At 49.0% G+C, this 288358-nt stretch overlaps 3 protein-coding genes across 7 annotated transcripts in view; all 3 read left to right on the top strand.

The window, feature by feature from the left end:
* Positions 1–32606, top strand: part of LOC147101891 (uncharacterized) — a 275980-nt gene extending 243374 nt beyond the window's left edge. For 3 of the 4 annotated variants that reach the window (XM_085965912.1, XM_085965908.1, XM_085965909.1), the window contains one exon: positions 32389–32606. In XM_085965912.1, coding sequence (XP_085822038.1) covers positions 32389–32492 — 104 coding nt within the window. In that variant the 3' untranslated portion in view covers positions 32493–32606. The remainder of the gene's footprint in view (positions 1–32388) is intronic. The other variant, XM_085965910.1, reaches the window with a different exon arrangement.
* A 33692-nt stretch (positions 32607–66298) lies between these two features.
* On the top strand, positions 66299–187040 carry glipr2 (GLI pathogenesis-related 2). Of its 2 annotated transcripts, none has more exons than XM_085965907.1 (14): positions 66299–66625; positions 81363–81464; positions 85317–85535; positions 92295–92372; positions 92900–93148; positions 111518–111736; positions 114897–114974; positions 118045–118293; positions 126497–126715; positions 143265–143342; positions 165080–165328; positions 168524–168742; positions 175168–175245; positions 183557–187040. In XM_085965907.1, the coding sequence occupies exons 2-14, from the start codon at positions 81443–81445 to the stop codon at positions 183718–183720; spliced, it is 2121 nt and encodes a 706-aa protein (XP_085822033.1). In that variant the 5' UTR covers positions 66299–66625; positions 81363–81442; the 3' UTR covers positions 183721–187040. The 2 variants fall into 2 exon arrangements, with proteins under 2 accessions (XP_085822033.1, XP_085822032.1); XM_085965906.1 differs by lacking the exon at positions 66299–66625 and adding an exon at positions 66965–67254.
* An 85222-nt stretch (positions 187041–272262) lies between these two features.
* On the top strand, positions 272263–286411 carry LOC147101889 (tubulin beta chain-like). Its single transcript, XM_085965905.1, has 4 exons — positions 272263–272396; positions 282119–282227; positions 282310–282420; positions 284141–286411. Exons 1-4 carry the CDS (start codon positions 272340–272342, stop codon positions 285193–285195), a joined length of 1332 nt encoding a protein of 443 aa, XP_085822031.1. The 5' UTR covers positions 272263–272339; the 3' UTR covers positions 285196–286411.
* Positions 286412–288358: the final 1947 nt, after the last annotated feature.

Here is a 288358-nt window from a genome sequence, read left to right as displayed (position 1 = left end):
CTCTGCCTTCCCTACCCTACTCCTGCACATCCTTACTCACACCAACTTACCTTGCACCTCCACCCATCCCTCTCTATCTACATTAACACTTCCCCATCTCACTAGCCACCCCTCACACTCACCCTCATCCTAGTGCAATCATTGCCTCTAACAACACAGTTAGACCACACCTGGAGCACTGTGAGCAGTTCTGGGCACCAGACCTTAGGAAGGATAGATTGGCTTTGGAGGGAGTGCAGCGTAGGTTTACCAGAAAGATACCTGGAATCCAGGGGTTATGTTACGAGGAGAGATTACACAAACTAGGGTTGTGTTCCCTGGAGTTTAGAAGATTAACGGGTGATTTTATCGAAGTTTTCAAGATATTAAGGGTAGATAGAAACGATTTCCGTTGGTTGGGGAATCTCGGACTGGGGGACAGTGCCTAAAGGTTAGAGCCTGACCTTTCAGGAGTGAAGTTAGGAAACACGTCTACACATAAAGGATGGTAACAGTTTGGAACCCTCTTCCCCAATGGGAGTTGATGCTAGATCAATTGTTAATTTTATTATGCGGTTAATAGACACTAATTGGAGAGTAAAATATACCAATACTGACTGGGTTAATACACACTGAAACTGACTAAGTAATACACACAGATACTGACTGAGGAATACACACAGATACTGACTGGGGAATATACACAGATACTGACTGGGGAATACACACAGATACGGACTGGGGAATAGACACAGATACGGACTGAGGAATACACACAGATACTGACTGGGGAATACACACAGATATTGACTGGGGAATACACACAGATACTGACTGGGGAATACACACAGATACTGACTGGGGAATACAGACAGATACTGACTGGGGAATACAGACAGATACTGACTGGGGAATACACACAGATATTGACTGGGGAATACACACAGATACTGACTGAGGAATACACACAGATACTGACTGGGGAATACACACAGATATTGACTGGGGAATACAGACAGATACTGACTGGGGAATACACACAGATACTGACTGGGGAATACAGACAGATACTGACTGGGGAATACACACAGATATTGACTGGGGAATACACACAGATACTGACTGGGGAATACACACAGATACTGACTGGGGAATACACACAGATACTGACTGGGGAATACACACAGATACTGACTGGGGAATACACACAGATACTGACTGGGGAATACACACAGATACTGACTGGGGAATACACACAGATACTGACTGGGGAATACACACAGATACTGACTGGGGAATACACACAGATACTGACTGGGGAATACACACAGATACGGACTGGGGAATATACACAGATACGGACTGAGGAATACACACAGATACTGACTGGGGAATACACACAGATATTGACTGGGGAATACACACAGATACTGACTGGGGAATACACACAGATACGGACTGGGGAATATACACAGATACGGACTGAGGAATACACACAGATACTGACTGGGGAATACACACAGATATTGACTGGGGAATACACACAGATACTGACTGGGGAATACACACAGATACTGACTGGGGAATACAGACAGATGCTGACTGGGGAATACAGACAGATACTGACTGGGGAATACACACAGATATTGACTGGGGAATACACACAGATACTGACTGGGGAATACACACAGATATTGACTGGGGAATACACACAGATACTGACTGGGGAATACACACAGATACTGACTGGGGAATACACACAGATACTGACTGGGGAATACACACAGATACTGACTGGGGAATACACACAGATACTGACTGGGGAATACACACAGATACTGACTGGGGAATACACACAGATACTGACTGGGGAATACACACAGATACTGACTGGGGAATACACACAGATACTGACTGGGGAATACACACAGATACTGACTGGGGAATACACACAGATACTGACTGGGGAATACACACAGATACTGACTGGGGAATACACACAGATACTGACTGGGGAATACACACAGATACTGACTGGGGAATACACACAGATACTGACTGGGGAATACACACAGATACTGACTGGGGAATACACACAGATACTGACTGAGGAATACACACAGATACTGACAGGAATACACACTGATACTGACTGGGGAATACACACAGATACTGACTGGGGAATACACACAGGTACTGACTGGGGAATACACGCAGATACTGACTGGGAAATACATACAGATACTGACAGGAATACACACTGATGTAAGAAAACTACTAGGCACTTGGTCAGAGTATTAAACAAGGCTTTAATCGACTGTTTCACAACATGGAAGTCTAGTTATCCTTCACTAGTTCCTGTTTACAAAATGTCCCTGCACAAGCTGGGCCCGTGACAGAGTATTTATACTCTCCCTGGACAGCGCCACCAGCAGGCCGCCCAGTGTATTTCATAAGTGCTTTCTACATAAATGGCACGATTTATGTCATTCTTCCCGCCTGAAAGATTGGAAGTCCGGCGGCTTCTTGCTACCGAATTAGACGGACTAACAATAGACGCAGCCGTTTGGATATCCGTCGGTGGCCGGAAGGCACGTCTCTTCAGACTGTGTTTTGGTCCCTGGGTCACTTAGTTCATACCAGCGGGCTGGCAGAGTCCGTGTCGCTTTGATCGACCCGAGGGAGACTGGGGAGATCGTGGCTCCGGCTGCGTTTGGATATCTGTTGGTGGCCGGAAGGCACGTCTCCTCGGACTGTGTTTTGGTCCCTGAGTCGATTAGTTCGTACCAGCAGGCTGGCAGAGTCCGTGTCGCCTTGACCGACCTGAGGGGGACTGGGGAGATCGTGACTCCGGGTGCGGGCCCCCACCGGCACAGAGCTGGCTTCACCCTGCCCAGTAGTCAGTGACTGACCGGCGTCCTGGCTTCGGGTGGCCATCCCGCGGGGAGCACTCTGTTCCCGGGTTGTTCCGGCGGAATAGCTGGCAGACCCCTTGACATCCCGGGTAGGGCGTCATCCTCAGAGGAGCGCAGGGTATCGGCGTCATTAATACGGATCCCACTATCGATTGGGTCCGTGGGACCGGTTGGGCAGGGAGCCAGATCCCGGAGTGACACTGCAGATTCCCGGCCATCAGGGCACCGCACGTATGCGTACGTGGGATTGACATCCGTCAGTTCCACTTCGTCGACGAGGGGATCACTCTTAGAGGATCGGACGAATCTTCGGAGCAGCACGGGGCCAGGAGCTGCCAACCATGATGGTAGGGATGTCCCATGAGTGGAGCGACGCTGGAACCCGAAGAATCGTTTGTGAGGAGTAGCGTTGGTGGATGTAGAAAGAAGAGACCTGATGGAATGCAACGTGTCAGGGAGCATCGTTTCCCACTGCTGGTCTGGTAGGTTGTGTGACCTCAGCGCAAGACGAACAGCATTCCAAGTGATAGCGTTGTATCTCTCAACCTGTCCGTTTCCAATAGGATGATACGGTGTCGTTCTACTTGTGGTGATTCCCCGTTGGGAAAGATAACTTTTGAGTTCGCTTGACATGAAGGAGGGACCCTGATCAGAGTGGATGAAGTTAGCCATACCGCAAAGGGAAAAGACCTGATCGAGGCATTTGATCACTGTGGAAGTAAGCATATTGGGACAGGGGAAAGCAAAGGGAAAGCGTGAATATTCGTCCACCATAGTAAGTAAGTAGGTGTTTCGCGTTGAGGAAGGCAGTGGCCCTTTAAAGTCAATGCTGAGTTGCTGCATAGGCTGTGTAGCGTGTATGAGCGAGCCATCCGACAGACGGGAGAATTGCGGTTTTAATTCCGCACAAATTCTACAAGTGGAGCATGTTTTTCTCATATCTTCCATAGAAAATGGGAGATTTTTAGATCGCACAAAGTGTAACATATGGGTAACGCCAGGATGGCATAAGTCAGTGTGAAGATCCGCAAGAGTCGAAGTTGACATGGAAGAGCAGAATGCACACGTGAGGGTATCCGGGGCCACATTCTCTTTGCCGGGTCGATAATGTATGCTGTAGCCAAAGGCGGCCAATTCCATCCTCCAGAGCTGTATTTTGTTATTCTTGATCTTAGTGTGTTTCCTGTTATCCAGCATAAAGGCCATGGAGCGCTGATCGGTTATAAGCGTGAAATGGCGACGAGCGAGAAAATGACTCCATTTACGTACAGCTTCGATGATGGCCATAGCCTCCTTCTCGACAGGAGGATAATGGAGCTCGCTACCCTGCAAAGTTCTGGACAGAAATGCAACGGGTCGACCACCTTGATTCAAGGTAGCCGAGATCGCCACCTCTGATGCATCGCACTTGACCACAAAAGGGAGATTTTCATCGATGAAACGAAGTGTGGCTTTTTCCAGTTGTCGCTTGAGGAGGTTGAAAGCTGAAATAGCCGTTGCCTTCAACAGAAATTACTTTGCATGAAGCAGGGGCTGGATCTTGTCGGAAAAGTGGGGTCTCCACTTCGCATAATAGGCGATCATGCCGAGTGCCCAACGAAGAGAGCCGAGATTCGTAGGAGGAGGGAGCTCCTGAAGCGGATGAAGTCGCTCCGGATCCAGTTTGATGACACCATTGCCCACCCAGTAGCCAAGGATGTTGACTGATGGTACTGATTTCACAGATTTGGACTCATTTAAGGTTAAGTTGCGACGACGGAGAATGTCAAGACATTTTGGAGGTTGGCATCGTGCTCCTTCTGATCATGACCAGCAATGGTGATATTATCCAGATATGGAAAAGTGTCCGTTAAGTTCTCCTGTTTGACTAGGCTGTCCATTGCCCGTTGGAAGACGGCCACCCCATTGGTGACCCCAAATAGAAGGCGACGAAACTGGTAAAGCCGACCATTGGCCTCAAAGGCCGTATACTTTTTGTCAGAGTTCTTTAACGGTACTTGATGGTATGCGCTCTTTAAGTCAAAAGTTGAAAATACCTTGTAGTTGGCAAGGTTATTGACCATGTCATCGATGCGTGGTAGTGGGTAGGCATCCAGGTCGGTATACTGGTTAATAGTTTGCGAGTAATCGATGCAAAGATGTTTCTTGTGTTGCTTCAGAGGATTTTTAACAACAACGACTTGAGCCCGCCAGGAAGATGAACATGGCTCAATGATACCATCAGCTAGAAGGCGAGAGATTTCTGCCTCGATAAAGGATCGATCATCTTGGCTGAAACGTCGTGATTTAGTGACTATGGGCTTACATCGGGGGGAAAGATTGGCAAACAAGGAGGGTTTGTCGAGCGAAGCCGCCGAAAGCGCGCAAAACAGTAATTTGGAAATAGTAAGCTCTGGTTTTGACCCTCCAAACTCAAAAGTGAGTCTTTTGTGTTGTTTCTGGAAATCCTGTCCCAGGAGCACATCACTGCATAGGTTTTTGAGCACCCCGAGCCAGGAGGAGGAATAAGTGCGGCCATTGAGAATAAGGTCGATAAGACAAAAGCCGGAAGTGTTGGTGGTCAGTGTCGTCAGAGCCATTGCAATTTCCCTGTCTGAGGGGTAAATACGCAGTTTTAACTTACTGACAGCCTGCTCACTGATGAAGCTGTCAGAGCTGCATGAGTCGATTAGTGCACTCAAAATGTGTCCATTTACCGAAACCTTCGTGGCTGCATGAGACAGGCTTTGGGGAAAACAGCTGTGATGGGAGGAGTAGCAGTTTTACCCTTGACAGTTGTAACTTTAGTAATGGCTCTTGGGGGAGGAGCAGTTTTATAGATAGCAGCTGTAACCTTAGTAGTGGCTCTTGGGGGAGGAGCAGTTTTATAGATAGCAGCTGCAAAACTAACAGGGGCTCTTGACCGGTATACTTTCGAAAAGTGACCTTTCTTACTAACAGAGGCTCTTGACTGACATACCTTAGAAAAGTGATCTTTCTTACTGCAATGACTGCAGGTTGCGTTACGAGCAGGACAAAATTTCCTATAATGGAACGCACCTCCACAGAAGAAACACTTCCTTCCAGATTGCCAAAATACCACTAGGGCAGGGTCGTCATCAGTGAGGGCTTCTAGGGTAGGGTCGTCATCGGCTAGGATAGAGTAGTCATCAGTGAGGGCTTCTGCCCGAGGCCTATTGGAGGAGTCACCAAAAGTGACAGCAGCAGTCCGTGCATGCGGTAAAAGATAGGCATCTGCATTTCTTTTTGCTAAGTCCAGAGAACATGCCTGGTCATAGGCAGCTGCATTTTTTGTTGCTAAGTCCAGAGAACATGCCTGGTCATAGGCAGCTTGTAACTTGAGGGTTTTGTTCTCCAACAGACGCTGGCATATGAAAGGAGACTCAATTCCATTAATAAAGGAATCACGAATTAGCTCCTCCTGGTACTGCTCAGCTGAGACAGCTTTGAGATTACAATCCTTGCTGAGCCTGCGAAGCTTTTGAAGGAATTCGTCAAGTGATACCCCGGGTTGTTGTCGAGTTGTGGCCAGTAGATGCCGAGCAAAAATTTCGTTTGGGGCCTTAACGTATAGTTGCTGTAGTATTTGGATAGCGGAGTTATAGTCTACACAGTCTTCGATATAGTCAAACACATGAGGGGATACATAATTGGCAAGTATCTCTAACTTATCAGGAACATTCTCACCACGCACCCTGAGGAAGTTGCTGAAGGTACGATACCAGTGTTTCCATACCTTAGCTGTTGTAGGTGAATTCGGGTCCAGATCAAGACGGGCGGGTCGGAGTAGTTTCTCCATGATGGATTGATTACTACCTCTGGTTCCTTTCTACCGTTTGAGTCGTAGCCGTCTATTCCCAAAACCACTCAGAGCGTGGAGCAGCAAACAGTCGATTAAATTGACGTAAGAAAACTACTAGGCACTTGGTCAGAGTATTAAACAAGGCTTTAATCGACTGTTTCGCAACATGGAAGTCTAGTTATCCTTCACTAGTTCCTGTTTACAAAATGTCCCTGAGCAAGCTGGGCCCGTGCCCGAGTATTTATACTCTCCCTGGACAGCGCCACCAGCAGGCCGCCCAGTATATTTCATAAGTCCTTTCTACATACAGGAAACTCTTTTTTATCCGGCACCGACGGGACCGGCGTGGTGCCGGTTTATCAAAAAGTCCGGATCACAGAGAGATATAGTAAAAGGTATGAGAGCCCCGTACATGGCCACAGATCCAGGCATCCCTGTTGCATGGCAACAGGTGCAGGAACCCCGGCCACAGATCCAGGCATCCCTGTTGCATAGCAACAGGTGCAGGAACCCCGGTTACACGGCCACAGATCCAGGAACGGCCACAAATATGAAGTAAAACTTACCTGAACCTACTCCTGAATTTTGCCGGTTAACAGAGAGTTCCGGTTATTTAGGTGCCGGTAAATCGAGAGTTTCCTGTAAATGGCACGATTTATGTCATACACCGATATTGACTGGGGAATACAGGCAGATACTGACTGGGAAATACACACAGATACTGACTGGGGAATACACACAGATACTGACATAGTAATACAAACAGATACTCACTGGGGAATACAGACAGATACTGACTTGGTAATACACACAGATACTGACTGGGGAATACATACAGATACTGACTGGGGAATACACACACATACTGACTGGGGAATACACACAGATACTGACTGGGGAATACACACAGATACTGACTGAGGAATACACACAGATACTGACTGGGGAATACACACAGATACTGACATAGTAATACAAACAGATACTCACTGGGGAATACAGACAGATACTGACTGGGAAATACACACAGATACTGACTGGGGAATACACACAGATACTGACATAGTAATACAAACAGATACTCACTGGGGAATACAGACAGATACTGACTTGGTAATACACACAGATACTGACTGGGGAATACATACAGATACTGACTGGGGAATACACACAGATACTGACTGGGGAATACACACAGATACTGACTGGGGAATACACACAGATACTGACTGAGGAATACACACAGATACTGACTGGGGAATACACACAGATACTGACATAGTAATACAAACAGATACTCACTGGGGAATACAGACAGATACTGACTTGGTAATACACACAGATACTGACTGGGGAATACATACAGATACTGACTGGGGAATACACACAGATACTGACTGGGGAATACACACAGATACTGACTGGGGAATACACACAGATACTGACTGAGGAATACACACAGATACTGACTGGGGAATACACACAGATACTGACTGAGGAATACACACAGATACTGACTGGGGAATACACACAGATACTGACTGGGCAATACACACAGATACTGACTGGGCAATACACACAGATACTGACTGAGGAATACACACAGATACTGACTGGGGAATACACACAGATACAGACTGGGGAATACACACAGATACTGACTGAGGAATACAGACAGATACTGACTTGGTAATACACACATACTGACTGGGGAATACACACAGATACTGACTGGGGAATACACACAGATACTGACTGGGGAATACACACAGATACTGACTGGGGAATACACACAGATACTGACTGGGGAATACACACAGATACTGACTGGGGAATACACACAGATACAGACTGGGGAATACACACAGATACTGACTGAGGAATACAGACAGATACTGACTTGGTAATACACACATACTGACTGGGGAATACACACAGATACTGACTGGGGAATACACACAGATACTGACTGGGGAATACACACAGATCCTGACTGGGGAATACACACAGATACTGACTGGAATACACACAGATACTGACTGGGGAATACACACAGCTATTGACTGGGGAATACGCACAGATACTGACTGGGGAATACACACAGATACTGACTGGGTAATACACACAGATACAGACTGGGGAATACAGACAGATACTGACTGGGGAATACAGACAGATACTGACTGGGGAATACACACAGATATTGACTGGGGAATACACACAGATACTGACTGGGGAATACACACAGATACTGACTGGGGAATAAACACAGATACTAACTTGGTAATACACACAGACACTGACTGGGGAATACACACAGATACTGACTGGGGAATACACACAGATACTGACTGGGGAATACACACAGATACTGACTGGGGAATACACACAGATACTGACTGAGGAATACACACAGATACTGACTGGGGAATACACACAGATACTGACTGGGGAATACACACAGATACTGACTGGGGAATACACACAGATATTGACTGGGGAATACACATAAATATTGACTGGGGAATGCACACAAATACTGACTGGGGAATACACACAGATCCTGACTGGGGAATACACACAGATACTGACTGGGGAATACACACAGATACTAACTTGGTAATACACACAGATACTGACTGGGGAATACACACAGATACTGACTGGGGCATACACACAGATACTGACTGGGGAATACACACAGATACTGACTGGGGAATACACACAGATACTGACTGGGGAATACACACAGATACTAACTTGGTAATACACACAGATACTGACTGGGGAATACACACAGATACTGACTGGGGAATACACACAGGTACTGACTGGGGAATACACACAGATACTGACTGGGGAATACACACAGATACTGACTGGGGAATACACACAGATACTGACTGGGTAATAAACGCAGATACTGAATAAAAAGCCAGTGTCATGAAACTGTCGGATTGTCGTAAAAACCCGTCTGGTTCACTAATGTCCTTTAGGGAAGGAAATCTGCCGTCCTTACCCGGTCTGGCCTATATGTGACTCCAGACCCACAGCAATGTGGTTAACTCTTACTGCCCTCTGAAATCGCCGAGCAAGTCACTCAGTTGTAAAAAAATAGACGCTACGATAAACAATAAGAATAAAACCGGATGGAGCACCCGGCTTCAACCTCAGCACCAGGTACGGACACGACAATGGCTCACGCAGCCCAGTCATGGAAAGTGCTCTTCACCAACATCTGGGGACTTGTGCCAAAATTGGGAGAGCTGTCCCACAGACTAGCCAACCAACAGCCTGACATAGTCATACTCACAGAGTCATTCCTTTCAGCCAATGTCCCAGACTCCTCCATCACCATCCCTGGATATGCCCTGTCCCACCGGCAAAACAGATCCACCAGGGATTGTGGCACAGTGGTATACGGTCGGGAAGGAGTGGCCTGGGAGTCCTCAACATTGACTCCGGACCCCGTGAAGTCTCATGACTTCAGGTCAAGCATGGGCAGGGAAACCTCCTGCTGATTACCACCTACTGCCCACCCTCAGCTGATGAATCAGTACTCCTCCATGTTGAACACCACTTGGAAGAAACACAGAGTAGCAAGGGCACAGAATGTACTCTGGGTGGGGGCTTCAATGTCCATCACCAAGAGTGGCTCGGTAGCACCACTACTGACCGAGCTGGCCGAGTCCTGAAGTACATAGCTGCCAATCTGGGCCTGCGACAGGTGGTGAGAGAACCAACACGAGGGAAAAACCTACTTAACCTCGTCCTCACCAATCTACCTCTCGCAGATGCATCTGTCCATGACAGCATTGGTAGCAGTGACCACCGCACAGTCATTGTGGAGACGAAGTTCCATTTTCACACTGAGGATACCCTCCATCGTGTTGTGTGGCACTACCAGCGTGATAAATGGGATAGATTCAGAACAGATCTAGCAGCTCAAAACTGGGCATCTATGAGGTGCTGTGGGCCATCAGCAGCAGCAGAATTATATTCCACCACAATCTGTAACCTCATGGTATAAGATTAGGATCACAGGCCTCACACAGATTACCCAAAGGGTTTTAGAAGTTGCAAGGCTTTTATTAAAGAGCTACAATTTTAAAGCATAATCAGATACTACATATGGTTTAAGTTGTGTATAATAGACAGACAACCCGTGACAGTAGGAGCGATCTACGACTCCCGAATCGGACGGATGGGGAGGCAGTACGGTGGTCTCAGATTAGGTGGATTCCTGCAGTCTGCTGCAGCAGTCACTTCCGTTGGATCATCCCTCGAGCTGTTGGAGGTGTTAGGCCGTCAGCCACTTCAGAGGCTAAACTTGACCAAGGTGTTAGGCCGTAGCCACCTCGGGAAGCCTTCGCCCCTGATTGCCTGATTTCCTCTCTCGCTCGTCTATATTTATAGTTATTTCGGTGGGCTGGTAATCACCCGGTGTCAATCATTTGATCCCCGTCCTATTGTCCAATTGTGAAGCGGGAAGGCATCCCTCACCGTCCCTTTCTGCATGACTGACAAGGCCTCCCTTTTATCTTTCTGAGGAATGTTTTATGTTTCTTTAAGGACATTTTTGTCTTTTTGGCTCAATTTTTGTCTATTATCCCACCACCCTGTGTTGTTTTGCATTTTACGATTCCCTTATCACTTCTATTTGTCTTTTGATGCTTGATATCCGACCTTGCTGACATTCCTGCTCTCTGTTCCCGGCTGCATGTTCTCAGTCTCTGTTCTAACAATTTAAACCCATCTTTGAATCTGACAGCTATTTCTTGCAATTCCCTTCTTTGAGAAGGAAATATCCTTATCGGCTCTTGACTAATCTAGTTAGTTCTTATTGCTCTCTCAACTTGGGCATTAGTTAGTAGGGAGTCTTGAAGATTTCTTCCTTCCTTACAGTCCATTCCTTTGAGGAGAAGGAGCAATCTCTGACCCCTTACTCAAATTCAATTCACTGTTCCGGTGTTCCAATTCTGCCCTGCCTGGGGTATCCTCTGTTTCTTCTATCTTTCCTGATGTTACCCCGCCTGGGGTCTCCTCTACATTTCTTTGGTTCTTCTCTTTCGGTGTGCTCAATTAATTTGTTAGTGCTGGTTAGTCATGGGCATGAGTACCCAACTGACTTATGTATCAAAGTCTTACTCCACACATTACATATATCAAATACACTATCACTACAAGTTGGATAACTACCAGAGTGTGTGAAATAATACGAACGTAAGGGTGTGCTGATGTATTAAGCCCAATATCCCACCAGTGTGAGTTGTCCCCTATTCTGTCAATTTCAATATCTATTCTCGAGTTGTCTTGCTCCAAAACATAAAAATGCTTTAGGGAGGAGTTCAGTCACATCACGAGCTCACTGAAGCTCTCAGACAACAGGGGAATGTAGTATCCAAATTGTGCCACATAATTGTGTAGTTCATACTTAAGTATCTCATTTACTGTCAGTTTCACTTGAGCATAGGTTTCGATATTATGTAAAACGCGTTGATTGATGGGACAGGTCCTGTTAGACCCGTAAAGCATGGTAGTTGCGGTGGTAGTTGTAGTGTATGTGCCTTTAAGTCAGAACTACTTTTACAGCTCCTGTATACTGTAGTACCGGCAGTGACCACACCGGTATATAAGCTTTGCGCATGCCTCTGTACCCCCAGTCTAGAGGCTACCCTCCTCCAGTAAAGACCTGTTATTTGTTAATGTACAGCATCCGTGTGATTATTTAATAATAGCATATCCACTGAACCACGGATCCAACAGTGGCGACGAGTGTCGATTCGAATCTACCTGCAACATAAAAAAAAAATAGTCGAGGCCAGGAACACGGGCATCGACCACGAGCAACCGCCCAGCAGTCAGGCAGAGATCCAACTTCGCAGGGGAGGCTATGGAGAGCCGGGCTTGGTTCCCCAGCCACAACGAGCAGTAAGAGACCGACGACAGGTCCAGCGCAGACCCTTCCCGAGCAGCGGCGGCTGGAGCCGACCGACGGCGGAGAGAAAGCCGAGCAGCGTCGACGGGGTAAGACAGAGGGTGAAGAGCGCAGGGCGCAGCTGGGGGTTGAACACCGAGCGGCGTCGAGAAAAATAAAACAAACCGGAGCGAGGGTAAGAAACAGCCGGGTTCTAGACTGAGCGGCGTCGAAAAATATAAAAAGAAGAACGCGCAGAGCACAGCCAGTGCTCACGGGCTGAACAGGGTCCGCGGGGCGAAGAAAGGGGAGACGCCATTGAGCCGCGGAGAAGAAGGAAGAGCGCGGGAGGCACCATTGAGCCACGGAGAAGAAGGGAGAGTGCGGGAGACGCCATTGAGCCACGGAGAAGAAGGAAGAGCGCGGGAGGCGCCATTTTTAGAAGCCGCAGCGGAGAAGAAGGGCGAGCGCGGGAAGGAAGGAAAGCGCGGGAGACGCCATTTTGTGCCAGCGGAGAAGAAGGGGAAGCGCGGGAGGCGCCATTTGTGATAGTTAACGCACACCCAAGGATGCCGAAGAGTGGCAGTATCTCTACGTTCGACAATGAAGTCGAAGATTGGGCGATATATGTGGAACGTATTGAGGTGTACTGCAGGGCGAATGAAGTGCCAGATGCTAATAAAGCACTGGTTCTGTTAAATTCCATGGGTGCAAAAACTTATGGGTTACTGCGAAATTTAATAACCCCAGAGAAGCCGGTAAACAAGAATTTTGAAAGCATAGTAGAAATCCTACAGGACCACTTAAACCCCACACCGCTGCTGATAGCAGAACGATTTAAGTTCCATAAAAGGAACCAACACAAAGATGAAAGCAATGCTGAGTACCTAACGGAACTGCGCAAGCTATCGAAACACTGCCAGTTTGGAGCGGGACTAGCAGGCACGTTAAGGGACAAGTTTGTGTGTGGGCTACAAAGTGAAGGAACCCAGAAACGGCTTCTATCAGAAAAGGACCTTACGCTGGACAAAGCTTTCAGTATGGCAGTATCACACGAAGCAGCCGCAAGGGGCGCTGCAGAGATACAACGGAGACCGCAAGAATATGGCACCAATGAAATGTCCTATGGAACAGGGAAGTGCTATCACTGCGGCAGAACAACACATGACCAGAAAGATTGTTGGTTCAAGGACCAAGTGTGCAGACAGTGTGGGAAAGCAGGACACATAGCAAGAGTCTGCAGGTCTGGGAAGAAAACCAACAGTAAGAAATCTCCACAGGAGAAGTACAAAAAGGTACACCAGGTGATGGACAGTGGTTCAGACAAACAGAAAAGTGACACAGACTCCGGAAGCAAGGAGCTGGGTTGTCTGAAACTACATAAGGTAACCGAAATGGAGGATCACCGAAATGGAGGATCACCAGACTATCTGGGTTACACTCAAGATAGACGGAGTCCAAGTGGAAATGGAATTGGACACAGGGTCAGCTCTAACAGTCATAAATCAAAGAGACTACAAGCGGCTATTTTCACACATACCCTTGAAAGCTACAGAGATTGTCTTGAAGACGTATACGGGGCAAAAAGTCTACCCCAAAGGAAAAATAAGGGTGAAAGTGACATATAAAGGCCAGGAAATACCTAAAATGGATATATATGTATTGCCAAATGGAGGACCACCACTGCTAGGACGTGAATGGATCTGGAAGATACAATTAGATTGGCATTCCATACAGGCACTGAAGGTTGAGGCCAAAAAGGATGATGACGTCACACCTGGACGACTGTCAAAAATGCTAACTGACGCAAAAGAAGTGTTCCAGGAGGGACTAGGAACACTAAAAGGAATAACAGCAACGATTAAAATAGAGGAAAATGCAAGCCCAAAGTTTCTGAAGGCCAGACCAGTGCCTTATGCGATCAGACCAGCTGTTGAAGCAGAGCTGGAAGGGTTGGAACGTTCAGGAGTACTGTCCAAAGTGGACTGGAGCGAGTGGGCTACACCCATCGTTCCTTTAATGAAGAGGTTGTTGAGTAATACGCCTGGGGAACCAAAGAAGGTCCACATCTGTGGGGATTTTAAGGTGACAGTGAACCCAGTCCTTCACACGGTGCAATATCCGCTTCCACGAATTGAGGATATTTTCGCCTTGCTATCTGGAGGTAAACGCTTCACCAAAATTGATCTAGCCCAGGCGTACTTGCAAATGGAGGTAGAAGAAGCTTCGAAACATTACCTTACGATCAACACTCATAAAGGTCTCTATCAATACAACCGGCTGGTGTTTGGAGTAGCCTCGGCTCCGGCTATCTGGCAAAGGGCGATGGATCAGGTCCTGCAAGGGATTCCAGGGACCCAGTGTTATTTGGACGACATCTTGGTCACGGGCGAAAATGACGGTGATCACCTCGCCAACTTGGAGAAGGTGCTCACCAGATTAAAGGAGTATGGGCTACGAGCTAATCGCCACAAGTGCGAGTTTTTCCAGAAACAGATCTCGTATTGTGGCCACGTCATCGATGAAGAGGGGTTACATAAGTCCCCTGACAAGATAGAGGCAGTAGTCAAGGCTCCAGCACCGGAAAATGTGTCACAACTGAGGTCGTTCCTCGGGCTGGTAAACTACTACCACAAGTTCTTACCAAATTTGTCTACGGTATTACACCCACTGAACACCCTACTGCAAACAGGGGTACCATGGAAGTGGGATGACAAACGTAGACGAGCTTTCCAGAAGTGTAAAGAATTGATCACATCAAAAGAGGTGTTGACCCATTTCAACCCAGCACTACCAATTCGTTTGGCATGTGATGCATCACCCTACGGCATTGGAGCGGTGCTGTCGCACAAATTCCCAGACGGGTTGGAGAGGCCAGTAGCCTTTGCGTCTCGGTCACTAACCTCAGCCGAGCGCAACTACGCCCAGATTGACAGGGAGGCCCTCAGCCTAGTATGGGGAGTAAAAAAATTCAACCACTATCTGCATGGGCAGAAGTTCACCTTGCTGACTGACCACCAACCACTTGTCTCCATCTTTAATCCTAAGAAGGGCGTTCCAGTGATGACTGCACAGCGGTTACTAAGATGGTCCCTGTTTCTAGGGGTGAATCATTATGAAATAGAATATAAAGGCACGAAACAGCATGGGAATGCTGATGGGCTATCGCGCCTGCCACTGCCTACTGTGGAGGAAGCACCAGCAGTGGACCCTATCGAGATATTTTATTCGTCAATAATTGAACGATTGCCAGTAACAAACGCGGATATAGAGAAGGAGACCCGCAATGATCCAACGCTGTCACGGGTATATGAATTGACGGTGAGGGGATGGCCAACACATGGCGACTCACTGTTGCCAGCATTCTCATCCAGAAGAGAACAGCTGTCAGTATGCCAGGGGACAGTGATGTGTGGATCCAGAGTGGTGATTCCACCCAAGTTAAGGGAGAGAGTGCTAAATGAGCTACATGAAGGTCATCTGGGGGGAGTGAAAATGAAAAGCCTTGCTAGGGCTTATGTGTGGTGGCCGGGAATCGATCAACAAATCGAAGACCTAACTAAGAGCTGCTTAGGATGCCAGAAGGTCCAAAATGCACCACCACATGCCCCTCTACACCCATGGGAGTGGCCCTCCTCTCCATGGCAACGGGTGCATATTGATTTCGCTGGTCCATTCATGGACTCAATGTTCTTAATAGCAGTGGATGCTCATTCAAAGTGGCCTGAGGTGATAAAAATGTCTTCAACCACTACAGAGAAAACGATTGCAGTCCTACAGACCATATTTGCCAGAAATGGTTTGCCAGAGCAGATTTGCTCTGATAATGGACCACAGTTTGTGTCCGACGAGTTCCAAAACTTCATGAAAAGGAATGGGGTAAGGCATTACACATCCGCCCCGTATCATCCAGCCACAAATGGATTGGCTGAGAGGTTCGTACAAACCTTTAAGAAGGCGATAAAGGCCATGTGCAACGATGAAATTCCACTACAGCATAAGATGGACAATTTCTTATTAGCCTACCGAAACGCGACACATGCAGTTACCAACCAGACCCCGGCCATGATGTTCTTTAACCGAAGGTTGAGATTTCGTCTGGACTTGCTCAGACCAAATGTGCGAAGAAATGTTGAGGACAAACAATTCCAGCACATCAATGAGAAGCCGACAAGGAGCTTCAATGTAGGGCAACCAGTCTTGGCCCGTGACTATCGAACAGAGAAGTGGAACCCGATGAACTACCCGATGAAAAGGGGTCAGAATCGCCTCTGTACCAAGAACAAGAACCTCTGGAAAGGCGCTATCCCGAAAGGGTCAGGAAGCCGCCCCAAAGACTGAATCTATAAATAGACTTTTGTTGTTTAATGTACATGTTGAAATGTTAATTGTTATTTGAATATTAGGGGTATTACTAGTCTAAAAGGGGAGGTATTGTAGTGTATGTGCCTTTAAGTCAGAACTACTTTTACAGCTCCTGTATACTGTAGTACCGGCAGTGACCACACCGGTATATAAGCTTTGCGCATGCCTCTGTACCCCCAGTCTAGAGACTACCTCCTCCAGTGAAGACCTGTTATTTGTTAATGTACAGCATCCGTGTGATTATTTAATAATAGCATATCCACTGAACCACGGATCCAACAGTAGTGACACAGGAGGCACCACCAAAACCACCTCATACTGGATTCGCACTGGTTTTTCCCACGCTCTGTTACCTACAAAACACAATTATTACAGTCACAGTTAAATTCAGTCTTACAATCATTTCAAGCGACATTACAGTTTAACATCTAATTAACAAACCATGGACTTAAAGATTCTCCAGATCTCTCTTTTACTCGTATCCATCTTGTGGATAATTCTTACTAAACATGATTTCTCCTTAGCCCTCAATTGTCCCAATCCAGATTCCATGTAACTCTCCACTTCAACTTCAATTTCAATCAGGTACCAGTGTATTTAACTCTATTCTGATTGTTTCATTAATTAGATAGTTTCTCGGAGTATGTGTCAATGCTTTAAAGGTTGGCTCGCTCTCCTGAACCACATTAACCATTTCATGTTTTGCTGTTGTCAAGTAACTGAGCAGACTGAGACCCATTCTTCAGTGCCGATTCACCATACATTCCCGGATGGTAATTGCCTCATACGTAACGAATCAGATTTGCACACTCATACCGGTATCTCATTATCGTGCCACGTGTGCCATCCGCTCCAAGTCTTTCTCAGGCTTTCAGGTGATCTTATCAAAAGATTGTCTGGAGGTCTTTGTTCATCTTCCACTGCATGGTTCTGATGTCTTGGGTAGTGGCCAGGCTATCAAATTCAGTTTTCTTAAAAAGTTCACTATAGGCAGGGACACAATTGTCTCCAAGAGAAAGCTATCAATTTACTATTCTTAACTACATTTTCCTGACTTTCACTAGAAAGTTTGAAAATTCTCAATTGGTGGTGTAATTCTCCTGTTTCTATCTCACACCCTCAATCACTTCCTCTCTCCATTTTACATATCCTATTAATTACCATTCATATCTCATTCATGAGCCCTGGAGGAACTTTACTATCCAGTACAATATTTAAGATTGAAAACATAGATCAAACATTCTCACTTGGTCCAAGTTGTAGTGTATGTACCTTTAAGAGCCCCTGTGTACTGTAATACCGGTAGTGACCACTCGGGTATATAAGCCTGTATAGCGTCTTGTATCTTTTAGTTCACCTCCAGACTTTGTTCAGTAAACACCTGCTAAACCAACTCCTGCATTCCGTGTCTCCATTAACACACGGATACAACACAAGTTATTAACACTTTTTATTTATCATTATTTTAGAGGATCTTTTATTTTCCCAAAAGTAACCCTTTATATAGTGCCTGAGTCCATTTTGTTATTACAAAATTATCCCAAAATCCAAACAGCAGTATTTTTGAACTGACAAGTTTTGTCAATGTTCAATTTCATTTCTATCAATTTATCCTCCATTTCCAATTTCAGAAACAAGTGATTCCCAGGCTAGGTGGCTTACACAGTGTTTTAACATTAGAGATAGAAGTGCTGCAATTAGTTTACAAGGTAACTTCCATATAACAAAAGAAAGAAGAGACTCCATCGTGACTCTACTTAGAGCCCAAGGGGTTAATTTATCAAGTCATAATTTTCCTTCTGTCACTGTGGGGAAATATTAACTTAAAATTAAGAAACTTAAATTTAATAATGTCCAATATCTTTAAATGTCATACTAAAGTTGTTGCTCGGTGAACTTAAACAGCTGTCAGTGGAAAGGGTTAACTCCTTTGCAGGTTTTTAAGAAGGTGGAGCGAAACATTGTCAGGCGCATTCAATTGTGTCACTTCAAGTAAATTTTAAAAAACTTTCCCGATTGAAAAAGACAGTTGTGTTTTCACACTTTAACTAAACATGAACAGAACAGATAAAACAAAACAAAATAGCACATGCTTACAGAAAACAATAAATTACGTTATATTTCTTATTGTCCTTTCTTCAGATGTCTTTCCAAAATACTGTAAAAACATTGAATATAACTGCAGAAAAATTAGTTTTTCACATTTAAGCAAATCAAATCAAACTGCTTTGGAAGATTTCACCATAACAACCGCGACTCCAAGGTTAAATCTTAGACTGAAACTTTTGTTAAACAAACTTTTTGTTGCTCTTCTCAGTTTTTACACACCAGCTTAACTTAAATTATAGTTCAAAGTTTTTTTTCCCAATTATTGTGGCATAATCTTATTTGCACATTCTTAAAACTTCCAAAATCCAAGACAAGACAAAAGTTTTTACACACTTTTAACACAGAGAATTGGATGGAGCTAAACCACACATAACAGAATGTTTCTTTTAAAGACAGACTTTTCAGACAAAAGAAATACTGTAACTCCTTAAACATTCATAGTCAGGAAAACATTCACACTTTAACACACATTTTCATACAAACTGAAATTCCAGCATTTTTTAAGGTTCCTTTCACTCAGCAAATCTTGTGTTTTATTCGTCTCGTCACATACATTAATAACTTCCATGTTGGTAAAGCTTTAAATTTCTCTTTTGTTTCTCTTTTTAAATCGGTGTCTCAGCAGCTTATCCTGGCTTTCCAAATCCCTGTTTTTTCCCTTCCTTTGCTGAGTTTTCAGATTGGTTAGCCTGCAAATGAGATCTTTTTCCTTCTTTATCTCTCCTTCTCTCTCCTGCACTTTATGCTTTACCTCCTTCAGGCTATCTTATCAACTGTTCCCGGTGATATGCCAATGCCATTGTATTTCTGGTTTTACCTTTCAACAAGCTCTTTACCACTCCCTTCTTTCAGAGAGAATAAAACACTATACACAGTCCAAGCAATGATCACGTGCGTTTGACCGAGTCCCTCCGGTCACCCCGACCGGAACCTTACAACTCCTAACTCTGTGATCCCACTTCTGACACCACTGTAAGATCCAGATCACAGGCCCACACACAGATTACCAAAAGGATTTTAGGAGTTGCAAGGCTTTTATAAAGAGCTACAGTTTTAAATCATAATCAGATATTACATATGGTTTAAGCTGAATATAATAGACATACAACCCGTGACAGTAGGAGCGATCTACGACTCTCGAATCGGAATGTCACAACCGGACGGATGGGGAGGCAGTACGGTGGTCTCGGACTGGGTGGATTCCTGCAGTCTGCTGCAGCGGTCACTTCCGTTGGGTCATCTCTCGAGCTGTTGGAGGTGTGAGGCCGTCAGCCACCTCAGAGGCTAAACTTGACCAAGGTGTTAGGCTGTAGCCACTCAGGGAAGCCTTCGCCCCTGACTGCCTGATTTCCTCTCTCGGTCGTCTATATTTATATTTATTTCGGTGGGCTGGTAATCACCTGGTGTCAATCATTTGATTCCCCGTCCTATTGTCCAATTGTGAAGCGGGAAGGCATCCCTCACCGTCCATTTCTGCATGACTGACAAGGCCTCCCTCTTATCTTTCTGAAGAATGTTTTGTTATGTTTCTTTAAGAAAATTTTATGACTTTTTGGCTCCATCTTTGTCTATTATCCCCCACCCTGTGTTGTTTTGCATTTTATGATGCCCTTATCACTTCTATTTGTCTTTTGATGCTTGTTATTCGACCTTGCTGGCATTTCTGCTATCTGTTCCCGGCTGCATGTTCTCAGTCTCTCTTCTAAGAATTAAAACCCATCTTTGAATCTAACAGCTATTTCTTACAATGGCCCAGCATATTCCTCACTCTACCATTACCATCAAGCCAGGGGACAAACCCTGGCTCAATAAGGAGTGTAGTAGAGCATGCCAGGAGCAGCACCAGCAGCAGAATATCTCCAAATTTGCAGACGACACAAAGCTGGGTGGGCATGTGTGCTGTGAGGAGGATGCCAGCACCTCCTCGCACCACCCTCCCCGGCCTCCTGATCCCCCTGGGCAGTGCCGGCTATGTCCCGAGTGCCCGGCACTTCTCCTCGGTGCCGGGCTCTTTTGCCGGCACTCGTGATCGGTGATCGCGCTGGTGCAGGCCCCTCCCCTTTAAGAAGGGGAGGAAGGCCTGCAGTACCGCAGCGCGCTGTGCCGCAGCGTGTGGCGCTGCGGCACGTTGCGTTGCGATATTCAGTTTGAGCGCCCCAAGAGGGATGCGGGGCGCCTCAAGCAGTGCCCCGCATCCCCCTTGGGGCGCTCAAACTAAATATCGGGCTGGCGCTCCTGGCTCCTTCCGGGGCGGGACTTCCGCCGCCCAGGCGAGCTTGGCGCCCCAAACGTGGTGCCACTGAATTTTTAGCCCTATATCTTACTACACGAAGCATTCGCAAAAAAAAGATGTATTAATAGTGCAGATAGAAATTAATAGGTTTGATCTAATAGCCATGATGAAGACATGGTTGCAATGTGGCCAAGGTTGGGAACGAAATATTTTAGGATTTAGAAGAGATCGGCAAAATGGAAAAGGAGGAGGGGTAGTCCTGGTAATAAAGGATGGGATAAAGACAGTAGAGAGAAAGGATCTTAGCTCCGAAAATCAAGAAGTAGAATCAGTTTGGGTGGAGCTAGGAAACAGCAAGGGGCAGAAAACATTGGTGGGAGTTGTTTATAGGTCTTTTTCCGAGTGGCAGGCAGTGACTAGTGGGGTACCACAGGGATCGGTACTAAGACCCCAGTTATTCACAATATATATCAATGATCTAGACGAGGGAACTAAATGTAATATCTCCAAGTATGCAGACGACACAAAGCTGGGTGGGCATGTGTGCTGTGAGGAGGATGCAGAGAAACTCCAGTACGATTTGGACAGGTTGGGTGATTGGGCAGAAGCATGGCAGATGCAGTATAATGTGGATAAATGCGAGGTTATTCACTTTGGTGGCAAAAACAGGAAGACAGATTATTATCTGAACGGCAATAGATTGGGAAATGGGGAAGTGCAATGAGACCTGGGTGTCCTTGTGCACCAGTCGCTGAAGGTAAGCATGCAGGTGCAGCAGGCGGTTAAGAAGGCAAATGGTATGTTGGCCTTCATAGCGAGAGGATTCGAGTACAGGAGCAAGGATGTCTTGCTGCAGTTGTACAGGGCCTTGGTGAGACCACACCTTGAGTATTGTGTGCAGTTTTGGGCATCTTATCTGAGGAGGGATGTTCTTGCCATGGAGAGAGTGCAGCGAAGATTCACCAGACTGATACCTGGGATGGCAGGAATGACATATGAGGAGAGATTGGGTCGATTCGGCTTATATACGCTAGAGTTTAGAAGAATGAGAGGGGATCTCATTGAAACTTATAAAATTCTAACAGGATTAGACAGACTAGATGCAGGAAGGATGTTCTCGATGGCGAGGGAGTCCAGAACCAGGGGCCACAGTCCAAGGATAAGGTGTAAGCCATTTAGGACTGAGATGAGGAGGAACTTCTTCACCCAGAGAGTGGTGAACCTGTGGAATTCTCTGCCACACAGGGCAGTTGAGGCCAATTCATTAAATATATTCAAGAAGGAGTTGGATATATTTTTTGAGGCTAAAGGGATCAAGGGATATAGGGAGAAAGCAGGGACAGGGCACTGAATTTGGATGGTCAGCCATGATCTCATTCAATGGTGGAGCGGGCTTGAGGGGCTGAATAACCTACTCCTGCTCCTATCTTCTATAGGTCCCCAAACAGTGGTTGTAATGTAGGGCAGAGTATAAATGACAAAATTAGAGGCTCATGTAACAAGGGTAACACAGTAATCATGGGGGACATTAATCTACATATAGACTGGGCAAACCAAATTTGCAGTAATCGTGTGGAGGATGAATTCATGGAATGTATGCAAAATAGTTTTTTAAATCAGTATGTTGAGGAACCAACTAGGGAACAGGCTATTTTAGATCTAGTATTGTGCAACGAGAAAGGGTTAATTAATAACCTTCTAGTAAAGGGGCCTCTAGGGAGGAGTGACCATAATATGATAGAATTTTATATTGAGTTTGAAAGCGATTTTGTTAAATCCGAAACTAGGGTCTTAAACCTAAACAAAGCAAACTACGTAGGTATGAGGGGCAAGTTGGCTGAGGTAGATTGGGAAACTACATTAAAAGGTATGACAGTAGACAAGCCATGGCTAGCATTTAAAGAATTAATACATAATTTACAACAAATATACATTCCTTTAAGGCACAAAAACCCCACAGGACAAGTGGTCCAACCGTGGCTAACAAGAGAAGTTAAAGATAGCATTAGATCAAAGGAAGAGGCTTATAATGTTTCCAAAAAGAGTAGTAAGCCTGAGGATTGGGAGGATTTTAGAATTCAGCAAAGGCGAACCAAGAAATTGATAAAGAAAGGGAAAATAGAATATGAGAGTAAAATAGCGAGAGGCATAAAAACAGACTGTAAAAGCTTCTATAGGTATGTAAAGGGAAAAGATTAGCTAAAGTAAATGTGGGTCCCTTACAGGCTGAGACAGGAGAAATGATAATGGGGAATAAGGAAATGGCAGAGAAAGTAAACAAATACTGTGTCTGTCTTCATGGAAGAAGACGCAAACATCTTCGCGGAAATAGTGGAGAACCAAGGGTCTAGTGAGAATGAGGAACTGAAATAAATTAGCATTAGTAAAAAAATAGTACTGGAGAATTTAATGGGACTGAAAGGCACTAAATCCCCTGGACCTGATGGCCTACATACTAGGGCTTGAAAGAGATGGCTATCAAGATAGTGAATGCATTGGTTGTCATTTTAAAAAATTCCATAGATTCTAGCTCAGTTCCCGCAGATTGGAAAGTAGCAAATGTAACCCCACTATTTAAGAAAGGAGGGAGAGAGAAAACGGGGAACTACAGACTAGTTAGCCTGACATCAGTAGTAGGGAAAATGTTAGAACCTATTATTAAGGACATGGTAACGGGGCACTTAGAAAATAATAACAGGATTAGGCAGAGTCAACACGGATTTCTGAAAGGGAAATCGTGTTTGACGAATCTGTTGGAGTTCTTTGAGGTTGTAACTTGCAGAGTAGATAAGGGGGAACCAGTGGATGTGGTGTATTTGGATTTTCAGAAGGCATTCGATAAGGTGCCACACAAGAGGTTATTAAACAAAATTAGGGCTCATGGGATTGGGGGTAATATACTAGCATGGATTGAGGATTGGTTAACAGAGAGATAATGCAAGAAAGTGGAGTTGAGGCAGAAGATCAGCCATGATCTTTTGAATGGTGGAACAGGCTCGAGGGGCCAAATGGTCTACTCCTGCTCCTAATTCTTATGTTCATATGAAAACTGCCCAAGAATCTACTGTCCACAAAAACCAGGACAAATCGAATCTGGCCAATTATTGGCCCATCAGTGCACTCTCAATCATCGGCAAAGTGATGGAAGGTGTCGTCGACAGTGCTATCAAGCAGCACTTGCTCAGGTTCTGCCAAGACCACTCGGCTCCCGACCTCATTACAGCCTTGGTCCAAACATGGACAAAAGAGCTGAATTCCAGATGTGAGGTGAGAGTGACTGCCCTTGACATCAAGGCAGCATTTGGCCGAGTGTGGCATCAAGCAGCCCTAGTAAAACTGAAGTCAGTGGGAATCGAGGGGAAAATTCTCCACTGGCTAGAGTCATACCTAGCACAAAGGAAGATGTTTGTGGTGGTTGGAGTTCAATCATCACAGCCCCAGGACATCGTTGCAGGAGTTCCTCAGGGCAGTGTCCTAGGCCCAACCATCTTCAGCTGCTTCATCAATGACCTTCCCTCCATCATAAGGTCCAAAGTGGGGATATTCGCTGATGACTACACGGTGTTCACTGCCATTCGCAACACCTCAGATAATGGAGCAGTCCATGCCCGCATGCAGCAAGACCTTCAGGCTTCGGCTGATAAGTGGCAGGGAACATTCACGCCACAGAAGTGCTAGGCAATGACTATCTCCAATAAGCGAGCGTCTAACCAGTGCCATTTGACATTCAACCGCATTACCATTGCCAAATCCCCCACCATCAACATTCTGGGAGTCAACATTAACCAGAAACTTAACTGGACCTGCCACATAAATACTGTGGCAACAAGAGCAGGTCAGAGGCTAGGTATTCTGCGGCGAGTGTCTCGCCTCCTGACTCCCCAAAGCCTTTCCACCATCTACAAGGCACAAGTAAGGAGTGTGATGGAATACTCTCCACTTGCCTGGATGAGTGCAGCTCCAACAACACTCAAGAAGCTCAACACCATCCAGGACAAAGCAGCTCGCTTGATTGGCACCCCATCCACCACCTTAAACAGTCATTCCCTCCACCACCAGCATACCGTGGCTGCAGTGTGTACCATCTACAAGATGCACTGCAGCAACTCGCCAAGGCTTCTTCGGAAGCACCTCACAAACCCGCAACCTCTTCCACAAAGGCAGCAGGGACATGGGAACACCACCACCTCCAAGTTCGCCTCCAAGTCACACACCATCCTGACTTGGAAGTATATCGCCGATCCTTCATCGGCGCTGGATCAAAATCCTGGAACTCCTCCCTGACAGCACTGTGGGAGTACCTTTGTTAGGTCCGTGTATCTTAATGTTGTGTCCTTCAATAATCAGACAACAGACTGCAGGGAACGATTCAACAGGTGTTTACTCAACGTGGTTCAAACTGCAACTGAAACAACAGATTACTACTCAGCGTTATATACAGGTGTGGTCACTGCCGGTACTACAGTATACATGAGCTGCAGAAAGTAGTTCCCCCACTTAAAGGTACATACATTACAATTCCTCCCCTTTTAGATTAACAGTACCATAACACTCATTTAACAATTAAATATCAAACTAATTACAATTAACACTTTTAACATGCAACATCAGCTGAAAATAGTATATTTATAAATTCAGTCTTTGGGGAGGCTTCCTGATCCTTTCTGGATAGTGCCTTTCCCGAGTGTCTTGCTCTTGGTGCGGAGGCGATTCTGGCCCCCTGTCGTCGGTTGGTTCATCAGCTTCCGATGCCACTGTTTCTGGGGTAGATGCTACCTGTACGTCGGGTTCATCACCAGGTACGTATGGGCGAGGCATGGGGTTGACTTGTTCCTGTGACTCTGGGATCTGGTCAGCATGGCGTCTCATGATGCGCTCCCCAACGTCCACTGTGTACATTAGTGGGCCCTGCCGTGTGCATATCGTTCCTGGCTGCCATTTTTCTTTTCGGTAGTCGCGGGCCAAGACTGGTTGCCCTACATTGAAGCTCCTTGTTGGCTTCTCATGGATGTGCTGGAATTGCTTACTCTCAACATCTCTTCGTACGTTTGGTCTGAGCAAATCCAGGCGAGATCTTAACCTTCGGTTAAAGAACATCATGGCTGGGGCCTGGTTGGTGACTGCATATGTCGCATTCCGGTAGGCGAACAGGAAATTGTCCACCTTGTGCTGCAGCGGAATGTTGTCATTGTACATAGCCTTTATTGCCTTCTTAAAGCTTTGTACGAACCTCTCAGCCAATCCATTTGTGGCTGGATGATACGGGGCGGATGTGTAATGCCTTACCCCATTCTTTTTCAAGAACCTCCGGAACTCTTCGGACACAAACTGTGGTCCGTTGTCGGAGCAAATCTGTTCTGGCAAGCCATTCCTGGCAAAAATGGTCCGTAGGACTGCAATAGTTTTCTCCGTGGCGGTGGAGGACATTTTGATGACCTCAGGCCATTTCGAGTGCGCATCCACGGCTATTAAAAACATTGAGTCCATGAATGGACCAGCAAAATCAATATGCACCCGTTGCCATGGAGATGAGGGCCACTCCCATGGGTGTAGAGGGGCCTGTGGTGGTGCATTTTGGACTTTGTGGCATCCTGAGCAGCTCTTGGTCAGGTCCTCGATTTGTTTATCGATTCCCGGCCACCACACATAAGCCCTGGCTAGGCTTTTCATTTTTACCCCTCCCAAATGACCCTCATGAAGCTCATTGAGCACTCTATCCCTTAACTTGGGTGGAATTACCACTCGGGATCCACACATCAAGGTCCCCAGGCACACTGACAGCTGCTCTCTCCTTGTCGAGAATGCTGGCAACAGTGAGTCGCCATGTGCTGGCCATCCCTTCACTGTCAAATCATATACCCGAGACAGTGTCGGGTCATTTCGGGTTTCCTTTTCGATACAAGCGTTAGTTACCGGTAGGTATTCAACTATAGTCGAATGGAATATTTCGACAGGATCCACTGCTGGTGCGTCCTCCGCAGTAGGCAGTGGCAGGCGTGATAGCCCATCAGCATTTCCATGCTGTTTCGTGCCCTTATATTCAATCTCATAGTGGTGTGCCCCTAGAAAAAGTGACCATCTTTGTAGTCGTTGCGCAGTCATCACCGGAACGCCCTTCTTCGGATTAAAAATGGAGACAAGAAGCTGGTGATCAGTCAGCAAGGTGAATTTCTGCCCGTGCAGATAGTGATTGAACTTTTTCACTCCCCACACTAGGCTGAGGGCCTCCCTGTCAATCTGGGCGTAGTTACGCTCGGCTGAGGTTAGTGATCATGACGCAAAGGCTATTGGCCTCTCTGAGCCGTCCGAGAATTTGTGCGACAGCACCACTCCAATGCCGTAAGGCGACGCATCACATGCCAACCGAATTGGTAATGCTGGGTTGTAATGGGCCAATACCTCTTTCGATGTGATTAGTGTTTTGCTCTTCTGGAAAGCTCGTCTACATTCGTCACTCCACTTCCATGGCACCCCAGTTTGCAGTAGAGTGTTCAGTGGGTGTAGTATTGTCGACAAATTTGGCAAGAACTTATGGTAGTAGTTTACCAGCCCGAGGAACGACCTCAGTTGTGACACATTTTCCGGTGCTGGAGCCTTGACTACTGCCTCAATCTTCTCTGGGGACTTATGTAACCCCTCTTTATCGATAGCGTGGCCACAATACGAGATCTGTTTTCTAAAAAACTCGCATTTGGGGCAGTTAGCTCGGAGCCCATATTCCTGCAATCTATTGAGCATCTGCTCCAGGTTGGCAAGGTGATCACTGTCATTTTCGCCCGTGACCAGGATGTCGTCCAAATAACACTGGGTCCCTGGGATCCCTTGCAGGTCTTGTTCCATTGCCCTCGCCAAATAGCCGGAGCTGATGCTACCCCGAATACCAGCCGGTTGTATTGGTAGAGACCTTTATGGGTGTTGATTGTGAGGTATTTTTTTGATGCTTCTTCTACCTCCATTTGCAGATACGCCTGGGCCAGATCAATCTTAGTGATGCGTTTCCCTCCAGATAGCGAGGCGAAAATATCTTCAATCCGCGGAAGTGGATATTGTACGGTGTGAAGGACTGGGTTCACTGTTACCTTAAAGTCCCCACAGATGCGAACCTTCCTTGGTTCCCCAGGCGTGCTGCTCAACGACTTTTTCATCACAGGGACGATGGGTGTAGCCCACTCGCTCCAGCCTACCTTGGACAGTACACCTGAACGTTCCGGACTCTCCAGCTCTGCTTCGATGGCTGGGCGGATCGCATAAGGTACCGGTCTGGCCTTAAAAAATTTTGGGCTTGCGTTTTCTTCAATTTTAATCGTCGCTGTCATGCCTTTTAGTGTTCCGAGTCCTTGCTGGAACACTTCTTTCGCGTCAGTTAGGATCTTTGACAGTCGCCCAGGTGTGACGTCGTCATCCTTTTTGTCAGCCACAGTCAGTGCCTGTATGGAATGCCAATCCAGTTGTATTTTCCGGATCCATTCACGTCCCAGTAATGGTGGTCCTCCATCTTGCAATACATACAGGTCTAGTTTTGGTGTTTCCTTACCGTTATATATAACGGTCACCCTTATTTTTCCTTTGGGGTAGACTTTTTGCCCCGTGTACGTCTTCAAAATAATTTTTGTGTCTCTCAAGGGTATGTGTGAGAATAGCCGCTCGTAGTCCCGTCGGTTTATGACTGTTAGGGCTGATCCTGTGTCCAATTCCATCTTTACCTGCACTCCTGCTATCTTGAGAGTGACCCAAATGGTTTGGTGATCCTCCGTTGTGATCACATTATGTAGTTTCAGACAACTCAGTTCCCTACTTTCGGAGTCGTTATCACTCTTTTGTTCGTCTGAACTATTCTCCGTTATCTTATGTATCTTCTTGTACTTCCCTTTGGTCGGTTTCTTATTGCTGGTTTTCTTTCCCGATCTGCAGACTCGTGCTATGTGTCCTACTATTCCACATTGTCTGCAGACTTTGTCTTTGAACCAGCAATCATTCTGGTCGTGTGTTGTTCTGCCGCAGCGATAGCACGTCTCTGTTCCATATGACATTTCGTTTGTGCCATATTCTTGCGGTCTCTGTTGTATCTCTGCAGCGCCCCGTGCTGCTGCTTCATATGATACCGCAATGCTGAAAGCCTTTTCCAGCATAAGGTCCTTTTCAGATAAAAGCTGTTTCTGGGTTCCTTCACTTTGAAGCCCACACACAAACTTGTCCCTTAAGGTATCTGCTAGTCCCGTTCCAAACTGGCAGTGTTTCGATAGCTTGCGCAGTTCCGTTAAATACTCAGCATTACTTTCATCTTTATGCTGGTTGCTTTTGTGAAACTTAAATCTTTCTGCTATCAGCAGCGGTGTGGGGTTTAAGTGGTCCTGTAAGATTGACACTATGTTTTCAAAATCCTTTTCTACTGGCTTCTCTGGGGTTACTAGGTTTCGTAGTAAGCCATACATTTTTGCACCCATTGAATTCAACAATACCAGCACTTTCTTGTCATCTGGCACTTCATTCGCCTTGCAGTATACTTCAATGCGTTCGACATATGTCGTCCAATCTTCGACTTCATTGTCGAACACTCTTCGGCATTTTGGGTGTGGTTAGACTGGCTTAAAATGGTGTCTCCTGCGCTTTCCTTTCTTCCCCGCTGCGGCTTAAAATGGCGTCTCCCACGCTGCTGCCAACGCCGCTCTCGGTGGTCCTCGTGGCAAATGGCGATGCCCTGTGGGTTTCGTGCGCTGCTCCTGCGCTGCTGCCAACGCTGCTCTCTGCGGTCCTCGTGGCAATGGCAGCGCCTCACGTTTTCCTGCGCGCCTCTCTCCCCCGTTGACACTGCTCAGCCCTTGAACACCGGCTGCGCTCTGCTCTCTCTCGTCTCTCTCCCCCGTTGACGCCGCTCGGTCCTGAACACCGGCTGCGTCCTGTGCGCTCTGCCCTCTCTCTCTCCCCCGTCGACGCTGCTCGGCCTTTTTCTGTGCCGCTCGGTCGGGCTCTAGCCCGCCGCTGTCCGGGAAGGGTCTGCGCAGTACCTGTTGCCAGCCCGTTTCGCTGGAAGACCGTGATTGGAAAGCCAAGCCTGGCTCTCGACAGCCTCCCCTGCGATGCTCAAATCTCCGCTGGAAGACTGGGCGGTTGCCCGTGGTCGACGCCCGTGCTTCTGGACTCGACCTTCCACTGTTCTCCAGGAGCGAATCCCTGGGAGGTGATGCAGAGTTGCAGGTAGGTTCGAATCTGCCTCGTCGCCAATGTTAGGTCCGTGTATCTTAATGTTGTGTCCTTCAATAATCAGACAACAGACTGCAGGGAATGATTCAACAGGTGTTTACTCAACGTGGTTCAAACTGCAACTGAAACAACAGATTACTACTCAGCGTTATATACAGGTGTGGTCACTGCCGGTACTACAGTATACATGAGCTGTAGAAAGTAGTTCCCCCCCTTAAAGGTACATACATTACAACCTTCACCACACGGACTGCAGCGGTTCAAGAAGGTGGCTCACCACCACCTTCTCAAGGGCAATTAGGGATGGGCAATAAATGGTGGCGTTGCAAGCAACGCCTACATCTCATGAACAAATTTTAAAAACTACTGACTGGAGAATACACACAGATACTGACTGGGTAACACACACAGATACTGACTGGGGAATACACAGATACTGACTGGGTAACACACACAGATAATGACTGGGGAATACACACAGATACTGACTGGGGAATACACACAGATACTGATTGGGGAATACACACAGATACTGACTGGGTAACACACACAGATACTGACTGGGGAATACAGACAGATACTGACTGGGTAATAAACGCAGATACTGACTGACGTAAGAAAACTACTAGGCACTTGGTCTAAGCGTTAAACAAAGCTATAATCAACTGTTCTACAACATGGAGGTCTAGTTGTGTCCTTCACGAGTTCCTGTTAAGGATATCCTGCGCAAGCTGGGCCCATGCCCAAGTATTTATACTCTCCCTGGACAGCGCCACCCGCAGGCCGCTCAGTTGATTCATGTCACTGACTGGGTAATACACGCAAATACTGACTGGGTAATACACGCAGATACTGACTGGGGAATACACACAGATAATGACTGGGGAATACACACAGATACTGACTGGGGAATATACACAGATACTGACTGGGGAATACACACAGATACTGACTGGGGAATATACACAGATACTGACTGGGGAATACACACAGATACTGACTGGGGAATACACACAGATACTGACTGGTTTATTGTTAAGTTATCGATAGGTTTATTAGTCTGATACTGACAGGTTTATTGTTAAGTTATCAATGGGTTTATTAGTCTGATACTGACGGGTTTATTGTTAAGTTATCGATGGGTTTATTAGTCTGATACTGACGAGTTTATTGTTAAGCTATCGATGGGTTTATTAGTGTGATACTGACAGGTTTATTGTTAAGTCATCAATGGGTTTAGTAGTCTGACACTGACAGGTTTATTGTTAAGTTATCGATAGGTTTATTAGTCTGATACTGACAGGTTTATTGTTAAGTTATCGATGGGTTTATTAGTCTGATACTGACGAGTTTATTGCTAAGTTATCAATGGGTTTATTAGTGTGATACTGACAGGTTTATTGTTAAGTTATCATAGGTTTATTAGTCAGTTACTGATGGGTTTGTGTTAAGTTATCGATGGGTTTATTAGCCAGATACTGACGAGTTTATTGTTAAGTTATCGATGGGTTTATTAGTCTGATACTGACAGGTTTATTGTTAAGTTATCGATGGGTTTAGTAGTCTGATACTGACAGGTTTATTGTTAAGTTATCGATGGCTTTAGTAGTCTGATACTGACGGGTCTATTGTTAAGTTATCGATGGGTTTATTAGTCAGATACTGACGGGTTTATTAAGTTAATGATAGGTTTATTAGTCAGTTACTGACGGGTTTATTGTTAAGTTATCGATGGGTTTATTAGTCTGACACTGATGGGTTTATTGTTAAGTTATCGATGGATTTATTGGTCAGACACTGATGGGTCTATTGTTAAGTTATCGATGGATTTATTGGTCAGACACTGACGGGTTTGTTAAACTGCCAGCAGCACCAACTTCTGCGAAGGAAGAAAAGAAAAAAACACATCGTCATTGCCCCAAAAAGAAGGACCCAAAACTGAAGAAGGCCGAACGAAGCCCATGCGAGTAGTGGTAGAGTTGAAAGCCATTAAGAAAGCAAGATAAGCACCTTCCTGCTACTGCAAAGCAAGGAACGAATGTATGGCATTGAGGCATTTAGGCAATAAAGCTTCATTGAACCATATAGATCTTTATGTGTCTTTAGTGAATGTAAGATAATCCCAGCTACTTCTGAGCAAATATGTACTGACAGAATATTATCCTGTTACTGACCTCACATGAATATTTATGATACAAAGCCCTGAGTATCAGCAGAGAGAAAACGCAATGGCTGAGTGGACTGATTGTGGTTCCATTGAGATATATAGGCCTGTGTTCCTTTTCTGACTAACATTCACCACATAGGACTGCACGCTTCAAACAAAATGATGAATGTCTGTCAGGGTCAGCGACCCGAAACATTAACTCTGTTTCTCTCTCCATGATGCTGCCTGACCTGCTGGGTGTTTCCAGCATTTTCTGTTGTTATTTTTGAATGCCTGTCAGTCTGGCTTTGAGGGGCACTTGCTGGGTAAACAGGCTTCATGTTATCACTGACAGGCACCAATACCACACCGTGAAAAGCCTGCAGGAGGCCCAGAAACAAATGCTAAAAGGCAACTGTACACGCTGCAAATAGTAAAGGCCTGGGGAAGAACTGATCACTCTTCGTGGGTGAAAACAGGCGCTAAGTGGGTGTCGTGCTAATAAGACACGCCTGTTTAAAACTCTGGTTTTAGCCTGCAATTTTGGGACCGAATGCTGATTACCATGATTTAAACGTGCCTGGAGCTGCTAAACCGGAGACCTGCACGTTTAGCACTCTAGCATGGATTAGGAGCAATAGTCCTGGAGCGGTATATGTAGATTCCATGCACGCACTTCCACTGAAGGTGTGGAGTGTATTGGCTGACAGACAACAGCACGTATCAGGATGGCTCAGGGACTGAGGGAGAGGACGCAAAGGTTCACAGAGATGGCACTGGTGGTCCTGGTGGAGGAGGTACAGCGGAGGAAGGATATCATAAGAATATAAGAACATAAGAAATAGGAACAGGAGTCGGCCATTCGGCCCCTCGAGCCTGCTCCGCCATTCAATAAGATCATGGCTGATCTTCTATCTCATCTCCAATTTCCTGCACTATCCCCATATCCCTTGATTTCCTTAACATTTACAAATCTATCGATCTCTGTCTTGAATATACTCAATGACTGAGCCTCCACAGCCCTCTGGGGTAGAGAATTCCAAAGATTTACAATCCTTTGAGTGAAGAAATCTCTCCTCATCTCAGTCCTAAATGTCCAACCCCTTATTCTGAGACTGTGACCCCTAGTTCTAGTCTCCCCAGCCAGGGGAAACAACCTCCCAGCATCTACCCTGTCAAGCCCCTTAAGAATTTTATAATTTTCAATGAGATCGCCTCTCATTCTTCTAAACTCTAGGGAATATAGGCCTAGTCTGCTTAATCTCTCCTCATAGGACAATCCCCCCATCCCAGGAATCAGTCTAGTGAACCTTCGTTGCACTCCCTCTATGGCAAGTATATCCTTTCTTAGGTAAGGAGACCAAAACTGTACACAGTACTCCAGGTGTGGTCTCACCAAGGCCCTATATAAACATAGAAATGTAGGAACGGAGGTTCCTAGCTGAATAAAGTATTCGACTCGATGAATCAAATCAACAGGTTTTAATGAACAACGAAGTTAACAGGGAAACTACAGGAGAAACGGTATACAGGTCTATACAGCTTGCTGGGCACTCGACGACTACTGGAAGATTCTGGAAGCTGACGTCATCACGTCATCACGTTCTTCGCGCCACTGGTGGTCACGTGAGCAGTGTCATGATGTCATCACGTGGAGTGCAGGAAAACACCATACAGTACAGTTAACAGGCAGTTTAAAGGTGCAGTCCGCGGTTGCACTATACTGTAGTTAAAGGGATTATTACTAATTGTTCTGAGACCCTTGGTGGCTCCGCCACAGGCGCCCCCCCAGAATCCACTTTAACAGACATTGTCAACCGAGTAGGAGGCTTAATGATCCTGGCCGAACGGCGGCGAAACTCAGGCAGCGGAAACGGGGCGTTACTCGAAGAACCAGTGCCGGATTGCGACAGAAGCGGCGTCTTGGGCGAGGCAGAAACGGTGGTCAGAGGTGTAGGCGCGTCAGAGGCCGAATCGGGCTGTTCGACGGTGGGTTGATGCACAGCTGGTCTGGTGGCTAACGGCGGTCGGCCACGGCGAGGCGGTTGGGCAGCCACGACAGGCTCAGTCCGATCCAGGTGGGCTGGTTTGAGCTGGTCGACAGAAACAGTATCAGACTTTCCACCGACTTCGACTGTGAAGAACTTTTCCCCTGATGAGATGACACGAAAAGGTCCGGTATACGGTGGCTTGAGTGGGTCTCTGTGACCGTCGTGCCGAATAAAGACATAGTCCGAACTCATGAGCTCTGTCGGAACGTGAGGCCTCTGCAGGTCGTGCTGCGAGGTTGGGATGGGACGGAAATTCCTAGCCGCCTCCTGATGCAGCAGGAGCTGTTGAGCTGCAGACCATGGTTCGGTGTGTGGAGGGAGGAAGTCACCTGGCACTCTGAGTGTCTGGCCATAAACCAGCTCAGCCGATGAAGACTGAAGATCCTCCTTTGGTGCTGTCCGGAGGCCTAGCATCACCCATGGGAGCCTATCCACCCAGTTGGGTCCTCGCAGGCTGGCACGGAGGGACGCTTTGAGGGACCGATGAAACCTTTCGCACAGGCCATTCGCCTGCGGATGGTACGTGGTGGTACGGTGCAGCTTGGTACCCAGGCCTTGTGCCACTGCGTTCCACAGCTCTGAGGTGAATTGCGGACCGCGGTCCAAGGAGATGTCCGATGGCACCCCGAAACGAGCTACCCACGACGAAAGAAATGCCCTGGCTACGTCAGCTGCGGTGGTGGTGGCCAAGGGAATCGCCTCTGGCCACCTGGTGGTCCGGTCTACGCCTGTCAGGAGGTGTGTGAATCCACGTGAGCCGGGAAGGGGGCCTACTAAATCCACGTGAACGTGGTCAAAACGGCGCTCAGGCACCAGGAAGTTTGCCAGCGGGGCCTTGACGTGACGGTGAACTTTGGACTTTTGGCAATCGACGCAATTGTTTGTCCAGTCCCGGATGTCCAAATGCATGCCTTTCCAAACGAATTTGCGGGACAGTAGCCGTTGAGAAGCCCGCATCCACGGGTGAGAAAACCCGTGGATTGCCTGGAATACCTTCTTGCGCCATTCGACCGGCACGATGGGCCGGGGCACTCCCATGGATGTGTCGCACAAGAGCGCGGTTCCTGCCTCTTGAAACGGCACGTCTGCAACCTGCCAACTGGAAGTAGTGGTCCTAAACGCTTGTACCTCTGGGTCTGCCAGTTGATCCCCTGCCAGTCCGACGAAATCGATGCCCAGGTGGACTGCCTGGACTGGAACTCGGGAAAGGCAATCTGCCACGAGATTATCCTTGCCTGACACATGCCGCAAATCCGTCGTGAATTCGGATATAAACGTGAGGTGGCGCTGCTGCCGAGCTGACCAAGGCTCCGCCGCTTTGGCCATGGCGAAGGTGAGCGGCTTGTGGTCCACGAAGGCAGTGAACGGGCGGCCTTCTAGGAGGAAATGGAAATGCTGGATGGCCAAAAACAGGGCTAGCAACTCTCTGTCAAAAGTGCTATACTTTCGCTCGTTCTTGCGCAGTTGGCGGCTGAAAAAGGCAAACGGCTGCCAACCCCCGTCAACCCATTGCTCTTGAACTGCTCCGATGGCGTAGTCGGAGGCATCCGTAGTGAGCGCCACAGTCGCGCCCGGAAGTGGGTGTGCCAGCATAGTTGCGTCTGCCAACGCCGCCTTGGTATCGCGGAACGCCTGGTCCATTTGCAGTGTCCAAGTGAGGACATCCTTGCCCGACTTTCCCTTTAGTGCTTCGTACAGCGGTTGCATCAACCGGGCCGCTCTGGGGACGAAACGATGATAAAAATTTACCATCCCCAAGAACTCTTGCAGGGATTTGACCGTGCGAGGCTGCGGGAATGCGGTAACTGCCTCTACCTTGGTGGCTAGCGGGACGGCGCCTTCTGGGCTAATCCTGTGTCCCAGGAAATCAATGCAGGATACTCCGAACGTGCATTTGGCCGGATTGACAATAAGGCCGTGTTGGCTGAGTCGGGCGAAAAGTGTACGTAAATGGGCCATGTGGGCTGTCGAATCCTTACTGGCTATTAGGATGTCATCCAAATAAACAAAAATGAAGGGCAGGTCCCGTAATACAGAGTCCATCAAACGCTGGAATGCTTGAGCTGCATTTTTCAGACCGAGTGGCATGCGGAGGAACTCAAAAAGGCCGAACGGAGTGATGACTGCCGTTTTGGGGACGCCTGGAGGGTGCACCGGAACTTGGTGATATCCACGAACGAGATCCACTTTAGAAAATATAGCGTTTCCAGCCAGATGAGCCGAAAAATCTTGGATGTGGGGAATAGGGTACCTGTCCGTTGTCGTGGCGTCGTTTAAGCATCTGTAATCCCCGCAAGGGCGCCATCCGCCGCCTGGTTTGGGTACTATGTGCAGTAGGGAAGACCAAGGGCTGTCCGAACGCCGGATGATCCCGAGGCGCTCCATGGTCTGGAACTCAGCCTTTGCGGCTGCCAGCTTGCCGGCTTCTAATCGCCGTGCCCGAGCGTAAACTGGTGCTCCGGTCGTGGAGATATGGTGCTCCACCCCGTGCCGTGTGCTTGTAGCCGAAAAAGTGGGCCTGGTGAGCTCCGGGAATTCGCCGAGCAGGCGCGTAAAGCCGTCTTGCGACGGAACCGCGCAGGCCACCGACCAGGACACGGCGGTGCTGCGGTAGCAGGGCACTGCGTGGAAAGTGGACGCATTAATGAGTCGGCAGTGTTGGACGTCGACCAGCAGACCGTTGGCGCAGAAAAAATCGGCCCCCAGGATGGCCTGTGAGACCTTGGCTGTAATAAAGTCGCAGACAAAACGTTGACCGGCGAAGGTTAAGTTTACCGTCCGTTTCCCGAACGTACGCATGGCAGCGCCATTTACTGCCACAAGGGAAGGCCCTTGGCTGCCGGATAGTAGGTCCAGCTTTGAAGCCGGGAGGATGCTGCACTGTGAGCCAGTGTCGCACAGGAACCGGCGGCCCGTAACGGAATCCGTAACATAAATGAGTTTGCCCGCCGAGCACGCCGCCATGGCTAACTTGCTGTGCTTTTTAGACCTTGTCATCCGTCCGGGAGGACGCGGGCTTGTTGGAGTTTTTTTTTTGTTTTCTTGAGGGAAACTGCAAGGAGGCCGACAGCATCGAGCTTTGGCGCCAAAACAGGCGTGGTACGCGCACCATTCTGCTGGGGGCGGGCTGGTTTTCTCTCGCGTGGGGGAAAAGCGCCTCACGGCTGCACAACATTGCTGAGTAACAGTAAATATCTTGTCTGCCTCTGCAGCGAGCTCAGCACCGTCTGTGATGGCTGAGTTGGCCAAGGCCGCCTGAACCGGTTCGGGTAGCTGGCAGAGGAAAAGCTCACGGAATAAAAAGCATTGGGGTTCCGCACCCAACAGCGTGAGCATTTGACTCATCAGCTCTGACGGTTTTGAGTCCCCGAGGCCGGGCATGCAAATAAGCTTGCGTGCCCGCTCCGACTTATTAAGATCAAATACCGGTAGCAAACGGGCTTTAAGCGCTTCGTACTTGCCCTCCTCCGGTGGGCTTCTAAGGATGCTGACAACCCGCGAGGCCGTGGCACTGTCGAGAGCGGCAACCACGTAATAATAACGGGTCGCATCCGCTGTGACCTCCCGGAGAGCGAACTGTGCTTCTGCCTGGAAAAACCATGCTGCTGGCTGCTGTTCCCAGAGCTGCGGCAGTTTAAGGGCGACGGCGTTCGTGTTCATCTTCGACGAAAGTTGTCCGACGAGATCGGGGTCACCAATGTAGGAACGGAGGTTCCTAGCTGAATAAAGTATTCGACTCGATGAATCAAATCAACAGGTTTTAATGAACAACGAAGTTAACAGGGAAACTACAGGAGAAACGGTATACAGGTCTATACAGCTTGCTGGGCACTCGACGACTACTGGAAGATTCTGGAAGCTGACGTCATGACGTCATCACGTTCTTCGCGCCACTGGTGGTCACGTGAGCAGCGTCATGACGTCATCACGTGGCGTGCAGGAAAACACCATACAGTACAGTTAACAGGCAGTTTAAAGGTGCAGTCCACGGTTGCACTATACTGTAGTTAAAGGATTATGGGGAGAGAGAATTGCAGACGGAGTGAATACACATGCTGAAGATGGGCTGCTGAGATTTTAGTGTTTTTAGTGTCTAAAGTGGGGGAAAAAAAGTTTCATTTCATTTCAATTTTTAAAAAAGGTTTTAAAATTAAATTTAGTTCTAGTTAAGTTAGTTTAGTTTAGGTTAGTTTAAGTTTAGATTAGTCTAGACAAAGTAGAGAAGGAAAAGACCGCCAGAAAGACTACCAAAGAAAAAAAAAACCCAGAGGAAAATAGAGGAAAAAAAAAAGCCAAAGCAAAAAAAAAAAAGAAACAAGAGAAGAACTACACAAACCAGTGAACGGCAGCCACACGGGGCTTCAGCAGCGGTGGTTGAGTCGGCGGCATCGGGACCGAGTTCGAGGAGGCGAGGTGACTCGGGCCGCAGCCCAGCGGTCCAGCAACCGGCACAGCCGAGGGGACTCGGGCCGCATCCCAGAAATCGGCACAGCCGAGGAGATCCGGAACGCAGCCCGGCAATCGGCACAGCGGAGAGGACTCGGGCCGCATCGCAGAAATCGGCACAGCCGAGGAGATTCGGAACGCAGCCCGGAAATCCAGCAATCAGCACAGCCGAGGGGACTCGGGCCACAGCCCAACAATCCAGCACGGGAAAGGCCCGAGGAGCCAGGCCAGCAGGCACAGAGACCTCTGAGGAGAAGGAGAGCAACCAGAAGGCTCGCAACCAAGACCGTGAGTACAGGGCCCAGGGAGGGAGGCCCAGGGAAAGGCCCGAGGAGCCAGGCTGAAACAGAGGCCCAGAGACCTCTGAGGGGGAGGGGAACAGCCCGAAGGCACCGGGAAACAGTGGCTCACAGACTCAGACCTGAGAAGGGTGAACCCAGGAGCCGAGGCCCAGGGACCACGGGGTCGGAGAGGGGGACCGGGAAAGTTCGCGAACAGGGAGAGGGTAACACCAAACCCGGGGCCCCAGAAAAGCTTATTCTAAGATCAACAATACTTTACCAAAAATGAGCGAATCAGAAGATCCACAACAGCCCCGCTTCCAGATTCCCCCCAACACCACAAAAAAAGCTATAAAAACGATCAAGCATGCTCAGATGAGAGAAAAACCAGAAACTCTCTTTACTGACTGTTACAACAATGGGACAAAAAGTAACCTCATATTCTACTCAGATCAGCCAGCGGCTTGGATCAGAGCAATAAAATCACACTATACCAGTGTTAAGCTAAAAAATACCGCAAATGGGTCCATAATGAAAATTAACACACCAGGAGACAGTTCAATCACGACTGTCAACGCGTACAATACCGGAACAATATTAGTGCAAGGCAACCTCGACAAATTTGCAACGGCCTTCAGGACACTGAAAAGATCAACTACGAGGGGAATGAACAGCCCCAGAGTGGCCCGCACTCCCCCCAACATTGACAACTTACCAGGAGAAAATCTGCATGGTCAAGGGATGAACGAGCCACACAGTTCAAACCAGACACTAACCCCGGGGAACCACAGCCACACGATACAACTGACAAACCCCAGCATAACTACCACGGAGGAAGCCACACATAGTTCCCCTACCATTCCCAGCCCACCAAGAGAAGAGCAGCATAGCCAGGAAGTGAGTGAGCCTTCCAGGGCCGACCAGCTTAGCCAGGAAGTGAGTGAGCCTTCCAGGGCCGACCAGACACATACCCCGGGATCACACAGCCAGATACAACCAAAAGATAAATTTTATCAATTAGAGATAGAGATGGTTAAACTTAGAGAGGAGGTCCTCAAATTGAATGACAAACAAAAGCAGGAGAGGGAGAGACACAAGAGAGAGCTGAATAGACTTGATAACCAGGTGAATCTACTTAAGAATCAGGTGAAAGAGCTGCAGGAAAAAGAAGAGAGCCATAGAGGAGAGAAAACACCATTAGACCAGCAACCAGAGACTAGAGATAAGACAAGACAGAGCCGGATGGAACGGCTGCACTCCCACATGGAACAAAAGCAACAGACACACAATACAAGGGGTGCCACACAGACCGACCAGCATGCTGACTCGCAATCTTCCCCCACCACCATGGAACCACAAGCGAGCCGCTCACAAGAGGTACGCACACACCAGACACCCCAGCCCAGCACACACACTATGAGTCCAGGCGAAAGCCACCAGACAGTAAACACAAACAAGGCTGACGTCGTAATACTCATAGACTCAAATGGGAAATTTCTATGGGAGAAAAAGCTCTTCCCTAGAAGTAAAGTAGAAAAGATTTGGTGCCCAACAACAAACAGAGCCATGGGATGGCTGACCAAAGCCAGATTAGGCTCCCCCCAACACATAATAATACACACGGGCACAAATGACCTAAAGGCCAAACAGAAAGAGGTAGCAACATCGCTCAGAGCAATGATTAGGAAGGCAAGCAGTACATTTCCAAACACTAGAATCACTGTTTCCACAATATTGCCGAGAACAGACTTCAACAACAACACAATTCATGAGATAAATGCCAGCATAGCAACAGAATGCGAATCAAACCACAACGTACACCTGGCCCAACACCCCACCCTCGATGAAGAATGTCTTTACGACCACGTCCACATCCAAAGGCAAAAAATATCGATCTTTGCTAAAGCCCTGAAGGACGTCGCTTTTAACCGGGTCCATACCCAGACTCCAAGAGGACCCCCCCCCGACCACCAGAGATCAGCGGGGTACATATCAGGAACACTACAAAGACCACCACCACACCAACCGAGACCGGAGAGGATCCCCATGCAAAACAACATTATCAGACCTGCACCACTCCTGTCCCACAGGGGAATAGGACCGCTACCAGCCAGACAGAGGGAGAGATGCACAGGACGTACGCAATACCTCAGACAGAAACAATCCATTAAGAGACAATAAGCAGATGTGCAGCAGCATCTACTTCCGCCTTATGGATCAAGGACTAATTAATAGAAAGAACTGCAACCAAATTGTATTAACTTTTGTAGACAACTGGGGTGATCTTTTTTTTTCCCCACACTTAGACACGACAAACACGTACCACTCTTTAACCTATCATAGAAAAAGATAAAACTTAACATGAAATCCTTATATATTTCGACCTGGAATATCCAAGGTCTACGCTCTTCACTGCGAGAAGTGAAGAGTAGGACCCCAGAGTTCATAGAGGAAACTAAAGATCTAGATATTATCATTTTACAGGAAACTTGGTATAAAGGAAAAGGACACACCGGCTGTCCCCAAGGGTACACTGAGCTAGTGGTCCCCTCCAATAAATTACCAAGTGTAACCCAAGGCAGAGACTCCGGAGGCATACTGATCTGGTTTAAAACAGAACTTAAGAATTACATCAAATTTATAAAAAAGGGCGAAAACCATATGTGGCTCAAACTTGAGAGGGAGATTATCTCAAACACCCAAGATGTTTACATTTGCGCACTTTATATCCCTCCAATCGATTCCCCGTACTACAAAGAGGACACCTTCTCCAACATGGAGGGGGAAATTATCCAATACCAGGCCCAGGGGAACGTGTTGATCTGTGGGGACCTCAATTCAAGAACGGGCGAAGAACCAGACTTCACCAATAATCAGGGAAACAATTACGTATTCGGGAATAACCACTTTGACATCCCTTCCCTTCCATACAGGCATAACTGCGACAAGCAGTTAAATACCAACGGTAAACAGCTACTACAGCTCTGTCGAAACCTGGGTCTGTACATTGTCAATGGTAGGTTCATAGGAGACCTCCTAGGAAGATCGACCTACTGCTCACCTCTTGGCTGCAGCACAGTAGACTATATGATTACAGACTTGGACCCATCCTCTTTCAGAGCATTCACAGTCAAACCACAAACAACACTGTCAGATCACAGTCAAATTACTATGTTTCTCAAAAAGACAGAAACAAACAACATAGAAACACAACCCAGTAAACTGTACAACACCAAAAAATCGTACAGATGGGCCAAAAACGACACGGAAAAATACCAGAAAACAATTAGCAATGCATCAACTCAAGCTCTCTTAGACACCTTTCTGGATAACATATACACTCACAATAAAGAAGGCGTAAACCGGGCAGTTAGTAAACTAAACAATATTTTTGATAATTTGGCAACAAATGCAAACTTGAAAGCTCGCAAGAACAAACCCAAAACAAAAAACTATGAAAAATGGTTTGACCATGATTGCCATAACATGAGGAAAAAACTTAGAAAACTATCAAACCAAAAACACAGACATCCAGAAAACGAGGAATTACGCCTTACTTATTGTCAGACGCTAACACAATACAGAAACACACTCAGGACCAAAAAAGAGCAATTTATTAAGAATACACTCAGCTCCATGGAGGAATCCATTGAGTCGAATTGTTTCTGGGACAACTTGAAAACACTACACAAAAAACAACACGACGATTTGTCCATTCAAAATGGGGACACATGGGTAAACCACTTTGAAAAATTATACCAGAAAAACACACTAGGACCAGAGCAACACCAAATACGCAAAAAACTTGAAAAGCTTGAAATGGTCATAAAAGATAACCAAAACCCGCTAGACGCCATAATAACAGAAAAAGAACTTCTTGAAAAACTCAAGGACCTGCGACCAGGAAAAGCTTGCGGGACAGACGGCATACTAAACGAGATGATTAAACACGCAGATGACAAACTGAAACTGGCTATCCTAAAACTCTTCAACTTGGTTCTGAGTGTCGGTTATTTCCCTGACATCTGGAACAAAGGACTCATAACACCCATATACAAAAGTGGGGACAAAATCGACCCAAACAACTATCGAGGCATCTGTGTAAACAGTAACCTGGGGAAGGTATTCTGTAGCATCATAAACAAAAGACTTATAAACTTCCTTGAAGAGCACAATGTCTTGAGTAAAAGCCAAATTGGATTCCTGCCAAACTATAGAACATCCGATCATATCTTCACCCTACAGACCCTAATTGACAAACACGTTCACCATAACAAAAGCAAAATCTACGCATGCTTTGTAGATTTCCAGAAGGCTTTCGACTCCATCTGGCATGACGGTTTATTCCTGAAACTTATCGAAAGCGGGGTAGGAGGGAAAACATATGATGTAATTAAATCAATGTATACAAACAATAAATGTGCAGTTAAAATTGGAGACAAACAAACAAAATACTTCCCACAGGGGCGGGGGGTGACGCAGGGCTCGCCAATCTCACCGACACTCTTTAATATTTACATTAATGGATTGGCAAAACTACTTGAACAATCTACAGCACCCGGCCTCACCCTATATGAATCCAAGGTTAAATTCCTCCTCTATGCCGACGACCTGGTTCTGCTGTCACCAACTAAGGAGGGTCTACAGCAGAACCTGGACCTGCTGGAGTCGTACTGCCAGACTTGGGCCCTGACAATAAATCCCCAAAAAACCAAAGTCCTTGTGTTCCAGCAAAGATCCAAACAACATGGACCCACAATAAATTTCACAGTAGGAACAACCAAAATTGAACAAACCACTCACTACACATACTTGGGCTTAAAAATCAGTTCTACGGGAAACTTCAAACTGGCTGTGAATGAACTGAAAGAGAAAGCAAGAAGGGCTTTCTATGCCATCAAAAAATCAATCCAAATAGAAATCCCAATTAGCATTTGGCTCAAAATTTTCAAATCAGTAATTGAACCAATTGCACTCTATGGCAGTGAGGTCTGGGGACCACTAACACAACAAGATTTTGCAAAATGGGACAAACACCCAATTGAGATCCTACATGCGGAATTCTGTAAAAGTATCCTCCGGACTCAAAGGAAAACAGTAAACAACGCATGCAGGGCGGAACTAGGCCAATACCCATTAATAATCACTATCCAAAAAAGAGCCACCAAATTTTGGAATCACCTACAAATGAGCAACCCCCAATGCTATCACTACGACGCCCTGAAATGCCAAGAGCTGACCATAAAGAAGAATACCCTCAGTCAACTAGTCCTGGGACTCAATAAAGTAACTAATAACAATACTAACAATAACCAGCCCCAGGACAGTGACAGGGTAACACAAAGAATTCGACCCAACACAATCGTCGCTAAGCAAAAGGAAAAATATCTGTCATATTGGGCAGAAACAACAAAAACCCAAAGCAAACTCAATTGCTACTTGGCCCTAAACAGACAATACAACATAGCTGATTACCTGACCATGGTAAAGGATAACAAACTGAGAAGAACCTTGACAAGGTACAGACTTAGCGAACATAGCCTAGCGATCGAAAAAGGCAGACACAGGCAGACCAGGCTGCCAAGAGAAGACAGGATATGCTCTCACTGCAGTCAGGGAGTAGTTGAGACAGAGATGCACTTCCTCACAGCCTGTGGAAAATATCAGGGCATCAGAGAGAATTTCTATCAAAAATTCTCACAAATATGCCCTGAATTCAGAAATCTGACTGACAACCAAAAACTCCCATTCCTACTGGGGGAGGAGAGAAGCTGTGTAACACTGGCGGCACACTATGTTACAGCTTGCCATGAACAGAGGGACAACCAGTAAACTAAGACAAGAGTATATATAAACAAGGCGAAAATATATTTATAAACTCAGGGATATACCTGTTTATACACTGTATGAATGGAACCGCGTTTATGTGTTCAACCATAAATGTATTTTGATGCTTTGGCAACATAAGATGTACCTTATCATGCCAATAAAGCGATTTGTATTGTATTGTATTGTATTGATTATTACTAATTGTTCTGAGACCCTTGGTGGCTCTGCCACAGAAACATAGAAGATAGGAGCAGGAATAGGCCATTCGGCCCCTCGAGCCTACTCCGCCATCCAATGAGATCATGGCTGATCATCCAAACTCAGTACCCTGTCCCTGCCTTCTCCCCATATCCCTTGATCCGTTTAGCCTTAAGAAATATATCTAACTACTTCTTGAATATATTTAATGAATTGGCCTCAACTGCCTTGTGTGGTAGATAATTCCACAGGTTCACCACTCTCTGGATGAAGAAACTCCTCCTCATCTCTGTCCTAAATGGCTTACCCCTTATCCTTAGACTGTGACCCCTGGTTCTGGACTCCCCCGCCATCAGGAACATCCTTCCTGCATCTAGTCCTGTTAGAATTTTATAAGTTTCAATGAGATCCCCTCCCATTCTTCTAAAGTCCAGTGAGTATAAGCCCAATCAACCCAATCTCTCCTCATACATCATTCCTGCCATCCCAGGTATCAGTCTGGTGAATCTTCGCTGCACTCCCTCCATGGCAAGAACATCCTCAGATAAGGCGACCAAAACTGCACACAATACTCAAGGTGTGGTCTCACCAAGGCCCTGTACAACTGCAGCAAGACATCCTTGTTCCTGTACTCGAACCCTCTCGCTATGAAGGCCAACATACCATTTACCTTCTTAACCGCCTGCTGCACCTGCATGCTTACTTTCAGCGACTGGTGCACAAGGACGCCCAGGTCTCGTTGCACTTCCCCTTCTCCCAATCTATTGGCATTCAGATAATACTCTGCCTTCCTGTTTTTGACACCAAAGTGGATAACCTCGCATTTATCCACGTTATATTGCATCTGCCATGCATCTGCCCAATCACCCAACCTGTCCAAATCATACTGGAGTTTCTTGGCATCCTCCTCACAGCACACATGCCTACCCAGCTTTGTGTCCTCTTCAAACTTGGAGATATTACATCTAGTTCCCTCGTCCAGATCATTAATATGGAAGTGAGGAGTCTGCTCAAAGCGTTCCCAATTCTCCCCCCGGTGCCCCCCACCACCACCAACACCCCTCAACCAGAGGCCCACATCCCGATGGCCAAGTCTGCCCCTGCACAGGTGCAGGAGGAGCAATCTTTGGCGGGGCCCTCACAGTCACCGAAACCCAGAGGACGTCCACCAAAAATATCTGAGCAGACAGAGCAGGGAAGTGAGCAGCCTGCCTGTACCTCTGCTGAAGCCACAGGGATTGCTTGGCGTAGGAATTGTACAAAGAGAAAGATGACACAATTGTAGGTACACAAGGGTATGCATATGGGTGTGTCATAAAATGTTAGACGGGTAAGTTTCCGCTGAATTTTTGAACCACATAAAATGATTTATTTGCACCACTTTCCTGTCTTGTCCATTTTTGCCTGCTGCCTGGCAAGTGGCCTTGTCAGTTGGAGTGATTGGTAAGACATTAATTAACCTCGAGCAATGGGTGTGTGACAGGAATGGTTTGGTCATTTTAGGACTGCTTTGTGGTGGTGGCCATGGGGGGTGGGGAAGTTGGTTCAGCATCTAGGAGCCGTATGGGTGCACTGATGCAACCTGACTAAATTGTGCCATGATGAGGCCATCCCGGGCCTCGCGGGCAGCAATGTGCGCCACTGCTGGCGCCATCTCCACCTCAGGTTCCTCCTGCTCCTTCTCCTCCTCCGAAGGGGCCCTGCGCTCTGCACCTTGCTCCTCCTGCAGCTCCAATCCTTGTTGCTGTGATAGGTTGTGCAGAGTGCAGCGTACCACGATCATTCTGGAGACCCTGGCTGATGCGTATTGAAGGGCTCTTCCAGATCTGTTCAGGCATCTGAAGCACATCTTCAGCATCCCGAATGCTTGCTCTAGTACCCATCTTGTCATCATCTGGCTTTGATTATAGCGCTCTTCGGCCTCATTGCTTGGCCTCCTCAAGGGTGTCATCACTCACGTCTTCAGTGGATAGCCCTTGTCTCGAAGCAGCCAGCCGGTAAGTCTGGTCGGAGATGTGAAGAGCTGAGGGAGGGTGGACTGCTGCAGGATGAATGAATCATGACAGTTCCCTGGGAATCTGGCACATACATGCATGATGATCTTTTTTTTGTGGTTGCAGATGAGCTGCACATTGATGGAGTGGAAGCCCTTACTGTTCACGAACACTCCTGGGTGATCTTGGGGTGCCGTGATGGTACAAGTGTGCAGTCGATGACGCCCTGCACCTGTGGGAAGCCAGCCAGAGCCGCAAAGCCGAGCGCCCGCTCAGTCTGACTGGCTTCATCAGTGGCAAAGTGTACATAAGTGCCTGACTTGTCAAACATGGCATCGGTCACCTAGGTGATGCATTTGCGAGTGGCCGACTGCGAGATGCTGCAAATGTCTTCCTCAGATCCCTGGAAGGAGCCTGAGGTAAAGAAGCTGAGGGCAGTGGTGACTTTGACAGCCACTGGTAACACATGTCCACCAGGTCTACTTACATAGAAACATAGAAGATAGGAGCAGGAATAGGCCATTCGGCCCCTCGAGCCTGCTCCATCATTCAATGCGATCATGGCTGATCATCCAAATTCAGTACCCTGTCCCTGCTTTCTCCCCATATCTATTGATCCCTTTAGCCTTAAGAAATATATCTAACTTCGTCTTGAATATATTTAATGACTTGGCCTCACCTGCCTTTTATGGTAGAGAATTCCACAGGTTCACCACTCTCTGGGTGAAGAAATTCCTCCTCATCTCTGTCCTAAATGGCTTACCCCTTATCTTTAGACTGTGACCCCTGGTTCTGGACTCCCCCGCCATCGGAAACATCCTTCCTGCATCTAGTCTGTCTAGACCTGTTAGAATTTTATACGTTTCAATGAGATCTCCTCTCATTCTTCTAAACTCCAACGAATATAATCCCAATCGACCCAATCTCTCCTCATACGTCATTCCTGCCATCCCAGGTATCAGTCTGGTGAATCTTCGCTGCACTCCCTCCATGGCAAGAACATCCTTCCTCAGATAAGGCAACCAAAACTGCACACAATACTCAAGGTGTGGTCTCACCAAGTCCCTGTACAACTGCAGCAAGACATCTCTGCTCCTGTACTCGAATCCTCTCGCTATGAAGGCCAACATACCATTTGCCTTCTTAACCGCCTGCTGCACCTGCATGCTTACCTTCAGCGACTGGTGCACAAGGACACCCAGGTCTCATTGCACTTCCCCTTCTCCCAATCTATTGCCGTTCAGATAATAATCTGCCTTCCTGTTTTTGCCACCAAAGTGGATAACCCTGCATTTATCCACATTATACTGCATCTGCCATGCATCTGCCCAATCACCCAACCTGTCCAAATCATACTGGAGTTTCTCGGCATCCTCCTCACAGCACACACGCCCACCCAGCTTTGTGTCGTCTGCAAACTTGGAGATATTACATCTAGTTCCCTCATCTAGATCATTGATATATATTGTGAATAGCTGGGGTCCTAGCACCGATCCCTGCGGTACCCCACTAGTCAGTGCCTGCCACTCAGAAAAAGACCCGTTTATTCCAACTCTTTGCTTCCTGTCTGCCAACCAGTTCTCTATCCAAGTCAGTACCTTACATCCAATCCCATGTGCTTTAACTTTGCACGCCAATCTCTTATGCGGGACCTTATCGAAAGCCTCCTGAAAGTCCAAATACACCACATCCACTGGTTCTCCCTTATCTATTCTACCAGTTACATCCTCAAAAAATTCCAGTAGATTAGTCAAGCACGATTTACCTTTTGTAATCCATGTTGACTTTGTCCGATCCTGTCACTGTTTTCCAAGTACTCTGCTATTAGATCTTTTATAATGGACTCTAGCATTTTCCCCACTACCGATGTCAGGCTTACCGGTCTATAATTCCCCGTTTTCTCTCTACCACCTTTTTTGAATAGTGGGGTAACATTAGCTACCCTCCAATCCATGGGAACTGTTCCAGAGACTATAGAATTTTGGAAGATGACCAGCAATGCATCTACTATTTCTAGGGCCACTTCCTTAAGTACCCTAGGATGTAGATTATCAGGCCCTGGGGATTTATCGGCCTTCAATCCCGTCAATTTCCCTAACACCATTTCCCTACAAATACTGATTTCAGTTAGTTCCTCCCTCTCATTAGACCCTATGTTCCCCGACATCTCTGGGAGGTTATTTGTGTCCTCCTTTGTGAAGACAGAACCAAAGTATGTATTTTATTGGGCTACCATTTCTTTGTTCCCCATTATAAATTCCCCTGATTCTGACTGCAAGGGACCTACGCTTGACTTCACCAATCTCTTTCTCTTCCCATATCTATAGATATCTTGGCAACAGATCTTCTTCCAGCTGGCCACAAATGTCTGCCACAACCTGATATGATAGTCTGAGCCTCCTGAGGCACTGGTGTTCAGTCCAGGAAGCTGATCCTCTGCCTGTATACCCTGTGTCGGGGATATCGCCTCCTGCGAGGTGTACCCCTGTGCTGATCCCCTCTCTTCTTCGGAGCAGCAGGTTGGTGAGGGGAAGGCAGCTTCTGCTGCTGCTGCTCGTGTTGTTGCTGCTGGGGCTCATCTTGGTCCTCATCTGAGGTCCAAGGTGAAACAACATAAGCGGCACCCATGCTGATCTGATGGATGCCAGGTGAAGTGGCGATCAGAGGCACACTTCTCCAATCTTGTGAGAGTGACTTCCAATGTAGTGAGAGCGACTTCCAAAGTTGTAGAAATCACCTGCAAACTCCTGAAAGCAAACTCTCAGCACAACTGGTGTCAGCCAGAGCCTTTCCCTTGGGGAAGAAAGCAGGTGCCGGTGAGGTGCCAGTATTTATGCGATTTTTTTTTTTAACTGTCGTTTGTTCAACTCCCACAATGGCCGCTGTGCTCTCACCTTGCTTTCACTGGCAAGGTTCAGCAAGCCCGGGAATTCCATTGAACAGCCAGTAAAAGCTGCAACATCAGGTAAACAAAGGCTGCTAATAGCCTCTTAATGAGCTCTAAACTACTTTAATTAGGTCACCCCTCCCTCTCCTGAGGGGGTCTCTGACGCGCTGACTAATTTGCACGAGTTAAAGACAGAAGCCGATGAGTTGAAGCCAGGTTCCCGACGCGCTGTAATTTCAGTGCTTTTAATGGCCCACCCGCACACAAACCCACACACTCTTCAAAGTAAAAATTCAGCCCATAATTTCTAGAGCCTATTTAATTTCCTCCTTCAGGTCCCTCAGGCTCCCAGGATGTATCCTGTCGGGCCCTGATGCTTTGCGCATTGTGTGTTAAAGTCAGCACTAGGTTTGTAGATTTCTGTAGGTATCTCATCACACCCTGAGCCTATACCACATTTTGGTTGTATGACGATTCCACCGCTCTCCTGGCCGGCCTTCCCTCTTCCACCCTCCGTAAACTTCAGCTCATCCAAACCTCGGCTGCCCCGTGTCCTAACTCGCACCGAGTCACGTTCGCCCATCACCCCTGTGCTCGCCGACCTATATTGACTCCCAGTCCAGCAGCGCCTCCAATTTAAAATTCTCATCCTTACATTCATGTCCTTCCCTGGCCTCGCCCCTCCCTATCTCTATAAACACCTCCAGCCCTACAACCTGCCGAGATCTCAGCGCTCCTCCGATTCTGGCCTCTTGGGCAGCTCTGATTTTCAACGCCCGACCATTGGCGGCCGTGCCTTCAGCTGCCGAGGCCCTAAGCTCTGGAATTCCCTCCCTAAACGTCTCCGCCTCTCTCGACTCTTTCTCATCCTTTAAAACGCTCCTTCAAACAATCTCTTTGACCAAGCTTTTGGTCATCTGCCCGAATATCTCCTTATGTGGCTCGGTGTCAAATTCTGTTTGATAATCGCTCCTGTGAAGAGCCTTGGGACATTTTACTACGTTAAAGACGCTATATAAATACAGGTTGTTGTTGTTGTCGATTCGTGTCCTTCAGCAATTGTAGGTTTGGTTTTTCTCTCCACTTTGACCTTATTCTAGTTAGTAACCCTGTACACCATCTTTCATCTTTCTCCATTGTGGGGTGATTCTAACTCACATTTTCCTAAATTAACCTTTAGATCACAATGGGCCTGAAGCAACAACAACAACAACTTGCATTTATACAGTGCCTTTAACATAGTCTTCCCTCTCAGGTGGACGTAAAAGATCCCATAGCACTATTTCGAAGAAAGTGCTTTACAGCCGATTAAGTACTTTTTGAAGTGGAGTCGGTGTTGTAAAGCAGGGAAATGTGGCAGCCAATGTGCGCACAGCAAGCTCCCACAAACAGCAATGAAATACACGATCAGATTATCAGTTTTACTTTAAGTGATGTCGATTGAAGGATAATTATTGGCCGGGGCTCCCCTGCTCTTCTTCGAAATAGTGGCCCCAGGATCTTTTACGTCCAGCGGGGAGAGCAGACTCGCTTTAACATCTCATCCGAAAGACGGATTCCTGAAAACATTTTGGAAATAACCTGAAACGAGGATTTGAGGGACGGAAGCCAGCGCATCAGGGATGACCTGGGAACATCGGGTGCAGGGTCGCACAATGTGAAAACCTGCCGTGGAAGCACTCACTTCAAGAACCAGCAGCAGGAGGAAAGCATTGTCGCAGGACAGTCAGCAGCCGCAGCTGGCTAGTAGATAACAGGGAACATATGGCGCAATGCAGCTGCGTCGTGTCCCTATCACTGAGTGTCACTGTGCAATATCTCACTCGGACTGGACCCTTGGGGTGTGACACCTTCACAGAGCTTGGGAAGTGCGATGCTAAGCTGACGGAAAGTGGGGGCCAACAACAACCTGTATTAATACAACATCTTTAACTTAGTAAAACGTCCCAAGGTGCTTCACAGGAGCGATTATCAAACAACAATTTGACACCGAGCCACATAAAGAGATATTAGGACAGATGACCAAAAGCTAGCTCAAAGAGGTAGGTTTTAAGGAGCGTATTAAAGGAGGAGAGAGAGTTAAAGAGGCGGAGAGGTTTAGGGAGGGGATTCCAGTGCTTAGGCGGCTGAAGGACTGCACTGTACAGATAGAACTCCAGACATGCCCACATTCCCGGAGCGAGAGAGACACTGCGCTGCCTCGGGCTCAGCTCCCTCACTGTACGGGCCCTGCGTTTCCCAGTCGCGCTACATCACTGAGGACTCTTTCTTTCAGGGGAAGGTTCTGGAAGTTTTGCCGCGCAGTTGCTGAAATCTCTGAATGAATATCGGACGAAGCATGGAGCGAGACCTTTAACCCTGAACCTGCTAATCGGCGAGAAGGCTGAGAAGTGGGCGGAGCATCTGGTAACCTCCAGAACGTTGCAGCACAGCGACACACCATGTGGGGAGAATATCTGGTGTCAGCGAGGCCCTGTCAGTACGCAGGTCACAGGTACGTCACATCACTGCCTGACATATCAGTCAGAAAGACTGTCCGTTGATTAATTAACCATTTTCTCCCAATTTCTCCCCTCTACCCTGGGGACCTGTTCCAAAGTCATGGGCTTCTATTACGGTGCCCATGTGGCCATTCTTCAAGTGTGAGGCTAGACCATGAGTATTGGCAGGTTATTCGAACATGGACGGCATCACAGACATGCCCAATCCTGTTCTTGCCCAATGACTTCTTTGTCACTAAGATTGAGACCATCTGTTCAGATGCCTCTCTCCTGTTTCCCCCCCTTTCCCCCTTGCCCACAAGTCAAACCTCTCCCCACCCTATCTCTGAATCCACATCTCCCTCTAGTTTCTCCCCTATCACCCCTTATGCCCTCTCAGAACCCATCCCTGGCCAGTGCACCTGGCATTTCCTGGTATACACCCATCAGCCTTCTTCAGTAGGCTGGGCCCTCAAAGCCAGCATCTGAGTCCACTGCAGCAGAGCTAATCTGCGATCTCACACTCTGGAGAGCTCGCATCAATGGCAGCCAATCGCCCTTCTCGGAGGGCTGTGGAGGCTCAGTCGTTGAGAATATTCAAGACAGAGATTGATAGATTTTTGAATATTAAGGGAATCAAGGGATATGGGGATAGTGCAGGAAAGTGGAGATGTGGCCGAGGATCAGCCATGATCTTATTGAATGGCGGAGCAGGCTCGAGGGGCCGAACGGCCTACTCCTGCTCCTATTTCTTATGTTCTTATGTTCCCCAGCTCCTGCGCACTTGTGCCTGGTGAGTCACCAACTGATAGCGCTGGCTGCCTCCCTGAGTGGTGATAATGAGCAGGCAGCACGTACATGAGCGTTACCCAGAACAACACTACCAACTACCAGCTGCCAGCGGCGCGGGCCCTGCCCAATTGCGTGGCCGGTTTTTGTGGGCGCGATCGAATTTCTAGCGCTCGTATCTCTCGAGCAGATGTCTGGTTGCGCATTCCAAACAGCAAGTGTCTTTGCAATCTTGATCCTTATTGTACATAGAAGCGGATGTGTGGTTAGGGGCCTTGGTAGCTGGTGAGCAAAAAGGGGAAGTCGGTAAATGACGTAAAAGCAAAAGAAGCATCTGTGGAGAGAGAGCCGAGGAGTTAACGTTTTCAGTTCCTGATAAAAGATCTGCGCCTAAAACGTTAACCGATCTGTGCTCGCCGTAGATGCTGTGGGGCCTGCTGAGAGTCTCCAGCATTTTCTGTGTTTGTTTTACTGAAGAGGCTTCTGGAACGGGAGGAGGCAGAGTCCAGCGTGAGACGTGCATCACGCTTAGGGTTGGCCAGCACCGACTGGCCGTATGTTTCACCAGATGACCTCTTCTTCTTCTTCTCTTCTCTCTTAGGCAGTCCCTCGGAACCGAGGATGACTTGCTTCCACATTAAAAATGAGTTCTCAGGTGACTGATGAGTCCAATGCGGGACCTACAGTCTCTGTCACAGGTGGGGCAGACGGTGGTTGAAGGGGCGGGTGGGTGGGGTGCTTGGGTTGATGTGCGCTCCTTGCGCTGCCTGCGCTTGGCTTCCGCTTGCTCCCAGCGAAGAGACTCGGTGTTCGGCGCCTTCCCGGATGCTTCTCCTCCACTTAGCGTGGTCTTGGGCCAGGGATTCCCAGGTGTCGGTGGGGGTGTTACACTTTTTCAAGGAGGCTTTGAGGGTGTCCTTGAAGCGGTTCCTCTGCCCACCTGGGGCTCTCTCGCTGTGCCGGAGCTCCGAGTAGAGCGCTTGTTTTGGGAGTCTCGTATCGGGCATGCGGACAATGTGACCCGTCCATCAGAGCTGATCGAGCGTGGTCAAAGCTTCGATGCTGGGAATGTTGGCCTGAGCAAGAACACTGATGTTGGTGCACCTATCCTGCCAATGGATTTGCAGGATCTTGCGGAGGCAGCGTTGGTGGTACCTCTCCAGTGCTTTGAGGTGCCTGCTGTACATGGTCCATGTCCCTGAAGCATACAGCAGGGCGGGTATCACTGCTGCTCTGTAGACCATGAGCTTAGTAGACCTCTGACCTCCAACTGTCTCACCCGGTCAAACAGCCGTTTCCCTCCATCACCAATATTTTTATGGCTAATAAAAAAAAGTGCTCAAAGAAGTTGAAAAAGACACACAATTTATTGTTAATGCCACAATGATTTATCTCCCGGGTTTCCTGCTGGAGGGTTGGCAACTCAAATCGCTCTGTCCCTCCCGCGTCAATCCCACAAACAGTTTCCTGACACGCCATTGGCTCTTTCTGCTCAGCTTTTGTCTCTGCTCGCTCTTTGCGGTCATAGAAACATAGAAACAAAGAAGATAGGTGCAGGAGTAGGCCATTCGGCCCCTCGAGCCTGCTCCGCCATTCAATGAGATCATGGCTGATCATCCAAATTCTGTACCCTGTCCCTGCTTTCTCCCCATATCCCTTGATCCCTTTAGCCTTAAGAAATAAATCCAACTCCTTCTTGAATATATTTAATGTATTGGCCTCTACTGCCTTCTGTGGTAGAGAATTCCACAGGTTCACCACTCTCTGGGTGAAGAAATTCCTCCTCATTTCTGTCCTAAATGGCTTACCCCTTATCTTTAGACTGTGACCCCTGGTTCTGGACTCCCCGACCATCGGGAACATCCTTCCTGCATCCAGTCTGTCCAGTCCTGTCAGAATTTTATAAGTTTCAATGAGATCCCCTCTCATTCTTCTAAACTCCAGCGAGTACAAGCCCAATCGACCCAATCTCTCCTCATACGTCATTCCTGCCATCCCAGGTATCAGCCTGGTGAATCTTCGCTGAACTCCTTCCATGGCAAGAACATCCTTCCTCAGATAAGGCGACCTCGCTCATCTCTCTCTCTCTCTCTCTCTCTCTCCCCAGAAGACTCGGCTCATCTCAGTCAGTCTTTGACTTGCCACGACCACGATATCCTCCTTCTGAATGTTATAGCTAATATTTGTGCAGCGACACCGGCATTTTTTAACATGGCAGTACATACTGCTGTCCTCTGGTAACGACATCCGCACATTCCAATAAATGTAATTATTTAGTTGAAAAATGTGGATTATGTGTTCTTAGAAGTGAGGTATGGTAATGCCAGGAATTTCACACACCCACTACCAGCACACTGAAGGACAACCTGCATATATCCAGCACCTTTAACGTAGTGAAACATCCCAAGGTGCTTCACAGGAGCGTTATCAAACAAAATTTGACAGCGAGTCACAAAAGGAGATATTAGGACAGGGGACCAAAAGCTTGGTCAAAGAGGTAGGTTTTAAGGAGCGTCTTAAAGGGCAGCACGGTGGCATAGTGGTTAGCACTGTTGCCTCACAGCGCCAGGGACCCGGGTTCGAATCTGGCCTCGGGCGACTGTCTGTGTGGAGTTTGCACATTCTCCCCGTGTTTGCGTGGGTTTCCTCCGGGTGCTCCGGTTTCCTCCCACAGTCCAAAAATGTGCGGGTTAGGTTGATTGGCTATGATAAATTGACCCTTAGTGTTAGGGGGATTAAATACGTGGGGTTACGGGGATAGGGTGGGATATGTGTTGGTGTAGGGGTTACAGGGATCGGGTGGGATATGTGTCGGTGCAGGCTCGATGGGCCGAAATGGCCTCTATCTGCACTGTGGGGTTTCTGTGATTCTGTGATTCTGTGAGAGAGGTGTAGAGAGGTTTAGGGAGGGAATTCCAGAGTTTAGGCAGCTGAAGCATGGACACCAGTGGTGGGGTGAAGGAAATCAGGGCTTTTCGCTCATAGAGTAAAGCTGCCTCCAATTTGCCCAAACCATTTGCCACCAATGAGTGCCTCCTGTGGCCTCTCTGACTGAGATTGATCATTGGTGCTAAATTAGGGGATTGTTTTTGGGGTTGTGATTCCTGAGTTGAGGACCTTAGAAATCAGATTGCGCCCCAAAACGGGCTCGTCTACCGAGCTTCCCAATCCAAAGTGGCACAGTTCCAGCGTGTGGTGTTGGTCCCACTACTTGCTCCTATAAACCTGGTGCAGCGCGATTGAATTTCTAGGCTGAGGTGTCCACACTGACCACAGCCGCAGATGGAAGAAGCTTCTATCCGTTCCTGGGCTGGATAAGGTCCCGCATAAGAGATTAGCGTGCAAAATTAAGGCACATGGGATTGGGGGCAAGGTATTGACTTGGATAGAGAACTGGTTGGCGGACAGAAAGCAGAGTTGGAATAAACGGGTCGTTTTCCGAGTGGCAGGCAGTGACTAGTGGGGTACCGCAAGGATCGGTCCGAGGACCCCAGCTATTCACAATATATATTAATGATCTGGACGAGGGAATTGGATGTAACATCTCCAAATTTGCAGACGACACAAAGCTGGGTGGGAGGGTATGCTGTGAGGAGGAGGTCATTGTTGTGTCCGTCAGTAGTAAGACACAGACTGCAGGAGAACGGTACAACAGGTGTTTACTCAACGTGGCTCACTCTGGAACTGAGCTGTATAGATTACTATTCAGTGCTATATACAGGTGTGGTCACTGCCGGTACTACAGTATACATGAGCTGTAAAAAGTAGTTCCCCCCTTAAAGGTATATACATTACAATTATGAAACTCCAGTACGATTTGGACAGGTTAGGTGATTGGGCAGAAACATGGCAAATGCACTATAATGTGGATAAATGTGAGGTTATCCACTTTGGTGGCAAAAACAGGAAGGCAGATTATTATTTGAATGGCAATAGATTGGGAGAAGGGGAAGTGCAAAGAGACCTGGGTGTTCTTGTGCACCAGTTGCTGAAGGTAAGCATGCAGGTGCAGCAGGCGGTTAAGAAGGCAAATGGAATGTTGGCCTTCGTAGCAAGAGGGTTCGAGTACAGGAACAAGGATGTCTTGCTACAGTTGTACAGGGCCTTGGTGAGACCGCACCTTGAGTATTGTGTGCAGTTTTGGTCGCCTTATCTGAGGAAGGATGTTCTTGCCATGGAAGGAGTGCAGCGAAGATTCACCAGGCTGATACCTGGGATGGCAGGAATGACGTATGAGGAGAGATTGTGTCGATTGGGCTTATACTCACTGGAGTTTAGAAGATTGAGAGGGGATCTCATCGAAACCTATAAAATTCTGTCAGGCCTGGACAGACTAGATGCTGGAAGGATGTTCCCGATGGTCGGGGAGTCCAGAACCAGGGGTCATAGTCTAAGGATAAGGGGTAGGCCATTTAGGACTGAAATGAGGAGGAATTTCTTCACCCAGAGAGTGGTGAACCTGTGGAATTCTCTGCCACTGGGGGTGGTGGAGGCCAGTTCATTAAATGTATTCAAGAAAGAGTTGGATATATTTCTTAAGGCTAAAGGGATCAAGGGATATGGGGAGAAGGCAGGGACAGGGTACTGAATTTGGATGATCAGCCATGATCTCATTGAATGGCGGAGCAGACTCGAAGGGCCGAATGGCCTACTCCTGCTCCTATCTTCTATGTTTCTATGTAAGATCCCAGAGGGAAAACACCAGTCACTGACCCACTGTGCCAATGCAGTCCTACCACATCCAGTCGTGAATGGTGGTGGACCATTAAGCAACTGGCGGAAGGAGGAGGCTCCATGAACATCCCCATCCTCAGTAATGGCAGAGCCCAGCACGTGAGTGCAAAAGGCAAAGCTGAAGCATTTGCAACCATCTTCAGCCAGAAGTGCCAAGTGGACGATCCATCTAGGCCTCCTCCTACAGTCCTCACCATCAGAGAAGCAGGTTTTCAGCCAATTCGATTCACTCCACGTGGTATCAAGAAATGGCTGAGCGCACTGGATACAGAAAAGGCTATGGGCCCCGACAACATCCCAGATGTAGTGCTCAAGACTTGTGCTCCAGAGCTAGCCAAGCTGTTCCAGTACAGCTACAACACTGGCATCTATCCGACAAAGTGGAAAACTTCCCAGGTATGTCCTGTCCACAAATAGCAGGACAAATCCAATCTGGCTAATTACCGCCCCATCAATCTACTCTCAATCATCAGCAAAATGATGGAAGGTGTCATTGACAGTGCTATTAAGTGGCATTTACTCACCAATAACCTGCTCGCCGATGATGAGTTTGGATTCGCCAGGACCACTCGGCACCAGACCTCATTGCAGCCTTGGTCCAAACATGGACAAAGGAGCTGAATTCCAGAGGTGAGGTGAGAGTGACTGCCCTTGACATCAAGGCAGCATTTGACCGAATGTGGCATCAAGGAGCCCTAGTAAAACTAAAGTCAATGGGAATCAGGGGGAAACTGTTCACTGGCTGGAGTCATACCTAGCACAAAGGAAGATGGTTGTGGTTGTTGGAGGTCAGTCATCACAGCCCCAGGACATCGCTGCAGGAGTTCGTCAGGGCAGTGTCCTAGGCCCAACCATCTTCAGCTGCTTCATCAGTGGCTTTCCCTCCAACATAAGGTCAGAAATGGGGATGTTTGCTGATGACTGCTGTGTTCAGCGCCATTCGCAACTCCTCAGATAATGAAGCAGTCCATGTCGGAATGCAGCAAGACCTGGACAACGTTCAGGCTTGGGCTGATAAGCGGCAAGTAACATTCACGCCACATAAGTGCCAAGCAACGACTATCTCCTATAAGAGAAAGTCTAACCTCCTCCCCTTGACATTAAATGACATTAACATCGCCGAATCCTCCACCATCAACATCCTGGGGGTCACCATTGACCAGAAACTTAACTGGACCAGCCACATAAACACTGGGGCTACAAGAGCGGGTTAGAGGCTGGTATTCTGCGGTGAGAGTCTCACCTCCTGACTCTCCAAAGCCTTTCCATCATCGACAAGGCACAAGTAAGGACTGTGATGGAATACTCTCCACTTGCCTGGATGAGTGCAGCTCCAACAACACTCAAGAAGCTCGACACCATCCAGGACAAAGCAGCTCACTTAATTGGCACCCCATCCACTATCTTCCCTCCGTCACCGGTGCACCATGTCCGCGACCTCTTCCACCTAGAAGGACAAGGGCAGCAGGCGCATGGGAACACCACCACCTCCAAGTTCCCCTCCAAGTCACACATCATCCTGACTTGGAAGTATATCGCCGATCCTTCATTGTCGCTGGATCAAAATCCTGGACCTCCCTCCTGAACAACACTGTGGGAGCACCTTCACCACACGGACTGCAGCAGTTCAAAAAGGCGGCTCACCACCACCTTCTCAAGGACCATTAGGAATAGGCAATAAATGCTGGCCTTGCCAGCGACGCCCACAATGAATAATAAAAAAAAATCCCGCTGCAATCTCTTAAACATAACAAAGACACAAGTTATACTGGAAAGCACTGCCTGAAAGGGCAGTAGAAGCAGATTCAATAGTAACTTTTAAAAGGGAATTTTAGGAGGGGCTGGAAACCCTGGGCAACATTAAAGGAGCAGAGACCCAACAAACTGGGTGTTCCATAAAAACATAAGAACATAAGGAATAGGAGCAGGAGTGGGCCATTCGGCCTGCTCTGCCATTCAATGAGAATTCAATGGCTGATCTTCTGCCTCAGCTCCATTCACTGGCCCTATCGCCATATCCCTTGATGCCCTTACTAGTCAGAAATCTATCGACTTCTGTATTGAATATACCCAATGACTGAGTCTCCACAGCCCTCTGGGGTAGGGAATTCCAAAGATTCACCACCCTCTGTGTGAAGAAATTTCTTCTCATCTCAATCCTGGGGACAAGGGGCAAGAAAATATGGCCCGAGCATTTCTCAATGTTAGAATTTCACTTATAATGGAGTTTTGTTAACGTGAAGTTTGTGCTAACAGGGTTAACTATAAGAGCAATTTCGAATAAAACGGTGTTATTGTATTAGAAAAATGGCATGTTAGAGTACCATTAAATACAACAGGGTTTATCATGATGGTTTATTAGATCAGGATTTTATTATTATAGAGTCATAGGGGGAAAAATTCGATTGCTTTGCGCCTCCCGTTAGTGCCCTAAGTGGGCGCTAATGGGGTGCAAAGCAACTAGCGCCCAGGAGCGGCGATCTTTGCAGCGCTCGCGAAATTGACCAGACATTTTGCGGCGGCGTTAAACACTACCACCACGATTTCCTGCGCCTGCAGATCGTGATGTCAGTCGAGCGTGCAATGCCCCGGTAGTGCCCTGGACCGGATATTGAGTGGCACCCCCTGCCTTTCCGCCAACTGCTAGCAACGACAGGTTGAGGGGAGCGTTTTGCAGTCGGGAAGGGACTGGGGGAGCGCTATTTAAAGGCGGCCGCTTCCTGCCTTTTTTTTGTCGGCAACATTTCTGCACCACGCATTCTGAGAGAGAGAGAGACTTCTGGAGAGATTCAACGCTGTGTGAAGGAGTTTTGGGTACTGAGCAGCACTTTGCAGGTTCATTTTCATTTGATCTTCCTTGCATCGATTTAGAAGAGACTATTGGGGCTGCACTCTGAGCTCTTTCCCTGGGCCTCCCCATTGTTCTTTCCAGCAGATTTGATGTACAGGTCTCTCCAGGCCGAGATTCAAGGGTGTGGATGGAGAGCAAGATCGACCCTCCCCTTTAAGAACTGGCCGGCGCCAGTGTGTCTGTGTTCCATTGCTGACTGACATCACATGAGCTTCGCCAGTGCTCTGAGGTAGCGCCTCGCTCCTCGGCGTTAGCACCTTAAGAGAGGTGTGAAGCGCCTGATTTAGCGCTCAAATCACCTCCGGGGGCGATAGAAGCCAAGTTTGCAGTCAGAGGCGATAATTAGCGCCAGGCGCTAAACTTTGCGCCCGGCCGATAATTGCGCCACAAACGGGGCGATACCGAATTTCTCCCCCATAGAGTCATGGGGGAGAAATTGGGTGGAGCCGCAAACGGGGCGCCAAGCTCGCCTGGGCGCCGGATTTTGCGCTGCGATCGGAGCAGCAGCGATCGCCGGAAATTCAGCTTGAGCGCCCCAAGAGGGACACGGGGCGAGGCTCGAGGTGCTCCGCGTCCCTCTTAGGGCGCTGAAACTGAATATCGCAGCGCGACGTGCTGCAGCGCCACACGCTGCAGCACGGCGCGCTGCGGTACTGCAGGCCTTCCTCCCATTCTTAAGGGGGAGGGGCCTGCACCAGCGCGATGAGCGATCGCGAGTGCTGGCAAAAGAGCCCGGCACCGAGGAGAAGTGCCGGGCTCTCGGAAAGCAGCCGGCAATGCCGCGGGGGGAGAACAGGAGGCCGGGGACGGAGGTGCTGGCAGGCGGCCGCCAAAAAAAACGGCCGCCCCGCACCTCCACCTTAATTTGCACCACTGCCGCCACAGGTAGGCCCCGTGAACCGGGCGCAATTAGCGAGCGGCGCTACAGAGGTGGTCGCTGCCAAATATCGTGATCGGGGCGGTAGCGGGGCGCTGTGCACACCGATGACGTCATCGGTGGCGGCGCAGCGCAACAGGCTAACGCCGCCATTAGCGCCCCAGCTAAATATCGCAGGAGGTGTGGCCAGTGGCGCTAAAGCTACTGAGTGCCCTCTTTAGGCGCTAACTGGTGACGCAGCCCACCGAATTTCTCCCCCTGAGTGTCTCCGCTTCCACCACTTCTGTCGGCAGCGAGTTCCAGGTCATCATCACTCGCTGCGTAAAAAAGTTTTTTTTCACACCCCCCCGTATCTCTTGCCCAAAATCTTAAATCTGTGTCCCCTAGTCCTTGTACCATCAACTAATGGGAACAGCCTTTCCCCGTCTAGCCTATCCAAACCCGTCATAATCTTGTACACCTCTATCAAATCACCCCTCAACCTCCTTTGCTCTAATGAAAACAAATCCAGCTTCTCCAACCTGTCCTTGTAGTTAAGATCCCCCATCCCCGGAACCATTCTGGTAAATTATAACAGGGGTTTAATTGTAACAGCTGCTTATTATAACCGGAGTTTATTATGATGATGTTTATTATAACAAGGTTTCATTATATTCACCGGGTTTGGTTATAACAGGAGTTTAATTGTGACAGGGTTTTTGTTACAACAGGAGGTTATTTTAGCAGCATGGGTTTATTGTGAGCAAGAGTTTATTATAATAGGAGTTTAATTGTAACAGGTGTTTCATGCTGACTGTGGTTTATTAGAACTAGCTTAGTGTCACTTGTGGCTCAGTTGGTTGCACTCCGATCTCTGAATTGGAAGGCCGTGGGTTCAAGTCCCACTCCAGAGACTTGAGCACAAATCCAGGCTGAAACTCCAGTGCAGTACTGAGGGAGTGCTGCACTGTCGGAGGTGCTGCCTTTCAGGTGAGACCTTAAACCAAGGCTGTGTCTGCCCTCTCAGGAGGATGTTAAAGATCCCACAGCCAGTATTTCGAAGACGAGCAGGGGAGTTCTCCCCGGCGCTCTGGCCAATATTCATCCCAAAACCAGAAAGAAAGACTTGCATTTCTATAGCGCCTTTCACGACCACCGGACATCCCAAAGCGCTTTACAGCCAATGCAGTACTTTTTTAAGTGTAGTCACTGTTGTAATGTAAACCAACATCATTATAACCGATTATCTGGTCATTATCACATTGTTGTTTGTGGGATCTTGCTGTGCTCAAATTGTCTGCCGCGTTTCCTACATTACAACAGTGTCTACACTTCAAAAAAGTACTTCATTGGCTGTAAAGCGCTTTGGGACGTCCTGAAGTTGTGAATGGTGCTATAGAAATGCAAGATTTACTTTTCTCTCAGGCCTGCTCTATTGACACTGTAATGAGTTTCGTTGAAATTATGTTTTGTGAAAATCAAATTGCCTTGTTAGTTTGACGCCTCTAGAATTTTTCTCATGCATGATTCAACTCGTCTTTGCAGCAGCATTAATAGGAACGAGAACAACATGTTACTGGTGCATTGCACCGGAGTGTCAGCCTGGATTATGTGCCCTAGTCTCTGGTGTCGGACTTGAACCCACAACATTCTGACTAAGTGGCGAGAGTGCTACCCACGTCTTTTTAAATTATTATTTATTAAACATTAAAAACACTTACAACATCGTGATCATTCCATTGCATCATACAAATCCATTCCATCGCTCTGCACAGCCATTCCTCCATCACATATTGTGGAGATGCTGGAGTTGGACTGGGGTGGACAAATGTAAGAAGTCACACAACACCAGGTTATAGTCCAACAGCTTTATTTGAAGTCACAAGCTTTCGGAGTGCTGCTCCTTCGTCAGGTGAGGAGCAGCGCTCCGAAAGCTTGTGACTTCAAATAAAGCTGTTGGACTATAACCTGGTGTTGTGTGACTTCTTACATTTGTCCATCACATATTAACATCAAAACCTGAAGTTTAATTTGTCTCCCATAACATATACTAATCTATTGTACTTTAAAAATTGATCAATAATCATGGCTCTGAATAAAGGAAGTGTGCCTGATAATCCCCCCATCATTTAATCTCCGGCCTTTCCCTCCTCTTATGCTCCTTCCCAACTTTTCGGGCAGCCGCTGCTTTTTCCTGCAGCCTCCGGCTCTTTTTCACCTCCTGTTTGAACCTTCCCTGTAGTTTCAGCCTCTTCCTTACACTAGGTTTGGGCCGAGGAGCTGCCCTTTCTCCCTCCTTCTGCCCCTCACGAACCTTTCCCTTTCCACACAATGCCACCCCACTGCCATGTCTCTGTCCCCCTCTGACTCCTCACTCTCGAGCTCTTCTGTAACCTCCCGTCCCTGCTCCCTGTCAGATATATATTCTCCCTTAGAGAGTCTTCCTGCAATCACGGTTTCTCCAACAGTGCCGCTCCCTTCAGCCTCATCTCCACTGCTGACCTTTGCTCCCCGTTTCTTCTCTCTCTGGGACAATGGCGCCTCTGCACCTATCTTGCTCCCTTCTGGCATCTTTCTCTCCCCGCTCCCGTCCTGCTGCCCCTTTAAGGCTCCTGCCTCTTGCACCCTCTCCTTGTCTTGCCCCCACCTGCTCCCCAAGATGTTTGACTTCCCGCCTCCTCTCTTCTCCCCCCGCGGACACCAGATTCTTTAGGGAGAGCCGAGCCGTATTATGGCTCAACTCTGCCCTTGACCCGTGCTGCCCGCTGCTGTCTTTGTCCTTTTCCACCGTACTTGGTGTGTTTTCCACCATTTCCATCCTGTTCTATTCTCCGCGATTTTCTGCCTCTTCCTGTGCTCTTTTCTCCTTCCATTCACCAGCTGTGTCCTCCGCCTGCTCCGCTCCTCCAGCCATTCCACTCACATCTTCTGCTCCTTCTCCCATCTCCTCGTCACTCATAGAGCTTCCTTCTGCCTCACACTCACAGCGGGTGGGGCCTTTGTGACACACCCCACAGCTCTCTGACTTGCAGCTTCGAGTGATGTGTCCAGACTTGCCGCAGTTATAACAGTACAAGTCTGGACAGCTTCTTACAAGATGGTCGTGCCCAAGATAATAATAACAAACCTTCACTTGGTTATCATGCAGTACTCGGAAGTACTGCACTCCTTCCATTGTCTCGAATTTCAAGCTATACGGCAATGACTTCATCCCCCTCTGGGAGCCGTACCTTTACATAACGGGTTCCATCTGCTACCTGTGTTCCTGGATAGTACCTCCTCTTTATTGCTAAGCAAATTTTAATGTCCCACGACTCCAACTTTTTTATTAGCACATCGTCCTCAATATAAACTGGCAAGTTTAAGAATGAGACCACCACCTCTTTAGAATTTAGAAAGGTGCAGAGTTACCTCCAAGAACTTATCTCCAACCTTCAAACTCAGTAAAAGTCTTTCCACCTCCTCTCGGCCACTGACCGTCACCTCAAACCCAACATTCAGGTTTGGTCGGCAGGCAAAGTAGCTTCCCTCGTCACAGTCCTCATGTACCGCTTGGATAATATCCCAAGCTCGTATCTCCTTATCCTCGCACTGACCCACCACCGTGTTTTCTTTTCCAAACCTCCTGGGGTCCCGGCCCAAATCTTTGGACCTTTTTTTCTCCCTTCCCCCAACATTTTCTCCCCTGATTAAATTCATCTCGGGAACATTGTCCTCTGAAGGGTCCGGCACTCCGGCCCCCTCAGCAGCCATCTGGTTGCTGTTTAAGGACCAAAAAGGCCCTAAAAGCTGAAAAAAAAAATCCCACTACCAACTTTTTACAAACTCACCCCAACTCCCTGCAGTAATCAAGCACCCAGCAGCACCCACTCACTCCTCACCCCTCTCACCTAAAGAGTGCCACCCACTGAGTCATAGCTGACACCTTCATTACTGTGCTTCAATCAAGCTGATCGAGCACTTGTATGTGTTTTTATGCGTTACGGTGAGGCCCCCTATCTGGCAGTGGCCCTCGGACCCGTACACACGTAGTCCCATAGGCCTGTAGTCCCTTAGGCCAGTCGGATGGTAGACCCGTGCTTTAATCCGCATTTGCAATTTATAAGCCTCAAAGCACTGGGGAGTCACGACAGCCCAGCTCGATGAGGCTGCCTGTGTTGTGTAGCTAGCATCCTGTGGTACTGCTTCCTGCGTGAAGCCGCTCAGAGGATGTCTGACTGCATTCTGACTTCAGACACTGCTGCTGTTCGAGTGGGCGAACAAACAGCCCCTGCAGCTGGTCTTCAGCCAACCAGAGTTTAATTTTCAGTGGTTAAAGTGTATTGAGAAATTCCGCCTTGCTGTTGCAGTTCTTGCCTCAACCAGTGTTTTATAGATCCTCCTCTTCTATTGATTTTTTTTCTGTTTCATTTCCCCCTTCCAAATCTGCAGGATTCATGAGAGGTACCTTGTGAGCATGCTCCAGTTATTCAGGTCTGATCAGTTCTCTGCTCTTTCATGCGACTCCTCAGCGACAGACTGTTAGAAACACAGACTTCAAGACCTGCCCCCTGTGTGCACAGGTAAGCCACAAGTAACCTGTACTTTATCCTGTCTTTTTGAAATTTTATGTCAATCTACCTGTTTGGGGTATTGGGATGTATTAATAGAACCATTTGGCACAAATCAAAGGACACCATTCTGTCATTATACAGATCGTTGGTTCAGCCACATCTGGAGTACTTCGCCCACACCTGGTAAAGGGTTCGGAGGAGAGCTACGAGAATGATCCTGAGTTTAATTACTCAGATAGGCTTAAGGAGCGGGATCTGTTTACTTCAGACTTAGAGGAAACTTGATAGAGGTGCACAATATAAAGAAAGGGCTAGATTAAGTGCCCAGTGACAGATTATTTCAACTTGACTGAGTGGGGAGGATCAGGGGACTTGAGTTTAAACTACACAGAAGAATTAGGTCAATCCACAAAGGCTTCAATTTTCCTTTATTATGGAGCAGATCTTTCTTTTCATCTCCCGTGTCAATGAAGTTACAGGCTGTCACCTGTCTTTCCAGACACAGGTTCTTCTTTTCCCAGAGAGCAGCGAGCCTCTGGAATATACTGCTGGCTGCGTGTGGTGGGTGCTGACTCTCTGCCTTCAAGAGGGAGCCGGACCGGTTCCTGACTGGAGCAGAGAATCCCATCATTTAGAAGGTCAGTGTCTTTCTAGATGACACTTGGTCCATGTCATCTCCTGAGAGGGTCGGAGAGGAATTTTCCTGTTTTTTCTCCCCCTTATTGGTCCTGGGTTTGTTTTTATTTTCTTACCTCTCCTAGGAGGTTACATGGCTGCCGGCGGGGTGGGGGGGCGGGAGGTGAGGAAGTATCTGGTCACGATGCTCCAGCCATTATGGGTGTGGGCCAGGCTTGATGGATCAGCTGGTCTTTTCCTGCCTGTCATGTTTGTATGTTCTGCCTTCTGGAATGTTTGCTGGCGCCTCTGCCCTGAGCCTTGCTGCCCTGTTCCTGCTGCAGGGCAGCTGCTCTCGTTGTCACATGCCATGTTGTCAAAACTCCCACAGGCCTTGCCATGAACCCCCCACGCCCCCACTCCTGCTGCCACGATGGAGCGATTAAAATCGGGGATGCGCAAGATCTGGAATTTGAGGAGCGTAGAAATCTCGGAGGGTTGTAGGACTGGAGGAGGTTTCAGAGATAGGGAGGGGCGAGGCCATGGAGGGATTTGAAAACAAGGATGAGAGTTTTAAATTTGAAGTGTTGATGAACCGGGAGCCAATGTAGGTCAGCGAGCACAGGGGTGATGGGTGAACGGGACTTGGTGTGAGTTAGGACACGGGCAGCAGAGATTTGGATGACCTCAAGTTTACGTCGGGTAGAATGTGGGTGGCCAGCCAGGAGTGCGTTGGAATAGTCAAGTCTAGAGGTAACAAAGGCATGGATGAGGGTTTCTGCAGCAGATTAGCTGAGGTGGGGTGGAGACAGGTGATGTTACGGAGTTTGTGATAGAGATGGTGCAGAAATGGCCGGAAGCTCATCTCGAGGTCAAATACGACACCAATGTTGTGAACAGTCTGGTTCAGCCTCAGACAGATGCCAGGGAGAGGGATGGAGTTGGTGGATAGGGAACAGAGTTTGTGGTGGGGACCAAAGGCAATGGCTTCGGTCTTCCTAATATTTATTTGGAGGAATTTTCTGCTCATCCAGTACTGGATGTCGGACATGCAGTCTGACAATTTAGAGACCGTGGAGGGGTCGAGAGAGGTGATGATGAGGTAGAGTTGGGTGTCATCAGCGTACACGTGGAACCTGATGTTGTGCTTTCGGTGTCGCTGAGGGGCAGCATGTAGATGAGAAATAGGAGGGGGGCTAAGGATAGACCCTTGGGGGACCCCAGAGCTAACGATGCGGGAGCGGGAAGAGAAGCTATTGCAGGTGATTCTCTGGTTACGATTAGATAGATAAGAATGGAACCAGGCGAGTGCAGTCCCACCCAGCTGGACGACGGTGGAGAGGCGTTGGCGAAGGATGCAGTGGTCAATCATGTCAAAGGCTGCAGACAGGTCGAGAAGGACGAGGAGGGATAGTTTACCTTTGTCTCAGTCACAAAGGATGTCATTTGTGACTCTGAAGAGAGCTGTTTGGTACTGTGGCAGGGGCGGAAACCGGATTGGAGGGATTCAAACACGGAGTTCCGGGAAAGATGGGCACGGATTTAGGAGGCGACAACACGTTCAAGGACTTTGGAGAGGAAAGGGAGGTTGGAGATGGGGTGGTAGTTTGCAAGGACGGAGGGGTCAAGGATTGTTTTTTTTGAGAGGGGTGATGACGGTAGATTTGAGGGAGAGGGGGACAGTACCTGAGGAGAGAGAACCGTTAACAATGTCAGCTAACATGGGAGCCAGAAAAGGAAGTTGGGTGGTCAGCAGTTTGGTGGGAATAGGGTCGAGGGGCAGGAAGTGGGTCTCATGGACAAGATGAGCATGGAGAGGTCATGAGGGGAGATCGGAGAGAAACTGGAGAAAGATCGAGTTCTGAGCTAGAGCGGGGGGAACCTTAGAGGAAGTTTGGTCCACTGGACTAGGGGGAGGATGGGAAGTGGCAGAGGCAGCTGATCCGATGGCCTCAATCTTAGAGACAAAGAAGTTCATGAGTTCCTGACACTTGTTGTTGGAGACGAGGATAGAGGAGACGGGAGAGGGGTTTAAGAAGACGGTTAGCAGTAGAGAATAATAGTCGGGGGTTATCTTTGCATTCCAGAATTATCCTGGAATAGTGAGCAATTTTGGCAGACAAGAGCAGGACCCGATAATGCTTTATGTGGTCCAGCCAGATCTGGTGGTGAATGGCTAAACCAGTTGTCTGCCATATCCATTCAAATCTGCATCCCTTGGACTTAAGACAGCGAAGATGAGGGCCGTACCAGGAGGAATGGCTAGCATAAGAGAGAGTAATGGTTTTAATGAGGGCTAGCGCATCAAAGGTGGTGGTGAGGGTGTGGTTGAGCAGATCGGTAGCTGCAGAAGTATCATGGTGAATGGAGGGCCAGAGGCTGGACAGTTGGGATTTCATAAGTGCAGCTGTAAGTGAGTTGGGAGAGTTTTTTCCAGGGGTGGACACAGAAGGAAGTAGAGTTGGTGGGGGGTGGGGCAATGGGGATGTGGGTGGAGAGCGATACGAGGAAGTGGTCAGAGACGGCCTGACTAATGCGATTGACACGATGGGAGTAGCGAGGCCACAAGAGATGGCAAGGTCGAGGGGGTGGCCGTGAATATGGGTTGGGGAGTTTACATGGAGGGAGAGATTAAAGGATAGGAAGGTAGTGAACTCAGAGGAGAGAGAGCATGATGAATTGAGATGGAGGTTGAAATCAGCGAGGATGAGAAGTCGCTCGGTGCAGAGGCTGAGGGAGGAAGGCAGTGAAGATATCTCGGTGATAACATTTTTATGGTACTTGGGTGGGCGGTAGAGTGCGAGAATTTTAAATGAGAGGTGAGAGGGGTGCAACAAGGTGAGATGCTCAAAGGAGGAGAAGGTGCCATAGGAGTTGCCACAGGAAGGTCGGTGAGAGAGTAGGATGGGACAGTTGTGGTTGCTACTCATGAGGAGACAGCAATAAGTGCCACGTTGGGCCCTTCGGAAGATGCCAAGAGAGGCACAGAGGGAAGCTGTAGGCTTATCTAAGACCAAGGTGTGATTTGGTGATGAAAGCCACACCGCCACCATGGCGGTCTGGGCGGGGCAAGTGGTGGAAGGTATAACCAGGCGGGGAGGCTTCATTTAAGAGTAAGTGTCATCACCCCTCAGCCAAGATTCCGTCAGGGTCATGATGTCAATGCAATCATCCACGATAAGCTCATAGATGGCAAGGGGCTTGTTCACAAGTGAACGGGCATTCTGGAGGGAGATGCGGAGAGGGAGCGCTGATGGCTGCCCCACTGCCAGATTCCACAGGGTCAGCACTGTGAGGGGTGAGTTGGACAGGGGGGAGACTGAGAAGATTAGCCCCCAGCGGGTGCACTGGGTGGGAAGATTGGCGAGAGAGTAGGATGGGACAGTTGGGGTTGCTGGTCGTGAGGAGGCAGTGACGAGTGCCACAGTGGATCCTACGGAGGATGTCACGAGTGGCACTATGGGCTTTCCTAAGAGGGAGTTAAGCCTGGGACAGCAGCAGGAGAGTAGGAAGGTCGAAGAGTAATGAAGCATTGGGGTAGGGATTTGGGAGGGCAGTGTATCCGAGAGAGGAGAGATGAAAGGCGGCATGATGACAGGAGAGAGCGGTTAGGGAGGGATAGAGAGAAAAGAAAATGGGGGAGAAAGAAATGGTTCGGGTCCTGAGCAGCAGCAAAAATGCATGTGCAAATGGGCACAGGGAAAAACTCAAGTTACATAGGCCTGGTTATGTAGCAATTATAGGGAGGCATATTTCCTGGTAGTAACAGGGAATAGGTTGGTGACAATAGTAAGAAGTCCAGAGTTAAAATTGGAGGTCCTGTGGAGGATAAAGTTGACATAGGTAGGATGGAGTCAGCACAGAACATCGACAAACTGTTGTCCAAGTTCGGAGACAGGGGTAGCGGGCGAGTGAAATCCAAAAGCTATTTGAAGGGTAAAGAATTGGAGAATGGAGGTTATTGCTGTGGGAATGACAATCGATTGCAGTGCAGGAAGATGATGGCGAAGTAGATCAGAAGCGGCAGAGAAAATGTAAAACCACAAGCCAGCGACCAACAAAGCTAAAAACCCAGTAGAACGAGTCACCCAGCTCAGCAGAGATACAGCCACAGGGGGGGAGGATCATGTTTTTACAGCAGAATCGGAGATGCAGCAAATGAATCTTGCTGTGTAACCTAATCCAGTCCAGTGCAGAAACGTAGTCCTGACATCTAGAGAAGTCCAGGAATTTGGGAACCAAATTTGAGAAGAGAATTCAGCAGCTCAGTGAGAAGCAGAGAGCAGGGGAGGGGTGTGGGTAATGGCGGTTTAATAACACCCTGAAACCAGAGTGGCACAGACCCCACCCAAAGAGCTAAGATAAATAAACCACAAGAGTTGCTTCGGAGGGGAGAAGGAGGTTGGAGATGGGCGGTAGTTTGCAACGATAGCAGGATCAAGGTTTTTTTTTGAGGAGAGGGGTGATGACGGCCGATTTGAAGGAGAGGGGGACAGTACCTGAGGAGAGAGAACCGCTAACAATGTCAGCTAACATAGGGCCCAGGAAGGGAAGTTGGGAGGTCAGCAGTTTAATGGGAATAGGGTCGAGGGAGCAGGAAGTGGGTCTCATGCACAAGATGAGCGTGGAGAGGTCATGAGGGGAGATCGGAGAGAAACTGGGGAAAAATGTGAGTTCAGAGCTAGGGCGGGGAGAACCTTGGAGGAAGTTTGGCCCAGTGGGCTAGGGGGAGGAAGGGAAATGGCAAGAATGGAACCAGCTGAGTGCCAAAGCCCCAGTCCCTCTCCCACTGCCACAGGCCCCAGTCCCAGTCCCACAGGCCCCGGTCCCTCTCTCACTGTTACAGGCCCCAGTCCAGTCCCACAGGCCCCAGTCCCTCTCTCACTGCCACAGGCCCCAGTCCCACAGGCCCCAGTCCTTCGCCCACTGCCACAGGCCCCAGTCCCAGTCCCACAGGCCCCAGTCCCTCTCTCACTGCCACAGGCCCCAGTCCCAGTCCCACAGGCCCCAGTCCCTCTCCCACTGCCACAGGCCCCAGTCCCAGTCCCACAGGTCCCAGTCCCTCTCCCACTGCCACAGGCCCCAGTCCCTCTCCTCCTGCAGTCGCTGCCTCTCTCCCACTGCTATGCCCTGTTTCCTAAAGTTAATAGATGATGTGCCTCAATAATTCCGAGACTCGATGTTAGCGAAACAAAACAAGGCTTTTATTAACTTAGAAGGTAACACGCAGTGGAGAGAGGTATCTTCCATCTGGAGGTCTGCAGTACTGGATATGAGGCCAGACTGAGCTTGCTTACATAGAGGCCAGGTATGGGCGGAGCCCTACACACAATACATTACAATATACAATACAATGGTGAGGAGACGGAACTGAGGTAAGGGAACTGAAACCTGAAACCAACCACAGTCACAGGCAGTGATGAATGGAATATTTCATCACAATAGAAACGACAGCCAGATGATGTATAAACTTGCAGCCTTGTTCCTCTCAGGGGATACTAATCTGCTTCGTTGTCAAATTAAAATGCGCAGAACCAGTTTCATTTAATTAGTGTTTGATTTATTTAATCAACTTGCCAATCTTTCCCCCTGATAACAAGAACAACCACCTCCGTTTATACTGCACCTTTACAGTGATAAATGATCCCGAGGAGCTGACTGTCACAGGCAACAACTGCCAGCTGACTGGTGTACTCGAGGCTGAAGTGTTTGGCCTCAGTGAGTAGCTGGTCACACCTCAGGTTATCAGAGAGGGAGAAAGCTTTATAGATGAGGTGTTAGAGATGAGCACGCTGGGTGTCGGAGTAGGAGAGGAGCTGTCGGTTCCTAGAGGGGGAGGGTGGGTTGTGGCGTACCGATCACAGAAAGGACACAATCCGCTTTTCGGTCCGTAGACGATAAATCAGGCGTCATGTCTTTAAGAAGGATCACACCTTTAAGAAACTCGATCTGCAACATAGTTAAGCCCAGAGCGGGGGAGGAGCAGTCGAAGCTGTGGACTGATGAAAGACAGTCGGACTTGGTGTAGTCTCTGACGCCATTTTTGTGTTCAACGTGTGGTCTCAACAATTAAACCTTTTCTGTTGAACCTCTCCGAGTTCAGTATATTTTGTTAGGAGTACGTAGACTCCTACATTGGTGACCCCGACGCTCAGGACGACTCCTAAGCGTAACCATGGCTGACACAAACGTAGTTTCTGTGAAGCTGCCGGAGTTCTGGGAGAACCTAGCCACCGCCTGGTTCCTTCAAGCCGAATCGCAATTCCGACTCCGCGGCATCACCGCCGACGCAACGATGTACGACTACCTCCTCGCCTCCCTGGGCAGCTCCACAATCACGAAAGTCTGGACAACACTACAAAACCCTTTGGAGGAAGGCAAGTATGCACATCTCAAGGCCGCGCGCCTTAAAAAATTCACAGCCTCCCAATTCGTGCGCAACTGCCACCTCCTCGACCTCCCGGGCCTCGGTGACTCCACGCCGTCAGACTTGCTCTCACACATGCTTGCTCTGACCGACGAGAAACCGCCCGGCTCCCTCTTCCGCACGCTCTTTATCCGCCAACTACCCCCCAGCATCCGCCCGGCGATCGTGGCGTCCAGCCTCACGGACCTCGAGGACCTGGCCGACGAAGCCGATAAGCTCCTGTCCGCCGGCTCCAACCACGCCGTCACCCCCGACCTGGCCTCCGCAGCGTCGGCGCGCGCTCCACCCTCTATCGCGCGGCCACACAGCTCGGCCACGAGGCCCCCCAGGCCCCCACGTCCCCCAAGCCCTCCGACCCAGGGCTACTGCTACTTCCATAACCGGTTCGGCGCACGGGCATGCCGCTGCAGCCATCCCTGCACGTTTCCAACCGCCCCCACACCGGCCTACACGATGGCCGTGGGGCAAGCAGGTGCGCTGCTGTACGTTACGGACAGCGCCTCCGGACGCCGTTTCCTATGCGACACGGGCGCGCAGCGCAGCATCATCCCCGCGTCTGCCCTCGAGATCCAGCGAGGCGGCCGCGGCCCTGCGCTGGCTGCCGCCAACGGCACCGACATCCGGACGTACAGCACCCGCACCGTCACCATCGACCTCGCAGGCCGCCACTACCACTGGGAATTTATCACCGCCAAGGTGCTCTCCCCGCTCCTCGGTGCGGATTTCCTTTGCGCCCACGGCCTGTTGGTCGACATGCCTCGGCGCCGCCTCGTGGACATGAACACCATGTCACCTATCCCGGGCGCCATGGCTCCCCCCCAACCCGCCGAAATGGCGTGGCAGTGCCGCGCCCGCTCAACGGACGACTACTCAGCACTCCTGGCTGAGTTCCCAGCCCTCACCAACCCGACCTTCTCCGCGAAAGTTGCTAAGCACGGGGTAGAACACTTCATCCCCACCACAGGCCCACCGGTGTATGCCCACGCCCGCAGGCTGGACCCGGCAAAGCTGGAGATCGCGCGGGCCGAGTTCGCCACAATGGAACAGCTCGGCATCATCCGCCGCTCCAACAGCCCCTGGGCCTCTCCACTCCACATCGTCACCAAACCCGACGGGGGATGGCGCCCCTGCGGGGACTACCGGTGCCTAAACAACGCCACCACGCCGGATCGGTACCCCATACCGCACATTCAAGACTTCTCGGCTAGACTGGCCGGCCGCTCAGTCTTCTCCAAAGTCGACCTGGTGCGCGGTTACCATCAGGTGCCAGTCCACCCCACGGACGTCCCCAAGATGGCCATAATCACCCCTTTTGGGCTATTTGAGTTCCTCCGAATGCCCTTCGGCCTCAAAAACGCGGCCCAGGCCTTCCAGTGGCTCATGGACTCGGTCCTCCGGGACCTGAAGTTCCTCTTTGTCTACCTGGATGACATCCTGGTAGCTAGTTCCTCCAAGCAGGAACACATCGAGCACCTCCGCACTCTGTTCCAGCGGCTCAGTGAGCACGGGCTCATCATCAGCCCAGCCAAGTGCCAATTCGGCCTCAGCAGGATCGAATTCCTCGGCCACCACATCACGCAGGACGGAGCCATTCCCCTGCCCGCCAAGGTGCAAGCCGTCCAGCAGTTCCCCCGGCCTACCACCATCAAAGGCCTCCAGGAGTCCTTGGGGATGATCAACTTTTACAACCGCTTCATTCCCGGAGCGGCCTCCCTCATGCGGCCCCTATACGAAGCCCTCCGGGGTAAGCTTTCGACTCGACCAAAAAGGCGCTCGCCGACGCCACCATGCTCGCTCACCCACAGCCCAACGCCAGGGTGGCCCTCACCACGGACGCCTCCGACCACGCGGTCGGCGCCGTGTACGAACAGTGGGTCGACGGGGCCTGGCAACCGCTGGCCTTTTTCAGCCGCCAACTGCGCCCCCCGGAGGCCAAATACAGCACCTTTGACCGCGAGCTCCTCGCACTGTACCTGGCAGTCCGCCATTTTAGATTTCTTCTGGAGGGCCGCCCCTTCACCGCGTTTGTCGACCACAAACCCCTGACATTTGCGATGGCAAAATCTGCGGACCCGTGGTCAGCCAGGCAACAACGCCAGCTCGCCGCGGTGTCCGAATTCACCACGGACATCCGGCACGTCTCCGGTCGAGACAACGTGGTGGCCGACTGCCTATCCCGCCCCGCCGTCCACGGCGCCCACCTGGCAGTGGACTATGCTCAACTGGCAGCGGAGCAACGCACCGACCCCGATCTGCTCTCCGTGCCCACAACCCTCCCAGGGCTGCGACTGACCGACGTCGCCTGCGGCCCGTCCGCCGTCACAGTCAAATGCGACACCTCCTTGGCGCAACCCCACCCCTAGTCCCGGCGTCCTGGCGAAAACGGGTGTTCGACATCGTCCACGGCCTCTCACACCCCGGCACCCGCGTGTCCATTAGACTGGTGGCCAACCGATTTGTCTGGCGCGGCCTGCGCAAAGATGTGCGCATCTGGTCCAGATCCTGCATAGCTTGCCAGCGTGCCAAAATCCACCAGCACGTCAAAGCCCCACTCGAGGAGTTCACCGTGCCAGAAAGAAGGTTTGACCACGTCCACATCGACCTCGTCGGCCCCCTGCCGCCATCACAAGGTCACACGCACCTGCTGACAATCGTGGACCGTACCACCCGCTGGCCCGAGGCCATTCCACTGACGTCCACCACCACCGCCGACATCGCGAGGGCGTTCATCGGGACCTGGGTTGCTCGGTTCGGCGTCCCCTCCGACATGACGTCGGATAGAGGCCCGCAGTTCACCTCTGATCTGTGGGCCGCCATCGCCCGAAACCTCGGGGTGGCTGTTCACCGCACCACGGCTTACCACCCCCAAGCCAACGGACTGTGCGAGCGATTCCACAGGTCCATGAAGGCGTCCCTCCGCGCCAGCCTCGAGGACGAGGCCTGGATCGACCGCCTCCCGTGGGTGCTACTTGGCCTACGCTCCGCGGTCAAGGAAGACCTGCAAGCCTCGGCGGCGGAACTCGTGTACGGCCAGCCGCTGCGCGTACCCGGTGAGTTCCTGCCCACCGCCACGACCCCCTGGTCGGCTGACCAGCAACGCCACGCTTTCGCCAACCGAGCACAACAGTTCGCTTCGGTACCCACCGGCCAGCACGGCGAACCAGCAATCCACAACCAGCAATCCGCGTACCACCTAGCCTGTACATGGCCAAATTTGTTTTCGTGCGCCATGACGCCCACCGAGGACCTCTACGGCCCCCATACAACGGACCCTACAAGGTACTCCAGACGGGGAACAAGTTCTTCCTCCTCCAAGTGGGCGGCAGAACTGACAAGTTCTGGCACACCTAGAGCCCGACGAACCCGTTCAAGTGGACCAACCCCCACCGTGGGGCAGACCGCCTAAGAGCCCGACGCGTCCGACCGCCCCGCTCCCGACACCAACCGCCAAGAGCCGTTCCGGCCGTGCCATCAAGCCGCCACGCCGGTTCGTACACTCCCTACAAGCGGATTCTGGGGGGAGCTGTGTGGCGTACCGATCACAGAAAGGACACAATCCGCTTTTCAGTCCATAGATGATAAATCAGGCGTCATGCCTTTAAGAAGGATCACACCTTTAAGAAACTCGATCTGCAACATAGTTAAGCCCAGAGCCGGGGAGGAGCAGTCGGACCTGTGGACTGATGAAAGACAGTCGGACTTGGTGTAGTCTCTGACGCCATTTTTGTGTTCAACATGTGGTCTCAACAATTAAACCTTTTCTGTTGAACCTCTCCGAGTTCAGTATATTTTGTTAGGAGTACGTAGACTCCTACAGGGTATTTGTTAGAAAGGAGGCCAGAAGTCAAGGTCGGGTAATTGGGGCAGGAGCAGTCATTCCCCGTGTTCTCCGTGAGTTACTCTCCTCCTCGACTGAAACGTTGTGGAGACTCAGGAGGTGGCTGCGACAGGTGAGGCTGTGCCATGCACTGGGGCAATCCAGCCACCTCGGGCCATGCACTGGGGCAATCCATCGCCTCGGGCCATGCACTGGGGCAATCCAGCCACCTCGATTCATGCGCTGGGGCAATCCATCGCCTCTGGCCATGCACTGGGGCAATCCATCATCTCGGGCCATGCACTGGGGCAATCCATCGCCTCGGGCCATGCACTGGGGCAATCCATCGCCTCGAGCCATGCACTGGGGCAATCCATCGCCTCGGGCCATGCACTGGGGCAATTCAGACACCTCGAGTCATGCACTGGGGCAATCCATCGCACTGGGGCAATCCATCGCCTCGGGCCATGCACTGGGGCAATCCATCGCCTCGGGCCATGCACTGGGGCAATGCAGCCGCCTCGGGCCATGCACTGGGGCAATGCAGCCACCTCGGGCCATGCACTGGGACAATCCATCGCCTCGGGCCATGCACTGGGGCAATCCATCGCCTCGGGCCATGCACTGGGGCAATCCATCGCCTCGGGCCATGCACTGGGGCAATCCATCACCTCGGGTCATGCACTGGGGCAATCCATCACCTCGGGCCATGCACTGGGGCAATCCATCACCTCGGGCCATGCACTGGGGCAATCCATCACCTCGGGCCATGCACTGGGGCAATGCAGCCGCCTCGGGCCATGCACTGGGGCAATGCAGCCACCTCGGGGCATGCACTGGGGCAATCCATCGCCTCGGGCCATGCACTGGGGCAATCCATCGCCTCGGGCCATGCACTGGGGCAATCCATCGCCTCGGGCCATGCACTGGGGCAATCCATCACCTCGGGTCATGCACTGGGGCAATCCATCACCTCGGGCCATGCACTGGGGCAATCCATCACCTCGGGCCATGCACTGGGGCAATCCATCACCTCGGGCCATGCACTGGGGCAATCCATCACCTCGGGTCATGCACTGGGGCAATCCATCACCTCGGGCCATGCACTGGGGCAATCCATCACCTCGGGCCATGCACTGGGGCAATCCATCACCTCGGGCCATGCACTGGGGCAATGCAGCCGCCTCGGGCCATGCACTGGGACAATGCAGCCACCTCGGGGCATGCACTGGGGCAATCCATCGCCTCGGGCCATGCACTGGGGCAATCCATCGCCTCGGGCCATGCACTGGGGCAATCCATCGCCTCGGGTCATGCACTGGGGCAATCCATCACCTCGGGTCATGCACTGGGGCAATCCATCACCTCGGGCCATGCACTGGGGCAATCCATCACCTCGGGCCATGCACTGGGGCAATCCATCACCTCGGGCCATGCACTGGGGCAATCCATCACCTCGGGTCATGCACTGGGGCAATCCATCACCTCGGGCCATGCACTGGGGCAATCCATCACCTCGGGCCATGCACTGGGACAATCCATCGCCTCGGGACATGCAGTGGGGCAATCCAGCCGCCTCGGGCCATGCACTGGGGCAATCCATCACCTCGGGTCATGCACTGGGGCAATCCATCGCCTCAGGCCATGCACTGGGGCAATCCATCACCTCGGGCCATGCACTGGGGCAATCCATCGCCTCGGGACATGCAGTGGGGCAATCCAGCCGCCTCGGGCCATGCACTGGGGCAACCCAGCCGCCTCGGGCCATGCACTGGGGCAGCCTGTCAAGGAAGATGGGGAAAGGATAAAGAGAAGCAGATAAGTTGTGGTATTGGAAGATTCGATACAGCTCCACCTAAACAAAAGGTTGTTGGCAGCCGGGGAGGAGCAGTCGGACCTGTGGACCAAAAGGAATGTCAGGAGTATAGAACAGGCACCAGAGTGGCAAAGAAAAGAATCACATTGAATATGGCAAGAGGAGTGAAGGATAATCACAAAAAGGTTTCTAGTTATATTTAGGCAAAAAGGAAAAACGAGGAATGGAGTGGGGCCACTGAAAGCGGGTTCGGGTGAAGGCAGGACAACTCGACCTGCTAAAGTACTAAATAAGTTTATTGCCTCAGTTCTTACCAAGCAGGCGACCGGTATTAAAGAAAAAACCATGGGGCATCTGGATAGAAGTAATATCACAGCCAATATCAGTTCATAAAGGGAGGGTCTTGTCAATTTAACTTGCTGGTTTTCTTTGAGGGTGTGACACAGGAGTTTGATCAGGTAATGCAGTGAATGTGGTTACATGCAGGTGATGCAGTGGCTGTGGTTACATGCAGGTGATGCAGTGAATGTGGTTACATGCAGGTGATGCAGTGGCTGTGGTTACATGCAGGTGATGCAGTGGATGTGGTTACATGCAGGTGATGCAGTGGCTGTGGTTACATGCAGATGATGCAGTGGATGTGGTTACATGCAGGTGATGCAGTGGCTGTGGTTACATGCAGGTGATGCAGTGGATGTGGTTACATGCAGGTGATGCAGTGGATGTGGTTACATGCAGGTGATGCAGTGGCTGTGGTTACATGCAGGTGATGCAGTGGATGTGGTTACATGCAGGTGATGCAGTGGATGTGGTTACATGCAGGTGATGCAGTGGCTGTGGTTACATGCAGATGATGCAGTGGATGTGGTTACATGCAGGTGATGCAGTGGATGTGGTTACATGCAGGTGATGCAGTGGCTGTGGTTACATGCAGGTGATGCAGTGGATGTGGTTACATGCAGGTGATGCAGTGGATGAACTTACAGCACAGAAAGTGGCCATTCGGCTCAACTGGTCTGTGCCGGTGTTTATGTTCCACACCAGTCTCCTCCCACCCTACTTCATCTCACTCTATCAACATCTCCTTCTATTCCTTTCTCCCACAGGTACTTATCTAGCTTCCCCTTAAATGCATCTGTGCTATTTGCCTCAACTACTCCCTGTGGCAGTGAGTTCCACATTCTAACCACTCTCTGGGTAAAGAAGTTCCTCCTGAATTTATTATTGGATTTATTTGTGACTATTACATTTATGACCTCTAGTTTTGGTCTCCCCACAAGCGGAAACATCTTCTCTACGTTTACCCAATCAAACCCTTTCATCATAATTATAAAGACCTCGGTTAGGTCACCCCTCAGCCTTCTCTTTTCTAGAGAAAAGAGCCCCAGCCTGTTCAGTCTTTCCTGATCGATATAATCTCTCAGTTCTGGTATCATCCTTGTAAATCTTGTTTTCACCTTCTCCAGTGCCTCTTTATCCTTTTTATAATATGGAGACCAGAACTGTTCACAGTCCTCCAAGTGTGGTCCAACCAAGGTTCGATACAAGTTTAACATAATCTCTCTACTTTTCAATTCTGTTCCTCTAGAAATGAACCCCAGTGCTTTGTTTGCTTTTATGACCTCATTAACCTGTGTCGCTACTTTTAGTGATTAGTATATCTGTACCCCCAGATCCCTCTGCACCGCTAGCCCAGTTAGATACTTATTTTCCGAGGAGTATGTGGCTCCTTATGCCTCCTACCAAAATGCACCACCTCACACTTACCTATATTGAAATTTATTTGCCATTTACACACCCATTCTGCAAGTTTATTAACACCCTCTTGTATTCTGTTGCAGACTTCTTCAGTATTAACGATACCCCCAATTTAGCATTGTATACTTGGATTTCAGTAAGGACTTTGATACTCTGGAAAGGCTGGTACTGAAAATAAAGAAAGCGGGAATCAGTGGAAATATTTTGCATTGGATACATAATTGATTAACCCAGAGGGTGGTGGTACAGGGATTATCATCATCAATTGTGCCCTGTGCTCTTTGTAAATCACCCGTCTGTTGTTCTCCTGCAGGTCATTTCACTCAGCCGGTTTGGAGAGGCTCCAAGGAGATTGTGGTTGGCCTGGCATCTGATGATAAAGGTCTCACCATCATGGCTCAGATCAACAAAGCCGGTAACATCACCGACCTGGGATACTTTGCTAAAAATATTCTGCCCGTTAGCAGCAAGGTGAAGGAGGGCGAGGGTGGGTCGGCCCAAGGAGAGGGGGTCAAGACACCTGGCGCACCAGGAACAAGCCGGGTGGCACCAGTATGCTCTTTGTTGTCTAAAACAATTCTCGATTTCTGTCAGAGATATGAAAACAAGGACTGGAGTTTAACTCTCCCTGCCCGGCAGAAACCGGGGAGGTGGGTAGTTAAATACAAGCAGGTTATATACCCGCTCACATCCCAACCATTTCCCGTTTTTGGATGAGACATGCATCCGGAGAATCATAAATTTATGCAAACCAGTTCCTATTACAGCAATAGGACCCCGATACAGTTTTACCCAGGGCCCGAGCAGAGAGGCCGCAGGGACTTTGCCACGAGGCAGAAACCGGTCTGAAGATAGAAGGGGCCATCAGGTTAAGTCTAAAACTTTCCCTTAGGGGACCAGGCGGAGCAGGATGGTTCCCCGGACTCTACCCGCTTCCCTCCCGCCAGGCCCTCATAAAAATCACCACCAGTTACTTGGAAGCCGGCAGGTGGCTAAGGGCCGCCTGATCCTCTCCGCCTGCCGGCAGCCACTCTGTGCCTGTTCCAGGTGGGAAGTGAACTGTCAGCATTTAAATGAGGTCCAGGTGTTAAAACACTCTGGGCCTGTCAATTAGGCATTTCACACTCACCCCTCCTCCACTGTCCAAAACCTGCTCTGGGTCAAGATCTATCCCCCCAAGTGTCAACAATGATTGACCTGGGATAGCGACCCAAGTCAGCTGACCCAAGAATGAGGTCAGGTAGTTCCTGATCGCTCTGAACAGAGCCCAGGGGAGCCGGGTTTATAGGGTCCTTTAGAGCAGTCCACAGGCTGAGGCTTCTACAGACGCTTTCACTCCGAACTGACAGCGACACAGTGAGAAAGCAGCAGAGAGAAACACTGAATATTCAACGCGGTGTAATTGTTCTCTGAAGTGTTAAGATGGAGTGTTAGAGTTGGCAACACTGAGTGGACGTATTCCTGGAGGTTTTATCACGTGACTTCCCACCTCCAACTGCCCCGCCCCCACATTCCCGTCATTGGTCGCCCGACACATCCAATCATAGAATGGTTACAGCACGGAAGAAGGCCATTCGGCCCGTCGAGCCCGTGCTGGCTCTCTGCGAGAGCACTTCAGCTAGTCCCACTCCCCCACCCTTTCCCCATAGCCCTGCAATTTTTTTCCTTCAGATACTAATCCAACTCCCTTTTGAAAGATAAGATTGAATCTGTCTCCACCACCCTTTCAGGCAGTGCATTCCAGATCTTAACCACTCGCTGCATTAAAAAGTTTTTTCTTATGTCACCTTTGGTTCTTTTGCCAATCACCTTAAATCTGTGTCCTCTGGTTCTCGACCCTTCCACCAATGGGAACAGTTTCTCTCTATCTACTCTGTCCAGACCCTCATGATTTTGAACACCTCTATCAAATCTCCTCTCAACCTTCTCTGTTCCAAGGAGAGCAACCCCAGCTTCTCCAGTCCATCAACGTAACTGAAGTTCCTCATTCCTGGAATCATTCTTGTAAATCTTTTCTGCACCCTCTCTAAGGCCTTCACATCCTTCCTAAAGTGTGGTGCCCAGAATTGGGCACAGTACTCCAGTTGGGGCCGAACCAGTGTTTTATACAGGTTGATCATAATTTCCACACTTTTGTACTCTATGGGCTGGATTTTCATTCAGGAGTCGGGTTGGAGGCGGGACTACAACTTTCGGGGTTGTAGTCCCGCCTCCATCGAGATGCGGCCAATCCACGCGATTTTAACTTGATTGACCTTGTTGAGCCCGCCCAGCGGGCTCAGCAGGCCAATTAAGGGCCACCCGGCAACAGGTGACGTCACAGACTGAAATTTCATCTGTCAAGACATTTTGACAGATGAAATATCAATGTTTCACAGCTGTTTGAAGCTGTCAAACACTGACAGTCTTACTTCTAACCTGAGTCCTTCTCCACAGACTCAGTTAGAAATCTCTCCTGCACAGAAAGCTGAAGGCTGTCACTTTTGACAGTTCGCAGCCATTCTGCTTTCTGTGCCGGTGAGATGAGGGATTCCCCGAATCTAAAGGAAGGAAGGCTGAAAAGGTAAGAAAAGGCAATTTACACTTCTTTAATCACTTTAGACACTCCAAACACACTTACCTTTGCACTCATGCACACATCACTCACCTGAACACCGACATCTCGACCCCTCCAAGTCCTTCAACCCGACGGCCCGACTCCTCCAACTTGGCGTGGTTTGGAGCCGTCAGGAATCCCACAGTTCAAGCTTAAAAATAGGGATTAGGCTAAAAACTGCCTGTTAGGTAGTTAATTGGCACTAATCCCTTCCCGCTTCGGGGAGGCGGGGCCCAGTGTGGGGCGGGTACCCGCCTCCTTTGAAACTTACACGGAGGTGGGTTTGGGGGCGGGATGGGGACGGGACCCCTGATTTCGGGAATTTAACCCCCCGCACGCCTCCAATCCCGACTCCACGGCCCGCTGAAAATCGAGCCCCATACCTCTATTTATGGGGCCCAGGCTCCCATAAGCCTTTTTAACTGTTTCTCAATCTGCCCTGCCACCTTCAATGATTTGTGTACATATACCCCCAGGTCTCTCTGTTCGTGCACCTCCTTCAGGATTGTACCATTTAGTTTATATGTCCTCTCCTCAGTCTTTCTACCAAAATGTATCACTTCACACTTTTCTGCGTTAAATTTCATCTGCCACGTGTCTGCCCATTTCACCAGCCTGCCTATGTCTTACTGAAGTCTATCACTCTCATCGTCACTGTTCACTATACTTCCAAGTTTTGTGTCATCGGCAAATTTTGAAATTGTGCCTTGTACACCCACGTCCAAGTCATTACAGGAAACTTTCGTTTAACCAGAATGTCCGGAAAGCTCTACCAGCAAAATTCAGGAGCCGTTTCCTATAAGTTTTTTTTACTTCTCGTTGCTTTTTTTTCCAGTCGTGGCTCCCAAGCGTCTAGCTGAAGCGGTTGCTTAGCTACAGAGGCGCTTTTAAGCTGCGGCCGACTGTTTTGAAGCTGTTGCTAAGCAACAGGGTTTATTGTTTCATACGGAGCTGAGAAGCTCCGTATGTTTTATCATTAGCGCTGGTTTATACGGCAGTTTTGATGGGACGGCACCAACTCGGTCCCGTCAGTGCCGGATACCAGAAAGTTTCCTGTAATATATATTCAGAAAAGCAGTGGTCCTAGAACCGACCCCTGGGGAACACCATTGTATACCTTCCTCCAGTCCGTAAAACAACCGTTCACCACTACTCTGTTTCCTGTCACTTAGCCAATTTCGTACCAAGGCTGCTCCTTCACTATGTCTATGGCAGTATCCTCTTCCTTGGTGAAGACAGATGCAAAGTACAAAGTACTGATTGGGACCAAAAAGGAGACCTATATTTCTTTCTTTCAAGGTCAACATGGCCCTTAACTTTTATGCCACGGGTTCCCTTGGTGTATTTCCCTTGGTGTAATCCGTGTTATGTCCCATAATGTGGCTTGTGGTTAGCTCCATGTACAGGCTGGGAATATTATTCCCAACCCGCTGCTGCCCCTGACCTCAAGCTACAGACCAGCTCCTGCACCTCTTCATTCAATGCATCGACCACACACACAACACACAGGGAACATGCTCACATCACAGAGAATGTTACCACATGCAGAGTGTCGCTTCACTGTCGGAGCGAGAGAGAGCGAGACACTGCGCTGCCTCGGGCTCAGCTCCCTCACTGTATGGGCCCTGTGTTTCCCGGTTGCGCTACATCACTGAGATCTCTCTCTTTCAGGGGAAGGTTCTGGAAATTTTGCCACGCAGTTGCTGAAATCTCTGAATGAATATCGGACGAAGCATGGAGCGAGACCATTAACCCTGAACCCGCTAATCGGCAAGAAGGCTGAGAAGTGGGCAAAGCATCTGGTAACCTCCAGAACATTGCAGCACAGCGACACACTGTGTGGGGAGAATATCTGGTGTCAGCAAGGCCCTGTCAGTGCGCAGGTCACAGGTACGTCACATCACTGCCTGACACACTCACACACTGTTTCATGGTCAACATCAGTCAGAGAGCATACACTGGGTTTGACCCCAGCCCATCCAGCCTGTCCCTTCCACAGCTCCTGTGCAGTTTGCTCTATCCTGGACTCCATACAAGCCACTGAAACTCCTGCAGAAGGGTCCTGCAAAGTTTTTCTCTGCCCCAAAGTAAATCCAGGATACCTACCCAACCCTCCTTTCTCATCCTTAGTTGCTTGCAGGACATTACATTGGGCCATTGGACTCATGAACCATCATGTTCCACACAGTATCTGAACATCATTACCAGTCCCTATCCTTATAACCCTCGGTCCAGTTCCTAACCATGTATTCAGGTCATGCTCATTGAATGTGTTCATAAACGCTGCATTAACCGGGAGACTATCCAACGGAATCACTGCTCTAAGAGAAAAGAAACACATAATGGTCTAGCACCGCACACCAGTGCGAAATGGGCAGCAAGCAAGGAGCAGAGGGGAGACAAATAGTAAGCTGGGTGAGCCCAAGCCGGTAGCTATTGTGGGGCTAGGATCAGTGCTCCTGCTCCTGCTGTCTCCATAGGAACAGGAGGAGGCCATTCAGCCCCTCAAGCCTGTTCTGCCATTCCATTAGATCATGGCTGTTCAGAATCTTAACTCCATCTACCCCGGCTTGGTACCCTCAATACCCTTGCCTAACAAAAATCTATCAATCGCAGTTTTGAAATTTTGAATTGGCCCCCGGCCTCAACAACTTTTTGGGGGGAGAGAGTTCCAGATTTCCACTAGCCTTTGTGTGAAGAAGTGCTTCCTGACATCACCCCGAACGGCCTAGCTCTTAATTTTACAGTTAGACACCCTTGTTCTGGACTCTACTTTAACGTAAGTAAAAGAAATTCTACCGGTCTTTTCTCAGTGGCCTCAGTAAACCCAGAAAAACTGAGCGGAACAGGGGCAGCGCAGGCTCCTGCCACTTTATGGCTAATTTGGTCCTAAAGCAGGTGTCAGACCTCTGATTAGCAATATTCAAGGGGTCTAACCCCTGCTCCAGGCGGGCGCCCTGGACACTTGGAGATCTCCGGGGGAGATAGGGTGTGGGACACCTCCCCAAAATTCATCCCCCCCAGCGCTCATTTATTGTCCGATAAATATAGAATTACATATAATTTACAGCACAGAAACAGGCCATTCAGCCCAACAGGTCTATGCCGGTGTTTATGCTCTACACAAGTCTCCTCCCACCTTACTTTATCTCACCCGATTTGCATTTCCTTTTATTCTTTTCTCCCTCATGTGTTATTCAGCTTCCACTTGAAGGCACCTCTGCTGTTCACTTCAACCACCCCGTGTGGTAGCGAGTTTCACATTCTAACCACATTCCACATTGCAATATGACCCCAAACTGTGTGACAAACGGTGAATATGATACCAATCGACAGCAACAGGACATAGAAAGGCTAGCAGAATGGGCAGACAAGTGGCAGATGGAATTTAATACAGAGAAGTGTGAGGTGATGCATTTTAGCAGAAGGAACAGGGAGAGGCAATATACACTTAATGGCACAGTTTTAAAGAGTGTGCAGGGACAGAGGGACCTGGGAGTTAATGTGCATAGGTCCCTGAAGGTGGCAGGACATATTGAGAGAGTGGTTAGCAAAGCATATGGGATCTTGGGCTTCATGAATAGAGGTATTGAGTACAAAAGTAGAGAAGTTATGCTGAACCTTTTAAAAGTGCTGGTTAGGCCACAACTGGAGTATTGCGTCCAGTTCTGGTCACCACACTTTAGGAAGGATGTGAAGGCCCTTGAGAGGGTGCAGAGGAGATTTACCAGAATGGTTCCGGGGATGGGGAATCTTAGCTACAAGGACAGGATGGAGAAGCTGGATTTGTTTTCATTAGAGCAAAGGAGGTTGCGGGGTGATTTGATTAGAGGTGTACAAGATTATGACGGGTTTGGATAGGCAAGACAGGAAAAAGCTGTTCCCACTAGTTGATGGTACAAGGACTAGGGGGACACAGATTTAAGGTTTCGGGCAAGAGATACAAGGGGGGGGGTGTGAGGAAAAACCTTTTTACGCAGCGAGTGTTGATGACCTGGAACTCGCTGCCGACGGAAGCGGTGGAAGCGGAGACACTCAATGTTTTCAAGGGGAGACTGGATAGGCACTTGAGGGAAATAAACTTGCAGGGCTACGGGGATAGAGCGGGGGAATGGGACTGACTCGATTGCTCTACAGAGAGCCGGCACGGACTCGATGGGCCGAATGGCCTCCTTCTGTGCTGTTATGACTCTGGGGGGGGAAATTCGGTTGCTTTGCGCCTCTTGTTGGGGCGCTAATGGGGCGCAAAGCAACATAGCGCCCGGGCGCGGCACCGCCAACGCCTCCCGCGAAATTCAGCGAAATTAATAAATTCAGGACAGGAATACTGCTGTACGTGTGTATTTATTTGTATATAACTGCCTGACAGGGTGATAGAAGCAGATTCAATAGTAACTTTCAAAAGGGGAATTGGATATATATACTTAAAAAGGAAAACAAATTGCAGGGCTACGGGGCAAGAGCGGGACTAATTGAATAGCTCTTTCAAAGACCTGGCATAGGCATGATGGGCCAAATGGCCTCCTGCTGCGCAGTGTGATTCTATCATTCTCTCTGTGTATGGAACCTCTGCTATTGAGATAAATGAAGTTGGGCTGTGCAAACTCCTGACTTTGTTTTATTTCAGCAATGAAAGAGCAAGCTGATTTTACCAAGCATGAAAATCAAAGCTTCCTATCGCAGAATCCTAGAATCATAGAATGATACAGCGCAGAAGGAGGCCATTCGGTCCATCGTGCCTGTGCCAGCTCCTTGGTGGAGCTATCCAATTAGTCCCACTCCCCTGCTCTTGCCCCGTAGCCCAGCAAATTTTTTCCCTTCAAGTATTTATCCGATTCTCTGTTGAATGTTACTGTTGAATCTGCTTCCACCACCAGAGGGCTTTCTAAAAAATCTGTAAAATTTATGATTAATTGTTGATAATTTTAAAAGTTTTTTTGTGTGTTTATTATTGCGGACGAGCTGGTTCAGCCTGAAACAGTAGCCAGGGAGTTGGGGGCTAGGGAGCGGAGTTTGTGGTGGGGGCCGAGACAATGACGTCCATCTTCCCAATATTTAGTTGGAGGAAATTTCTGCTCATCCAGTGCAGAATGTCGGACAAGCAGCCTGACAAATCAGAGCTAGTGGAGGGGTCGAGAGAGGTGGTGGTGAGGTAGTGCTGGGTGTCATCAGCGTATAAGTGGAACTTGAAGCTGTGTTTCCGGATGATGTCGCTGAGGGGCAGCATGTAGATGAGAAATAGGAGGGGGCCAAGGATGGGACCCAAGATAGATTCTTGGGGGACACCAGGGGTAACGGTGTGGGAGCGGGAAGAGAAGCCATTGCAGGTAATTCTCTGGCTATGACTGTGTAGATAAGAATGGAACCAGGGGAGGGCAGTCCCACCCAGCTGGACGATGGAGGACAGGTATTAGAGACATAGGGGGAGAAATTGGGTGGAACCGCAAACGGGCCGCCAAGCTCGCCTGGGCGCCGGATTTAGCGCAACGTTTGGAGCAGTAGCGATCGCTGGAAATTCAGCTTGAGCGCCCCAAGAGGGACACGGGGCGAGGCTCGAGGCGCTCCGCGTCCCTCTTAGGGCGCTGAAACTGAATATCGCAGCGCAACGTGCCGCAGTGCCACACGCTGCGGTACTGCAGGCCTTCCTCCCATTCTTAAGGGGGAGGGGCCTGCACCAGCGCGATGAGCGATCGCGAGTGCCGGCAAAAGAGCCCGGCACCGAGGAGAAGTGCCGGGCTCTTGGAAAACAGCCGGCAATGCCGCGGGGGGCGATCAGGAGGCCGGGGACGGAGGTGCTGGCAGGCGGCCGCCGAAAAAAACGGCCGCCCCGCACCTCCACCTTAATTTGCGCCACTGCCGCCGCAGGAAGGCCCCGTGAACCGGGCGCCATTTGCGAACGGCGCTACAGAGGCGGCCGCTGCCAAATATCGAGATCGGGGCAATAGCGGGATGCTGCGCACACCGATGACATCATCGGAGGAGGCGCAGCGCAACAGGTTAACGCTGCCATTTGCGCCCCAGCTAAATATCGCGGGAGGTGCGGCCAGTGGCGCTAAAGCCACTGAGTGCCCTCTTTAGGCGCTAACTGGTGGCGCAGCCCACCGAATTTCTAGGCCATAGAGTTATACAGCACAGAAAGAGGCCCTTCGGCCCATCGTGTCAACACCAGCCATCAAGCCCTGTCTAATCTAATCCCATATTCCAGCACTTGCTCCATAGCCTTGTATGCTATGACGTTTCAAGTGCTCATCCAAATGCTTCTTAAATGTTGTGAGGGTTTCTGCCTCCACAATCCTTTCAGGCAGTGAGTTCCAGACTCCAACCACCCTCTGGGTGAAAAAGTTCTTTCTCAAATCCCCTCTAAACCTCCCGCCCTTTACCTTGAATCTATGCCCCCTAGTTATTGACCCCTCTACCAAGGGGAAAAAGCTCCTCAGCATCCATCCTATCTATGCCCCTCATAATTTTGTACACCTCAATCAGGTCCCCCCTCAGCCTTCTCTGCTCTAAGGAAAACAACCCCAGCCTGTCCAGTCTCTCTTCATAGCTGAAGCGCTCCAGCCCAGGTAACATCCTGGTGAATCTCCTCTGCACCCTCTCCAATGCAATCACATCCTTCCCATAGTATTCCAGCTGTGGCCTAACTAGCATTTTGTACAGCTCCATCATAACCTCACTGCTCTTATATTCTATGCTTCGGCTAATGAAGGCAAGTATCCCATATGCCTTTTTAACCACCTTATCTACCTGTCCTGCTGCCTTCAGGGATCTATGTACATTCACACCAAGGTCCCTCTGATCCTCTGTCCTTCCTAGGGCCCTACCATTCATTGTGTATTCCCTTGCCTTGTTAGTCCTCTCAAAATGCATCACTTCACACTTTTCAAGGTTAAATTCCATTTGCCACTGTTCTGCCCATCTGACCAACCCGTCTATATCGTCCTTTAGCCTGAGGCTTCCCTCCTCGCTATTTACCACTCCACCAATTTTGTGTCATCTGTGAACTTACTGATCATACCTCCTACATTCATATCTAAATCATTGATGTACACTACAAACAGCACAGGACCCAGCACCGATCCCTGCGGTACACCACTGGACACAGGCTTCCAGTCACAAAAACAGCCTTTGACCATCACCCTCTGCCTCCTGCCACTAAGCCAATTTTGGATCCAATGTGCCAAATTGCCCTGGATCCCATGGGCTCTTACCTTCTTGACCAGTCTCCCATGAGGGACTTTGTCAAAAGCCTTACTGAAGTCCATGTAGACCACATCAACTGCACTGCCCTCATCCACACACCTAGTCACACCCTCAAAAAATTCAATCAAATTGGTTAGACATGATCTCCCCCTGACAAAGCCATGCTGACTATCCTTCATTAATCCTTGCCTCTCCAAGTAGAGACTAATTCTGTCCCTCAGAATTTTTTCCAATAATTTCCCTACCACTGATGTTAGGCTCACTGGCCTGTAATTCCCTGGCTTATCCCTACTACACTTCTTGAACAATGGTACTACGTTAGCTGTCCTCCAGTCCTCTGGCACCTCCCCTGTGGCCAGAGAGGTTCTGAAAATTTGTGTCAGAGCCCCTGCAATCTCCTCCCTTGCCTCACACAGCAGCCTGGGATACATATTGGGGAAGGATGGTGTGATCAACTGTGTTGAAGACAGTTTGAGAAGGACGAGAGGGATAGTTTACCATGGTCACAATCACAAAGGGTGTCATTTGTGACTTTGATGAGGGCCATTTCAGTTCTGTGGCACGGGCGGAAACCTGATTGGAGGAATTTAAAGATGGAGTTGCGGGAAAGCTGGGCCCAGATTGGGGAGGCGACAACATGGACTTTGAAGAGGAAAGGGAGTTTGGAGATGGGGCGGTAGTTTGCAAGGATGGGTTTTTTTGAGGAGAGGGGTGATACTGGCAGATTTGAAGGAGAGGGAGACAGTACCTGAGGAGAGAGAACCGTTAACAATATCAACTAACATGGGGGCCAGGAAGGGAAGTTGGGTGATCAGCAGTTTGGTGGGAATAGGGTCAAGGGAGCAGGAGGTGGATGTCACGGACAAGATGGGCTCGGAGAGGAGAAATAGGAGAGAAACTAGAGAAAGATGCGAGTTCAGGGCAAGGGCAGGGGGGAACCTTGGGGGAAGTTTAGCAGGAGAGAAATATTCCGAGGAGCAGCACTGACCATTACTGTAGCACTAGAGTGATGCAAGAAGAGTAGTGATGGAGAAAAGATGGCGGTGGGAAGGAATATCTTACCAGGCAGGATATCACATATCCTGTCCATGAGTTTGAGACAGGTGTTCGTAAAGCCTTGCCAGATGTGGGAGCAGCCTTCGAGTCTTGGGACCAAGGTCAGAGGAGATACTGAGGCCAAGAATACTGAAAGGTGAAGGAATAAGGGTGGAGTGATTGAAGGTACGTGGTCTTTCCCTGGGCAGAGCTTCAGCACGTACCTTCACCTATTGCTTTCCCAAGCTCCATCACCACACAATTCCCATCGACTTCAACAGGATTGGGTGCCGTGACATCTATGGGGAATTCCTCTGCACACAGATCCTGCTCTGTAATGACTTTTACTGGAATTACATTTTGTGAAATCTAATTGCCTTTCTGTGACTGTCAATGTTCTGATCTTTACAGGGCAGGAAGTCTCTGATTCCTGGTACAATGAAATTAAAAATTATGACTTCTCCTCTGCTGGATTTCAGAAGAATTGCGGTAATTTGCTTTTGATGAACCCAATGTACATTCAGTTGCGTGACTATCGATGGGAGAAACAACAAGCCTTAAAGGACAATCTGAGTCCTATTGCTGCAATAATGGACCGATCCTCAGTAAAAGATGAGCTGGGAAATCCCAGAGCTACAGGCACAGTGAGATGGGGCTGCGGTGGGGTGGGTGGGGTGGGGGTGGGAATGGGGTGAAGGGTCTGTTTTTAAGTATGTTTCATTACCCGACAGTGATGGAGTTGGTTTTCTCTTTTGTTTCGGCTGTTGATGCCCTCTGTTAATGTGATTAAACTTCATGCTCTTCATATTTTAAAATTGCTGCATGCTTCTGACTGGCCGATAGGGGCAGAGATGATAACCGACCATAAAGTTTGGAGCCACTTTAAGCACTGAGCTCTGTGGTGGATACAACTCATGCAGGGTATTGAATGGTAGACGCTGTGGGTCGTGCATGCGGGCAACACTGTCCCGTGCCCTGTGCTCTTTGTAAATGACCCCACTGTTGTTCGCCTGCAGGTCATTTCACACAGCTGGTTTGGAGAGACTCCAAGGAGATCGGGGTTGGCCTGGCATCTGACGGCAAAGGTCTCACCGTGGTGGTGGCTCAGTTTGACCCGGCCGGGAACATCACCAACCCCGGCTACTTTGCTAAAAACGTCCTGCCCATTGGCAGCAAGGTGGAGAAGGGCGAGGGTGGGTCGACCCAAGGAGAGAGCGTCAAGACACCTGGCGCACCAGGAACAAGCCAGGTGGCACCAATGTCAGGTACGGGTTTTGTTCTTTAAAAAGCGCTCGCACATAGGAGACATGAAATGTTTAATGGGACTGGACCCGACTGAAGCACACCCAAAGAGAAGGTAGATTGTCCTGAGCATCTCTGAACAGCCATGACCACCAAATCACCACATCCACAAATACTTATATAAACCAGCACTAGGAGACTCGCAGGGGCTGAAAATCCACAGATGGAATCCCGCGCGACACTGCCGCTGATAGCTCCGCCAAGGTTTGTGGAGTTTAGGGTTGGGGGCGACCCCTCAAGTAGCATCCCAATGGCAGGTGCCCGCATCTCAAGTAGGGTCACCAACCCTCCAGGATTGACCAGGAGTCTCCAGGATTGACCAGGAGTCTCCAGGAATGACCAGGAGTCTCCAGGATTGACCAGGAGTCTCCAGGAGTGACCAGGAATCTCCAGGATTGACCAGGAATCTCCAGGAATGAAAGATTCATCTCCCGGACGCTGCTGTGAGCAACAATGGAGAAAAATCATTGGGGCAATAAAAAAATATTGCGTGTTTTCATTGTCATTTAATATTTATAAAAATATTGAAGATGAGGAAAAAATGGTTGCTTCCGAGACAGTCGTGACTCAGCCAGTCGGGTAATAGAGAGTATGTTTGCTCTACGATTGGCACGGAATGGTGTTGCTCCATGAGGACGGACATTTCAGGGGACCAATGGCAGAGAGTGGGGGCGGGGCTGTTGGCGGCCATGTGATGAATCCTCCACGAATAGGTCCAACCAGAATTGGCAACCCGAATCACATGGTGTGTATTTTGAGTGACTGCCTTGCTGCAGAGCCCACGTACTGTGTCGCAAGTTGCCGGTTCAGGGTTCGTCGCATCCCCGCAGGAAGAACAGCTGTATTTAGGTAAAAGCATTGCATTTGGGAGGGGTCCAGGGCACAATCCCAGCCAGCACCCTCAGGGTGGGACCCACAAGTGCTGTCTGGTCTCACCGGTCATTCCACCAATGGTCTCTTTGGAGCTAGGAACATTTGAGCCCCTGGCGTTGGGAGACCCCACTCCCCCTTCCCATGCCGATGGCCTTCTATGGGGTAGACAGAAGTTCGACCACAGATAAGGCTCCACGGAATCCCAGATGTAAGGTCAGGAACCGGCATATCCAGGGCCTGGCCTGAATTCCGGCCCATCCGGCAGGCTCTGGCCTGCGTTATGGCTGGAGAGCAGCAGGAGGATCACATGGCCATACAGGGTGAGGTCACATTGCTCCGCAGGGTGTGGTCACACGGCCCCACAGGGTGAGGTCACATGGGCCCACAGGGTGTGGTCTCATGGCCCAGCAGGGTGAGGTCACATGGCCACGCCTGGTGAGGTCACATGGCCCCGCAGGTTGAGGTCACATGGCCCCGCAGGTTGAGGTCACATGGCCCCGCAGGGTGAGGTCACATGGGCCCGCAAGTTGAGGTCACATGGCCCCGCAGGTTGAGGTCTCACGGCTCCGCAGGGTGCGGTGACATGGCCCCGCAAGGTGAGGTCACACGGCCCCGCATTGTATGGTCACATGGGCCCGCAGGGTGAGGTCACATGGCCCCGCAGTGTAAGGTCACATGGGCCCGCAGGGTGAGGTCACATGGGCCCGCAGGGTGAGGTCACATGGCCCCGCAGTGTAAGGTCACATGGGCCCGCAGGGTGCGGTCACATGGGCCCGCAGGGTGAGGTCACATGGCCCCGCAGGGTGAGGTCACATGGGTTCGCAGGGTAAGGTCACATGGGCTCGCAGGGTGAGTTCACATGGGCTCGCAGGGTGCGGTCACATGGGCCCGCAGGGTAAGGTCACACGGCCCCGCACAGTGCAGTCACATGGGCCCGCAGGGTGAGGTCACATGGCCACGCAGGGTGAGGTCACATGGGCCCGCAGGGTGCGGTCACATGGCCCTGCAGGGTGCAGTCACATGGGCCCGCAGGGTGAGGTCACATGGCCACGCAGGGTGAGGTCACATGGCCCCGCAGGGTGCGGTCACATGGCCCCGCAGGGTGCAGTCACATGGGCCCGCAGGGTGAGGTCACATGGACGTGCAGGGTGCGGTTATTTTTTCAGTGGTGGATAGGTGCCGTGCGAGTGTCCCACTTTGGCGAGGCGGGACACTTCATTTTAATATTTAAATCAGGTGTAATTGGGAGCCTGATTTAAATTTAACAGTTGCCCAGGGCTCGGGAAACCCGGCACAAAGTGGAGTCGGGAGCTGCCGGCTCCAGAAGGTAAGTGCTTGTTACAGCACTCCTTTTAGGCCAGGAGGAGCAAGACTTCTCTGTCTGTCCCCTCAAGCAAACCTCCTGCCCTCATCTGCCGATCGCGGCCTCTCCTTGCTGCCGTGATCGGAAGCCCCCTTCCCCCCACCAAGGCACCAATCACTTCTAGTTGCCGGGTACAGTCCCCAGCCTGTCAATCTGGTCCATTTATCCCCGCAACCACACTTCATTGCTCGATCCCGCCTCCCCGTAAATATCAGGGCCTGTGCAACACACGGACAAACAAACAACAACAACTTACATTTCTATAGCGCCTTTAACATAGTAAAACGTCCCAAGGTGCTTCACAGGAATGTTATCAAACATAATTTGACCACAAGCAACATAAGGAGATATTAGGACAGGTGACCAAATGCTTCCTCAAAGAGATCGGTTTCAAGGAGGAGAGGTTAAAGGAGGGAATTCCAGAGCTTAGGGCCTCGACAGCTGAAGGCACGGCCGCCAATGGTGGTATGATTAAAATCGGGCTGCTCAAGAGGCCAGAATCGGAGGAGCGCAGAGAACTTGGAGAGTTGTGGGGCTGGAGGAGATTACAGAGATAGGGAGGAGCGAGGCCATGGAGGGATTTGAAAACAAGGATGAGAATTTTAAAATTGAGGCGTTGCCTGACCGGGAGCCAAAGTAGGTCAGTGAGCACAGGGGGTGATCGGTGAACGGGACTGGGTGTGAGTTAGGACACGGGGCAGTGAGCACAGGGGGTGATCGGTGAACGGGACTGGGTGTGAGTTAGGACACGGGGCAGTGAGCACAGGGGGTGATGGGTGAACGGGACTGGGTGTGAGTTAGGACACGGGGCAGTGAGCACAAGGGGTGATGGGTGAAAGGGACTTGGTGTGAGTTGGGACACGCGCAGCGAGCACAGGGGTGAGGGGTGAACGGGACTTGGTGTGAGTTAGGACACGGGGCAGTGAGCACAGGGGGTGATGGGTGAACGGGACTTGGTGTGAGTTAGGACACGGGGCAGTGAGCACAGGGGGTGATGGGTGAACGGGACTCGGTGTGAGTTAGGACACGGGGCAGTGAGCACAGAGGGTGATGGGTGAATGGGACTCGGTGTGAGTTAGGACACGGGGCAGAGAGCACAGGGGGTGATGGGTGAACAGGACTTGGTGTGAGTTAGGGCACGGGCAGTGAGCACAGGGGGTGATGGGTGAACGGGACTTGGTGTGAGTTAGGACACGGGGCAGTGAGCACAGGGGGTGATGGGTGAACGGGACTGGGTGTGAGTCAGGACACGGGCAGTGAGCACAGGGGTGATGGGTGAACAGGACTAGGTGTGAGTTAGGACACGGGGTAGTTAGCACAGGGGGCGATGGGTGAACGGGACTTGGTGTGAGTTAGGACACGGGCAGTGAGCACAAGGGGTGATGGGTGAACGGGACTGGGTGCGAGTTAGGACACGGGGCAGTGAGCACAGGGGGTGATGGGTGAACAGGACTGGGTGTGAGTTAGGACACGGGGCAGTGAGCACAGGGGTGGGGGGGTGAACGGGACTAGGTGTGAATTAGGACACGGGGCAGTGAGCACAGGGGTGATGGGTGAACGGGACTGGGTGCGAGTTAGGACACGGGGCAGTGAGCACAGGGGTGATGGGTGAACGGGACTTGGTGTGAGTTAGGACACGGGTCAGTGAGCACAGGGGGTGATGGGTGAACGGGACTAGGTGTGAGTTAGGACACGGGTCAGTGAGCACAGGGGTGATAGGTGAACGGGACTTGGTGTGAGTTAGGACACGGGTCAGTGAGCACAGGGGGTGATGGGTGAAGGGGACTAGGTGTGAGTTAGGACACGGGTCAGTGAGCACAGGGGTGATGGCTGAACGGGACTTGGTGTGAGTTAGGACACGGGGCAGTGAGTACAGGGGTGATGGGTGAACGGGACTTGGTGCGCGTTAGGACACGGGGCAGTGAGCACAGGGGTGATGGGTGAACGGGACTTGGTGCGAGTTAGGACACGGGGCAGTGAGCACAGGGGTGATGGGTGAACGGGACTAGGTGTGAGTTAGGACACGGGTCAGTGAGCACAGGGGTGATGGGTGAACGGGACTTGGTGTGAGTTAGGACACGGGGCAGTGAGCACAGGGGTGATGGGTGAACAGGACTTGGTGTGAGTTAGGACACGGGGCAGCGAGCACAGGGGGTGATGGGTGAACGGGACTTGGTGTGAGTTAGGACACGGGTCAGTGAGCACAGTGGGTGATGGGTGAACGGGACTAGGTGTGAGTTAGGACACGGGTCAGTGAGCACAGGGGGTGATGGGTGAACGGGACTGGGTGTGAGTTAGGACACGGGGCAGTGAGCACAGGGGTGATGGGTGAACGGGACTTGGTGTGAGTTAGGACACGGGCAGTGAGCACAGGGGGTGATGGGTGAACGGGACTTGGTGTGAGTTAGGACACGGGGCAGTGAGCACAGGGGGTGATGGGTGAACGGGACTGGGTGTGAGTTAGGACACGGGGCAGTGAGCACAGGGGTGATGGGTGAACGGGACTTGGTGTGAGTTAGGACACGGGGCAGTGAGCACAGGGGTGATGGGTGAACGGGACTTGGTGTGAGTTAGGACACGGGGCAGTGAGCACAGGGGGTGATGGGTGAACGGGACTGGGTGTGAGTTAGGACACGGGGCAGTGAGCACAGGGGGTGATGGGTGAACGGGACTAGGTGTGAGTTAGGACACGGGTCAGTGAGCACAGGGGTGATGGGTGAACGGGACTTGGTGTGAGTTAGGACACGGGGCAGTGAGCACAGGGGTGATGGGTGAATAGGACTTGGTGTGAGTTAGGACACGGGGCAGCGAGCACAGGGGTGATGGGTGAACGGGACTTGGTGTGAGTTAGGACACGGGGCAGTGAGCACAGGGGGTGATGGGTGAACGGGACTGGGTGTGAGTTAGGACACGGGGCAGTGAGCACAGGGGGTGATGGGTGAACGGGACTTGGTGCGAGTTAGGACACGGGGCAGTGAGCACAGGGGTAATGGGTGAACGGGACTGGGTGCGAGTTAGGACACAGGGCAGTGAGCACAGGGGTGATGGGTGAACGGGACTGGGTGTGAGTTAGGACACGGGCAGTGAGTACAGGGGTGATGGGTGAACGGGACTTGGTGTGTGTTAGGACACGGGCAGTGAGCACCGGGGGTGATGGGTGAACGGGACTGGGTGCGAGTTAGGACACGGGGCAGTGAGCACAGGGGGTGATGGGTGAACGGGACTTGGTGTGAGTTAGGACACGGGGCAGTGAGCACAGGGGGTGATGGGTGACCGGGACTGGGTGTGAGTTAGGACACGGGGCAGTGAGCACAGGGGTGAGGGGTGAACGGGACTAGGTGTGAGTTAGGACACGGGGCAGTGAGCACAGGGGTGATGGGTGAACGGGACTGGGTGCGAGTTAGGACACGGGCAGTGAGCACAGGGGGTGATGGGTGAACGGGACTTGGTGTGAGTTAGGTCACGGGCAGTGAGCACAGGGGGTGATGGGTGAACGGGACTTGGTGCGAGTTAGGACACGGGGCAGTGAGCACAGGGGTGATGGGTGAACGGGACTGGGTGTGAGTTAGGACACGGGGCAGTGAGCACAGGGGGTGATGGGTGAACGGGACTTGGTGCGAGTTAGGACACGGGGCAGTGAGCACAGGGGTGATGGGTGAACGGGACTTGGTGTGAGTTAGGACACGGGTCAGTGAGCACAGGGGTGATAGGTGAACGGGACTTGGTGTGAGTTAGGACACGGGTCAGTGAGCACAGGGGGTGATGGGTGAAGGGGACTAGGTGTGAGTTAGGACACGGGTCAGTGAGCACAGGGGTGATGGCTGAACGGGACTTGGTGTGAGTTAGGACACGGGGCAGTGAGTACAGGGGTGATGGGTGAACGGGACTTGGTGCGCGTTAGGACACGGGGCAGTGAGCACAGGGGTGATGGGTGAACGGGACTTGGTGTGAGTTAGGACACGGGGCAGTGAGCACAGGGGTGATGGGTGAACAGGACTTGGTGTGAGTTAGGACACGGGGCAGCGAGCACAGGGGGTGATGGGTGAACGGGACTTGGTGTGAGTTAGGACACGGGTCAGTGAGCACAGTGGGTGATGGGTGAACGGGACTGGGTGTGAGTTAGGACACGGGGCAGTGAGCACAGGGGTGATGGGTGAACGGGACTTGGTGTGAGTTAGGACACGGGCAGTGAGCACAGGGGTGATGGGTGAACGGGACTTGGTGTGAGTTAGGACACGGGGCAGTGAGCACAGGGGTGATGGGTGAACGGGACTTGGTGTGAGTTAGGACATGGGCAGTGAGCACAGGGGTGATGGGTGAACGGGACTGGGTGTGAGTTAGGACACGGGGCAGTGAGCACAGGGGGTGATGGGTGAACGGGACTTGGTGCGAGTTAGGACACGGGGCAGTGAGCACAGGGGTGATGGGTGAACGGGACTTGGTGTGAGTTAGGACACGGGTCAGTGAGCACAGGGGTGATAGGTGAACGGGACTTGGTGTGAGTTAGGACACGGGTCAGTGAGCACAGGGGGTGATGGGTGAAGGGGACTAGGTGTGAGTTAGGACACGGGTCAGTGAGCACAGGGGTGATGGCTGAACGGGACTTGGTGTGAGTTAGGACACGGGGCAGTGAGTACAGGGGTGATGGGTGAACGGGACTTGGTGCGCGTTAGGACACGGGGCAGTGAGCACAGGGGTGATGGGTGAACGGGACTTGGTGTGAGTTAGGACACGGGGCAGTGAGCACAGGGGTGATGGGTGAACAGGACTTGGTGTGAGTTAGGACACGGGGCAGCGAGCACAGGGGGTGATGGGTGAACGGGACTTGGTGTGAGTTAGGACACGGGTCAGTGAGCACAGTGGGTGATGGGTGAACGGGACTGGGTGTGAGTTAGGACACGGGGCAGTGAGCACAGGGGTGATGGGTGAACGGGACTTGGTGTGAGTTAGGACACGGGCAGTGAGCACAGGGGTGATGGGTGAACGGGACTTGGTGTGAGTTAGGACACGGGGCAGTGAGCACAGGGGTGATGGGTGAACGGGACTTGGTGTGAGTTAGGACATGGGCAGTGAGCACAGGGGTGATGGGTGAACGGGACTGGGTGTGAGTTAGGACGCGGGGCTGTAGTGTATGTAACCGTCTACCTTTAAGAGACTATTGTATGTAACCGTTCACCTTTAAGAGAACTATTTTAGGTGTGGCACTACTTGTTTGGCTTCTGTATACGGTAATACCGACGGTGACCACACCGGTATATAAGTGCTGTGGCATGATTTATAGGGCAGATTCGCCCTGATCTTCGAATAGTAAAGTCCTGTTGTATGTTACTCCTGAAGTCTGTGTCGTAATTAACTGCACAACCCACAGACTTTACAGTGGCGATGAGTCCGATTGTACCCTGCGGCAACAATAATTTCAAAGCAACGAAAGAGCGTCGAAAAGAGGCAACCGCCCTCGTCATTCGGCTGGGAGAAAACTCAAGGCTGCAGCAATAGAAAGGAGGAAAACTTTAGCGACAAAAACTTCCATCAGCAACAGGCACTGACTGTCCCTTCTGCCACGGTGACTGTGAGTAAGGGAAAGTGAAAAGAATAGCCGGAGGATAAGGGCTGGGCACTCGACCACAGTCGAGGGGGAAAAGGAGCCGGACAAAAAGTCGGGTCCAACGGCGTCGTGAGAGACCGCGACCGGCAGGAAAAGCCGGGCGGTGACCGAAGCCACGAAGCGCTGCGACCGGGAGCGTAGGCGCGGGAAGAGAGAAACTCAGCCGCAGCCGGGGAGAGAAGCGGGAGAGGCAGAGCCGACCAAGAGAGACTGCGCGAGAGCCAGTCCAGCGGCTGAACTGTCCTCCGTCAACGGGGTGTAACCAGCGCCGGTAGAGCCGAGCGAGCGGGAGAGAGACAGAGCCGAGCAAGGGGAACTGTGCGAGAGCCAGCCCAGCGGCTGAACCTGTTCGCCGTCAACGGGGTACCCAGAGCCGGTCGCCCTGCCATAAAATTAAAAAAAAGGGAAAGCCTTGAAGCCGACGCGCAGGCTGTGAACCTGAAAGCCAGCGGCCATCGCCCGTGGGGAAAGTGTACCCCTCCCGCCAGGGAAGAAACGCGGGAAGCCGCCATTAGGCGGGGAAGAAGACAGAAGCAGGAAACCGCCATTGAAGTGGGCGGGGAGAGAAGATAAGAGCGGGAAACTGCCATTTTCGCGGGAAAACCGCCATCTTAGAAAAAAAAAGAAATAATAATTTAAAGAAATACTTGTGTTGTTCCCAAAGAGAGGAAGATGCCTAAGCGTGGTAACATCAACGATTTTAATTCCGAAGTAGAAGACGGCCACGTACATGGAACGCATTGAGATCTATTGTGAGGCCAATAAAATAGAAGAAGATGACAAAGCTATAACCTTGCTGAACTCGATGGGCGCAAAGACATACGGCCTCTTGAAGCATCTACTAGCACCAGCTAAACCGACGGATCAGACTTTCGATGATATTGTGGCTGTCCTGAAGGACCACTTGAACCCTACACCGTTGATGTTGGCGGAACGATTCAAATTCTATGCGAGAACGCAACGGAAAGACGAAAGCAACGCAGAATACTTGGTCGAACTGCGTAGACTAGCGAAATACTGCCAGTTTGGAGGGAATCTGACAGAGGCATTGCGAGACAAGTTCGTGTGCGGGTTGGCAAAGGAAGGAACGCAAAAGCGACTACTCGAAGAGAACGACCTTACACTTGACAGGGCTGTCCTTATTGCAGCATCGCATGAAGCCGCAGCGAAGGGAACTGCGGAAATGCAGCTAAAGACAGCAGCACTAAGTGTGGATCAAATTACCTCGACAACAACAAAATGCTATCGTTGTGGGAAGACAACACACGACCAGAACCAATGCTGGTTTAAGAACCAGGAATGTAGGAAATGTGGCAAACTGGGCCACATAGCTAAGGTATGCCGGTCAGGGAAGAAGACCAACAACCAAAGGACCAACAACCAAAGGAAGCCATCACAGGAAAAGTACAACAAGGTACACAAGGTGGCTGAGAAGAGTTCAGACGAACAGAATTCAGACTCAGACCCAAACGGCCAGGAGCTGGGTAGTCTGAGAATTCACAATGTGAGTAAGGAAGCTGACCTACAAACTATCTGGGTTATGCTAAAAATAGCTGGAATCCAAGTGAAAATGGAGTTGGACACTGGATCAGCTCTATCAGTCATAAATCGAAGGAATTACCACCGGCTATTCTCACATATACCCTTAAGAGATACCAAGTTCGTATTGCAGACATACACGGGGCATAAAGTATACCCCATGGGAAAGATAAGAGTCAAAGTGAGAGATAGGGGTAAAGAACACCCAAGAATGAACTTATACGTACTACATGAGGGAGGACCACCACTTCTAGGACGGGAGTGGATCAAGAAAATAGACATGGAATGGCACTATCTAAAAGCCATAACGAGTGAGGACTCGGTGCAGACAATCAGCTCAGATTCTGAAACGGATGACGATAAGACCAACCCAAATATGAAAGACAAGGCTGAAATGGACTTGCCGACGAAGGTTGGAAAAACGAAGGCATGCATAAAGGCTTATGCTCCAGAGAAGAACAAAGTTTCAGAACAGAACTCCACCGAACAACGACAACCTAGTTCGACAGAAAATTCTGAGCCTGTTCAAGTTACGGACATATCCATGACGGAAGAACACCGAGCTCGGACTCAAACTTATTTCAAATTACGACAACAATTAGAACAATTGAGTTACCGTCTCGTACAAGAGATGAAAACAATGAAAAAGTTCTATGACACCGAATGGGAGAATCTGGAAAGACAACAGAAGCAGCTAGCTCAAGCAGAGAGCGACCATAGAGCCATCGTGACCAATTACCGATCACATCTCCCTTATGCTGTTCAGGAGTTAGAATATTTGCAGGAAGAAGCAAATGAAGAGGAATCTGCAGGAAGCCAGGATTTTATTCCAGTTCTTCTCTATGACTCCTTACAAGTAGAGTGTGAGAAGTTGAAAGAACAGTATGAACAGGCCCAGGCTACAATTCTGGAAGGGGTTAACTCGGCAACCTCCGAAAAGCTAGTTTCAGTGGAAGCATATGAGCAACTGAAGGTTGAACATGAGCAAGAAGTCCAAAGGCTGCAGGAAATTCTTGATGAGCTCAAGGCCAAGACAGACTCATCGGTAGAAGTTCCATCCATAGATGAGAAATTAGAGGTGAAAGACATGGCAGAACATGAAAGACAAGATGTACAAGAACTCATAAAAATATTAAAGGAACCCAAGACAAATATGGGGCGGCAATGACCGAGATTCAACAACTTGAAGAACAGATTCAACTGGGAATCCGTTCAGTGGAAGAAAAGGGAACTGTAAGAAACACAGAGACTGTAAGAGTGGCCTCTGAACATGAGCTAGAGAGCATCAAGGCGCAACTTCTCCGAGCGCTGGAAGCCAAAGTACAAGAGGAAAAGAAGGTGAAAGCATTGGAGGAAAAGGTGGATGAAATGGAGAAGACTCTGACCCACAGTGTTCCCGTGGAAGAGTTAACGGTCAGCCAACTCCTTCATATGCTGAAGGACAAGACTCTACAATGGGAACAATCTGAACACGAGCTTCAATCTTCAAAGGGAAGGAGTTCGGAGCTCTCAAAAGTTATGGAAATAGCTGAGGTTGCAACACAGATTTTACAGGGATGACAAAAGTACACTGAATCACGTCAATGTGAACAGCAGAATGTTGAAACAGCTGCTCCAGTAGAAGGATTGAATAGCCTGATCAATCAATCCCCGAGGGAAGGGGAAGTATTGAAATCACAAACGAGGTCATTAGTGAAGGATTGGCAGGAAACCCAGGAAGAGCGGGATGAATATGAACGCATGAAGAAGTCTCTTCAGGAAAGATGTCTAGGGAGGGAACAACAGTCGGCTAATGTCCAGTTGGGTACGGAAGAAGTAGCAGGCCCTCTCGCTAGACTAGCTCAGGACGACACCGAATATTACCATGACCTGTTGAGTGACACTGAATATTACGAGGATCTGGTCTGCCCAGCTTGTGATGAAAACTCCCAAAGTGCAGAAATCAGGATGAAGCACTTAAAGTCTAAGGAACATAGAGAGATGGTGGCGCTACAGCTGGCAGCTGATAAGGGAGCCCCGAGAGTCTCCAAGAAGCAGAAAAGAAAAAGAAGAAGCAGAAGATGATAACCATCAAAATCATTATCACTCCTACCAGATCATGCACGTGGGCCCTACAAAGGGAAATAAATCAGTTGGAAAGTAAGAAAAATTACCAAACCAATACAGCTGTTTGTAAAAGTCAGCATTGCTGGTTCAGCAGGACGAAAGTTCAAGCTGTTATGTCAAGGGGAAGACTAGTGGAGGAGTCACGCTAGCATTGTAAACCGGCTACACCACAGCGATGTTGTTCGGACCAAGTCAAGACTAGAGACTGAATCTATACACTGTTCCCACAGAGACTGAACCTGTGAACTGTTTCCCACAGAGACTATATCTGTAAATTGTTTACCTGAAGTTGAATATATGTATGTTAATGAGAAATAGTATGTTGTAAGCTAAAAAGGGAGGATTGTAGTGTATGTAACCGTCTACCTTTAAGAGACTATTGTATGTAACCGTTCACCTTTAAGAGAACTATTTTAGGTGTGGCACTACTTGTTTGGCTTCTGTATACGGTAATACCGACGGTGACCACACCGGTATATAAGTGCTGTGGTATGATTTATAGGGCAGATTCGCCCTGACCTTCGAATAGTAAAATCCTGTTGTATGTTACTCCTGAAGTCTGTGTCGTAATTAACTGCACAACCCACAGACTTTACAGGGGCAGTGAGCACAGGGGGTGATGGGTGAACGGGACTGGGTGCGAGTTAGGACACGGGGCAGTGAGCACAGGGGGTGATGGGTGAATAGGGCTGGGTGTGAGTTAGGACACGGGGCAGTGAGCACAGGGGTGATGGGTGAACGGGACTAGGTGTGAGTTAGGACACGGGCAGTGAGCACAGGGGTGAGGGGTGAACGGGACTCGGTGTGAGTTAGGACATGGGCAGTGAGCACAGGGGTCATAGAGTCATAGAGTCATAGAGTAATACAGCACGGATAGAGGCCCTTCGGCCCATCGTGTCCGCGCCGGCCATCAAGCCCTGCCTAATCTAATCCCATATTCCAGCATTTGGCCCGTAGCCTTGTATGCTATGGCATTTCAAGTGCACATCCAAATGCTTCTTAAATGTTGTGAGGGTTTCTGCCTCCACAACCCTTTCAGGCAGTGAGTTCCAGACTCCAACCACCCTCTGGGTGAAAAAGTTCTTTCTCAAATCCCCTCTAAACCTCCCGCCCTTTACCTTGAATCTATACCCCCTAGTTATTGACCCCTCTACTAAGGGAAAAAGCTCCTCAGCATCCATCCTATCTATGCCCCTCATAATTTTGTACACCTCAATCATGTCCCCCCTCAGCCTCCTCTGCTCCAAGGAAAACAAACCCAATCTGCCCAGTCTCTCTTCATAGCTGAAGCGCTCCAGCCCTGGTAACATCCTGGTGAACCTCCTCTGCACCCTCTCTAACGCGATCACATCCTTCCTGTAGTGTGGCGACCAGAACTGCACACAGTATTCCAGCTGTGGCCTAACCAGTGTTTTATACAGCTCCATCATAACCTCCTTGCTCTTATATTCAATGCCTCGGCTAATGAAGGCAAGTATCCCATATGCCTTTTTTACCACCTTATCCACCTGTTCCGCCGCCTTCAGGGATCTGTGTACTTGCACGCCCAGATCCCTCTGACCCTCCGTCTTGCCTAGGGTCTTTCCATTCATTGTGTATTCCTTTGCCTTGTTAGTCCCCCCAAAGTGCATCACCTCGCACTTTTCCGGGTTAAATTCCATTTGCCACTGTTCCGCCCATCTGACCAACCCATCTATATCGTCCTGCAGACTGAGGCTACCCTCCTCGCTATTTACCACCCTACCAATTTTTGTATCATCCGCGAACTTACTGATCATACCCTTTACATTCATATCCAAGTCATTAATGTAGACCACAAACAGCAAGGGACCCAGCACCGATCCCTGTGGTACCCCACTGGCCACAGGCTTCCAGTCACAAAAACAACCTTCGACCATCACCCTCTGCCTTCTGCCACTAAGCCAGTTTTGTATCCAATGTGCCAAGGCACCCTGGATTCCATGGGCTCTTACCTTCTTGACCAGCCTCCTGTGCGGGACTTTATCGAAGGCCTTACTGAAATCCATGTATACCACATCCACTGCGTTACCCTCATCCACACACCTAGTCACCCCCTCAAAAAATTCAATCAAATTAGTCAGACATGATCTTCCCTTGACAAAGCCATGTTGACTATCCCTGATTAATCCTTGCCTCTCCAAGTGGAGACAAATTTTGTCCCTCAGGATTTTTTCCAATAATTTTCCTACCACTGATGTTAGGCTCACTGGCCTGTAGTTCCCCGGTTTTTTCCTACTTCCCTTCTTGAATAATGGTACTACATTAGCGGTTCTCCAGTCCTCTGGCACATCCCCTGTGGCCAGAGAGGTCCTGAATATATGTGTTAGAGCCCCCGCAATCTCCTCCTTTGCCTCACACAGCAGCCTGGGATACATTTCATCCGGGCCTGGGGATTTATCCATTTTTAGGCCAGCTAAAACCGCCAATACCTCCTCCCTCTCGATGTTAATATGTTCGAGCATATCACAGTCCCCCCGCCCTATTTCTATGTCTACATCGTCCTTCTCCATAGTGAAAACAGATGCAAAAAATTCATTTAGAACCCCTCCTACATCTTCCGGCTCCACACACAGATTGCCACTTTTGTCCCTAATGGGCCCTATTTTTTCCCTAGTTATCCTCTTACCCTTAATATACTTATAAAACATCTTCGGATTTTACTTTATTTTGCTCGCCAGTGTTATTTCATGGCCCCTCCTTGATCTCCTAATTTCTTTTTTAAGTATCCCCCTGCACTTTTTGTACTCCTCTAGGGCTTCCTCCGTCTTTAGCCTTTTGTATCTACCAAAAGCCCTCCTTTTTTTCCTAATCCATTCTCGTATATCCCCTGACATCCAAGGTTCCCTGTGGTTTTTGGAACCACCCTTGACCTTTACGGGAACATGTTGCCATTGTATGATCTCAATCTCCCTTCTGAAAGCCTCCCATTGCTCCGATGCGGATTTTCCTACAAGTAGCTGATCCCAGTCCATTTTGGCCAGATCCTGCCTTATCCTATTAAAATCGGCCTTCCCCCAATTTAGAACCTTTATTTCCGGCCCATCCCTGTCCTTTTCCATGACCACCTTAAATCTTACCATATTATGGTCACTATCACCAAAGTGCTCACCTACTAGCACTTTTTCCACTTGGCCGGCCACATTCCCTAGAATTAGGTCCAGTACCGCCCCCTCTCTTGTAGGACTTTCTACATGCTGGCTCAAAAAGCTCTCCTGGATGCACTTTAAGAATTCTACACCCTCTGAGCCTTTCACACTCTGACTATCCCAGTTAATATTGGGGAAGTTGAAATCCCCCATTATTATTACCCTATTATTTGCACATTTCTCTGAGATTTGCCAACATATCTGTTCCTCTATCTCCCCCTGACTGTTTGGAGGCCTATAGTACACTCCCAGCAAAGTGCTTGCCCCCTTTTTGTTTTTAAGCTCCACCCATATGGCCTCATTAGAGGACCCTGCTAATATATCATCCCTCCTTACTGCAGTAATTGACTCCTTAATTAATATTGCGACACCCCCTCCTCTTATACCTCCCCCTCTGTCTCGCCTGAAGATTCTGTACCCCGGAATATTGAGCTGCCAGTCTTGCCCCTCCCTCAACCATGTCTCCGTGATAGCAACAATATCATACTCCCATGTGTTTATCAACACCTTCAGTTCATCCACCTTATTTGCAAGACTCCTTGCATTAAAATAGATGCCATCCAGCCTTGCCCTTATATATTTGCCCTGTCTACCAAGCTGACTTGTTTTTTTCTCTATAATTGGCAGCACATCCCCCCCTATTTCAGCTCCCCTCTGTATCCCATCCCCCTGCCAAGTTAGTTTAAACCCCCCCCAACAGTGCTAGCAAACCTCCCCGCAAGGATATTTGTCCCGCTCTGGTTCAGGTGCAACCCGTCCGACTTGTACAAGTCCCACCTTTCCCAGAAGCAGGCCCAGTGATCCAGGAAAGTAAAACCCTCCCCCCTACACCAACTCTTTAGCCACGCATTCATCTGCTCTATCCTCCCATTCCTATACTTACTAGAACGTGGCACTGGGAGTAATCCAGAGATTACAACCTTTGAGGTCCTGCTCTTTAATCTGTTACCTAGCTCCCTAAATTCTTGATGCAGGACCTCATCCCTCTTTTTACCTATGTCGTTGGTACCAATGTGGACCACGACCACTGGCTGTTCACCCTCCCCCTCCAGAATGCCCTGCAGCCGCTCAGTGACATCCTTGACCCTGGCACCAGGGAGGCAACAAACCATCCTGGATTCACGTCTACGGCCACAGAAACGCCTATCTGTTCCCCTTACTATAGAATCCCCTACCACTATTGCTCTCCCACTCTTTTTCCCCCCTTCCTGGGCAGCAGGAGCACCCCCAGTGCCAGGAAGTTGGCTGCTGCTGCCTTCCCCTGGTGAGTCATCCCCCTCAACAGTATCCAAAGCGGTATACTTGTTTGAAAGGGGGATGTCCGCAGGGCTTCCCTGCACTACCTGCCTGCCTTTGTTGCTCCGCCTGATGGTCACCCCCTGTGCTGCCCTACCCTGAGGCATGAACAACTCGCTAAACGTGCTATCCACGAGCCTCTCAGCATCGCGCATGCTCCAAAATTCATCCACCCGCAGCTCGAGCGCCGCAATGCGGTCTGCAAGTAGCTGCAGCTGGATGCATTTCCCGCACACATGGTCGCCAGGGACACTGGCAGCGTCCCTGATTTCCCACATGGAGCAAGAGGAGCAGAACACGGGTCTGAGCTCTCCTGCCATGACTTACTCCTTTAATTAATTTAAAAATGTATTCAATACCCCAGCTACAGGTATACTCTAGGGCGCTTTATTTACCAACCGTCCCCACTACACCACAGAAATTTAACACCACAGAAGTCAAGCTTGTATTGAAAAGAGAGAAATACTCACCAACCAATCACTTACCTGCTCCCTGGTGACGTCACACATTGATTACTTTTTACCTCTCTCCTCTGCTGTTGATTTGGTATGCCTCTGCCTTGGCGCCGGTTTTTAAGCCGGGCTCACCTCCTCCGCTGCTGCTCTCCCCCGAACTGGTCGGGCCTCTGCCTTGGCGCCGGTTTTTAAGCCGGGCTCACCTCCTCCGCTGCTGCTCTCCCCTGAACTGGTCGGGCCTCTGCCTTGGCGCCGGTTTTTAAGCCGGGCTCACCTCCTCCGCTGCTGCTCTCCCCCGAACTGGTCGGGCCTCTGCCTTGGCGCCGGTTTTTAAGCCGGGCTCACCTCCTCTGCTGCTGCTCTCCCCCGAACTGGTCGGGCCTCTGCCTTGGCGCCGGTTTTTAAGCCGGGCTCACCTCCTCCGCTGCTGCTCTCCCCCGAGGGTGAGGGGTGAACGGGACTGGGTGTGAGTTAGGACACGGGCAGTGAGCACAGGGGGCGATCGGTGAACGGGACTGGGTGTGAGTTAGGACACGGGGCAGTGAGCACAGGGGGTGATGGGTGAACGGGACTGGGTGTGAGTTAGGACACGGGGCAGTGAGCACGGGGGTGATGGGTGAACGGGACTCGGTGTGAGTTAGGACACGGGCAGTGAGCACAGGGGGTGATGGGTGAATGGGACTCGGTGTGAGTTAGGACACGGGGCAGAGAGCACAGGGGGTGATGGGTGAATGGGACTTGGTGTGAGTTAGGACACGGGGCAGTGAGCACAGGGGTGATGGGTGAACGGGACTGGGTGTGAGTTAGGACACGGGGCAGTGAGCACAGGGGTGATGGGTGAACGGGACTGGGTGTGAGTTAGGACACGGGCAGTGAGCACAGGGGGTGATGGGTGAACGGGACTTGGTGTGAGTTAGGACACGGTCAGTGAGCACAGGGGTGATGGGTGAACGGGACTTGGTGTGAGTTAGGAGACGGTCAGCGAGCACAGGGGGTGATGGGTGAACGGGACTCGGTGTGAGTTAGGACACGGGGCAGTGAGCACAGGGGGTGATGGGTGAACGGGACTGGGTGTGAGTTAGGACACGGGGCAGTGAGCACAGGGGTGTTGGGTGAACGGGACTTGGTGTGAGTTAGGACACGGGGCAGTGAGCACAGGGGTGATGGTGAACGGGACTTGGTGTGAGTTAGGACACGGGCAGTGAGCACAGGGGGTGATGGGTGAACAGGACTTGGTGTGAGTTAGGACACGGGGCAGTGAGCACAGGGGGTGATGGGTGAAGAGGACTTGGTGTGAGTTAGGACACGGGGCAGTGAGCACAGGGGTGATGGTGAACGGGACTTGGTGTGAGTTAGGACACGGTGCAGTGAGCACAGGGGTGATGGTGAACGGGACTTGGTGTGAGTTAGGACACGGGCAGTGAGCACAGGGGTGATGTGTGAACAGGACTTGGTGTGAGTTAGGACACGGGGCAGTGAGCACAGGGGGTGTTGGGTGAACGGGACTTGGTGTGAGTTAGGACACGGGGCAGTGAGCACAGGGGGTGATGGGTGAACGGGACTGGGTGTAAGTTAGGACACGGGGCACTGAGCACAGGGGGTGATGGGTGAACGGGACTTGGTGTGAGTTAGGACACGGGGCAGTGAGCACAGGGGTGATGGGTGAACGGGACTTGGTGTGAGTTAGGACACGGGGCAGTAGAGTTGTCGATAAGCTCCAGTTTACGAAGGGTGGAAGGTGGGAGGCTGACAAACACGCATCAAATATACTGTTACTTCAGGGCACTGCCACACAGTGGAGCCACCACATACAGTCACATTCCCGGAGAGAGCGAGAGAGACACTGCGCTGCCTCGGGCTCAGCTCCCTCACTGTACGGGCCCTGCGTTTCCCAGTCGCGCTACATCACTGAGATCTCTCTCTTTCAGGGGAAGATTGTGGAAGTTTTGCCGCGCAGTTGCTGAAATATCTGAATGAATATCGGACGAAGCACGGAGCGAGACCGTTAACCCTGAACCCGCTAATCAGCGAGAAGGCTGAGAAGTGGGCGAAGCATCTGGTAGCCTCCAGAACATTGCAGCACAGCGACACACCGTGTGGGGAGAATATCTGGTGTCAGCAAGGCCCTGTCAGTGCGCAGGTCACAGGTACGTCACATCACTGCCTGACACACTCAGTTTATTACAACAACAATTGTTCACATTATAGAAACTTAGAAAAATAGGAGCAGGAGTCGGCCATTCGGCCCTTCGAGCCTGCTCCACCATTCAATATGATCATGGCTGATCCTCTATCTCAATACCATATTCCTGCTTTCTCCCCATACCCCTTGATGCCTTTTGTGTCTAGAAATCTATCTCTCTCCTTCTTAAATATATTCAGCGACTTGGCCTCCACAGCCTACAGTGGTAGAGAATTCCATAGGTTCACCGCCCTGAGTGAAGAAATTTCAGTCCTAAATGTCCCACCCCATATCCTGAGACTGTGACCCCTCGTTCTAGACCCCCCAGCCAAGGGAAACATCCTCCCTGCATCCAGTCTGTCAAGCCCTGTCAGAATTTAATGGCCCAGAAATACCAGAACGGGGCTTGCAGCGCGTGCAAGCCCCGTATTTGCACTTACCCCGCGCTCGTGCCGATCAGCTCCTGGGATGCCTGAACTTGCAGAAATAGAAAGCACATTCCCGGGCAGCGTATGACGTCACGCCGCCCAGGAGTGCAGCCAGCGCGAAGCCAGGAGCGTGCAGTGTAAGTGAGACACTTCCCCTTGAGGTCTCAGTTTCACTGGACACGCCCCCAATGTTTCTGTCAAGCTGCTCAGGATTTTTACATGCAAAGCAGCAGTTTAAATAGGTTTTTGGAAGTTTTTTGAAGATTTTGGTAACTTTTATAAACTTTTTAAAATGTTTACATTATTTTGAGTAATCTGAAGTAGTTTTAAAGAGAATTAAAGCAATTTAAAGACTTTTAAAAGCCCTAAAAGAATTTTTTAATTCCATTTATTTATTTAGCAATGTCGTCGTCATACGTGTCTTCACACTGTTCCCTTTGGGGAACTGTATGAAGTGGTGGAAGGACTTATGGCCATGATTAACGCTCATTCCGTGACCGTAACCATCTTTGAACCAGCCATTAGGGCGGTTAGTCCTATGGCGGGAGGGTTTTACGGGCTCCCACAAGCTATACAAGGAGGGGGGGCCACCCACACCCACGGACGCAAGTATCCCGCTGGATGTCCACCCAGAATTTAAAGTTGGAGCTCCGACTCCACTTGCCGGGACTGTCTGGAGCAGGGTTCGAAACCCTACCCTGATCTGGCCCAGCGGCGGGGATCCTACCGCTATGACAAAGGCCCAATCCAATTAGCAACGTGAAATGGCAGCATAGGGCTCCAGTCACGGGGAGGGAAAAGGCGCAGGAAACGTATGGGTGTCACCTTTTGTGCGGAGTGGGCCTTTTGCGTAGCAGTAAGCATCCCCTCCGCTGGGCCAGAAGGAGTAGGGTTTTGAACCCCACTCCAGACAGTCCCAGCAAGTGGAGTCGGAGCTCCAACTTTAAATTCTGGGTGGACATCCAGCGGGATACTTGCGTCCGTGGGTGTTGGTGGCCCCCCCCCCTCAGATGGGTTGTGGGAGCCCGTAAAACCCTCCCGCCATAGGACTAACCACCCTAATGGCTGGTTCAAAGATGGTTACGGTCACGGAATGAGCGTTAATCACGGCCATAAATCCTTCCACCACTTCATACAGTTCCCCAAAGGGAACAGTGTGAGGATACGTACGATGATGACCTCTTGCGCAATGCACCTCCTTGGGCCCTCAGTCGCAGATGCGAGGGGGCAAGTCGTGCAATTGTTAAATTTTTTATTTTATTGACATGTAAAATGTTGGCCCAGTAATTCCCTTCCAAATGCGCTAGTACGGTCGGGGTACTTACGCATCTGGCCAGATGAAATGCCGGTTTTCAGCATTCACAGTGCATGTGGGGAAAACCGGCATTTCCTGTCCTCTGAACGAAGGGGTTCAGAGGCAGAACGCGTGCGACTGCACAGGCAGCGCGTGCGCAGTATAATTCACCGCTTTCATTAATGCTTTCAGTGAGGTCCAGTCATTACAACTTACACATGAAAAAAGCATGGGTACAGTTGCTCCACAGGCTGCGGAGGAAGATATTTCTTATCGTGCAGCTTCTGAAAGTATGTATGTCTGTATATATTCCTTTGCGTGTTATGTATATATTCCTTTATTTATGTGTATGAATGTATTGTTTAATTATGACTTTCAGAGAAAGTAACTTATTGGAAAATCATAATTAAAAACATACATTCATACACATTAGTAAAGGAATATAAAACATACATACATATACGTAAAGGAATATATGTGGACATACATACATAACTCATTCTCACATTCCATTCACACAGCCACAATTGCTCCTTCTACCTACCGTTCTGAAAACCCTTTTAAAAAAAAAATTTAAACTTTAAAACTTACTTAAAATTTCTTAAAATAACTTCCCTCCCTTTCCCAAACAAAAATATTGCATTTCAAAAGCTCCACGATAAAATATATCTTCCTCCGCAGCCAATGAACAACTTTACACTTGCTTTTTTCACGTGTAACTTCTAAGGACTTACCCTCACGGATTTCATGAATGAAATCCACGAAGTTCACTGCGCAAGCGCTGCCTGTGCAGTCGCACGCGCTCGAGGTCTGGAAATGCCGGCGTTCCCCGCATGCGCTGTTCATGCTGAACGCCGGCATTTCCAACGGCCAGAAGCGTGAGTAAGCCGACCGTACTCACGCTTCTGGCCTGGAATTTCTGGCCCTATATGTTTCAATGAGATCACCTCTCGTTCTTCTAAACTCTAGTGAATATAGGCCTAGTCTATCCAATCTCTCCTCATACGACAGTCCTGCCATCCCAGGAATCAGTCTGGTGAACCTTCGCTGCACTCCCTCTCTGGCAAGTATATCCTTTCTTAGGTAAGGAGACGGAAACTGTACACAATACTCCAGGTGTGGTCTCACCAAGACCCTGTACAACTGTAGTAAGATATCCTTGCTCTTGTACTCAAATCCTCAATGAAGGCCAACATACCATTTGCCTGGTTTTATTATAACAAGCTTAGCATAACTGGGTGTTATTATAACAGTGGTTTATGATAACTGGAATTTAATTATAACAGGTGTCTCTATACCGAGGTTACTTGCAGTTTTTATCGGAGGGCATTCCTTTCTCAGTCAGGCTCTGCTCTATTTACACAGCAATGGATTTAATTGAATCATTCTCTCAATGTTTACAGGACAGGAAGCTGTTGATTCCTGGTACAATGAAATTAAAAATTATGACTTCTCCTCTCCCGGATTTCAGAAGAATTGTGGTAAGTTTTTGATCAACACAGTTGTATATAATGATCAATCGCTTCTGGGACCATCAATAGCATAGACAGCACCAGGATTTAAAGAATGGACTGTGTCATTGTATTTACCACACTGCAAGGCTCGAGCACACAATCTAGGTTGGTGCTCCAATGCCGCATTGAGGGGGTGGTGTATTATTGGTGGTTCCGTCCTTTCGATGAGGCACTAAACTGAGCGCCTACTCCAAAAGCTCAACCCAATTACATATATGATCCCATCATTGGAAGAAACAATCGCAAGCTTGAAAGAATGATCTGAGCGAGGGCTCCAACTACTGAAATAATGGGGCTCTACTCAATAAGAAAGACAGAACTTCAAGAGCAATCTGAGGAATCCCAGCGTTGCGGGGATTTTGAGTGTCACTGTAGTAAACCCAGCACTATACATGCATTGTTTCAGCAGTTGTATCAGATGGAATTGGGATGGGACTTGGTCAGGATCTTCTATTAAGAGAACATTGTTATCTGTTGGATAGATGGTTGGTTTTCTGTCTTGATTTGACTGATGACTCCCTCTGTTGACCTCACTGATGGAACGTCATGCTCTGGGTTGTCCGTTTCTCGTCATTATACAAGAATGTACTTTGGCTGTGCATGTGTTTAAATGTTCCCTGCCTCTTGGTGATGTTTCTGAATGGTGACTGTGGTACATTATCCCTCGTCATCCTCCTCGACCTCTCCGCAGCCCTTGACATGGTTGACCACACCATCCTCCCAATGTTTCCTGTAAGCTGTTTGGCCGGGTAACCGCGCAGCGCTCCAGGGATCTCGCACGGCCGGCTTGTCGGCTTTTCAATACTAGAACCGTGCATGCTTGGTATTTTCATTGGCCCACATTGCCCCTTAAAGGGGCCACGCGGTGTCAAGAAAAATTAGAGGGAACATTGCATCCTCCCCCAATGCCTCTCCTCCATTGTCTAGTTCAGTGAGACTGGCCTCGCTTGGCTCAAATCTCACCGATCCAATCATAGCCAGAGCATCTCCAACAATGGCTTCTCTTCCTGTCATGCAACGTTAGCTACAGAGTTCCCCAAAGATCAATCCTGCCCTCCTTTTCCTCATCTACATGTTACCCCTTGGTGACATCATCTGCAGACATGGGGTCAACTTCCACATGTGTGCTGAAGACAATCCAGCTCTACTTCTCCATCTCTCCCAACCCCTCCACTGCCTCTGTGTCAGACTGTGTGTCTGATATCCAGTCTTGGATTTGCTGCAACTTCCTCTAGCTAAATATTGGGTAGATTCAATCCACCACCGTCCCTCTCGCTGGCCACATTCTGAGGCTGAACCAGACTATTTGCAACCTTGACATCCGATTTGACCCCAAGCGGAGCTTCCCACCCAATAATCGTTCCTTCACAAAGACTGCCTCCGTCCAACCACTTTCATACCCTGCCTCAGCCCATCTGTTGCTGAAACCCACATCCATGCTTTTGTCATCTCCAGACTCGACTATTCCAATGTTCTCCTGGCCAGCCTCCCACTTTCCATCCTTTGTAAACTTCGGGCCATCCAAAACTCTGATGTTTATATTCTATCCTGCAACAAGACACGCTCACCCAGCGCTCGTGACCTCACTGATCTGCAGTGGCTCCCAGTGGCGGTGACCTCTTGGATAAGTGAGGCAGAGCCACACGTCCCTAACCAAGCCAGCATCTTACCATGGCAACAGGCCACTCACGCACGTGTAATGTATTTTCTTATCCATGGCTATTTTTCATTAAAAAAGAAAGCGAGGTCAAAGAAAAGAGCGAGAGGGGCAGCAGGGGAGAGTGGAGAGGAAGCCAACAATCACTTTGGCAAAGCCAGCTCCATTTCGTAAACTTGTTCTTGCCAACGCACATCGTAAACCTCCAACCCACCCTCTAATCTCACCTGCGGCTCGAGCCACTGCCGACAGCGACAACAAGACCCGCTCACTCGCTCACACTCACGAGCTGCCTCTGTTAGCTCGCGGCCCCCCACCCCTCCAATTTTAAAATTCTTATCTTCATGTTCAAGTTTTTTCATGGCCTCACCCCTCCCTATCTCTGTATCCTCTTACAGCACCCCTCCTTCCCAAACCTCCATTCCTCCGACTGTCCCTCTTGTGCATCTCTCCCACCCGTCGCCCACCTTTCGCAGTTGTATCTTCAGCTGCTTAGGTCCCATGCTCTGAAATTAACCTCCCTTAAACCACTCCGCCTCCCCACTTCCCACTCTTCATAGTGTCAGCTGTGGCTCAGTGGGCAGCACCCTTGCCTCTGAGTCAGAAGGTTGTGGGTTCAAGTTCCCACTCTAGAGACTTGAGCACAAAAAGCTAGGCTGACACTCCAGTGCAGTACTGAGGGAGTGCAGCACAGCCAGAGGTGCCGTCTTTTGGATGAGACGTTAAACTGAGGCCCCGTCTGCTCTCTCAGGTGGACGCAAAAGATCCTATGGCACTATTTCGAAGAAGAGCAGGGGAGTTCTCCCTGGTGTCCTGGCCAATATTTATCCCTCAACCAACATCACTAAAACAAGATTATCTGGTCATTATCACATTGCTTTTTGTGGGATATTGCTGAGCGCAAATTGGCTGCCGTGTTTCCTACATCACAACAATGGCTACACTTCAAAAAGTACTTCATTGGCTGCAAAGCACTTTGGGATGTCCGGTGGTTGTGAAAGGCGCTATAGAAATGCAAGTCTTTCTTTCTTTAAAACCATCTTTTTGACCAAGCTTTTGGTCATGCCTTCTAATATTTCCTTTTTTGGCCTGGCATCGGGGCATCCTGTTTTTTGATTCCATCTCTGTGAAGTGCCTTGGGACGATGTTCTATGTTAAAGGCAAGTTGCTGCTGCTGCTATACCTGCTGCCATACCCAGGCTGGGAGTGAGTAGCTTCATTTTGCGAAGTTCTAGAATAGTCTTTGGATAAGAGCTCCATGGCGAGATTGTCTGTCGCGTGATGCTGGATGTACAGTAGACGCTGTGGGTCGTGCGTGCGGGCCGCACTGTCCCGTGCCCTGTGCTCTTTGTAAATGACCCCACTATTGTTCGCCTGCAGGTCATTTCACACAGCTGGTTTGGAGAGACTCCAAGGAGATCGGGGTTGGCCTGGCATCTGACGGCAAAGGTCTCACCGTGGTGGTGGCTCAGTTCGACCCGGCCGGCAACATCACCAATCCGGGCTACTTTGCTAAAAACGTCCTGCCCGTTGGCAGCAAGGTGGAGGAGGGCGAGGGTGGGTCGGCCCAAGGAGAGAGCGTCAAGGCACCTGGCGCACCAGGAACAAGCCAGGTGGCACCAGTGTCAGGTACGGGTTTTGTTCTCTAATAAACACCCCACCTCCTGTCAGAGAACTGAAAACAGTGGTTGATACGGGACAGCCCAGCCCAACCACCCCAGGGGTGAGTGCGGGTAGTTCCTGAGTGCTCCAAACAGAGTCTCAGCATCCCGTCTTGGATGAGTCGTAACTTCCTTCAGCTAAAAATTGACTCAGTCCTTCAGAGCAAAGCTTCTCCAGATCTTTATATTCTGAATTGATAGCAAAACAGTCAGAAATCAGCGGAGTGAAAGTGTGAATATTCGACAGAGTCAGAAAGCAGTGAAGTGAATTTTTAATAATGTAACTTTACTCAAGTATCAAGGGGTGGAGTGTGGGCTTCATTGACCAACATATACGCACTTACACACACCCAACATACATACACACATAGACACACAAACACACACTCCCACATAAACATACACCCACCTAAACACACCTACCCTCACATACACACCCACATACACAAACACACGCACACCCATATAGACACCCACCCACCCACCCCCACCCACACACACCCCACCAACACCCCACCCACCCCTACCCTCACACACACACCCCACATGGTCCCACAGGGTGAGGTCACAATGCCATGCAGGGTGCGGTCACATGGCCATGCAGGGTGCGGTCACATGGCCATGCAGGATGCAGTCACATGGCCATGCAGGATGCAGTCACATGGCCCCGCAGGGTGCGGTCACATGGCCGTGCAGGGTGCGGTTATTTTTACAGCGGTGGATACGTGCCGTGCGAGTGTCCCACTTTGGCGAGGCGGGACACTTCAGTTTAATGTTTAAATCAGGTGTAATTGGGAGCCTGATTTAAATTTAACAGTTGCCCAGGGCTCGGGAAACCCGGCACGAAGTGGAGTCGGGAGCTGCCGGCTCCAGAAGGTAAGTGCTTGTTACAGCACTTGTTTTAGGCCAGGAGGAGCAAGAGTGCTCCGTCTGTCCCCTCAAGCAAACCTCCTGCCCTCATCTGCCGATCGCGGCCTCTCCTTGCTGCCGTGATCGGAAGCCCCCTTCCCCCCACCAAGGCACCAATCACTTCTAGTTGCCGGGTACAGTCCCCAGCCTGTCAGTCTGGTCCATTTCCCCCCGCAACCACACTTCATTGCTCGATCCCGCCTCCCCGTAAATATCAGGGCCTGTGCAACACACGGACACAAAAAAACAACAACAACTTGCATTTCTATAGCGCCTTTAACGTTGTAAAACGTCCCAAGGTGCTTCACAGGAATGTTAACAAACATAATTTGACAACAAGCAACATAAGGAGATATTAGGACAGGTGACCAAATGCTTCCTCAAAGAGATCGGTTTCAAGGAGGAGAGGTTAAAGGAGGGAATTCCAGAGCTTAGGGCCTCGACAGCTGAAGGCACGGCCGCCAATGGTGGTATGATTAAAATCGGGCTGCTCAAGAGGCCAGAATTGGAGGAGCGCAGAGAACTTGGAGAGTTGTGGGGCTGGAGGAGATTACAGAGATAGGGAGGAGCGAGGCCATGGAGGGATTTGAAAACAAGGATGAGAATTTTAAAATCGAGGCGTTGCCTGACCGGGAGCCAAAGTAGGTCAGTGAGCACAGGGGGTGATTGGTGAACGGGACTGGGTGTGAGTTAGGACACGGGGCAGTGAGCACAGGGGTGATGGGTGAACGGGACTCGTTGTGAGTTAGGACACGGGCAGTGAGCAGAGGGGTGATGGATGAACGGGACTGGGTGCGAGTTAGGACACGGGCAGGGAGCACAGGGGTGATGGGTGAACGGGACTGGGTGCGAGTTAGGACATGGGCAGTGAGCACAGGGGTGATGGGTGAACGGGACTGGGTGCGAATTAGGACACGGGCAGTGAGCACAGGGGTGATGGGTGAACGGGACTGGGTGCGAGTTAGGACACGGGGCAGCGAGCACAGGGGTGATGGGTGAACGGGACTGGCTGCGAGTTAGGACACGGGCAGTGAGCACAAGGGTGATGGGTGAACGGGACTTGGTGTGAGTTAGGACACGGGCAGTGAGCACAGGGGTGATGGGTGAACGGGACTGGGTGTGAGTTAGGACACGGGCAGTGAGCACAGGGGTGATGGGTGAACGGGACTTGGTGTGAGTTAGGACACGGGGCAGTGAGCACAGGGGTGATGGGTGAACGGGACTTGGTGTGAGTTAGGACACGGGGCAGTGAGCACAGGGGTAATGGGTGAACGGGACTGGGTGTGAGTTAGGACACGGGGCAGTGAGCACAGGGGTGATGGGTGAACGGGACTTGGTGTGAGTTAGGACACGGGCAGTGAGCACAGGGGTGATGGGTGAACGGGACTGGGTGTGAGTTAGGACACGGGCAGTGAGCACAGGGGTGATGGGTGAACGGGACTGGGTGTGAGTTAGGACACGGGCAGTGAGCACAGGGGGCGATGGGTAAACGGGACTTGGTGTGAGTTAGGACACGGGCAGTGAGCACGGGGGTGATGGGTGAACGGGACTAGGTGTGAGTTAGGACACGGGGCAGTGAGCACAGGGGGTGATGGGTGAACGGGACTCGGTGTGAGTTAGGACACGGGCAGTGAGCACAGGGGTGATGGGTGAACGGGACTTGGTGTGAGTTAGGACACGGGCAGCGAGCACAGGGGTGATGGGTGAACGGGACTCAGTGTGAGTTAGGACATGGGGCAGTGAGCACAGGGGTGATGGGTGAACGGGACTGGGTGCGAGTTAGGACACGGGGCAGTGAGCACAGGGGTGATGGGTGAATGGGACTTGGTGTGAGTTAGGACACGGTCAGCGAGCACAGGGGTGATGGGTGAACGGGACTTGGTGTGAGTTAGGACACGGGGCAGTGAGCACAGGGGTGATGGGTGAACGGGACTTGGTGTGAGTTAGGACACGGGCAGCGAGCACAGGGGTGATGGGTGAACGGGACTTGGTGTGAGTTAGAACACGGGGCAGTGAGCACAGGGGGTGATGGGCGAACGGGACTGGGTGTGAGTTAGGACACGGGGCAGTGAGCACAGGGGGTGATGGGTGAACGGGACTGGGTGTGAGTTAGGACACAGGGAAGTGAGCACCGGGGGTGATGGGTGAACGGGACTGGGTGTGAGTTAGGACACGGGGCAGTGAGCACGGGGGTGATGGGTGAACGGGACTTGGTGTGAGTTAGGACACGGGGCAGTGAGCACAGGGGGTGACGGGTGAACGGGACATGGTGTGAGTTAGGACACGGTCAGCGAGCACAGGGGTGATGGGTGAACGGGACTTGGTGTGAGTTAGGACACGGGCAGTGAGCACAGGGGTGATGGGTGAACGGGACTTGATGCGAGTTAGGACACGGGGCAGTGAGCACGGGGGTGATGGGTGAACGGGACTTGGTGCGAGTTCGGACACGGGGCAGTGAGCACAGGGGTGATGGGTGAACAGGACTTGGTGTGAGTTAGGACACGGGCAGTGAGCACAGGGGTGATGGGTGAACGGGACTGGGTGCGAGTTAGGACACGGGGCAGTGAGCACAGGGGTGATGGGTGAATGGGACTTGGTGTGAGTTAGGACACGGTCAGCGAGCACAGGGGTGATGGGTGAACGGGACTTGGTGTGAGTTAGGACACGGGGCAGTGAGCACAGGGGTGATGGGTGAACGGGACTTGGTGTGAGTTAGGACACGGGCAGCGAGCACAGGGGTGATGGGTGAACGGGACTTGGTGTGAGTTAGGACACGGGGCAGTGAGCACAGGGGGTGATGGGCGAACGGGACTGGGTGTGAGTTAGGACACGGGGCAGTGAGCACAGGGGGTGATGGGTGAACGGGACTGGGTGTGAGTTAGGACACAGGGAAGTGAGCACAGGGGGTGATGGGTGAACGGGACTGGGTGTGAGTTAGGACACGGGGCAGTGAGCACGGGGGTGATGGGTGAACGGGACTTGGTGTGAGTTAGGACACGGGGCAGTGAGCACAGGGGGTGACGGGTGAACGGGACATGGTGTGAGTTAGGACACGGTCAGCGAGCACAGGGGTGATGGGTGAACGGGACTTGGTGTGAGTTAGGACACGGGCAGTGAGCACAGGGGTGATGGGTGAACGGGACTTGATGCGAGTTAGGACACGGGGCAGTGAGCACAGGGGTGATGGGTGAACAGGACTTGGTGTGAGTTAGGACACGGGCAGTGAGCACAGGGGTGATGGGTGAACGGGACTGGGTGTGAGTTAGGACACGGGCAGTGAGCACAGGGGTGATGGGTGAACGGGACTTGGTGTGAGTTAGGACACGGGGCAGTGAGCACAGGGGTGATGGGTGAACGGGACTTGGTGTGAGTTAGGACACGGGGCAGTGAGCACAGGGGGTGACGGGTGAACGGGACATGGTGTGAGTTAGGACACGGTCAGCGAGCACAGGGGTGATGGGTGAACGGGACTTGGTGTGAGTTAGGACACGGGCAGTGAGCACAGGGGTGATGGGTGAACGGGACTTGATGCGAGTTAGGACACGGGGCAGTGAGCACAGGGGTGATGGGTGAACAGGACCTGGTGTGAGTTAGGACACGGGCAGTGAGCACAGGGGTGATGGGTGAACGGGACTGGGTGTGAGTTAGGACACGGTCAGTGAGCACAGGGGTGATGGGTGAACGGGACTTGGTGCGAGTTAGGACACGGGCAGTGAGCACAAGGGGTGATGGGTGAACGGGACTGGGTGCGAGTTAGGACACGGGCAGTGAGCACAGGGGTGATGGGTGAACGGGACTTGGTGTGAGTTAGGACACGGGCAGTGAGCACAGGGGTGATGGGTGAACGGGACTGGGTGTGAGTTAGGACACGGGCAGTGAGCACAGGGGTGATGGGTGAATGGGACTGGGTGCGAGTTAGGACATGGGGCAGTGAGCACAGGGGTGATGGGTGAACGGGACTAGGTGTGAGTTAGGACACGGGCAGTGAGCACAGGGGTGAGGGGTGAACGGGACTCGGTGTGTGTTAGGACATGGGCAGTGAGCACAGGGGTGATGGGTGAACGGGACTGGTTGCGTGTTAGGGCACGGTTAGCGAGCACAGGTGTGATGGGTGAACGGGACTGGGTGCAAGTTAGGACACGGGGCAGTGAGCACAGGGGTGATGGGTGAACGGGACTTGGTGTGAGTTAGGACACGGGCAGAGAGCACAGGGGGTGATGGGTGATGGGACTGGGTGCAAGTTAGGACACGGGGCAGCGAGCACAGGGGTGATGGGTGAACGGGACTGGGTGCGAGTTAGGACACGGGGCAGTGAGCACAGGGGTGATGGGTGAACGAGACTTGGTGTGAGTTAGGACACGGTCAGCGAGCACAGGGGTGAGGGGTGAACGGGACTTGGTGTGTGTTAGGACACGGGGCAGTAAGCACAGGGGTGATGGGTGAACGGGACTTGGTGCGAGTTAGGACACGGGCAGTGAGCACAAGGGGTGATGGGTGAACGGGACTGGGTGCGAGTTAGGACACGGGCAGTGAGCACAGGGGTGATGGGTGAACGGGACTTGGTGTGAGTTAGGACACGGGCAGTGAGCACGGGGGTGATGGGTGAACGGGACTGGGTGTGAGGTAGGACACGGGCAGTGAGCACAGGGGTGATGGGTGAATGGGACTGGGTGCGAGTTAGGACATGGGGCAGTGAGCACAGGGGTGATGGGTGAACGGGCCTTGGTGTGAGTTAGGACACGGGGCAGTGAGCACAGGGGTGATGGGTGAACGGGACTGGGTGTGAGTTAGGACACGGGCAGTGAGCACAGGGGTGATGGGTGAACGGGACTTGGTGTGAGTTAGGGCACGGGCAGTGAGCATAGAGGTGATGGGTGAACGGGACTTGGTGTGAGTTAGGACACGGGCAGCGAGCACAGGGGTGGTGGGTGAACGGGACTGGGTGTGAGTTAGGACACGGGCAGTGAGCACAGGGGCGATGGGTGAACGGGACTTGGTGTGAGTTAGGACACGGGGCAGTGAGCACGGGGGTGATGGGTGAATGGGACTCGGTGTGAGTTAGGACACGGGGCAGTGAGCACGGGGGTGATGGGTGAACGGGACTTGGTGTGAGTTAGGATACGGGCAGTGAGCACAGGGGTGATGGGTGAACGGGACTTGGTGTGTGTTAGGACACGGGGCAGTGAGCACAGGGGTGATGGGTGAACGGGACTAGGTGTGAGTTAGGACACGGGCAGTGAGCACAGGGGTGAGGGGTGAACGGGACTCGGTGTGTGTTAGGACATGGGCAGTGAGCACAGGGGTGATGGGTGAACGGGACTGGTTGCGAGTTAGGGCACGGGCAGCGAGCACAGGGGTGATGGGTGAACGGGACAGGGTGCAAGTTAGGACACGGGCAGTGAGCACAGGGGTGATGGGTGAACGGGACTTGGTGTGAGTTAGGACACGGGCAGTGAGCACAGGGGGTGATGGGTGATGGGACTGGGTGCGAGTTAGGACACGGGGCAGCGAGCACAGGGGTGATGGGTGAACGGGACTGGGTGCGAGTTAGGACACGGGGCAGTGAGCACAGGGGTGATGGGTGAACGAGACTTGGTGTGAGTTAGGACACGGTCAGCGAGCACAGGGGTGAGGGGTGAACGGGACTTGGTGTGTGTTAGGACACGGGGCAGTAAGCACAGGGGTGATGGGTGAACGGGACTTGGTGTGAGTTAGGACACGGGCAGCGAGCACAGGGGTGATGGGTGACCGGGACTGGGAGTGAGTTAGGAGACGGGGCAGTGAGCACAGGGGTGATGGGTGAACGGGACTTGGTGTGAGTTAGGACACGGGCAGTGAGCACAGGGGTGATGGGTGAACGGGACTTGGTGTGAGTTAGGACACGGGCAGTGAGCACAGGGGTGATGGGTGAACGTAACTGGGTGTGAGTTAGGACACGGGCAGTGAGCACAGGGGTGATGGGTGAATGGGACTGGGTGCGAGTTAGGACATGGGGCAGTGAGCACAGGGGTGATGGGTGAACGGGACTTGGTGTGAGTTCGGACACGGGGCAGTGAGCACGGGGGTGATGGGTGAATGGGACTCGGTGTGCGTTAGGACACGGGGCAGTGAGCACGGGGGTGATGGGTGAACGGGACTTGGTGTGAGTTAGGATACGGGCAGTGAGCACAGGGGTGATGGGTGAACGGGACTTGGTGTGTGTTAGGACACGGGGCAGTAAGCACAGGGGTGATGGGTGAACGGGACTTGGTGTGAGTTAGGACACGGGCAGTGAGCACAGGGGTGATGGGTGAACGGGACTTGGTGTGAGTTAGGAGATGGGCAGCGAGCACAGGGGTGGTGGGTGAACGGGACTTGGTGTGTGTTAGGACACGGGGCAGTGAGCACAGGGGTGATGGGTGAACGGGACTGGTTGCGAGTTAGGGCACGGGCAGCGAGCACAGGGGTGATGGGTGAACGGGACTGGGTGCAAGTTAGGACGCAGGGCAGTGAGCACAGGGGTGATGGGTGAATGGGACTTGGTGTGAGTTAGGACACGGGCAGTGAGCACAGGGGGTGATGGGTGATGGGACTGGGTGCGAGTTAGGACACGGGGCAGCGAGCACAGGGGTGATGGGTGAACGGGACTGGGTGCGAGTTAGGACACGGGGCAGTGAGCACAGGGGTGATGGGTGAACGAGACTTGGTGTGAGTTAGGACACGGTCAGCGAGCACAGGGGTGAGGGGTGAACGGGACTTGGTGTGTGTTAGGACACGGGGCAGTAAGCACAGGGGTGATGGGTGAACGGGACTTGGTGTGTGTTAGGACACGGGCAGCGAGCACAGGGGTGATGGGTGACCGGGACTGGGTGTGAGTTAGGAGACGGGGCAGTGAGCACAGGGGTGATGGGTGAACGTGACTTGGTGTGAGTTAGGACACGGTCAGTGAGCACAGGGGTGATGGGTGAACGGGACTTGGTGTGGGTTAGGACACGGGCAGTGAGCACAGGGGTGATGGGTGAACGGGACTTGGTGTGAGTTAGGATACGGGCAGTAGAGTCGTCGATAAGGTCCAGTTTACGAAGGGTGGAAGGTGCGAGGCTGACAAACTCGCATCAAATATACTGTTACTTCAGGGCACTGCCACACAGTGGAGCCACCACATACAGTCACATTCCCGGAGAGAGCGAGAGAGACACTGCGCGGCCTCGGGCTCAGCTCCCTTACTGTACGGGCCCTGCGTTTCCCAGTCGCGCTACATCACTGAGATCTCTCTCTTTCAGGGGAAGATTCTGGAAGTTTTGCCACGCAGTTGCTGAAATATCTGAATGAATATCGGACGAAGCACGGAGCGAGACCATTAACCCTGAACCCGCTAATCGGCGAGAAGGCTGAGAAGTGGGCGAAGCATCTGGTAACCTCCAGAACATTGCAGCACAGCGACACACCGTGTGGGGAGAATATCTGGTGTCAGCAAGGCCCTGTCAGTGCGCAGGTCACAGGTACGTCACATCACTGCCTGACACACTCACACACTGTTTCATGGTCAACATCAGTCAGAGAGCAAACACTGGGTTTGACCCCAACCCATCCAGCCTGTTCCTTCCACAGCCCCTGTGCAGTTTGCTCCATCCTGGACTCTACAACCCGATTAATCCTACAGAGTTTCACCCCTCCCCAAAGTAAATCCAGCGAATCTCCACAATACTACACTTCCATGGTCCAGATGGGCCATTTGATCATCCTTATCTGTAGTCATCCTCGGTGCAATTCCTCTGATTAAAAGGCATTAACACAGAATGAACTACTGTTCCACATATCCACTCCTGAGCTCGTTCTATGGCTGGGACATTCCTGGGAGTTGTTCCCGCTCTGCCACACTTACAGTCAAGTGACACCTGGGGAGTGGGAGCTGCTCCCAGGAATTTCCCGCCCATGTTGTACTAAAATCGGTGGACAGTAAATAACCATCTCACAGGGTTTTAGAACATGGATCAAGTCCCCTCGTAATCAACCTTCCTGCAATGAAAACCAGTGACGCTCTCTGTGTTTCTTTCTAGAGCTTTGAGTCTTAAAATGATGGTGTTGCCATGCAACTGCGGCCCTTGTCCTTCCTGGTGGTGGAGATTGTGGGTTTGGGAGGTGCTGCTGAAGAAGCCATGGTGACTTGCTGCAGTGCATCCTGTAGGTGGTGCACACTGCAGCTACGGTATACCAGTGGTGGAGGGAGTTTAGGCTAGCGGATGAGGTGCTGATCAAGCACGCTGCTTTGTCCTGGATGGAGTCGAGCTTCTTGAGCATTGTTGCATCTGCACCCATCCAGACAAGTGGAGAGTATTCCATCGCACTCCTCACATGCTTTGGGGAGTCAGGGAGTGAGCCACTCACCGCAGAATACCCATCTTCTGACCTGCTCTAGCAGCCACGACATTTGATCCAGTTGAATTCCTGGTCAGTGGTGGCCACTGGAGTGTTGATGGGGAAGGGGGGATTCATTGACTGTCAAGAGCAGGTGGTTAGACTTTCTTGTTGGAGATGGTCATTGCCTGGCACTTATGTGGCTCGAATGTTACTTACCACTTGTGGGATAATGGGAGAGCGGGGAGAAAGAGAATTAAAATAAAACACCAATAATAACCTGCATGTAAAGGAGAAATTACTTAAGAGGCATAAAGAAAAACAAACAAACAAATAAATCAATGTTCATGAAGAAAAACCGAATAGAACCCAGCAGATAAAAATTGAGTAAGAAAACAGGTAAAAGCTTCGCACATTGAACAGGGACACCCGCGTGTACATTTTCCTGCAGTCCTAGCAACCACCTTGAATTTAGACAGTCACTCAATTATTTGTTTTGATTGTTCAGTCTCAGGATGTGGGCATCACTGGCAAGGCTGACATTTTACTCCCTGTTCTATTGCCATTGCCACTAAATTTGCAAGGACACCAATGTGTTGAATGCTGTGTTCTCATCTGTGTTTATTTTAGGATCTCTGTTGACTCCTATTAAATAATTGCCATTGCACCTTCCAAACCCGCGACCTCTACCGCCTAGAAGGACAAGGGCAGCAGGCGCATGGGAACACCACCACCTCCAAGTTCCCCTCCAAGTCACACACTGTCCTTGTTAGATCCGTGTATTTTTGATGTAGTGTGTCCTTCAAAAACTAGACACGAGACTGCAGGAGCAATCAACAGGTATTTACTGGATGAGGGTTACTCTAAAACTAAACATACAGATCCCTACTCAGGGTTTATATACAGGTGTGGTCACTGCCGGTACTACAGTATACAGGAGCTGTAAAAAGTAGTTCTCCCCTTAAAGGTACATACACAACAGTACTGACTTGGAAATATATCGCCTTTTGCTTCATCGTCACTGGGTCAAAATCCTGGAACTCCCTCCTTAACAGCACTGTGGGAGTACCTTCACCACACGGACTGCAGCGGTTCAAGAAGCTGGCTCACCACCACCTTCTCAAGGGCAATTAGGGATGGCCTTGCCAGCGACACCCACATCCCGTGAATGAATTAAAAAAAACACTTAGTATAAGCAATACTATGAATCTTAAATTGTTGTAAAGTGTACATTGGGAATAAAAGGGAAATTAAAGAAGCGTGCAATAAGGGCACAGCAGTCATCATGGGTGACTTTAATCTACATATAGATTGGGCCAACCAAATGAGTAACAATACTGTGGAGGAGGAATTCCTGGAGTGTTTACGGGATGGTTTCCTGGACCAATATGTCGAGGAACCAACCAGAGATCAGGCCATTTTAGACTGGGTATTATGTAACGACAAAGGATTGATTAGCAATCTTGTTGTACGAGGCCCCTTGGGTCTGAGCGATCATAATATGATCGAATTCTTCATTAAGATGGAGAATGAAGTAGTTGACTCAGAGACTAGGGTCCTCAATTTAAATAAAGGAAACTACGATGGTGGGACTTGTACAAGTCGGACGGGTTGCACCTGAACCAGAGCGGGACAAATATCCTTGCGGGGAGGTTTGCTAGCACTGTTCGGGGGGGTTTAAACTAAAATGGCAGGGGGTTGGGAACCTGAGCAGGGAGACAGAGGAAAGGGAAACAGGGATAAAAGCAAAAGGTAGGAAGGAGAAAAACAAAAGTAGCAGTCAGAGAAATCAACGGTTTAAATCAAACGTGGCCACAGTAAATAATAATTCTAATAGGTCTAAGTGCGTTAAAAAAACAAGCCTGAAGGCTTTGTGTCTTAATGCGAGGAGCATTTGTAATAAGGTGGACGAATTGGCTGCGCAAATAGAGGTAAACGAATATGATTTGGTTGGGATTACGGAAACATGGCTCAAGGATGGCCAAGGCTGGGAACTCAACATCCAGGGGTATTCAATATTCAGGAAAGATAGGCAAAAAGGAAAGGGAGGTGGGGTAGCATTGCTGGTTAAAGAAGGGATTAATACAATTGTAATGAAGGATATTAGCTCTAATGATGTGGAATCTGTATGGGTAGAACTGAGAAATACTAAGGGGAAAAAAACATTAGTGGGAGTGGTATATAGACCTCCCAACAGTAAGGCGGAGGTTGGGGATGGCATTAAAAGGGAAATTAAAGAAGCGTGCAATAAGGGCACAGCAGTCATCATGGGTGACTTTAATCTACATATAGATTGGGCCAACCAAATTAGTAACAATACTGTGGAGTGTTTACGGGATGGTTTCCTGGACCAATATGTCGAGGAACCAACCAGAGATCAGGCCATCTTAGAGTGGGTATTATGTAACGACAAAGGATTAATTAGCAATCTTGTTGTACGAGGCCCCTTGGGTCTGAGCGATCATAATATGATCGAATTCTTCATTAAGATGGAGAATGAAGTAGTTGACTCAGAGACTAGGGTCCTCAATTTAAATAAAGGAAACTACGATGGTCTGAGGAGCGAGTTGGGTAGGATTGATTGGGGAATGGCACTCAAAGGGTTGACGGTGGATAGGCAATGGCAAACATTCAAAGACCGAATGGATGAGCAACAGAATTTGTTCATCCCAGTTTGGCATAAAAATAAAACAAAAAAGGTGACTCAACCGTGGCTAACAAGGGAAATTAGTGATAGCATAAGATCCAAGGAAACGACATATAAATTGGCCAGAAAAAGCAATAATCCTGAGGATTGGGAGCAGTTTAGGATTCAACAAAGGAGGACAAAGGGATTAATTAAGAAAGGGAAAATAGAATATGAGAGTAAGCTATCAGGGAACATAAAAACTGACTGTAAAAGCTTTTATAGATATGTGAAGAGAAAAAGATTGGTGAAGTCAAGCATAGGTCCCTTACAGTCAGAATCAGGGGAATTTATAATGGGAAACAAAGAAATGGCAGACCAACTAAACTCATACTTTGGTTCTGTCTTCACAAAGGAGGACACAAATAACCTCCCAGAGATGCCGGGGAACATAGGGCCTGATGAAAGGGTGGAACTGAAAGAAATCAGTATTTGTAGGGAAATGGTGTTAGGAAAATTGATGGGACTAAAGGCTGATAAATCCCCAGGGCCTGATAATCTACATCCCAGGGTACTTAAGGAAGTGGCCCTGGAAATAGTAGATGCATTGCTGGTCATCTTCCAGAACTCGATAGACTCTGGAACAGTACCCATGGATTGGAGGGTAGCTAATGTTACCCCACTATTCAAAAAAGGTGGTCGAGAAAAAGCGGGGAATTATAGACCGGTAAGCCTGACATCGGTAGTGGGGAAAATGCTAGAATCTATTATAAAAGATGTAATAGCAGAGCACTTGGTAAGCAGTGACAGGATCGGACGAAGTCAACATGGATTTACAAAAGGTAAATCATGCTTGACTAATCTACTGGAATTTTTTGAGGATGTAACTGGTAAAATAGATAAGGGAGAACCAGTGGATGTGGTGTATTTGGACTTTCAGAAGGCTTTCGATAAGGTCCCACAGAAGAGATTAGCGTGCAAAATTAAGGCACATGGGATTGGGGGCAAGGTATTGACTTGGATAGAGAACTGGTTGGCGGACAGAAAGCAAAGAGTTGGAATAAACGGGTCGTTTTCCGAGTGGCAGGCAGTGACTAGTGGGGTACCGCAAGGATCGGTCCTAGGACCCCAGCTGTTCACAATATATATTAATGATCTGGACGAGGGAATTGGATGTAATATCTCCAAATTTGCAGACGACACAAAGCTGGGTGGGAGGGTAAGCTGTGAGGAGGATGTCGTGAAACTCCAGTACGATTTGGGCAGATTGGGTGATTGGGCAGAAACATGGCAAATGCACTATAATGTGGATAAATGTGAGGTTATCCACTTTGGTGGCAAAAACAGGAAGGCAGACTATTATTTGAATGGCAATAGATTGGGAGAAGGGGAAGTGCAAAGAGACCTGGGTGTTCTTGTGCACCAGTCGCTGAAGGTAAGCATGCAGGTGCAGCAGGCGGTTAAGAAGGCAAATGGTATGTTGGCCTTCGTAGCGAGAGGGTTCGAGTACAGGAACAAGGATGTCTTGCTACAGTTGTACAGGGCCTTGGTGAGACCACACCTTGAGTACTGTGTGCAGTTTTGGTCGCCTTACCTGAGGAAGGACGTTCTTGCCATGGAAGGAGTGCAGCGAAGATTCATCAGGCTGATACCTGGGATGGCAGGAATGACGTATGAGGAGAGATTGTGTCGATTGGGCTTATACTCACCGGAGTTTAGAAGATTGAGAGGGGATCTCATCGAAACTTATATAATTCTGTCAGGCCTGGACAGACTAGATGCAGGAAGGATGTTTATGATGGCCGGGGAGTCCAGAACCAGGGGTCATAGTCTAAGGATAAGGGGTAAGCCATTTAGGACTGAAATGAGGAGGAATTTCTTCACCCAGAGAGTGGTGAACCTGTGGAATTCTCTGCCACAGAGGGCGGTGGAGGCCAGTTCATTAAATATATTCAAAAAAGAGTTGGATATATTTCTTAAGGCTAAAGGGATCAAGGGATATGGGGAGAAGGCAGGGACAGGGTACTGAATTTGGATGATCAGCCATGATCTCATTGAATGGCGGAGCAGGCTCGAAGGGCCGAATGGCCTACTCCTGCTCCTATCTTCTATGTTTCTATGTCTTCTGAGGGAGTGTCTACAGAATGAAATTTTCCATTAAAGAAATATTCTTTTTAAAGAAATATTCCTTTTGTCGCTGCTTATACAGTTGGTTCTGGTGGCGTTGTGTTTCTGGACACTTCCCCTCTCGCTACCCCTAAAATTCTTGCTGCAATGTCAAAGTTCCATTGTCATCAGAAGTGCATCATAATAGTTTTCTCAGCAGACATTACATGCTTTGTACAGTATAGCAGTTGCAGTTGACACGATTATGAAAACCAGCCTGTTCATTACTGCCTACAGGCTGCCAATCTATTCTATTTACAGTCTCTAAATGTTAACAGGTGATTTGTACACGAATGTTGAGTCACTATCTGGGTTTAATGCTTGTGGTGATCTTTGAGGGGAGGTTTGTTCAGGTTGGTGCTTTCCTGTTGGAATTGCAGCAAGATTGTGACAAAAAAGACTCGTCACCAATAGTAAGCTTTTAAGAACTTGAGACAAAGTCTGGAATGAGCATTGGCTGCTTATCTCCTACAGGGAAGAGCAATTCTTATGTTCTTAAAATCATCATTCTGCTCGTCTCTAAACCCTCTATTGTTACTCATTCTCGGGGTGCTGACAAGGCTGGCATTTACTGCCCATCCCCAGTTGCCTGCTGAGCCACTTCAGAGTCAAACCACATCAGTGTGGGACTGGAGTCACATATAGACCAGATTGGGTAAGGACAGCAGGTTTCCTTCCCTAAAGGACGTTAGTGAATTTACAGGCCATTCAGCCCAACCACACGAGCCTCCTCTCACCCCTCTTCATCTAATCCTATCAGCAGATCCTTCTATTCCCTCTTAGGGCGCTGAAACTGAATATCGCAGCGCAACGTGCCGCAGCGCCACACGCTGCAGCACGGCACGCTGCGGTACTGCAGGCCTTCCTCCCACTGTTAAGGGGGAGGGGCCTGCAACAGCGCGAACCCCGATCGCGAGTGCCGGCAAAAGAGCCCGGCACCAAGGAGAAGTGCTGGGCTCTCGGGAAACAGCCGGCAATGCCACGGTGGGGGGGGACCAGGAGGCCGGGGACGGAGGTGCTGGCAGGCGGCCGCCGAAAAAGTGGCCGCCCCGCACCTCCACCTTAACTTGCGCCTCTGCCGGCGCAGCAAGGCCCCGTGAACCGGGCGCGGGTAGCGAACGGCGCTACAGCGGCGTTCGCTACCAAATATCGCGTTCGGGGCGCGAATGGGGCGCTGCGCACACCGATGACATCATCGGTGGCGGCGCAGCGCAAATGGCTAATGCCACCATTAGCGCCCCTGCTGAATATCGCGGGAGGGGCAGCCAGTGGCGCTACAGCCACTGACTACCTCTTTAAGCGCTAACAGGTGGCGCTACTCACCCAATTTTTCCCCCATAGAGTTATACAGCACAGAAAGAGGCCCTTCAGCCCATCATGTCCACACCGGCCATCAAGCCCTGTCTATTCTTATCCCATTTTCCAGCACTTCGTCCGTAGCCTTGTATGCTATGGCGTTTCAAGTGCTCATCTAAATGCTTCTTGAATGTTGTGAGGGTCCCTGCCTCTACCACCCTTTCAGGCAGTGAGTTCCAGATTCCAACCACCCTCTGGGTGAAAAAGTTTTTCCTCAAATCCCCTCTAAACCTCCTGCCCCTTACCTTGAAACTATGCCCCCTGGTTATTGACCCCTCTACTAAGGGGAAAAGTTCCTTCCTATCTACCCTATCTAAGCCCCTCATAATTTTGTACACCTCAATCAGGTCCCCCCCTCAGCCTTCTCTGCTCTAAGGAAACCAACCCTACCCTGTCCAGTCTCTCTTCATAGCTGAAGCGCTCCAGCCCAGGTAACATCCTGGTGAATCTCCTCTGCACCCTCTCCAATGCAATCACATCCCTCCTATAGTGTGGCGACCAGAACTGCACACAGTATTCCAGCTGTGGCCTAACCAGCGTTTTGTACAGCTCCATCATAACCTCCCTGCTCTTATATTCTATGCCTCATCTAATGAAGGCAAGTATCCCATATGCCTTTTTAACCACCTTATCTACCTGTCCTGCTGCCTTCAGGGATCTATGTACATGCACACCAAGGTCCCTCTGATCCTCTGTCCTTCCTAGGGTCCTACCATTCATTGTGTATTCCCTTGCCTTGTTAGTCCTCCCAAAATGCATCACTTCACACTTTTCAGGGTTAAATTCCATTTGCCGCTGTTCTGCCCATCTGACCAACCCGTCTATATTGTCCTGTAGCCTGAGGCTTCCCTCCTCACTATTTACCACTCCACCAATTTTCGTGTCAGCTACGAACTTGCTGATCATACCTCCTATGTTCATATCTAAATCATTGATGTGCACTACAAACAGCAAAGGACCCAGCACCGATCCCTGCATTACACCACTGGACACAGGCTTCCAGTCACAAAAACAACCTTTGACCATCACCCTCTGCCTCCTGCCACTAAGCCAATTTTGGATCACATGTGCCAAATTGCCTTGAATCCCATGGGGTCTTACCTTCTTGACCAGTCTCCCATGTGGGACTTTGTCAAAAGCCTTACTGAAGTCCATGTAGACTACATCAACTGCACTACCCTCATCCACACATCTAGTCACCCCCTTGCAAAATTCAATCAAATTGGTTAGACAAGATCTCCCCCTGACAAAGCCATGCTGACTATCCTTGATTAATCTTTGCCTCTCCAAGTGGAGACCAATTCTGTCCCTCAGAATTTTTTCCAATAATTTCCCTACCACTGATGTTAGGCTCACTGGCCTGTAATTCCCTGGTTTATCGCTACTACCCTTCTTGAATAATGGTACTACGTTAGCTGTCCTCCAGTCCTCTGGCACCTCCCCTGTGGTCAGAGACGTTCTGAAAATTTGTGTCAGAGCCCCTGCAATCTCCTCCCTTGCCTCACACAGCAGCCTGGGATACATTTTGTCTGGTCCTGGGGATTTATACACTTTTAAGCCCGCTAAAACCGCTAGTCCCTCCTCCCTCTCAATACTAATTTGTTCAAGTATATCACAATCCCCCTGGCTGATTTCTGTGCCTACATCGTCCTTCTCCATAGTGAACACAGATGTAAAATATTCATTTAAAACCTCACCCACATCTTCCGGCTCTACACACAGATTGCCACTTTGGTCCCTAATGGGCCCTACTCTTTCCCTGGTTATCCTCTTGCCCTTAATATACTTATAAAACACCTTAGGATTTCCCTTTATTTTGCCCACCAGTGTTTTTTCATGCCCCCTCTTTGCTCTCCTAATTTATTTTTTAAGTACCCCCCTGCACTTTCTATACTCCTCTAGGGCTTCCACTGTTTTTAGTCCTTTGTATCTGCCAAAAGCCTCCCTTTTTTTCCTAATCCATTCTTGTATATCCCTTGACATTCAGGGTTCCCTGGGCTTGTTGGTCCCACCCTTGACCTTTACGGGAACATGTTGGCGTTGTACTCTCTCTCTCTATTTCCTTTCTGAAAGACTCCCACTGCTCTGATGTGGATTTTCCTACAAATAACTGATCCCAGTCCACTTTGGCCAGATCCTGCCTTATCATATTAAAATCGGCCTTCCCCCAATTTAGAACCTTTATTTCCGGTCCATCTTTGTCCTTTTTGCCTACATATCTGTTCCTCTATCTCCCCCTGACTGTTTGGGGGCCTATAGTACACTCCCAGCAAAGTGCTTGCCCCCTTTTTGTTTTTACCTTCTACCCATATGGCCTCATTAGAGGAACCTGCTAAGATATCATCCCTCCTTACAGCAGTAATTGACTCCTTGATTAATATTACGACACCCCCTCCTCTTTACACCCCCCTCTGTCTCACCTGAAGATTCTATACCCCGGAATATTGAGCTGCCAATCCTGCCCCTCCCTCAGCCATGTCTCTGTGATAGCAACAATATCACACTCCCATGTGTTCATCAACACCTTCAATTCATCTGCCTTACTCGCAAGACTCCTTGCATTAAAATAAATGCCATCCAGCCTTGCCATACTCCCTTGTGCCGTTACATATTTGCTCTGCCTTCCAGGCTGACTTGTTTTTTCCTCTATATTTGGCTGTGCATCACCCCCTACTATAGCTCCACTCCGTATCCCATCCCCCTGCTAAGTTAGTTTAAACCCCCCCCCCAACAGCACTAGCAAACCTCCCTGCAAGGATGTTGGTCCCGTTCCGGTTCAGGTGCAATCTGTCTGACTTGTACAGGTCCCACCTTCCCCAGAAGCATTCCCAGTGATCCAGGAAACGAAAGCCCTCCCTCCTGCACCAACTCTTTAGCCATGCATTCATTTGCTCTATCCTCCTATTCCTATACTCACTAGCACGTGGCATCGGGAGTAATCCAGAGATTATAACCTTTGAGGTCCTGCTTTTTAATCTGCTACCTAGCTCACTAAATTCTTGTTGCAGGACCTCATCCCTCTTTCTACCTGTGTCGTTGGTACTAATGTGAACCACGACCTCTGACTGTTCGACCTCCCCCTCCAGAATGCCCTGCAGCCGTTCAGTGACATCCTTGACCCTGGCACCAGGGAGGCAACATACCATCCTGGGGTCACGTCTGCAGCCACAGAAACGTCTATCTGTTACCCTTACGATAGAGTCCCCTATCACTATTGCTCTCTCACTCTTTTTCCTCCCCTCCTGTGCCGCTGAGCCACTTGCAGTGCCACGGACTTAGCACTTGCTGCATTCCCCTGAGAAACCATCTCTCCCAGCAGTATCCAAAACGGAAAATCTGTTGGAAAGGGAGATGGACCCAGGGGACTTCTGCACTACCTTCCTAGTTCTTTTACTCTGTCTGTCGGTCACCCATTCCCTGTGTGCCTGTGCACTCTTTACCTGCGGTGTGACCACCTCGTTAAACGTGCTATCCACGAAGATCTCAGCTTCGCGGATGCTCCACAGTGACTCCAGCCGCAGCTCCAGCTCCGAAACGCGGATTTCGAGTAGATGCAGTTGGAGACACTTCCTGCACATGTGTTCGCCCTGGACACCGAAAGTGTCCCTGACTTCCCACATAGCACAGGAGCAGCACTCCACGCTGCCGAGCTGCCCTGCCATATCCTACCCTTAATTTACTCCCTTTACTTCCTTTAAATTAAAGAATATTAAATACACTAGGGACCTTACTTCCCTTTAAACACTACTTACTCTAAACTAGAGACTTTACTTTTACTTCAACAACTGGACTATAGAAATACTTACCAGGTCCTACTTACCAATCAGCTCCTTCCCTGGTTGCCACGTCACTTTAGCGGTTTCGCAGTTGTTGTTGTTTGCTCCCGTTCTCGGACTCTTTCCCAACTCGCAGCACTCCAGTGTCGGGCCTCCTCTGGAGCGCTCCTTTATGGCCGCTCCGCCTTCTCTCAGGTCCCGCTGCCGCTCTCACACAGGTCCGCCTCCGTGTGGTGAAGGTACTCCCACAGTGCTGTTAGGGAGGGAGTTCCAGGATTTTGACCCAGCGACGATGAAGGATCGGTGATATACTTCCAAGTCAGGATGGTGTGTGACTTGGAGGGGAACTTGGAGGTGGTGGTGTTCCCATGCGCCTGCTGCCCTTGTCCTTCTGGGTGGAAGAGGTCGCAGGTTTGGGAGGTTCTGTCGAAGAACTAGAAGACAGTCGTTCCAACATCTTATTTCAAATACTTCTGTCACTTACATAAACGCATTTTGAGGCCCTATTATCTTGCTGTTTTTGGATCACCAAATTACAATCCTTGTATTTACTTTGAGCTGAGATAGTATTGATCAGAGCTGTGCCCTGCTTTCTTACCCAACCGAGCTACACTCGGAGTTAGGAAAGCGAAGAGAGGGCATGAGAAAATATTGGCAAGTAATGTCAAGGAAAACCCAAAGATGTTTTATAAATGTATAAAGAGCAAAAGGATAACTAAGGAAAGAATAGGGCCTGTTCGAAACCAAAAAGGTAACCTTGTGTGTGTAGGCAGAAGACGTGGGTAAGGTTTTTAACTAATACTTTTCGTCTGTCTTCACAAAAGAGAGGGATGATGCAGGCGTTGTAGTTAAGGAGGAGGTGTGTGAAATATTAGATGAGATAAACATAGTGAGAGAGGAAATATTAAGGGGTTTAGCAACTTTGAAAATAGTTAAATTGTCAAGCCCGGATGAAATGTATCCCAGGCTGTTAAGAGAAGCAAGGGAGGAAATAGCTGAGGCTTTGACCATCATTTTTCAATCCTCTCTGGCTACAGGTGTGGTGCCAGAGGACTGGAGGACTGCTAACGTTGTACCTTTGTTTAAGAAGGGAGAAAGAGATAGACTGATTAATTACAGGCCAGTCTACCTAACCTCGGTTGTGGGCAAATTATTGGAAAGAATTCCGAGGGACCATATTAATCATCATTTAGAAAGGTACGGATTAATCAAGGACAGTCAGCATGGATTTGTTAAGGGAAGGTCGTGTCTGACTAACTTGATTGAATTTTTTGAGGAGGTAACAAGGAGGGTCGACGAAGGTAGCGGGTTTGATGTAGTCAACATGGATTTTAGCAAGGCTTTTGACAAGATCCCACATGGCAGAATGGTTAGAAAAGTATGGGATCCAAGGGAAAGTGGCAAGTTGGATCCAAAATTGGCTCAGTGGCAGGAAGCAAAGGGTAATGGTCGACAGCAATGTCCCCTGTAAGCTGTGCTTTGTTCTGCATGGCCTGTTTCTTTCACTGTGCAGTCCCTTTAAATTTCTGCGCATGCGCGGTACTTACAATGGAAAAGCCAGTGAGCGGCCTGCGCAGGATCTTTCCCATTACTGTGCGGCCGGGCAGCTTAAAGGGAACATTGGTTGACAGGTGTTTTTGTGACTGGAAGGCTATTTTCAGTGAGGTTCCGCAGAGCTCAGTACTAGGTCCCTTGCTTTTTGTGGTATACATCAATGATTTAAACTTCAATGTAGGGGGCATGATTAAGAAGTTTGCAATTGATACAAAAACTGGCCGTGTGGTTGATAGTGAAGACGAAAGCTGTAGACTGCAGGAAGATATCAATGGCTGGTCAGATGGGCAGAACAGTGCAAATGGAATTCAATCCGGAGAAGTGTGAGGTAATGCATTTGTGGAGGGCTAACAAGGCAAGGGAATACACATTAAATGGCAGGATACTGAGAAATGTAGAGGAACAAAGGGACCTTGGAGTGCATTTTAACAGATCCCTGAAGGTAGCAGGACAGGTAGATAAGGTGGTTAAGAAGCCATATGGGATACTTTCCTTTATTAGCCGAGGCATAGAATATGAGCAGGGGGGTTATGCTAGAACTTTATAAAATACTAGTTAGGCCGCAGCTCGAGTACTGCATACGGTCCTGGTCACCACATTACAGGAAAGATGTGATTGCACTAGAGAGGGTGCAGAGGAGATTTACAAAGATGTTGCCAGGACTGGGGAATTTTAGCTATGAGGAAAGATTGGACAGGCTGGGGTTGTTTTCTTTGGAACAGAGGAGGCTGAGCGGAGACTTGATTGAGGTGTATAAAATATGAGGGGCCGAGATAGAGTGGATAGGAAGAACCTATTTCCGTTAGCAGAGAGGTCAATAACCAGGGGGCATAGATTTTAAAGTAACTGGTAGAAAGATTAGAGGGGAGTTGAGGAGAACTTTTTTCACCCAGAAGATGGTGGGGGTCTGGAACGTGCTGCCTGAAAGGGTGGTAGAGGCAGAAACCCTCATCGCATTTAAAATGTATTTGGATATACACTTGAAGTGCCATAACCTACAAGGGTACGGACCAAGAGCTGGGAAGTGGGATTAGGCTGGATAGCTCTTTTTCAGCCAGCAAAGACACGATGGGCCGAATGGCCTCGTGCTGTGCTGTAGACCTCTCTGATTCTCTGATTCTCCTGTAAAGGAACAGACTTTCCATCCAATACTCTCCTGGCCGGCCTCCCTAAACTTCAGCTCATCCAAAACTCTTCTGCCAGTATCGCAACTTTCACCAAGTCCTGTTTACCCATCACCCCTATGCTCGCTGAGCTACATTGGTTCTACTTCCAGAAAGGCCTCAGATTTAAAATTCTCATCCTCATGCTCAAATCCCTCCATGGCCTCGCCCCTCTTTACCTCTGTAACCTCCTGCAGCCCTACAACCCTCTGAGATCTCACCGCTCCTCCAATTCAGGCGTCTTATGCATCCCCGATTTCCATCGCTCCACCATTGGCTTCAGCTGCCTAGGCCCTAAGCTCTGGAATTCACTCCCTAAACCTCTTTACCTCATTCTCCTCGCTTAAGATGCTCCTTAAAATCACCTGTCCTAATATCTCCTTATGTGGCTCGATGTCTGATAACGCTCCTGTGAAGCACCTTGGGATGTTTTCCTACGTTAAAGGCGCTATATCAATGCAAGCTGGTGTTGTTGATGTTGTTACTCCCTACATATAAAGCAACCACAGTTCCGTGACACTCTCCTTTCATCAGCTTGTCCATTATGTCATGTGGATCCATGGATTTTGACCGTGCCATGTGGACATGACCCTGGAAAACACATATCTGCTCTTGAAAATGCCTGACCATGAACCAGCATGCTCTCCTTGGGCTACAAGACGAGGAGGACACTCTGACTTACCTCCTTCTTGCTTGTCCTTGACCTTTTCTTTGCTGTCTTCCCTTTAACCCTTTCCCTCTCCGTGGCTGGTTGGATGAGACTGCTAGGGGCCGCCATTGTGTTAGACGTTTGAGAGTCTCCTGGGTCTCTGAGCACAGAGACTCTATTGATTGAAGCAAAGGTCAAATCAAATGTACACAATGATCCAGATACTTCAGCAGAGGAATACTTCCGGGAAATTAGATAATTAAAATTATAACAGGAATTTATTATAATAGGAGCTTAAGTTTAAGGGTTTAATTGCAACAGAAGACTATTGTGACGGAAGTTTATTATATCAGGAGCTGAAGGGGTGTTTCTTGTAGTAGGTTTGTTATGGGAAGAGTTTAACTATAATAACAATTTATTATAACTGAATTGAACTTATAATCATAGTTTATTATCTCAAGTGTTTATTATAACAAGAGTTTATTGTGGCTGTGAGGGTGCCGGTTAGTTCCCTCAGTAACCCCTAGGTGGCACCTTCACTTGTTTTTCCCTTTGCTAATTGTTGCTGGTTTCTCCTGTGTTTATTACTTAACTGCCTTTTATCAGGTTTATTGGTTTCACCTGTTTTTGCTTGTATTTAAGTTCTGTGGTTTCTTCCCTCTGTGCTCAGTCTTGACAAGCCGTTTGCCTAGTGGTAGCTTGTCTTGAGCTCCTATGTTTGCAACTGTTTACCTGTGTGAATCTAGTAAAGTACTTTTATTTAAGACTGCATACCTGCTTCTCGCCTCGTCTGTCTGCACCTGGGTCCAGAACCAGCCTCGCCCTGACAGCAAGACTGAGCCATACATGGACCCAGCAGAAACCGGCCAGCCAACTGCCCACTGCCCTGATCAGCCAGGGAGCCTTCATTCCCTAACCTAGGCTGTTGGGTAAGGCCAGCGTTCGGGTTCTACCAAACTCTCGAGTCCCCTGGGCCTCTTCTGTGTTAAACTCTCAAGTGAACTCTCAAGTCTCCTGGGCCTCTACTGTGTTAAATTCTCAAGTGAACTCTCAAGTCTCCTGGGCCTCTACTGTGTTAAACTCTCTAGTAAGCTCTCAAGTCTCCTGGGCCTCCGCTGTGTTAAACTCTCAAGTGAACTCTCAAGTCTCCTGGGCCTCCGCTGTGTTAAACTCTCAAGTAAACTCTCTAATCTCCTGGGCCTCCCCTGTGTTTAATCCTCTGTGTTTAAATTTTGTCTCCTGGGCCCTCCTATGTTTAATTCTCGAGTCTCCTGGGCCTGGGCTCTCGCTGTGTTTTGTGCCGTTGATCTCTCAAGTTCTCCTGGACAAGATAAACTCTCGAGCTCTCCTGTTTTGTACCGATAAACTTTCGAGCTCTCCTGGACAAGATAAACTCTCAAGTTCTCCTGGACAAGATAAACTCTCAAGTTCTCCTGGACAAAATAAACTTTCGAGCTCTCCTGGATAAGATAAACCCTCGAGCTCTCGTGTTTTGTACCGATAAACTTTCGAGCTCTCCTGGACAAGATAAACTCTCAAGTTCTCCTGGACAAGATAAACTCTCAAGTTCTTCTGGACAAGATAAACTCTCGAGCTCTCCTGTTTTGTAGCGACTGGGAGGGTTAGGGTCCTGAAGAGCATTCCTGGGTTCCGGCCCGGGACATTTTGGATCCTGAACTCATCAGGGATTTTCGCCGTCGCCACCCTGATCGTCCAGGAGGAACGTCAGGAGCCGTTCCTAGGGGAGGGGGTCCTGTGAGGGTGCCGGTTAGTTCCCTCAGTAACCCCTAGATGGCACCTTCACTTGTTTTTCCCTTTGCTAATTGTTACTAGTTTCTCCTGTGTTTATTACTTAACTGCCTTTTATCAGGTTTATTGGTTTCACCTGTTTTTGCTTGTATTTAAGTTCTGTGGTTTCTTCCCTCTGTGCTCAGTCTTGACAAGCCGTTTGCCTAGTGGTAGCTTGTCTTGAGCTCCTATGTTTGTAACTGTTTACCTGTGTGAATCTAGTAAAGTACTTTTATTTAAGACTGCATACCTGCTTCTCGCCTCGTCTGTCTGCACTTGGGTCCAGAACCAGCCCCGCCCTGACAGTGGCAGTATTTTATTGGGACAGGAGTTTATTCTAACAGGCATTTACATATAACAGGAGTTTATTACAACAGTATTTTATTGTGACACAGGTTTATTATAACAGGAATTTATTGTGACAGGAGTTTATTGTAACTCGAGCATATTCTGACAGGAGTAGTATAACAGGAATTCACTTATAACTAATTTATTATAATGGGAGTTTATCAGAAGAGTTTATTATAAGTAGTTTACTCGCAATGATATCTGATCGGCATTCCTCCTGTCTCAGACTCTGCTCTATTTACATTGTCAATGTTTCAATGTTTACAGGACAGGAAGCCGTTGATTCCTGGTACAATGAAATTAAAAATTATGACTTCTCCGCTCCCGGATTTCAGAAGAATTGTGGTAAGTTTTTGATTGACCCAGTTGTATGTAATGATTACATAAAATGACACAGAATATACAGCACAGAAACAGGCCATTCGGCCCAGCCAGTCTGTGCTGGGGTTTATACTCCACACGAGTCTCCTCCCATTCCATCTACTTCATCTCAGCCTTTCAGCATATCTTTCTATTCCCTTTTCTGAACAGAAAAGAACATAAGAATTAGGAGCAGGAGTAGGCGTACAGCCCCTTGACCCTGCTCCGCCATTCCATAAGATCATGGCTGATCTTCGACCTTCAAGTCCACTTTCCCACCCAATCCCGAGCAGATTGAGCCTATACTCTCTGGAATCTAGAAAAATGAGAGGTGATCTCATTGAAACATATAAGATTCTGAGGGGGATTGACAGGATAAATGCTGAGAGATTGTTTCCCCTGGCTGGGGAGTCTAGAACTAGGGGCTTAGTCTCAGGATAAGGGGCCGGCCTAGTGGGTTTGGGACATTCTCAGTGTAGAAGGGCCAAGAAGGAAACCAGACAGGTGTATAAGAACATATGAACATAAGAATTAGGAGCAGGAGTAGGCCATACGGCCCCTCGAACCTGCTCTGCCATTCAATAAAATCATGGCTGATCTTTGACCTCAACTCCACTTTCCCACCTGATCGCCATATCCCTCGATTCACCTATGGGCCAGAAATTCGCGGCCAAAGGCGTGAGTGCGCTCGGGGTACTCACGCATCTGGCCGTTGGAAATGCCGGCGTTCAGCATGAACAGCGCATGCGGGGAACGCCGGCATTTCCAGACCTCGAGCGCGTGCGACTGCACAGGCAGCGCTTGCGCAGTGAACTTCGTAGATTTCATTCATGAAATCCGTGAGGGTAAGTCCTCAGAATTTACACTTGAAAAAAGCAAGTGTAAAGTGGTTCATTGGCTGCGGAGGAAGAAACATTTTATCGTGGAGCTTCTGAAATGCAATATTTTTGTTTGGGAAAGGGAGGGAAGTTATTTTAAGAAATTTTAAGTAAGTTTTAAAGTTAAAATTTTTTTTTTTTTTAAAAGGGTTTTCAGAACGGTAGGTAGAAGGAGCAATTGTGGCTGTGTGAATGGAATGTGAGAATGAGTTATGTATGTATGTCCACATATATTCCTTTACGTATATGTATGTATGTTTTATATTCCTTTACTAATGTGTATGAATGTATGTTTTTAATTATGATTTTCCAATAAGTTACTTTCTCTGAAAGTCATAATTAAATAATACATTCATACACATAAGTAAAGGAATATATACATAACACGCAAAGGAATATATACAGACATACATACTTTCAGAAGCTCCACGATAATAAATATCTTCCTCCGCAGCCTCTGGAGCAACTGTACCCATGCTTTTTTCATGTGTAAGTTGTAATGACTTGACCTCACTGAAAGCATTAATGAAAGCGGCGAATTATACTGCGCACGCGCTGCCTGTGCAGTCGCACGCGTTCTGCCTCTGAACCCCTTCGTTCAGAGGACAGGAAATGCCGGTTTTCCCCACATGCACTGTGCATGCTGAAAACCGGCATTTCATCCAGCCAGATGCGTAAGTACCCCGACCGTACTCGCGCATTTGGAAGGGAATTACTGGGCCAACATTTTACATGTCAATAAAATGAAAAATTTAACAATTGCACGACTTGCCCCCTCGCATCTGCGACTGAGGGTCCAAGGAGGTGCATTGCGCAAGAGGTCATCATCGTACGTATCCTCACACTGTTCCCTTTGGGGAACTGTATGAAGTGGTGGAAGGATTTATGGCCGTGATTAACGCTCATTCCGTGACCGTAACCATCTTTGAACCAGCCATTAGGGTGGTTAGTCCTATGGCGGGAGGGTTTTACGGGCTCCCACAACCCATCTGAGGGGGGGGGGCCACCAACACCCACGGACGCAAGCATCCCGCTGGATGTCCACCCAGAATTTAAAGTTGGAACTCCGACTCCACTTGCCGGGACTGTCTGGAGTGGGGTTCAAAACCCTACTCCTTCTGGCCCAGCGGCGGGGATGCTTACTGCTACGCAAAAGGCCCACTCCGCACAAAAGGTGACACCCATACGTTTCCTGCGCCTTTTCACTCCCCGTGACTGGAGCCCTATGCTGCCATTTCACGTTGCTAATCGGATTGGGCCTTTGTCATAGCGGTAGGATCCCCGCCGCTGGGCCAGATCAGGGTAGGGTTTCGAACCCCGCTCCAGACAGTCCCGGCAAGTGGAGTCGGAGCTCCGGCTCTAAATTCTGGGTTGACATCCAGTGGGATATTTGCGTCCGTGGGTGTGGGTGGCCCCCCCTCCTTTGTATAGCTTGTGGGAGCCCGTAAAACCCTCCCGCCATAGGACTAACCGCCCTAATGGCTGGTTCAAAGATGGTTACGGTCACGGAATGAGCGTTAATCATGGCCATAAATCCTTCCACCACTTCATACAGTTCCCCAAAGGGAACAGTGTGAAGACACGTATGACGACGACATTGCTAAATAAATAAATGGAATTTAAAAAATTCTTTTAGGGCTTTTAAAAGTCTTTAAATTGCTTTAATTCTCTTTAAAACTACTTCAGATTACTCAAAATAATGTAAACATTTTAAAAAGTTTATAAAAGTTACCAAAATCTTCAAAAAACTTCCAAAAACCTATTTAAACTGCTGCTTTGCATGTAAAAATGGTTAGCAGCTTGACAGAAACATTGGGGGCGTGTCCAGTGAAACTGAGACCTCAAGGGGCGAGTCTCACTTGCACTGCACGCTCCTGGCTTCGCGCTTGCTGCACTCCTGGGCGGCGTGACGTCATACGCTGCCCGGGATTCTTCTTCTGGAAACACCAATTCCAGGCGTCCCTGGAGCTGATTGGCAGTAGCGCGGGGTAAGTGTAAATACGGGGCTTGCACGCGCTGCAAGCCCCGTTCTGGAATTTCTGGGCCCTAGAGTTCAAAAATCTATCGATCTCAGCCTTGAATATACTCAAAGACTCAGCATTCACAGCCCTTTGGGGCAGAGAATTCCTAAGATTCACAACCTTCTCAGTGAAGAAATCCCTCCTCATCTCAGTCTTAAAAGGCTGACCCCTTATCCCTATGCAGGCTCTTGTGTGTTCTCCTCACCGCTTACTTTCCCACCTAGCTTTGTATCGTCAGCAAACTTGGATGCATTACACTCGGTCCCTTCATCTAAGTCATTAATATAGATTGTAAATAGCTGAGGCCCCAGCACTGATCCTTGTGGCACCCCACTCGTTACAGCCTGCCAACCTGAAAATGACCAGTTTATTCCTCCTCTCTGTTTTCTGTCCATTAACCAATCCTCTATCCACACTAATACATTACACCCAACTCCAAGAGCCTTTATCTTGCATAGCAACCTTTTATGTGGTACCTTATCGAATGCCTTTTGAAAATCCAAATATATTGCATCCACTGGCTCCCCTTTACCCTACCAGTTACATCCTCAAAAAACTCGAATAAATTTGTCAAACATGAGTTCCCTTTCATAAAACTATGCTGACTCTGCCAAATCATAGTATGATTTTCTAAGTGCCCTGTTACCACTTCCTTAATAATGGATTCCAGTATTTTCCCGATGACTGATGTCAGGCTAACTGGCCTGTAGGTCCCTGTTTCCTCTCTCCCTCCTTTCTTGAATAGTGGGGTTACATTTGCTACGTTCCAATCTGCTGGGACCGTTCCAGAATTTTGGAAGATCACAACCAATGCATCCACTATCTCTGCAGCCACCTCTTTTAGAACCCTAGGATGTAGGCCGTCAGGTCTAGGCAATTTGTTGGCTTTTAGTCTCATTAGTTTCTCAATATTAATTACTTTAAGTTCCTCACTCTCATTAGCCCCTAGGTTCCCCTACTATTTCTGGTATGCTTTTTCTGACTTGTACTGTGAAGACAGATACAAAATATTTGTTTAAAGTCTCTGCCATTTCCTTGTTCCCCAATATAATTTTTCTTGTCTCAGCCTCTAAGGAACCAATGCTTTCTTTTGCTACTCTCTTCCTTTTTACATACTTGTGGAAGCTCTTACAATCTGTTTCATATTTCTTGGTAATTTACTCTCATATTCTATTTTCTCCATTTTAATCAATTTTTTGGTCATCCTTTGCTGGTTTCTAAAGTGCTCCCGATCCTCCGGATTATCACTATTCTTTGCAACATTTTTAATTGAATTCTATCCTTAACTTCTTTAGTTAGCCACAGATGGATCACTTTTCCCGTGGATATTTTTATTTCTCAGTGGAATGTATATTCGTTGAGAATTTTGGAATATTTCTTTAAACGTCTGCCACTGCTTATCTACTGTCATAACTTTTAATCTAATTTCCCAATCTACCATAGCCAACTCACCCCCATATCTATGTAATTGGCTTTATTAAAATTTAAGGGGCGCTACTTTTAGCACACCAAATAGTTAGCGCCCCTGTGCCGTGAATTCAGTGGTAGCGCTCCAAGCAGGAGGCGGGGCACTATTGGAAGCACACCCCCTCCTTCCTGGAGTGCTGCCATTCAGTATCGCGGCACTGCAGCGCCACGCACATCGGCACGTAGCGCTGCGGAATTACAGGCCTCCCTCCCCTGATTAAAGCACCGGGGCGCTGCTAGACCACCAGGGAGCGGGGTGCCAGGAAAACAGCCCGATCGCAGCCAGCACCCCGCATGAGGAAGCAAAACGGGGCAGGTGCTGGCAGGCGGGCCAATAAAAAGGCCACCCAACCGCAAAAACACCACCCTGACCCTGTCGGACATATTGTCCAGCGGTAGGTCAGGGGGCGCAACTGAAGTTTGCAGCCGGGGCGCGAGCGGGACACTGCGCATGGCAATGATGTAATCACTGGAGGCGCAGTGCCATGGGGCGCTACTGGCTACCGACGCCACTAACCTCCCACTGAATTTCACGAGAGGCATTAGCGGTGCTGCACCCAGGCACTAGGGGCTTTGCGCCCTGTTAGCACCCCAATTTTCCCCCTAAGACTCTAGTATGTCACTCTCAAACTCAATGTGAAATTCTATCATATTATGATCACTCTTCCCTAGAGGATCCTTTACTATGAGATTACTAATTAACCCTGGCTCATTACACAAAACAAGATCTAAAATAGCCTGTTCCCTGGTTGGTTCCATGACATATTGTTCTAGGAAACTGTTTCGAATGCATTCCATGAGCTCGTCCTCTAGCCTACCCATGCCAAATTGATTTGCCCAGTCTATATGAAGATTAAAATCCCCCACGATTATTGCATTACCTTTGTTACAAGTTCCCATTATTTCTTGATTAATACTCTGTCCAATGGTATAGCTACTGTTTGGGGGCCTATAAACTAATCCCACCACTGTTTTCTGCCCTTTGCTATTTCTTATCTCCACCCATACTGATTCTAATTCCTGATCTTCCGAGCCACGATCCTTTCTCTCTACTGTCTTTATGTCATCCTTTATTATCAGGGCTACCCCTCTCCTTTTCCATTCTGCCTGTCTTTTCGAAATGTCAAGTACCCTGGAACATTTACTTCCCAACTTTGGTCACCTTGCAACCATATCTCTGTAATGGCTATTAGATCATACCCATTTATCTCTATTTGTGCCATTAATTTGTCTATCTTGTTACGAATGCTTCGTGCATTCAGGTAAAGAGTCTTTAGTTTTAATTTCTTACCATTATTCCCTGCTTTCACCTTATTCGCTGATGCACTATTACCTTTAAACTCGCTGTCTCTTCCTGTCACACACTGCTTATCTTTACCCGATTCACTACACTGCTCTATTGCCTTGACTTTTCTCTTTAGATTACTGAATTTCCCCTCACTTGCCCCCTCTCCCCCTTTTTAGTTTAAAGCCCTATATACAGCCCTAATTATTCGATTTGCCAGGACACTGGTCCCAGCCCAGTTTAAGTGGAGCCCGTCCCAACAGAACAGCTCCCTCTTCCCCAGTACTGGTGTCAGTGCCCCATGAATCGAAATTCCTTGCTCCCACGCCAGTCTTTGAGCCATGCACTTAACTCTCTGATCTGCTTGTCCCTATGTAATTAACGTGTGGCTCAGGTAGAAATCCAGAGATTATTATCTTTGAGGTTCTGCATATTAATTTAGACCCTAGCACCTCAAACTCCCTCAACAGAACCTCATTCTTAGTTCTACCTATGTCGTTGGTTCCTATTTGGACCACGACAACTGGATCCTCTCCTTCCCACTCCAAATTCTTCTCCAGCCATGAGGAGATGTCCTTAACCCTGGCAACACAGCCTTCGGGACTCCCGGTCCTGGCTGCAAAGAACAGTATGTATCCCCCTGACTATACTGTCCCCTACCATACTACATTCCTTTTTACTCTCCCCACTTGAATAGCCTCCTGTACCACAGTGCTGTGCTCAGTTTGCCCATCCTCCCTGCAGTCCCTGTTCTCATCCATACAGGTAGCAAGTACCTCATACCTGTTGGGCAAGGTCAAGGGCTGAGGCGCCTCCATCACTACATCCTGGCTCCCCATACCATCCTGACATGCAGTCACAACCTCCTGTCCCTGACCAGTGACTAACTCTAAAGAACTACTTAACCTAAGGGGTGTGACTGCCTCCTGGAACAAATCGTCCAGGCAACTCTCCCCCTCCCTGATCCATCGCAGTGTCTGCAGCTCGGACTCCAGCTCAACAACTCTGAGCTGAAGTTCCTCGAGTTGCAGACGCTGACCGTAGATGTGGTTGCTCGGGAATCTTGATGCTCTCCACAATCTCCCACATGCGGCAGTTACAACACACCACCTGCCCTGCCATCTCTATCTAACCTAATTTTATTTATTTAATTAATTAAAGTTTTTAATCAATCGATTATTTTTAGTTTTAATTAGTTAATGTAGTTTAAGTTATTAAACTAGTTTATGTTATTAATTGTATAAATAGCAGTTATTATTCCCGCAGCTCCTAATTTAACCCACTACACTAACTTCGAGAGCAAAATAAGCTGTAATACTCACCAACCAATCACCTACCTGCTACCCTGTGACATCACTCGGTGATTTTGTTTAATCCACTGCTCTGCCTCTGCTGCTCACAGTGAGTTTATTTAATTAAAATTAGGTAGACAGCTTTTGTTAAAAAGCAAATTACTTACTGTTTACTCACTCGATTTACTCAGACTCAGAGCTCCTGCTTCTAAGAGCGTTAAAAAAACAAGCCTGAAGGCTTTCTGTCTTAATACGAGGAGCATTCGGAATAAGGTGGATGAATTAGCTGTGCAAATAGAGGTAAACGAATGTGATTTGATTGGGATTACGGAAAAATGGCTCCAAGGTGGCCAAGGCTGGGAACTCAACATCCAGGGGTATTCAATATTCAGGAAAGATAGGCAAAAAGGAAAGGGAGGTGGGGTAGCATTACTGGTTAAAGAAGGGTTTAACACAATTGTAAGGAAGGATATTAGCTCTGATGATGTGGAATCTGTATGGGTAGAACTGAGAAATACCAAGGGGCAGAAAACATTAGTGGGAGTGGTATATAGACCTCCAAACAGTAATGCGGAGTTTGGGATGGCATTAAAAGGGAAATTAGAGAAGCATGCAATAAGGGCACAGCAGTCATCATGGGTGACTTTAATCTACATATAGATTGGACTAACCAAATTAGTAACAATACTGTGGAGGAGGAATTCCTTGAGTGTTTACAGGATGGTTTCCTGGACCAATATGTCGAGGAACCAACCAGAGATCAGGCCATCTTAGACTGGGTATTATGTAACGAGAAAGGATTAATTAGCAATCTTGTTGTACGAGGCCCCTTGGGTCAGAGCGATCATAATATGATAGAATTCTTCATTAAGATGGAGAGTGAAGTAGTTGACTCAGAGACTAGGGTCCTGAATTTCAATAAAGGAAACTATGATGGTCTGAGGCGCGAGTTGGGTAGGATTGATTGGGGAATGTCACTCAAAGGGTTGACGGTGGATAGGCAATGGCAAGCATTCAAAGACCGCATGGATGAACTACGGAATTTGTTCATCCCAGTTTGGCATAAAAATAAAACAAAAACGGTAACTCAACCGTGGCTAACAAGGGAAATTAGGGATAGCATAAGATCCAAGGAGAGGACATATAAATTGGCCAGAAAAAGCAGTATACCTGAGGATTGACAGCAGTTTAGGATTCAACAAAGGAGGACAAAGGGATTAATTAAGAAAGGGAAAATAGAATATGAGAGTAAGCTTGCAGGGAACGTAAAAACTGACTGTAAAAGCTTTTATAGATATGTGAAGAGAAAAAGATTGGTGAAGTCAAGAGTTGGTCCCTTGCAGTCAGAATCAGGGGAATTTATAATGGGGAACAAAGAAATGGCAGACCAATTAAATACATATTTTGGTTCTGTCTTCACAAAGGAGGACACAAATAACCTCCCAGAGATGTCGGGGAACATAGGGTCTGATGAAGGGGAGGAACTGAAAGAAATCAGTATTTGTAAGGAAATGGTGTTAAGGAAATTGATGGGACTGAAGGCCGATAAATCCCCAGGGCCTGATAATCTATATCCTACAGTACTTAAGGAAGTGGCCCTAGAAATAGTAGATGCATTGCTGATCATCTTCCAACATTCGATGGAATCTGGAACAGTACCCATGGATTGGAGGGTAGCTAATGTTACCCCACTATTCAAAAAAGGTGGTAGGGAGAAAACGGGGAATTACAGACCGGTAAGCCTGACGTCGGTAGTGGGGAAAATGCTAGAGTCCATTATAAAAGATGTAATAGCAGAGCACTTGGAAAACAGTGACAGGATCGGACAAAGCCCACATAGATTTACAAAAGATAAATCGTGCTTGACTAATCTACTGGAATTCTTTGAGGATGTAACTGGTAAAATAGATAAGGGAGAACCAGTGGATGTGGTATATTTGGACTTTCAGAAGGCTTTCGATAAGGTCCCGCATAAGAGATTAGCGTGTAAAGTTAAGGCACATGGGATTGGGGGCAAGGTATTGACTTGGCTAGAAAACTGGTTGGCAGACAGAAAGCAAAGAGTTGGAATAAACGGGTCTTTTTCCGAGTGTCAGGCAGTGACTAGTGGGGTACCGCAGGGATCAGTCTTGGACCCCAGCTATTCACAATATATATTAATGATCTAGACAAGGGAACTAGATGTAATATCTCCAAATTTGCAGACGACACAAAGCTGGGTGGGCGTGTGTGCTGTGAGGAGGATGCCGAGAAACTCCAGGATGATTTGGACAGGTTGGGTGATTGGGCAGAAGCATGGCAGATGCAATATAACGTGGATAAATGTGAGGTTATCCACTTTGGTGGCAAAAATAGGAAGGCAGATTATTATCTGAATGGCAATAGATTGGGAGAAGGGTAAGTGCAAAGAGACCTGGGTGTCCTTATGCACCAGTCGCTGAAGGTAAGCATGCAGATGCAGCAGGCGGTTAAGAAGGCAAATGGTATGTTGGCCTTCGTAGCAAGAGGGTTTGAGTACAGGAACAAGGATGTCTTGCTGCAGTTGTACAGGGCCTTGGTGAGACCACATCTTGAGTATTGTGTGCAGTTTTGGTCGCCTTATCTGAGGAAGGATGTTCTTGCCATGGAAGGAGTTCAGCGAAGATTCACCAGGCTGATACCTGGGATGGCAGGAATGATGTATGAGGAGAGATTGGGTCGATTGGGCTTGTACTCGCTGGAGTTTAGAAGAATGAGAGGGGATCTCATTGAAACTTATAAAATTCTGACAGGACTAGACAGACCAGATGCAGGAAGGATGTTCCCGATGGTCGGGGTGTCTAGAACCAGGGGTCAAAGTCTAAGGATAAGGAGTATGCCATTTAGGACAGAAATGAGGAGGATTTTCTTCACCCAGAGAGTGGTGAACCTGTGGAATTCTCTACCACAGAAGGCAGTAGAGGCCAATTCATTAAATATATTCGTAAAGTAATAAAGGACAGTATTCGACTGAAAACAAGGGCATATAAATTAGCCAAATCTAGTGGGAGGATAGAAGATTGGGAAGCATTTAAAAGCCAGCAAACAATAACTAAAAGATGAATTAAGAAAGGGGAGATAGATTATGAAAGTAAACTAGCAAAAAATATAAAAACAGATAGCAAGAGTTTCTACAGCTATATAAAAAGAAAAAGGGTGGCTAAAGTGAACGTTGGTCCCTTAGAGGATGGAACCGGGAAACTAGTGGTGGGGAACATGGAGATGGCAAAGACGCTGAACAAATATTTTGTATCAGTCTTTACAGTAGAGGACACTAAAAATATCCCAACACTGGACAAACAGGGAGCAATGGGGGGGGCGGGAGGAGCTAAACAGGATTAAAATCACTAAGGAGATGGTACTCAGTAAAATAATGGGACTTAAGGCGGATAAATCCCCCGGACCTGATGGCCTACATCCTAGGGTCTTGAGAGAAGTGGCGGTAGGGATTGTGGATGCATTGGTGATCATTTTCCAGAACTCCCTGGACTCAGGAAAGGTCCCGGCAGATTGGAAAACTGCTAATGTAACACACTTATTTAAGAAGGGAAGTAGACAAAAAGCTGGAAACTATAGACCAGTTAGCCTAACATCTGTGGTTGGCAAAATGTTAGAGTCCATTATTAAGGAAACAGTAACAGAGCATTTGGATAAACATAATTTAATAGGACAGAGTCAGCATGGTTTTACGAAGGGGAAGTCATGTTTGACAAATTTGCTCGAATTCTTTGAGGATGTAACATACAGGGTGGATAAAGGGGAACCAGTGGATGTAGTGTATTTGGACTTCCAAAAGGCATTTGACAAGGTTCCACACAAAAGATTACTGATCAAGATAAAAAATCACGGGATTGGGGGTAATATACTGGCATGGGTGGAAGATTGGCTATCTAACAGAAAACAAAGAGTTGGGATAAATGGTTCGTTTTCGGGCTGGCAATCAGTAACTAGTGGTGTTCCGCAGGCGTCAGTGCTGGGACCCCAACTCTTTACAATCTATATTAACAATTTGGAGAAAGGGACCGAGTGCAACATATCCAAGTTTGCCGACGATACAAAGATGGGAGGGAAAGCAGTGAGTGAGGAGGACATAAAAAACCTGCAAAAGGACATAGACAGGCTAAGTGAGTGGGCAGAGATTTGGCAGATGCAATATAATGTTGGAAAGTGTGAGGTTATGCACTTTGGCAGAAAAAATCAAAGAGCAAGTTATTATCTAAATGGAGAGAAACTGCAAAGTGCTACAGTACAAAGGGATCTGGGGGTCCTGGTGCATGAAACACAAAAAGTTAGTATGCAGGTGCAGCAGGTGATCAGGAAGGCCAATGGAATCTTGGCTTTTATTGCAAGGGGGAGGGAGTATAAAAACAGGGAAGTCTTGCTGCAGTTATACAGGGTATTGGTGAGGCCACACCTGGAATACTGCGTGCAGTTTTGGTTTCCATATTTAAGAAAAGATATACTTGCTCTCGAGGCGGTTCAGAGAAGGTTCACTCGGTTGATTCCGGAGATGAGGGGGTTGACGTATGAGGAAAGGTTGAGTAGGTTGGGACTCTACTCATTGGAGTTCAGAAGAATGAGAGGCGATCTTATCGAAACATATAAGATTGTGAGGGGGCTTGATCGGGTGGATGCGGTGAGGATGTTTCCACTGATGGGTGAGACTAGAACTAGGGGGCATAATCTTAGAATAAGGGGCTGCCCTTTCAAAACTGAGATGAGGAGAAACTTCTTCACTCAGAGGGTAGTAAATCTATGGAATTTGCTACCCCAGAGAGCTGTGGAAGCTGCGACATTAAATAAATTTAAAATGGAGATAGACATTTTCCTAGCAGATAAGGGAATTAGGGGTTACGGGGAGAGGGCAGGGAAGTGAACGTGAGTCTAGATTCGGATCAGCCATGATCCTATTGAATGGCGGAGCAGGCCCGAGGGGCCGTATGGCCTACTCCTGCTCCTACTTCTTATGTTCTTATATTCAAGAAGGAGTTGGATATATTTCTTAAGGCTAAAGGGATCAAGGGGTATGGGGAGAAAGCAGGGACCGGGCACTGAATTTGGATGATCAGCCATGATCACATTGAATGGCGGAGCAGGCTCGAGGGACCGAATGGCCTATTCCTGCTCCTATCTTCTATGTCTATCTATGTTTCTGCTTCGTCCTCTCCGTGACGACCCTTTTTCAGATATTCCCTTGCGTTAGTTTCACTGCCCGCTCTTCTCGAACTAAGTTTTAATGTCGTTATTAATTATTCGGAGTATTTATTCAACGATTTATTTATAGTTAAGTTTTAAAAAACGTGTGCGTATAGTCAGTTAAATACTTCACTCAATTTCCTCTGCTGGGCTGTGCTGCCGCAGGGGGGCTCCTTTTAAACTCTCCTGTACTCGTCTGGTTTCCTTTTGAAAGCATCTAAGCTATTTTCCTCAACCACTTCCTGTGATGGAGAGTTTCACATTCTCAGCACTCTCTGCTGTTCACAATTTACATTAACGATTTAGACTTTGGAATCAAAAACACAATTTCTAAAATTGGGGATGACACCAAATTGGGGGGGGGGATAAAGAGTCAATACTGAGGAGGACTGCAACAAATTACAGAAGGACATTAATAAACTTGCAGAATGGGCATATAATTGGGAAATGAAGTTCAACACAGATAAATGTGAGGTATTACATTTTGGTAGGAAGAATAGGGAGGTCACTTATCACTTGGAGGGTGCGAGTCTAGGTGGGGTAGAGGAACAAAGGGATCTCGGAGTACAAATACACAAATCACTAAAAGTTGCGACACAGGTTAGCAAGGCCATAAAAAAAGCAAACCAAGCACTCGGGTTTATTTCTGGAGGTATAGAATTGAAAAGTAGGGAAGTTATGCTAAACCTGTATCAAACTTAGTTAGACCACACTTAGAGCATTGTGTACAGTTCTGGTTGCCTTATTATAAAAAGGATATAGAGGCACTGGAGAGGGTGCAGAGAAGATTTACAAGGATGATACCAAAAATGCAAAGGTATACAAATCAGAAAAGGATGAACAGGCTGGGTCTCTTTTCTCTTGAAAAAAGGCTGAGGGGTGACCTAATAGAGGTCTTTAAAATTATGAAAGGTTTTGATAGAATGGATACCGAGAGAATGTTTCCACTTGTGGGGAAGAGTATAACTAAAGGCCGTCAATATAAGATAGTCACCAAGAAATCCAATAGGGAATTCAGAAGAAACTTCTTTACCCAGAGAGTGGTGAGAAAGTGGAACTCGCGACCACAGGGAGTGGTTGAAGCGAATAGTATCGATGCATTTAAGGGGAGGCTAGACAAACATATGAGGGAGAAGGGAATAGAGGGTTACGCTGATAGAGTTAGATGAGGAAAGATGGGAGGAGGCTCGAGTGGAGCATAAACGCCGGCATGGACTGGTTGGGCCGAATGGCCTGTTTCTGTGCCGTATATATGAGGTAATCCTATATAAAGAAATTTCTCCTTATTTCCGTATTGGATTTATTCGTAACTAGCTTGTATTTATGGCCCCTAGTTTTGGATTTTCCCACAAGAATCATAGAATCATAGAACAGTTACAGCACAAAAGGAGGCCGGGCCTATTTGGCCCGTTGAGCCCGTGCCGGCTCTCTGCAAGAGCACTTCAGCTGGTCTCACTCCCCCACCCTTTCCCCGTAGCCCTGCAATTATTTTTCCTTCAGGTACTTATCCAATTCCCTTTTGAAAGCCATGATTGAATCTGCCCCCACCGCCCTTTCAGGCAGTGCATTCCAGATCCTAACCACTCGCTGCGTAAAAAAGTTTTTCCTCATGTCGCCTTTGGTTCTTCTGCCAATCACCTTAAATCTGTGTCCTCTGGTTCTCGACCCTTCCGCCAATGGGAACAGTTTCTTTCTATCTACTCTGTCTAGACCCCTCCTGATTTTGATCATCTCGATCAACCTTCTTTGCTGTTAGGAGAACAACCCCAGCTTCTCCAGTCTATCAACGTAACTGAAGTCCCTCATGCCTGGAACCATTCTTGTAAATCTTTTCTGCACCCTCTCCAAGGCCTTCACATCCTTCCTAAAGTGCGGTGCCCAGAATTGGACACAATACTCCTGTTGAGGCCAAACCAGAGATTTATAAAGGTTCATCATAACTTCCTTGCTTTTGTGCTCTGTGCCGTTTTTTATGAAGCCCAGGATCCCGTATGCTTTTTAACCGCTTTCTCAACCTGTCCTGCCATTTTCAACGATTTGTGCACACATACCCCCAGGTCTCTCTGTTCATGCACCCCCTTTAGAATTGTACCTGTTTAGTTTATATTGCTTCTCCTAGTTCTTCCTACCAAAATGTATCACTTCACACTTTTCTGCGTTAAATTTCATCTCCCACGTGTCTGCACAATTCCACCAGCCTGTCTACGTCCTCTTGAAGTCTATCACTATCCTCCTCACTGTTCACTATACGTCATCTGCAAATGTTGAAATTGTGCCCTGTAGACCCAAGTCCAAGTCATTAATATATATCAAGAAAAGCAGTGGTCCTAGTACTGACCCCTGGGGAACACCACTGTACACCTTCCTCCAGTCCGAAAAACAACCGTTCACCACTACTCTCTGTTTCCTGTCACTTAGCCAATTTGGTATCCATGCTGCCACTGTCCCTTTTATTCCATGGACTTCAACTTTGCTGACAAGCCTATTATGTGGCACTTTATCAAACGCCTTTTGGAAGTCCATGTACACCACGTCAACCGCAGTGCCCTCATCAACCCTCTCTGTTACCCCATCAAAAAACTCAATCAAGTTAGTTAAACACAATTTGCCTTTAACAAATCCATGCTGGCTTTCTTTAATTAATCCACACTTGTCCAAGTGACTCTTAATTTTGTCCCTGATTATTGTTTCTAAAAGCTTTCCCACCACCGAGGTTAAGCTGATTGGCCTGTAGTTGCTGGGTTTATCCTTGCACCCTTTTTTGAACAAGGGTGTAACATTTGCAATTCTCCAGTCCTCTGGCACCACCCCCGTATCTAAGGAGGATTGGAAGATTATGGCCAGTACCTCCGCAATTTCCACCCTTATCTTCCTCAGCATCCTAGGATGCATCCCATCCAGTCCTGGTGACTTATCTACTTTAAGTACAGCCAGCCTTTCTAGTACCTCCTCTTTATCAATTTTTATCCCATCCAGTATCTCAACTGCCTCCTCTTTCACTATGACTTTAGAAGCATCCTCTTCCTTGATAAAGACAGATGCAAAGTATTCATTTAGTACCTCAGCCATGCCCCTGCCTCCATGCGTAGGTCTCCTTTTTGGTCTGTAATTGGCTCCACCCCTCCTCTTCGTGCCCGTTTACTATTTATATGCCCATAGAAGACCATCGTGTTCCCTTTTATGTTAGCTGCCAGTCTATTCTCGTACTTTCTCTTTGCCCCTCTTATTTCCTTTTTCACTTCCCCTCTGAACTTTCTATATTCAGCCCGATTTTCACTTGTATTCTCAACCTGACATCTGCCATACGACCCCTTTTTCTGCTTCATCTTTCTCTTTCGTCATCCAAGGAGCTCTGGCTTTGGTTGCCCTACCTTTCCCCCTAGTGGGAATGTACCCGAACCATCTCCTCTTTAAAGGCAGCCCATTGTTTGATTACAGTTTTGCCTGCCAATCTTTGATTCCAATTTACCCGGGCTAGACCCGTTCTCAACCCACTGAATTCAGCCCTCGTGCAATGAAGTATTTTTACTCTAGCTTGCTCCTTGTCCTTTTGCATTGCTAATCTAAACCTTATGAAGCATTCTCTCCACATCTACCCTGACCAACCCATTCATAATTTTGAAGACTTTTTTCAGGTCACCTCTAATTCAAAAGAAAAAAGCCCCAACCTGTTCAATTTTACCTGATAGCCATAGCAGAGCAGAAGGAGAAGAATAAAGGGGGAGATCCCAGGCTACTATGTGAGGCAAAGGAGGAGATTGCAGGGGCTCTGACACAAATTTTCAGAACCTCTCTGGCCACAGGGGATGTGCCAGAGGACTGGAGAACAGCTAACGTAGTACCATTATTCAAGAAGGGTAGCAGGGATAAACCAGGGAATTACAGGCCGGTGAGCCTAACATCAGTGGTAGGGAAATTATTGGAAAAAATTCTGAGGGACAGAATTGGTCTCCACTTGGAGAGGCAAGGATTAATCAGGGATAGTCAGCATGGCTTTGTCAAGGGAAGATCATGTCTGACCAATTTGATTGAATTTTTCGAGGGGGTGACCAGGTGTGTGGATGAGGGTAGTGCAGTGGATGTGGTTTACATGGATCTCAGTAAGGCTTTTGATAAAGTCCCGCATAGGAGACTGGTCAGGAAGGTAAGAGCCCATGGGATCCAGGGTGCCTTGGCACATTGGATCCAAAACTGGCTTAATGGCAGAAGGCAGAGGGTGATGGTGGAAGGTTGTTTTTGTGACTGGAAGCCTGTGTCCAGTGGGGTACCGCAGGGATCGGTGCTGGGTCCCTTGCTGTTTGTGGTCTACATTAATGATTTGGATGTGAATGTAAAAGGTATGATCAGTAAGTTCGCAGATGACACAAAAATTGGTGGGGTGGTAAATAGCGAGGCGGGAAGCCTCAGGCTACAGGACGATATAGATGGGTTGGTCAGATGGGCAGAACAGTGGCAAATGGAATTTAACCCTGAAAAGTGTGAGGTGATGCATTTTGGATGGACTAACAAGGCAAGGGAATACACAATGAATGGTAAGACCCTAGGAAAGACAGAGGATCAGCGGGACCTTGGTGTGCATGTACATAGATCCCTGAAGGCAGCAGAACAGGTGGATAAGGTGGTTAAAAAGGCATATGGGATACTTGCCTTCATTAGCCGAGGCATAGAATATAAGAGCAGGGAGGTTATCACAGAATCCCCACAGTGCAGATAGAGGCCATTTCGGTTTGATTGAATTTTTCGAGGGGGTGACTAGGTGTGTGGATGAGGGTAGTGCAGTGGATGTGGTTTACATGGATCTCAGTAAGGCTTTTGATAAAGTCCCGCATAGGAGACTGGTCAGGAAGGTAAGAACCCATGGGATCCAGGGTGCCTTGGCACATTGGATCCAAAACTGGCTTAGTTGCAGAAGGCAGATGGAGCTGTACAAAACGCTGGTAAGGCCACAGCTGGAGTACTGTGTGCAGTTCTGGTCACCACACTATAGGAAGGATGTGATTGCTTTGGAGAGGGTGCAGAGGAGATTTACCAGGATGTTACCTGGGCTGGAGCGCTTCAGCTATGAAGAAAGACTGGACAGGCTGGGGTTGTTTTCCTTGGAGCAGAGAAGGCTGAGGGGGGACCTGATTGAGGTATACAAAATTATGAGGGGCATAGATAGGGTGGATAGAAAGAAACTTTTCCCCTTAGTAGAGGGGTCAGTAACAAGGGGGCATAGATTCAAGGTAAGGGGCAGGAGGTTTAGAGGGGATTTGAGGAAAAACTTTTTCACCCAGAGGGTGGTTGGAATCTGGAACTCACTGCCTGAAAGGGTGGTAGAGGCAGGAACCCTCACAACATTCAAGAAGCATTTGGATGAGCACTTGAAATGCCATAGCATACAAGGCTACGGACCAAGTGCTGGAAAATGGGATTAGATTAGACAGGGCTTGATGGCCAGCGTGGACGCGATGGGCCGAAGGGCCTCTTTCTGTGCTGTATAACTCGATGACTCTATGACTCTATGAGAAATTCGGTATCGCCCCATTTGGGGCGCAATTATCGGCCGAGCGCAAAGATTAGCACCTGGCGCTAATTATCGCCTCCGACGGCAAACTTGGCTTTTATCGCCCCTGGAGGTGATTGGAGCGCTAAATCAGGCGCTTCACATCTGTCTTAAGGCGCAAAGGCCAAGGAGCGAGGCGCTAACTCACAGCGCTGGCGAAGCTCATGTGATGTCAGTCAGCAATGGAACACAGACACACTGGCACCGGCCAATTCTTAAAGGGGAGTTCTGGTGAATGGTCATCGACCTGAAGCGTTAACTCTGTTTCTCTCTTCACAGATGCTGCTTGACCTGCTGAGTTTCTCTAGCATTTTCTGTTTTTATCTTAAAGGGGAGGGTTTATCTTGGTCTCCCTCCACATCCTGTTCATTGCAGCCTTGAGTCTCGGCCTGGAGAGACCTGTACATCAAATCTGCTGGAAAGAACAATGGAGAGGCCCAGGGAAAGAGCTCAGAGTGCAGCCCCCACAGTCTCTTCTAAATAGATACAAGGAAGGGCAAATCAAAATGAACCTGCAAAGTGCTGCTCAGTACCCAAAACTCCTTCACACAGCGTTGAATCTCTCCAGAAGTCTCTCTCTCTCTCTCAGAATGCGTGGTGCAAAAATGTCACCAACAAAAAAAGGCAGGAAGCGGTCGTCTTTAAATAGCGCTCCCCCAGTCCCTACCCGACTGCAAAACGCTCCCCTCAACCTGTCGTTGCTTGCGGCAGGCGTTAAGGCAGGGGGCGCCACTCAATTTCCAGTCCGGGCCGCTACCGAGGCGTTGCGCACTCGACTGACGTCACAATCTGCCGGCGCAGGAGATCGTGGTGGTAGTGTTTAGCGCCGCCGCAAAATGTCCGGTCAATTTCGCGAGAGGCGCAGAAATCGCCGCGCCCGGGCACTAGTTGGTTTGCGCCACACTTAGCGCCCTCTTAAGGCACTAATGGGTGGCGCTACCAACTGAATTTTTCCCCCATACTCTCCAGATGGCTAAACTTGAAAGGCATTGGCAGCAGCCATGAAAATTGTCTGGACAGAAGCATTTGGAGTTTTGCAGAAGACTCCACAAGCCTGTTACAGCATTCCTTGTGGACCAGGAGGTGCAGCAATACTTCCCCCAGCCCTCCCGATCGTGAGCCTTCTCCCCCGCCTCCAGCCCTCCCAATCACGGGTAGCCGCCGCCAACCTCCCCCAGCCCTCCTGATCGCGAGCCTTCTCCCCCGACCCCAGCCCTCCCGATTGCGAGCCTTCTCCCCGCTACCCAACCCCAGCCCTCCTGATCACAGGTAGCCCCCGCCCACCTCCCCCAGTCCTCCCGATCATGAGCCTTCTCCCCCCCACCCGACCCCAGCCCTCCCGACCGCGGGCCTCCCCCCGACCCCCTCACCTGACCCCCCCACCTGACCCCAGCCCTCCCGACCGCGGGCCGCCCCCCGACCCCCCCCACCTGACCTCAGCCCTCCCGACCGCGGGCCTCCCCCCGACCCCCCCCCCACCTGACCTCAGCCCTCCCGACCGCGGGCCTCCCCCCGACCCCCCCCCCACCTGACCCCAGCCCTCCCGACCGCGGGCCTCCCCCCGACCCCCCCACCTGACCCCAGCCCTCCCGACCGCGGGCCTCTCCCTGACCCCCGCACCTGACCCCAGCCCTCCCGACCGCGGGCCTCCCCCCGACCCCCCCACCTGACCCCAGCCCTCCCAATTGTACAGGGCGTGGTGAGACCACACCTGGAGTACTGCATACATTTTTGGTCTCCTTATTTAAGGAAGGATATACTTGCATTGGAGGCAGTTCAGAGAAGGCTCACGAGGTTGATTCCGGAGATGAAGGGGTTGTCTTATGAAGAAAGGTTGAGCAGGTTGGGCCTATACTCATTGGAGTTTAGAAGAATGAGAGGGGATCTTATTGAAACATATGAAAAATTTGGATGCATTGTGCCTCCCATTAGCGTCCTAAGAGGGCGCTAATGAGGCGCAAAACAACTAGTGCCTGGGCGCGGCGATGTTTGCGCCGCCTGCGAAATTGACCAGGCATTTTGTGGTGGTGCTAAACACTACCGCCACGATCTCCTGCGCCGGCAGATTGTGACATCAGTCGAGCGTGCAACGACCCATTAGCGCCCCGGACCAGATATTGAGTGGCGCCCCCTGCCTTACCGCCTGCCGCTAGCAACGACAGGTTGAGGGGAACGTTTTGCAGTCGGGCAGGGACTGGGGGAGCGCTATTTAAAGGCGACCGCTTCCTGCCTTTTTTTGTCGGCGACATTTTTGCACTACGCATTCTGAGAGAGAGAGAGAGACTTCTGGAAAGATTCAACACAGTGTGAAGGAGTTTTGGGTACTGAGCAGCTTTGCAGGCTCATTTTGATTTGACCTCCCTTGCATCGATTTAGAAGAGACTTTGGGAGCTGCACTCTGAGCTCTTTCCCTGGGTCTCGCCATTGTCCTTTCCAGCAGATTTGATGTACAGGTCTCTCCAGGCCGAGATTCAAGGCTGCAATGAGCAGGATGTGGATGGAGAGCAAGATCGACCCTCCCCTTTAAGAACTGGCCGGCGCCAGTATGTCTGTGTTCCATTGCTGACTGACATCACGAGTTTCGCCAGCACTCTGAGGTAGCGCCTCGCTCCTCGGCGTTAGCACCATAAGACAGGTGTGTAGTGCCTGATTTAGCGCTCCAATCACCTCCAGGGGCGATAGAAGCCAGGTTTGCAGTCGGTGGCGATAATTAGTGGCAGGCACTAAACTTTGCGCCCAGCCGATAATTGTGCCCCAAATGGGGCGTTACCGAATTTCTCCCTCATAAGGTTCTGATGGGGCTTGACAAGGCAGATGCAGAGAGGATGTTTCCCTTCGTGGGGGAATCTAGAACTAGGGGGCATAATTTCAGAATAAGGGGGCACCCTTTTAAACCGGAAATGAGGAGGAATCTCTTCTCAGAGGGTCGTGAATCTTTGGAATTCTCTTCCCCAGAGAGCTGAGGAGGCTGGGTCATTGAATATATTTAAGGTGGAGATAGACGGATTTTTGAAAGGTGAGGGAGTCGAGGGTTATGGGGAGCGGGCAGGGAAGTGGAGTTGAGGCCAAGATCAGATCAGCCATGATCTTATTGAATGGCGGAGCAGGCTCGAGGGGCCGAATTTCCTACTCCTGATCCTACGTCTTATGTTCTAATATTTATATATATAATATAAATAATATAGGACATAGGTTGTCCTATGAGGAAAGATTGAGTAGAATGGGCCTATATTCCCTGGAGTTTAGAAGAATGAGAGGTGATCTCATTGAAACGTATAAAATTCTTAGAGGGCTTGACAGGGTAGATGTTGTTTCCCCTGGCTGGAGAGCCTAGTACGAGGGGTCACAGTCTCAGGATAAGGGATTGGCCATTCAGGACTGAGATGAGGAGAAATTTCTTCACGCAGAGGAATTCTCAAGCCCAGAGGGCTGTGGATGCTCAGTCATTGAGTATATTCAAAGCTGAGATCGATAGATTTAGGGAATCAAGTGATACGGGGATCGGGCGGGATAGTGGAGTTGAGGTCAAAGATCAGCCATGATCTTATTGAATGGTGGAGCAGACTCGAGCGGCCGTATGGCCTACTCCTGCTCCTATTTCTTAAGTTAGCAACAGTGCACTTCATGGCAATTCATTGTGTGTGATGATCTTGGGATGTTTCCATTGGATGTGCTGAGGGTCTCTATAGGTTTAAGTGTTTCTTTCTTTCATCAGGAGAACATCTCCTACATGAGGCAGGACATACCGAATTGTAGGAGCAATTGCATAGGCCAGAACAGGAGGAGCACAGTGATAGGGTGGGGTGAGGCCATGGAGGGATTTGAACACAGGGGTGATGGGTTAAACAGGACTTGGTACCAGTTAGGACACGGGCAGCTCAAGTTTACGGTGATGGGGAGGTGGGAGTCCATCCAGTAGAGCATTGGATTAGACAGTAAAAGCGGTGGGTCGTGCGTGTGGGCCGCACTGTCCCGTGCCCTGTGCTCTTTGTAAATGACCCCACTGTTGTTCGCCTGCAGGTCATTTCACACAGCTGGTTTGGAGAGATTCCAAGGAGATCGGGGTTGGCCTGGCATCTGACGGCAAAGGTCTCACCGTGGTAGTGGCTCAGTTCGACCCGGCCGGCAACATCACCAACCCGGGCTACTTTGCTAAAAACGTCCTGCCCGTTGGCAGCAAAATGAAGGAGGGCAAGGGTGGGTCGACCCAAGGAGAGAGCGTCAAGGCACCTGGCGCACCAGGAACAAGCCAGGTGGCACTAGTGTCAGGTACGGGTTTTGTTCTTTAAAAAACGCTCGCCTTTCCTGTCAGAGAATTGAAAACAATGGTTGATACGGGACAGCCAAGCCCAACCACCCCAAGGGTGAGTGCGGGTAGCTCCTGAGTGCTCTGACAGGAGTCCAATGGAGCTTTGTTTACACGGTCTTTGGAGCAGTCCACTGACTGAGGCTTCTACAGATGAACTGACAGTGACACAGTGAGGGAAACAACAGAAGGAGCGGGGGGAATACAGGGAAAACCTGGTAAGTATTGGGACTTGAAGGCCCTTACGATCAAAATGGCAGGGCCTCATTTAAACAATCTTCTGCAGACTCACGCCCGACAGCCGATCAAATCGACAGCCTGGCTGGCGGGTGGGAGCAGTAATTTGCAGCAGGAGGCCACAGCTGGGGACCCCGGCAGTTAGGGGGGGTCTGGCCGCGATTGGGGCAGAGTGGGGGGTATCCTGGTTCAAGGGAGGCCCGAGGCTTCCTTGTGAGGTCTGGAGGAGCACTCCTACCGTCCTACCCCTCCTGGTCCTCCTGGTCCTCCGGCCCCTCCTGGTCCTCCGGCCCCTCCTGGTCCTCCTGGTCCTCCTGCCCCTCCTACCCCTCCTGGTCCTCCTAACCTTCCGGCCCCTCCTGGTCCTCCTCCCACTCCTACCCCTCCGGCCCTTCCTGGTCCTCCTACCCCTCCGGCCCCTCCTGGTGCTCCGGCCCCTCCTGGTCCTCCTGGTCCTCCTGCCCCTCCTGGTCCTCCTGGTCCTCCGGCCCCTCCTGGTCCTCCGGCCCCTCCTGGTCCTCCTGGTCCTCCTGCCCCTCCTGGTCCTCTGGCCCCTCCTGGTCCTCCGGCCCCTCCTGGTCCTCCTGCCCCTCCTGGTCCTCCGGCCCCTCCTGGTCCTCCGGCCCCTCCTGGTCCTCCTGCCCCTCCTACCCCTCCTGGTCCTCCTAACCTTCCGGCCCCGCCTGGTCCTCCTCCCACTCCTACCCCTCCGGTCCTTCCTGGTCCTCCTACCCCTCCGGCCCTTCCTGGTACTCCTACCCCTCCCGGTCCTCCTACCCCTCCTGGTCCTCCTACCCCTCCGGCACCTCCTGGTCCTCCTACCCCTCTGGCCCCTCCTGGTCCTCCGGCCCCTCCTACCCCTCCTGGCCCACAAGAAAACCTGAAAAATACATTTAAAACTTACCTGCTGGGCCTCTCCTGGTCCAGCATCCAGCTCCCGGCAGGTTTTGCCTGATGGGGGAGCCGACACTGCCCCTGCCCAGCCCCCCACCCACCCACTCTCAGACCTCCGGTTCAAATTGCAGATCGGGTCCTGGTGCCAGGATCAGACCCTATCTGCATATTTAAAGAAGAACTCCGCTTCCTTCCCGTGGGCGTCACGCTCGCATGCTCAGGAGAGCAGGTTCTATTGGGGAAACGGGATCAAAGGGAATAACTGAATCGCATTACTTTAACCGCAGCAGTACCAACCGCGCCCACCCACCCCCCCCCCGCGCCCCACCCCACCCTGGCACAGTTTCCACCAGGTGGGGGCAGTTAAAATCAGGGCCAATGAATATTCACCAGAGTGTAATTGTTACTGGCGGTAAGATGGAGTGTGGATTTGATTGTCCCAACACCATGTCTCGCTGATGTTGCTTTCATTGCAATTAGCTGCAGGCTTCTGCACAGCTTGGTGCCCACACAGAGACCCTGGCATCACTATCCACAGCCAGTACATGCACTTTTTGTACACTCACATGTTAGCCACACCGACACACTCTCATGCCTAGACATGCTAACATTCAAACACCAGTAGGCCTTCGTGTTCACACACAGACAGCCTGACAACCCACACAGATTCACCCTGACTCATAGTCAGGCTTACAAGCCCCACATACCAACACGCCCTTACACGTTCCCAAACTGCTGCTCATACAAGAATGCACACCCTTCGGGGCAGAATTCCGTGGGTTGAGGCCTTCAGCGGCTAAATGCTGGGCTTGACTTGGAGGGTGAGGAAGCTGCTACAGGGACCTCTCTCTCCCCGGGGGGTCGAGGGGCCTTTACCATTGCCTCATGGGACCTATCCCCACTGTCCACATGGCAGCCATGGGAGACGGTGGTAAGTGGAGTGGATGGGAGGGGAAATCCACTGGAGACCCAGGACCCATGCCCCCTGCTGCCATTGGCATGCCCTGGGCAGGGAAGGACTGCCAGCTGGACATGGGCAGGAGGAGGAAAATCCCAGTCAGGGCACTGAGATGGTGATAGGCCCGATTTCAGGCGGGATCGTGGAGGAGAATTCACCGCCCCCACCTCAGCGAGACCTATGCTCACACACATTGACACACCTTCAAATCTTCCCTGTTGCTCCCTCAGACACGCACACACACTCACTCACTCACTCACTCACTCACACAGACATACATACACACTCTCTCACACACACACACACACTCACTCACTCACTCACTCACTCTCACACAGACATACACACACACACACACACTCACTCACTCACACAGACATACACACACACACACACACACGCACACGCACACGCACACGCACACACACACACACTGTTCACATCCACTTGTGGGCATTTTCATTTCTTACCCTTATTCAAGTGAAAGTTATTTTTGTGTTTTTACCCCTTGTCTTGTTTTACATATTCCACTGCCTCGCTACTATAGGGAGAAACGACTGGCCAGTCAAAATCCGACTGATCCCGCTCATTACGGGGACAAGGTAGCTGGGTGACTCAACTTTTGATTTCCCAGTTCGATGGTGAAGCTCGTGGTCCTTTGTTTGGTGCCTTCAGGAGAAACTTCTTTACCCAGAGAGTGGTTAGAATGTGAAACTCGCTACCACAAGGATTAGTTGAGGCGAATACCATAGATGTCTTTAAGAGGAAGCTAGATAATTACATGAGGGAGAAAGGAATAGAAGGAGATGGTGATAGGGTGAGATGAAGTAAGGTGGGAGGAGGCTCGTGTGGAGTACAAAAACTGGCATGGGCCAGTTGGGCCGAATGGCCTGTATCTGTGCTGTAAATTCTATGTAATTCTACGTATGTAAATGTCACATTTAAGTTTCAGTAGCATTCTTGATGGTGTAACCTGCCAATCCATGACATAGCAATATGAACAATATGTCACACAGCAGCCTCAGTAATGCCCTGTGAAAGATATCAATCGACATCTGGTATTTTGCAGAGAAAGAAAAAAAAGCTTTTATTGCTGAACTTCTTCAAGAACATAACAGATTACGAGCCCTACACCAGTCACAGCCACTCCAGTTCAAGCCTGAACTCTCCGTGCAAGCACAGAAATGGGCAGAGCATCTCATCGATATCAAAACACTCCAGCACAGTGTCACCGAGTATGGAGAGAATCTCTGGTACAAATGGAGCAGCAATGCTAAGCTACCGACAGGTATAGAGTTCTTCATCAACTTCTGCACAGGTAGGGAGCTGAGGGTTCAGAGTGACCTCTCACAGGTAGAGAGCTGAGCGTTCAGAGTGACCTCACACAGGTAGAGAGCTGAGGGTTCAGAGTGACCTCATACAGGTAGAGAGCTGAGGGTTCAGAGTGACCTCACACAGGTAGAGAGCTGAGGGTTCAGAGTGACCTCATACAGGTAGAGAGCTGAGGGTTCAGAGTGACCTCACACAGGTAGGGAGCTGAGGGTTCAGAGTGACCTATCACAGGTAGAGAGCTGAGCGTTCAGAGTGACCTCACACTGGTAGAGAGCTATACTTTGGAGGAGGAATTCCTAGAGTGTATACAGGATGGTTTCCTGGACCAATATGTCGAGGAACCAACTAGAGATCAGGCCATCTTAGACTGGGTATTATGTAATGAGAAAGGATTAATTAGCAATGTGTTTCTGCGAGGCCCCTTGGGGAGGAGTGATCATAATATAATAGAATTCTTCATTAAGATGGAGAGTGAAGTTGTTGACTCAGAGACAAGGGTCCTGAATTTAAATAAAGGAAACTACGAAGGTATGAGGTGCGAGTTGGCTAGGATGGATTCGGGAACGTTACTTAAAAAGCTGACGGTGGATAGGCAATGACAAACATTTAAAGATCGCATGGATGAACTACAGAATTTGTTCATCCCTGTTTGGCATAAAAATAAAACAAAAAAGGTGACTCAACCATGGCTAACAAGGGAAATTAGGGGTAGCATAAGATCCAAGGAGAGGATGTATAAATTGGCCAGAAAAAGCAGTAAACCTGAGGATTGGGAGCAGTTTAGGATTCAGCAAAGGAGGACAAAGGGATTAATTAAGAGGGGGAAAATAGAATATGAGAGTAAGCTTGCAAGGAACATAAAAACTGACTGTAAAAGCTCCTATAGATATGTGAAGAGAAAAAGATTGGTGAAGTCAAGCGTAGGTCCCTTGCAGTCAGAATCAGGGGAATTTATAAGGGGGAACAAAGAAATGGCAGACCAATTAAATACATACTTTGGTTCTGTCTTCACAAAGGAGGATACAAAAAACCTTCTAGAGATGTCGGGGAACATATGGCAGCACGGTGGCATAGTGGTTAGCACTGTTGCCTCACAGCGCCAGGGACCCGGGTTCGAATCCGGCCTCGGGCGACTGTCTGTGTGGAGTTTGCACATTCTCCCCGTGTTTGCGTGGGTTTCCTCCAGGTGCTCCGGTTTCCTCCCACAGTCCAAAGATGTGCGGGTTAGGTTGATTGGCTATGATAAATTGACCCTTAGTGTTAGGGGGATTAAATACGTGGGGTTACGGGGATAGGGTGGGATATGTGTTGGTGTAGGGGTTACGGGGATCGGGTGGGATATGTGTCGGTGCAGGCTCGATGGGCCGAAATGGCCTCTATCTGCACTGTGGGGTTTCTGTGATGAGGTCTAATGAGAGGGAGGAATTGAATGAAATCAGTATTTGTAGGGAACATGCATTTACAAAAGGTAAATCATGCTTGACTAATCTACTGGAATTTTTTCAGGATGTAACTGGTAGAATAGATAAGGGAGAACCAGTGGATGTGGTGTATTTGGACTTTCAGAAGGCTTTCGATAAGGTCCTGCATAAGAGATTGGCATGCAAAGTTAAAGCACATGGGATTGGATGTAAGGTACTGACTTGGATAGAGAACTGGTTGGCAGACAGGAAGCAAAGAGTTGGAATAAACAGGTCTTTTTCCGAGTGGCAGGCAGTGACTAGTAGGGTACTGCAGGGATCGGTGCTAGGACCCCAGCTATTCACAATATATATTAATGATCTAGACGAGGGAACTAGATGTAATATCTCCAAGTTTGCAGATGACAGAAAGCTGGGTGGGCGTGTGTGCTGTGAGGAGGATGCAGAGAAACTCCAGTATGATTTGGACAGGTTGGGTGATTGGGCAGATGCATGGCAGATGCAGTATAATGTGGATAAATGCGAGGTAATCCACTTCGGTGGCAAAAACAGGAAGGCAGATTATTATCTGAACGGCAATAGATTGGGAAAAGGGGAAGTGCAATGAGACCTGGGTGTCCTTGTGCACCAGTCGCTGAAGGTAAGCACGCAGATGCAGCAGGCGGTTAAGAAGGCAAATGGTATGTTTGCCTTCATAGCGAGAGGATTCGAGTACAGGAGCAAGGATGTCTTGCTGCAGTTGTACAGGGCCTTGGTGAGACCACATCTTGAGTATTGTGTGCAGTTTTGGTCACCTTATCTGAGGAAGGATGTTCTTGCTGTGGAGGGAGTGCAGCGAAGATTCACCAGACTGATACCTGGGATGGCAGGAATGACGTATGAGGAGAGATTGGGTCGATTGGGCTTATACTCACTGGAGTTTAGAAGAATGAGAGGGGATCTCATTGAAACTTATAAAATTCTAACAGGACTGGACAGACTAGATGCAGGAAGGATGTTACCGATGGCAGGGGAGTCCAGAACCAGGGGTCACAGTCTAAGGATAAGGGGTAAGCCATTTAGGACAGAGATGAGGAGGAATTTCTTCACCCAGAGAGTGGTGAACCTGTGGAATTCTCTACCACAGAAGGCAGTAGAGGCCAACTTATTAAATATATTCAAGAAGGAGTTAGATATATTTCTTAAGGCTAAAGGAATCAAGGGATACGGGGAGAAGGCAGGGACATGGTACTGAATTTGGATGATCAGCCATGATGTCATTTAATGGCGGAGCAGGCTCGAGGGGCCGAATGGCCTACTCCTGCTCCTATCTTCTATGTTTCTATGAGCTGAGGGTTCAGAGTGACCTCACACAGGTAGAGAGCCGAGGGTTCAGAGTGACCTCACACAGGTAGAGAGCCGAGGGTTCAGAGTGACCTCACACAGGTAGAGAGCCGAGGGTTCAGAGTGACCTCACACAGGTAGAGAGCCGAGGGTTCAGAGTGACCTCTCACAGGTAGAGAGCCGAGGGTTCAGAGTGACCTCACACAGGTAGAGAGCCGAGGGTTCAGAGTGACCTCACACAGGTAGAGAGCCGAGGGTTCAGAGTGACCTCACACAGGTAGAGAGCCGAGGGTTCAGAGTGACCTCTCACAGGTAGAGAGCCGAGGGTTCAGAGTAACCTCACACAGGTAGAGAGCCGAGGGTTCAGAGTGACCTCACACAGGTAGAGAGCCGAGGGTTCAGAGTGACCTCACACAGGTAGAGAGCCGAGGGTTCAGAGTGACCTCACACAGGTAGAGAGCCGAGGGTTCAGAGCGACCTCTCACAGGTAGAGAGCCGAGGGTTCAGAGTGACCTCACACAGGTAGGGAGCTGAGGGTTCAGAGTGACCTCACGGGTAGAGAGCTGAGGGTTCAGAGTGAACTCTCACAGGTAGAGAGCCGAGGGTTCAGAGTGACCTCACACAGGTAGAGAGCCGAGGGTTCAGAGTGACCTCTCACAGGTAGAGAGCCGAGGGTTCAGAGTGACCTCACACAGGTAGAGAGCTGAGGGTTCAGATTGACCTCACACAGGTAGAGAGCCGAGGGTTCAGAGTGACCTCACACAGGTAGAGAGCCGAGGGTTCAGAGTGACCTCACACAGGTAGAGAGCCGAGGGTTCAGAGTGACCTCTCACAGGTAGAGAGCCGAGGGTTCAGAGTGACCTCACACAGGTAGAGAGCTGAGGGTTCAGAGTGACCTCACACAGATAGAGAGCCGAGGGTTCAGAGTGACCTCACACAGGTAGAGAGCCGAGGGTTCAGAGTGACCTCACACAGATAGAGAGCCGAGGGTTCAGAGTGACCTCACACAGGTAGAGAGCCGAGGGTTCAGAGTGACCTCACACAGGTAGAGAGCCGAGGGTTCAGAGTGACCTCACACAGGTAGAGAGCCGAGGGTTCAGAGTGACCTCACACAGGTAGAGAGCCAAGGGTTCAGAGTGACCTCTCACAGGTAGAGAGCCGAGGGTTCAGAGTGACCTCACACAGGTAGAGAGCTGAGGGTTCAGAGTGACCTCACACAGGTAGAGAGCCGAGGGTTCAGAGTGACCTCACACAGGTAGAGAGCCGAGGGTTCAGAGTGACCTCACACAGGTAGAGAGCCGAGGGTTCAGAGTGACCTCACACAGGTAGAGAGCCGAGGGTTCAGAGTGACCTCACACAGGTAGAGAGCCGAGGGTTCAGAGTGACCTCACACAGGTAGAGAGCCGAGGGTTCAGAGTGACCTCACACAGGTAGAGAGCCGAGGGTTCAGAGTGACCTCACACAGGTAGAGAGCCGAGGGTTCAGAGTGACCTCACACAGGTAGAGAGCCGAGGGTTCAGAGTGACCTCACACAGGTAGAGAGCCGAGGGTTCAGAGTGAACTCACACAGGTAGAGAGCTGAGGGTTCAGAGTAACCTCCCAAATGTACAGAGGGTGGAGTGAGCTATGTGAGCTGAGCACTGTGATAACAACATGACAGTGAATAATAACAGATTGAGCTAAGCAGTGAATGTGAGCATTGAGGGAGAGAGTGTAAATAACACTGCCCTGACACACTGACCTCTATGGTTATAATTGGCCTTTTCCTGTGTAGGAATTGAAAAATGGAAAGTTCCTAACCAATTTTAATATTGACTTCCGCCCCCCGCCACAGGAATGTGCTAAAACGGGCTCTCACTGGGTCAAAGTGGTACCTGCTAGTCAGTACTTGTATAACCAAGATGGATGTCAACCGACCACTTGATCCCCAGTGACCTTTAACATGCCCTCAGTTACCTTGGAGGCTTGAGGTGCTCTCAGAGATAGGTATTTAGATTGGACATTGCTGTGCACAAATTGGCTGCTGCAGTTCCTACATTACAAAAGTGACTATACTTCAAAAATGTATCAATGGCTGTAAACCGCAGCGAGACGTTTGAGCTCATGAAAGACACATTCTTTTGATTTGAAATTACCCTGCAGCTGAATGACACAAATTATTTTTGATGTTTGAATGAATGATATGTTTCTTTTAAGTAAATGGTTGAATTGGTAAAAAAATGTCTTTCCGGCGGGAGATAGTGCATGGTATGGCAGGAAAGGATCCACCAACAGTTGCAGGCTGCATTTGAGGTGGAGTTTGTAGGTACGATGTGGCCCTCAGCCACCCCCTCCCCAACCCTTCACTCACAACACATTCCCTACGCTTTCCTCTTCCCACTACCCCCTCCTCTTCTTACCATCTCCTCATCTGTAATGATATCAGCAAATAGAGATGGTATTTGCCTGTTTGATGATGATGCCTTACCAGCATGTTTGCATGTATTGATTGCTTGTGCCTGACCAGCAGAGGGCATGTGACAGAGACAAGCAAGGCAGTTTAGTTTGGTTTCAGTTTTGTTCTAGATGCATCACTAGCATGATGTCTCCTGTAAATGCTGTATAAAGAGTTGAACAGACTTTAGATTAAAAGACATTCTCTTTCATAAATGTCTCGTCATTGAACCCACAAAGAAATCAATACACTCATCCACATCACCAGCCCTACCCTTTCTCTTTAAACAACCCCTATACCCTTCAGTCCTCCTTGCTACACTGTCAGTACAATAACAACTTGCATTTATATAGCGCCTTTAATGTAGTACGAGGTCCCAAGGCGCTTCACAGGAGTGTTGTCAAACCAAATTGACACCGCGCCACCTAAGGAGATATTAGGACAGGTGACCAAAAGTTTGGTCAAAGAGGTCGGTTTTAAGGAGCGTATTAAAGGAGGAGAGAGAGAGAGACGGAGAGGTTTAGGGAGGGAATTCCAGAGCTTAGGGCTCAGGCAGCTGAAGGCACGGCCACCAATGGTGCAGCAGCAGAAATTGGGGGTGCTCAGGAGGCCCGAGTTGGAGGAGCACAGCGACCTTGGAGGGTTGTAGGGCTGGAGGGGTTTACAGAGAAAGGGAGGGGCGAGGAGGGACACGGAGGGATTTGAACACCAGGATGAGAATTTTAAAATCGAGGTGTTGCTGAGTCGGGAGCCAACGTAGTCAGCGAGCACAGGGGTGACGGGCGAACGGGACGTGGTGCGAATTAGGACACGGCAGCAGAGTTTTGGATAACATCAAGTTTGTGGACGGTGGAAGATGGGAGGTTTGGAATAGTCGAGTCTGGAGGTAACACAGGCAGGGCTGAGGGTTTCACCAGTAGGTGGGCTGAGGCAGGGCGGAGATGGGCGATAGTACGGAAGTGGGAGTCGGCAGTCTGGCCAGCAATACATAATAAACAGTAATAAGATTCCTCAGGAACTGAAGGAATGTGAGGTGAGTGAAGAATTGCTGAGGAGTTCGGTATGAAAGAGCATGTTGAGCTTCTTGAATTCAATTTTTAGCAAATATAAGAATTGGAGAAACGCCTTTAGATCTTCAGTTCAGCAGATAGAGGCCAACTGAAGTGTGTGTAATGTTTCTAATATCTTTATGTTTTGTTATAGGGACCGAAGTGAGTGAATCCTGGTACAATGAAATCAAGAAATACAACTTCAAAGCTCCAGGATTTCACAGTGGAACAGGTGAGAGAAAGAGATTCAGTGAAACACGCAAGACATTTGAGAGAACGACGCACACAAAGAGAGTCAGAGGCAGAGAGAGAGAGAGGAAGAGAGAGAGAGAGAGACAGAGAGATAGAGAGAGAGGAAGAGAGAGAGACAGAGACAGAGATAGAGAGGAAGAGAGAGAGACAGAGAGAGAGAGAGGAAGAGAGAGAGACAGAGACAGAGGCAGAGAGATAGAGAGAGAGGAAGAGAGAGAGACAGAGACAGAGAGAGAGAGAGGAAAAGAGAGAGAGACAGACAGAGGCAGAGAGATAGAGAGAGAGGAAGAGAGAGAGACAGAGACAGAGAGAGAGAGAGGAAGAGAGAGAGAGAGAGACAGAGGCATGTGACATTAGAGAGAGATAGAGAGGAAGAGACAGAGAGACAGAGGCATGTGCGAGAGTTACATTAGAGATAGAGAGAAAGAGATGGGGGCACAGTCATGTGAGAGAGATACATTAGAGAGAAAGAGAGATAGAGGCAGAGTCATGTGAGAGAGTTACAGAGTCATGTGGGAGAGAGACAGCTGGAGAGACAGAGGAACAGGTAAGAAAATACATTCAGTAAGATACGCAAGGCATCAGATAAAGAGACAGAAAGAAAGAGAGAGAGGCGTAAGGGCAAATGTTCTGCTAAGTGCCCGACAGACCTAATGCTTCTGCAAGGCACTGCGCCCATCATAACAGAGGACCATGTGGTCTTCTTGACCCGGCCATTGGCAGGGCTCAGGCTCACTCCCAGTGATGGGCCTCGTGAACCGCTCCTGGTTCCTGCCCAATTTTCTGGAACGATTGATGAATCCTATCTGTGCAGTCATGGTCACACGGGGGAGGTGCCTAGCAGAAGGGATCTGGCGGGAGCAGGCATGGATATGGCTAATGCCTCAAGGTGACCTCAGGTCCAAACCATCCAGCAGCCACCATCAGCAAATGAATGTCAATGCGCTAAAATGTGGGTGGGTCCAACCAACAATCGCAGTAGTGGCGAGACCACTTCAGCAGCCAGCACATCTGCCCCTTCAATCCCATGTATCTCCCACTGAGAGCCACTGGCCGGCAACCACAGTGACGAGAGGAGCGGACACGGGATAAAATGGTGAGAGCGGCGGTGACGGCGCTATAGAGAGAGGCAGAGTGAACAGTGAGACCAGGGGCGGTGACACTATAGAGAGAGGCAGCACGGACAGTGAGACCAGGGGCGGTGACACTATAGAGAGAGGCAGAGTGAACAGTGAGACCAGGGTCGGTGACACTATAGAGAGAGGCAGCACGGACAGTGAGACCAGGGGCGGTGACACTATAGAGAGAGGCAGAGTGAACAGTGAGACCAGGGTCGGTGACACTATAGAGAGAGGCAGCACGGACAGTGAGACCAGGGGCGGTGACACTACAGAGAGAGGCAGCACAGACAGTGAGACCAGGGGCGGTGACACTATAGAGAGAGGCAGCACGGACAGTGAGACCAGGGGCGGTGACACTATAGAGAGAGGCAGCACGGACAGTGAGACCAGGGGCGGTGACACTATAGAGAGAGGCAGCACGGACAGTGAGACCAGGGGCGGTGACACTATAGAGAGAGGCAGCACGGACAGTGAGACCAGGGGTGGTGACACTATAGAGAGAGGCAGCGTGAACAGTGAGACCAGGGGCGGTGACACTATAGAGAGAGGCAGAGTGAACAGTGAGACCAGGGGCGGTGACACTATAGAGAGAGGCAGCACGGACAGTGAGACCAGGGGCGGTGACACTATAGAGAGAGGCAGCACGGACAGTGAGACCAGGGGCGGTGACACTATAGAGGGAGGCAGCACGGACAGTGAGACCGGGGCAGTGACACTATAGAGAGAGGCAGCGTGAACAGTGAGACCAGGGGCGGTGACACTATAGAGAGAGGCAGCACGGACAGTGAGACCGGGGCAGTGACACTATAGAGAGAGGCAGCGTGAACAGTGAGACCAGGGGCGGTGACACTATAGAGAGAGGCAGCACGGACAGTGAGACCAGGGGCGGTGACACTATAGAGAGAGGCAGCACGGACAGTGAGACCAGGGGCGGTGACACTATAGAGAGAGGCAGCACGGACAGTGAGACCAGGGGCGGTGACACTATAGAGAGAGGCAGCACGGACAGTGAGACCGGGGCAGTGACACTATAGAGAGAGGCAGCGTGAACAGTGAGACCAGGGGCGGTGACACTATAGAGAGAGGCAGCACGGACAGTGAGACCAGGGGCGGTGACACTATAGAGAGAGGCAGCACGTGGAACCTTCAAAACAGAAACGAATGAAGGAATGACATCAGAGGGCAGCAGATAGGTGATTGGTTGGTGAGTATTACAGGTTGATTTAGCCTCTAAGCTAGGGAAGTGGGTTGAACTCAGAGCTAGGAAACGGTAACTTGCTATTTCTTTATTTTACTTAATTAGTAACTTAAACTAGATAAACCAATTAATTAATAAAACTAAAATAATTGGTTGAAAACATAATAATTAATTAACTAATCAAATAAATAAAGAAGTTTAGTTAGAGATGGCAGGGCAGGTGGTGTGCCCTAACTGCAGCATGTGAGAGTTTGTGGAGACCAGCGAGATGCCGAGCAAACACATCTGCGACTCAAGGAACTACGGCTCAGAGTTGTTGAGCTGGAGTCTGTGGTGCAGACATTGCAGGGCATCAGGGAGGGGGAGAGTTACCTGGACAATTTGTTCCAGGAGGCAGTCACACCCCTTAGATTAAGTTGTATTTTAGAGTTCATCAATGCTCAGGGACAGGAGGGTGTAACCACAAGTCAGGAAGGTAAGGGGACCCAGGGTGTCATGATGGAGGAGCCTCGGCCATTGACTTTGACCAATAGGTGTGAGATACCTGCTACCGGTGGGGATGAGAATATGGACTGCAGGGTGGATGAGCAAACTGACCACGGCACCATGGTACAGGCAGCCATTCAAGTGGGGGGAGTGAAAAGGAATGTGGTAGTGGTAGGGAACAGTATAGTCAGAGGGATAGATACTGTTCTCTGCAGCCACGCACGACCGCGAGTTCCTAAGTTTGTCTTGCCTGCCTGGTGCCAGGATGTCTCCTCGTGGCTGGAGAAGAACTTGGAGCGGGTGGGGGAGGATCCAGTTGTCCTGGTCCATGTAGGAACCAACAGCATAGGTAGAACTAAGAATGAGGTTCTGCTGAGAGAATTTGAGGAGCTAGAGTCTAAATTAAAACACAGAACCTCACAGGTAATAATCTCTGGATTGTTACCTGAGCCACACGCAAATTGGCATAGGGACAAACAGATGAGAAGGTTAAATGCGTGGCTCAAAGAGTGGTGTGGGAGGCAGGGGTTTCAATTCATGGGGCTCTGACACCGGTACCAGGGAAAAAGGGAGCTGTTCCGTGGGGACCGGGCTCCACTTAAATCAGTCTGGGACCAGTGTCCTGGCGAATTCAATAACTAGGCGGTAGACAAGGCTTTAAACTAATGAAGGGGGATGAGAGTATTCCGGAAAGGCTAAATTCATAAGCAGTCAGGGAAATGTCAGGGCTGTAGAGCGGAGTAGTGATCGGGGAAAAGATAAGCAGAGTGGGTCAGGAAGGGACAGAAAGATTAATAAAGGTAATAGGGCATCAGTGACTAAAGTGACATCAGGGAAAAATAGAAAAAAAGTTAAAGCTAAAGTATTATATCTGAATACACGAAGCATTCGCAACAAAATAGATGAATTAATAGCACAGTTAGAAATAAATGGGTTTGATTTAATGGACATTACAGAAACGTGGTTGCAGAGTGACCAAGGTTGGGAACTAAATATTCCAGGATATTTGAGTTTTAGAAGAGACAGGCAGAATGGAAAAGGAGGAGGGGTAGCCCTGATAATAAAGGAGGGAATAAAGACAGTAGAGAGACAGGATCTTGGCTCGGAAAAACAAAATGTAGAATCAGTTTGGGTGGAGCTAAGAAACAACAAGGCACAGAAAACGCTAGTGGGAGCAGTCTATAGGCCCCCTAACAGTGGTTGTAGTGTCAAGCAGAGTATACATCAGGAAATTAGAGATGCATGTAACAAGGGTAACACAGTAATCATGGGGGACTTTAACTTTCATATAGACTGGGCAAACCAAATTTGCAGAAATAGTGCAGAGGAAGAGTTCATGGAATGCATTCAAGATAGTTTTCTAGATCAGTATGTCAAGGAACCTATGAGGGAATTGGCTATTTTAGATCTAGTACTGTGCAATGAGACAGGGTTAATTGATAGCCTTGTAGTAAAGGAGCCTCTGGGGAGCAGTGATCATAATATGATAGAATTTTATGTTGAGTTTGAGGGTGATTATGTTCAGTCCGAAAGTAGGGACCGAAAGCTGAACAAAGCAAACTACGTCGGTATGAGAGGCGAGTTGGCTAAGGTAGGTTGGGAAACTAGATTAAAAGATATGACAGTAGAAAAGCAATGGCAGACATTTAAAGAAATAATTCATAATTCGCAATGAATATACATTCCCTTAAGGAATAAAAACACCAACGGAGAAATGGTCCAACCATGGCTAACAAGAGCAATTAAAGATAGTATTAGATTAAAGGAAGAGGCTTATAATGTTGCCAAAAAGAGTAGTAAGCCTAAGGATTGGGAGGATTTTAAAATTCAGCAAAGGAGGACCAAGAAATTGATAAAGAAAGGGAAAATAGAATGAGTGTAAACTAGCGAGAGACATAAAAACAGACTGTAAAAGCTTCTATAGGTATGTAAATAGAAAAAGATTAGCGAAAGTAAATGTGGGTCCCTTACAGACTAAGACAGGAGAAATGATAATGGGGAATAAGGAAATGGCAGAGAAATTAAACAAATACTTTGTGTCTGTCTTCACGGAAGAAGATGCAAAAAACCTCCCAGAAATAGTGAAGAACACAGGGTCTAGCGAGAAGAGGAACTGAAAGAAATTAGTATTAGTAAAAAAATAGTAATGGTGAAATTAATGGGACTGTAAGCTGATAAATCTCCTGGACCTGATGGCCTACATCCTAGGGTTTTGAAAGAGGTGGCTATAGAGATAGTGGATGCATTGGTTGTCATCTTCCAAAATTCCATAGATTCTAGAACGGTTCCTGCGAATTGGAAGGTGGCAAATGTAACCCCACTATTTAAGAAAGGAGGGAGAGAGAAAACGGGGAACTACAGACCAGTTAGCCTGACATCAGTAGTAGGGAAAATGCTAGAATCTATTATTGAGGACTTGGTAACAGGGCACTTAGAAAATAATAATAGGATTGGGCAGAGTCAACACGGATTTATGAAAGGGAAATCGTGTTTGACAAATCTGTTAGAATTTTTTGAGGTAGTAACTAGCAGAATAGATAAGGGGGAACCAGTGGATGTGGTGTATTTGGATTTTCAGAAGGCATTCGATAAGGTGCCACACAAGAGGTTATTAAACAAAATTAGGGCTCATGTGATTGGGGGTAATATACTAGCATGGATTGAGGATTGGTTAATGGACAGAAAATAGAGAGTAGGAATAAACGGGTCATTTTCAGGATTGCAGGGTGTAACTAGTGGGGTACCGCAAGGATCAGTGCTTGGGCCTCAGCTATTCACAATCTACAGCAATGATTTGGATGAGGGGACTAAATGTAATATATCCATGTTTGCTGATGATACAAAGCTAGGTGAGAATGTCAGTTGTGAGGAGGATGCAAAGAGGCTTCAAGGGGATATAGACAGGCTAAGTGAGTGGGCAAGAACATGGCAAATGGAATGTAATGTGGAGAAATGTGAAGTTATCAACTTTGGTAGGAAAAATAGAAAAGCAGATTCTTTTTTAAATGGTGAGAGATTGGGAAATGTTGGTGTTCAGAGGGACCTGGGTGTCCTTGTACACGAATCACTGAAAGTTAACATGCAGGTACAGCAAGCAATTAAGAAAGCAAATGGTATGTTGCCCTTTATGCCTCACAGCGCCAGGGACCCGGGTTCAAATCCGGCCTCGGGTGACTGTCTGTGTGGAGTTTGCACATTCTCCCCGTGTTTGCGTGGGTTTCCTCCGGGTGCTCCGGTTTCCTCCCACAGTCCAAAGATGTGCGGGTTAGGTTGATTGGCCATGATAAAAAAAATTGGCCCTTAGTGTTAGGGGGGATTAAATATGTGGGGTTACGGGGTTACGGGGATAGGGCTTGGGTGGGATGGCTGTCGGTGTAAGGACCGGGTGCTAGGGTTTGGATGATCAGCCATGATCTCGTTGAATGGCGGAGCAGGCTCGAAGGGCCAAATGGCCTACTCCTGCTCCTATCTTCTATGTTTATTACAAGAGGATTTGAGAGTAAAGACATTTTACTGCAATTATATAGGGCCCTGGTGAGACCACACCTGGAGTATTGTGTACAGTTTTGGTCTCCTTACCTAAGGAAGGATATACTTGCCATAGAGGGAGTGCAACAAAGATTCACCAGACTGATTCCTGGGATGGGGGGATTGTCCTATGAGGAGAGATTGAGTAGGCTAGGCCTATATTCTCTAGAGTCTAGAAGAATGAGAGGTGATCTCATTGAAACATACAAAATTCTTACAGGGTTTGACAGGGTAGATGCAGGGATGATGTCTCCCATGGCTGGGGAGTCTAGAATCAGGGGTCACCGTCTCAGAATAAGGGGTCGGCCATTTAGGACTGAGATGAGGAGAAATTTCTTCACTCATCTCAGTCCTAAAAGACTGGTGAATCTTTGGAATTCTCGACCCCAGAAAGCTGTGGAGGCTCAGTCGTTGAGTATATTCAAGACAGAGATCGATAGATTCTTGAATATTAAGGGAATCAAGAGATATGGGGATAGTGCAGGAAAGTGGAGATGAGGTAGAAGATCAGCCATGATCTTATTGAATGGCGGAGCAGGCTCGAGGGGCCGAATGGCCGACTCCTGCTCCTAAATCTTATGTTCTTACTCCTCCCACTATGGAGTCAGCTAAAAGGAGTCACAGATTTGGATTAAAAAGACGCAGGTGATACACTGTCACTGAGGAGGAGCAGCAACTTGGCTTGTACTTCCTTGAGTGTAGAAGGTTGAGGCATGACCTGAGAAAAAGATTCAATAGAGTAAAAACAGAGAAACAATTTCCTCTGGTGGAGGAATCAAGAACAAAGGTTCACAATCTTAAAATTAGAGCTAGACTATCCAGGAGTGAAAGCAGGAAACATTTTAAGCACAAAAGGCTGTGGATGCTGGGACAATTGCAGCTTTCAAGACTAAGATTTACAGATGTTTCTACAGTAAGGGTATCAAGGAATATGGATCAAAGTGGGTAAATGGAGTTGAGGAACAGATCAGCCACAAGCCGATTGAACGGTGGAACAAGTTCGACAAGCTGAATGACCTACTCCAGTTCCTATGTAAGAACCATGGCAAAAACAGTAACATCACATAGCACAAAGTAAGGAAACAAATCGGTGACACTTTACTTGATCTTTGTCCTAAAAGTTTCTAATTGTGCAAAATAAGGTAGCAGCACCACAAAGGATGCACATGGATGGAAGTAGAGGAAATGCAGAGGAACATAGGAATTGCTAGACGAGAAAAGACCAAGGTCCGTCTATTTCGCCTTCTACCATTCTAGTAGTCACATGGTACAATGATAATGGAGTTGTTAACTAATCATAGCAATCAATCTCTAGCAATTAGAGAGACGAGAGAAGCTGGGATTGTTCTCCTTAGAGCAGAGAAGGTTAAGGGGAGATTTAAGAGAGGTGTTCAAAATTCTGGTGCCTCGCCCAAGTGGTCATTACTCATGTGTGAGTTTTGGTGGTGAGTGTTGGTCGGCTGTTGTACCTTCGGCCAACACAACCAAGTCCTAACTTCTGCTTACATAATGTCCACACAAATGCCATTTCCACCAGGGGTACTTGGATTGATGTCAGCTGTGGGAGCACAAAATCCAGGCTGACACTCCCAGTGCGGTACTGAAGGAGCGCTGCACTGTTGGAGGTGAAGTCTTTCAGATGAGTCATTAAACCGAGGTGCTCACTCAGGTGGATGTTAAAAGATCCCAAGGCACTGTCCGAAGAAGAGCAGGGGAGTTCTCCTCAGTGCCCTGGACAATATTTATCCCTCAACAATCATCACTATAACAGATTTACTATCATATTGCTGTTTGTGGGAGCTTGCTGTGCGCAAATTGGCTGCCAGGCTTCCTACATTACAACAGTGACTACACTTCAAAATGTACTTCATTGGCTGTAAAGCGCTTTGGGCCAGCCTGAGATTATGAAAGGCGCCATATAAATGCAAGTTCCTTCTTTCTTTTTGTGCTGATTCTAGGGCACTTCACCCAGCTGGTGTGGAAGGCATCGAGAGAGATGGGCGTTGGGTATGCGACAGATGGGAAAGGCATGTTCATGGTGGTGGCAGCCTACAATCCACAGGGAAACATCACCAATCCCGGCTTCTTCAAAGACAACGTGTTACCTCCCAAAAAAAAATGACCCAGGAGGAAGAGGAATGGAGTCACTGCTGTCTTGTACGCAGCACTGAATGGCACGGGAGTCATTTCATTTGGGATTTAATTGGAACTTTAAATACAATTTCTTGCCAGGCTTTGGGTGGATTTAACTATGATAGATTTTTAACAAGATTTCATTCCTTGCGGGTACCACAAATGAACAGGAGATTGCGCATCCCCGATTTTTAATCGCTCCACCATTGGCATCCGTGCCTTTAGCTGCCTAGGCCTAAGCACCGGAATTGCATCCCGAAACCTCTCTAACTCTCTCTCCTCCTTTAAGACACTACTTAAAACCTACTTCTTTGACCAAGCTTTTGGTCACCTGTCTTAATATCTCCTTATGCGGCTCAGTGTCAAATTATGTTTGATATCGGAAAGACTCAGCAGGTCAGGCAGCATCTGTGGAGAGAGAAACAGAGTTAACCTTTCAGGCCGATGACCTTTCGTCAGATGCTGCCTGACCTGCTGAATATTTCCAGCATTTTGGCCTAGAAATTCAGTTGGTAGCGCCAGCCGCTAGCGCCTTAGGAGGAGGAGAAGTGGGGCGCTAAGCGGCTAGCGCCCGGGCGCGGCGCGATCGGTACCTCTCGCGAACTTCACTCAAGATTTAGCGGCGGCGCTAAACCGCAGCGCCCGCTCAGCTGCGCGCGCAGATCCTGACGTCATTTCATGGTGCAAATCCCTTGGTGCGCCCTGAACCGGAACTTCAGTGGCGCCGCCCTTCTTTGCGCCTGGCGCCCCCAGCAACTGGTAGAGGGGAACGGTTTCCAGTCGCTGCGGGGCGCGGGGGGCGCTATTTAAAGGGGACTCCTCCTGCATTATAAGTGGCAGCCATTTTGTGCCAATCCTTCTGTGTGACAGACGGATATTTGGAGAGAGACAAAGGCAGAGAGCTTTCTGCTTTGACTCAGCGCTCGCACAGGTACTTCTGGCTTCAGGCCAGAGCTTTGTACTTGGATTTAACTTTCAGTGCCATAGCCTTGAGTCGCCACATATAATGGGGGCTGCAATGGGTGGAAACGTTGGCTTTCTGCATTGCATTCAAAGGGATCAGAGACGCCGTGAGAGAGTGCCAGTCATGGCCAGACGGAGAAGGGCCAACAGGCGTCGGCACAGGAGGCCTTACCCTCCCAGGGTATACCGCCAGCAGTTCTCATATCTGAACATGTCTGAGGAGCAGTGTGTTCGGAGGCTGCGATTCAGAAGGGAGGTGGTCACTGAGATCTGCCACCTGCTTCGCACAGATCTGCAACCACAGCTGAGGAGCAAGACGTTTCTGTCGGTGGCAGTGAAGGTGACGGTAGCTCTCAACTTCTATGCCACTGGCTCCTTCCAATCCGCTACTGGGGACATTGCCAACATCTCCCAGTTCGCGGTACATTGCTGCATCCGCCAGCTGAACAATGCCCTTTTCAGGAGACGTCAGTACATCTCCTTCCCCATGACCCTGGACAAGCAGCAAGAGCGTGCAATGGGATTTGGAAGAATAGCGGGCTTCCCCATGGTCCAGGGCGTAGAACTGATGAACCAGCAATGGTCAGGCCTTGCTTCAGGGCTGCAGTGTGCAGGGCATGGCAGCCAAACAAGTCGACCCTCCCCCTTTAAGAGCTGACCGGTGCCAGCGTGTCTGCCTTCATTCAGAAACTCGCCGCACCTGCGCTGCGCCCGCCCTCGGTGTTAGCGCCTCGGCACGCCGGCTTAGCGCCTTATGATAGTCGTGCATCGCCTGCTTTAGCGCAGCAGCAACCTCTTGGGGCGATGCAACTGAATATCGGCGTAGGTGGCGCTAAGTTGCGCCAGGCGCTAAATTTAGCGAATGCCCAGCTGCAGCGCCCCAAACGTGGCTATACTGAATTTCTAGGCCTTTCTGTTTTTATTACAGATTTCCAGCACCCGCAGTATTTTGCTTTTGTATCTTTTATATTGCTCATGTGAAGTGCACTGGGGGATGTAAATACAAGTTGGTGTTGAGCTTTGTTTGGAGTATAATGTAGCTCTGTGTGTTCCTGTAATTCTGGTTATTGTAGCTGGTGCAGATCTGTGAGGGAGCGATACAGTTTACAGACCGGATATGCAGTAATCAAAGGGTTATTATGGGTCAGAATCACTTGTGAAAGCAATCCTATCAGAGTAACGGGCAGGGAAATGCTTTGGACTTTTCCCGGGAATGTGTATTTCTTTATACAAGCTGGGGCTGGCCGAGGGAAATCAGGCACGTTAACTTGCTTGCTGACCTCCTTCACCTCCTGCTGGTGCCTGTTCTCACTCTCACTCTCCATTCCCCTCCGTGCACTGATTTTAAATACTTTCCGACTGCGGCCATGTTTTCTTTCCCCCCCACAGCGAGCAGTCAGTGAATAAAAGCCATTGAATGCAGAGACACACAGGCCTCCTTTGGGGCCTTAGCGATGCACCATAGCAACAGCGTTTTGAAATGAGGCTGCAAGGTTTCCCAATGAGACAACCTTTTCACGACGCGAATGAAATGTTCCTCCTCGGGGTCTGGAAACAATCATCCGTTTGTGGGGCATTAGTGGGTCAGCGCGCAAGGCTGAGCAAGCGACAGTCTGTTCTCAGTCTGCCTGTACTCTGCCTGTCTGCTGCAGGCTGCGTTGTATCTTTGCTCTAAATGGACATGAGTCACTCAACGCCCATTTCTGCCGGTTAAACATATCGGACGATGGAAGCTGTTTTGTCACCCCCAGGTATGGGTTGCCAACTCTGGTTGGACTTATTCCTGGAGGTCTGATCAAATGACTCCGACCGCCCCGTCCAGTCAAACAGCCTTTCCCCACCACCGCCCCATCTCCAATATTTTTATTAACTAATAAATGAAAGTGCTGGAAGATGAAAGAGGTCACTATTTTCTTTGACTGCCTCTATGATTTTTCTCCTGGGTATTGCTGGCTAGCAGGGTGCAGGAGATTAAGCTTTAATTCCTGGAGACTCTAAGACAGCCCTGGAGGGATCTCCAACCCCAGGTGGAACCTGCCCGGCTTCATCTTTCACCATTCCAATCCTTACCGTCCAGCCTCACTTGACATGAGTAAGCCTCAGTGACACCATGGATGTAAACATTGACTGTGACTGATTCTGAACCAAATGTCTGATCTGCTGATTTCCACTTATGTTTGTTGGGGTCTGTTTAAACATCTGTTAAATGTAGAACTCGGAAGTTTTAATTGCAAATCGGGTGAAAGGAGCCCGGGATAGACTGTGTTAATAATCTGCTTCTTCCACAATGCTGATGTAACGGTTATTATTATTAATGGGGATTAAATTAAAAACTGCTAAAGATAATTTGTTGGTGTCTGCATTAGCGTATTCCTCTCTGCACTTCCAATTCTTCCCTCCTGCAGTCAGACTCCAGCTGGGAGATTTTCCGTCACAGTCTGTAACCAATCTGGGCTCAGTGAGTGCAGGTTGCATCACATCACAATCCCAACACAGGAGGGCAGGCGATCACATTCTCACTGAATGTGGCAGTGTGGGCTGGGCATCTCCCAGGCTGCTTAGCCGACAACGCACTGCGGCTGATGTTAGCAGGAATATGGGTACATTGGTATTCCTGTCTCCTAATTTAACCTCTCTATTAATCCTCTTATTTTAACTTTGCTACAATAGCTGTCAAAGGAATCTCATTAAAAACATTTTAAGCATATTGCCAACGGTGATAGCAGGCTTTAGATCTGTCAGTGTCTTTGTACCTCTGCCAGTGCGTATCTCAATTTCTGTAAGTGTGCATATGTGTCAGTGTGTGTGCATCTCATTTATCTCTGTGTGTATATTCCACATTCTCTGGCTGTGTGTGTGTCCCACAGTCTGTATCAGTGTGTGTCCCACAGATTGTGTATTCCACAGTCCCTGCGTGTGTATACCACAGTCTCTCTGTCTGTGCGTGTGTGTCCCACAGTCTCTCTGTCTGTGCGTGTGTGTCCCACAGTCTCTCTGTCTGTGAGTGTGTGTCCCACAGTCTGTGAGTGTGTGTGCCTCACAGTCTCTGTCTGTGAGTGTGTGTCCCACAGTCTCTCTGTCTGTGCGTGTGTGTCCCACAGTCTCTCTGTCTGTGAGTGTGTGTGCCTCACAGTCTCTGTCTGTGAGTGTGTGTCCCACAGTCTGTCTGTCTGAGTGTGTGTGTCCCACAGTCTGTCTGTCTGAGTGTGTGTCCCACAGTCTCTCTGTCTGTGAGTGTGTGTCCCATAGTCTGTCTGTGAGTGTGTGTGCCTCACAGTCTCTGTCTGTGAGTGTGTGTCCCACAGTCTGTCTGTCTGAGTGTGTGTGCCTCACAGTCTCTCTGTCTGAGTGTGTCCCACAGTCTGTCTGTCTGTGAGTGTGTGTCCCATAGTCTGTCTGTGAGTGTGTGTGCCTCACAGTCTCTGTCTGTGAGTGTGTGTCCCACAGTCTGTGAGTGTGTGTGCCTCACAGTCTCTCTGTCTGAGTGTGTGTCCCACAGTCTGTCTGTGAGTGTGTGTGCCTCACAGTCTCTCTGTCTGTGAGTGTGTGTCCCACAGTCTCTCTGTCTGTGAGTGTGTGTCCCACAGTCTCTCTGTCTGTGAGTGTGTGTCCCACAGTCTCTCTATCTGCGAGCATGTGCCCCACAGTCTGTCTGAGTGTGTGTCCAACAGTCTCTCTGTCTGTGAGTGTGTGTCCCACAGTCTCTCTGTCTGCGAGCATGTGCCCCACAGTCTGTCTGAGTGTGTGTCCAACAGTCTCTCTGTCTGTGAGTGTGTGTCCCACAGTCTCTCTGTCTGCGAGCATGTGCCCCACAGTCTGTCTGTGAGTGTGTGTGCCTCACAGTCTCTCTGTCTGTGAGTGTGTGTCTCACAGTCTCTCTGTCTGTGAGTGTGTGTCCCACAGTCTCTCTGTCTGTGAGTGTGTGTCCCACAGTCTCTCTGTCTGCGAGCATGTGCCCCACAGTCTGTCTGTGAGTGTGTGTGCCTCACAGTCTCTCTGTCTGTGAGTGTGTGTCTCACAGTCTCTCTGTCTGTGAGTGTGTGTCCCACAGTCTCTCTGTCTGTGAGTGTGTGTCTCACAGTCTCTCTGTCTGTGAGTGTGTGTCCCACAGTCTCTCTGTCTGTGAGTGTGTGTCTCACAGTCTCTCTGTCTGTGAGTGTGTGTCTCACAGTCTCTCTGTCTGAGTGTGTGTCCCACAGTCTCTCTGTCTGTGAGTGTGTGTCCCACAGTCTCTCTATCTGCGAGCATGTGCCCCACAGTCTGTCTGAGTGTGTGTCCAACAGTCTCTCTGTCTGTGAGTGTGTGTCCCACAGTCTCTCTTTCTGTGAGTGTGTGTGCCTCAGTTTCTCTGTCTGTGAGTGTGTCCCACAGTCTGTGAGTGTGTGTGTCCCACAGTCTCTCTGTCTGTGAGTGTGTGTCCCACAGTCTGTCTGTAAGTGTGTGTGCCTCACAGTCTCTGTCTGTGAGTGTGTGTCCCACAGTCTGTGAGTGTGTGTGTCCCACAGTCTCTGTCTGTGAATGTGTGTCCCACAGTCTGTCTGTGAGTGTGTGTGCCTCACAGTCTCTCTGTCTGAGTGTGTGTCCCACAGTCTGTCTGTGAGTGTGTGTGCCTCACAGTCTCTCTGTCTGTGAGTGTGTGTCTCACAGTCTCTCTGTCTGTGAGTGTGTGTCCCAGTCTCTCTGTCTGTGAGTGTGTGTGCCTCAGTTTCTCTGTCTGTGAGTGTGTGTCCCACAGTCTCTCTGTCTGTGAGTGTGTGTCCCACAGTCTCTCTGTCTGTGAGTGTGTGTCCCAGTCTCTCTGTCTGTGAGTGTGTGTGCCTCAGTTTCTCTGTCTGTGAGTGTGTGTCCCACAGTCTCTCTGCAAGCGTGTGCCCCACAGTCTGTCTGTGAGTGTGTCCACAGTCTCTCTGTCTGTGTGTGTCCCACAGTCTCTCTGTCTGTGAGTGTGTCGACAGTCTCTCTGTCTGTGAGTGTGTGTCTCACAGTCTGTGAGTGTGTGTCTTACAGTCTCTCTGTCTGTGAATGTGTGTCCCACAGTCTGTCTGTGAGTGTGTGTCTCACAGTCTCTCTGTCTGTGAGTGTGTGTCCCACAGTCTGAGTGTGTGTCCCACAGTCTGTGAGTGTGTGTCTTACAGTCTCTCTGTCTGTGAATGTGTGTCCCACAGTCTGAGTATGTGTCCCACAGTCTGTGAGTGTGTGTCTTACAGTCTCTCTGTCTGTGAATGTGTGTCCCACAGTCTGTCTGTGAGTGTGTGTCTCAGTCTCTCTGTCTGTGAGTGTGTGTCCCACAGTCTGTCTGTGAGTGTGTGTCTCAGTCTCTCTGTCTGTGAATGTGTGTCCCACAGTCTGTCTGTGAGTGTGTGTCCCACAGTCTCTTGTTGCCAATGCTCCAGGAGTGCCCTGGGGTCTCCAGTAATTAACAACTAATCTCCCGGACATTGCTGCGAGCAACCCAGGAGAAAAATCATAGTGGAATAAAACATTAGTGTGTTTCTTAAATTTTCCTTGAACACTTTTGTTTATTAGTTATAAAAAATATTAGACATGGAAATAAAGGCTGTTAACTGAAGTGATGAATTGTCATGGGCAGGTGGTGTAACACGGACATGTCGGGCGAGCAATGGTGTGAGCCTGGGGGCGGAGCATTTGGAGGCAGGAGGTCATGTGATGTAACCTCCAGGAGTAATGTCCGACCAGCGTTGGCAACCCTGCCCTATCTCTACTGATTCTCCTCGCTAGCCCTGAAAGAAAAACACTCACCTGTTGGAAGGTGTGAGGAGGTTTTTGGCAACCCCTTATCAATCTTCTGATCGGAAGGGGGCTGGGCTCCACCTCTGAGGCCCACATTCAGCAGACGTTCCAGCATTTGGGCCTGGCCAGGCGGAGACCCAGGAGAGGAAGCACATCACTTCCCTCTCACTGACATGCCTGTAACACCTGGAATCTGCACCCTGGGGACACCCGAGAAAAGTATGCGAAGTGCAAAGAGAGCAGAGACCCAGCAACAACAACAAGAACTTGCATTTATATAGCGCCTTTAACACAGTAAAACATTCCAAGGCGCTACACAGGAGCGTTATTAAATAAAATTTGACACCGAGCTACATAAGGAGATATTAGAGCAGATGAACTTAAGCTTGGTTAAAAAGGTAGGTTTAAAGGAGCGTCTTAAAGGAGGAAAGAGGCGGAGAGGTTTAGGGAAGGAATTCCAGAGCTTAAGGCCTTGGCAGTTGAAGGTGGAGCCATTAAAATCAGGGATGCGCAAGAGACCAGAATTAGAGGAGCACAGATATCTCGGGGAGTTGTGGGGCTGCAGGAGATTACAGAGATAGGGAGAGGTGAGGCCATGGAGGGATTTGAAAACAAGGGTGAGAATTTTAAAAATTGAGGCATTGCTCAGCCGGGAGCCAATGTAGGTCAGCGAGCACAGGGGTGATGGGTGAACGGGACTTGGTGCGAGTTACTCCCGACCCATGCACTGGGTGCTAGACATGCATAGTGCACCTGAAATGCTCAGTATGTGTCAAGGCCTCTTTCCACCCAATATTACTCTCCTGACCCGTTTATTTCCCAGCAGAATCTTTGGGTCCTGAGGCCCAAATGCCAGAAGAGCCTGTAGAGAAAGAAAAAAAAGAATTCCCTTACCTGCTGCTGCAGTTCTCTTCAGGTTCTGCCAGGCTTCCCTCAGACCCTCTAATTTTAGGAGTGTCCCGGGGCAAACGCCTCACACGGCAGCTTTTATGGGACACTTGCGTTTGCGCACCCCATGGGCATATGTGGAGGAAAGAGGTCAGAGGACCAGGATCGCTCTTCCTTGCCTCATTTCCCTCTCAACACTGGGCCTCCACCTATTGTGGACACAGCCCCTGGTCTGTCCATTTGGGAAAGCCCTGGAAGACCTAGGGGCAATATAGTCGGGGCGTAGACCTGACATAGCAAGTGCCCACCCTTGTTTCCTTTCTGTAGTGCCAGGGGATTGAGCATTCCTCAAACACTGCAGGGAGGAAGATGAACCCTCTTCTCCTTTAGTATCCCAACTCCACCACATGACGCTGAGCTAACCTAAGAACTGACAACAGCAGCATTGCTCCATAGCGATCTATTCTTCCCTAGCCCAGATAAAGAAGACCAGTTAACCCAAATTTTATTTACCCTACCAATGTGTGGAACAAGTGTGTTCAGCGTGTTTCTCTCTCAGACCTTCTCCATTTGACACCATGCTGTGTGTAGGAACATAGGAACAGGAGTAGGCCATTCAGCCCCTCACTCCTGTTCGCCATTCAATTAGTGAACGGGAAGAAAATAGTCGAGTGTCTCAGGAGCGCAGTGACTTAAAGGTGGCGTTCCGGGTGCAGCACGAGGAACTCGAAACGTGTGCTGATTATTCAGCATGCGAGGAAGAGATCGAACGGCTCCAGCACAAGCTACAGAGACAGAGAGGTATAGTCTGTGCTGGGGCAGGGGCCGTGGAGGAAGGGAATGCGTTAGACATGTGATGGACGAAGGCAGAAGAGGAAGTTGTGGAAGGTGAAGAGGAAGGTGGTGGTAGTATAGGGCGAGGAGTAATGTGTCTGGTACGGCAGATGAAAACGTCACCGGTGGCTGGGGGAGACCCGGTAGTGTCGAATTATGATGAAGCTTACACTCCCTCACACTTAAGGGAAGCAGCAAGGGATTTAGGAACCCTTGGACAGGTGGAAGGAAGGGCACTTTTTGCACTTAGAAATGATGGCTGTGATGCAGGGTTTCGACAAATCCGAGAAAAAAAGTTGTTTGCTTTTTAGCCTGGATGGGGCGGTTCTGGCTGGGCTACCCCAAGACACCAAGTGTGCCCGACCCACGGTAACTTGGGACAATACTAAGCAACACACTAGAGAAGCTTGCAGGTACGGAAGGGGCGATTCGTTTAAGATCATGGCACAAACTATGTAGGGGGAGGAGGAACACCCAGAAGCGTTGTGGTAAACCACTTTTATCGTTCACTATCGTTACACTATAGTTATCACTTGTATTGTTATCACTGTTCTCACTGTTGTATCACTATACGAGGTCGCCTCTTGTCGCGCTGTTATACCTGGGCTGACCACCTCCGACTCCGCCCATGGCTCCACCTACCTGCCCAGGTATAAAGGTAGTCGACTGGCTGGTATTCCTCCTTGTTGGACCCGATCACCCACGAGGGTGGGCTCTGTTATTTAGTCAATAAAAACCTTTAGTTACGTTCCTAACTCGTCGCTTTTTATTGGATGAATTGATAGGTATATCAATTTTATTGACTAAATAACAGAGCCCACCCTCGTGGGTGAAAACGGACCCCCTGGTCGAGAGGGTGAACCTCCTGCACGCCAACCCCCAGTACGCCTACGTGGCTTACCCAGACGGGCGGGAGGACACTGTCTCCTTACGAGACCTCGCACCCTCGGGCACTCCGGAGACACCACCTTTACCCCCCCCCACCACCCCCCCAATTCCAGCCCAGGTAGACGGCATGCCGGAACCCCACGAGCCTTCGCCAACCACGCAGACACCAGCATTAACACCGGATAATGCAGCACCGCCGCTGCGACGATCGGAGAGGCTTACGAGGCCTCCGGACAGACTGACATACCAGAACTGGTAGTACACTTCACCCCGCCGGACTCAAATCTAAACAAGGGGTGAATGTGGTAAACCACTTTTATCGTTCACTATCGTTACACTATAGTTATCACTGTTGTATTGTTCTCACTGTTCTCACTGTTGTATCACTATACGAGGTCGCCTCTTGTCGCGCTGTTATACCTGGGCTGACCACCTCCGACTCCGCCCATGGCTCCACCTACCTGCCCAGGTATAAAGGTAGTCGACTGGCTGGTATTCCTCCTTGTTGGACCCGATCACCCACGAGGGTGGGCTCTGTTATTTAGTCAATAAAAACCTTTAGTTACGTTCCTAACTCGTCACTTTTTATTGGACGAATTGATAGGTATATCAATATATCAAGCGTTTGCTAGCAGATTGTGGCCTGTTTATAATGAAACACAAGGAGGAGGGCTGGATCGGAATCGATTGGCAGGAGACGGCCTCCGCCGATGGTTAAGAGCATGTATAGCTTGCACGGAACCCGTTACTAATACAGTCGTGTCAGGGTTTGATTTGGGATGACAGAAGCTCGAGTGTTGAGGAAGTTGATTATGTTTTGGGAGGATAAACAGGACAAGCAGGATAGGAACAAGGTAGAAGGGGGGAAGAAAGGAAAAGTACAGGAGATGAAACCCCAGGTAACTCCAGACCCGGCCCCTAAACAGGGCCTGGGGAGGCATAGAAGATAGGAGCAGGAGTAGGCCATTCCGCCCCTCGAGCCTGCTCCGCCATTCAATGAGATCATGGCTGACCATCCAAACTCAGTACCCTGTCCTTGCCTTCTCCCCATATCCCTTGATCCCTTTAGCCTTAAGAAATATATCCAACTCCTTCTTGAATATATTTAATGAATTGGCCTCCACTGCCTTCTGTGGTAGAGAATTCCACAGGTTCACCACTCTCTGGGTGAAGAAATTCCTCCTAATTTCTGTCCTAAATGGCCTACCCCTTATCCTTAGACTGTGACCCCTGGTTCTGGACTCCCCGACCATCGGGAAAATCCTTCCTGCATCTAGTCTGTCCAGTCCTGTTAGAATTTTATAAGTTTCAATGAGATCCCCTCTCAATCTTCTAAACTCCAGCGAGTATAAGCCCAATCGACCCAATCTCTCCTCATATGTCATTCCTGCCATCCCAGGCATCAGCCTGGTGAATCTTCGCTGAACTCCTTCCATGGCAAGAACATCCTTCCTCAGATAAGGCGACCAGAACTGCACACAATACTCAAGATGTGGTCTCACCAAGGCCCTGTACAACTGCAGCAAGACATCCTTGTTCCTGTACTCAAACCCTCTCGCTACGAAGGCCAACATACCATTTGCCTTCTTAACCGCCTGCTGCACCTGCATGCTTACCTTCAGCGACTGGTGTACAAGGACACCCAGGTCTCATTGCACTTCCCCTTCTCCCAATCTATTGCCATTCAGATAATAATCTGCCTTCCTGTTTTTGCCACCAAAGTGGATAACCTCACATTTATCCACATTATATTGCATCTGCCATGCTTCTGCCCAATCACCCAACCTGTCCAAATCATCCTGGAGTTTCTCGGCATCCTCCTCACAGCACACATGCCCACCCAGCTTTGTGTCGTCTGCAAATTTGGAGATATTACATCTAGTTCCCTTGTCTAGATCATTAATATATACAGGAAACTTTCGATTAACCGGCCCCTAAATAACCGGAAATGTCGGTTAACCGGCAAAATTCAGGAGTCAGTTTCAGCTAACTTTTATAACTTTTATTACTTGCACAGCAACAAATTGAGGAAGGCAAGGGTTTGGCTGCAGCTGTTGCTAAGCTACAGAGACGCTTGCAACTTGTGGACGTTCTTCTGAAGCTGCTGCTAAGCAACAGGGTTTGTTGCTTCATACGGAGCTCTAAGGTCCGTATCTTTCACTATAGCGTTCGGTTATCCGGAATTGTTGCTGAACCGGCACCACGTCGGTCCCGTCCATGCCGGATACCAGAAAGTTTCCTGTATTGTGAATTTATAATGGGAAACAAGGAAATGGCAGACCAACTAAATACATACTTTGGTTCTGTCTTCACAAAGGAGGACACAAATAACCTCCCAGAGATGCCGGGGAACATAGGGTCTGATGAAAGGGAGGAACTGAAAGAAATCAGTATTTGTAGGGAAATGGTGTTAGGAAAATTGATGGGATTGAAGGCCGATAAATCCCCAGGGCCTGATGGTCTACATCCCAGGGTACTTAAGGAAGTGGCCCTAGAGATAGTAGATGCATTGCTGGTCATCTTCCAGAACTCGATAGACTCTGGAACGGTACCCATGGATTGGAGGGTAGCTAATGTTACCCCACTATTTAAAAAAGGTGGTAGAGAAAAAGCGGGGAATTATAGACCGGTAAGCCTGACATCGGTAGTGGGGAAAATGCTAGAGTCTATTATAAAAGATGTAATAGCAGAGCACTTGGAGAGCAGTGACAGGATCGGACAAAGTCAACATGGATTTACAAAAGGTAAATCATGCTTGACTAATCTACTGGAATTTTTTGACGATGTAACTGGTAAAATAGATAAGGGAGAACCAGTGGATGTGGTGTATTTGGACTTTCAGAAGGCTTTTGATAAGGTTCCACATAAGAGATTAGCGTGCAAAATTAAGGCACATGGGATTGGGGCAAGGTATTAACTTGGATAGAGAACTGGTTGGTGGACAGAAAGCAAAGAGTTGGAATAAACGGGTCGTTTTCTGAGTGGCAGGCAGTGACTAGTGGGGTACCGCAAGGATCGGTCCTAGGACCCCAGCTGTTCACAATATATATTAATGATCTGGACGAGGGAATTGGATGTAATATCTCCAAATTTGCAGACGACACAAAGCTGGGTGGGAGGGTAAGCTGTGAGGAGGATGTCGTGAAACTCCAGTACGATTTGGACAGGTTGGGTGATTGGGCAGAAACATGGCAAATGCACTACAATGTGGATAAATGTGAGGTTATCCACTTTGGTGGCAAAAACAGGAAGGCAGATTATTATTTGAATGGCAATAGATTGAGAGAAGGGGAAGTGCAAAGAGACCTGTGTGTTATTGTGCACCAGTCGCTGAAGGTAAGCATGCAGGTGCAGCAGGTGGTTAAGAAGGCAAATGGTATGTTGGCCTTCGTAGCAAGAGGGTCCGAGTACAGGAACAAGGATGTCTTGCTACAGTTGTACAGGGCCTTGGTGAGACCGCACCTTGAGTATTGTGTGCAGTTTTGGTCACCTTACCTGAGGAAGGACGTTCTTGCCATGGAGGGAGTGCAGCGAAGAATCACCAGGCTGATACCTGGGATGGCAGGAATGACGTATGAGGAGAGATTGTGTCGATTGGGCTTATACTCACTGGAGTTTAGAAGATTGAGAGGGGATCTCATCAAAACCTATAAAATTCTGGCAGGTCTGGACAGACTAGATGCAGGAAGGATGTTCCCGATGGTCGGGGAGTCCAGAACCAGGGGTCACAGTCTAAGGATAAGGGGTAAGCCATTTAGGACTGAAATGAGGAGGAATTTCTTCACCCAGAGAGTGGTGAACCTGTGGAATTCTCTGCCACAGAGGGCGGTGGAGGCCAGTTCATTAAATATATTCAAGAAAGAGTTGGATATATTTCTTGAGGCTAAAGGGATCAAGGGATATGGGGAGAAGGCAGGGACAGGGTACTGAAATTGGATGATCAGCCATGATCGCATTGAATGGCAGAGCAGGCTCGAAGGGCCGAATGGCCTACTCCTGCTCCTATCTTCTATGAATCTATGAATCTATGAAAGCTGGGGTCCAAGGACCGATCCCTGCGGTACCCCACTAGTCATTGCCTGCCACTCGGAAAAAGACCCGTTTATTCCAACTCTTTGCTTTCTGTCTGCCAACCAGTTCTCTATCCAAGTCAATACCTTGCCCCCAATCCCATGTGCCTTAACTATACACGCTAATCTCTTATGCGGGACCTTATCGAAAGCCTTCTGAAAGTCCAAATATACCACATCCACTAGTTCTCCCTTATCTATTTTACCAGTTACATTCTCAAAAAATTCCAGTAGATTAGTCAAGCATGATTTACCTTTTGTAAATCCATGCTGACTTTGTCCGATCCTGTCACTGTTTTCCAAGTGCTCTGCTATTACATCTTTTATAATGGACTGTAGCATTTTCCCCACTACCGATGTCAGGCTTACCAGTCTGTAATTCCCCGTTTTCTCTCTACCACCTTTTTTGAACAGTGGGGTAACATTAGCTACCCTCCAATCCATGAGTACTGTTCCAGATTCCATTGAATGTTGGAAGATGATCAGCAATGCATCTACTATTTCTAGGGCCACTTCCTTAAGTACCCTAGGATGTAGATTATCAGGCCCTGGGGATTTATCGGCCTTCAATCCCATCAATTTCCCTAACACCATTTCCCTACAAATACTGATTTCTTTCAGTTCTTCCCTTTCACCAGACCCTATGTTCCCCGACATCTCTGGGAGGTTATTTGTGTCCTCCTTTGTGAAGACAGAACCAAAATATGTATTTAATTGGTCAACCATTTCTTTGTTCCCCATTATAAATTCCCCTGATTCTGACTGCAAGGGACCTATGCCTGACTTCACCAATCTTTTTCTCTTCACATATCTATAAAAGCTTTTACAGTCAGTGTTTATGTTCCCTGCAAGCTTACTCTCATGTTCTATTTTCCCCTTCTTAATTAATCCCTTTGTCCTCCTTTGTTGAATCCTAAACTGATCCCAATCCTCAGGTTTACTGCTTTTTCTGGCCAATTTATATGTCCTCTCCTTGGATCTTATGCTATCCCTAATTTCCCTTGTTAGCCACGGTCACCTTTTTTGTTTTATTTTTATGCCAAACTGGGATGAACAAATTCTGTAGTTCATCCATGCGGTCTTTGAATGTTTGCCATTGCCTATCCACCATCAACCCTTTGAGTGACATTCCCCAATCAATCCTACCCAACTCGCGCCTCAGACCATCGTAGTTTCCTTTATTTAAATTGAGGACCCTAGTCTCTGAGCCAATTACTTCATTCTCCATCTTAATGAAGAATTCTATCATATTATGATCGCTCCGACCCAAGGGGCCTCGTACAACAAGATTGCTAATTAATCCTAAGAAAGGAAAAGTACAGGAGATGAAACCCCAGGTAATTCCAGACGGGAGGCAGTGGAGATATGAAGGAGCAAAGCCGAGGGGGCCACCTGTGGAAAAAACAAATGTAAGTAACCAACCAGGTAGAGTTAGCAGAGAATGCTATAACTGCGGGAAGCTCAGCCAGGGAGTGCTATATGCCGAGGAATAGGGAAGGACCGAGAGAGAATCCTGGGGGTGGTGGGTCTCAGGATACAATAGTACGACTGGCCCATGCCTTGGAGAAGGTAGTAAGCCAGGCTGGAGGTAAATGTAATTCTCCAAGGGAGGAGACAGAGGGGAACCTAAGCTGGAACCCTCCGCACCCTCCGAGCAATGAAGGGGCCGTAACAGCCAGCTATCATACCTGTGCCTACTCAGGTATGACAGCCACGGAAGACCGACCGTGGATTTAATAGTAGAAGGAAAGAAAGGGGACTACCTGGGGCGTCGCATACCGCGGTCCACGCGAAGGATCCACGGAGGTCCAATTGGTCTAGCGGTGAACCGTACATTTTGGGAGGATTTGCGGGAAATACGCTGGCTGGCATGGTATCAACACCTCTTCGCATACAAGTGGGGCCACTCGGAACAAAGTGGGTGTGCATATTAATGATTTGGGACAAGGAGAAAGGAGTACTGGGATCAGACTGTATAGAAGCAAATGGTTTCGTGATAGATCGAGTTAATCACTGTTTCTGGAAGGGCAGTGAAGGACAGTGCGTTCTGCTGGATGGGCAAGGAAAGGTGTGTGTGGTTTCGAGAAAGGGAGCATACGACTGGGAGGCATTAGTGAAAAGAAGTCCAGAGTAGAGTAAAGCCATTATAGAGCAGAAGGAGGCGTTTGCCCAACACAAACAGGACTGCGGGAGAATACCAGGAGCAGAGGTGGTCATAAAGGGAGAAGCTATGAAAACCCCGCAGAGGCAATATAATTTCCCCAAAGAAGCAGAGAGGGATTTAGAGGTAGCGGTAAAGTCCCTCGTGCATCAAGGGGTCTTAAGACCTCCGGCGACACACGTAAATTCACCCATTTGGCCTGTTAAGAAACCAGATGGATCATGGAGGACGACGATCGATGATAGGGTATTAAATAAGAACATTCCAGCACATGCCCCAACGGTCGCTGTATACCAAGCTCCGCGGAAGCGTACACTGTGTTGGATATTTCGAATGGGTTTTCGTCTATTCTGATGAGAAAAGAAAATCAGTACAAATTTTCCTTCACCTTTAAAGGGCAGCGGTACACGTGGACATATCTGTCACAAGGGTTTCATAATAGTCCGTCAATATTACATCGGCAAATGGCTAAGTGTTTCGTAGGGTTCTCTGGCAGGGACAAGCTGATCCAGTATGTGGATGACTTGTTACTATTCAGAGACTCCTGAGGAACATATGGTGTTGCTGAAGGAGTTGTTGCAGCTCCTAACGCGACGCGGGTTAAAGGTAAACCCTAAAAAGGCCCAGATAGTGCAAAAGGAGGTACAATTTTTGGGGCTCACACTGAGACAAGCTGCAGGGGATATTGGCAGAAAACATCAAACAAATAAAATGAATTTAAAACCACACAAACCACAGGAATGGGACATAGGGGATCAGGTGATAGTGAGGAATGATGCTCGGGTAGGAGTGTTTGAACGGCTGTATAAGGGACCGTATAATATTGTGGAAAAAGCTAGCTCGATGGTATATGTGGTACAACTACCCAAGTAGATAAAATGGTTTCACATCAATTAAGTGAAACTGTACAAACCCTAATGGAAACAACAGAGAGTGGAAGGGACTGTTATGAGTATGATAAAATGGTGGACCATGGAAGATGAGGGTGTACCTATGGTGATACAGCCACAGGGGCCACCAGTATCAGTCCCAGCCCCTTGAAGAATGGCAACAGGAGGTGCCAACAGAAAGGGAGAGAGCCCAAAGGGTGCCAGCCCGAGAGGCCCGAAATATAACTTGAGGAGTCATAAATGCCAAGGGCCGCATGTGAATTCTGTAAATGAATAAGTTACTTATTTAACCAATCGGATCTGCGTAGCCTGGCTAGTGTAGTAGGGGCTAGTGCAGAGCGAACCTTTGTTTATTTTATTTTACAATGAGAAAGGGAAAAGGAGGAAAAGATGAAGAGTGTGTTGGCGCTTCTCTTGGGAATCGTGTGGTGCGAAAATGTGACCTCCGATGTAGATTAGCGCTCATCGACGGTCACCTACCTGGGGAAAACGGCCGAAGCTGAAACATACTCTGTGGAACTGTATTTTGCTTATCCCTTTGACAGTAATAATAGCTCTGAAAAAGGGGGCAACAGGATGCAAGGGGGCAACAGGATGCAAGGGTAACTTAGTTTTGGTAAAGGTGATAGAGGTAAAGGAAGGGAGATGAATTTGTGTAAAATGTAGCTTTGAGTCACCCGGGGGTGGTAACAGGCGCACAATACCTAAATTACGTAATGCCACAGACGTAGTACTCACACATGCACCAGGAAGACCTAGTGTGGAAAGGTTAAATGTAGAACCGACTGTACCTGTAAGACTGTACGAAACCAATCACTCTGTGAGTGACGATATAGTCTACTGTTGGCCAAATTGGAATAAGCAATACGAAGGCAGATATTATTGCGGGCATAGTGCATTTGGGAATAATGTAGCAGGAAAGAGTGCGAGTAAAGAAGATGTAAACCATCAAACTATAATAATGTATATCAGTTAAAAACGGCACCAAAGAAAACACCTGAATTAAAACAACAAAAATCTTCAGAGTGTCCAAAGCAAATACCATGACCCAAAAATGGCCTGGTATTGGTCCCAGCCGATCAGATTTTATATCAAAACGTACTTTATCAGATAATTCCAGTTATTTTGAATTTGACCGAGGCAAGATGGCCGAGCTGGTGTAAAAGAGACACCCGAAAGCTGATCGATAAAATGCGGCAACAAGTAGTTAAAGTATTTTGGGGGGACACTGGAGATTCATGGGAATCCAAAGGTTTGAAAAATCATTAGGGAGAAGTGGTCTACTCCACCTACTACAGTGGTCACGACCCAAAGCCCACAAGGAAAAAGGAAGAGAAGGAGTTTGATCAATGATATAGTGACGGGAGTCAATACAGCAGGAATGGCTTATAATAGATTAGATTTAGTAACAATGAACAGTGAATTAAGGAAAGCTAAGCAGAAAATCAAAAGTATCTAGCAGCAAAGCAATAACTTAACGCAACAGCAACTATACAAGGACCTGATAATGACTCTCCATTTATTGGGAATGGTAGCATAGCGGTAACGTTACTGGGCTAGTAACGTTACTGGGCTAGTAATGTCACTGGGCTAGTAATGTTACTGGGCTAGTAATGTTACTGGGCTAGCAATGTCACTGGGCTAGTAATGTCACTGGGCTAGTAACGTTACTGGGCTAGTAATGTTACTGGGCTAGCAATCTCAACTGAAGCTTGGATGAATGATCCAGAGACGTGAATTCAAATCCCACCACGGCAGCTGGAGAATTGAAATTCAGTTAATTAAATAAATCTGGAATAAAAAGCTAGTATCAGTAACAGTGAAACTATCGGATTGTCATTAAAAACCCATCTGGTTCACTAATGGCCTTTAGGGAAGGAAATCTGCTGTCCTTACCCGGTCTGGCCTATATGTGACTCCAGACCCACAGCAATGTGGTTAACTCTTAACTGCCCTCTGAAATCGCCAAGTAAGCCACTTAGTTGCAACGAAACACAATGATAAGAATAAAACTGGGCAGACCACTTGGCACCAGCTACGGACACAACAATGGCACACCCAGCCCAGTCGACCCTGCAAAGTCCTCCTCACCAGCATCTGGGGACTTGTGCCAAAATTGGAAGAGCTGTCCCACAGACTAGTCAAGCAGCAGCCTGACATAGTCATACTCACAGAATTATACCTTTCAGCCACTGTCCCAAACTCATCCATCACCATCCCCAGGTATGTCATGACCCACCAGAGGTGGCAGCACAGTGGTATACAGTCGGGAAGGAGTGTCCCTGGGAGTACTTAACAGTGACTCCAGACCTCATGCCTTCAGGCCAAGCATAGGCAAGGAACCATCTTACCACCCTCACTCAGCTGATGAATCAGTACTCCTCCATGTTGAACACCACTTGGAAGAAGCACTGAGAGCAGCAATGGCACAGAATGTAATCTGGGTGGGGGGCTTCAATGTCCATCACCAAAGAGTAGCTCGGTCGCACCAGAGCTGGCCGAGTGCTGAAGGACATAACTGCCAGTTTGGGCCTGTGACAGGTGGTAAGAGAACCAACACGAGGGAAAAACATCATCCTCACCAATCTACCTGTCACAGATGCATCTGTCCATGACAGTATTGGTAGCAGTGACCACCACACAGTCATTGTGGAGACGAAGTCCTGTCTTCACACTGAGAACCCCCTCCATCATGTTGTGTGGCACTACCATTGTGCTAAATGGGATATATCTAACAGCTCAAAACTGGGCATCCATGAGGCACTGTGGGCCATCAGCAGCAGCAGAATTGTATTCCACCACAATCTGTAACCTCATGGCCCGGCATATCCCTCACTCTACCATTACCACCAAGCCAGGGAAGCAACCCTGATTCAATAAAGAGTGTAGAAGAGCATGCCAGGAACAGCACCAGGCGTACCTAAAAATGAAGTGCCAACCTGGGAAAGCTGCAACACAGGACTACATGCATGCTAAAAAGCGGAAGCAGCATGCTATAGACAGGGCTAAGAAATCCCACAATCAACAGATCAGATCAAAGCTCTGCAGTCCTGCCACATCCAGTCGTGAATGGTGGTTGACCATTAAACAACTAACGGGAGGAGGAGGCTCCATGAATATCCCCATCCACGTGAGTGCAAAAGGCAAGGCTGAAGTGTTTTCAGTCGGAAGTGCCGAGTGGATGATCCATATCAGCCTCCTCCTGAGGTCCCCACCATCACAGAAGCCAGTCTTCAGCCAATTTGATTCACTCCATGTGATATCAAGAAACGGCTGAGTACACTGGATACAGCAAAGGCTGTGGGCCCCGACAACATCCCGGCTGTCGTGCTGAAGACTTGTGCTCCAGAACTAGCCGCGCCTCTAGCCCAGCTGTTCCAGTACAGCTACAACACTGGCATCTATCCGACAATGTGGAAAACTGCCCAGGTATGTCCTGTCCACAAAAAGCAGGACAAATCCAATCCGGCCAATTTCTGCCCCATCAGTCTACTCTCAATCATCAGCAAAGTGATGGAAGGTGTCATCGACAGTGCTATCAAGCGGCACCTGCTCACTGATGACCAGTTTGGGTTCCGCCAAGACCACTCAGCTACCGACCCCATTACAGCCTTGGTCCAAACATGGACAAAGGAGCTGAATTCCAGAGGTGAGGTGAGAGTGACTGCCCTTAACTTCAAGGCAGCATTTGACAGAGTGCGGCATCAAAGAACCCCAGTAAAACTGAAGTCAATTGGAATCAGGGGTAAACTTTCCACTGGCTGGAGTCATACCGAGCACAAAGGTAGATGGTTGTGGTGGTTGGAGGTCAATCATCACAGCCCCAGGACATCACTACAGGAGTTCCTCAGGGCAGTGTCCTAGGCCCAACCATCTTCAGCGGCTTCATCAATGACCTTCCCTCCAACATAAGGTCAGAAATGGGGATGTTCGCTGATGACTGCACAGTGTTCAGTGCCATTCACAACTCCTCAGATAATGAAGCCGTCCATGCCCGCATGCAACAAGACCTGGATGATGTTCAGGCTTGGGCTGATAAGTGGGAAGTAACATTTGCGCCACACAAGCTCCAGGCAATGACTATCTCCAACAAGCGAGAGTCTAACCACCGTCCCTTGACATTCAATCGCTGAATCCCCTACTATCAACTTCCTGGGGGGTCACCATTGACCAGAAACTTAATTGGACCAGCCACATACATGCTGTGGCAACAAGAGCAGGTCAGAGGCTAGGTATTCTGCGGTGAGTGTCTCACCTCCTGACTTCCCAAAGCCTTTCCACTATCTACAGGGCACAAGTAAGGAGTGTAATGGAATAGTCTCCACTTGCCTGGATGAGTGCAGTTCCAACAGCACTCAAGATACTCGACACCATTCAGGACAAAGCAGCCCGCTTGATTGGCACCCCATCCACCACCTTAAACATTAATTTCCTCCACCACCGGCGCACCATGGCTGCAGTGTATTCCATCTACAAGATGCACTGCAGCAACTCGCCAAGGCTCCTTCGACAGCGGGCATGGACTGCTTCATTATCTGAGGAGTTGTGAATGGCACTGAACACTGTGCAGTCATCAGCGAACATCCCCATTTCTGACCTTATGTTGGAAGGAAGGTTATTGATGAAACAGCTGAAGATGGTTGGGCCTAGGACACTGCCCTGAGGACTCCTGTAGCGATGTCCTGGGGCTGTGATGATTGACCTTCAATCACCACAACCATCTTCCTTTGTGCTAGGTATGACTGCAGCCAGTGGAGCATTTTCCCCCCGATTCCCATTGGCTTCAGTTTTACTAGGGCTCCTTGACGCCACACTCGGTCCAATGCTGCCTTGATGTCAAGGGCAGTCACTCTCACCTCACCTCTGGAATTCAGCTCCTTTGTCCATGTTTGGACCAAGGCTGTAATGAAGTCTGGAGCTGAGTGGTCCTGGAGGAACCCAAACTGGGCATCAGTGAGCAGATTATTTATGAGTAAGTGCCGCTTGATAGCACTGTCGATGACACCTTCCATCACTTTGCTGATGATTGAGAGTAGACTGATACCTGGGATGGCAGGAATGATGTATGAGGAGAGATTGGGTCGATTGGGCTTGTACTCGCTGGAGTTTAGAAGAATGAGAGGGGATCTCATCGAAACTTATAAAATTTTAACAGGACTAGACAGACTAGATGCTGGAAGGATGTTCCCGATGGTCGGGGAGTCCAGAACCAGGGGTCACAGTCTAAGGATAAGGGGTAAGCCATTTAGGACAGAGATGAGGAGGAATTTCTTCACCCAGAGAGTGGTGAACCTGTGGAATTCTCTACCACAGAAGGCAGTAGAGGCCAATTCATTAAATATATTCAAGAAGGAGTTAGATATATTTCTTAAGGCTAAAGGGATCAAGGGATATGGAGAGAAGGCAGGAACAGGGTACTGAATTTGGATGATCAGCCATGATCTCATTGAATGGCGGAGCAGGCTCGAGGGGCCGAATGGCCTACTCCTGCTCCTATCTTCTATGTTCCTATCGTCTATGTTTCTAGACTGATGGGGCGGTAATTGGCCGGATTGGATTTGTCCTGCTTTTTGTGAACAGGACATACCTGGGCAGTTTTCCACATTGTCGGATGGATGTCAGTGTTGTAGCTGTACTGGAACAGCTTGGCTAGAGGCGTGGCTAGTTCTGGAGCACAAGTCTTCAGCACGACAGCCGGAATGTTGTCGGGGCCCACAGCCTTTGCTGTATCCAGTGCGCTCAGTCGTTTCTTGATATCATGTGGAATGAATCGAATTGGCTGAAGACTGGCTTCTGTGGTGGTGGGGACCTCAGGAGCAGACCGATATGGATAATCCACTCGGTACTTCTGGCTGAAGATGGTTGCAAACATTTCAGCCTTGCCTTTTGCACTCATGTGCTGGGCTCCACCATCATTGAGGATGGGGATATTCATGGAGCCTCCTCCTCCTGTTAGTTGTTTAATGGTCCACCACCATTCACGACTGGATGTGGCAGGACTGCAGAGTTTTGATATGATCCATTGATTGTGGGATCATTTAGCCCTGTCTATAGCATGCTGCTTCCGCTTTTTAGCATGCATGTAGTCCTGTGTTGCAGCTTCCCCAGGTTGGCACCTCATTTTTAGGTACGCCTGGTGCTGCTCCTGGCATGCTTTTCTACACTCCTTATTGAACCAGGGTTGGTCCCCTGGCTTAATGGTAATGGTAGAGTGAGGGATATACCGGGCCATGAGGTTACAGATTGTGATGGAATATGTAGTGTATGTGCTTTAAGTCAGAACTACTTTTTACAGCTCCTGTATACTGTAGTACCGGCAGTGACCACACTGGTATATAAGCTGTGCGCATGCCTCTGTACCCCAGTCTAGAGATTACCCTCCTCCAGTAAAGACCTGTTATTTGTTTATGTACAGCATCCGTGTAATTATTTATCCACTGAACCACGGATCTAACAGTGGCGACGAGTGTTGATGCGAATCTACCTGCAACATAAAAAAAAAATAGTCGAGTCCAGGAACACGGGCGTCGACCGCGAGCAACCGCCCAGCAGTCAGGCAGAGATCCAACTTCGCTGGGGAGGCTGTGGAGAGCCGGGCTTGGTTCCCCAGCCACAACGAGCAGTAAGAGACCGACGACAGGTCCAGAGCAGACCCTTCCCGAGCAGTGGCGGCTGGAGCCGACCGACGGCAGAGAGAGAGAGCCGGGCAGCGTCGACGGGGTAAGAAAGAGGGTGAAGAGAGCAGGGCGCAGCCTGGGGTTGATCACCGAGCGGCGTCGAGGAAAAATACTGCAAACCGGAGAGAGAGAGGGTAAGAAACAGCCGGGTTCTAGACTGAGCGGCGTCGACAAATATCAAGAGAAGAACGCGCAGAGCACAGCCAGGGATCACGGGCTGATCAGGGTCCGCGGGGCGAAGCAAGGGGAGACGCCATTGAGCCGCGGAGAAACAGGGAGAGCGTGGGAGATGCCATTGAGCCGCAGAGAAGCAGGGAGAGCGCGGGAGGCGCCATTGAGCCGCGGAGAAGAAGGAAGAGCGCGGGAGACGCCATTTTGCGAAGCTGCAGCGGAGAAGATGGGCGAGCGCGGGAAGGAAGGAAAGCGCGGGAGACGCCATTTTGTGCCAGCGGAGAAGAAGGGGAAGCGCGGGAGGCGCCATTGGTGATAGTTAACGCACAACCAAGGATGCCGAAGAGTGGCAGTATCTCTACGTTCGACAATGAAGTCGAAGATTGGGCGACATATGTGGAACGTATTGAGGTGTACTGCAGGGCGAATGAAGTGCCAGATGCTAATAAAGCACTGGTTCTGTTAAATTCCATGGGTGCAAAAACTTATGGGTTACTGCGAAATCTAATAACCCCAGAGAAGCCGGTAAACAAGAATTTTGAAAGCATAGTAGAAATCCTACAGGACCACTTAAACCCCACACCGCTGCTGATAGCAGAACGATTTAAGTTCCATAAAAGGAACCAACACAAAGACGAAAGCAATGCTGAGTACCTAACGGAACTGCGCAAGCTATCGAAATACTGCCAGTTTGGAGCGGGACTAGCAGACACATTAAGGGACAAGTTTGTGTGTGGGCTACAAAGTGAAGGAACCCAGAAACGGCTTCTATCAGAAAAGGACCTTACGCTGGACAAAGCTTTCAGTATGGCAGTATCACACGAAGCAGCCGCAAGGGGCGCTGCAGAGATACAACGGAGACCGCAAGAATATGGCACCAACGAAATGACCTATGGAACAGGGAAGTGCTATCGCTGCGGCAGAACAACACATGACCAGAAAGATTGTTGGTTCAAGGACCAAGTGTGCAGACAGTGTGGGAAAGCAGGACACATAGCAAGAGTCTGCAGGTCTGGGAAGAAAACCAACAGTAAGAAATCTCCACAGGAGAAGTACAAAAAGGTACACCAGGTGGTGGACAGTGGTTCAGACGAACAGAAAAGTGACACAGACTCCAGAAGCAAGGAGCTGGGTTGTCTGAAACTACATAATGTAACCAAAATGGAGGATCACCAGACTATCTGGGTTACACTCAAGATAGACGGAGTCCAAGTGGAAATGGAATTGGACACAGGGTCAGCTCTAACAGTCATAAATCAAAGAAACTACAAGCGGCTATTTTCACACATACCCTTGAAAGCTACAGAGATTGTCTTGAAGACGTATACGGGGCAAAAAGTCTACCCCAAAGGAAAAATAAGGGTGAAAGTGACATATAAAGGTCAGGAAATACCTAAAATGGATAAATATGTATTGCCAAATGGAGGACCACCACTGCTAGGACGTGAATGGATCCGGAAGATACATTTAGATTGGCATTCCATACAGGCACTGAAGGTGGAGGCCAAAAAGGATGATGACGTCACATCTGGACGACTGTCAAAAATGCTAACTGACGCAAAAGAAGTGTTCCAGGAGGGACTAGGAACACTAAAAGGAATAACAGCAACAATTAAAATAGAGGATAATGCAAGCCCAAAGTTTCTGAAGGCCAGACCAGTGCCTTATGCGATCAGACCAGCGGTTGAAGCAGAGCTGGAAGGGTTGGAACGTTCAGGAGTACTGTCCAAAGTGGACTGGAGCGAGTGGGCTACACCCATCGTTCCTGTAATGAAGAGGTCGTTGAGTAATACGCCTGGGGAACCAAAGAAGGTCCGCATCTGTGGGGATTTTAAGGTGACAGTGAACCCAGTCCTTCACACGGTACAATATCCGCTTCCACGAATTGAGGATATTTCGCCTCGCTATCTGGTGGTAAACGCTTCACCAAAATTGATCTAGCCCAGGCGTACTTGCAAATGGAGGTAGAAGAAGCTTCGAAACATTACCTTACGATCAACACCCATAAAGGTCTCTATCAATACAACTGGCTGGTGTTTGGAGTAGCCTCGGCTCCGGCTATCTGGCAAAGGGCGATGGATCAGGTCCTGCAAGGGATTCCAGGGACCCAGTGTTATTTGGATGACATCTTGGTCACGGGCGAAAATTACGGTGATCACCTCGCTAACTTGGAGAAGATGCTCGCCAGATTAAAGGAATATGGGCTATGAGCTAATCGCAACAAGTGCGAATTTTTCCAGAAACAGATCTCGTATTGCGGCCACGTCATCGATGAAGAGGGGTTACATAAGTCCCCTGACAAGATTGAGGCAGTAGTCAAGGCTCCAGCACCGGAAAATGTGTCACAACTGAGGTCGATCCTCGGGCTGGTAAACTATTACCACAAGTTCTTACCAAATTTGTCTACGGTATTACACCCGCTGAACACCCTACTGCAAACAGGGGTACCATGGAAGTGGGATGACGAACGTAGACGAGCTTTCCAGAAGTGTAAAGAATTGATCACATCAAAAGAGATGTTGGCCCATTTCAACCCAGCACTACCAATTCGTTTGGCATGTGATGCATCACCCTACGGCATTGGAGCGGTGCTGTTGCACAAATTCCCAGACGGGTTGGAGAGGCCAGTAGCCTTTGCGTCTCGGTCACTAACCTCAGCCGAGCGCAACTATGCCCAGATTGACAGGGAGGCCCTCAGCCTAGTATGGGGAGTACAAAAATTCAAGCACTATCTGCATGGACAGAAGTTCACCTTGCTGACTGACCACCAACCACTTGTCTCCATCTTTAATCCTAAGAAGGGCGTGCCAGTAATGACTGCACAGCGGTTACAAAGATGGTCCCTCTTTCTAGGGGCGAATCAATATGAAATAGAATATAAAGGCACGAGACAGCATGGGAACGCTGATGGGCTATCGCGCCTGCCACTGCCTACTGTGGAGGAAGCACCAGCAGTGGACCCTATCGAGATATTTTATTCGTCAATAATTGAACGATTGCCAGTAACAAACGCGGATATAGAGAAGGAGACCCGCAATGATCCGACGCTGTGACGGGTATATGAATTGACGGTGAGGGGATGGCCAACACATGGCAACTCACTGTTGCCAGCATTCTCATCCAGAAGAGAACAGCTGTCAGTATGCCAGGGGACAGTGATGTGTGGATCCAGAGTGGTGATTCCACCCAAGTTAAGGGAGAGAGTGCTAAATGAGCTACATGAAGGACATCTGGGGGGAGTGAAAATGAAAAGCCTAGCTAGGGCTTATGTGTGGTGGCCGGGAATCGATCAACAAATCGAAGACCTAACTAAGAGCTGCTTAGGATGCCAGAAGGTCCAAAATGCACCACCACATGCCCCTCTACACCCATGGGAGTGGCCCTCCTCTCCATGGCAACGGGTGCACATTGATTTCGCTGGTCCATTCATGGACTCAATGTTCTTAATAGCAGTGGATGCTCATTCAAAGTGGCCTGAGGTGATAAAGATGTCTTCAACCACTACAGAGAAAACGATTGCAGTCCTACGGACCATATTTGCCAGAAACGGGTTGCCAGAGCAGATCTGCTCTGATAATGGACCACAGTTTGTGTCCGACGAGTTCCAAAAATTCATGAAAAGGAATGGGGTAAGGCATTACACATCCGCCCCGTATCATCCAGCCACCAATGGATTGGCTGAGAGGTTCGTACAAACCTTTAAGAAGGCGATAAAGGCCATGTGCGACGAGGAAATTCCACTACAGCATTAGATGGACAATTTCTTATTAGCCGACCGAAACGCGACACATGCAGTTACCAACCAGACCCCGGCCATGATGTTCTTTAACCGAAGGTTGAGATCTCGTCTGGACTTGCTCAGACCAAATGTGCGAAGAAATGTTGAGGACAAACAATTCCAGCACATCAACGAGAAGCCGACAAGGAGCTTCAATGTAGGGCAACCAGTCTTGGCCCGGGACTATCGAACAGAGAAGTGGCAACCCGGAATGATATGTACAAGGCAGGGGCCATTAATGTACACAGTGGATGTCGGGGAGAACATTGTGAGACGCCACGTCGATCAGATCTTAGCATCACAGGAATGCGTAAACCCCATGTCTCGAGTACCTGGGGGTGAACCCGACATACCGGTAGTATCTACTTCAGACCCAGTAGCAGTGGAACCCGATGAATAACCCGATGAAAGGGGGTCAGAATCGCCTCTGCACCAAGAACAAGAACCTCTGGAAAGGCGCTATCCCGAAAGGGTCAGGAAGCCGCCCCAAAGACTGAATCTATAAATGGACTTTTGTTATTGAATGTACATGTAAAAATGTAATTGTTATTTGAATATTAAGGGAGTATTATTAATCTAAAAAGGGAGGAATTGTAGCGTATGTGCTTTAAGTCAGAACTACTTTTTACAGCTCCTGTATACTGTAGTACCGGCAGTGACCACACCGATATATAAGCTGTGCGCATGCCTCTGTACCCCAGTCTAGAGATTACCCTCCTCCAGTAAAGACCTGTTATTTGTTTATGTACAGCATCCGTGTAATTATTTATCCACTGAACCACGGATCTAACAGAATACAATGCTGCTGCTGCTGATGGCCCACAGCACCTCATGGATGCCCAGTTTTGAGCTGCCAGATCTGTTCTGTATCTATCCCATTTAGCACAGTGGTAGTGCCACACAACACAATGGAGGGTGATATACCTATCAATTCATCCAATGAAAAGCGACGAGTTAAGATAGTAACTATAGGTTTTTATTGGCTAAATAACAGAGCCCACCCTCGTGGGTGATCGGGTCCAACAAGGAGGAATACCAGCCAGTCGACCACCTTTATACCTGGGCAAGCAGGCGGAGCCATGGGCGGAGTCAGCTGTGGTCAGCCCAGGTATAACAGCGTGACAAGAGGTGACCTTGTGTAGTGATACAACAGTGTAAACAGTGATAACCATAGTGTAACGATATAAACAATGATAACCATAGTGTAACGATAGTGAACGATAAAAGTGGTTTACCACATTCACCCCTTGTTTAGATTTGAGTCCGGCGGGGTGAAGTGTACTACCAGTTCGGGTATGTCAGTCTGTCCGGAGGCCTCGTAAGTCTTTCTGATCGGCGCAGCAGCAGCGGCGGTGGTGCAGTATCCGATGTTAATGCTGGTGTCTGCGTGGTCGGCGAAGGCTCGTGGGGTTCCGGCATGCCGTCTACCTGGGCTGGATTTGGGGGGGTGGTGGGGGGTAACGGTGGTGTCTCAGGGGTGCCCGAGGGTGCAAGGTCTCGTAAGGAGACTGTGTCCTCACGCCCGTCTGGGTATGCCACATAGGCGTACTGGGGGTTGGCGTGCAGGAGGTCCACCCTCTTGACCAGGGGGTCCATTTTATGGGCCCTCACGTGCTTTCGCAGCAAGACGGGCCCCAGAGAAGTCAGCCATGTTGGTAGCGAGGTTCCCGTAGTCGACTTCCTGGGGAAAACAAACATTCGTTCATGGGGGGTGGCGTTAATGGCCGTGCAAAGCAGTGACCGGATGGAATGCAGCGCTGCCGGGAGGACTTCCTGCCAGCGAGAGGTTGACAGGCCCTTAGACTTTAAGGCTAAGAGAACGGCCTTCCAGACAGTCGCGTTCTCTCTTTCCACCTGGCCGTTCCCTCGGGGGTTGTAGCTGGTGGTCCTGCTTGCAGCAATACCTCTCGCTAGTAGGAACTGGCGAAGTTCCTCGCTCATGAAGGATGAGCCCCGGTCGCTATGTATATAGTTCGGGAACCCGAACAAGGCGAAGAGGTCATTCAGGCATTTGATGACCGTGGTACTGGTCATGTCTGGGCAGGGGAAGGCAAAGGGGAAACGGGAGTACTCATCAATGATGTTGAGGAAGTACACATTACGGTCAGAGGACGGGAGGGGCCCCTTAAAATCGATGCTCAAGCGCTCGAAGGGGCGGGTGGCCTTGATCAGGCTTGCTCTGTCCGGCCTAAAGAAATGCGGTTTGCATTCGGCACAGGTTTGGCAGTTCCTGGTCATGGTCCTGACCTCCTCGATGGAGTAGGGCAGGTTGCGGGCCTTAATGAAGTGGTAAAGTCTGGTGACCCCGGGGTGGCAGAGGTCGTTGTGGAGGGTCTGCAGTCTATCAATTTGCGCGTTGGCGCATGTACTTCGTGATAGAGCATCTGGGGGTTCGTTCAGTTTACCAGGCCGGTACAAGATATCATAATCATAGGTGGAGAGCTCGATTCTCCACCTCAAGATCTTGTCATTCTTGATTTTGCCCCTCAGCTTGTTATTAAACATAAAAGCGACCGAACGCTGGTCGGTGAGGAGGGTAAATCGTTTGACTGCCAGGTAATGCCTCCAGCGTCGTACTGCCTCCACGATCGCCTGGGCCTCCTTCTCGACCGAAGAGTGTCGGATCTCAGGGCCCTGGAGGGTCCTTGAGAAGAAGGCCACAGGTCTCCCCGCCTGGTTAAGGGTTGCAGCTAGGGCGAAGTCGGATGCATCGCTCTCCACTTGGAAAGGGATAGACTCATCCACCGCGTGCATTGTGGCCTTAGCAATGTCTCCCTTTATGAGGGAGAAGGCTGCGCACGCTTCTGCCGTCAGGGGGAAGGAGGTGGACTTCATGAGGGGTCTGGCTTTGTCCGCATAATTCGGCACCCATTGGGCATAGTAGGCGAAGAGCCCCAGGGTTCTCTTCAGCGCCTTTGGACAGTGGGGGAGGGGAAGCTCCATGAGGGGGCACATTCTTTCGGGGTCGGGGCCGATGACTCCGCTCTCTACTACGCAGCCGAGGATGGCAAGACGCGAGGTGTTAAACACACATTTCTCCTTATTGTAAGTGAGGTTCAGCCGTTCGGCCGTACGGAGGAATTTCTCCAGATTAACATCGTGGTCCTGCCGGTCGCGGCCGCAGATGGTGACGTTATCTAGATAAGGGAACGTGGCCTGCAGCCCGTTCTGGTCAACCATCCGGTCCATCTCCCTTTGGAAGACCGAAACCCCGTTGGTGACGCCGAAGGGAACCCTAAGGAAGTGGTAGAGGCGGCCATTCGCCTCGAAGGCGGTATACTGGCGGTCCTCAGGGTGGATAGGGAGTTGGTGATAGGCCGACTTAAGGTCGATGGTGGAGAATACCCGGTACTGTGCAATCTGATTGACCATATCAGATATGCGGGGAAGGGGGTATGCGTCCAGCTGGGTGTACCGGTTTATGGTTTGGCTGTAGTCGATGACCAGGCGGTTTTTATCGCCGGTCTTAACGACTACGACCTGGGCACGCCAGGGGCTGTTGCCCCTCTCGATGATGCCCTCCTTCAGGAGACGCTGCACCTCAGAGCTAATAAAAGCTCTGTCCCCGGCGCTGTACCGCCTGCTCTTGGTGGCGACGGGTTTACAGTCGCGGGTGAGGTTAGCGAACAGGGAGGGGGGCGGGACCTTGAGGGTGGATAGGCCGCAGGTGGTACGCGGTGGGCGGTTTAAAGGCTGCTGGTTGTCGACTGTGAGTGGGGGGAGGGGTCCACCGTATGCCAAAGTGACACTTTGAAGGTGGGATTGGAAGTCCAGCCCTAGTAGGACGGCAGCGCAGAGCTGGGGCAGGACGAGGAGTTTAAAATTTTTATACTCCGTGCCCCTAACCGACAGGGTCACAACACAATAGCCGCTGATGTCTGTAGAATGGGACCTCGACGCCATCGAGATCCGGTTGCGCATTGGCCGGACAGTGAGGGAGTAGTGGCTCACCGTGTCTGGATGGATGAAACTCTCCGTGCTTCCGCTGTCGAACAGGCAGGTCGTGGCGTGGCCGTTTACTTTGATGTCCATCATGGACTTGGACAGGTGATGTGGGCGAGCTTGGTCCAGTGTGACGGAGGCTAGTGTATGGCTGAGCGAGCTGCTGTAGTCTGCGGGTGAGGCGGTGGTCGGGTCTGGAGACAAGGTGGCGGTCGCGTGTGGTGGACAAAATGGCGGCGCCCACGACGTTGAATAAAATGGCGGAGAAGATGGCCGCCCCCACAACTCACGAGGCACTGCTGGCGTCGGTTGCCTTGATCAAAGATGGCCGCCCCCACGAGCCACACGAGGGGATACTGGCATCTGTGGCCTTGATGAAAGATGGCCGCCCCCACAACTCGCATGAGGCACTGCTGGCGTCTGTGGCTCTCCCCCTACAGGCCTTCGCGAAGTGGCCCTTCTTGTGGCAGTCGGAGCAAGTCGCGTTTCTTGCAGGGCAGCGCGTCCTCGGGTGTTTCGCCTGGCCACAGAAGAAGCAGCCGGCGGCCCGATCGCGGGGCTCCGATGTCGCAGCCGGTACCGGGGGTGGCGGTTCCGATCGGTTCTGGGACGCCGACGCTGAGGTAGGTCCCAGAGGCGGCGGTGCGAGGGGTATTGCGGCCGGGGTCGGGCCCAAGTCCCAGGGTCGCGCAGCACAGTACCTGGAATACGCCTCGAGGTCCCGATGGGCCACTTCCAGAGAGCGAGCGAGGGCTGCAGTTGTATTCAGGTCGAGGTCCTTTGATTCGAGCAGTCTTTGCCATGAGTAGTCGGACCGAAGGCCTTTCACGAAGGCATCGCGGATATTCCCTTCAGTATTTTCTGCAGCCGTTACAGCTTTAAAGTCACAGTCCCTGCCGAGTGTTTGTAACGCCCGTAAAAATTCATCTACAGACTCTCCTGGCTGTTGCGAGCGGGATCTTAGGAGATGTCTGGCATACATAGAATTTACCGGGCTCCGGTACTGCTCTTTCAGCAGGTTGAGGGCGTCCTCGTATGTAGCAAGGTCCCGGATTAATGCAAATACTTTAGGGCTCACCTGGGCGGTCAGAACTCTTAGTTTGGATCCCGGAGGCACGCCGGATTCTCCCAGGTAGGATTCGAAACAGCTCAGCCAGTGTTCGAAGTCGAGGGCTGAGTTCGCTGCCTGTGGGTTTAGATCCAGGTACGGCGGTCGGAGGGCTCGCAGCCAGGCCGGCTGCTGTGGCTGTTGTAGCTGGCCGTTTGGCTGGTCATTTGGCTGCTCCGATCCACTCATTTCAAAATTTAGCCAATAAAATTGATATACCTATCAATTCATCCAATGAAAAGCGACGAGTTAAGATAGTAACTATAGGTTTTTATTGGCTAAATAACAGAGCCCACCCTCGTGGGTGATCGGGTCCAACAAGGAGGAATACCAGCCAGTCGACCACCTTTATACCTGGGCAAGCAGGCGGAGCCATGGGCGGAGTCAGCTGTGGTCAGCCCAGGTATAACAGCGTGACAAGAGGTGACCTTGTGTAGTGATACAACAGTGTAAACAGTGATAACCATAGTGTAACGATATAAACAGTGATAACCATAGTGTAACGATAGTGAACGATAAAAGTGGTTTACCACAGAGGGTATCCTCAGTGTGAAGATGGGACTTTGTCTCCACAATGACTGTGCGGTGGTCACTGCTACCAATGCTGTCATGGACAGATGCATCTGCGAGAGGTAGATTGGTGAGGACGAGGTCAAGTAGGTTTTTCCCTCGTGTTGGTTCTCTCACCACCTGTCGCAGGCCCAGACTGGCAGCTATGTCCTTCAGGACTCGGCCAGCACAGTCAGTAGTGGTGCTACCGAGCCACTCTTGGTGATGGACATTGAAGTCCCCCACCCAGAGTACATTCTGTGCCCTTGCTACTCTCAGTGCTTCTTCCAAGTGGTGTTCAACGTGGAGCAGTACAGATTCATCAGCTGTGGGAGGACGGTAGGTGGTAATCAGCAGGAGGTTTCCTTGCCCATGCTTGAGCTGAAGCCATGAGACTTCATGGGGTCTGGAGTCAATGGCCCAGAAATTCGGGTCGGGGGCTTCCCGCGGGTGCAAGCCTCTAACCTGCACTTACCTTGCGCGCCGGCCGTTGTGCTGTGGGCCCACGTGGGATTCTGATCCTGGGCCTGCTCCAACTGCCGGCGCGCAGTGCTTGCGTATCCCAGGGGCGCAGTTAGTTCGAAGCATCCCCTGGGATCACGTGGGCCGTGGAGAGCCAATCGTAGCAGGGAATCTGTATTCATAGATTTGACAGGAAGAGCTGTCAAATCTATGAATACAATTCAGCCCCAAAACATCACTAAAACTTCAAATAAAATTTTTTTTTATCACATTTTTAAAATAACTATAAATTACATAAAATAACTATTTTAAACAATAATTAAAAATTTTGAAAAAATTAATTACAGTTTCTAACGGGGCTAAAAATAAACTTACCTTTCTTTAAAGTATTTAAAAATAATAAACCTGTGGAAAAAATGTTTTCATTTAACTTAATTCACCACTTACCTTGTTAAAAACAGGCCTTGCGACTGCTTTTTACAAGCGTAGCTCCTGGAGACTTACCCTCCCGGAGAAATCTGCAAAAAAATGGAAGTTCCAGGCGTACGCGCTGCCTCTGCGGCGCACGCATTCGACCTGTGAACCCCTTCCTTTAAGGGAACGGAAGTTCCGGTTTCCCGCGCATGCGCAGTGCATGCACGAAACCGGCACTTTCGTTGGGCCTATGCGTGAGTACCCAGCGCGTACTCACCCGTGGGGACCCGAATTTCTGGCCCATTGTTGAGGACTCCCAGGGCCACTCCATCCTGACTATATAATACTGTGCCGCCACCCCTGGTGGGTCTATCCTGCCGGTGGGACAGGGTATACCCAGGGAGTTGAGGTACAGATCAGCCAGGATCTAATAAAATGGTGGAACAGGCTCATTGGACAGAATGGTCCATGCCTGTTCCTGTGTTCCTGCAGATCTCACCCACTGTTACTCCTCTCCTACAGATCTCACCCAGGCCTACTCCTCTCCTACAGATCTCACCCAGGCCTACTCCTCTCCTACAGGTCTCACCCAGGTCTACTCCTCTCCTCCAGAGCTCACACAGGCCTACTCCTCTCCTACAGATCTCACCCAGGCCTACTCCTCTCCTACAGATCTCACCCAGGCCTACTCCTCTCCTACAGATCTCACCCAGTGTTGCTCCTCTCCTACAGGTCTCACACAACATGTATAAAGAACAGGTTTATGATTTGGGTGCGCACAACACATGGAGGAAATCTCACCTGAGATTACGATCCACAGTATATGTATATCCCACTCATGCTAACCATAATCCAATCAAGTTCACTTTGACGTTAATGATCCCTGGCACTATTCCTGTTGTCTTGGCAACATTCTTCCTACAACTGACACCCCGAACAGATTATCTAATCATACATCTCATAGCTTGTTTGTGGGACACTGCTGCAGAATGGTTGCCACAGTTGCTTACATAACTCATGTGACTCGGCCAACGTTGTCTACCTCATACTTTGCAGGAAAGGGTGCCCCGGAGCATGGTACATCGGCGAGACCATGCAGACACTGCGACAACGGATGAACGGACACCGCGCAACAATCGCCAGGCAGGAGTGTTCCCTCCCAGTCGGGGAACACTTCAGCAGTCAAGGACATTCAGCCTCCGATCTTCGGGTAAGCATTCTCCAAGGCGGCCTTCGAGACACACGACAATGCAAAATCGTAGAGCAGAAACTGATAGCCAAGTTCTGCACTCATGAGGATGGCCTCAACCGGGATCTTGGGTTCATGTCACGCTACATGTAACCCCACCTGACATAGGGTCATCCAGACTCGAGTCGTCGTTGGCTTGTTCTCTCTACACAGGTGCGGCCGGACCGGCTGTGATTTCCAGCAAAAAAAATGTTTTTTTGTCTGTTTTTTGTTTTTCATACAGACCCCAGCATCTGCAACATTTGACCCCTTGTGACCCCACCTCATTGTTCTTTGATGTAATGTTTTCCTGACTGACCTGTTTGGACACCATTCACACCTTTGATTGCTGTGATTATCTCTCTGCCGAGGTGTGATAAATGGCAGTTAGAAAGATTACCTGTAATCATCTGGCATTATTCTCTGACTATATAAGCTGTGTCTTTATGCCTCTCTCCACTTCACCTGATGAAGGAGCAGCGCTCCAAAAGCTTGTGATTTCAAATAAAACTGTTGGACTATAACCTGGTGTTGTGTGACTTCTTACATTTGTCCACCCCAGTCCAACACCGGCATCTCCACACCATACATAACAATAGTCACTGCACTTTTTTTTTAATGGTAATTAATTGTCTGAAGCATTTTTGGGACATTTTGGAATGAAAGACAATGGCCCAGAAATTCGGGTCCCAACGCGTGAGTATGCACGGAGTAATCACGCGTGGACCCGATGGAAGTGCCGGTTTCTTGCATGCACTACACATGCGCGGGAAACCGGCATTTCCGATCCTCTGAACGAAGGGGTTCAGAGGTCGCACGCGTGCGCGCGGGAGTCTGCGCGTACGCGTTGAACTTCCTTTTTTTTTATAGGTTTTTCCGTGAGTGAAGACCTCCACATTTTACACATTTAAAAACCAGGCGTAAGGACTTCATTTTAAAAGGTAAGTGGTCAATTAATTAAAATTAGAACATTTTTTCCACAGGTTTATTATTTTTAAATACTTTAAAGTAAGGTAAGTGTATTTTTAGTCCCGTTTTTTTATAAAATTATTTTTTTCAAAAATTTAAATTATTGTTTAAAATAGTTATTTCATGTTATTTATAGTTTATTTAAAAAGTGTGATGTTTTTTAAAAATTTATTTGAAGGTTAAGTACTGTTTTGGGGGCCGGAGTTTTCATGAGTTTGACAGTTCTTTCTGTCAATCTCATGAATGGGCTGTACCCTCCTCCGATTGGTTGCCCAGTGCTCACGTGATCCCAGCGGACGCATCGCACTAAGTACGCCGCTGGATCACGCAAGCACAGCGCGCCGGGAGCTGGACCGGGCCACAGAGCGGAAATCCACGCAGGCCCAGGCCTCAACTGCCGGTGCGCTAGGTAAGTGTAGGTCGGGGGCTTGCACCCACGGGAAGCCCCCGACACGAATTTCTGGGCCATAATATAAAGAAAGAACAACCTCAGGATGTCCCAAAGTGCTTTACAGCCAATGAAGTACTTTTGATGTGTGGTCACTGTTGTAATGTAGGAAATGCGGCAGCAAATAAATATTGGCCAGGATACCGGGGAGAACTCCCCTGCTCTTTTTTGAAATAGTGCCGTGGGATCTTTTACGTCCACTTGAGAGAGCAGACGGGGCCTCGGTTTAATGTCTCATCTGAAATACGGCACCGCCGAAGTTGCAGCACTCCCTCAGCACTGCACTAAAGAGTCAGCCTAGATTTTGTGCTCAAAGTTCCTGGAGTGGGACTTGAACCTATGACCTTCTGACACACCAGTGAGGATGCAACCCACCGAGACCCAGCTGACATATAATCCAAGCATTATCAGTATTACTACTTATAAGCAGGCAGAGCCTCTCTGCCTTAGGCACTGTCACAGTGCCCAATGGGTTAACAACAGATAAACTCCCAGTGGGGTTACAGATATCTGTATGCACAGTTGGAAGTGCCCCAGGTTCAGAAAAACTGCTGATCAATAATAGATGCTGACCAAGGAGAATGACAGATGAATTTCAAAATCTGTTCCTTCTGTCCTTTTTCTGATTACATTACGTTGAATGTATTTGCACAGCAGTAAAGGCTGCTCTATTATTCTGAAACTCTCTCCCCTCCCCCACCGCCAGTCATTGATTCCCCCTCCTCTTTGGCTCCATCCACATCACTCTACAAGAAACCAGGCAGGCAAATTGCTGCTGGATTTGCTGCTGACACTGCTGGATAATGGGAAGCTAGGTGATTAATGAGTGACTCGCTCCCATGGGTTTTTTCTTTTTATTCGTTTATCGGATCTGGGCATCACTAGCAAGGCCAGCATTTATTGCCCATCCCTTATTGCCCTTGAGAAGGTGGTGGTGAGCCGCCTTCTTGAACCGCTGCAGTCTATGTGGTGAAGGTACTCCCACAGTGCTGTTAGGGAGGGAGTTCCAGGATTTTGACCCAGTGACGATGAAGGATCGGCGATATATTTCTAAGTCAGGACGGTGTGTGACTTGGAGGGGAACTTGGAGGTGGTGGTGTTCCCATGCGCCTGCTGCCCTTGTCCTTCTAGGTGGAAGAAGTCCTGAACCAGGGGTCACAGTCTAAGGATAAGGGGTAGGCCATTTAGGACTGAGATGAGGAGGAATTCCTTCACCCAGAGAGTGGTGAACCTGTGGAATTCCCTGCCACACAGGGCAGTTGAGGCCAATTCATTAAATATATTCAAGAAGGAGTTAGATATATTTCTTAAGGCTAAAGGGATCAAGGGATATGGGGAGAAAGCAGGGACAGGGTACTGAATTTGGATGATCAGCCATGATCTCATTAAATGGCGGAGCGGGCCCGATGGGCCGAATGGCCTACTCCTGCTCCTATCTTCTATGTTTCTATGTTTAAGTCGCGGGTTTGGGAGGTGCTGCCGAAGAAGCCTTGGCGAGTTGCTGCAGTGCATCTTGTAGATGGTACACACTGCAGCCACGGTGCTCTGATGGTAGAGGGAGTGAATGTTTAAGGTAGTAGATGGGGTGCCAATCAAGCGGGCTGCTTTGTCCTGGATGGTGTCGAGCTTCTTGAGTGTTGTTGGAGCTGCACTCATCCAGGCAACTGGAGAGTATTCCATCACACTCCTTACTTGTGCTTTGTAGATGGTGGAAAGGCTTTGGGGAGTCAGGAGGTGAGACACTCGCCGCAGAATACCTAGCCTCTGACCTGCTCTTGTTGCCACAGTATTTATGTGGCTGGTCCAGTTAAGTTTCTGGTCAATGGTGACCCCCAGGATGTTGATGGTGGGTGATTTGGCGATGGTCATGCCATTGAATGTCAAGGGATGGTGGTTAGACTCTTGCTTGTTGGAGATAGTCATTGCCTGGCACTTCTGTGGCACGAATGTTACCTGCCACTTGAACGTCGTCCAAGGCTTGTTACATGCGGCCATGGACTGCTTCATTATCTGAGGAGTTGTGAATGGTGCTAAACACTGTGCAGTCATCAGCAAACATCCCCATTTCTGACCTTATGTTGGAGGGAAGGTCATTGATGAAGCAGCTGAAGTTGGTTGGGCCTAGGACACTGCCCTGAGGAACTCCTGCAGTGATGTCCTGGGGCTGAGATGATTGACATCCAACCACCACAACCATCTTCCTTTGCGCTAGGTATGACTCCAGCCAGTGGAGCGTTTTCCCCCCGATTCCCATTGACTTCAGTTTTACTAGGGCTCCTTCATGCCACACTCGGTCAAATGCTACCTTGATGTCAAGGGCGTCACTCTCACCTCACCTCTGGAACTCAGCTCCTTTGTCCATGTTTGGACCAAGGCTGTAATGAGGTCGGGAGCTGAGTGGTCCTGGCAGAACCCAAACTGGGCATCAGTGAGCAGGTTATTGGTGAGTAAGTGCCGCTTGATAGCACTGTCGATGACACCTTCCATCACTCTGCTGATGATTGAGTAGACTGATGGGGCGGTAATTGGCCGGGTTGGATTTGTCCTGCTTTTTGTGAACAGGACATACCTGGGCAGTTTTCCACATTGTCGGATAGATGCCAGTGTTGTAGCTGTACTGCAACAGCTTGGCTAGAGGGGTGGCTAGTTCTGGAGCACAAGTCTTCAGCTCGATAGCCGGGATGTTGTCGGGGCCCATAGCCTTTGCTGTATCCAGTGTGCTCAGCCGTTTCTTGATATCACGTGGAGTGAATCGAATTAGCTGAAGACTGGCTTCTGTGATGGTGGGGACCTCGGGCGTAGGCTGATATGGATCATCCACTTGCCACTTCTGGCTGAAGATGGTTGCAAACGCTTCAGCCTTGTCTTTTGCACTCACGTGCTGGGCTCCACCATCATTCAGGATGGGATTATTCATGGAGCCTCCTCCTCCCGTTAGTTGTTTAATGGTCCCACTTCAGAGATCTGAACAAAAAATCCAGGCTGACACTCCTGTGGTGTACTGAGGGAGTGCTGCACTGTTGGAGGCACTGTGTTATGGATGCGACGATAAACCCAAGCCCCGTCTGCCCTCTCAGGTGGACGTAAAAGATCCCATGGCACTATTTCGAAGAAAGCCAAAGGAGTTCTCCCCGGTGTCCTGGCCAATATTTATCCCTGAACCAACATCACTTAAAAAAAACAGATTATCAGGTCATTACCACATTGCTGTTTTTGGGAGCTTGCTGTGTGCAAATAGGCTGCCCTGTTTCCTACATTACAACAGTGACTACACTCCAAAAGAACTTCATTGGCTGTAAATCGCTTTGAAACATCCTGAGGTTGTGAAAGGCGCTATGGAAATGGAAGTCTCTCTTTTTCTTTCCAGACTCAGTGCTGGTGGTTGTTATAATATTGTTTGGGGCTTGGTTTAATTGCGGTGCAAGTATTCTTGGACTCCATACAGTCCAGCTTCATCTGCAGAGGGATGAGAATATCACACTGTCGGTCTAATATCAGTAATACAGCACACCACGAGTTACTATAGGCAGTGTATCAACTTGGCTCAATTGGCACAGCCCTCACCTCTGAGTGCAAACGGTTGTGAGTTCCAGTCCCATGCCAGGTCCTGAGTATGCAATGGAGGTTGACATCCCAGCGCAGTACTGGCGGAATGCTGTATAATCAGAGCTGGAGGGGGGAACTTTAACCTAAAAGAACAGGTGGGTTTGGAGGGTGGGGGTAGTTAAATTGTAAAAAAAATGGGATTCCTGACCTGATTCCGCCTCCAACCCACCCACTTCTGCTTTCAAGGGGGGGGGGGCAGGCAACCAGCCCGCTCCCAGGGAGCAGGCTGTCAATTTAAATATTATAATGAGGCTGCAAGCCTATGTTTTAACCTACATTTTATTTTTAACTGCATGTGGACAGGTTTTACACAATTCATGAAAACCGACAGTTCCAGCAAGGCAGGAACTGCTGGATCTAGGAGGTAAGTGCTTATATACCTACCTCCTGGATCCAGGATCCTTACTTAACCCAGCCCCAGTGATCGGAGAACCCCCTCCCCAACCCCCCAGGCCTCTAATCACTCCACAAGGCCTCCACCACCAGCCCGCAATCATCTGTAGATCACTCCCCCCACAAACCCCTGACCCAGCTCCCCCCAGCCCGCAATCATCTGTAGATCACTCCCCCCAAAAACCCCGACCCGGCTCCCCCCAGCCCACAATCCTCTGTAGATCACTCCCCCCACAATCCCCACCCGCCCCACAATCGTCTGTAGATCACTCCCCCCACAATCACCCCCCCCCCCCCGCACTCCCCCCGCCCACAATCTCCCCCCCGGCCCACAATCGTCCTTGCCCCCCCCCCAATCCTTCACCGGCCACCACCCAGCCCCTGAACATCCTCGCGGCCGCCACCCAATCTTTCACTGTCTGCCACCCGGTTTTCTTAGCAACCCCGCCCCCCCCATGGTGGTCCTGGCCCACCCGTGCTCCTCCAGCCAACCCCGGCACCTCCACGGTCCCTCCCTCCCTCCCATATGCGGCCTAGTGCCGCAGGCCTACCCGCCTGGAGCCAGCCAGCCTCTCAATCTGGCTAGCTGCGAGCAGGTAACCGAGACCTCGTATGCAAATCAGGCCCTGCTGTTAAAGTCGTCAGGGCCTGCAGGAAACCCGGCCTCCCGACCGCCTAGCATTTACAGCACAAAAACAGCCCATTCAGCCCAACAGGTGTTTATGTTCCACACGAGCCTCCTCCAACCCTACTTCATCTCACCCTTATCAGCATATCCTTCTATTTCTTTCTCATGTGCTTATCTATGCAATTCATCTCAACTACTCTAAGTTCCACATTCTAACCACTCTTTGATATATCATACTAAACCTTTATAAATCACTGGTTAGGCCTTAACTGGAGTATTGTGTCCAATTCTTTGCACCACACTTTAGGAAGGATGTCAAGGAGAGGGTGCAGAGGATATTTACTAGAATTATACCAGGAATGAGGGACTTCAGTGATGTGGAGAGACTAGAGAAGTCAGGTTATTCTCCTTGGAGCAGTGAAAGTTAAGAGGAGATTTAATAGAGGCGTTCAAAATCAGGAAGGATATTGATAAATATCGAGTAAATAAGGAGAAACTGTTTCCACTGGCAGGAGGGTTGGTAACCAGAGGACACAGATTTAAGATAATTGGCAAAAGAGCTAGAGGGGAGATGAGGAGAATTTTTTTTAACCCAGCGAGTTGTTGTGATCTGGAATGCCCTGCCTGAGAGGGCGGTGGAAGCAGAGTCAATAGCAACTTTCAAAAGGGAATTGGATAACTACTTGAAAAGGAAACATTTGCTGGGCTACTGGGAAAGAGCAGAGTAGTGGGACTAATTGGAGAGCTTTTTCAAAGAGCCGGCACAGGCACAATGGGCCGATTGGCCTTCTTCTGTGCTGTAAAAGTCGATGGCCCAGAAATTGGATATGGCCCGAAAACGGGCAGTGTCATGGCCCAGCGCTATTAACCTGCGCCAGGTGAAACTGGGCTAGGTAGCACGCAAAGTTCATGCTCAGTCCTCATTAACGTGATTATAGTGCTGATCTCAGCGCTAAAACCGCTGCTCATTGGTTTACCGCTCAACAGGTGCGCCAATATCAGATCCAGTCTAATTCCCAGTCATGTTTGGCCTCGGCTTTAGTCAGCAATTAAAGGGGAGGCGCTTTGATGCTGCAGCACCTCATTGTCATTGCAGTTGGACTGCACCTGAAAGCAGACTCTACTACGAAGAGATGGCTGAGCCTTAGCACAGGGAGAGAGCAAGATGATTCTCAGGCGCGGCTCTGGAGGCACTGGTGGTGGCTGTGGAGAGGAGGCCGGCTGTCCAATTCCTGCAAGCCGGTAGGAAACCATCGGGCCATATATCCAGAAGGCTATGGCGGGAGATAACCAGTGTGGTCCCCAGGTCCTCCATACAATATCGCAAGAGGTTTAATGACCTCACACGGCAGGTCAAGGTGAGTGAAGGCTTCAGCAAATGCCATATCCCACCATCTGCAACACAAGCCTCACACACTACTCAATGCACCACACCCCCAGCACTCACCTACCAACAATCTCTGCCTATCACCGCTCCTAACCTCACAATGGTAGCTTCACTTCACTCTCACAACCTTACCATTGCTGCAACACTCACACCCACATCTCACACCTTGCACACACTGACAACTATTCACATCGCCCAAACACATTGCACCACACTCCCTCACACGCTTCCCTTTCTCTTGCAGGCCAAGGCGCGTAATCGCCGGGAGCAGCGGCAGACAGCAGGTGAGCAACCTGCCATACAGGACTTGAGCCAACTGGAGGAGCGCGTGCTGGACATCATTGGGCGGGAAGTCATGGAGGCCGTGGCAACCAGCGAGGTTGAACCCCTTAGGGACAACAACGGTATGCTCATTCCCAATCCTTCTTCTCACATTCCACTTCCCCCTCATGCCACAATCTCTTCTCACTTACAAGCTGCTCATGCTGTATGCATGCATATCTTGCTTCCCCTCCTCACCATAACCCGACTCTTATGCCTTTCTGCTTTCAAATAATCAAGACCAAGTCTGTCCCCAAGGCAATTGAGAAGAGTGAGGGGGGGAGAAGAAGAAGACACAGCGTCACTGCATCTGTCACTCGCAGACACCAGCTCAGAAACTAGCACTGCGCATAATTTAGAGGCTAGTGTAGAAGCAGGATCTGCACAGGGTCAAGACACTGGGTGTGAGTGGGCTGCAGCAAGGCCAGAGGGATAGGAGGGCTCAGGGGCCAGCTCCACAGAGGGTGAGTTTGCATGCGAGTTCTGCTGCACACGACTCAGATGAGGACCTCGATGGGAAGACCTTCAGAACAAGGGTTGTGGGCATGCACACCGAATTGCTAGGTGCAATGGCAAGCCTGCCAGAGAGTCTCTTGGCAATGTCAAGGAGCATGGAGGAGGCCGCCTCCAACATTGCACGGGGCTTTGCGCAGAGCTTGGAGCCCATGATTTACTGGAACTGATGGAAAACTCCAAGAGGCACCATGTTGACCCAGACATGATGTTGTGTGTGATGGGCGATGTCGGGGCTGCCATTGTCGCACGGATGGAAATGACCCAACGTCTTAGTGCTGCAGCGGAAGAGCAGGCTGCTGTCCAGCAGTCTCAGCTTGCTGCCACCCAAGCTGAGACTGCTGCCATCGTGGCTGGGTTTACCACTGTCAACCAGGCCTTGCAGGATGTCGCAGCAGGCTAACAATCTGTGCCCTCGCAGGATGACAGCATTCCTGTTCCCACCACTGCCACTCCGCCATTGCCCTTGCCCTTGCCTGTCAGCCAGCCAACCCAATGAAATATACCAGATTATTCTAGCAGTGGCACACCAGATTTATGCAGGCTGACCATCAGGAAACGCTGGGTGTGTTTGCATAACAATTGCACATGCCCCAGACCCACAGGGCTGGATTTTGTGAATGGAGGCGAGTTGGAGGCGGGAATGCTGCATGTCGTGTCAATGTCCCTCCTCCATCCTCGCCTGACCAATCAGAGGGATTTTCCCCTGATTGAGCTCAGCAGGCCAATTAGGGAGGAAGTCACTGACAGATCACGTCAATGTCAGACGTGCTATCTGTCAAGACTTCTTGAAAGAAGAAATGACAGCATTTGACAGACCTGTGAAGCTGTCAAACACTGAAATTCTCTTTAGTTTGATGAGCCTTTGTGGTGAGGACTCATCAAACCTTTCAAATTTGTAAATTTCACATGTCTGTAGGATCGGAGGATCCATCAGCCATTCTGTGAAATTGACAAGCAGCATGTCGGCTCTCCCCATCCAGCATGGCTAAAGGCTGTAGAAAGAAAACAAGGTAAGTGCACACTTTTTTTAACTTATCACTCACCTTATATACTTACCACTCCACACTTGCACCCATCACTCACCTCTACACCTTACTTCCAGGTGCCTCCGACCACCGCAGACCTCCTCCACGTCTCCTCCAACCTGACGGTGTGCTCCGAGGTCGGGAAGCCTTCACCTGAGAAGGTAAAATGGCACTAATCCTTTTTTCTGCCTGTTAACTACCTGTTAACAGGCAGTTAAAAGGATTAAATGCCTTTCCCGCCTCCAGGAGACGGGACTCGAAGCTGCACATCATCCCGCCTCCTGGCAAAAGGGCACGGAGGCAGGATGGGGGCGGGTTTGCCATCCGCCCCCCACTTTCTCCGAGTTTACCGGCTGTCCCGCCTCCATGCCCGCCCCCTCAGGGCTGAGAAAACCCAGCCCACAGCCTCTTCAGCCGAGAGACAACACGCCTTGACCTTCCAGCCAGCAATGTATTCCTCAAGTGTGGCTCCTGCCAACATGGCACTTTCAGTAGGAATGACAAAGGTTTCACGATATGGCTCACTGATGCAGTGTGCAGAAGAATGAGAAGCTTGATGTCATGATGTCAGCTGCCACACGCCCTCCTCCTCCTTCCCCGTCTCCAACACCCCCGTAGCCTCCCTCTCCCTCGTAGCGGGTTAGCGGTCTGAGTTTATGGGGGGGGCCTTCTCTCAATTATTATGGGTTGTCTTCTCCTCAATAAAGAATGCCAAAAGTGAGAATTCCCTTTGGGTGCCAGGTTTCAGCATTTAGCTCAGAATGGGAGTGATGACTTGCAAAAAGACGAGCTGCTCCATCGACCCTGTCCCACACAGTCTTGACGCCTGAAGCACCATGATTCACAACACACCCCCACCCACCAGCAGCCATGAAATCTCCCGGGAGAGGCCAAAAAACAAGATTAAAGAAACGCAAGGCCAGAAAAAAAATCCGTAAAATTCCTCTTTGACGGAGGCAACAACAACAACTTGCATTGATATAGTGCCTTTAACGTTAAAACCATCCAAGGTGCTTCACAGGAGCGTTATCAAACACAATTTTGACACCGAGCCACAAAAGGAGATATTAGGACAGGCGACCAAAAGCTTGGTCAAAGAGGGAGGCTTTAAGGAGCGTCTTAAAGGTGGAGAGAGAGGCAGAAATTTAGGGAGGTAATTCCAGATCTTAGCTGTAGGCACGGCCACCAATGGTGGGGCAAAGGAAATCGAAAATTACATCCCACATGAGCCATGTGTGGGTGGAATGCAGAGAAGGATGTGGGTAAAGGGGCTCTTCTAAGTGAAGGCTAGGGCACCATGCTACTTCACGGGAATTGATGGTAATTATATTCAAGCACTGCAGTGCAGTGTGAAGGGAGGGCAATGTCAGTGTGTAGTATAGTGCATTAGTGGAAGGAGTGGCTGAGCTCCCAATCAGAGGATTTTCTACTGCCCAGAGCTCACCAAAGTATTGAGGCTGGCAGTGGAAACGATGCGGGGGGGGGTCAGTTGTCATTATGTACATGGTGCGCTAATCATTGTCTTCCCCACTTCAGGTCAGGCTCACGGCCAATTGGAAAAACTAGGCATCTGTCTTTAGCAAGGTCACCGTTGCCATTGGATTAAGAGCTAGCTGCAAGGCTGCAAGCGTGCCAGATTCATTGTGAAGGTCCTCATCAATAATGAATGTACAGTAAGAACATCTGATGGCTTTTGGGCTGAGAGAGTCGAGAGTAGGTTTCGGGTGTTGGCTTTCCTTTAATGTATAGTGCTTCTGACACTCAAATAGAATTAGTTGCATTTCCTTTGCTCACATTCATAGAATCTTACAGCACAGAAGGAAGCCATTAGGCTATCGTGCCTGTGCCAACTCTTTGAAAGAGCTCCCCAATTAGTCCCAATTCGCTGCTCTTTCCTCATAGCCCTGGAATTGTTTCCTTTTCAATTATTTATCCAATTCCCTTTTGAATGTTCCTACTGAATCTGGTTCCGCCACCCTTTCAGGCAGCGCGTTCCAGATCATAACAACTCGCTGCATAAAAGAAATTCTCCTCATCTCCCTTCTAGTTCTTTTGCCAATTATCTTAAATCTGTGTCCGCTGGTTACCTGTCCTCCTGCCAGTGGAAACAGTTTAATTGATTTGCCGTTATTTTGTTGGCAACACCTCTCTTCCAAGGTCACATCTATCTGGGCCCTCGATGTGTCACTCACCATTCCCTGTCAGGTAGGGCAGGTAGTTCTCACTCCCCCACCCCCGTGGATCGTACTTCCCCAATTGCCCCGTGTCAGACGGGATTAGGAACGGCTGTGAGGACCTGTGAGCACTAGCCCACGTGCCTGCACTCTGAAAGGGACTTCCTCACTCGGATGCTTCTTTGTACCATGTCACATAAGAACATGTGATAAAGATATCTCACGAAATTGACCCTGATAAGCACTAAAAACTTGGTACCGGTAGTGAAGTGCCAACAGGCAAGTCACAAGTTTTCTCTCGAGTGTGCAGCAGTCTCAAGCATTCACATGGTCTTTCAATGAGGGGAGAGGGGTGTATGGGCACCTCTCGCCTCGTTTTCATACTTCTAAGCTGGGTTGGCCACATTTGGAGTTGTGCCTAGAAGAAGTAGGCCTTAGGCTTTATGCCCTGTCCCACTCAGATGGGAGGATCTGACTAGGGCCTGGATACCAACTGCTAGAGCCAGGTAGAATGCAAATTACTTCCTTTTCAGCACCATCAAGAAGAGGCTGTATTTGGCCGGAAGCCAGAAGGCCTAGCAGCTGATGGTCAGCACCACTGCTGCAAGCTGAATCTTTTCCCCCAGGTTCGGGTGCTGGGCCTTGTCAAGGGGTGAGGCCTGCGCCCGGGGAACACTGGCCAATATTAATATCTGAACCTGGAGATCCATGTGTCCAGGTGCAGGGGAGAAGGAAATCTGCCTCATTATGTTTCTGACGTGGAATTCATTGCCACATGGAGTGGCTGAAGCAGATAACATTGACTCATTTAGGTGAGGCTTGGTGCATACGTGAAGGGCAAGGGAATAGAGGAATACAGGAGGCAGGGTGGGAAGAGGTCATTAGCGTGAGAGGAGGCTCATGTGGAATATAAACACCGGCATAGACTAGTTGGGCCGAATGGCCTGTTTCTGTGCCGTAGATTCGATGTAATTCTATAGACACCTTGCTCAAGCACTAACAACTTCTGAGGTACGTACAAAATAATAAATAATGGAAGGAATGCATGAAAAAAATTATTAATGATTTCTGCTGAATCTAAAGGCAAATTACAAAGAGCTGATCAGAGAGGATTGATATGACTTTTATGTTTAGTACTTTGAGTATGAACATAAATACACTATAATTTGTCTTAAAGACTGCAAGTTATTGTGCCTGAGTTTTTCTCCTAAAAGTTAGTGCATCCTCAACACAGCTCTGGAAGGAAGGAAGGAAGAAAGAAAAGAAGACTGGCATTTATATAGCGCCTTTCACGACCTCAGGACGTCCCAAAGTGCTTTACAGTCACTGGCCGATCCACCTGCCCGCACCATCTGTCCACCCGTGCCAGCCAGCCGCCCGTGCCACCCATGCCAACTGCCCATGCAACCCTCCTGCCCGTGTAACGACCCCACCCGTGCCACCCGCCGATATTTATCCCTCAACCGACACCTAGTCATTATTTCATTGCTGTTTATGGGAGCTTGCTGTGCGCAAATTGGTTACTGTGTTTTCTACATTACAGCAGTGACTATATTTCAAAAGTACTTCATTGGCTGTAATTGGGACGTGCTGAGGTTGTGAAAGGTGCTGTATAAATGCAAGTCTTTCTTTCTCTTTCAATGCAATATGTGCGCCAGGACTGGGCTCTCCTCCCATCAGCAATCAGGAGTTGGAACCTTGACTGTTTTTCCTTCTTCCCTGAACCAGAGGTGCTGAAGCCAATTGCAGCACCTCACTACCACTTTGGTTGAAATAAACCATCTCAGCACAAACTAGGGATCGAACCTGAGGCTTTCCAGATGTGTATGGCTCAATAGCACACCGCGTAGTGCATTTACCCATTAAGCCATTAGGCACACACTTCATTTATTTTTGATTTTATCGGGAGGGAGGCCCCGGCCATTGTCGGCCCGGGCCTCGTGTGACTGTCAAGTGGCCACCCTGCTGCAGCTCGCCAGTTGTGGGTGGGCGGGAAATAGGTCGGCTCCCAGGGGCAGGTCAGGGAGGGAAAGGGGTCGGCTTTGGATGAGCTGGCAGTGGGCCGGAGGTTTTTTTGGAACAGCACTCCTGCTGCTCCTGGCCCCGGAAAGATAAAAATAGCCTGGGCCATTTTCCGAGCGGTTTCCAGCGGTCACTCCAAGGGCCACTGGTCGGGCCACTCGACACCTGGTGTGAACGGGCGGAGTGCGCACGGTGCAAGCAGAGTCCTGCAACCAGTGTAGGACCCCGAGCCTGCCTATTTGAGCAGCCTCAGGCCTGTTTCAGGTAGGCGGGCTGTTCGTTCACTTACAGGTCCCCCTGAAAACTACATCAGGTGGTCCTTGGGCCGAGCACCCCCCTCCCAATTTTCAACTGCCGGCCGGAATTTTTCAGGCAAGAAACGGGCGGCCGACAGTCGAGAATCGCCCCAGTGTACGTTGTGTGATATTCCTTCGCCTGCTGTACATAGGGCATGGCAATGTAGTGAGTTCAAATCCCACCAGAGCCGTTTGAATTCATTTTCTTTGTGAAATTAATAAAAAGCTGGTATCAGTAAAAGTGGCCATGAAGCTGTTGTATTGTCGCAAAAAAAAAATCAACTGGTTTGCTAATGTCCTTTAGGAAAGGAATCCTGCCGCAGTTACACGGTCTGGGCCTACATGTGACTCCAGTCCCACACTCACGTGGTTGACCCTTAACTGCCCTCTGAAGTGGCCTAGCAAGCCACTCGATTGTATCAAACCACTACAAAAATTTGAAACGGGTTAATATCACTCTCAAGGAAAGAATTTCCCATGAGCATGTTAAGTGCTCATACATTAATACTGCACAGTGGAACTTCAAGGCCAGAGATGCTGAACTTCATTTTACAAAATGAAGAAAGTCGATAACATTGTCCTTTTGCCAAGCGTCTTGTTTCACATGGTGGCCAGCAGATACTTGTGTTGGATGTCAACAGTGAGCAACAACAGTTGTCACAGGGGATGGTGAATCTCATTTTCCCCGCTTCCTTTACTTATCTTGTCCACAATGTGTGTAACTAAGAACCTGAGAAGGTTAAGGGGAGATTTAATAGCGGTGTTCAAAATCATGAAGGGTTTTGACAGAGTAAATAAGGAGAAACTGTTTCCATGGGCAGGAGGTTCGGTAACCAGAGGACACAGATTTAATGTAATCTGCAAAAGAGCCAGAGGGGAGATGAGCAGAAATGATTTTACGCAGCGAGTTGTTGTGATCTGGAACGCGCTGCCTGAAAGGGCGGTGGAAGCAGAGTCAATAGTAACTTTCAAAAGGGAATTGGATAAATACTTGAAGGGACAAAAAAAGGGACAGGGACAGAGATGGGCAATGTTACGGAGGTGGCACGGTGGCATAGTGGTTAGCACTGTTGCCTCACAGCGCCAGGGACCCGGGTTCAAATCCGGCCTCGGGCGACTGTCTGTGTGGAGTTTGCACATTCTCCCCGTGTTTGCGTGGGTTTTCTCCGGGTGCTCCGGTTTCCTCCCACAGTCCAAAGATGTGCGGTTGATTGGCCATGATAAAAAATTGGCCCTTAGTGTTAGGGGGGATTAAATACGTGAGGTTACGGGGTTACGGGGATAGGGCTTGGATGGGATGGCTGTCAGTGTAGGGACCGGGTGCTAGGGTTTGGATGATCAGCCATGATCTCGTTGAATGGTGGAGCAGGCTCGAAGGGCCGAATGGCCTACTCCTGCTCCTATCTTCTATGTTTCTATGAAGTAGATGGTCTTGGTGATGCAGAGGATATGGGGTCGGAAGCTCAGCTTAGGGACAAACAGGCGCCAAGGCCGCAAACGGTCTGGTTGAGCCTTAGACAGTGGTCAGGGTAGAGGGATGGAATCGGTAGCTAGGGAACGGAGTTTGTGGCTGGGGCTGAGGACAATGGCTTCGGTCTTCCCAGTGTTTAATTGGAGGAAAGTTCTGCTCATCCAATACTGGATGTCGGACAAGCAGCGTGCCAAATCAGAGGTAATCAACAAGCAGTCGCTGTGTGGCGGAGCCACCAAGGGTCTCAGAACAATTGGTAATAATCCCTTTGACTACAGTGTAGTGCAGCCACGGATTGCACCTTTAAACTGCCTGTTAACTGTACTGTATTGTGTTTCCCTGCACTCCACGTGATGATGTCATGACGCCGATCACGTGACCACCAGTGGCGCGAAGAACGCGATGACGTCATGACGTCAGCTTCCAGAATCTTCCAGTAGTCGTCGAGTGCCCAGCAAGCTGAATAGACCTGTGTACCGTTTCTCCTGTAGTTTCCCTGTTAACTTCGTTGTTCATTAAAACCTGTTGATTTGATTCATCAAGTCGAATACCTTATTCAGATAGGAACCTCTGTTCCTACAGCTGACTGTTTAACCTGATCAGGAGGAGTTTAAAATAGGACGAGTATCCATTACCTACACTGGATTTTGGTTGTTTTGTCAAGAAAATCTCAGTGGATCTAAACTCCTGTTTGCAGTCTTCAGGTGCGTTATCATGGGAACGATGTCTCTGGCAGAGCCAATGGCCATTCAGAATTAAAATACACACCTGGAAATGAACCCAACTAGCATTAAGTCTGAATTTCTGCTTGGATAAGCAAACGATTCATTCAAATTGTGAAATATCTAACAGCTGTACTGTAGTTTGTGTTTGTTAAAATGATTCATGGTTTAAATGTTGCCGAAGTCCAGCCATTGTTTACCTAGCCGGCTCCAAGTGCTGTCAGGTTTACTCTCGCCTTCAGACTCAAATGTGGTGGGTTTGAGTTGTTGCTGTAAGTTGGGCATTAAATCAGTCTCGGGGATCCATTCCACATGTCTGAACTCTGACACACATCCAGTGTGCTGCAGCTGGGCCGCTGCCTCCAGCGGATACACGATTCTACATAAGAACATAAGAACATAAGAACATAAGAAATAGGAGCAGGAGTAGGCCAATCGGCCCCTCAAGCCTGCTCCGCCATTCAATAAGATCATGGCTGATCTGATCCTAACCGCCAATCCACTATCACAGAACCATCTCCTGAATCTAACAGAATTAGACACACGAAATAGGAGCAGGATCAGGCTACACGGCCCCTGGGCCCGCTCCGCTACCCACAGGGCCATGACCGATCCGAACCTAGACTCGTGTCCAAATTCCTGCCCGCTCCCCGTAACCCTTAATTCCCTTTACTTCTAGGAAACTGTCTATTTCTGTTTTAAACTTATGTAATGATGTAGCTTCTACAGCTTTTTGGGGCAGCATATTCCATGGACCTACCACCCTCTGAGTGGTGTACGGAACACGTGTGTACAGGCCGGCCTGATGGGGTAAAACAAACGGTCCCCGACCTCACGTAACAGGAAAGGCAGTTGCTCAAAAAAGTGCTGCCCACTCAGGAATCTGAATAAAGGAGAGGTTGCAGTTGTAAAACATAATCTGTTACTGGGGTTGTCCTCCTCAGAGCAGAAAAGGTTCAGGGGAGATGTAATAGAGGTGTTCAAAATTATATGGGGTTTTGATAGAGTAGACAGGGAGAAACTGTGCCCACTGGCAGGAGGGTCAGTAACCAGAGGACACAGACTTAAGTTCATTAGCAAAAGAACCAGAGGGGAGATGAGTTGTTTTGTTCTGGAATGCAGGAAATTCCAGAACAATTCAATAGTAACTTTTAAAAGGTAATTGAATGAACACTCACTTGAAAATGAAAAATTTGCAGGGCTTTGGGGAACGAGCAGGGTGTGTGACTAATTGGATAAATCTTTCAAAGAGCCGGCACATAGAAATATAGAAAAATAGGAGCAGGAGTCGGCCCTTCGAGCCTGCTCCACCATTCAATATGATCATGGCTGATCCTCTATCTCAATCCCATATTCCCGCTCTCTCCCCATACCCCTTGACGCCTTTTGTGTCTAGTAATCTATCTATCTCCTTCTTAAATATATTCAGTGACTTGGCCTCCACAGCCTACAGTGGTAGAGAATTCCATAGGTTCACCACCCTCTGAGTGAAGAAATTTCTCCTCATCTCAGTCCTAAATGTCCTACCCGGTATCCGCACAGGCACAATGGGCTGAATGGCCTCCTTCTGTACTGTATGATTCTGTGACCTCGATATTACCCCCCTACCCCCCATGACGGGCAGGAGAGGGTCGGGGTGGGGGGTAAAAATGTAAAAACGGGGAACCAGACCCCAACCTGTGTATGCACTCATTGCCGTTTGTACCGCGGCGGGTTTTGTGGCGTCCGAGTGGCCCACGGTGGAGAGGCGAGGCACTTCATTAACATATTTAAATTGGGCAATTGGGAAACCGATTTAAATTTAACAGCTGCCGGCCGGGTTTCCCAGGGCTCGAGAAACCCGGCAGCGAAAGGGAGACAGGAGCAGCCAGCTCAAGAAGGTAGTGCCTTTTGTAGCACTCCTTGTGGGCCAGTAGAGCAGGAGTGCTACCCCAGGCCCCTCAAGGAAACCTTCGGCCTCTCTCTCCCCAGCCTTCCCGATTGTAAATTGGCCATTGGGTTTTTTATCTGGTTTTTCGCCTCTCCCGGGAGATCACATGGGTTCAGGTGGGATGGAGAGTGATAGAAGATTTGAGGTTAGGATCAGATCAGCCATGATCTTATTGAATGGTGGAGCAGGCTCGAGGGGCCGATTGGCCTACTCCTGCTCCTATTTCTTATGTTCTTATGTGACCAACCTCTCCCCGCTTCCCCCACCGCCCCCCCAAGTCCCGATGGCCTCTCTCTCCAATCTTCCCCCACTCCCGATTGCCGGAGACCATCCCCAATGGGCCCCAGCTGCGGCCTCCTGCTGCTGGTTTTCCCGCCGGCAGCCGGCCAATTTCTCAGGTTGGCCAGCTGCCAGGCGTTAAGAGAAGAAAAACGTTAATGAGTTCCTGCTGTTAAATTTGACAGGATCTCCAGGACCCTGGCCTCACCGGGTTCTTCGGCCGTTTTCGGCATCCCCCAAATCCTCCCCCTAAATATCAGGGCCTATGATTCTATATTCCTTGGTAGATTTACACCAGTCAGTCAGTGGCTGCCAGATTGGAAATTTTCTCCTTTCACTGCCCTCCCCATCAAATTTCCTTTACTCCTTCTCCAAAAGAAGAGGCTCGTGTGGGTTACCAATCCATTAGTGCTCACAGCTCTCTGGTACCTTTCCCAAATGCCAATTCTTCATGTGTGATCTGAGGTGACAGCCTATTCGACCATGGGTTCCTTCACCACTAGGCTTGATAATGACCATGCCCAATGTCTGGGCACATGCCCTTTTCAGAAGGGCTCACCGGGTGCCAATCAGGAGCAGGAACCTTGACCAATTTTAATGCTCCCTAACCCAGGGACACTAAGGACACCCACAGTACTCCTCCCACTACTTCAGTTAGGAGCAGCTAGTCCAGCTGATATTAAACCTAGGGCCTGAAATATCCTTCTGTAGGAGTGTGATGCGACCAGCACAGAGAGGCGACCTTATCGAAACATATAAGACTGTGAGGGGGCTTGATCGGGTGGATGCGGGGAGGATGTTTCCACTGATGGGTGAGACTAGAACTAGGGGGCATAATCTAAGAATAAGGGGCTGCCCTTTCAAAACTGAGATGAGGAGAAACTTCTTCACTCAGAGGGTAGTAAATCTATGGAATTTGCTACCCCAGAGAGCTGTGGAAGCTGCGACATTAAATAAATTTAAAACAGAGACAGACAGTTTCCTAGCTGATAAGGGAATTAGGGGTTATGGGGAGAGGGCAGGGAAGTGGACGTGAGTCTAGGTTCGGATCAGCCATGATCCTATTGAATGGCGGAGCAGGCCCGAGGGGCCGTATGGCCTACTCCTGCTCCTACTTCTTATGTTCTTATGTTCTAAGTTTTTGTCTTGTGACAGAGGGAAATTTGGGCCTTTATTTCCGACAACTTCAAAGCTGCTCGAGTTAAAATGGTAGTTATATATACCCTTACCAAAATTAAATATGGTGGAGCACAGACAATGTCTAGCTGATGCCCAAATAACTGGTGTTAGTTGTGGCTCAGTTGGTAGCGCTCTCGCCTCTCAGTCAGAAAGTTTGTGGGTTCAATGTCCAACTCCAGATACTTGAGCGCATAATCTAGACTGATATAATCAGTGCAGTGCTGAGGGAGCACTCCACTGTCGGAGGTGCCGTCTTTCAGATGCGACGTTAAACCGAGGCCCTGTCTGCCCTCTCAGGTGGAAATAAAAGATCCTGTGGCACTATTTTGAAGAAGAGCAGGGGAGTTCTCCCTGGTGTCCTGGGGCCAATATTTCTCCCTCAACCAACATCACTAAAACAGATTATCTGGGCATTATCACGTTGCTGTTCGTGGGACCTTGCTGTGCACAAATTAGCTGCCACATTTCATACAACAGTGACTACACTTCAAAAGTACTTCATTGGCTGTAAAGGTTGTGAAATGGCCATAAATATAAGATAGTCACTAATAAATCCAGTAGGAAATTCAAGAGTAACATCTTTACCCAGATAATGGTTAGAATGTGGAGCTCACTACCACAAGGCGGGGTTGAGGCGATTAGCATAGAAGCATTTAAGGGGAAGCTAGATAAAGACATGAGGAGAAAGGAATAGAAGGAGCTGCTGATCGAGTGAGATGAAGTAGGGTGAGAGGAGGCTCGTGTGCAGCATAAACACCGGCACGGAGCAGTAGTGCCGAATGACCTGTTTCTGTGCTGTACATTCTCTGTAAATTCTTTCTTTTGTTAGTGCACCTGCTATTGCTGAATGTAAAATGCTGCTGCAGCTAATTCTACCGTCCTGCTTGCTCCAGTAGGCGGAGGAATTTTTAATTTCACACAACTAATAACTGATATAATCTGCTGCTGATTGGTAGGAAAAGGAAACTGATATTGTGCCTCGTATGAGCTTATATGCGGAGTCATCCTGAGACTGCGACAGTCCATTCACGTCTGCTGCGCTTAGTTTCTAATCCAAGTGGGCCTGTGTGCCAGTGAGAGATGCTCCGGCAGGAATGCTGAATTAGCAGGAGTCAGGAAAGAATTCCTACATGGGTTACAGGTTCACTGAATTGAGCAGATGTTCATGGCTTGCACCTCACATCTTGGCTTCAGCAGCTTACACCAGTAAAGCTCACGGGTTTTTCCATTTCAGGGGAATGATCAGAGATTTCTCTACATCCCACAAAATGCTGAGTCATTTAAAGCCTAAATGAAGGCCACAGGATTCATTGATCGCAAAATGGGTTACTGTAAATGCGGTTGAACAGGCTTTTGGGTTTGAGCCATTTTGTGCTCAGTCATTACAAACAAAGCAAAGCCTAAAGCTCACCATCGCCATCGGCCGTCTATCGCCAGAGCTCCGGTGATGGTGACTGTCCCCCGGTTGCTCTTTCTTGTGTGCACCGTTGGCTAATTCAAGGATTATCCCATCCGCCTTTTGACAGTAATTCCTCCATCCAGGGTCCCACTCCCCTCCTCCAGGGGCTCGGCCGCCCCGCAGGCGTCGGCCCTTTCTGGTGGTGCCCGGGTTAATTCACCGCCGCCCGGCACTGGGCATTGATCAACCACGGGGAGCGCCGTCTACTGTCATTACGGCAGCAGGATTTAACACCAGACCTGACTCCAACCAGCCACATATGCATCCCCAGTGCTGTACTGAGGGAGTGTTGCACTGCTGGCGGGGCCGCATTTCGGATGAGACGTTAAACCGAGGCCCTGTCTGTTCTCTCAGGTGGATGTAAAAGATCCCATGGCGCTATTTCAAAGAAGAACAGGGGAGTTCTCCTGTGTCCTGGCCAATATTTATCCCTCAACCAACATCACTAAAACAGATTATCTGGTCATTGTCACGTTGCTGTTTGTGGGATCTTGCAGTGCACAAATTGGCTGCTGCGTTTCCTACATTGCAACACTGCAAAAGTACTTCATTGGCTGTAAAGTGCTTTGAGACGTCCTGAGGTTGTAAAAGACACTGTATAAATGCAAGTTCTTTCTTTCTTTTTCTTTCTCTCTCTCTTTCGTTCAAGTAATCAGCAAAGTGAGTAGCACTGTTGCTATGCAACAAAGCTAGCAGCAGTGCTCCAGTCTGGTGCTGCAAAGTTCCTTGAGCAGTGGGACTCTATGGTAACGAGGAGTGTTACAGCCAGATTGTCTGCCTCAAGGCTCTGCACCATGTAATGTCTGGCTTGCTGTCAACAATGAGGAAAGAACCAGCACAGTGGCCATGAGATTCAGGTTTTATGGAGAGCTTTCACTTAACCCTTTGCATCAATCCTGAGGATTGATTTAGACCCAATTTTTCTTCTGTGCGGTACCCGCTACCATAAATTAGGAAGTGCCCTTACATTACAAATCTTTATCTGAGAGTAGTTTGCCCTTATATTAACTAAGAGTAATCTGCCAGCTATCATGGTGGAGTACACACTCATATTCATCAAAACGCACAGAGTGGTAGCGTGGGCCGGATCCTGGGGTGGGGGGTCCAATCTCCGATCCCGGGAGGTCCAATTGGCGGGGGGGGGGATTATCTTAGGAGGTGGGTGGGTTCCAATGGTGGGCAGGGTAGCAGGCAAGCTTGGTGGGCTGGCAGGAAGCACCCCCGCTCCTCTTAGCCCACAAGCAATGCTGTAAAGGCACTTACCTCTTGCACGCAGCGGTCCTCGCCTCCCTTTAGCTGTCGGGTTTCCCGAGGCCCAGGAAACCCAGCTGGCCAGTGTTAAACCTGAAAGAAGATAGGTTAAATATAAGACACGCGGCGTCATTATAATATTTAAATGGTCAGCCCGGCTCCTGGGAGCGGGTTTGTTTCCTGCCCCCTGCCCCATCTCTGTTAAAACTAGAAGTGGGCGGGTTGGAGATTTTTTAAATTTTAACATCCCAGCCAACCCATTTTTTGTGGTGAAAGTTACCCACAAAGAGTCTGTTTGCTCTACAATTGGCGTGGAAAGGTGTTGGTCTGCCAGGATGGACATGTTGGGCGACCAATGCCGGGAGCGTGGGGGCGGGGTGGGGCGTTTGGAGGCGGGAGGTCATGTGCTGGGCAGGCGGAGTTAAAATCGGCCCCTCTATCTTTGAATACTAACCGTTCCTGTTGCGTGCAATGATCTAAGCTACAAGGTAGCATGTGTGTGGGAGGCCCCTAATGGATTGGCTCTGTGTTGAGTGCAGCATTGGTGACCCGGGCACAACCCTCTTCTTCATTCAGACATCATTATGTACAGCGGTCCACTCACTGCCATAAATGGTAACGTTTTTGCTGTTTTATGTTTGAAGTAAAACAAAATCGCCAGTAGTATATTTCGCAAACCTGTTTTATTTTTGTTAAAGTGTCCTTTTGCTATTTGATGGAGTGGAGTTGCCGCTCTCCTTGTAAACTGCATTGGTTCATTAGGTTAATGATCTTGATATAAATAGCAGGTCCTGTGTTTTTCAGACGTTGACAAGATTTTTAAATTGCTCCGTGACCTACAATTTAGAATAAGGAATTGTTTATGTGAATTTCCTCATCGTGCAACATCAGACTCAAATGTGGCTCACCGTGATTGTGTGTTGAAAGGGCGACAAAGTATTATACCACTGTGATTGCGTTTGGTATGATCATTAAAATCTGTCTGCTTACGTTCTTAAAAGAAATTGAGTGGCTGAAGCCAAGGCATATCTCTAGTTAGCCTTCATAGCGAGAGGATTCGAGTGCAGGAGCAAGGATGTCTTGCTGCAGTTGTACAGGGCCTTGGTGAGACCACACCTTGAGTATTGTGTGCAGTTTTGGTCACCTTATCTGAGGAAGGATATTCTTGCCATGGAGGGAGTGCAGCGAAGATTCACCAGACTGATACCTGGGATGACAGGAATGACGTATGAAGAGAGATTGGGTCGATTGGGCTTGTGCTCGCTGGAGTTTAGAAGAATGAGAGGGGATCTCATTGAAACTTATAAAATTCTAACAGGACTAGACAGACCAGATGCAGGAAGGATGTTCCCGATGGTCGGGGAGTCCAGAACCAGGGGTCACAGTCTAAAGATAACAGGTAAGCCATTTAGGACTGAGATGAGGAGGAATTTCTTCACCCAGAGAGTGGTGAACCTGTGGAATTCTCTACCAAAGAAGGCAGTTGAGGCCATTGAATATATTCAAGAAGGAGTTAGATATATTTCTTAAGGCTAAAGGGATCAAGGGATATGGGGAGAAAGCAGGGACAGGGTACTGAATTTGGATGATCAGCCATGATCTCATTAAATGGCAGAACAGGCTCGAGGGGCCGAATGGCCTACTCCTGCTCCTATCTTCTATGTTTCTATGTAAAGGAAAGAAAGACTTGCATTTATTTAGCGCCTTTCATAACCAATGCTCCCACTAAGGTGCGGCGTATGCGGCGGCGCAGTAATCTGAGAGGTCCCGCACAGGCCGCTCACCTGCAAAATCTGCACAGGCGCAGAAGTTTAAAGGGACCGCGCATTAAAAGAAACAGGCCACGCAGAACAAAGCGCAGCTTATAGGAAACGTTGCTCAGGACGTCCCAAAGCACTTTACAGCCAACAAAGTACTTTTTGAAGTGTAGCTACTGTTGTAATGTAGGAAACACGGCAACCAACATGCGTACAGCAAGCTCCCGCAAACAGCAAGGGGACAATGGCCAGATAATCTATTTTAGTGAAGTTGGCTGTTCTAATCAGACGAACGTCTTGACCACTGTGTCCAAATCTGGTCGCCGAGGCAGAGCGGGGAAGAGCAACGAGGCTCATCCCTCGTGTCAGGAGTCCGAGTTCTGAGGCGGAGCTGGTGAAACTTTCCAGGGCTTTCCACCTGGAAAGGCGATATCTCAGAGGTAATCTTATATGGACATATAAATTAAAGGAATAGAAAACGTAAATCCAGAATAATACTTTAAAAGAAACCCTGGAATCATTTAACAATATCAACAACAAGAACTTGCATTTCTGCAGCACCTTTAATGTAGTAAAGCATCCTGAGGCGCTTCACAGAAGTGTTAATGGATAAAAATTGACACCAAGTTAAAGAAGGCGATATTAGGACAGGTGCCCAAAAGTTTGGTCAAAGAGGTAGGTTTTAAGAAGCGTCTTAAAGGAGGAGGGAGAGGCGGAGAGGTTTAAGGAGGGACTTCCCAAAGAAACAACGGGATGCTATAATGGGAGACAGTCGAGCCTTTCCGGATGGTTGAATTAAGATGGGGTGAATAGTCTTCCTCATTTATAATTACCTGTGATCTTAGTGCAGGTTCCTGGGTCAGCATTCAGGCACGCTGGATTGCCTGGGCGCAATGAATATCAGGATATCTGGAGGGTTCCTGCACTCCATCCCACCGGCCGCAGGTGTCAGAGAAAGTGATCCTGAGGAAGCAATCACCATTCTTCATGGCTGGGCCATCAAAACAGTTACATTCTGGAAGTTGGTGAGGCCAGTTCTGCGGTGCAATGTCTGCGGCAGAGTTTGGAACAGAATCTGGATTCAGCCGGGTTCTACAGCTTTCAGGCCGCATTGAAAACTCTGGCACTTTAGGAGATGGGGCCCAGACAACACCTACCTGTATAACGCTCCTGTGAAGAGCCTTGGGATGTTTTACTATGTTAAAGGCACTATATAAATGCAAGTTGTTGTTCTTGTTGCCCACATATGGGCAGTGTATTGTAATCCGATGTAAACAATGGAAATACGACTTCATGTTTCAGGATTTTGACCATCTTTTCCTGGACTGAAAGGATTTGGGGGATTGAGTTATGCTTAAGTGTTGTGTTTGATAACAAAGTGAATTTACACGGGCTAATTGTCAATGTGTATTCGCATCCGAACGACCAGATTTAGGAACCGCTTCTTTCCCAGGGCTGTCATCCTACTGAACTCCACAAATAAACTCTAAAGCCTGCACATCTGCCAATGCACTTTATTATGGTTATGTTTATGTTAATGTATTACAAGCCAAATGAATGTCGAATGTTTAAATGTCTTAATCTAAATGTACACTCTCGGGAGCCGCAAGCCTACATTTCGTTGTACTGCACTTGTGCACTAACAATGACAATAAAAGTTGATTTGATTTGATTTTTTTTGAAAGCTGGACGGGTCAGTTTGTGGAAAGTCACAACTGATACAGTGAAGGTCATTTGTCTCATCTTAGGCCCCTTAACAAGGATGGTCTTCATTCATCTTGAGAAAAGCAAGAGATGTTCTCTTTAAACCCACACCTGGGTGTGGGGGGATGGGAGGGAAGGAGAAGTAGCAGTTTTACTTGCCATTCTATTGGCAAATCACTAGGTGGGCTGCATGAATGATTCCCAGCTAACAACACCAGTTACCCAGATAGACATAAAAAGCTGGGTCTATTTACATTAAAGATACATAGGCTTAGAAATTCGATGGTGCCGGGCCTGTTTATCAGGCGCCAAGCAGGTGCTTAAGCTTCCAATATGGCGGGCAGGAAGCATATGCCCATTACGAGTCTGAAGTGCACCACCCACCATAATGGTATAGGCAAAAAAATTGGTGACTATGGGCCGAGCCGGGCGTTAGGACCTCGTTATATGCAAATAAGGGACCTAGCACCCTGTGCAAAATTGGGTTGCCCTGAACACATCCGTTGGCATCCCCCCCCCCCACGTCGCCCCTCCTCTCCTGTTCGCCACCCTCCCACCCCCACCTTTAAGGCCTACCTGTGCGTCATGGTCCAGAGGTGTTCACTGGTGAGCTGCCTGGGAACGCTCTGCAGGTGTCTGCAACTCACCGGTCTGAAGTTAATGAGGCCCAAAGCCCAACGAATTTCTAGGCCGGGGCTCTCTGATAGAGGTGTTGAGAGTAATGAAGGGACTAGACTGTGCTCATATTGACAGACTATTTCAATTAGGTAAGTTAGGGAGGACCAAGAGTCATGCGTCCAAGTCGCACAAGAGTGAAACTAGGTTAGGTGTTAGGAGGTTCTGCTTTCCCCAGAGGATAGCAGACTTATGGAACAAGTTGCCAGCTCGTGTGATGAATGCTGATTCGCGGCATACTTTCAAAATAAAGCTGAGCCGGTTCCCGACAGGGATGGAGATCACGGCATACAAAAGGTAGGCAGAATACTAAGTAATATAAATCATGGTCTGTGTGGTCTCTTGGACTAGTTTTGAACGCCTAAGCGGGTTGGAAAGGAATTTTCCAAATTTTTTCCCCCTAAGTTGACCTTTTTTTTTCTGCCTGTCCCATAAGATAACATGGCTGCTGGTGAGTGGGGTTGGGTTGCCAACTCTGGTTGGACATATTCCTGGAGGTTTGATGACATGACCTTCCCCCTCCAACAGCCTCAACCCCACCATTGGTCGCCCAACAAGTCCATTCTCGCAGAGCACCACTTCCCCACGTTAATCGTAAGCAAACAGACTCTTCATTACCCGAATGGATGACTCTTGACGGTCGGACAAACGGCCTTTTCGTTCCCCATCTCCGATATTTTTACAACTAGAAAATAAAAGTGTTCAAAGAAAATGAAAAAGACTTACCTTTTTTTTAACGCCGCAATGATTTTTTCCCAGGGTTTGCTGGAAACAGTTGTCCAGGACATGAATCTTTAATTCCTGGGGACTCCAGAACAATCATGGAGGTTTGGTAAGCCTAGGGTAGGCGGGGTGTTGTGAATCATGTAGCTTAAGGCATGGTGACGGTCTGTAGCAGGCTTGACGGACTATCTTTTCCTGTCAATCATTTATGTATGCTCATATGTTCACTAACAGTGTCACAGCCCGCCCACTGAATGACGACACAGAGAGAAGGGGCATGAGGGACTTCAGTTACGTGAAGAGACGAGAGAAGCTGGAATTGTTCTCCTTAGAGAAGAGAAGATTGAGAGGCGATTTAATAGAGGCGTTCAAAAAACAGGAAGGATGTTGATAGAGTAAGTAAGGAGAAACTGTTTCCACTGATAGGAGGGTCGGTAACTAGAGGACACAGATTTAACCTAATTGGCAAAAGAACTAGAGAGGTGATGAGGAGTTTTTTTTTATGCAGCGAGTTGTTATGATCTGGAATGCACTGCCTGAAAGGGCGGTGGAAGAAGATTCAATAATAACTTTCAAAAGGGAATTGGATAAATACTTGAAGGGGAGAAAATTGCAGGGCTCTGGAGAAAGAGCAGGGGAGTGGGACTAACTGGATAGCTCATACACTGGTCCGCCACCTTTGGTGAGGAGTTATGCCTTCCACTTCACAGAAATCACAGAAACCCCACAGTGCAGATAGAGGCCATTTCGGCCCATCGAGCCTGCACCGACACATAGCCCACCCGATCCCCGTAACCCCTACACCAACACATATCCCACTCTATCCCCGTAACCCCACGTATTTAATCCCCCCTAACACTAAGGGTCAATTTATCATAGCCAATCAACCTAACCCGCACATCTTTGGACTGTGGGAGGAAACCGGAGCACCCGGAGGAAACCCATGCAAACACGGGGAGAATGTGCAAACTCCACACAAACAGTCGCCCGAGGCCGGATTCGAACCCGGGTCCCTGGCGCTGTGAGGCAACAGTGCTAACCACTATGCCACCACTTCTACTATTTCCATTTCAAAACAACCAAATGATTAGGTTTGAAGTTGTTGTTACAGTTGGAAGAAATAAAGAAAGAAGGATTGAATTTCTATAGCGCCTTTCACCACCTCAGGACGTCCCAAAGCGCTTTACAATAAAGTAGTTTTTGAAGTGTAGTCACTGTTGTAATGTAGGAGAGACAGAACAAGAGAGGAGAGAAGATGAATAAGAGTGAAGAGAAGGGTGAGTTTTCACTGGGTTGCTGTGTGAAGCCACTGTTTTATGGAATTGAACAATATCCCACCACTGTCAGAAGTGGGCAGACTGTGATCGATAGTTTTTTGTTGAGTAAGGGTATCACGGGATATGGAGCTAAGGCGGGTAAGTGGAGTTGAGGTGCAGCTCAGCCGTGCTCGAACTGAATGGCGGAGCAGGCTCGAGGGGCTGAATGGCCTACTCCTGTTCCTAATAAGTAGTATAAGTCGTGAATACTTCTAGAATGTCACAGCGCAAGGAAATAATTCAGCATTAAGTGCACGGTCAGTGTGCAGAGCTGAGATAAGCTGGCATTTGAAAGCAGGACCACACGGTGGTTTACAGTTGGAACGTTACGGACCTCGTTGCAGCCACTGACTCTGGTTTTGTTACTGGAGCTTGTGTCTTCAGCAGTTACTGAAGTCAAGTTGATGGAAGCATTCAAACTCCCCTTTGGAATTAGATCTCAAAATCCTGATTACCTGAATCTGAATGACATTTTAAATCATAGAATTTTACAGCACAGAAGGAAGCCATTCGGTCCATCGTGCCTGTGCCGGCTCTTTGAAAGAGCTATCCTAATAGTCCCACTCAACACTGTTCATTCCCCATAGCCCTGTGAATTTTTCCCCTTCAAGTATTTATCCAATTCCCTATTGAAAGTTCCTATTGAATCTGCTTCCACCGCCCTTTCAAGCAGTGCGTTCCAGATCACAACAACTCGCTGCATAAAAGAAAATTCTCCTCATCTCCCCTCTGGTTCTTAACGAACAAATAAAAGTTGTCTCTGAAAGGGGCAGCAGGATTAAAATGTTAATCTGATATATGAAAATGTAAGTGAGGGATAAAGGCTCCTTAGGCCACTGGGGAACATGGAGAGATCAGATCCATTAAAACAGAAGGCAAACTGGATAGATGACGGCAATTGGATCAGTGGAAAACGATAAAACATTAGACCCAACTCGAGTACCAGGCATAAAAACAGAAAATGCTGGAAAGACTCAGCAGGTCAGGCAGCATCTGTGGAGAGAGAAACAGAGTTAACGTTTCAGGTCGATGACCTTTCGTCAGAACTGGAAAAAGCTGGAGAAGAAACAGGTTTTTAAGCAAGTGCGGGGGCAGGGAGAGGGGGAGGGGAGGAAAGAACAAAAGGGAAGGTCTGTGATAGGGTGGAAGGCAGGAGAGATTAAAAAACAAAAGGGATGATGGTGCAAGGCAAAAGGAGATGGTAATGAGACAAGTTAAGAAACAAAAGATGACTCTAGATGAGGGGTAAATGGCAATGGCTGAATGATCGACAGTTGCCAATGAGAGAGAGAAAAACAAAATGGAAAAAAAAGATAGGGGCAGAGGTAGCAGTTCCCATGGATTGGAGGGTAGCTAATGTTACCCTACTATTCAAAAAAGGTGGTAGAGAGAAAACAGGGAATTACAGACCGGTAAGCCTGACATCGGTAGTGGGGAAAATGCTAGAGTCCATTATAAAAGATGTAATAGCAGAGCACTTGGAAAGCAGTGACAGGATTGGACAAAGTCAACATGGATTTACAAAAGGTAAATCGTGCTTGACTAATCTACTGGAATTTTTTGAGGATGTAACTGGTAAAATAGATAAGGGAGAACCAGTGGATGTGGTGTATTTGGACTTTCAGAAGGCTTTCGATAAGGTCCCGCATAAGAGATTAGCGTGTAAAGTTAAAGCACATGGGATTGGGGGTAAGGTACTGACTTGGATAGAGAACTGGTTGGCAGACAGGAAGCAAAGAGTTGGAATAAACGGGTCTTTTTCCGAGTGGCAGACAGTGACTAGTGGGGTACTGCAGGGATCGGTCCTAGGACCCCAGCTATTCACAATATATATTAATGATCTAGACGAGGGAACTAGATGTAATATCTCCAAGTTTGCAGACGACACAAAGCTGGGTGGGCGTGTGTGCTGTGAGGAGGATGCCGAGATACTCCAGTATGATTTGGACAGGTTGGGTGATTGGGCAGATGTATGGCAGATGCAGTATAACGTGGATAAATGCAAGGTTATCCACTTTGGTGGCAAAAACAGGAAGGCAAATTATTATCTGAACAGCAATAGATTGGGAGAAGAGGAAGTGCAATGAGATCTGGGTGTCCTTGTGTACCAGTCGCTGAAGGTAAGCATGCAGGTGCAGCAGGCGGTTAAGAAGGCAAATGGTATGTTGGCCTTCGTAGCAAGAGGGTTTGAGTACAGGAACAAGGATGTCTTGCTGCAGTTGTACAGGGCCTTGGTGAGACCACACCTTGAGTATTGTGTGCAGTTTTGGTCGCCTTATTTGAGGAAGGATGTTCTTGCCATGGAGGGAGTGCAGCGAAGATTCACCAGACTGATACCTGGGATGGCAGGAATGACGTATGAGGAGAGATTGGGTTGATTGGGCTTATACTCACTGGAGTTTAGAAGAATGAGAGGGGATCTCATTGAAACTTATAAAATTCTAACAGGACTAGGCAGACTAGATGCAGGAAGGATGTTCCCGATGGCAGGGGCGTCCAGAACCGGGGTTCACAGTCTAAGGATAAGGGGTAAGCCATTTAGGACAGAGATGAGGGGGAATTTCTTCACCCAGAGAGTGGTGAACCTGTGGAATTCTCTACCACAGAAGGAAGTTGAGGCCAATTCATTAAATATATTCAAGAAGGAGTTAGATATATTTCTTAAGGCTAAAGGGATCAAGGGATATGGAGAGAAGGCAGGGACAGGGTACTGAATTTGGATGATCAGCCATGATCGCATTGAATGGCGGAGCAGGCTCGAGGGGCCGAATGGCCTACTCCTGCTCCTATCTTCTATGTTTCTATGCCTAGAGTACCAGGCAACTCAGAGCCAGATAGAAGGAAATTAAAAGTACTGTACATGAGGAGAAAGGAATAGAAGGATACCCTGATTGGGTGAGAAGTAGTAGTAAGGTGGGAGGAGGCTTGTGTGGAGCAGAAACACTGGCATGGACCAGTTGGGTCGAATGGCCTGTAATTTCTATGTAATATTTTGTGCAAAACATATTTTGTGGTGCCCCTTAAAAAACCAAAATAAACAGCTCAGATATCATGAGCACTTAAGGTTCAGAGTCAGCCGTTAGACATTCACGCCCAAACTGGAATCAGAATTACAAGGCACAGCCAGCAGCAGGCTGTACTGTGTTTCAACACATATTGGATAATAGCTCTTCCACATTCTTCACATGAGCTACCTCCTTACTTGCGTGTTCCTGAGATTTACTTCCAACAGTAACAGTGGTAAATCACAGCTCAAGTTTGTAGTCAGACTTGTGTCTGTATTTTGCAGTTAATCAACATTAGAAAAGAAAGTTTAAAAACCTGTCACTAAAAGAGCAGTTGTTTTCAATCTAGAGATTGCTCGGTTTTATTTTATGATTCCTCTCAGGATGTGGACGGTGCGGGCAGGCTGGGATTTAGTGCCCCGAGGGTATTAAAAGTCAACCATGTAAGGTGGGACTAGACTCATGTGTAGGCCAGACCGGGTAGAAGTGGCCCCGGAGTGAACCAATTTTTACAACAAAACAGCAGCTCTCATGGTCATATTCCTTCATGCCAGCCCATAAATGATCAGCTTTATTGAATTGAATTTACAACTTGCTGTGGAGGGAATTGAACTCAAGGGGGGTTAAATTCAGGAGCTCCCACTTATGGACACCTGCCCCCCACCCCCCACAACCCGGCCTAGTGTTAGTAGCCCGCGCACAAAGGGTGGGGTCTGAGGAGCCCTGGATATTGGTCCTCCGACCTCAGCATAATGCAGGTGGCGCTGCGGGAGGAGGCTGCATCAGGTACGCGGTCGGCTCAGATTGCGGGGGTCGGGGGGAATCAGCTGGGCCTCGCAGGCTACAGTAGGGGTCGGGGAGATATCGGGGACAGAGTGGGAAGATCAGGGCCACAGAGAAGATCTCGGAGACCGAGGTGGGGGGGGGGGGGGAGAGGGACCAAAGGTCGAAGGCCTGGAGGTCAGGGCCGGGAGATCGAGGGGCCTGTAGGTTGGGGCCAGGGGGCCGAGGCCTGATACCGGGGATCTCAGGACCGGGAGTGACGGTGATCAGGACGGTGATGGTAAGTACTTACCTTTGTTACCTATGCGATGTTTAGAGTTGGTTGTCCGTGGGACAGCCCCGCCAGCGGGGCAATCCAATGCTGCAGCAGCGACCCGAAGCAGGCGTTAGGTCCTTTATTTTAGGGTGACCATATTTTGTAAAGCGGAATACAGAAGCAAAATACTGTGAATGTTGGAAATCTGAAATAAAAACAGAAAACGCTGGGGATACTCATTAGGTCCGGCAGCATTTGTGGAGAGATAAACAGAGTTGATGACCTTTCATCAGAATTGGAAAAAGTTAGAGGTATAACAGGTTTTAAGTAAGTACAGGGGCAGGGAAAGGGGGGAGGGGAGGAAAGAACAAAAGGGAAGGTCTGTGATAGGGTGGAAGGCCGGAGAGATTAAATGACAAAAGGGATGATGGTGCGAGGCAAAAGGGGGTGGTAATGGGACAATAAAAGAAACAAAAGATGGGTCTAGAGGAGGTGTAAATGGGAATAGCAAAATCATCAACAGCTGCCATCCGAAAAAATAGGGGATGAAATTATAGTCTGAAATTGTTGAACTCAGTGCTGAGTCCAGAAGGCTGTAAAGTGCCTAATCAAAAGATAAGGTGCTGTTCCTCGAGCTTAAGTTGAGCTTCATTGGAACAGTGTAAGAGGCCGAGGGCAGAGAGGTCAGAGTGGGAGTGGAGCGGAGAATTAAAGTGACAGGCGACCGGAAGCTCGGGGCCATGCTTGCGGACTGAATGGAGGTGTTCCGCAAAGTGGTCACCCAAACTGCGTTTGGTCTCCCCAATGTAGAGGAGACCGCATCGTGAGCAGCGAATACAGTATACTAGATTGCAAGAAGTACAAGTAAATCGCTGTTTCACCTGGAAGGGAGGAGGTGAAAGGGCAGGTGTTGCATCTCCTGCACTTGCACAGGAAGGTGCCATGGGAAGGGGAAGGGCTGTTGGGGGTGATTGAGGAGTGAACCAGGGTGTCGCGGAGGGAATGGGGAGGGGAGGGGAAGATGTGTTTGGCAGTGGGATCACGCTGGAGGTGGCAGAAATGGCGGAGAATGATCCGTTGATCACCTCCCTATCGTGGTTCTGGGAGGGAGGGGAAGGAGTGAGAGCAGAAGTGTGGGAAATGGAGCAGACAAGGCCGAAGGCCCTGTCAACCACAGTAGAGAGGAATCCTTGGTTGAGGAAAAAGGAAGACATATCAGAAACGCTTGTATGGAAGGTGGCATCATCAGGACAGGTGCGATGGAAACGGAGAAACTGGAAGAATGGAATAGAGTCCTTACAGGAAGCGGGGTGGGAGGAAGTGTAGTCCAGGTAGCTGTGGGAGTCAGTGGCCTATCCCAGAAATGCAGACAGGGAAGTCAAGGAAGGGAAGGGAAGAGTCAGAGATGGACCATGTGACGATGAGGGAAGGGTGGAAATTGGAAGCAAAGTGAATGAAATTTTCCAATTCGGGGCGAGAGCGGGAAACGGCACTGATACAGTCATCGATGTACCGGAAAAAGAAGTGAGGGAGGGACCTGATTAGGACTGGAACAAAGAATGTTCCACATATCCCACGAAAAGGCAGGCATAGCTAGGACCCATGCGGGTTCCTATAGCAACACCTTTAATTTGAAGGAAATGAGTGGAGTCAAAGGAGAAGTTGTTCAATGTGAGAACAGGTTCAGCCAGGCGGAGGAGGGTGGTGGTGAATGGGGACTGGTTGGGCCTCCGTTCAAGGAAGAAGTGGAGAGCCCACAGGCCGCCCTGGTGGGGATGGAGGTGTAGAGGGATTGGACGTAAATGGTGAAAAAGATGGTTAGGGCCAGGAAACTGGAAACTGTTAAAGTAGTGGAGGATGTTGGTAGAGTAGCGGATATATGTGGGAAGAGACTGGATAAGAGGAGAAGAAATAGAGTTGAGATAAGAAGAAATCAGTTCCGTGGAGCAAGAACAGGCTGAAACGATGGGTCTACCAGGGCAATCCTGTTTGTGGATCTTTGGAAGGAGATAGAAGCGGGCTAAACTGAATCCGGGGACACACAGGGTGGGAGCACAGCAAAGTAGCCAGGACGGAAAATGTAGGTTGTGCAGCGTAACGCGGCAAAAATTTTTAGCAGCCTATATTTCAACAGTTGCACAGATGCACTACAAATGCAAAACAAATGTGCATATAATTACCACAGATGTGATGTCACACTATTGAAGTGCATTCAGACACCTAACCACCTCCCCCGGTGACTGAGATCACACTTGACCCGCACCCCCACCCCCACACCGTGATTGAGGTTACACCTGACACCCCCCATCACAGTGTCTTGGATTAACCCGGACCGCCTTCCCCCGGTGACTGAGATCACACTTGACCCACACCCCCACCCCCCACACCGTGATTGAGGTTACACCTGACACCCCCCATCACAGTGTCTTGGATTAGCCCCCGGACCTGCCTTCCCCCGGTGACTGTGACCGGGCCCTCACCAGCGGCCTCTCCCTCACCTGCTCCGGTTGCCGTGCTCCCAGACACTACCTGCACCAACAATCCAGCAGCACGAGCCCGGCTTAGAAACAACACCCGGCACATGCGCAGAAAGACCACCCAGTCGTGCATGCGCAGTGAGTCACTCTGGCCATTGTACAAGTTGTTGTTTAATTTAGCCTTAGAGCCACAAACTGACAGCTCAGGGGGGTGCACTCACTGCCCAAGAGTACACCTCGGGGACGAGTTTTGTGAACCGGGAACTCTTCCCGGGACATTGTTTGCCCGGGGACACAGTACCTCATCCGGGGACACACTACCTCATCCGGGGACTGTTCCCAGAAAATGGGGACGTTTGGTCACCCTACCTTATTTGAATATGCAATGGGCCTCATGCCTGCTTCAGGCATGGGTAAAAGACGCCTCTTGCTCGGCCTTGCCCAATATGGCGACGCTGCACATTTTCTGCCGGCCATTTTGGGGCCTTAGGAGGCCCCGTAGCACCTGAAAAATGGTGACCAATTTGACCTCAATGACCCCTGAGTTTTTTTAAATTCGTTCCTGGGATGTGGCCGTCGCCGGCAAGGCCAGCATTTATTGCCCATCCCTAATTGCCCTTGAGAAGGTGGTGGTTAGCCGCCTTCTTGAACTGCTGCAGTCCATGCAGTGAAGGTATTCCTCTGAGTTGCTAGTGTAGTACCATATCACTAGGACTTCCTTGGTATTAATCGTCAGAGCCCAGCCTCACAAGCATCTGTGGTTGTAACAGGCAAAACGTCAGCTCAAGTCTTAGGGTAGTTCTGAAAAGCCAGGGTGCAAGGATCATCCTGCTCTCCTGGCAAAGTCCCCGCTTCTCATTTATTCTCATTCACTCACTGTTTACGTGGAAATGTTCAGCTTTTCCAGCAACCACATGAATCGCCTCAACGTAACTATTTCTCAGCTTTTACCCATTCCCTTTTATGCCTCCTCCAGCCATTTTCATCCTCTGTCCCTCTCACTCTCTGTGTCTGTCCCTCTCACTCTCTGTGTCTGTCCCTCTCACTCTCTGTGTCTGTCGCTGTCGCTCTCTGTGTCTGTCGCTGTCGCTCTCTGTGTCTGTCCCTCTCACTCTCTGTGTCTGTCGCTGTCGCTCTCTGTGTCTGTCCCTCTCACTCTCTGTGTCTGTCCCTCTCACTCTCTGTGTCTGTCCCTCTCACTCTCTGTGTCTGTCGCTGTCGCTCTCTGTGTCTGTCGCTGTCGCTCTCTGTGTCTGTCCCTCTCACTCTCTGTGTCTGTCGCTGTCGCTCTCTGTGTCTGTCCCTCTCACTCTCTGTGTCTGTCCCTCTCGCTCTCTGTGTCTGTCGCTGTCGCTCTCTGTGTCTGTCCCTCTCACTCTCTGTGTCTGTCCCTCTCACTCTCTGTGTCTGTCCCTCTCACTCTCTGTGTCTGTCCCTCTCACTCTCTGTGTCTGTCCCTGTCACTCTCTGTGTCTGTCCCTGTCACTCTCTGTGTCTGTCCCTCTCGCTCTCTGTGTCTGTCGCTGTCGCTCTCTGTGTCTGTCCCTCTCACTCTCTGTGTCTGTCCCTCTCACTCTCTGTGTCTGTCCCTCTCACTCTCTGTGTCTGTCCCTCTCACTCTCTGTGTCTGTCCCTCTCACTCTCTGTGTCTGTCCCTGTCACTCTCTGTGTCTGTCCCTGTCACTGTGTCTGTCCCTGTCACTCTGTGTCTGTCCCTCTCACTCTCTGTGTCTGTCCCTCTCACTCTCTGTGTCTGTCCCTCTCACTCTGTGTCTGTCCCCCTCACTCTCTGTGTCTGTTCCTGTCACTCTCTGTGTCTGTCCCTCTCACTCTCTGTGTCTGTCCCTCTCACTCTCTGTGTCTGTTCCTGTCACTCTCTGTGTCTGTTCCTGTCACTCTCTGTGTCTGTCCCTCTCACTCTCTGTGTCTGTCCCTCTCACTCTCTGTGTCTGTCCCTCTCACTCTCAGTGTCTGTCCCTGTCACTCTCAGTGTCTGTTCCTGTCACTCTCTGTGTCTGTCCCTCTCACTCTCTGTGTCTGTCCCTCTCACTCTCTGTGTCTGTTCCTGTCACTCTCTGTGTCTGTCCCTCTCACTCTCTGTGTCTGTCCCTCTTACTCTCTGTGTCTGTCCCTCTTACTCTCTGTGTCTGTCCCTGTCACTCTCTGTGTCTGTCCCTCTTACTCTCTGTGTCTGTCCCTGTCACTCTCTGTGTCTGTCCCTGTCACTCTGTGTCTGTCCCTCTCACTCTCTGTGTCTGTCCCTCTCACTCTCTGTGTCTGTCCCTCTCACTCTGTGTCTGTCCCCCTCACTCTCTGTGCCTGTCCCTCTCACTCTCTGTGTCTGTCCCTCTCACTCTCTGTGTCTGTCCCTCTCACTCTCTGTGTCTGTTCCTGTCACTCTCTGTGTCTGTTCCTGTCACTCTCTGTGTCTGTCCCTCTCACTCTCTGTGTCTGTCCCTCTCACTCTCTGTGTCTGTCCCTCTCACTCTCTGTGTCTGTCCCTCTCACTCTCAGTGTCTGTCCCTGTCACTCTCAGTGTCTGTTCCTGTCACTCTCTGTGTCTGTCCCTCTCACTCTCTGTGTCTGTCCCTCTCACTCTCTGTGTCTGTCCCTCTTACTCTCTGTGTCTGTCCCTCTTACTCTCTGTGTCTGTCCCTGTCACTCTCTGTGTCTGTCCCTCTTACTCTCTGTGTCTGTCCCTGTCACTCTCTGTGTCTGTCCCTCTCACTCTCTGTGTCTGTCCCTCTCACTCTCTGTGTCTGTCCCTCTCACTCTCTGTGTCTGTCCCTCTCACTCTCTGTGTCTGTCCCTCTCACTCTCTATGTCTGTCCCCCCTGTCACTCTCTGTGTCTGTCCCTCTCACTCTCTGTGTCTGTCCCTCTCACTCTCTGTGTCTGTCCCTCTCACTCTCTGTGTCTGTCCCTCTCACTCTCTGTGTCTGTCCCTCTCACTCTCTGTGTCTGTCCCTCTCACTCTCTATGTCTGTCCCCCCTGTCACTCTCTGTGTCTGTCCCTCTCACTCTCTGTGTCTGTCCCTCTCACGCTCTGTGTCTGTCCCTGTCACTCTCTCTGTGTCTGTCCCTCTCACTCTCTGTGTCTGTCCCTCTCACTCTCTGTGTCTGTCATAAGAACATAAGAACATAAGAAATAGGAGCAGGAGTAGGCCAATCGGCCCCTCGAGCCTGCTCCGCCATTCAACAAGATCATGGCTGATCTGATCCTAACCGCCAATCCACTAGGACAGGACTATCTCCTGAATCTAACAGAATTAGACACACAAAACAGGAGCAGGATCAGGCTACACGGCCCCTGGGCCCGCTCCGCTACCCACAGGGCCATGACCGATCCGCACCTAAACTCATGTCCAAATTCCTGCCCGCTCCCCGTAACCCTTAATTCCCTTTTCTTCTAGGAAACTGTCTATTTCTGTTTTAAATTTATGTAATGATGTAGCTTCGACAGCTTTTTGGGGCAACATATTCCATGGACCTACCACCCTCTGAGTGAAGTAGTTCCTCCTCATCTCAGTTTTGAAAGAGCAGCCCCTTATTCTAAGACTATGCCCCCTAGTTCTAGTTTCACCCATCATCTGGAACATTCTCCCCGCATCCACCCGATCCAACCCCTTCACAATCTTATATGTTTCAATAAGATCGCCTCTCATTCTTCTGAACTCCAATGAGTAGAGTCCCAATCTACTCAACCTCTCCTCATATGTCCATCCCCTCATCCCCGGGATTAACCGAGTGAACCTTCTTTGTACTGACTCGAGAGCAAGTATGTCTTTTCTTAAGTATGGACACCAAAACTGTATGCAGTATTCCAGGTGCGGTCTCACCAATACCTTGTACAACTGAAGCAATACCTCCCTATTTTTATGTTCTATCCCCCTAGCAATGAAAGCCAACATTCCATTGGCCTTCTTAATCACTTGCTGCACCTGCATACTAACCTTTTGAGTTTCGTGCACCAGGACCCCCAGATCCCTTTGTACTTCAGTACTTTCCAGTTTCTTGCCATTAAGATAATAACTTGCTCTACGATTTTTCCTGCCAAAGTGCATAACCTCACACTTTCCAGTATTGTATTCCATCTGCCAAGTCTCTGCCCACTTACTTAGCCTGTCTATGTCCCCTTGCAGGTTTTTTATGTCCTCCTCTCTCACTACTTTCCCTCCCATCTTAGTATCATCTGCAAACTTTGATATGTTACACTCGGTCCCCTCCTCCAAATCGTTAATATAGATTGTAAAGAGTTGGGGACCCAGCACTGACCCCTGCGGAACACCACTGGTTACTGATTGCCAGTCTGAGAATGAACCATTTATCCCAACTCTCTGCCTTCTGTTAGATAGCCAATCCTCTATCCATGCCAGAATATTACCCCCAATCCCGTGATTTTTTATCTTAAGCAATAATCTTTTGTGTGGCACCTTGTCAAATGCCTTTTGGAAGTCTAAATACACTACGTCCACTGGTTCACCTTTATCCACCCTGTATGTTACTTCCTCAAAGAACTCCAGCAAATTTGTCAAACATGACTTCCCCTTCAGAAAACCATGCTGACTTTGTCTTATTAAACTATGATTATCCAAATGTCCTGTTACTGTCTCCTTAATAATGGACTCCAAAATTTTACCTACCACAGATGTTAGGCTAACCGGTCTATAGTTTCCAGCCTTCTGTCTACTGCCCTTTTTAAATAAGGGTGTTACATTAGCAGTTTTCCAGTCTGCTGGGACCTTTGCTGAGTCCAGGGAGTTTTGAAAGATTATTACCAATGCATCCACAATCCCTACCGCCACTTCCCTCAAGACCCTTGGATGTAAGCCATCAGGTCCAGGCGATTTATCCGCCTTGAGTCCCATTATTTTACCGAGTACCACTTCCTTAGTGATTTTGATCGTGTTTATCTCCTCCCCCCCTATAGCCCCCTGCTAGTCCAGTGTTGGGATATTCTTAGTGTCTTCTACTGTAAAGACTGATACAAAATATTCATTCAGTGTTTTTGCCATCTCCATATTTCCCACCATTAATTTCCCGGTCTCATCCTCTAAGGGACCAACATTTACTTTAGCCACCCTTTTTCTTTTTATATAACTATAAAAACTCTTACTATCTGTTTTTATATTTTTTGCTAATTTACTTTCATAATCTATCTTCCCTTTCCTAATCAATCTTTTTGTTATTTTTTGCTGTCTTTTAAAGTTTTCCCAATCCTCTATCCTCCCACTAGATTTGGCTACCTTATATGCCCTTGTTTTTAGTCGAATACTATCCTTAATTTCTTTACTTAGCCACGGATGGCTGTCTTTTCTTTTACACCCTTTTCTTCTCAGTGGAATATACTTTTTTTGGAAGTTGTAAAATAACTCCTTAAATGTACACCACTGATCATGTATCATCTTACCCTTTAATCTATTTTCCCAATCCACTTTGCTCTCACTCTCTGTGTCTGTCCCTCTCACTCTCTGTGTCTGTTCCTGTCACTCTCTGTGTCTGTCCCTCTCACTCTCTGTGCCTGTCCCTGTCACTCTCTGTGTCTGTCCCTCTCACTCTCTGTGTCTGTCCCTGTCACTCTGTGTCTGTCCCTCTCACTCTCTGTGTCTGTTCCTGTCACTCTCTGTGTCTGTCCCTCTCACTCTCTGTGTCTGTCCCTGTCACTGTGTCTGTCCCTGTCACTCTGTGTCTGTCCCTCTCACTCTCTGTGTCTGTCCCTCTCACTCTCTGTGTCTGACACTCTCACTCTCTGTGTCTGTCCCTCTCACTCTCTGTGTCTGTTCCTGTCACTCTCTGTGTCTGTCCCTCTCACTCTCTGTGTCTGTCCCTCTCACTCTCTGTGTCTGTCCCTCTCACTCTCAGTGTCTGTCCCTCTCACTCTCTGTGTCTGTCCCTCTCACTCTCTGTGTCTGTCCCTGTCACTCTCTGTGTCTGTCCCTCTCACTCTCTGTGTCTGTTCCTGTCACTCTCAGTGTCTGTCCCTCTCACTCTCTGTGTCTATTCCTGTCACTCTCTGTGTCTATCCCTCTCACTCTCTGTGCCTGTCCCTCTCACTCTCTGTGTCTGTCCCTCTCACTCTCTGTGTCTGTCCCTGTCACTCTGTGTCTGTCCCTCTCACTCTCTGTGTCTGTCCCTCTCACTCTCTGTGTCTGTCCCTCTCACTCTCTGTGTCTGTTCCTCTCACTCTCTGTGTCTGTCCCTCTCACTCTCTGTGTCTGTCCCTGTCACTCTCTGTGTCTGTCCCTCTCACTCTCTGTGTCTGTCCCTCTCACTCTCTGTGTCTGTCCCTCTCACTCTCAGTGTCTGTCCCTCTCACTCTCTGTGTCTGTCCCTCTCACTCTCTGTGTCTGTCCCTGTCACTCTCTGTGTCTGTCCCTCTCACTCTCTGTGTCTGTTCCTGTCACTCTCTGTGTCTGTCCCTCTCACTCTCTGTGTCTGTCCCTGTCACTCTGTGTCTGTCCCTCTCACTCTCTGTGTCTGTCCCTCTCACTCTCTGTGTCTGTCCCTCTCACTCTCTGTGTCTGTTCCTCTCACTCTCTGTGTCTGTCCCTCTCACTCTCTGTGTCTGTCCCTGTCACTCTCTGTGTCTGTCCCTCTCACTCTCTGTGTCTGTCCCTGTCACTCTCTGTGTCTGTCCCTCTCACTCTCTGTGTGTCCCTCTCACTCTGTGTCTGTCCCTCTCACTCTCTGTGTCTGTCTCTGTCACTCTGTGTCTGTCCCTCTCACTCTCTGTGTCTGTCCCTCTCACTCTCTGTGTCTGTCCCTCTCACTCTCTGTGTCTGTCACTCTCTGTGTCTGTCCCTCTCACTCTCTGTGCCTGTCCCTGTCACTCTCTGTGTCTGTCCCTCTCACTCTCTGTGTCTGTCCCTCTCACTCTCTGTGTCTGTCCCTCTCACTCTCTGTGTCTGCCCCTCTCACTCTCTGTGTCTGTCCCTCTCACTCTCTGTGTCTGTCCCTCTCACTCTCTGTGTCTGTCCCTCTCACTCTCTGTGTCTGTCCCTCTCACTCTCTGTGTCTGTCCCTCTCACTCTCTGTCTGTCCCTGTCACTCTCTGTGTCTGTCCCTGTCACTCTCTGTGTCTGTCCCTGTCACTCTCTGTGTCTGTCCCTCTCACTCTCTGTGTCTGTCCCTCTCACTCTGTGTCTGTCCCTCTCACTCTCTGTGTCTGTCCCTCTCACTCTCTGTGTCTGTCCCTCTCACTCTCTGTGTCTGTCCCTCTCACTCTCTGTGTCTGTCCCTGTCACTCTCTGTGTCTGTCCCTCTCACTCTGTGTCTGTCCCTCTCACTCTCTGTCTGTCCCTGTCACTCTCTGTGTCTGTCCCTGTCACTCTCTGTGTCTGTCCCTGTCACTCTCTGTGTCTGTCCCTCTCACTCTCTGTGTCTGTCCCTCTCACTCTCTGTCTGTCCCTGTCACTCTCTGTGTCTGTCCCTCTCACTCTCTGTGTCTGTCCCTCTCACTCTCTGTGTCTGTCCCTCTCACTCTCTGTGTCTGTCCCTCTCACTCTCTGTGTCTGTCCCTCTCACTCTCTGTGTCTGTCCCTCTCACTCTCTGTGTCTGTCCCTCTCACTCTCTGTGTCTGTCCCTCTCACTCTCTGTGTCTGTCCCTCTTACTCTCTGTGTCTGTCCCTCTCACTCTCTGTGTCTGTCCCTCTCACTCTCTGTGTCTGTCCCTCTCACTCTCTGTGCCTGTCCCTGTCACTCTCTGTGTCTGTCCCTCTCACTCTCTGTGTCTGTCCCTCTCACTCTCTGTGTCTGTCCCTCTCACTCTCTGTGTCTGTCCCTCTCACTCTCTGTGTCTGTCCCTCTCACTCTGTGTCTGTCCCTCTCACTGTGTCTGTCCCTGTCACTCTCTGTGTCTGTCCCTCTCACTCTCTGTGTCTGTCCCTCTCACTCTCTGTGTCTGTCCCTCTCACTCTCTGTGTCTGTCCCTCTCACTCTCTGTGTCTGTCCCTCTCACTCTCTGTGTCTGTCCCTCTCACTCTCTGTGTCTGTCCCTCTCACTCTCTGTGTCTGTCCCTCTCACTCTCTGTGTCTGTCCCTCTCACTCTCTGTGTCTGTCCCTCTCACTCTCTGTGTCTGTCCCTCTCACTCTCTGTGTCTGTCCCTCTCACTCTCTGTGTCTGTCCCTCTCATTCTCTACGTTTGTCTGGTCATTCCACCTTTGCTTCATACGAACATACAAAAAATAATGGACAGGACTGGTCAATCTAGTTTGTCCCATGTAGTTTTGATGCCTGGTGCATCATAATACCGGCACTCCCCAGCTGCTCAATGTCATGTAATCTCCTGGGAAGGGCAAAAAAACAGATTTTAAAAACCTAGGTCAATTAGGGGGAAAAAATCTGGAAAATTCCTCTCCGACCCTATTAGGCAATGAAAACTAGACCATGAGATCACATGGACCCATATTTAAACTACCGGATACTCTTGTACAAGGTGATCTCCGCCCTAGCCAGAAACCAGTCCAGCTCTCTCCTGACGGAATACAGTGAACCAGCGTTCACCACAGGAGCCGCCAACCTGTTCCACAGGACCACTATTCTCTGGGAAAAGAAGAACCGCCCAACATCCAACCTAGTTCTACCCTGACACAACTTGTAAACATGACCCCTGGTCCTCGCTAACCTATTGAGTTGAAATAAATGGTCCACATGAACACAATCTAGTCTCTTCATTATTTTATACACCTCACTCAGGTTGGCCCTGAGTCTACGCTTCTCTAATGTGTATAGTCCCAGCTCTTTGAGACTTTCTGGGTAACTAAGGTGTTTTAAACTGGGAATTAATCTTGTGTCCCTCCTCTACACCCTTTCCAGAGCCTCAGTATCAACCGCCATGTGAGCGGACCATTACTGGACTAAATATTCTAACTGAGGCCTAACCAAGGTTTTGTACAAGGAGAAAATGGTAAGCCTTGTTTTCATAGAATCATAGAATGATACAACACAGAAGGAGGCCATTTGACACATCGTGCCTGTGCCGGCTCTTTGAAAGAGCTCTCCGATTACTCATTGCCCTTTCCCCGTAGCCCAGTAAATGTTTCCCCTTCAAGTATTTAAAGTGAATTGTTCTGTGAACACAACCAAGAACCCCATTTGCTTTAGTTATAGCTTCACGGCATTGGTCATGAACCTTGAGAGAATGATGCACCAAAAGGCGACGTAAGAAAAAACTTTTTTACACAGCGAGTGGTTAAGATCTGGAATGCACTGCCTGAAAGGATGGTGGAGGCAGATTCAATCATGGCTTTCAAAAGGGAGTTGGATTAGTATCTGAAGGAAAGAAATTTGCAGGGCTACGGGGAAACATAGAAGATAGGAGCAGGAGTAGGCCATTCGGCCCTTCGAGCCTGCTCCACCATTCAATATGATCATGGCTGATCCTCTATCTCAATACCATATTCCTGCTCTCTCCCCATACCCCTTGATGCCTTTTGTGTCTAGAAATCTATCTATCTCCTTCTTAAATATATTCAGTGACTTGGCCTCCACAGCCTTCTGTGGTAGAGAATTCTATAGGTTCATCACCCTGTGGGTGAAGAAATTTCTCCTCATCTCAGTCCTAAATGTCATATCCCATATCCTGAGACTGTGACCCCTCGTTCTAAACCCCCCAGCCAGGGGAAACATCCTCCCTGCATCCAGTCTGTCTAGCCCTGTCAGAATTTTATACGTTTCCACGAGATCCACTCTCATTCTTCTAAACTCCAGTGAATACAGGCCTAGTCGACCCAATCTCTCCTCATACGACAGTCCTGCCATCCCAGGAGTCAGTCTGGTGAACCTTCGCTGCACTCCCTCTATGGCAAGTATATCCTTTCTTAGGTAAGGAGACCAAAACTGCACACAGTACTCCAGGTGTGGCCTCACCAAGGCCCTGTATAACTGTAGTAAGACATCCTTGATCCTGTACTCAAATCCTCTTGCAATGAAGGCCAACATACCATTTGCCTTCCTAACTGCTTGCTGCACCTGCATGTTTGCTTTCAGTGACTGGTGTACAAGGACACCCAGGACCCTTTGTACATCAACATTTCTAAATCGATCACCATTTAAAGAATACTCTGCCTTTCTGTTTTTCCTACCGAAGTGGATAACTTCACATTTATCCACATTATACTGCATCTGCCATGTATTTGCCCACTCACTCAACTTGTCTAAATCGCCTTGAAGCCTCTTTGCATCCTCCTCACAACTCACAAACCCACCTAGTTTTGTGTCATCAGCAAACTTGGAAATATTACATTTGGTTCCCTCATCCAAATCATTGATATATATTGTGAATAGCTGGGGCCCAAGCACTGATCCCTGCGGTACCCCACTAGTCACCACCTGCCACCCCAAAAAAGACACATTTATTCCTACTCTGTTTCCTGTCAGTTAACCAATTTTCAATCCATGCCAGTATATTACCCCCAATCCCATGTGTTTTAATTTTGCACACTAACCTCTTATGTGGGACTTTATCAAAGGCCTTCTGAAAATCCAAATACACCACATCCACTGGTTCTGCCTTATCTATTTTACCAGTTACATCCTCAAAAAACTCCAGTAGGTTTGTCAAACATGATTTCCCTTTCATAAATCCATGTTGACTTTGTCTAATCCTGTTGATATTTTCTAAGTGTCCTGTTATCACATCCTTTATAATAGACTCGAGCATTTTCCCTACTACTGATGTTAGGCTAACCGGTCTGTAGTTCCCTATTTTCTCTCTCCCTCCTTTTTTAAATAGTCGGGTTACATTTGCCACCCTCCAATCTACAGGAACTGTTCCATAATCTATAGAATTTTGGAAGATGACAACCAATGCATCCACTATTTCCATGGCTACCTCTTTTAGTACTCTGGGATGCAGATTATCAGGCCCTGGGGATTTATCGGCTTTCAGTCCCATTAATTTCTCCAGCACTATTTTTTTTACTAATACTAATTTCCTTTAATTCCTCCTTCTCACTAGACTCTTGGTTCCTTAGCATTTCTGGGAAGTTATTTGTGTCCTCTTCTGAAGACAGAACCAAAGTATTTGTTTAATTGCTCAGCCATTTCCTTGTTCCCCATTATAAATTCTCCCGTTTCTGACTGTAAGGGACCTACATTTGTCTTCACTAATCTTTTTCTTTTTACATACTTGTAGAAGCTTTTACAATCCACTTTTATGTTCCTTGCAAGTTTAGTCTCATACTCTATTTTTCCCCTCTTAATCAATCTCTTGGTCCTTTTTTGCTGAACTCTAAACTGCTCCCAATCCTCAGGTTTGCTACTTTTTCTGGCAACTTTATATGACTCCTCTTTGGATCTAATACTATCCTTAATTTATTTTTTAGCCATGGTTGGGCTGCTTTTCCTTTTGTGTTTTTGTGCCAGAAAGGAATGTATAACTGTTGCAATTCATGCATTCGTTCCTTAAATGTTAGCCATTGCCTATCAACCATCAAGCCTTTTAATGAAGCTCCCCAACCTATCATAGCCAACTCCCTCCTCATACCTTCGTAGTTTCCTTTGTTTAGATTTAGGACTCTAGTTTCGGATTGGACTACTTCACTTTTCATCTTAATGAAGAATTCTATCATGTTATGGTCACTCTTCCCTAAAGGACCCCGCACAACAAGATTATTAATTAACCCCTTCTCATTGCACAATACCCAATCTAGGATAGTCTGTTCCCTAGTTGGCTCCTCAATGCACTGGTCTAAAAATACATCTCGTACACACTCCAGGAATTCATCCTCCACAGTTTTATTGCTAATTTGGTTTGGCCAGTCTATATGTAGATTAAAGTCACCCATGATTACTGTAGTACCCTTGTTAAATGCATCTTTAATTTCCGGTTTGATGCCGTCCCCTACATTACCACTACTGTTTGGAGGCCTATATACAAATCCCACCAATGTTTTCTGCCCCTTGGTGCTTCTTAGCTGCACCCAGACTGATTCTACATCTTGATTTTCTGAGCCAATATCCTTTCTCACTATTGCTCTGATTTCATCCTTTACCAACAACGCCACCCCACCTCCTTTTCCTTTTTGACTGTCCTTCCTAAATATCGAATATCCTTGGATATTCAGCTCCCAGCCTTGGTCACCCTGCAGCCATGTCTCCATAATCGCAATTATATCATATCCATTTACATCTATTTGCACTGTTAATTTGTCTACCTTATTACGAATGCTTCATGCATTCAGATACAGTGCCTTTAGATTTGTCTTTTTAACATTTTTAGACATCTTAACGTTTTTTGTACTATGGCCCTATTTGTCTTACCATGTTTTCTTACCCGGACCCTATTTGTTAGTGCACTCCTTTGTTTGTACGCTCTGTCCCTTCCTGACACAATCGGGTTATCCTTACCCCAATCACTTTCCTGCACTGCTTCCTTGTCTTTTCTTTTTAGCATTCTAGATTTCTCTCCACCGGGACCCCCCCCCCCCTTATTTAGTTTAAAGCCCTATCTACCTCCCTAGTTATTCGATTTGCTAGAACTCTGGTCCCAGCATGGTCCCAAAAGGGCGGGGGAGTGGGACTAGCTGAAGTGCTCTTGCAGAGAGCTGGCACGGGCTCGACGGGCCGAATGGCCTTCTTCCGTGCTGTAACCATTCTATGATTCTATGAAGAGGTTTCATAGGGTATATGTTGATAGGGTTAGATGAAGAAGGGGGGAAAGAGGCTTGTGTGGAGCATAAACACCGGCATAGTACAGTTGGGCCAAATAGCCTGTTTCTGTGCTGTCAATTCTAAGTAATGTAACATGAGTCTCGTCTGTCCTTTTCTGCCCCTGCATCCCCAGGAAATGGAAGGCATTCAACTTGTTCCCCGTTCAGGGGTTTGCCAGTCAGCCCATCAACCAAACTGACAACCTCCTTTCCAAGAGTATTATTTAGCAGACAAGCTTTGATGAGTACCCAAGAATACTATCTCGAGTGGATTGCCTGCTGGTGTTCGGAAGGAAGATAACAAATTATTTATTGGCCCCGATATTAATGGGGAAGTGGGGAGGGTGCGGGAGAGCCCTATAGCGGGCGAAGAACCCGGCAAGGCCGGAGATGTGGATGCTCTGCTGTTCTTAACGGATCTGCAGCCAGGCAGCCGACAGTGCGGGCCTTCCCCTAACCTACAGTTAAATGTAAGTCGTGGCGCCGATAATGCCATCAGGCCACAACTTTTGAATGTTAATTAGGCCCCTACCTGCCTTTTGCAGCAGCCTCGTTGATGACCTGATTTGGGTTTGTAAAGATTTAAAGGGCCAGGAATAGGGTCAGGCTCTCGCCGCATCTTGCGATCCACGCTCAATGCCATGCGGCGCCACATGAACACTCTCGACCTCTCTCTTCAGCAGCACCGACGCACTCTATCTCAAAGCTGTCCGGGTCCACAGTTCCATTTCATCCTTCGACTCATCCGACACTTCAACAAAAAACATTTTTTCTTCCTTTCTGATGTCAAGGATCGCAAGCTTCATCAACTCTTGAACACCAACGCCCCTCCGGAACCTTCTTCCCCATCACTTTCCTCTGACCCCCCTTCTCCCAATCTCACCCCCTGCCGCGTTTTCACTATCCCCTCTGACCTTCCACTCTCTGACCCCGAACGATCAGTCCTCAGCAAAGGCCTGAGCTTCATCCCCTTACACCCCCACCTCAATGAATTTCGAGCTTGGCACGATGCTGAGCTCTTTTTCCGCCGCCTTCGTCTCCGTGCCCACTTCTCTGGCCAGGAGTCTTCCCCCCACACGACTGACCCTTTCTCCCGCTTTCAGAATTCTCGTTCTACCTGGACCCCTCCCCCTGGCCTCTTACCCTCGCTAGATCTTTTCATTGCAAACTACCGCCGTGATATCGGCCGTCTCCATTTCTCTGCTCCCCTCACTCACTCCAACCTACCTCCCTCTGAACTTGCAGCACTCCATTCTCTCAGATCCAACCCCGACATTGTCATTAAACCTGCTGACAAAGGTGGTGCTGTTGTTGTTTGGCGAACCGACCTCTACCGTGTGGAAGCTGAACGCCAACTCTCCGACACCTCCTCCTACCTCCACCTGGACCACGACCCCACTACCGAACATCAAGCCACCGTTTCCAAGACTGTCACTGACCTCATCTCCTCTGAAGATCTTCCCTCCATGACCGCCAACCTCATAGTTCCCCAACCCCGCACAGCCCGCTTCTACCTCCTTCCCAAGATCCACAAACAGGACTGCCTTGGTAGACCAATCGTTTCAGCCTGTTCTTGCCCCACGGAACTTATCTCTTCCTATCTCGACTCTATCTTTTCTCCCCTTGTCCGGTCTCTTCCCACCTACATCCACGACTCTTCCGACGCCCTGCGCCACTTTAACAGTTTCCAGTTTCCTGGCCCCAACCGCCTCCTTTTCACCATGGACGTACAATCCCTCTACACCTCCATCCCCCACCAGGATGGCCTGAGAGCGCTCCGCTTCTTCCTCGAACAGAGGCCCAACCAGTCCCCATCCAGCACCACCCTCCTCCGCCTGGCTGAACATGTTCTCACATTGAACAACTTCTCCTTGGACTCCACTCATTTCCTTCAAATTAAAGGTGTTGTTATGGGAACCCGCATGGGTCCCAGCTATGCCTGCCTTTTCGTGGGATATGTGGAACACTCTTTGTTCCAGTCCTACTCAGGTCCCCTCCCTCACCTCTTTTTCCGATACATTGATGACTGTATCGGTGCCATTTCCTGCTCTCGCCCTGAACTAGACAATTTCATTCACTTTGCTTCCAATTTCCACCCTTCCCTCACCTTCACATGGTCCATCTCCGACTCTTCCCTTCCCTTTCTCGACTTCTCCGTCTCCATCTCTGGGGATAGGTTATTGACCAACATTCACTACAAGCCCACTGACTCCCACAGCTACTTGGACTACACTTTCTCCCACCCCGCCTCCTGTAAGGACTCTATTCCATTCTCCCAGTTTCTCCATCTCCGCCACATCTGCTCCGACGATGTCACCTTCCATACCAGTGCTTCCGACATGTCTTCCTTTTTCCTCAACCGGGGATTCCCCTCTACTGTGGTTGACACGGCCCTCGACCGTGTCTATTCTATCTCCCGCACTTCTGCCCTCACATTTGCCACTCCCTCCTGGAACCACGCGAGTTCCCCTTGTCCTCACCTTTCACCCCACCAGCCTCCACATTCAATGGATCATCCTCCGCTATTTCCGCCACTTCCAGCGTGATCCCACCACCAAACGCATCTTCCCCTCACCTCCCCTTTCAGCATTCCGTAGGGACTGCTCCCTCCGCGGCACCCTAGTCCACTCCTCTACCACCCCCAGCACCCCTTCCCCTTCGCCCGGCACCTTCCCGTGCAAGCGCAGGAGATGCAACACCTGCCCTTTTACCTCCCCCCTCCCCACTGTCCAGGGCCCCAAACACCCCTTCCAGGTGAAACAGCGATTTACTTGTATTTTTTGCAATCTAGTATACTGTATTCGCTGCTCACGATGTGGTCTCCTCTACATTGGGGAGACCAAACGCAGATTGGGTGACCGCTTTGCGGAACACCTCCGTTCAGACCGTAAGGGGGACCCTGAGCATCCGGTGGCCTGTCACTTTAATTCACCGCCCCATTCCCACTCGGACCTCACTGTACTCGGGCTCTTGCATTGTTCCACGGAAGCTCAGCGTAAGCTCGAGGAACAGCACCTCATCTTTCGATTAGGCACTTTACAGCCTTCTGGACTCAACATAGAGTTCAACAATTTCAGATCATAACCTCGGCCCCTATCATATTTATATTTTTTATCCACACTTTTTGTTTGTGCTTTTGTTTCCCCCTCCCACATGGCAGCTGTCTTTCATTCTGCCAGCGCAATTCACACTCCATCTAGAGCCATCCTTTGTTTCTTAACCTGTCCCATTACCATCTCCTCTTGCCTTGAATATCTCTTAATGTCTCTTAACCCCTCCTGCCTTCCATCCTATCACAGACCTTCCCTTTTGTTCTTTCATCCCCTCCCCCATTTCCCAGCCCCTAAACTTGCTTTAAAATCTGTTCCATTTCCTGCTTGTTTCCAGATCTGACGAAAGGTCTTCGACCTGAAACGTTAACTCTGTTTCTCTCTCCACGGATGCTGCCTGACCTGCTGAGTTTTTCCAGCGTTTTCTGTTGTTATTTCAGATTTCCAGCCTCCGCGGTATTTTGCTATTGTAATAGGGTCAGGCTGCCGGATTCCGATGCTTTAACCACCCCGACTCTCTCCCGTCTGTCAGGCGGGGCGGGAGGGGGGCGATAAATTTGAGGCCATTGTCCCTGGTTGTTGTGGAAAACATTAGGCTAGTTGGCTCATTAATACCTACTCCTCCCACCCCCCACTTCTAACTCATTTGCTGTAGCCTGTGACTTTTTTAATCTGTGCAATCCACTTTGTTCGAAAACACAACCTCTGAACATAATTCATTCCTGGATCCTTTCCGAGAAAAAAAGAAAAAGAAAAGACTTGGATTCATATAGCGTCTTTCATGACCACCGGACATCTTTAAAGCGCTTTACAGCCAATGTAGTACTTTTCTGAAGTGTAGTCACTGTTGTAACATAGGAAATAGATCAAAATCATGAAATCTGATACTCGAAGGGCAATTTTAATCCTGCATGAAACGGACAGAATCATAGAATGAAGGAGGCCATTGGGCCCATCGTGCCTGTGCCAGCTCTTTGAAAGAGCTATCCAATTAGTCACACTCCCCTGCTCTTTCCCCATAGCCCAGCAATGTTTTCCCTTTCAAGTATATTCAGCTGTCTTGGCCCGAAGCTCTGGAATTCTCTCCCTAAACCTCTCCGCCTCTTTACCTCTCTCTCCTCCTTTAAGACGCTCCTTAAAACCTACCTCTTTAACCAAGCTTTTGGTCATCTGCCCTAATTTCTCTTTATGTGGCTCTGTGTCAAATGTTTTGTCTTATAACACTCCTGTGAAGCACCTTGGGACGTTTTGCAATGATAAAGGCACTATATAAATACAAGTTGTTGTTATATATTCAATTTCCTTTTGAAAGTTACTATTGAATCTGTTTCTACCACACTTTCAGGCAGCGCATTCCAAATCATAACAACTCGCTATGTAAAAATAATTCTCATCTCCCCTCTGCTTTTTAACAGACAAATAAAAGCTCTCTCTGAATGGGGCACCAGGATTAATATAAGCAACATTTGGCAGACTAAAATGTAGCCTCCAATTGTTGTCATTTGTCAAACAGATTACTGGAGACGTGCAAAGTAGCAAAAAGTAAAATACAACCATTACAAGAGACTGCCGCTATTTATTAAGGTGTAAAGATGATTAGCATTTTGATTGCTTGACCTCTTCAAAGAATTTGTTTGAACTTCAGATAGAAAAATATTAAAATCTGAGCATCATCTAGTATTTAACAGCTTTGTTGCTGTTATTCAAACCTCTGCTTCCTGTATCCTAACTCACACCTGTCCTGTTCAGTCATCACCCCTGTGCTCACTGACCTACGTTGGCTCCGCCAAGCAACGCCTTGATTTAAAAATTCTCATTCTTGTTTTCAAATCCCTCCACGGCCTTGCCCCTCCCTATCTCTGTAACCTCGTCCAGCCCTAGAACCTTCCGAGATTTCTGCAATCCTCTAATTCTGGCCTCTTGCACGTCCCTGATTTCCTTCGCTCCACCATTGGCGGCTGTGCCTTCAGCTGCCTAGGTCCTAAGCTCTGGAATTCCCTCCCTAAACTCTCTGCACCTCTCTCTCCTCCTACCTCTTTGACCAAGCTTTTGGTCACCTGTCCTAATATGTAGCTCAGTGTAAAATTTTGTCTGATAGTGCTGGGGCATTTTACTATGTTAAAGGCGCTATATAAATGCAAGTTATAGTTGCTGTTATGTACAGAGGTATTTATGTATTTACCACCAGTTAATTTTTTAAGAATTTGCCAATAGGATCAGAAAGAACAACAGATTTTTAAAACAGTCATAGTTTCTTTTCTTTCCAGTTTTGAAGAAGGGTCCAACCCGAAACGTCAACTCAAATTTCTCTCCACTGATGTTGCCTGACCTGCTGAGTTTTTCCAGCATTTTCTGTTGTTATTTCGGATTTCCAACATCTGCAGTATTTTGCTATCGTCATAGCAGTTATCTATTCTGAAATGTCAATTGTGCTGTCGTATTTTGCCTGTGATTCAGCTTCTGCGAATCATTTCTAAATAAATCTGGACACAAATTTAGTCTGTGTAAAGTTATCTAGCGTTGTGGATATTTCCTGTTTCCTGGGTTGAAATATTACTGCTTTCCCAGTAAGTCATTCACCACCACCAGTGTCAATTGTTGGACGTGCACCCTGCAATCGCAATCGTGGGGCGATTTTAAGCCTGCACGAAACAGACAGAATCATACCATTCGGTCCACCGTGTGTAGCAACAGAGGCAGACTGCTAAGAGAATACTTCGAATTTTACAGCACAGCTCAACAAGCCTATGCCGGTGTTTCTGCTCCACACCAGCCTAATCCCACCTTATTTCACCGTCGAGACATTTACAGGAAAAAAAAAGGGCACGATTAAGGATGAATCTGTTGTAGCAATCATTGGATTTGCACGTGATCTGAGAGAAACACGTCTATGTTGTCTTTGTCCATCAGTAACGAAATAAGAATATAAAGCAAAATACATAAATGCAAGTCTTTCTTTCTTTGCAACAAAAAAAAAGGGAGTCAGATCTGTGTGGCCGCTGCTACCCGCTTATTGTGGCTTAGACTTTGCATATGCTGCAAAGGCCGGTGCACCGTAAATGGCATACCGCAGGCATGACCAGCACTTGATAGGTTCTGGGCCAAGCAGCAGTCCCGCAGCCAATGGGAAGCAAGCGAGTGAAAACTGGCGCTCTGCAGCACGGGCCGTGTGCAAAAAGGAGGGGGGGGGGCACTTTGACAGACAGCCCTGGCGACCAATCGGAGGCCGGGACCGAGGAGCGGGGGCGGGCTGGCGCGGCTGGTATATAAAGCTCGACGCGGCCGACAGCAGTCAGTTCGAGCGTCTGTTCTTCTTTGTCACAGCGGAAGAGGAGTTTGGAATCGGAAAAAGCAGGCAGTATGAGGGAAATCGTGCACCTTCAGGCCGGCCAGTGCGGCAACCAGATCGGGGCCAAGGTGTGTGTGTGTGGGGTGACGGTGGGTAGGGAGGAGGAAGCCGGGCTGGGCACGGCGGGCTAGGCCCAGGCGGTGTCCGGGGCCGGGGCCTAGCTGGGTGCGGGAGAGGCTGCCGCGTTTTCAACATGGTTTCCGCAGCGCCACTCCCTGATTGTGCTGCGTATGAAAGGGGGGGGGGGAATGGGCGGGTCCGGCGCCTCTGCAGCGGCCCGGCCCGGCAATGGAGTCTGAGCGGGAGAGCGACCGCGGCGTGGCGCCTTTTCTGATGCTTTCTCCATAAAGAGCGGGCGGATCCTCGCTTTTTTTTTTAATGGCGAATTATTGATGGGAATCATTTAATACGGGATTTTTTTTTTTTAAATCAACGGTGTTGAGGGTTTCAAAGGGTGCGGATCGTCTGTATTTGGGGGCGGGTTTATTAATGCGCATGAGGCTCCTTAACGGTGTCGCTTATCAACGGTGTCGAGCATCAAGGAACGGGCTTTTTTTTTTCATGAAGATTGAGGAATTTATCAATTAAATCGGAATAAGGAAGATAGGGGGTTAAGAAAGATCGGGGGTATCAATTAAATCGGAATAAGGAAGATCGGGGGTATCAATTAAATCGGAATAAGGAAGATTGGGTTCCTCCCTTTTGTAGAGGGTTTTTCAATTAAATCTGGGAATAAGGATCGGGTTCCTTTTATTAATTACATGGGGGTTTTGATCAGGATGGGTTTTTTTTGGTGGAGGTTTCTGCAAATGATCAAGGTGGGGTTTATCAATGGTGCCGTGATCACAAAGGATCGGGCGCCTCCCTTTTTTTGCGGGGATTATCAATGACCATGAGGCTCCTTAATCAAATTAGGGGATGCTTTATCAATTAAATCGGGGGTTTAAGGTTAGTTTTTTTATATATATATGGGGCTTATTAAAGAGATTGATAAACCCACATCCTTATTAATGAAGTCTGGGATTACAAAGGACAGGACCCCTCCCTTTTTGTGAAGTTATTAATGCGAATGAGGCTCTTTATTAAAGATGTTTATCAGTGAAGTTGAGGTTTAAGGATGGGGCTTGTCCCTTTTTGTGTGGGTTTATCAATTAAATCGGAGTAAGAAAAAGCTGCTTAATTTTCAATGAAAACGAGTCTCAATGGGAATTTTTAAATTAAAAATCAGATTAAAAAAGCAGGGCTCCACCCTTTTGTGGGTTTATTAATGGAGGCTCTCGAATAGAGATTTGGGGGGGGTTTCAAATCAATGAAATTGGAAATTAAAAAGGATGGGACTCTAGCTTTACAATGAATAATGCATAAAGATGCAGGATTAACCCCATTGCACATGGATTCTTAACTCCATGTCCTTTCCTTCTGAAGAGATGTTATTGGGCATGAAGGTCACGTCTGTCTTCGACCTTCCAATGGTGGGGGCCCCATTTCTTCCACCTTTCAATGGTGGGGCCCCCATTTTGCATGCGATGCCTCCATTTTCTGAACATTTACTTGCATATACATGTTCTTCCCTGCCCACTAGTTGAGGATTGATTTCTCCCAAGACTGCTACCTGCTTTTAATATTGCCCTGTACAGTACCAAACTAAAGCTTACCTGAGGCTAGTGGATTATTCAGTGCCACAGATCTTGGCATTGACATGGGGTTTGGTGGAATCTGGGGTAACTGGGTTGTGTACAGTGTAGTGAACTGGCTTTGATTAGAAACAGAACAAGCCCATACATGCCAGTGCCAGGAGCCAGACACTTGAGTGGCCATTCTGAATAATGACTTGATCAATAACATCAGAAGTTTAAATTAATTTAATTGGACTGCAGTCACTGGTATTAACCAGTTCAAATCCATCTCCTAGCACTGCTTTTTTTTTTTAAATGCTCCTCTACCAAAGGAATTGACGTCACCCACTAAATACCATGTGACATCTCAGTAACCTTGCTTTTGATTCTACATGTGTAAAATTTGATTTTTCTCAATAGAACCCAGGGTAAGGGTTGGGCACCCTTGTGGCTCTGCTCTGCAGAATAAGACTAGACTGCTGCCCATGTGAATCCCCAGTTTGCTGCTTGACTGACAATTGACACTCTGACATTTGAGTTGGAGGCCTTTGAGGTATCTGGCAGGGAACCTTCGCAAGCACTTGGCTTTCTGTATGCAGAATTGTAGTTCCCTCCTTGCTTGAGTGACTTGTAGAATCATACAGCACAGAAGGAGGCCATTTGACCATCATACCTGTGCTGGCTTTAAGTGCTGCCCAATTGGACCGACTCCCTTCTCCTGCACTATTTTAATAATGTAAAGATGTATAGGGCAGGCAATGAAATCTGAACTGTAGAAGGGAGGTGGGGGGTTGTGTGGTGTCTTGAAGTTAAGAAAATGACATTCTCAACTTCTGCATTCTCTAGTTCCGCTCTCCAAATCATATACTGAAGGCATATAGTGACTGCAGTTGTCTTCCTGCTTTTATGGGTAATCCTTTTTCTAGGGGTTTGGCCACTTGGCCCTCACTTACTGAGCTGATGCATCCACTATTGAGATCTGCATTTGGCTGATGTGAAATACTGCCTTGCTATGGTGGTTACACACTAAGCAAGATCAGGTTCTGGTAAATAGTACTCTCTGGCAGTGTGACTGAGTTGTCCTTGGCTTCAGTTGTTGAGCGTATACCTTATTTTTGACTCATTTTGATGGGAGAGGAGGATGAAATGAGAAACAGCCACACTGGAGACCAGTGCTTGGCTTCCTAGCAACAAAACCAGTTATCACGATGGAGACCTTTAGGTTTTCGGCTTCTCTGCATGGAACTGCAGGTTATAGAGGATCTTGTATAATCTCTGGAGTGATGAGGAATTGGTGAGTGGCTGCTGCTTGGGCAGATGCAAGATTTAACATCTGCAGGATGTGTCACATTGAGCCACATCTCCAATGATTTACTTGGCCGAGGAAGTCTGCTGTCATAAGGTTTTTTGAGTCTCTTCATTGCTGTCTAGTGTGGTAAAACACTTATTATTGTTCACCATTGTTATTGTTCACCATTGTTATTGTTCACCATTGTTATTGTTCACCATTGTTGCGCACTGTTGTATCTATGCATGCCTCAGCTGGCTCCGCCCCTGGCTCCACCCACCTGCCCAGGTATAAAGGTGACTGCTCTGCAGCCCCCTGCCTTCTTGGAAACCAGTCAACCACGAGAGGCATGCTCTGTTCCTTGTTAATAAAAGCCTTTTAGTTACTCTCTGTCTTTTATGAGTAATTGATAGCGCATCAATTTTATTAACAAGGACAAAATGTCAGCACCAAACGCTGAGCAGCAGGCGCTGCTGCACGCCCTCAGACCAACATGCCTGGACCTAGACCCTGAAGAGGCGGGTTCGTCTACCAAGTTCACACAATGCGTTGCTTCGAAGCTTACCTGGAAGCCTCAGCCGTGACACTAGATGGAAACAAACTAAAAATCCTGGCCTCCAAGGTGGGCCACCAAGTCTACACACTCATCCAGGATGCGACTACCTACGCGGCGGCTATCGATCTGCTAAAAGGACAATACACACGCCCGGTAAATACGGTTTATGCCAGACACCTCCTGAGATCCCGCAAACAGCAGTCCGGGGAATCGGTGGAGGCATTCATATGGGCACTACAGATACTCGGCCGAGCCTGCAATTGTAAAGAGGTATCGGCCGCGACACACACGGAGGGACTTATCCGAGATGCTTTAGTTGCAGGCCTCAAGTCCGACTACTCCCGGCAGAGACTGCTGGAGAAGGGCGAAATCGACCTGAAGAAGGCAGTGTCCCTCTCGCTAGACGCGGCCCACCGGAATATGGACGCATTCTCCCCTAACCGCTCCGCACCGCGGATGCCACAACCTTGGGTCATGGGACTGCCACCTCCAGCACCAACTGCTGCAGTGATGTCCAAGGGCCTGAAATGTTACTTTTTGTGGCCAGGCAAAACACCCCAGAGCACGCTGCCTGGCGAAAAACGCTGGCTGCGGGAAGAAAGGACACTACGTCAGCGCCTGCAAAGGTAAAACCGCTAACGCCAGCAGCGCCGCGTGTGAACCGTGGGGGCAGCCATCTTGGACACCTCCAGCCACGTGGGGATCTTGGACGCCTCCAACTCCAATCGCGGGTGACCCGGACTCGACCACCGCCTCGTCTGACGACCACAGCGACTTGCTCGACCATACGCTGGCCTCCGTGACGCTGGACCAATCTCTTCCCTCGCCAACTGTCCAGGTCCATGATGGACATTACGGTAAACGGCCACGCCACTACCTGCCTTTTCGACAGCGGGAGCACCGAGCTTTATCCACCCCGACAGTGCACAGTTTCTCTCTCCCGGTCCTGCCAACGCGCCATCGGATCTCTATGGCTTCCAAATCCCATTCAGCAGACGTCAGTGGCTACTGTGTAGTGACCCTTTCAGTAAGGGGCACGAATACACAAATTTTAAACTTTCTGTGCTGCCATTCTACTGGGGTTGGATTTTTAGTGTCACATTAGCATACGGCGGACCCCTCCTCCCACAGTCCGCAGCCAGCAGCTTTTAAATCATCCGCCACGCACCATTTGCAGCCTCTCCACGCTTAGTCTCTTCTTTTTTTTTTTCCCCCCCCCCCCCCCCCCTGTTCGCTAAACTCACCCGCGACTAAGCCCATCGCTACCAAAAGCAGGCGGTACAGTGCCGGGATAGGAGCTTCATTAAATCCGAAGTAGCAAGACTCCTGAAGGAAGGGATTATTGAGGGTAGCACTAGCCCATGGCGAGCACAAGTGGTAGTGAAGACTGGCAAAACAGCACCTAGTTATTGACTACAGCCAGACGATCAATCACTACACCCAGTTAGATGCATACCCACTCCCCTGCATATCTGACATGGTCAATCAGATCATGGTCAATCAGATAGCACAATACCGGGTGTTCTCGACGATTGATCTGAAGTCGGCATACCACCAGCTCCCCATCAGGGCTGAGGACCGCCAGTACACAGCTTTTGAAGCTGACGGTCGTCTCTACCACTTCCTCCGAGTCCCCTTCGGCGTCACCAACGGGGTTTCGGTCTTCCAAAGGGAGATGGACCGAATGGTTGACCAGAACGCGCTGCAGGCCACCTTCCCCTATCTAGACAAGTCACCATCTGCGGCCACGACCAGCAGGACCATGACTTTAGCCTAGAGAAAGTCCTCCGTACGGCCCAGCGGCTGGATCTAACCTACAACAAGGACAAATGTATGTTTCGCGCCTCGCCATTCTTGGCTGCGTAGTGGAGAACGGAGTCATCGGCCCCGACCCTGACCGAATGCGACCCCTTAGGGAGCTCCCCCTCCCCACTGCCAAAAAGCACTAAGATGCCTAGGGTTTTTCTTACTACGCTCAGTGGGTGCCCAACTATGCGGACAAAGCCAGACCCCCTCAAGTCCACCTCCTTCCCCCTGACAGCAGAGGCATATGCAGCCTTCACTCAGATATTGCAAAGGCCACAATGCACGGAGTGGATGAGTCCATCCCTTTCCAAGTGGAGAGCGACGCATCCGACTTCGCCCTAGCTGCAACCCTTAACCAGGCGGGGAGACCCGTGGCCTTTTTCTCAAGGACCCTCCAGGGCCCCGAGATTCGACACTCCTCTGTCGAAAAGGAGGCCCAGGCTATTGTGGAAGCGGAGCGACACTGGAGGCATTACCTGGCCGGAAAATAATTTACCCTGCTCACTGACCAGCGTTCAGTAGCTTATGTTTAACAATAAGCAGAAGGGCAAAATCAAGAACGACAAGATCTTGAGGTGGAGAATTGAACTGTCCACCTACAATTACGATATCTTTCCTGGCAAACTCAGTGAGCCCCCAGATGCCCTATCACGTGGTACATGCACCAACGTGCAGGTTGATGGGACTGCAGACCCTCCACAATGACCTCTGCCACCCAGGGGTCACCAGGTTCTTCCACTTCATCAAATCCCGTAACCTGCCCTACTCCATCGGAGGTCAGGACCATGACCAGGAACTGCCAAATCTGTGCCGAGTGCAAACCGCATTTTTATAGGCCAGACAGCAAGCCTGATCAAGGCCGCTCGCCCCTTCGAGCGCCTGAGTGTCGATTTTAAAGGGCCCCTCCCCTCTGACCGCAACGTGTACTTCCTCAACATAATTGAGTACTCCCGTTTGCCATCCCTTGCCCAGACATGACCAGTACCACGGTCATAAGGTCTGAATGACCTTTTCGGCTTCCCTAGCTATATCCATAGCGACCGGGGCTCATCCTTTGAGCGACTAACTCCGTCAGTACCTGCTCACGAGAGGTATTGCTACAAGCAGAACCACCAGCTACAACCCCCGGGGGAACGGCCAGGTGGAAAGAACGCGACGGTTTGGAAGGCCGTCCTCTTAAACTTAAAATCTAAGGGCCTTCCGACCTCTCGCTGGCAGGAGGTCCTCCCTGCGGCGCTCCACTCCATTCGGTCACTGCTTTGTACGGCCACCAATGCCACCCCCATGAAAAAATGTTCTTTTCCCCAGGAAGTCCACATCGGGAACCTCGCTACCGACATGGCTGACGTCTCCAGGACCCGTCCTACTGCGGAAGCACGTGAGGTCCCATAAAACGGACCCCTGGTCGAGAGGGTGAGCCTCCTCCACGCCAACCCCAGTATGCTTACGTGGCGTACCCAGACGGGCGGGAGGACACAGTCTCCATACAAGACCTCGCACCTTTGGGTGCCCCTGAAACACTACCATTGCCATCCACCACTACCCACAACCCAACCCCTGTAGACGGCATGCCGCAGCCCCAGGACCCATCACTGACCACTCAATGAGACGCCAGATTCCACGTTGGATGCTGCACCATCGCCGCCACCATGACAATCAGGACGGCATACAAGGCCACCTGATACTTACTTACACGAACCTTTAGTACACACCCCACCGGACTCCATTTTAAACAAGGGGTGAATGTGGTAAACCACTGTTATTGTTCACCGTTGTTGCACACTGTTGTATCTATGCATGCCTCAGCTGGCTCCGCCCCTGGCTCCACCCACATGCCCAGGTATAAAGGTGACTGCTCTGCAGCCCCCTGCCTTCTTGGAAACCAGTCAACCACGAGAGGCATGCTCTGTTCCTTGTTAATAAAAGCCTTTTAGTTACTCTCCTAACTCTGTCTTTTATGAGTAATTGATAGCGCATTATCTAGGTGGCTTATGGAGGATGGTGCAAAGTTGGAATATCTCCCACCTTTGGATGCACAATCTACCATCCATTATTCCTAGATACTTCTATTCAGTAAGACACATGATTATGTACAAGGACTCTCTCCCTTAAGCATACGATGCAAATGTCCTGTAAGTATGGTTTGCATGTGTCTGTTTAACCAAATTATTGGATATTCTTCCACTTTTTAAACATTCTTTTACTTGTGAAGATGTCCACTTAGGTGGCTGCTTTGTATAAAATTGCAAATTTTTGGGTGGAGGGGAATTGGAGTCAGGGCGGGCTTGTAGTTTGGGTGTAATGATCGGAAGCAGCAGCTTGTTAGTTCTTCTCTGGTACTAGTTTATTGCAGTGGGGATATTTTTTAAGCACATCTGGAGGAATTTAGGCTGATCTTGTGACTGGGTAAGACCAGTTTTGACAAGTAGAATTGTGCATTACATTAATCTAGAGGGAGTATGGGTGGGTGGGGGGGGGGTGCACTAAATTTGGTGTCCTAGCACTTGGTGATTTGGGGGGGAAAATGCTTATATTGATATCGCCCTTCACGACCACTGGATGTCCCAAGTGTTTACAGGCAATGAAGCACTTTTTTGAAGTGTAGTGACTTGTAATGTAGGAAATCACTACTGGGTTCTAATCTACATTAATGACTTGGAGTCAAAAACCTCAATATAAGTCAAATTTGCAGCTACCAAACTAGGAGGGCAGTGGAATTCAAGGCAACAGTAACTGCAGAAGGAGTCATACAAAATATGTATTGTGGAGAACAATGATGGATGAAATTTGACAGACCAGTAAGTACTGCATGTCAGAAGGGGAAAATGGTACATAATCATGGTTACAATATCTGAGTGACATTGAGGGACCTTTGAGTCTTTGCTACTCTGCATTGGTTGACATGTTTGGCAATCACAGCCAGAGCAGCACAAAAGTCGGGAGGTTTTGATGACACCTGGGTCTAGCTTTCCTTCCCATGAACCCTGTGACCGTGCTTCTAGTCTGCCTGTACCTTGGTACTGTGTCCACTTGTTGCTGACAAACGAGAGAGTGCTGGAGGCAGTGCAGAGATTGACCATGAGGTTGACCCCTAGAGCTTTTTAACCACAACTACTTGTTGCACCTTAATGTAGAAAACATCCCAAGGTGCCTCTGGTTTAATTGGCTAAAAATGAACCTGAGCTTTTAGAAAAGTTCCCAAAAGCTGGGGGGGTGGGGTGCAGTGAATTCTGGATTGTGGCTTTAATGGTGACACAAAGGGAGGTGAGCAGAGGCACACGACCAGTCTGGAATGGGAGTGCTCTAGTATGAGGTATACAGAGGGGTGATATGACATTTATACCTGGGTGAGGAATTGTATATTGGAAGATGTTGGACCAGCAGCTAATATAGGTCTATGGCACAGGGATAAACAGAACTTGGTGTGATTGGATACAGGCAGCAGAATCCTAGCTGGATTGAGGGTGGAGTATGGGCAGGGTAGGGGTTCCAGGGATGGACTTGGAAGGGGCAAAAGGGATTCCGGTGCGGAGGATACAAGTGGACTGAAGTGGCCTTGTCTGAACTTTTATTTTAAAGTAACACACAAGATTACCTCCTGGAGCTTCCTCTTCCCTCCAGTTGAAGTTTGTGCTGATGTTGCCACTTCCATTTGGTGACTGGTGGTCATATTAACTACTATGCCCATGGGAATGTATTTTCCTCATTGCAATTTTACTCTTGGATCCTTCTCCACAACTTTAAGGGGTTTCATTGTTACTGCTGCTCTCCTGTGAGGTTTGACTGAGTGTCAGCATGCTGTTTGATCACAGGAGGGGGAATGAGTGGCTGAACTCAATTGTGGCCTCGTCTAGCATTCGCAGTCCTCTGTTGGATAATTGGAGAGCAAGCCGGAGTTTTGTGTTTTTCTCAAAGCAGAGATGCTGAGGATTTCCCTAGTCTGTGGCTCGGCCAGACTGTGGATAAATTGGTTGTGCTGTCTGGGGAAGGGAAAGTTCCTTTAGAGCAAGCCCATAATTCTGGGTCTGAATTGGCTCCAGACGAGCTTGTTTTTATCCTGTTTAAAACCAGCTTGCCTTGGATAGTATCAGTGAACTGCAGTTCTTAATGTGGCTGGTCATATTTGGCTCAAGAGGCAGCTGCAACCGCTGCCTACTGTTGGTGTGAACTCTTGCCCCTTTCTGACTGAATGAATGGGCTGAACTCATTGTAGATAGACATTAAGTACCTGCTAGTCCAACATCTGATCAGGGGGTGAATGTGCTCCTATTGGGAGAGGTTCTGCAGTGGTGGCAGTCGATGCCATGTTCATCAGCTGAATAACTTCCCAAAACTAAAGAGGGAAAAAAAATCACCGTCAGGGGGGTTTGGTCCAAGGTACATGTCTGGAGCTCATTGAAATCATTTCCAATGTGCTGAAAGCAGCTAATTCAGTCTTATACAAAAAGATTCTTGGAAATGATTTCAATGAGCTCAGACATGTATTGGACCAAACCCCTGACGGTGATTTTTTTTCCTCTTTAGTTTTGGGAAGTTATCAGTGATGAACATGGCATCGATCCCACTGGAACCTACCATGGAGACACTGACCTGCAGTTGGAGAGGATTAATGTCTATTACAATGAGGCTTCAGGTATTAATCCAATGCTGTTAACCATACTTTCAGATTGTGGTTACTTTTTACAGCAATCTAACCCTTGCAAACTTCCAAACAGGTGGCAAATATGTACCTCGTGCTGTTCTTGTGGACCTGGAACCTGGTACTATGGACTCTGTTCGTTCTGGACCCTTTGGGCAGATCTTCAGGCCCGATAACTTTGTGTTTGGTAAGTGAAGCTTGTGTAAATAACTCTGACTAGTTGGTAGCTCTTGTGTAGAGCCTCTTGCTTCAGTCTGAGGGAGGGGGGTGGGGGGTCTCGTGCTGAAATATTATACTTGCATGGTCACTGGTTGGCTGGATGGGCAGGCCATGGGTCACTTAGTCTAGAGGAGACTGTAGTTTGCACAATGACTAGTGGGAAGCCTTGCATGAATGTCACAACTTGGTTGCACATAGGGTCACCACTGGTTTTCAAACTTGTATTCAAGACCTCCAGCAAACACTAATACTTTCAGGGACCTCTTTGCCAAGATTCAGCTACCCAAAGGAAAACCGATTGGGTGTACAGCAACAAAAGAATGTGATAGTAAGCCAACAGAAATCTGAACTTGGGGACCCTGTGCTGTCTGACACCCTCTTGTGTCCAGGAGCCCCACACAATGGTGGATAATAGACTAGGTTTATGTTATGTATACAATTTGTACTAAATGTTCAACCTTTACATACAAGTAGATAGTGCTGGGGTAGGGGTAAGAACATCTGAAGGTACCATCCCTTTTTGAGAATCTCCTGTTTCTATTCCTTTATCATTGATTTACAATAGGAATCTTGACTTTTGGCTGTTCTCTTCCCTTTTTTTTTTTGCACCTGCTGTTTTACCACCCCCCCCCCCCCCCCCAACCCTTGGCACCTGAGAACCAATGCATCATTTGAGACATGTGCTTTTGATCACCTGTCTACTCCCCTAACTGGAATTCCAGTGTTCTTGCACTTCATCATCTCTTTCTCTCTCTCTCCCCCCCCCCCCCCCCCCTGGCCCCTGACTGCAGCATTGCTTGTGGTGGCCTACTGTCATAGGCCTTCCAGGATCCTTGCATTGCTTCCTGTTTCCCTACTCCATTGGATCATCTTCCCTTTCCTGACTAAGTTGCTCAGGCACAGTGGCATAGTGGTTAGCACTGCCTCACAGCGCCAAGGACCTGGGTTCGAATCTGGCCTCGGGCGACTGTGTGGAGTTTGCACATTCTCCCCGTGTTTGCGTGGGTTTCCTCCGGGGTGCTCTGGTTTCCTCCCACAGTCCAAAGATGTGCGGGTTAGGTTGATTGGCTATGATAAATTGACCCTTAGTGTTAGGGGGATTAAATACGTGGGGTTACGGGGATAGTGGGATATGTGTTGGTGTAGGGGTTACGGGGATCGGGTGGGATATGTGTCAGTGCAGGCTCGATGGGCCAAAATGGCCTCTATCTGCACTGTGGGGTTTCTGTGATCTGAGGCTGCAGCATGAGCCTCCCAAATTTGATTTGTCTCCCACTGCTCCTCCAGCACAAGCCATGGCAGTGACACTGCACCGGTCATCCTGAACCCAGCATTCAGAACCATCTACTTGTGTAGGTCATAGACTTCAACACTGCAGTGGTTTCACAACTCCAAGACCAACTGCACTTCAAAGGCTTACATTTATATAGCTCCTTTTGCTACCTTGATGTCCCACAGCACAGTACTTTTGTAGTAACTATTGTAGGAAATTTAGTTCCTAGTGTAAAATGTGCTGTCACCCCATGAATAATGGATATATCCACCATTAAATGTGCAACCACAAGCCAATCCATTTACTTATGCTTAATGCATGTATTAGCTGCAATATTGAAACTCTACCTTTTTTATTTCTTGCATAAATTATGTTTTAGATGTGTTTATAGTAAACTTGGCATTCTTTGTTCTAGGTCAGAGTGGTGCTGGCAACAACTGGGCCAAAGGTCACTACACTGAAGGAGCTGAACTGGTTGACTCTGTCCTGGATGTGGTGAGGAAGGAGGCTGAGGGATGTGATTGCCTCCAGGGATTCCAGCTCACTCATTCACTGGGTGGTGGTACTGGCTCTGGCATGGGCACACTCCTTATTAGCAAGATCCGTGAAGAATACCCTGACCGAATCATGAATACTTTCAGCGTTGTGCCTTCACCAAAAGTATCAGACACTGTAGTAGAGCCTTATAACGCAACTCTGTCTGTCCATCAGCTTGTGGAGAACACTGATGAGACCTTCTGTATTGATAACGAGGCTCTGTATGACATCTGTTTCCGAACCCTCAAACTCACCACTCCCACTTATGGTGACCTGAACCACCTTGTGTCAGCCACCATGAGTGGTGTGACGACCTGTCTACGTTTCCCTGGTCAGCTCAATGCTGACCTACGTAAACTAGCAGTGAACATGGTCCCCTTCCCCCGTCTGCACTTTTTCATCCCAGGCTTTGCTCCTCTGACCAGCCGTGGTAGCCAGCATTACCGCGCTCTCACAGTACCAGAGCTCACCCAACAGATGTTTGACGCCAAGAACATGATGGCCGCCTGTGACCCTCGGCACGGCCGCTACCTGACCGTTGCTGCCATTTTCCGGGGCCGCATGTCCATGAAAGAGGTGGATGAACAAATGTTGAACGTACAGAACAAAAACAGCAGCTATTTTGTTGAATGGATCCCCAATAATGTCAAGACAGCTGTCTGTGACATCCCACCTAGAGGCCTCAAGATGTCTGCCACCTTCATTGGCAACAGCACAGCCATTCAGGAGCTGTTTAAGCGCATCTCTGAGCAGTTTACTGCCATGTTCCGGAGGAAAGCCTTCTTGCATTGGTACACTGGTGAGGGCATGGATGAGATGGAGTTCACTGAGGCTGAGAGCAACATGAATGACCTGGTATCTGAATACCAGCAATATCAGGATGCCACAGCTGAGGAAGAGGGTGAATTTGAGGAGGATGAAGAGGTTGCCTAAGCAGTATTGTGGTCAGAGCTAAGAATTTATTCATTTCACTGAGACCTGTCTAATGCCCCTTTCTTATACTTTTACACTGTTCATGTGTTCTGCATTTCTATCTTGAAAGCTGTATAAAATTGCTGTGTAAAATTTCAGTTGTAACCTCCTGATGGTATCTGAGGCATTGACTTGTATGATTGGAATTGCTGTATACATGTTGATGTAATACTTAATGAGTGCTATTAATCTTTCCCTTGCAATAGCAATTGTAAAATGTTTTCTCTTGGAGGGATCCTGGAAAGGTTTTTTTTTTTCCCCAGTGAGGAAGTTGCTATCTGGTCTGCCATTGGGCCTGTCGCTGAGCAGATTTCACTGAGTTGGGAGTTTGGTTGGTATAGAACTCTATATAGCATTGTACTTGTGGGATCTGCTTCTGCCAGTAGGATGCAGGTTGACTGCCAACCCAACAAACTGAGCCTTGCTGCACCTGTGAGCAGAGCATCATTAGGTAGGGAGACACTGGTCTGTCTCCAGAAGACTGACTGCCTTTTCATCTTGGAAGACATTTTTACAGTCCATAAGTATTCATTTTTTTTTATCCACAAGGTTGCTTTTTTGAAGGAGGGTAGCTTTTAAGACATCCTGGATTTCTGGGCAGATGTTGATCATTGTGAAAGTGAGGACTTGTAAAAGTTGGTAGTATGAATCAGGGCCACGGTATTGATAAGCCTTCCATTGCCCTGAATTGGTTACTACTCTGTATCTATTCAGTAGGGTTGCCATTGCCCTCATTTTTGTGACCAACAGACTGGTATTTGAGTGGCTTGTCAATTCTGTAAATTGGGCAGAAAAAATATTTTGAATGTGTAATCCATTTCTCACTCACATTCTTTATGTAAAAGGTTTACAATAAATTTTCATATGCTCAGTAGAGCAAATCAAATTCAGGCAGTGACCTGACCCTCTGGCCTGTCTGAATTCTAGTTTGTGGCAGTCCTACTGTTGCAAAGCAGACTTGTTCTGCAAAGGTAGACAGTGGCTTTCAGACATGGCTGCCAGCACTCCAGGCAGAATGCATAAACACTTCATGGTTTGTTTTTTTGGCAACTTTGTTAAATGTCACTATCCAAATTCAGGCTGTTTGACTGCTAATGTTCTGAAATCTTTGTATGGAGAGAGACTTACTCCTGTAAAGAAATCATGTTTGACCATTAAATTAGCACAGCACAACTTATCTTGGAATGGTTGTTATTCATGTGGTCTCAATGTGTTCATAGTCTGGGGCAGCTTATGGTTCTGTCCTGAAGGTCTTTGCTTTGGGTAGTAGATTTTCCCTTTTGCTCCGAAGTATAGTGGTCAGTGGCAGCATATACTTGTAAGTTCTCTCCTGACCAAGCATTACTTTTGGGTTGCAATGTTCCTATGTCCACCTCAACAGGTATTGCATTCCAGCTCTAGACTACAGTTTCACATGCCCAGAGGTAATCACTGCTGCTTTTCAGTGTAAAATATATTCCAGGCTTCCAAAAGCAGGAGATTAAGTGTTGACAACTTTCCTTTCTGGGCTGATGTCTCGTCCAACATAAATAGGAGCAGGAGTAGGCCAATCGGCACCTCGAGCCTGTTCCGCCATTCAATAAGATCATGGCTGATCTGATCCTAACCGCCAATCCACTATCACAGAACCATCTCCTGAATCTAACAGAATTAGACACACGAAATAGGAGCAGGATCAGGCTACACTGCCCCTGGGCCCGCTCCGCTACCCACAGGGCCATGACTGATCCGAACCTAGACTGATGTCCAAATTCCTGCCCGCTCCCCATAACCCTTAATTCCCTTTACTTCTAGGAAACTATTTCTGTTTTAAATTGATGTAATGATGTAGCTTCTACAGCTTTTTGGGGCAGCATATTCCATGGACCTACCACCCTCTGTGAAGTAGTTCCTCCTCATCTCAGTTTTGAAAGAGCAGCCCCTTATTGTAAGACTATGCCCCCTAGTTCTAGTTTCACCCATGAAGAACATCTTCCCCCGCATCCACCCAATCCAACCCCTTCACAATCTTGTATGTTTCAATAAGATCGCCTCTCATTCTTCTGAACTCCAATGAGGAGTCCCAATCTACTCAACCTCTCCTCATATGCTCATCCCCGGGATTAACCGAGTGAACCTTCTTTGTACTGACTCGAGCAAGTATGTCCTTAAGTATGGACACCAAAACTGTACGCAGTATTCCAGGTGCAATCTCACCAATACCTTGTACAACTGAAGCAATACCTCCCTGTGCGGTCTCACCAATACCTTGTACAACTGAAGCAATACCTCCCTATTTTTATATTCTATCCCCCCAGCAATGAAAGCCAACATTCCATTGGCCTTAATCACTTGCACCTGCATACTAACCTTTTTTGAGTTTCGTGCACCAGGACACCCCCCTCCCCCCCCCCCCCGATCCCTTTGTACTTCAGTACTTTCCAGTTTCTTGCCATTAAGATAATAACTTGCTCTACGATTTTTCCTGCCAAAGTGCATAACCTCACACTTTCCAGTATTGTATCCATCTGCCAAATCTCTGCCCACTTACTTAGCCTGTCTGTCCCCTTGCAGGTTTCTTATGTCCTCCTCACTCACTACTTTCCCTCCCATCTTAGTATCATCTGCAAACTTTGCTATGTTAGACTCGGTCCCCTCCTCCAAATCGTTAATATAGATTGTAAAGAGTTGGGGACCCAGCACTGACCCCTGTGGAACACCACTAGTTACTGATTGCCAGTCTGAGAATGAACCATTTATCCCAACTCTGCCTTCTGTTAGATAGCCAATCCTCTATCCATGCCAGAATATTACCCCCAATCCTGTGATTTTTTTTATCTTAAGCAATAATCTTTTGTGTGGCACCTTGTCAAATGCCTTTTGGAAGTCTAAATACACTACGTCCACTGGTTCCCCTTTATCCACCCTATATGTTACTTCCTCAAAGAACTCCAGCAAATTTGTCAAACATGACTTCCCCGTCATAAAACCATGCTGACTTTGTCCTATTAAATTATGATTATCCAAATGTCCTGTTACTGTCTCCTTAATAATGGACTCCAAAATTTTACCCACCACAGATGTTGGTCTATAGTTTCCAGCCTTCTGTCTACTGCCCTTTTTAAATAAGGGTGTTACATTAGCA

This window comes from Somniosus microcephalus, chromosome 23, assembly GCF_052327205.1.
Source record: "Somniosus microcephalus isolate GS21.2 chromosome 23, FLI_Smic_1.0, whole genome shotgun sequence".
NCBI lineage: Eukaryota > Metazoa > Chordata > Chondrichthyes > Squaliformes > Somniosidae > Somniosus > Somniosus microcephalus.
Note: the sequence above shows the minus strand (reverse complement) of the source record. Positions and strands in the feature narration are given on the sequence as shown.

Bases quoted from the DNA above. Each gene is read 5' to 3' on its own strand.
- glipr2 (XM_085965906.1), top strand. From the start codon at position 67,050: ATGGAGCAGATCTTTCTTTTCATCTCCCGTGTCAATGAAGTTACAGGC. The intron at 114,975-118,044 runs GTAAGTTTTTGA...GTTCGCCTGCAG, and splicing joins CGGATTTCAGAAGAATTGTG to GTCATTTCACACAGCTGGTT. The intron at 126,716-143,264 runs GTACGTCACATC...CAATGTTTACAG, and splicing joins TGTCAGTGCGCAGGTCACAG to GACAGGAAGCCGTTGATTCC.
- LOC147101889 (XM_085965905.1), top strand. From the start codon at position 272,340: ATGAGGGAAATCGTGCACCTTCAGGCCGGCCAGTGCGGCAACCAGATC. The intron at 272,397-282,118 runs GTGTGTGTGTGT...TTTCCTCTTTAG, and splicing joins GCAACCAGATCGGGGCCAAG to TTTTGGGAAGTTATCAGTGA. The intron at 282,228-282,309 runs GTATTAATCCAA...ACTTCCAAACAG, and splicing joins CTATTACAATGAGGCTTCAG to GTGGCAAATATGTACCTCGT.